We start from the raw sequence: 288,358 nt of genomic DNA, 5'->3' as shown, positions 1-288,358 counted from the left end.
TGATAACACTGGTTAATCCACGAGCATTCAGGATACATGGGAGGCTCAGGAAGACTTCATTCTCAATGCCATACATCCCCTGCCACAACAAGAAAAGTGTTAAGATAGAGAAATTAATCCAGAGGCAAGAAAGATCAGAGGCCCTAGGTTTCAACAGAAAAGATTGGTAGAAAATCTGATTTTCATCATCCATAGGCCTATGTGTCCCTAATAATTAATTTTTAGGGTTTTGTACATAGATTATAACAATATACACTATGATAAAACTAGAAATTTATAAGGAAATATTAAGTACTTTATAGAAGTACATTTTTCTTTCTGCTTAGGAACTTTAATAACATTTTATATGTCTTTAAATTATACTGTATTTGTGGTTTTTAATGCACTACTTTTCATGAAATCCCTAGTTTCTTAAAATTCTTTAGTTAAGGAGGTGGTGGTTGACCTGCACAGTCCAGAACAGCAATCATAGGCTACTCAGAGGCAAGATTCTTTCAACATGCAAGAGTTGCTGGAGGAAAGATAGTATAATTTCCAGAACACTTTATTTAGCAGGTTACTTTATTATGTAAAGCTTTTAATTTCCTAAAGTTTTGTATATACGGCAGAGTAGAGAATGAATCATTATAGATATACTCTGAGATTTAGACATCATCTTTATTTTTCAAAATGTTGCTGTAGTATTTTAAAAATAACCTTACATATTTTATCCATAAATACTTCTATAGTTATCTCTTTTACTTGCTTCTTCTAATGTATTACATTTCCACTTCATTTTTTCCTCCCTGCCATTGACTTGTAGGAAACAAGTTATCTTAGATAATTTTGTAGTACAATTTTAGTTGTATTTAAAAACAATTGCTACATATATTGTTCTGGTTTTTGAATCAAACTAAATTTGCTAAGGTATTAAGTGCTACATCAAAGCATCCTACAGTTTAATACTATATATGGTTATATAGCTTAATACTGTATGTATCATTAAGCTATACTGTTTAATGAACCAAGCTACATAGCTAAATTACATAGTTTAACATTGTATATATAAACTATATAGTTTAAAATAATACTTATTCAATGATATATTTTGAGCATGTGCTGAATAAAATGCAGAGTTAATAATTAATTTGCCTTGTCATACAAGAGAGAATTATTAAAATTTATTTTATTGGATTCTTGGACCCACCCACAAGCTTGCGGGGTCACATGCTTTGTTGTCCCAGACTTCTATTAGAAAAGGAAGAATTTCTATAAAACTTTAAAATGCACAAATAACTGTGACCTGAGACTTTATTTTGCCTACTTTGAATGAACATTTTTTAATAGAATTCATTACTAGAAATCATGTTATAGATTATTTTATTATAGATATATTTTACCTTCACCATTGTTGACACTGGATGAATCCTAGACAGATTTTTGAACATGGATTCAATGAGATCAGCCACACTTAATCCAATAGCCCAGTTGGTGTATCCTTTTAGCTTAATGACCTCATAGGCACTAGAGTAAAAAAAAAAAAATCATGAGAGATCATTGAAACCAGAATTTATGTTTAACTCCTTTTTGCTTATTAACTGCTATCTTGAGTAAATTATTTAGCCTTTCTTGTCTTCTGTGAATTTCTTCCCTAAGTTTGTTAAATGAGCTAATATATATATGCAAAGTGTTTAAAATTGTGAACATTTCATGGTAGTGCTATATATACATGTGCTGGTAAGTTTAAATAATTTTTTGTACGCATGAATATTTATAGTTACAGCGGTAAAAGTGTTCGCTTTCCAACCAGTCTTTTTATTATAAACATGAATATTTCCAAAGATATTAATGAAGTCAGTAAACAGTAAAAGAAAACGGACTTCACATTTAAAGGACAAACGATACCTTGATTTTGAGGTCCCACTTACCACGGTCACCTAAAATACTATGATCAACTAACTTAAGAACAAAGTGATAACAATACCTTCCCTGGAAACTTTCTGAGCACAAACTGTATATCTCAGAATTCACAAAGGTTACCAAAACAAACACAATCTGATTGCAGAATTGAAACTAGCAGAGGGGGAGGATGTAGGGAAGTGAGCAAAGTGGGGAGAGACCCAGTGTACTGGGTTTAATTAATTTTTGGTGACATAGCTTTTTGTCTTAGCTAAGCCTGTTAAGCTGGTATCTGAAGTCATGTGAATTACTCAGTCATGCCAGGGCTCTCCTGATAGACATGAGAAGTATATGCATTGTTCTTTAACTTCTTTTTGGCTTTTATCTCTTACCGAAAAAATTCTATGCAAATAATGGCTAACATTTATTGAATGCTTACCAATGAAATGTGTGTGCATATAGGTGTGTGTGCTTTTACTCCACTTTTACAATAATTCTATTACCATGTGTTTACCTAAACGAAAACTGAGATTCAACTTTAAAAGTTAATGCTTCCTCAACACTCTGTAGTCAGTAAGTGTGGGTGCTGTGATAGTCAAGCCCATACTGTTTTGCTCTAGTCCAAAAGGACACCTTATTTCGTGAGAATTATGAATGTCCGAGAAATAGGACATCAGTAACAAAAGAAAATGTTAGTAACAAAAGAGATAGTTTCATAAAAAGAAGGGAAAGAGGGAGATTTTTACTTGAGAGTTGAAAGGTAAATACAACACAATGTCAGCAGTCAGCAGGGATTTTAGGCAATGAGACGAATAGTGTCTAGGTTAGTTTTCCAGTTAAAGTCAAAGTTAGTTTTTCAATAGGAGACCATTTGAAAGCCCTTCTTACTTGTTAATTCCATGTGCTACTCTTGTTAACTCTACAACTGAGCTTCTCCAGAAAGAAAATATTTGCTTTGTCCAAGGGGACTGGCATAGCAAGTATGACCAGTGTGAGTTAGTCTTCTCTGTTTTCCGAAGACAATGGCTGCATACTTACTATATTCAGAGTTTATCTGAGCAGACAGTCTCAAAAGTTGTTCATCATTTTATCCAAGTAAAGATGAAATACATTGTCCTAGATCAAGACCCCTTTCCTTTTACCTTTCAACCACCATCTTATGCACTTCCTTCCAGTTTTCACTATCATTATCTGTCCCCATTGCCGGATTCAGCTCTTGGAGAGAAACACCTGCCACATTTACACCACTCCATACTGCCACTGTGAAAACAAACCAAAAAAAAAAAAAAAAAAAAAAAAAAAAAAGCATTATTTTATGTATTTCTGACACTTTTTAAAAATCCTTCTGATTTGTGAAATCACAAGGGTATAGCAAACTTTTGGTGTGAGGAATTTTTAGTCTTCCTTCCACTTATTTTCCTATTATAAGCTCATTTCTTCTGGAATTAAGTGGAAAAAAAATTCTTGGATAAGACCTAAATATCGTTTAATTATCTTTAGATTTCCTAATGCCACAGATTCAACCTATTTCTCAACACATACTCCATGTAACTACTGTGAGCTTTTCTGGTCTTAACTGAATCACATTTCCTCCTAAGAGGGCCTCCACAGACAGGGCAAAAGCATCTCCATGATTGACTTTATCTTCTGGAGATTTTGATACACCAAAACAATCCCCTTACCTACTCTTAACACCTCCTATGCAGTCAAATATATGCTGAAGATGCAGGTGTGCAAAGATGAGTGAAGACATGAGGTGTGGCACAGGCAAGCTAAGAACCCTCTGGAGAAACCGGCAAAGGAAACTAAAACAATCGAATGAGTTCTCACAGAGGCATGGAGAGGGTGCAATAAAAGTTAAGGGTCCACTTAACGTAAAGGGAAAGAGTTATCAGAGGGGCTACCAAAAACAGGCATTTGAAATGGACCCTGAAATGTAAGTATGTGTTTCCAAGGACCTTTGGAGAACACTGTGGACTCAGGAAGTAAAGAGGCAGGGGTAGAGTCTAGCATGGCTGGAATCAGTGAGGCAGGGCATATAAGACCCCTTGTAAATCCACAACTTTTGTGAATTCAAGTAACTGTGGAAAGAACTAGGGCATTGCCGTGGTTCTGATGAAAACTATGAGATCCATATAATTATGCCTAAGTGAGCATGGTTTAATTCTCTTTCACGCCATGTACACAATATAGATCAATGTGGGAAAGGCAGAACTTGATGTTTTGACAAAATGATAGCTTAATGAGTGAACAGAACATTAACTAGGAGTCAGTTATGCCACTAACTAGCGAAAGGATCTTCAGCAAGGCACTGTGTCTGCTTGTCTCAATTTTTAATCCATTAGAAGGAAAGTCTTCAACTAGATGACATGTAATATCACTTCCAGATCTGTGGGTCTAGTAACTCTGTAATTGTAATAACTAGCATCTATTGAACTCTCATTATACACCAGTTACTGTGCTAGTTACTTTCTAGGTACACCAATTATTGTATATAAATTCGACAAATCTTTGGATATAAAGACTCTTGAATGAAAATGTGTCAGAAAAAAACCAGCATTAATATATAAGAATGCATGAAAACAATGTGAAGCCAGCTTCTTATAATACCATGTAAGGCCTTCACTAAAATCACATTACACACTCATACTAAATTCAAAGGAAAATTTACACCTTAACCTTTTAAGGGAAAAACTAGGGAAAAAATAGTCTTTACATACAGGCAGATTTAGTAAAATGAATATTATCATTATTATTGATAGTAAAATGGATTATTATGGCTTTAAACTGTAAGCCCATTCAATGTATTTTGGGTTAATAAATAGATTTAGAATTATAAAATACAATCAGAATTGTTCAGAAATATTTTTAATAAAAAACTTTGGACTTTGGAACAGAAATATTGATTTAAATGAAAAGAAACATTAAAGAAAGTATTGTAAAAAAGATAGAAGTGTGATACAATTTTAATGTTGTTTGCTTCTAACAATGACTCATTTCTGCCTACTGACTACTTGAATTTCTAAAGAAAATATTTGATTTCTCAAGTGGTCTCTTACTACTTAAGTGGTTCACATATGATAAAAAATCAGGTTTATTTTATTCTAGACTAGTTGATACTGCTGATTGAAAAGTTTGTTACCCATTTCATTTCTCCAATAAAACAATGAATATAACAGTGCTGCAGAGGGCCTAGAAGCGAAATTATACCAGAAGCATGAAGCATACCTATGCCCAGACCTTGGTTTCTAAATACTATTCTTCCTGAAAGGAAAACAGGGCTCATGGGAGAAAAAGCCGATCCCGCAATGGGAAAGCAGAAAGAGAGGCACCTGGCGCCTTTGTTGTCCAACAAGGAAGGGCTCAGTGATAAAATTTGTCAAAGAGACAGAGGTCAACTTGAAGTCTGCTACTGGCCAAGGCTGGGATGATTTGTGTACTATAATGATAGTGGCAGAACATTTATAAAATCAAATAAAAATCTGAGTCAACATTGATATAAATGTGTGAATAAAAATGGGGAAGAGAAAGTTCTTTTAAAACACAGTGCAATTAATAAATATAGAGGAAATATGAAATTAGAATATTTGACAATCACCACAATACTTTATTAACCAAGAATCATGAATGAATATTAAGCTTAGTAGGCAAAAAACTGATAAGGAATCAGATATTCCCCCAGTCAGTATCTAAGTATGCCCCCACAAATTACTTTTTGTAATGTAAAGTATATGAATATATAAAAATAAATTTTAAACCAATCCCAAATATCACTATAGCAAGAACAGTACTGAAAGTATATAGTCTATATTTTCAATTATTTTTACCACTTGAGTCGCCATGTTCTCCCAAAATCCATCCATGGCAGCTGCTGGGATGAATGCCAAGTTTTTCAGCCATGAGATAGCGAAATCTAGCAGAATCCAGATTACACCCACTTCCAATCACACGGTGCTTGGGTAATCCACTTAGTTTCCAGGTAACATATGTGAGAATATCCACTAAAATTTTTAGAATAGCATAGGTAAGTAAATCAAAACTTTTCAAGTGCTGTGTCAATGAGCAGATGCCTGGCTTCCTCCTCCCCTCCCCCAGCCCGGGAATGATTGGCTACAAAGATGTAAATACTTTGACTTTTCATAGTTAGCAATAAGGGGGATGAAAGAGATGAGAAAGTATTTAAGTCTTTTTTTTTTTTTTTTAAAGATTTATTTATACAAGCACTGGGTACAGTCAGAGGCACAGGAGGGTGAGAGGATTCACCAGAGCGGAGAACAGAACAGGCAGACCGACTAAACACATTGCTGAGGGGAGCAGTGGGCGGCAGGAGAGGTCTGCGCGCCATGTGGGACCCTCGCCTGGAGGCCTGGGATGGAACCGGCACTGCAGAGGCTGCGGGCAGCTTCGCAACCCAGCGCTCAACCTCTGCGCCACCGGGGAGGCCCGAAAGTATTTAAGTCTTATGCTGAGATATTGTAAAATATGAGAAGTGCAATTCTGTAGTTTTGTATTTATGTTATTGAAACAAGAATACACGAGATCCTTGCAGATTAATTAACTTACTATATGTGGAAATAAAGAGAAAAAGGATTGAGTGAGATCATCACTTATGTTTCTTCTCATTCTAACACTGCATGACTGTGGGGACTGTCATCATAAACCAAAAGCCGTCAGTTACTAATTACCAAGTATGCCACTATAAAATTTCCTGGGCACATGGTAAGAATTCTATAAACTATTAGAACAATACAGGGCATTAAGATTTTTTTTTACTGTTTAATGGCAGCGCCTCTATGACAGAATCTTACTCTGCTTTGGCGTAGCCCTGAGACCCCAGAACATAAAACCTGTTGCTCTAGACAGGATAATAGCACTTATAATATAAGCTGTTGGGGGAAAAAAAAAAAGGTAGAAAAATATGCACACAGGAAGACAAGGGCTTCATCTCGCAGTCTCTACCTCCACACTCAGATATAGACACCACTCAGTTTAAGGTCGTTTTGGACTTGGCATAAACTCTCCCTTGAAAAAGTTGTATAACTAGGACCTCCCTGGTGATGCAAGGGGTTAAAACGCAGCACTGGAAGCTATCCACTGCAGCACGAGTTCGATCCTCAGCCTGGGATCTACCCACAGTGGCACAGCAGACCTCTCCTGACTCACCCGCTGCTCCTCTCAGCAGTGTATTTCAGTAGATCCACCTGTTCTATTCCTCACTCTGTCTGTGGTGAATCCTCTCACCCCCGCACCTCTGGCCTATACCCCAGTACTTGTATGCATAAATAAATAAATCTTAAAAAAAAGGTGTATAACCAGTAACCAGTTTTAATAACCCCCGGGCTGGCTATGACAACTTCTTATGTACCAACTATTTGTCATTTCTATTCTACATCAATCTGCCACTAGATATTTATGAGGTGTTTTAGGTACAAGATCAAATTATTTTTTTCAATTCAGGATTGTAGAGAATAAAGAATAATAAGAAAATAATCTCTGTTCTTGCTGGCTCCCAACACTCAATATTGCAGGACCTATAAGGATTCTCTGGGTTCTTTTTCACAGTCTTTCTCTATTGAAGTGTCAGATATCTGTTTTACCATTTTATCAATGTTAAAATGGTATGATGCTCACTGAAAAACAGTATGTTTCATGGAAAATTATAGACCAAAAAGTGTCAGATAATGAATTTAACTGGTCAGACCGAAAAAAAAAATGCAATTATTTTTAACCAGCAGTACTAATGGTTATTCTGCAAATGTTGATTTGGCAATGAAGGCAGCTTCTAAATTTCATCATTTGGTGTTAGCATGTATTTACCTATCAATACAGTCTATTTCTAGCTTTAAAACCAGACTGATTAATGTCTTTCTTAAACTCTTCTCAAAAATCAATCTGATTCTATCCTGCAGAGTTTTAGAGATATGGATACTAGAATGAATTTTCTGGAAAACAGGAGGTCAAATATGCTAGAATGTTTCCTACAAATTGAAACCACATTTCAACCTTTCATTATGCATCCCAAGATAATCTTTAAGAAAATTTGGACGCTTTTAAACTTTTCAACAAACCCAGATGAAACAAACAGATGACACTGCTTTATATAAAACTCTTCTCATATTTTTAAACATTTGGCCTGGGACAGAGCCATTTGTTTAGCAAACAGTATTCTTGTGGCCAATAACAGAAGACACATGAATGGCTTCTGCTGTGAATACTAGAACAGATTTTTTGTAAGTTCCAAAAAAAGCAAAATAAAACAGAACCCCAAAACACCAAATTTCACAGAACGGAATCTTGAAGCATCAAAACATCACCTGGGTTGGAGACCACAATGATGATGCAATTAGGGCTGTACTTGACAATCTGAGGGATAATAAACTTGAAGACATTCACATTCCTCTGCACCAGATTGAGACGACTTTCTCCCTCCTGCTGGCGGACTCCTGCGGTTACCACCACTATCTTAGAGTTGGAGGTCACAGAGTAATCTGGATGAAGAAGGAAAAAGGTACTTCAAATATACCTTCTCATCAGAACATGAAACCTAAATGTACATAAGCTTCTATGATAGAACTTATCTGAGAACCTGTTTTCTGTATTAGAAGATTTTGAAGCACAATTCTCCGGTTGCCTCTTCCTCATTGAGCTATATGGAAACCTCCAACCATAGACTTGACATAGAGAATGTATCAAAGAAATTAAAAAGGCCCTAGTGATGTTTATGACTAACAAATTCAAAATGCTGACTTTAGAGAATACTGGATTGTCAATAGGAACAGGCGTCTCCAAGGTTTGCTGTGTTGATGCAGTTTGTGAAGGCTCAGGAAGGCACTGAAGTATTTGCGTCTAGAAATTGATTTCTAATAGTCAACCTTTAAAGGAAGGTTTTTTTTTTCACTTTTAGCAGTGAGTTTCTCTGGGGAGTATTTTTCCCTCAAGGAAGTGTGTCCATTCCCAAAATACAGACATTATGATTTGATGTGATGTGATCTGATGTTTACACATTTGATGTTTGCACATAGCAAACTGTGTTGCTATTTGCCTTTTGAGTTATTAATACTTTCATCAGTTTCCTCTGCCATAAAATGGAGATAACTGGGTCCACTGCTCATAAGGTTGTTGGGAAGATGAGGTGAGATACGCAAATCTTCCAGAGCCCAGAATACCAATACTCGAGTGCATAACAGTTATCAGGACTCATATTGTCAAACCCAGATGTCTACATCTTCAGGCATGTCACAATGGGGTGGCAGTGTTGGTGTATCTGCTAAGTAGAATAGAGATGGCCAGAATATAGGTTTGTCTCATTTCTTCAAGGCACTCCAATTGCACTGTGCAAATTTTTCCTGTCTAAGACATTCTTATTCTCAGATATGCACATTATGATACAATTTCCAAAAATGTTATATACCAAATATGTTGAAGGCATCTGAGGAAGAATTATTCAGGTAACACTAGTGGTTTCGTACTCAGGAAAAAAGAAGAAAATGTCAACATCAGATTCACCAGGATGAAGACTGATTTTTATCAGTGAGGACATCAGATTCTTATTAGACCACTCTGGGCATGAAATGAAGCTACCTTTATCCGCCACGATTTTAGGTGTCTGAAGAAATAAGCTGCCATGCTGCAGATCCATCATTTCTCCTTTGAGTTTATCTTCCAAAACATCCACAAGGGCCAGTTCATCTGCCAGAGACTATAAAGACAAAAACAGGTGTTGATATATCCAAGGTCATTGTGAAGCCTCAGCTCACATGCAACAGAGCCCCCTTGAAATGGCACAGTGCCAATGTCAAACACCTAGAGGATTTTACCATGGGGTTAGGGGTGCTCTTTAAACAAATTTATCACAAAAACTTTTGACTAATAAATTACTAAAACTTAAGCAGTGAATTTTTAGAATTTCATTTCCTAGCACTCAACTAGGATCCAAATAGCATGCTGTGTCACCTTAAAAATACGCAGGCCTGAAAGAATTCTCTGGGTTCAGTGGTTGCCTCAGGCAGACCAGTCTTCACTTTTATGGAGGGTGGTGCTGAAGATTCAACCAGATCCACAGACACCTTTGGGCAGTATATGCCCCTAGTTTGGAGGGCTTCTGAGGGGCAGATTTGGTTTAAACAACCAAGAGTTTGAGTTTACTTTGTAGTAGGATTTGAAGCCCAAGTTGAAGCTGAAATGCTCAGGTTAGATTTAACCAACTGAAATGTGTCACTGGGGAAAGGTACAGGTGTCTTATAGGTACAGGTACAGTAGTCCAGGACCAGTAGATTCTCCATATATGATCTACCAATCTTGCCTCGTCTCAGAGTTCTCTTGTTTTCTTGTCCCATTGTCATTTTCTGCCACCCATCCAAAACAAAACCTTAAGTCAGAAAGAATACCATTTTATCTTCATCTACTATTATCATGTTCCACGAAACATGCTTTATGTGTAACATGTTATATTTATGTGTTCTCTTAAGTCTGCATAAATAGTGGAGCATAAAAATAAAGCCCTGGGCCTCCTTGGTGGCGCAGGGGTTAAAGACAGCACTATCAAGCTACCGCCAGCCACTGCAGCACAAGTTCGATCCACTGCCTGCTAGGAAGCAACCCACACGGCAGAGGAGACCTCTCCTGCCTCACCGGCTGCTCCCCTCAGCAGTGTTTTCAGTCTGTCTCCCTGTTCTGCTCCCTGGTCTGTCTCTGTTGAATCCTCTCACCCTCCTGCACACCTCTGCCCTGTACCCTAGTTCTTGTGTACATAAATAAATATATCTTAATAATAATAATAATAATAAAGGAACCCTCAGAAGGAAGCTTACTGTTGCTCACTTGAAGTTAGACAGCTGTAGGGATTCTAAAAAACAGTCGATCTGCCTGTTCTACTCCCCACTCTTTGGTGAATCCTCTAACCCCCCACACCTCTGGCCTACTTATACCCCAGTTCTTGTATACACAAATAAATCTTTAAAAAAATATTTAAAAGTTCTGAAAAATACTTATCCCTTCCATTGCAATATAATTCAAGCCTTACTTTTACTGTTTTTAGAGCCTCGAGCAAAATCATCAGCTTGATATACCAATACTGGAGCTGACTTAACATGAAAATACCTCTTCCAAGGAGAATGGTGATTGGCTATACAAATGGAGGGTGTTGATGTGCAACAGGGTGGGTAAATATCGGGGCTCAGAAAGCGCTTTGAAGGACTAGGTAGGATGGAATAGGAGATGTCAGAAAGGTGCTGACCAGTGAGAAGCAGAGAGACAGCCAATAAGAAAACTTGACCTACTTTAGCTTGCCAGCAAAAGCAGGTCCCTCTCTGTAGCTCAGGAATGAGCACCATCCCCGTTTTCTAGAATCCCTACAGCTGTCTAACATCAAGTGAGCAACAGTAGGCTTCCTTCTGAGGGTTTTTTTATTAAGATTTACTTATGTACACAAGAACTGGGGTATAGGCCAGAGGTGTAGGAGGGTGAGAGGATTCACCAGAGACAGAGCAGGGAGCAGAACAGGCACACAGACCGAAAATACCGCTGAGGGGAGCAATGGGTGAGTCAGAAGAGGTCTGCTGTGCCATATGGGTAGCTTCCTGGCCAGCCGGCAATTGAACCGGCACTGCAGAGGCTGCAGACAGCTTCATAGTGCTGCGTTCAACCGGCTGCGACACCAGGGAGGCCCCCTCCTGAGGGTTTCTATAAGACCTCAGCCTCCTTGTAAGGGAGGACTATGGTCTTCATTGCAAACAACTCTTTTCCTAACCGCAAAAATCACCATTTTGTGAGCTGGGATTTCAAGGGATGTATTTTCTCATGCCCAACTACTAGCGTTGTATTTCATCCATTTTTATTTCATCCATTTTTATTTCAGCATGGGTTTTGACACTTTTGAAACAGTTTGTTCCTCTTGCAGCCTCTGACATCACACAGAACTCTCATTTGTGTTTTCTTTAGCTCTAAAAGAATGTAACATAACTTAATAATAGCCAGTAACCTTCTGTCAAGGAACTAGACTGCTAGGAATATCACTCTTATTTTAGTAACATCACATGTGCGATACTGAAGTCAACAGGGCAAAGCAGTTTGGGGCTTAAGTGGAAAAGGATGTCACAGGATCTCAGAGCCTCTCTTTTGTTTCAGTGGGTGTACAGAATTGGCTGAGAAGTGCATACTCAGCTGGTGAGGAAGGAAGAGATCCAACACTCTAACAAAAATAATTGAAGTGCTGAATTTAGCTGCATTTGCATCACTGAACATGCCCCCAGGGTGGAGGCAAACAGAAGAGGTGTGAGTAAGTACTGATGCCTTGAATAGCTTTCCCTCTTTAACACACATATTGAATATACCTTATATATTTCATTTAAGCTATACATATATTTAAAATACTTTTTGAAACAGCAAGCTTTAACAGCATAAGCAGTAAGAACCAGGTCAGTTAAAGGTCCAGGTCAGTTAAAGTCTACAATATCACTGTTGAAACCTTATTTAACCTCCTACAGAAATGTCCTTAAACCTAGAGGTCTATGTGGACCAGACACAGCCAAGTCTGACTCTTGGTCCTCTTAGCTAATAAGGCACCACCACTGATATCTAGATATTCATTCAGTGGTTGCAGTCATCTATTCAAGTGCTTGGCCTGCATGACATTTTGTGGAAGGAAAAGGCATAAATTTCCCCAAATAATTATGAAATGGACAAGCACTCTTAGCTCATTAATTTTTTTCCTCTAGAATGTCACTTCCATCTTATGTTAGATATTGTTTGTCTGTTTCTGAGCTTTTCGTCTGCATTGATCTGTCTATTCTTGCACAAATACCAAATTTTAATTATGTCTGGCTTTTAAGCCAAATCCTGTGCTGCAAAGCTACTTGGCATCATATGGCTGCCATCATACTGCTACTTCTAATGCTCTGTTTTACCACAAGAACTGGCTACAGAAGAGAGATGTGAGGATAGATACTTAAACCAAAAACAGATGGACACAGAGGCGAAGGGAACCTTGCAGGGAAGCTCTGTAAGACCATGCGAGGTCCACATTCAGAGTTCCTCTTGGCAGACCTGTGACTAGTGGAACAGAAGTCATGTTCGGTAATAAAAATCATCATAATGAAGCTATGATAAAAACTTAAAGTTTACTTGTAATAGTGGGAATATTCATTTAGCACAAAGTGTATATTCATTTATTAAACATGCCAGACATCACTCTACTAATCAGGAATACAGTAATGAGCATACTCAGCAAAGTCCCTGCTCATGTATCAGGAAGGGAATAGGAAGTAAGCAATCTAGTTAAGATGATTTCTGATGGAAGTTATAAAGACCATAAAACAGGGTGGTGATACAGTTCCTGGGAGGAAAGTTTACTTTATATTAGATATAAAAGTGTGATATGAATGATGGGGAGGAGTCAATCTCATGAGGATCTAGGGTGAACATTCCAGGTGACGGCAAGTATAAAGGTTTAAGCAGAACTGAGCTTGGTGTTTTGGAGACAGAGAGCAGATGGTGGATTCTGGCAATACCACCACGCTGTATTGAAGGTGCCCCCTGAGTGGGTCATCACCTCATTCTGTGACACAGGTAGGGAGAGAGAGAAATATAGGTGCCACCTCTCAGATTTTAAGCAAGAACACAGTGTGTGGGCACTGTCAAACTATTAGAAAATTTTAAGAAGCTACTATTGTTAAACAAGGTCACTATAGTTATTATGCAGGCAATTAGGGTGGAGAGTGGGCAAGAGAAGCAGGAAATACCTGAGTCTTACGATGTGAGACACTGCAGTGGGCTCTAACTAGGGTGTAGTGTCCTCACCTCTCCTGTTCCTAGCTTCACTTGCTTTCTGGGGCCAAAGCAATGAGCAGTTTCAGTAAAGCACACCAGCAGTGGAATCAAACAACCTAGATCTGGCATGATCTATTTGATCTTTATCAAGCTGCTTAGCCTTTCTGAGTCAGTCTTTTTCCAGCAGTCATATATAGATGACATATATAAATGACAACACCCCCTACAGCTGTTGGGGAGAAATAAGAATAGGTAATGTCAAACACCACATGACCCAGCAGTGCTAATTTCCTTTCTCTATTAAATTAGTGTAGTTTCTAATCCTTTCTAAATATGAGTAACAATTTGAAACACTTTAATCCTTACCCATTAAAATAAGATGTAAACATATTTAATTAGTCAAATGGTCTTGAAACAAGGCAATCATTTATTCACAGCATCTAAACTGGATAATTCCTTCAGGACTAACAGCAGTTTGTTCCCTCAAACTCTTGAATTAGACCAAAGTATTATGTAACTGCAGGTATGGTCTCAACTGAATTATTTACTGAAGAGGATTTTAAATTTACACCTAATTATAGAAGTATCCTTCTAGAATCACGATTGCTCAGATATACTTTCCTGAGAAGCCCAAATTTTGAGATTATCAGGAGGCCAGAAAGTCTGTAGTGTTTCATAAACATACTATGTTTTTAACTGGCTAAATAGCAGCACAGGATGAAAGGAAGTTTGAGAGTCACTGTGGTTAGAATTTTGGAATCCTGGGTTCAAAACACAGCTGCTTCCACCAGTATGTGACTGAGGGCAGCCCACGCCATCTCTCTGGGTCTTAGCTACTCATCTGAAAACACGGTACAAAGAGTTCCCGTTTCTTGAGGTTGTTCTTTAGGATAAAGTATTTTAGTAAAAACACTTTCAGTGTGCTACACACTCAATGTTTTAAAAGAAACGTGAGCAGGAATACTTATTTTTACTGCCATGAGCAAGTGCTTATTTAAATTCCCTGTAAGTTGGCAGGCAGCTAGCCTAAATCACAGGCACCCAGTCAACTAAAACTAGCTGGAAAAAATGCAAATTATCAAGTTTTCATTGGTGCACATGACAAATTTTCATCAATGTCTTTGATAACCTTTTCTCAGTAAAGAAGCAGAATTTGTTACTTTAGCATTCTGCAAACAGAAATATGTTTGGCTTGGAGTTGTTCAGGCAGCATTCACACTGATACAAAGGGGCAGTGTGCGGCAATTGCCTACAGAAGGCAAGGCAGCATTTTTTGGGGGGAAAGCTGCCTACATTTAAAGCAGGCTTCAGAAAGAACAAGGAATCAATTCATTGAGCTAAATAAAAAAAGGGCTCTTTTCTTTGAAGTCCTTGGACACTGAAGTAAACTAAATATGGTTTGACCTACAAGGGTGTGTATGTGTGTTGTGTGTATATACATGAGGCAAGACAGAAAGGTATGGTGGTATATAGGGAAAATACAATCTGGAAGAGTAGAAATGGTAATAGCACATTTCTAACATTGTATCTCTTGATTATGTGAGAATACGTCTATTCTTAGGAAGTGGCCTGATGTCTGCACGTGTTCTCAAATGGTTCAGAAATAAAGCTGTATGTATGTACACGTATGTACACATACACACACACACATAAAAGATAAAGACAATAAAACAAAGTGTTCCCGGGCCTCCCCAGTGGCACAAGGGGTTAAGCACAGCACTGTGAAGCTATCTGCAGCATGAGTTCCATCCCTGGCCAGCCAGGGAGCTACCCACATGGTGCAGCAGATCTCTTCTGCCTCACTCGCTGCTCCCATCAGCAGTGTATTTCAGTCAGTCTGCCTGTTCTCCCCACTCTGTCTGGTGAATCCCCTCGCCCCAACCCCACTCCCTAACCCCCCACCTCTTGCCTGTAACCCCAGCTCTGTATGCATAAACAAATTAATCTTTAGCAAAAAAACCAAAATGTTCAGCATTGCTAAGTTTGGGTGAAGTGAATATAGAAGTCTCACCTTTTTTTTTTTTTTGCTATTCTTGCAAATTTTCTCTAAGTCTTAAATTATTTCAGAATAAAACTATTGGGTCAAAGTTTGAGAGGAATGATGGGATATTTCCAGCACCTCAGAAATCCACTGGGCAGATTATTTCTTAATTGTAGAGGGCTATGGGAACTTTGCAGCAGAGAAATCTTAAGAGTCACCAATCCAACCCAAGCATTCTTGGGCGCTGTCAGTAATGGGACAAAATGAACATCATGTGCCCCCAGATGTGGTGTGTGGAAGGACATGAAATCACTAAGTCATAACTCCACCCTAAATTTTAACCTGATTAACCCCACCCTAAATTTTAACCTGAACAGTTACAAGAAAACATCAGATTAATGTGAATTGGGGGACATTCTACAAAACTGGCAAGGACTCTAAAAATGTGCATGACATGAGACAGAGAAAGGCTGAATTCTGAATTAAAGAAGAATAAGAAGGTGCCTCCCTGGTGGTGCAGGGGGTTAAGTTCAGCACTATGAAGCTATCAGCAGCCACTGCAGCATGTGTTTGATCCCTGCCCAGGGAGTTACCCACATGGCTCAGCAGACCTCTCCTATCTCACCCGCTGCTCCCCTCAGCAGTGAACTTCAGTAGATCTGCCTGTTCTGCTCCCCACTCGGTCTCTGGTGAATATTCTCATCCCCCACACCTTTGGCCTGAACCCCCGTTCTTGTATACATAAATAAATCTTTTTTAAAAAATGAGAGGAAGAAAAAAGACAATAAAGGAGAATGAGAAGAACCGACAAGTACATAAAACCATGATCTTGGATGAGGATGAACAGCTAAAAACATCTCTAAAGCAGCGGGAGAACTTTAAGTCTGGGTACTGTGTACAGACACTAACAATGTCAAGTTCCCTTGCTGTAGGAACTAGAGTGTGGCTACAGAGGAAGAATACTACCTTAGTAGATGCCTGGGCATGTATTTAAAGGTGAAGTGCCACATTTGTAACTTACTTAAAATGATTCAGGGGAAAAAGAAAAAAACATTTAAAGACCCAATGAAATAATGAAGTTCCTGTAGAGACTCATGTTCGGTGTCCCGAAATGTACCTTTCCCAGAATGCTGATGGCACAGGCCATACCAACTTGTCCAACACCCACTACAGTGATCTTATTGTTCGGGACCGTTGCCTTTTCTTCTGCAACTGGTGCAATCAGTTTTTCCTTAAGAGTTGCCATTGTGCACTGCAAGAAAAGAAAATCAAAACATTATAAGTATATTCACACATGAAAGCTAGGCAGTACAGTCCTTAGGATGTCACTCTTATAAATTGGGGTGACAGGTTAAGGGCCTAATGATATTTTAGAACATAGGCTATATTTAAAATAACCACATGACCATTTAATGGAGAATTTAATCAAGACAAAAATCTTCATGTAGTCCATTAGAATTGAGGTTCTCCTCTTTAGCCTGTGATTCCATGTTAGCACTTAACCAGTTGTTACAATTTTGTCTTAGAGTTGTTCACTTATTGGCTAAAAGGCATAATTATATTTAAATCAGTTTGTTTCTCTTCCCCTTATGAAGAATTGATGTGTAACTTTGTAAACTAACTGAAGGCCCAGTATAAACACACATATAAGCTTGGTCTGAAGGAATAAATTGCCAGTTATGACAATAATGTCTATAACTAGTGGTGATTATCATTCTTGGAAGTTAAGGACTAACTGGTTCTTCTACTTTCAGTCTCACTTAAAATGTGTTACAGTGTACTGTACACACACTATGTATTCTTAATAAAGACAGTAACTATAAAATAGTCATGTCTATGCAAAATCTGTAAAAATCTTACTCTGAATTGCTTTTAAGTGCATGTTGGAAGCCTCTTGGAAAGTGGGTAGATACTTTCAGGGGCTCACATTAGGAGAATGAGCCTTGGAATCAGTTTCTTTTAGCCATTAAAGAACAAACCAAAAAATAAAATTGAAGGCTCTTTGAAAACATTCAATATAGTAACACCAAATTTATCTCAGCTAGCAGATAAACAGCTATATTTTCTGGGAAATAAAAACAAGTGGTAAAACTTATCGGAAAAAAAAAAAAAAACTTATTCCACAGCAATTATTACCATACAAAAATATACCTTCTTAGAAAAGTGATACAGAGCAGAAGTAAGCTTTCTTCATACTATCACTTTTAACTGTAACGCATTATAATCACTATTATTTTAGTTTTCTTTTTACCCTTTGAGATTAATCCATTGAGACTACTGTACTGTACCTGTTCCAAACTGTGCCCTGGCCTCCCAGTCTATTCTTGTTTCTCATCTGCAAAGGACCAAGTAACAAAATCTAGCTTTGGCAACTGTATATGAAGTAAGAGTTAGTAAGGCTCTGAGTTGGGATAAAGTACTTGAATTTGGAGATAACTGTGACTGTTTTCTTCTCTTAACTAATTTTTCATACAAAATATTTTCCCCAATGTTATAGGGACTAGATCGAGGGTTATTTTTCCTTTACATTTTCCATTTTCTAACAAATTTTCTAAGGGACATTTTCCATTTTCTAACAAATGTGAAGAGAAAAAGAAATATCCAAAGTTTTCTTACAGGGAACAGATGACCTTCCAGTGAAATTCATACATAACCTGACCTTGAAGTGTATTCAGAGGATGCTATATTGCTTGTTGTTCAACAGAAATACAAATGCAGTTTTTCTCCATTAAATTTAGCTTAGTTGGTTTGTTTAAGATCTTCTAGGTATAAAGGGTACCAGTAAGACATGGAGAACAAAAATCCAGGCACTTTCCTATAGAAATGTAGGTTCTTTGGTCAGACAGACCTTTAAGCTAATTTTGGGAACTCAGAAACTAGTTTTGAGGCTTGAGCCAATAGAGATTCCCGCCCCCCCACCCCAGATCTTCTGCAGAACAGTGCTTTTAAGTTTTCTTTAACAGTTATGCTAAAGTATTTTGTAAAATATGCATCTCTGTGCTACGTTCAGGAAGGTGGCCATGAGGAAAATCACCCTCCGATTCCGGTCCTTTATGTCCTCGCCCTCTTCCTCCTCCCAGAAAATGTTTAAAAATGAATGCGTGTCGAATGTTCAGGGACTAAGGTCCCCTCTGCTGAATCTCTCTCAATTCTAACCCTTTAAAAGTCATCTTTTGCCATCGAATTCCTCCACGAAACCACTGCCCTCCCTCCCTCTCCCCCTCTCTCCAGGTTGCAGTTGCAGCGCTGGATTCGCCGCCCGCCCACAGGCCACCTCTTCCTCCTGGCGCAGGCGGCGGGGAGGGCAGGTCACAGGGGAGGCAGTGAGCACAGCTCTCCTCGGAGAAGGTCTCCAAGGAAAAGGCGAGGCCTTATTTACTCTGAACACCCACAACTAGCAAAGTAAACAAAGCATCAAGGAAAGAACCGGCCTGCAGACCCTGCAGACCCCACGAAGGGCAGGTCGGCAGCTGGGTAAAGACCCGGGGCGCAAGGCCAAAGCTGCACAACATCCTTTGCCCTCATCCCCGCAAGCACGGGGACAGGTCGCCATCCCGGCAGTACGGGAGTTAAGTACTCAGGTTTCAGGTCAGTCTGCCTTCACCAGCCACCGGATTCCTTCTCTCTTCCCCCGAGTTTCGTAGGCATAAGTCGTGGCTCCCACCAGCAGGTGCCAGGTGCCCGGTACCAGGGCTGATGTGGCCTCCGCCAACCCATCCAGGCCCGGAGGGCCAGGGTTTTAGCTGCAATTGCAACAAGTCTCTTGCACGATAGAGGACAGACTGGAGGTGAGCCCTGCCGCGCTGCGGACAAAAGTGGGGTTCCGCTGCAGCCCCTTCGCTCCATCTTCTGCCCCCCTGACGAGGGTACGGCAGCCTCCGCAAGCCCAAGGGTTGTTACAGAGCCCGAGGGTCGAGGGACGATGCTCAAGGATAAAAGCCCCGGAAGCTAGATATCTTTTTGGTCCTTCCCCCCTTGAAACACAAGAACTCCCCTGCACGTCCTACCCGCTCTGCCTAGAAGTCGGGCTTCTGGGTCCTGAGCTGAAACTTACCCGGAGAGAGAAGACTCCTGAAACGCAGGACGAGTCGCGCGCAAAGAAGACAATGTCAGCTGCCCGCGTCTCCTCGGGCGCCTGATCTGCAAGGAGGCAGGAGGAGGCGGGGCCCAGCCCCTCTGCAGCCTCTTAGCTTTCTCTATTGTGATTGGAAACCCGAGCACCGCCTACCCCTCCCCTCGGCTCGCTCAATCCCCTTCAAGGACAAGGGCTCAGGCATGCACGCGCCCTTCCTCCCCAAATGAGGAGGTGACCTTCTGGCTGCAGAGGCGGCCTCTGCGCACTGCCAGCCTCACAGCTGATGGACTCTTCAACACCCGGACTGAGTTAGGGCTCAAACCAGGTCATCTTCCACTCTTGCGAACTTTCACACTATGTGCACAAAGGTTTAGTCCAAATAGAAATACAACTTGATTCTGCATCCCAGGTCACATTTAAGGATGACTGCTCCTAGCTAAGATTTGGTGATGTGCTTCCCTGGACCAGTCCTGGTGCTTCTGCATATTTTAAAAAATATTTCTGAATTTGTAGCAACTCCATTATGAAGTTTGCTTGATGAAACGACTGTTTTTTTACACTTGAATTGAGCAAATAAGCATAGATTGTCTGTTAGTTATCCAACAAGACCCGTGAGTCCTGCTGCCTGATCTCTGAAGTTCCTTCCAAGTCTCCATGACCTCCAGCCTTGACCTTCTAGGGGGCCAGTAGGTAAGACACTGTTTCTGTTAGTGCCTGAGGAAGTGCAAAGCAGCATGGTGTCGTTTATGTGTCTTCACCCACCCCACTTCCTGGTACTTCCACACAGTGTTAGTGAATGAATGAATGATTATAAACAGTTAAGGTATTCTGAAGATTCAGCTATAGTTGTTTTTGTTTTTATTTAAAATGCTTTCAAGTATAGCACTCTCATTAACTCTTTGTATGTGAAAGAGAATTCTGTTTGTTTTTCATACATAACTATTAGTCCTATAATTCCAGCTCAATACCTCCTCTAATTTCCTTTCAGTGCCAAGCATTGAAAGCACAAAGATTGTTACAGGGCAGGGAGAGGGGCAGCCCAGGGGACCACCCTGTTACAAGATGGCTGTAATACTGTGTCACCCAAAATGCTCCTGTTACAGGACAGGGAGAGGAGCAGCCCAAACCCTGCAAACCTGCCTGTTCTAAATGGGTTCTGCCATCCGCCACATCAACACAAAACATATGAGACTTTAATGGGAAGGAACTTTAATAAAACTAGGAAACAATACAGGTAAGGCAAAGAATCTAGTTTCTAAATGAAGCACCCAAAGTTACCCGTCCCCTCGTGGGTAAAAGTCCATCCATAGGGGATTGGCCCAGAGTAAGGCCCCAAAGCCTGCCACAAGTCTAAAGCATCTTCCAGTGGGGACCCACAGAAAAGGGTCAGAAACAACCAGACAAGCCCAGAAGGAAAAGAGCAAAATCAACATCAAGATAAAAGCTGCCATTGTCACCTCCCCACAGGTCTCACCCACATCTGTGTCACCCAGTCCACGACCAAAAGACAACCACAGTTTCTTCATGTGCCTCTAGGCTCCATGTGCCTCCTTTAGGTCTCCTTCTGGCTCCATCCTGCTTCCTTCCTTCCTCAGTCTCCTCTGCAGCCTCTTCTCTCCCTGCTCAGCTCCACCCTCCATTTGGGTGGGGCAGGGAACCTGGAACCTCCCCCTTTCCTGGGACCACCCTGTTACACTCCCAATTCAAAGGAGATAGACAAGTAAGCAAACTTTTTCAATTACAACACAATGTGATAAATGATAAGATTTGGTTAAGTACAATAAAAATTAAAAGGGTAGAGCCACAAAAAGGGGGGAAACTATGTGTCTAGAAGAAACGAAAGCCTCCAGGATTACAGTGTCAAGTTAGTGGGTACTTTGAATGACTCTGAAGATATAGTCCAGTTGAAAATTGCAACATGATGGTCAGGAGAGAAAACTTGGCAGATAACCCCAAAAGTATTACAGTCACTTTGAATCCAGGTTGGAAGCAAAATCAGCAAGAAATCTGGAAACTCTAAGATCTTTCACCTTCTTTCCAAAATACCCAATCTCCATGTGTAGATGAACTGGTAAAGAAAATGATATATGTATGCACACATATAAGTATATACACACATGTGTTTACAAGGATTATTCAATCATGAGAAACAAAGAAATTTTGCCATTTTCAGCAACATGGTTGGACTTGAGGGCATCATGGAAAGTGAATGTAGTCAGACAAGTAATAGAAGAGGGGTAGGGAATGGGTGATGAGAGCCAAATGTAGAAACTTCCAGTTATAATATAGTTATGTTCTAGGGATGTTGTATACAGGGTGCTGACTAGTTAACAATACTATATTGTTTTTTGAAAGTTGCTCAGCAAGGAGATCTTACAAGTTTTCTCAATATTAAAAAAAAAATATTTGCAACTATGTGTGGTGAAGGATGTTAATTGAATTTATTCTGATGATTATGTCCCAACATCAGGCCATGCTTTTGTCTATAATGAGGGGCACAAGTGATGGGAGTATCTTTCACTATCCAGAACAAGCCCTTTCCTTAACACCTAAGTTAATGCTAATAAGGTGAATTTGGGTGGGGGTGGGGAGTCCCTGCAAAACCTCAGAGAGGGGCTTGGTACTGGAAAGATTTAGAGATTAGAGAGTTGGTACTTTTAGCTCTTCCACTGACCTCTGGGAAGGGGATGTGGGAGACTGAAGATTAAAACTCTGAAAACTATATGATTTGAATTTCTGATTTAGTGAACAATCCAAGAGATGGATGCACACCAACTTCATGGGGACAAATGCTTCTGTGCGCAAGACCCTTTTCTTTTTAAGATTTAAAAAAAAAATTATTTATGCATACAAGAGCTGGGGTGTAGGACAGGTGTGGGGTGGGGAGGTTGTTGATAGAATTCACCAGAGACAGTGGGGAGCAGAACAGGCAGGCTCACTGAAATACACAGCTGAGGGGAGCAAGTGGGCCAGACAGGAAAGGTCCGCTGTGCCATGTGGTTAGCTACCTGGCCAGGAACTGACCTTGTGCTGCAGTGGCTGCCAATAGCTTCATAGCGTGAGACTTAACCCCTTGTGCCACCAGGGAGGCCCCTCAAGACCCTTTCCTAAGCACCTGGTCATCTGATTGTTCATCTGTATCCTTTGTTCATCTCCTTTGCAATTCACCAATGAAAATTTAAGCATTTCTTCTGAGTTCTAGAGTGAGCCACTCTAGAAAATCCAACTGGAGGAGGGGTTCATGGGGACCTTTAATTAATACCTCATGGGTCAAAAGCACAGATTGGTGTGTGAAGTGGGTGTCATCTTGAGATGGAGCCCTTAAACTGTGAGATCTGACTGTCTGCAGGCAGAGTTTCAGAATTGAGTTAAATTAGAATGGGAGAATTGCTTCTTGCTATTGGAAGCCACAGCAGAGGCAGTGAATTTAAAACAGTTCATTTGGAGATAAAGCTAAATCATTCACAGAAATTTTCTTATAAAATTGAATGCAAATGTCAAAAATCGAGAAAGATTATTTGTTTCAGTACTATTTGAGACATGTGGTAGGCAGTGTTTGAAGGATTAAGATGGACAAGATGCCTGTTAGTGGGGGTTTATATTCTGACATAGTGTCAGAGGCAATTAACAAGTTAATAAAAATGGTAGAATAAAGTATGACATAATAATCTACAAAAGCTGTGGAACCTTCGTGAACAATATTCTGGTGCTATGATATAAAGCCTTCTGTGTATGCTTTATTCTAAATGGCAATAAATTGCTGTTTTTTTTTTTTAAACATCAATGTCTTAAAAAAAAATTATCCCCTATCCCCACATTCTACACTGTTTTAAAACCATATTCATAGAACTTTAGAACAGAATAGGAGCTTGGTCATAATCTAATTCTGTTGAATACCCAGAGACAGAGTGACCAGCCTCAAGTTACTCTGTGAGTTAAGAATAGAACCAGAAATAGTTTTGATCTTGCCGCTATATGTGTGCCTGCCTTTGAGAATTCTCTTTCAGTTCCTTTTGTTTCTATTCTTCTAAGATTATGAAACCAGATTAGCTAATCTAATTAAAACTGTTAATAACTTGGTTGTTTTTACTCACATTTATTCATATTTTGTAAAAGGAGAAATAATTATACTTCAATTGTCTAGTCATTTATTGGAGAGTTATCAGCATGGAGTACTTTTTCTGTGTACAATTAGCTGCTCTTTTAAAAAGGGAAGTAATGATATTCAGAGTTATCCTGGTAGTTTTATTTATTTATTTTTTAAAGATTTATTTATTTATACAAGAACTGGGGTATGGGCCAGAAGGCCAGAGGCACGGGAGGGTGAGAGGATTCACCAGAGATAGAGCAGGGAGCAGAATAGGCAGAAGTGTTACAGGGCAGCCCCAATACAAAACGGGGTGCCTGACTGTGGGTCCTCACCCGCGTGCTTAAAAGGACTTATCAATGCTCTACTGCAGGCACACACGAAAGGTTAATAAAAGGTTTCTTTACAACGGAAGGGGAAATGAGGAAATGTACAGCTCAGGGAGAAAAGTGGGAGACAAAGTTTTAAATGACTCCTACCCGATCCGCCGATCAGGAATCCCAAATGGCACTCTGAGAGCTGGCTGCCAGCCAGGATCCGTGAAGCCAGGAGGTGAGCGACAGAGTGAGAGACCCCCCAAGGCCCACGTGTCTGGTTTTCATACCCAACCTGGCTGCTTAACTCCACCCTCAGGTCCCAGCCACCTTCTCTTTGGTGGTGATAGGATTTGTCTTTCACAATGTCCTGATGGCTTTGGTCTGGAGTGGGGGTGGGGCCCACAAAGCCAGTATGGGATTAGCACAGGTCATCCTTCCCCCCTAACAGTCCCAGCAACCCTTCCTGTGGTGATGATGGAATTTGTAATTCTCAGTGTCTTTATGGCTTTGGTCTGGAGTGGGGGTGGAGTCCACAAAACCTGTATGGAGTATTGCTCAGGACATCCTTTCCCCCTAACAAAAAGAACTTTAATACAATTAGTGTGCAATATAGAAAAGACAAAGAAGATAGTTTCCAAATCAAGCACCCCAGGTTACCTATCCCCTCATGGGTAAAGTCCAGCCAAACAGAATTGGCCCAAAGCAAGGCCCGAAGCCCTGCCACAAGTCTAAAGCACCTCTGGCAGGGACCCATACAAAAGGGTCAGAAACAGGCAAGTCTGGGAGGAAATGAGCAAATCAAAGTCAAGATCAAAGATGCCATTATTGGGCCTCCCTGGTGGTGCAAGTGTTAAGCACTGCACTATAAAGCATTCCACAGCCTCTGTAGCATGGGTTTGATCCCCAGCCAGCCAGGCAGCTACACACATGGCACTGCAGACCTCTCCTGTCTGGCCCGCTGCTCCCCTCAGCAGTGTATCTCAGTCAGTCTGCCTGTTCTGTTCCCCGCTTTGTCTCTGGTGAATCTGTTACAGGGCAGCCCCGATACAAAACGGGGTGCCTGACTGTGGGTCCTCACCCGCGTGCTTAAAAGGACTTATCAATGCTCTACTGCAGGCACACGCGAAAGGTTAATAAAAGGTTTATTTACAAGGGAAGGGGAAATGAGGAAATGTACAGCTCTGGGAGAAAATTGGGAGACAAAGTTTTAAATGCATCCTACCTGATCTGCCGATCTGGAATCCCAAATGGCACTCTGAGAGCTGGCCGCAGGCCAGGGGGCAAGAGAGAGAGAGAGAGAGAGAGAGAGAGAGAGAGAGAGAGAGAGAGAGAGAGAGATAGAGAGAGAGACCCCAAGGCCCATGTGTTTGGTTGGATCAGGTCCCAGCCACCTTCCCTTTGGTGGTGACAGGATTTGGCTTTCCCAATGTCCTGATGGCTTTGGTCTGGAGTGGGGGTGGGGTCCATAAAGCCTGTATGGGATTAGCTCAGAACATCCTTTCCCCCTAACAAATCCTCTCACACACCCCCCCCCCACATCTCTGGCCTGTACCCCAGCTCTTATATGCATAAACGAATAAATCCTAAAAAAAAAAAAAAGCTGCCATTGTTAACCTCCCCATGGATCTCTCCCCTGCTGCACCTCCCCCTGCAGTGACCTTTAGGGCTAACCATCCCTAGGTCCGGCTGGGCAACCAGCGCGGGGGGGGGGGGGGGGGGGGGGGGGGGGGGGGGGAGGGGGGGGGGAGGGGGGGGGGGAGGGGGGGGGAGGGGGGGGGAGGGGGGGGGGAGAACAGCATAACACCCTGAAGCAGAGGAAGTTCAGGGGAAGTTCCCTGAAAAGGCAGAAGCTTATCAAAAGATAACACCACCAAGAACCACTACAAGAATGCTAAAAATCTTATCCAGTCTTTCTAGAACTACAAACTTTAATCCCTTATCTGTCTTTCTAAACTTCCTTCTTTCTTCTATAATGGTCATTGTTTGTTATGTAGATCACCTCCCTGATGGTGATAGACTGAGCCCATGAGCAAGCTAATTTCTTTGATATTCATTCCTGTGCTTTTGGAAAACATATATATATTGGTCACAAACTCAAAGAAAATTACACTCAGATGTTCACTCTTGAAGTGTGTCTGTTTGTCATTTCTTTCACCGACGCCCTGACCACCCTGCACGCTTCTCTCAACCCTGAGGTGGCCTCATCATCTACTGCTGTGCTGGTCCGCGGCACTCCCCCACATGTTTGAACCAGTCCAGGACCAAGAAGCCAGTGCAGTTTCTTCACATGTCTCTCTGTTCCATGTGCCTTCTCCTGGTCTCCTTGCTCTCCATCCTGTTTCCTTCCTTCCCCAGTCTCCTCTCCAGCTTCTCCTTTTCTCAGCTCCACCCTCCTTTGGGTGGGGCAGGGAACCTGGAATCCCCCCCTATTCCTGGGGACCAGCTTGTTACACAGGTACCTACTGTGCTGGAAGAAATGTTGACAGGGGTTCTAGGAGATAAGTCCAGGGGCCGGTTTGGAACAGTGTGCTCAGAGATGGCTGTGTAGATTGGGCAAGTGCAGATGGAGGTGATGGCTGGGTTGGGGGTTCAGGCTGACTGGCTGATGCTGGTGAAGTGGGCCATGGAAGTATTGTTGTAGAGCAAGCCCGATACAAAACGGGGTGCCTGACTGTGGGTCCTCACCCGCGCGCTTAAAAGGGCTTATCAATACTCTACTGCAGGCACACGCAAAAGGTTAATAAAAGGTTTATTTACAAGGGAAGGGGAAATGAGGAAATGTACAGCTCAGGGAGAAAATGAGTCCTACCCGATCCGCCGATCAGGAATCCCAAAATGGCGCTCTCAGAGTTGGCCACCAGCCAGGAGCGGTGAAGCCAGGAGAGGCGCGATCGCGAGCCAGAAAGCCAGCAAGGCCCACGTGTTTGGTTTTTATATCCAACCTGGCTGCCCAACTCCACCCTCAGGTCCCAGCCACCCTCCCCTTGGTGGTGATGGGATTTGTCTTTCCCAATGTCCTGATGGCTTTAGTCTGGAGTGGGGGTGGAGTCCACAAAGCCTGTATGGGATTATCTCAGGACATCATTTCCCCCTAACAGTATTAGGGGAACAGTGAAGAAAAACCTCCAAGCCAGTGGGTGACACTCATAGCTGACTTGATGGACAAAGGTGTTCTCCCAATTGCACCACATGACTTCCTGAGTAGGGGTTGCTGGGAACTAGGGGAAAAGGGGAGCTGCCATGTGGACATTAAGAATATGGGCCACTTGTGGGGTGCTCCCCTGTCCAGCTGGCTTCCACTTGTACCCCTGCTTCTGTTTGGTGGGTAGATAGCCTCTAGAATCTCCAACTCCCACCTCTGCTAAGGGTAGGACCCACTGCATCTGGCCTCTTGCCTGCCTACAACTTTTCTTTCTCTTTCTCTCTTAGCTCTCCCTTGTCTCCCCATATAAAGTCTTTTATTTGTTTTCTTTGTGTGCCCTACTCCCCAACCGGGTTTGTCCCATTTCAGAAGTAGTGTTGTTGACAACACATTGCTAGGGTTAAGCCAAAGGGTGTGCATGGATTTTTACATCTTTTATCCTTGGAGGCTTGGAGTCAGTATATATGACTCGACTAGACATTTCCCCCTCATGGAAACTTGCTTTGTATCCCCCTCCTAGTGGGGAAGATTCAAGTCTTGAAGGGCACCACAGGTGAACCCTGCTTTGATAAGACTTCAGTACTCTTAGGCTGAGAAGAATTTATTCACACAGAGTGAGTGATACACCAGATTAGAGTTCACAGTTTTTGCCTGAAGGTGAATTTGCAAGAAAGTCATCTCTGGCTAAGCCAATCCGAAAGCAGCACTTTCCTACCACATTCAGTGTGGTGTGATTGAGGTTGCCCTGGGCATTGCTTCTGGGAATCCAGGACCATCCAGGTGTCCTGCGGGCATTTCATTGTAGGAAGTCCTCTGATAACCATCTCGGCTTTCCATTCCTAGAACCTTGCTCCCTTACTTTCTGGTAGCACAGGTTATTCTTCTATACTTTAAATACTTTTCTTGTTTTAAAGACCCTGAAAAAAGATGAGTTCTTCTTCTGTGCTCTTGCCTGGCACATTTCAAAATATTAATATTTTTTAAATAATAAATTTTATTTTTATATTCCCCATAAAATTGCAACCCCCCCATTCTGACCCCAATCCCTCCCCTCCTGCCCCCCACTCCCCAAAAACTGTCTCTGGTTCATAGTTTTTTGTTGATTTTGATTTTCACTTTCTTATAGTTATTCATTTTCCTGGTCCCTTATTTAAGTTCTCTAGATTCCTGCTATGAGTGAGACCATCCGGTATTTTTCTTTTTCTTTCTGGCTTATTTCACTGAGCATGATCCCTTCCAGCGCCATCCATGTTGCTGCAAATTGCATGTGTTTATCTTTTTTGAATGCTGAGTAATATTCCATGGTATATATGTACCACATCTTCTTGATCCAGTCATCTATTTTTGGGCATTTGGGTTGTTTCCAAAGCTTAGCTATTGTAAATAGTGCTGCTATAAACATAGGGGTGCAGGTGCTCTTTGGAATTGATGTTTCTGTGTCCTTTGGGTAAATACCTAGGAGTGGAATTGCTGCATCATATGGAAGCTCTATGTTTAGTAGGTCCAGAAATCTCCACACAGCTCTCCATAGTGGCTGGACCAGTTTGCACTCCCACCAACAACAGTGCAGGAGAGTTCCTTTTTCTCCACATCCTCGCCAACATTTGTTGTTGCTATTTTTTTTAATATGTGCCATTCTCACTGGTGTAAGATGCTATCTCATGGTAGTTTTGATTTGCATTTCCCTGATTACAAGTGATGTTGAACATTTTTTCATATGCCTGTTGGCCATTTGCATTTCCTCTTCAGAGAAGTTTTCTTTTTAGCTCTTCTGCCCATTTTTTGACAGGATTATTTTCTTTGTTGTTGTTGAGTCTCATCAGCTCTTTGCAGATTTTTGTGATCAGTCCTTTTCATTAGTGTTGTGTGCAAAAATGTTCTCCCAATTGGTGGGGTTTCTCTTTGTTTTTGTTATTGTCTCTTTTGTTGTGCAGAAGCTCTTTAATTTGATGTAGTTCCAGCTGTTTATCTTTGCCTTCACTATCACTGCTTTGGGTGATGTGTCTGTAAAGATGTCTTTGATGTGCATATCACGTAGTGTTTCGCCTATATTTCCTTCTATGTATTTTATGGTTTCAGGTCTTATGTCTAGTTCTTTAATCCATTTTGAGTTGATTTTTGTGTATGGTGTGAGGTAGTGGTCAAGCTTCATTCTTTTGCATGTAGCGACCCAGTTTTCCCAGCACAATTTATTGAACAAACTTTCTTTGCTCCAATGCATAGTCTTTGCTCCATTGTCAAAGATTAGTTGACCATAAATCTGTGGGTTTATTTCTGGATTTTCTATTCGATTCCATTGGTCTGTAGGTCTGTTCTTGTTCCAATACCATGCAGTTTTGATGATTATGGCTTTGTAGTATAGTTTGAAGTCTGGGAGTGTGATGCCTCCATTCCCTTCTTTTTTTTTCAGGAGAGCTTTGGCTATTCGGGGTTTTTGGTGATTCCATATGAATTTCATCAATAATTGTTCTATTTCTTTGAAGAATGTCATTGAAATTTTGATTGGAATAGCATTGAATCTGTATATTGCTTTTGGTAGGATGGCCATTTTAGTAATGTTTATTCTTCCAATCCATGAGCAGGGGATGTCTTTCCATTTCTTTGTGTCTTCTTCTATTTCTTTTTAACAGTGTTTTATAGTTTTTTTTGTATAGGTCCTTTATCTCTTTTGTTAGATTTATTCCCAAATATCAAAATATTAATTTTTTACGTTCAGCAGATAGAATGTAAGGAATCAACTGGATTAAAATGCTTATAAGATGAATAGCTTCTTCTCTCGTAAGCCTAGTTGGGAGCCTCAGGGCCACGTTTTTTAATTTCTCCAAAATATACTCACTTTTATTTATTTTATATATTTATATATTTATTACATTATCTTTTATTTTTGTACAATGTACAATTTCCCCATGAAATCCCCACCACCAATTCACCCGTGCACTTCACCATACTCCCTTGTGCTCTTCTCACCGTTGTCCTGATTCTTCTCCCTCCTCCCCCCTACAGAATGTCTGTGGTCTATGGTTGCCTGTTGATTTTGATCAGGGCCACTTTTTTTTTTTTTTTAAGATTTATTTATTTATTTATACAGCACTGGGTACAGTCAGAAGCATGGGAGGGCGAGAGGATTCACCAGAGACAGAGCGGGGAACAGAACAGGCAGACTGACGAAATACACTGCTGAGGGGAGCAGCGGACAGCAGGAGAGGTCTGTCGCATCATGTGGGACCCTCACCGGTGGCTGGGGATGGAACCGGTGCTGCAGAGGCTGCTGGCAGCTTCGCAGCCCAGCGCTCAACCGTTGCACCACCAGGGGAGGCAGGGCCACTCTTTAATCTTCCTAATGGATTGAATTGTAATCCTGAAGTGTAAGTGCCTTCCTTTCTTTCCTTATACTCACTTAAAATATGGGTGAATCTGAAGTTCTTTAGAGATATCAATTTGCATGGTGGAAAGTGTTATTTTTAAGGGTCCCTGGAACCTGGTCCTTATTTGTTACCTTACCTTCCTGTTATTGGGTCAATGTGGCAAAATCCCAGCCAGCCAATATCCTGCCTCCCTGTGGACAGTAAGATGAAGCACCTGCTCTGGTGATCATCCCCATAAAACCAGGACCCCGTCACCATCACCTCCTCTGTGCTCAGGCTGAGGGTGTGGCTGGAGCACCTGTTGCCCCTATCCTATTGTGTGATCCACCATAAACATTCCTTGCTTGAATCCTCAACCGGGTCTTTTTCTAAATTCCTTTCGTAATATTGAAAATGGGCAATGCATCATTATCATTAAAGCCAGACTAGAACTTTCAAAGGTCAGTAGCATTATTGATAACAGGCAAAATGAGGGTGTCCAGGTACCCCAAATTGTTAAGGGGAAAACCCCATGTTGGTTGCATAAAGTGTTTATGTTATAGAGCAACCCCGATATTAAACGGGTTCCTGGCTGTGGGTCCTCACCCACGCGCTTTAAAGGGACTTATGAATACTCTACTACAGACACACGCAAAAGGGTTAATAAAAGGTTTATTTACAAGAGAAAAAGAAATAAGGAAAATGTACAACTCAGGGAGAAAATAGGGAAATAAAGTCTTTAATGCGTCCTACCCGATCCGACGACCTGGAAACCCAAAGTCACTCCCAGAGCTGGCCGGACGCTGTGAGCTGGCGGAGAACCAAAATGGAGAGAGCCCCCCAAAGCCCACGTGTCTGCCTTTTGTATCCACCTGGCTGCTTAACCCCACCCTCAGGTCCCAGCCACCTTCCCTTTGGTGGTGATGGGATTTGGAGTTTCCAGTGTCTTTGGCTTTGACCTGGGGTGGGGGTGGAGTCCACAAAGCCTATATGGAATTTGCTTTGGGACATCCTTTTCCCCCTAACAATTCCCCCCTTTCACTTGTTGCCACCATTTCCATGGTGATGAAGATCGAATATATGGAGGTTGGGATGCAGTCTTAGATGAACATTTTGTCAGGTTCCAGTGTGAAAGAAAACCAGTCTCTCCAGGTATTTGTCCATTGTGGAAAGCAAAAGTCCTCCACTCCAGGAAAGAAGGTTCATCAGTTTAAGCCAAAAAAAAAATCTGGAGGCGTTAGCCAAAACAAGACAGCAGATATGTAAAAATTACAGGAAAAAAAAATCTTAAAATGGTTGAACTGATGTAAAAAAACCACCAATTTTCTCAACCTTGATCCCAAACTTTAAACAGCAAAGCAAAAGTTTGCAAACTAAATCTACTTTTAAACCATTTTTCCTATTTTTGCATAAAATCACAGGGCAGAAATAACTAACAGTAATTTTTAGCTGGCTTTGTTGAAATATTACATACAGGATTAGAGCGAACCGGTGGCATCCAGTCGATGTATGCTTCAGGTATAAAGTTGGTCTCATCAGACTCCACCTGGGCTTTCCTCTTCTCGAGGGTACCAGGGCATTTTCGTTGGCCGGGTTGTCCAGTCCTGCCAATGGAGGTAAGCTTCCTCACCTTCTTTGGAGGTCTCTGGAACCCTGCAAACAAGGCAAACAGGTTCTCCTCTTTTTGGTTCAGCTCTTTTTCAACTTTCTGGAAGAACTCCACACAAAGCCACACAATCAAACTCACGTCCAATTTTTTTGTTAAAACAGACAAAATCCCTATGGAAGTTATGCAAAAACAGACTCTGAAATAAGTAGCAAAAATTACTACCACTATTTGTATGCTGTGTTGGTATTAAGGAGAGAGAAAATGTGACAAGTTAGTTTTGCTGGAAAAAAAATTACAACCTTTCTGCAGATCCTGGTTACTCAAAACAAAACAAAACAAAACAAAAAACTTCGTGGATTCAGGACAGAATGCATAAAAAAATTTCCAGTATGTCAAAGAAACCTTAGTAAATGTCAAGTGTATTTCCAGGTCTATTCAGTCCTTTGTAGGAAAGTTTTTTTTTTTACTCTCAACAGTTCCATCAATAGGAATCTGTTGAGACCTTTTCTCCCTATATTTCCGGAAACAATTTCTGTAGGTGTGAAACAATTGAATTATACAATATTAAAAGGTGACAATCACCATTGACAATTTACATACATACCAGATACTACTGTTAACATTTTGTTCATACCAAAGTTTTACCATTTTCCCAAGTGACAATGCTTCCCTTCCAGTTTTACTTCATTAGGTAAAAGCCAAATAGAACAAATTCATGAAATGCCTTCCCAGGAGGAAAAGGAGAAACTTCGTGGAGTGTCTCAGGAGCTCTACTGAGGTTCCACAAAATTTCCTTGCATATTTGTACTTGAATTTAGATTTCTGGGAGCTTTGCCATAAATATTAGAAAAGTAACAGAAACAACAATATTCAATTTCTATGAAGGCACTGGCTTAGTTCAGTAGCACAATGTTGACAATCAAACCATAACTTTTATGGTGACCAACGCAAGAAAAATTACTTTGGGCTGGTCAACCACGGGTGAAACTTGCAAATCACGTTGGACGCCAAGCTGTTATAGAGCAACCCCGATATTAAACGGGTTCCTGGCTGTGGGTCCTCACCCACGCGCTTTAAAGGGACTTATGAATACTCTACTACAGACACACGCAAAAGGGTTAATAAAAGGTTTATTTACAAGAGAAAAAGAAATAAGGAAAATGTACAACTCAGGGAGAAAATAGGGAAATAAAGTCTTTAATGCGTCCTACCCGATCCGACGACCTGGAAACCCAAAGTCACTCCCAGAGCTGGCCGGACGCTGTGAGCTGGCGGAGAACCAAAATGGAGAGAGCCCCCAAAGCCCACGTGTCTGCCTTTTGTATCCACCTGGCTGCTTAACCCCACCCTCAGGTCCCAGCCACCTTCCCTTTGGTGGTGATGGGATTTGGAGTTTCCAGTGTCTTTGGCTTTGACCTGGGGTGGGGGTGGAGTCCACAAAGCCTATATGGAATTTGCTTTGGGACATCCTTTTCCCCCTAACATTTATACCTACCACTGTACATGAAAGCCCAATAAACTAGTGTACACTAAGATTTTTTATATTTAAATATTTTATTTTATATAATTCTTATACCTTTTTTTCATCTTTGCACAATGTATGCATTTTCATTTTGGTTATATTCCCCATAAAATTGCACGCCCCCCCTTATTTTGACTCTAGTCCTTCCTTTCCCCCTCCCCCCCATAGTGTGTATCTGGTTTATATTTGCTTGTTGATTTTTATTTTTACTTTGTATTGTGCGCTAAGATTTTTAACAAGAGGTTCAAAGGGACGGGAGAGGGGAAAGAGGAATAGGGGAGAAGAGGATTTCGAAGTAGAGACTCCTGAAGTCCACGATCTCCTCATGGGCAACTGTTCAGTCCCACAGGCAGGGCCCAAGGCAGACCAGCCAAGGCCCAAGAGCAGAACCACCAGGAGAAAGAATTTAAGGCAAACTCCAGGCAGGAAACACAAACAAGAGGTTGCAAGGGCATAAGGACAGGAAGAAAGAATGTGACTGCCCAAGGTGAATCCACCAGGAGGCCCAGGCATTAGTTGCCATAGTCTCTAAAGAGAGCAGGATCCTGTGCCTGCCAGAGCACTAAAGCCAGAAAAAGAGCCACAAGAGGATCCAGCTGCAGAGGCCTTGGTGGGAACTAAGCAGAAGCAGGAGCTTTCTCTGTTCTTTCAAAGTCTACCCTGAGGCTCTGCTCCACCCCCTTGATCCTCTTTAAAAAGTGAGGGGGTGGAGCTGAATGACTCAGGGCTCTCAGAATTATCACTAGGATTTGTAACTGGTGTTAAGTAACAGAAATCCGATCTAGTTCATTTTTTAAAGATGTCATGGGCTTTATGAAATAATTCAAGAATCAGGCAGCACCCCATCTAGCAAGTAGAAGGACACTTCAAAAAATTATACAAAGTGGAAGGTTTTACAGGCAGAAAGGAGGTGGAACAAGGCCATTAGCAAAAGAAAAGGATTATTTCAGGGAAACTTACCTTTCATTAGAGGAAATCTGGAGGGTCTCATCTTGCAGATAACCTCACTAGTGCAAACCGGGAGACTGGGATTCTTTGAAAAGTCCACTTTTGTAAGAGTCTGACAATGCAATTAGGTTATGTAGTAAGTCTTGGACCCAGCACGAGAGACTCCATTTTGGGTCTGCAATTTCTTTTTTTAATACTGTAAAACTCTTGATCTACTTGCCTAAAGTGTTCTTGGAGTTCTATAAAGCAACATTCGCCCATCAATTTGCTTTGCACATATAAAAGTTTTCACTTATTGTAAAAAATAGGACTATACATGAACAACATGTACTACATGTCATTATGTGAGTTAACATGTGATACTAATTTATTTATATTTGTTCACTTCTCACTTTGTAACAGGGTGGTCCCCAGGAAAAGGGGAAGGTTCCAGTTTCCTTGTACCACCCAAGGGAGGGTAGAGCTGAGTAGGGAGGAGAAGAAGTTGGAGAGGAAACTGGGGAAGGAAGGAAGGAAGGAAGGAAGGAAGGGAGGGAGGGAGGGAGGGAGGGAGGGAGGGAGGGAGGGAGGGAGGGAGGGAGGGAGGAAGGGAGGAAGGAAGGAAGGAAGGAAGGAAGGAAGGAAGGAAGGAAGGAAGGAAGGAAGATGGGGAGCAAGAAGGAGACCTGGAGGGGGCACATGTGTAACAGGGTGGTCCCCAGGAAAGGGGGAGGTTCCCTGCCCCACCCAAGAGGGTGGAGCTGAGCAGGGAGAGGAGAAGCTGCAGAAGAGACTGAGGGAAGGAAGCAAGATGGAGCCAGGAGACCTGGAGGAGGCGCATGGAGCCTAGAGACACGTGAAGAAACTGCACTTGTCTTTTGGTTGTGGACTGGGTGACACAGATGTGGGTGAGACCTGTGGGGAGGTGAAAATGGCAGCTTTTATCTTGATGTTGATTTTGCTCTTTTCCTTCCGGGCTTGTCTGGTTGTTTCTGACCCTTTTCTGTGGGTCCCCACTGGAAGATGCTTTAGACTTGTGGCAGGCTTTGGGGCCTTGCTCTGGGCCGATCCCATATGGATGGACTTTTACCCACAAGGGGATGGGTAACTTTGGGTGCTTCATTTAGAAACTAGACTCTTTGCCTTACCTGTATTTTTTCCTAGTTTTATTAAAGTTCCTTCCCATTAAAGTCTCATATGTTTTGTGTTGATGTGGCGGATGGCAGAACCCATTTAAAACAGGCAGGTTTGCGGGGTTTTGGGCTGCCCCTCTCCCTGCCCTATAACACATGGAGCAGAGAGACATGTGAAGAAGCTGCACTGACTTGACTTCGTGGTCCTGGACTGGTTGAAACAGATGTGGGGAGAGACCTGTGGGGAGGTTAACAGTGGCAGCATTTATCTTGATTTTGATTTTGCTCTTTCCTCCCAGACTTGCCTGACTGTTTCTGACCCTTTTCCATGGGTCCCCGTTGAAAGGTGCTTTAGGCTTGTGGCAGCTTTCGGGCCTTGCTTTGGGCCAATCCCATTTGGGTGGACTTTTACCCATGAAGGGATGGGTAACTTCAGCTACTTGATTTGGAAACTATGTTCCTTTGTCTTTTCTGTATTACACACTAATTAAAGTTCCTTTCCATTAAAGGTCTTATATGTTTTGTCTTGATGCAGTGGATGGCAGAACCTATTTAGAACAGGCAGGTTTGGGGGTTCTGGGGTGCCCCTCTCCCTGCCCTGTAACAATCTCAACCCTTTATGTTACTCTTATCCTCATTTTGCAGATGAGTAAACAGGTTCAGAGTTAATAATTTGCCTATGATCAAACAGCTAGCAGGCAGGCAAGCTATTTTATTTTATTTTTTAAGAAGTGGAATACAGGGGCCTCCCCTGGTGGCACAGCAGTTGAGCGCTGGGCTGCGAGGCTGCCCCCAGCCTCTGCAGCACCGGTTCGTTCCCTGGCCACCAGCGAGGGTCCCACAAAAAAAAAAAAAAAATACCTTGTAAAAAAAGAGTGGGATACAGGCCAGAGTCGCGGGGGGTGAGAAGATTCACCAGAGAGAGTGGGGAGCAGAACAGGCAGATATACAGAAACACACTGCTGAGGGGAGCAGCAGGGAGATAGGAGAGGTCTGTCGCACCATGTGGGTTGCTCTCCAGACTGCCGCTTGCGCTGCAAAGGTCACGAACAGCCTTATAACGCTGTGCTCAACCCCCTGTGCCACTAGGGAGGCCCCAAGCTATTTTAAAATTTGGGATCATACCTAAAATACCAATGTATACACATGTGCTTCCTTTTTTAAAAAATTGCTGTAAAATATTCAATCAACCAGAAACACTATGATTTAAGTATTCCCCTATTTTGAGGCATTATACTTTTTACTTAACATCATACAAATTATTTTTGTGCATAGTGATAAAAAATATAGAACATTCTGGAGTCACTGGAATCTGGGTAACTAAAACAGGAAGCCTTGAGGTTCAGGCCCTAGGTATGTCCAAGCATGTCCAGGCATGTCAAGGCTCAGATACATACTCAGCATTTCACCCAGTATCCAGGAAGGACAGAAACAAGCCCACCAACCACCACAGACCACCCAAGATTCAAATTCCACCCATCATTGCTTGACGAACTTTCCACCAATCAAAACTTCATTGACTGAAAATCTGATTTGCATAAAGGGAACCTGAGTGTTTACTAGCACCACCTTTTCATGGATAAATACTCCCATCCCAGGGGAGCTCCAGGACACAACTGCAGGTGCTTCTGTGTTGCTTGAAGGCCTTCAATTCTAATAAAACCCCAAATATATACTTATATTTTGTTCCAACTATGTCTCCCTCATTTTGGGACATTAGTCATCTGCGTAATTTTTTTTTTATTACCCCCATGGGATCTCTGGAAGTGTAATTGCTGGATTAAAGGACAGGACCAAGTTGTTTTCTTGAAGGGTTGTATCTTGTGAAGCTCCCTAAGCTTTGTTTATTCTATTTAATGTTTTATTTTTGCCAGCTTATCAGATAAAAATGGTATTTTGTTCTAAATTTTTATGTTTGATTTTTGGTAAAGTATTTTAAGTATTTTTTTAAAGCTTTGTTTTCTTTACTTATGCATACAAGAACTGGGGTATAGGCCAGAGATGGAGTGGGGAACAGAACAGACGAGAGGTGTGCTGCACCATGTGGGTTAGCTCCCTGGTCTGGAATTGAACTCATGCTGCAGTGGCTGGTGATAGCTTGATAGTGCTGAGCCACCAGGGAGGCCCCAATATAAATTTTGAGTAATTACAGAACTCTTGCTTTTTTAAAAAAACTTCAGATTATCTTCTCATCTGCTAGTGTAGACATTTGTTCTGTTTTTTCTACTTAGTAACTATTCACCTGACTTAGAAACTCTGGCACTTCTTTGGAGAAGACCTGTCTGAAACTTGAACCAACCAAGAGAAGTGAGAACTGAGAAGTGGCAGCTCGAGGGAAACCAGGCGAAGGGGCTGAGTCCCAACTCTGGGTCTTTTCAGGTAAGGAAATCACTGATTTCAGAAAGGATCCTTGCTATATTCTCTTACACATCTTTTAATCACAGTGTCATTATTTGTGTCAACAACAAAATATGAAATGTATAGGTGATTAAAAAAAAACTTTGTTCATTTTAAACACACCAAACAGGGCCTCCCTAGTGGCCAAGGGGTTAAGATGCAACCTATGAAGCTCCTTGCAGCCTCTGCAGCACAAGTTGGATCCCCAGCTGGCCAGGGAGCTACCCACATGGCACAGCAGACCTCTCCTGACTTACCTGCTGCTCCCCTCAGCAGTGTATTTCAGTCAGTCTGCCTGTTCTGTTTCCCACTCTGTCTCTGATGAATCCTCTCACCCCCCACACCTCTGGCCTGTACCCCAGCTCTTGTATGCATGAATAAATTAAAAAAAAACAACAACTCACCAACCATTGCAAAAATTGTTTGGAAAGAGCCCAGGTACCCATCTCTCAACTTCATCCCATAATTATACCTTACCATTATGTATGTTTAAACCAAGGAATTGACACTTTTTTACTACTGTGAATTAAAACATGCACGTTATTCAAATTTTACCAGTTTATATATGCTTAAGGAATTTTAAGAACATACACATTTCTTTATATTGAACAATTCATGCAAGGTGCACAGATTATTTTTCTAACATGAAAATAGCATACATATTTTAAACTATATTAAGCTCTACCATGGTTTTTAACTAATGTCAATGGACTTAAGGAATTTTTTTCCTTTTAGGGTAAGGAAATGTTGCAGGGCACTTATGCCTCAGGCATGTTGGCTGTGCTTTGTGTGTATAAGTTAATTATTATGTGTTTCTTATTATTTAAGGCAGGTTGAAATGCAACTCTCTGTTGTGTTCTTGCCCACCACCAAAGCTTTTTGCTTCTACAATTCATCCATTACCAGTGGTTGAAATCCTTCCTTTAATGGGCTCTGAAAGCCTGTCCCCACAGCTGTGTTTACCTTTCACTCCAAATAAAGCTTGATACTTTAAAGTCCTTTTGGTCAGACTGGTTTGTTTCCTCTGACATTAGCCTAGTGGAAAATAGGTCAACACACAAAACTAAACCAAAAAAATGTTTTACAAAAAACAGAGAGGTGCTTCCAAAGCAACTTCTAAAACCCCCCAGTCTCCTCTGGTGAATTCTCTCACCCTCCGGTGCTTATGACTGTACCCAGTGCTTGCATAAATAAATAAATAAATAAATAAATAAATAAATAAATAAATAAATAAATAAATAAATCTTTAAAAAAAATAAATAAAACCTCCAGTCTCAATGTTGCTCACAAAATGATGACCCTATAGTATTCATGTTGGTTTTTTTCAAATATTAAAAAGATCTTGTATTCTTAGGATAAATTCCTTTTGATCATATTGAGTATCCTTTTAATATGTTGCTGAATGTGATTTGTTAACATTTTGTTGGGAACTTTAATATCTTAGGTCCTTAGATTTTGATCTGTAGTTTTCTTATATCGTCTTTGATGGTCTTGGTATTAGAGTAGAGCTGGCCTTATAAAATGAGTGGGAAAGTGAACCCGTCTCATAGAGAGGGCGTAGTTGCTATTTGTTCTTCCTAAATAGGTAACAGAATTTACCTATAGTGGCCTATATTTTTCTTTGTGGGAAGGTTTCCAATTTCAAACTAAACTTCTTTAATAAATACAGGGCTATTGAGATAATATTTTTGGTAATTTGTGTTTTTTAAAGAACACATTCACTTCATTTTTTTGTCAACGGAGTGATACATCCTTATGTCATAAAGTTGTTGTTTATGGTATTCCTATTTAATGCCTATACTGATACAGATCTCTTTTATTTCTGGAATTTGCCATTTTTCCCCTCTTTTTTATTTGGGTAATGTTTATTTTATCAATCTTCACAATTAGTTTTGGTAACATTAATTTTTTTCTATTTTATATCATTGATTCTAATTTCTTTCTTCTACTTTGAATATAATTAACTAATTTTTTTCTGTAAGATGGCAATTTAGATAAGCGATTTAAAATTTTTCTTTACTATTGTTGGTCCTTAAAGGTATAAAAATTTAAGTTAATTTACAGTTACTTATTTTTAAAAGTATGTGATATAATTTTTTTCTAGTAACTTAGTAACTATCCCTTCATTATATTTTTAAATAGTAACTTTAGTGACTTTGTTACAGGGCAACCCCAATATAAAACAGGTTGCCTGACTGTGGGTCCTCACCTGCACGCTTAAAGGGGACTTAAACTGCAAGTACACACAAAAGGTTAACAAAAAGTTTATTTACAAGGGAAAGGGAAATGAGAAAATGTATAACTCAGGGAGAAAAGAGGGAGATAAATTCTTAAATGTGTCCTACCTGTTCTGCCCACCTGGATCCCAAATGATCTGCCAAGACCAAATCTGCATGGCCAAGAGCATGAGCCAAGTGAGTGTCCAAGACCCACTAACATGGCTGGTTTTATTTGCAACAGAGAAAAGGGCTGCCTAACTCTGCCCTTAGGTCCTTGAAACCTCCCTTTGGGGATCATGGGATTTGTAGTTCCCAGTGTCTTGGTGGAGTGGGATTGGCAACCACAAAGCCTGTATGGAGTTTGCACAGGACATCCTTTCTCCCTAGCAACTTGAGGTTATAATATACATTTTGAAATAATCAAAATCTACCTTCAAACAATTTTATAGTATTTAATCTATAATGTAAGATTTTATAAGAATATACTGTTTTACCCTTCCCATGCTTTATATTAGCTTTTCATGCTTTTACATGTTATAATCTCCACAATTCATTGCAATTATTTTTTTTAAAGATTTATTTATTTATTTACACAAGCACTGGGTACAGTCAGAAGCGTAGGAGGGTGAGAGAATTCACCAGAGCCAGAACGGGGAACAGAACATGCAGACTGACGAAATACACTGCTGAGGGGAGAAGCAGGCGTGGCAGGAGAGGTCTGTGTGCCATGTGGGACCCTCGCCTGGCGGTCGGGGATCGAACCCATGCTGCAGAGGCTGCAGGCAGCTTTGCAGCCCAGTGCTCAACTGCTGCACCACCAGGGGAGGCCCCATTGCAATTATTTTTGCCTTAAAAAAATAAGGTCTCTTTTAAATAAATTAAAAATTATAAAGGAAAAATATTTTAATATACTTATATATTTACCTTTTTAGGTGTTCTTCATTCTTTTATGTAGCATTGAGTTTTCAGATGATATTGTTTACTTTCAGCTAAAAAACTTCTTTTACATTTCTTATTACACAGGTGTATTAGTGATACATCCTCTCATTTTAAAATGTCCATATTTTACCTTGAGTTTTGAAGGTATTTTTGGCACTTTAACAATGCTTTCCCATTGTGAACTTGCTTGCATTGTTTCTGAGAAGCTAGACTGGTGCTTAACTTTCTTCTCTTGCATCTATTGTCTTTTTTTTTTCCTTACTGTTCTATTTATTTATGGCTTATTTAGAACAATATTGGAAATATATTATTTCTCCACTGAGAGACAACTTTGTATTAATAATACAGATGCACAAAAGCACAACCACAATGAGGAACTGCTATTAATGAGGAACTCTATTAATCCACAATGAGGAACTGCTATTTTGCAGATGAAAATTCCTCCCGACACGGTTAAGTTTCTTAGTTCTTTGAAACCTTCTTACGTCGTCAAACTCCCTCTGATTCAGGAAGCCTCTCCAGTGTCCCTTCTGACTGCTTTCCAATTTCTTTTTATGACTGTTTCCTTAGAAATTCAATTATGACGACTTGCTTTTTTTTCTTTTGTTTTTAGGATGCTCGAAGTTCATTGAGCTTGGATTTATGGATTTGTACTTTTTGTCAAATTAAAAATTTTTTTAAATTATATTCTTGATTCAAGTACTTTTCCCCAAAACTTTCCTCCCTCTGAGGCTTAAAATCATCTATGTTTGTCAATTTGATATAATCCCACAAGTCAGCTTTTTTTTTTAATATTTCATTTGAAGAGTTTTATTGGTATGTTTCTACTTGCTGAAATTTTTTAATGTAGTTTCTAATCTGCTTTAAAACCACCCAATATATTTTTAATTTGAGAAGTAGTAATTTATCTTTGGACATACCATGTGGTTCTTTTTGTAGTTTCAATTGCTCTCCTGCTTATATTCACATTTTCTTTCATACCTGTGTGTGTGTGAAGTTCACTCTCTCTGTCACTTCTGTCTATATTGACTAATTTATTTTTCATGATTAAGGTCACAATTTCCCTGTTTCTTGCCATATCTAGTAATTTTTTCTGACTGTTGGACAGTGTCATTGTGAATGTTCTCATGTTTAGCATCTAGCTATTTCTGCATTCTATACAGAGTCTTGAAGTTTGCTTGGAAGGCATTTAAATGACTAGTGTACAAGTTGATTGTAATAAGGCTTTTCAGCTCTGACTGAAAAGAGTAGCTTTCCTCTGACTGGTTTTCATGTGTTTTAATCAGGCAATCCCCTTCTGGAAAAAGTACTGAAACTAAGTCTTTAATGGGGTCTCTATGCAAAGGCTGAGCAGAAGTGGACTCTCCTCTGGCTTCTGGTAATCATTTAGTTTTTACATTTCCTTGACTATGTTCCTGTTGAACTCTTATGTATACCCCATCTGTTTCATTACCTCAACCTCCCAGTCTCCTACCCAATGTCTTCAGCCCAGTGAAACTTCAGTCTCTGCTTGGACTCCTAATTACATGGTGGTCCACAAGATATTTCCAGAAAGAAAGTCAACGCAGCACTATTGCTTTTTCTTTGGCATTTTTCAGGTGTCACAGTCTAGTCAAGCCTAGGATTCAGTCTAAAAACCATAGTTTCTTCCATTTTGTATTGTTTTCTAATATTTTACATTTGCCAGTACAGCACCATTTACTGTGTCCCCAGATCCTGTTTTTGTAACCAAGCATTGAGGAAAATTCTCAATTTCCTGCTCTATCAGAATAAAATAGGTTAAAATATAGTCCATGTACATATGACTGTGTGTTTAGAAGCATATTGGAAGATTTTGAATCTTACTTTAAACTGTTCTGCATTTGTCATTTTAGAGTTATAGTAGAGGACTTTTTAAAAATACTGTGTTACACTGGAAACCAATATTTTCCAAACATCCCATACAAAAAATTCTGGATTTGGTGGGTAAGGGTAGAGTTCAAAAGTCTACATATTTAACAAATTATCCAAGTAAGTTGATACAGGTTTCCAAAGCACATATTTTGTGGAAAATTGTTCTAACCTCTAAAGAATCTCAAAGTTTAACTTTGATTGCATGTCTCACCCCCTTTACCCCACTCCTGAAAAAGGTCACTTGTATTTCAGGACCAAATGCTTTGGCCAAGGGAGTGATAGCAAACAGAGGAGCCAGGCAGAGAGATGATGACCACTATGTACACTCTGATTGTCTGGGATTGAATCCAGGCTTTCCCATTATTGGCTTTGTCAAAGTAAGTAGCAATGTTATCTTTCTCAATCTTTCTCATCTGTAAAATGGGCATAAGAATGGCATTATGTTGTTTTGAAGTTTATATTAGATAAAGTATGTGCAGGATATGCCTCGAACTGCAATCAGGAGAGAGCTAATAACCCGTGGTCTAAAATTCCTGAAATCTTTTCTTAACTCAGGGTAAATGCCCTCTTGTAGTGCTTCTTTCACCATATGGATATGTCCATGGAGGCCACAGCATGGATTGCACCTGTGCAGGTACAAGGGGGCTTCCTGGAGGGGTTACCTCTGTCTTTTCACATCATAGGTGAGCCTGTTAATTCATCTGTGAAGTACAGACTATGAGAAGTCACCCTTTATTTCTGTATTCTCAGTGACTGAAGCAATTGAAGTCACATTGTAGAAAAGAATTTAATGCTTTGTTTTGATTTTTTTTAAAGATTTATTTATTTATACAAGCACTGGGTACAGTCAGAAGTGCGGGACGGTGAGAGAATTCACCAGAGTGGGGAGCAGAACAGGCAGACTGACGAGGTACACTGCCGAGGGGAGCATCGGGCGTGGCAGGAGAGGTCTGCGCGCCATGTGTGGCCCTCGTCAGTGGCCAGGGCTCGAACCAGTGCTTCAGAGGCTGTGGGCAGCTTTGCAGCCCAGTGCTCAACCTCTGTGCCACCGGGGAGGCCCTTTGTTTTGATTTTTAAATGGATAAATGAATGAAGATTATATGGAAGCCTCAGGCCCTCTTGTCTTTCCTACTACTGTTTGCCCCCCTCTTCCTCATTGTCTTTCTCCTTCATCCTCATCTTTGTTTTCTTCTTTTTTGCTGTGTTTTAGCAAACTCCTACTGCACTGCTGATTTCTCTTTCTAGGCACAGGTTTTTTGGTGTTTTTTAAAAAAGATTATTTGTGCATACAAGAACTGGGGTACAGGCCAGAGGTGTGGGGGGTGAGAGAATTCACCAGAGACAGGGTGGGGAACAGAACAGGCAGACTGACTGAAATACACTGCTGAGGGGAGCAGCGGCTGAGACAAGGAGGTCTGCTGTGCCATGTGGGTAGCTCCCCGGCCAGGAATTGAACTCATGCCATAGTGGCAGGCGATAGCTTGATGGCGCTGTGTGTTTAACCCCTGTGCCACCAGAGAGGTCCTTCTAAGCACAGGTTTTAAGCAGGTTGGGCAATAACTGTTTACAGGGCTTTCAAAATCCTCCTGAGCTCAAGCAGCTGATTTACATGTCAGGGCAACCTGAGACTGATGTCTGCACCTGGAATCTTCCACCAGCCATCAGGAGGCAAGGTTATCTTGGGGTATTCTCTTAGAGTTACAATTGCACCAAGATAGGGACCTGGAAAAGTAAGAGAACAAGAATCTCTACTGTTCATTATACTCCCACATTCCTGGCACAGTCACCATTCAACAAATATTTGATAGATATAATTTTTTTTATCTCTCACTGTGCTATTACCACTTTCTTGAATCCCTCTCTTTTTGGTACCCTGCAGGGCTGACCTTTCTAATGCACATCAGTGTAATTTAAAATACTAGGACACAAAATTCAAATTTTTTGATGTTTCATTCAAAGTCTACTATTAGTAGTTCATCTCTGCTATAGATTGGAGATTTGTGTCCCCCGCACCACCCCGGGCCCCAATTTACATGTCGAAGCCTAGTCTCTAATGTGATGGTGTTTGGAATTAGGAAGCAGTTGGAATAAGTCCCTCATGAAGGGATTAGTGCCCTTGTAAAAGAGACCCAGAAAGCTCCCTCACCCTTTCAGCCATGTGAGGACCAAGAGAGGCGCTACCTTGGGCTCTCACTCATGAATGTGCTAATTCCTTGATCTTGAACTCCCCAACCTCCAGAAAGGTGAGAAAGAACTGTTTGTTTCCGGTGGTCTGTTATAGTGACCCAAACTGACAAAAATAACCTGCCTGGGATTGTTTAAGAGCATGCTGCACCTGCCTTTCAGCAGCTGTCAAAGACTGGGACTATCAGCCACAAAACAGTTTGTTCTCTTGAATGTTTGTCTTCACAATGTTTTATGTGCCTAGACTAGGATTACTGCTAATGGTTGCTTTAGGGGAAGGACTCTTATAACTGCAGTTGGGGTAGGAAGAAAATTAACTTCCAATGGTATATATTTTGATAGTTTTTAAAATATCATACTATATATATGTATTTCTATTCAAACAATAGTAATGAAAAGTGTAATGAAAGAGATGGGAAACATTTACCAAAAAAAAAATATATATATTACTTGTTAAAAACTGACCCCTCCAGGAACTCTTCTAGAAGGTTGCTGCCCCATTCTCTTTCAAAGTACCTTTGCCTTGCTGAAAGGAGAGACAAGATGGGATAATTTATTCATGGGCACAGGCTTCTTTTAAACAAGCCTTTTCAAAGGTAATGATACTGTTTCAAGTTCTTCTGAAAACAAGTTCAAGGTTATCTGAACTTTATCCATCGGAATTTAATACTGAGTGTTTGTATCCTATGTATCTGTGCACTTACATCTTCAAAAACACTTCTGAGTTCTAGGCCTGTGTTAAGGATCTGAGGATACAAAGTTAAGTAAATCAGAGTTGCTTCCATCCAGTTTCTGAGAGACTAGATATCATAAAATGATGAGCTCAAGCGTAGGAGATATTTGGAACCTCTGGCCTCACCTGTGAGCCTGGAAGGCTTCGGCCATCAGAGAAGACTTCCTGTAAATGGAGGTCTGTACTTATTCCTAAAATGTAGCTGAATAAAGGTGAGTTCAACCTTAGGAAGAGAGAGAGAGAGACATGGAGACATGGAATGGAAGACTCTAAGGTAGGGAGAGTGACAAGCAATTCTAAGTTATCAGAGTGTAAAACACAAAGGATTGAGAATTTTCCATACATCATCTTCCTTAACTTCACTCAAGAACCCCAGCTGTGTGTGTATATATCTGAACCAGGGAATGTCTTCTCATGTTCTGTATTTCCTAAAAGTTTTAGCTTTTCATTTACACAACTTAAAATCATTTCCACTGATGTAAGGCTTCTTAATTTTTTATTAACCCCATACAACCTTAGAATTTTTACATAAAATTGTACCTATATACACATGTGCATTTTTGTAAGGGAGAGAGGCCTAAACCTTTTCATCAGCAATTTCTAGAAGGCTCTCTCTCTCTCTCTCTCTCTCTCACACACACACACCATACTCAAAATATGGAGACTTTAGTTATAACCTTTTAGACACATGTAATTCTGGAAGAATGAAAGGGATTCTCTCACATTTATCCCAGCAGTTCTCCACATCAGTCAAGCTGCTGCCAGTGTGTGAAAGCCACGTCTCCCATCTACAGTCTTCAGCTAAATAAATTTCTGGTGGCTCCCCATTGGCTGATTAGGGCTTCCAGTGTTCACAAACTTTGCTATTTTGGTCCAGTGGCTTCTGCACAAACCCAAGTAAACCCTTGAACCCAGAGTTATTAGGATGGAGAGCCATCTGCTCTAACCCACCCCTCTGTCAGGTTTACTGGGTCACTGTTCCCCCACCTGCCTGGCAGTTCCCATTTAATTCCCACCTGATTACATATGGGCTATTATGCAGCTTGCCAGCTTGTGTGTAAAAGTCCATAGGCAGTTGGGCCTCCCTGGTGGCGCAAGGGGTTAAGACACAACCTATGAGGCTATCCGCAGCCACTGCAGAACGAGTTTCATCCCCAACCAGCCTAGGAGCTACCCACATGGCGCAGCAGACCTCTCTTGACTCGCCAGCTGCTCCCCTCAGCAGTGTGTTTCAGTCAATCTGCCTGTTCTGTTCCCTATTGTGTCTCTGGTGAATCCTCTCACCCTCCACACCTCTGGCCAATACCTCAGTTCTTGTATGCATAAATAAATAAATCTTAAAAAAAAAGTCCATAGGCAATCTTGGGGGGAAACCTCTCCCATGAATTAGGTCAGAAAATAATTTCTTTCCTGCCTTGACCACCTTTATTTCTTTCAATTCTTTTTTTTTTTTTTTTGGAAGGTCTCTTTTTTTTTTAAGATTTATTTTTATGCATGCAAGGACTGGGGTACAGGCCAGAGGTGTGGATTGTGAGAGGATTCACCAGAGACAGAGTGGGGAACAGAACAGGCAGACTGACTGAAACATATTGCTGAGAGGAGCAGCAGGCGAGACAGGAGAGGTCTGCTATGCCATGTGGGTAGCTCCCTGGCCTGCTGGGGATTGAACTCGTGTTGCAGAGGATGCGGATAGCTTCATAGTGCAGTGCTTAACCCCTTGTGCCACCAGGGAGGCCCAGAAGGTCTCTTTTTTTCCAAAGTAAAAAAATGGCCTTTTATCTGTTTGAAAAGTAATAGACCTTTTCTAATAGACTACTGGATTTTCTGCCTGACATGGTGGGCACTCACCTAGAGAGAAAGAGAAATGCATATGTATGTGAGATACAAGTACCTCATGGTAGAAAATACAGAGCATGGCCATTTCCTAAATAAATTGATTCTGATAGTCTTTCTACAGCTGGTTCATCATGTCAGAGTTTATTATGATTCCAGTTTATTATGATTCCATTTATCTTACAATAAAATTGACAAAAAGAAAATAATATAGTGAGTGTGTCTAACTTTTAGATACTGTATGTAAGGGAGATGATAAAGGTCTTTGTGTTAGTGAACTGACACTTTTTCTTCCTGGTAGAATCTTCCTTTCCTTTTGCTTGCTGATATTTATGACACATTATCAACTCAATTTTCTTTCCCCTTCCAAACACCCCTCAAGAATAAATGACCATATCACTAATTATATTTCTTTTTGAAATGCATTTTCTTTTATGTAGAGCATCAGGATTAAGAACTGAGTCTTAACAGTAGGAGAAATCATATCTTGAATCTTAGTTTTGTCATTTAGTGACTGTGTAGGCTTCAGAAGATCCTTTGTTCTAATACTTAGAGTCATTAGCTGGAAATGAGGAAAATTGGAAACCATAACTTCATAGGGTGGATACAAGATCACATACATAAATGAAGATGAAGTACAATCAATAGCTCATTATGTCAAGTCCACACATGCTTAGGTTTCTACCTAGTATGCAGATGATTTAGACATTTGTAGGGTCAGGAATGACCACTGAGCAGGTTTTCTGATCCAGCAGACGGGGTAAAGAAGTCAGAGTCCTCAGTGGCTTTTTGCAGGCTTTTATTGGGATTTACCCGGTACACAGCAGGCAGGGGTGCTGGGGGGCCGGGAGGCTGGCAGGCCTTCCAGCCCCCAGCAAATCCTCACTCTATCTGGGCTCTCTGGCGTTCTCTCTGCTTCTCTTCTTTTTCTCTTGGCTTCCGTTCGTTCTTGGCTTCTACTGGTGTCCCCGTGACGCCGCCCTTAAAAAGCCCAGTCTCAGCCCAGGTGAATCCCATCTACCTATGCCCACACCCTACTCCAGGTGCCTGCCATCAGGCATGCGTTCAGGACTGCAAGGATCCATCATCTATCCTGATGGCGGGAGGGCAGAGAAGCCTGACATTTTTTCTTTAATCTACAACATTTTAAAATTAGATGTGAATTTTTGCTGTGTGAAGTCTGCACAGCAGGATGAAGGTATAGGGGGGACCCATTATATTGGGAAAGAGGTTGGGTGAGGCTCTTGCTTTGGAGCCAGGTGGGTACATGGGTTGTGAAAGAATGAAAGCAAGGGGCTTTTAACAGGGAGGGTGGAGTCAAGTATAGGAGGACAACAGCAAAGTTTATAGACAGGCAATGGTTTGCTGGTCTAGAGAGTGTTATAAAGCAACAAAAATGATGAACATGGAGCAGTGTGTGAAAGAATGAAACTGTTAGGGAAACGTGACAGTCGCTTGTTTGGGGCAAAGTGTAAACGTCCTTAGTGATTTCTGTGCCATGTCAACAGTGTGTCACCATGTCACAGGTCACCCAAGGATTTGAGACATGATGCAAAATAATAGCCTTTTACATGCCACTGTGCAGCATCACCCACAAATCCCCAGGCATTCTCATTTGGAACAGTTTCAAGGATGTTCCACACAGTTCCTAAAATAAAATGAACCAAATTTACTATAATTTATAAAAACATATGTTCGATATCTGCAAGTTAAAAAGTGAACCCAAATCACACAATTATAGGAATTCCTTGCTTTTTGAAAGTTCCCCTTAAACATTTTCATTGCTTTGCGACATTTTCCCCTTGATCCAGGACAACAAACCACTTGCCTTTCTATGAAGTTCACTGTTGTCCCTCCATATGCCATTTCACTTTTAAGATAGGCCTACTTTGGCACACCTGTTTTAATCAACCTAATGGACTTTTACATAAAAGTGCAAAGCGGGCCCTCGCGTGAGTTTGCACGTGGGTTTGCAGCGCCTTTAAAGGCAGCGCTTGTGAGCTGCCAGACGCCGCTTGAATCGTCCAGGAGCTGCTCTCTCTGGGCATGTATTGACTGTATGTATCTTATCAGTACTGCTTTTACTTTCAGTGTGACTTTACATTTTATGTGTTATTTGTTTGGTATACTATTTGAGAATTATTCGTGGTCTGGGAAAGCTCAAAGTTGTTTTCCATTTAAATGAACGATAATTGTTTCTTTGCTTTACACACTTGGGATTGAGAAAGGTTTCATTTCTACATTTGAAGGGGAGTAGGACAATAACCTGTATCTGAAATTGGTAATGCTGTAGCTCCTAAACCTTTCCAAGACGACAAATAAAAATAACTAGAAATTCAAGTGTGAGCCAAAGTTTAAAGGCTCTTGTTTGAGGCCTCCTCTTGCCACAGCAGCTGCAAGCTGTGGTCATCAGAAGCGTTTTCAAGCACTGCCACCTACTGGAAGTGTGTAGAAAGGTCGTGCGCAAGGCAAACAGCTCTCAGCATTTTCTTTTTCCATTTCCAGCATTTTCTATTTTCATTTTGACCTTGTTCATCTCCATCAGTCATAACTAGAAGCTAAGGGAGCGGTAAAATGTAGCCGTATTGCTACACTTGCCGACAATTTTTGCTTTTTCTATAAATTTGTTTTCTCACTCAATACATTTAAAATTGTTGGTATCTATTTACTCATTAGGCTGCTGAGTTCCTAAGAGGATGAGTCTTGGACTGAGAGAATTGGTTCCACTAGGGCTCTGCAACTTGCTAATTTTGTGGTTTAGGTAAATTGCTTAATCTTTCTCAACCTCTTATCTACAAATTAAACAAATTATCTACAAATTAAACATCATGAAAATTAGGTTAATACATGTATATAGTGTGTATCAGTACATAGTATGCACAATGTAAAGTCATCTACAGGAACTATGATAATAAGGACAATGGTTCGGAGGGTGAACTCGACTTTTATTGAGTGAATTTGGGAGCTCAGCCCAGGTTTCTTGGATTGTTAATTTTTACTGTTTTTCTAGCATCTAAAGGATCAGTATGCAGCCACAGAAAAAACACAGGCTGGGGAGCAACGGGGAGAAAATATTGAAGCCTTAAAGCAGTTGCCTTCATAGCACTAACAATAATTTTGTTGTTAGTGTGTTATAAACACTTAGGATTGACCTCTTTTCTAGAAAGTACATACAGGTGGCTAACACAGGCAGTGTTGCTGCTTAGGAAAGAGGAGGGCTTTTCTTCATTCTATGCCGAGAACACACACCCTCCAAAATTAGAGAAATGCTCTATAACTTTAAACAATAACTCCTACCTCCTTCCCCAATCTCACTACAAGCAATCAACTGAGTCTAAATAGACAACAGGTGGGGTAGGTTTAGATTGTAGCCAATGAGAACAACCTGAGGCAGTTTACAAAAGTAAAATCAAAGCACTAAAAGGAACGTTCCATCTGTAGAGTAGACCTCCCAATATAGAAACTGAGAAGCCATTCTTCACACACAGGCTATGTATAAACATTCTTATTACCAACACTCTTTACTTTCAGCTTTGTTTGTCAGGCCAGGGCATGAAGGGAAGGTCAACAGGATTAAAGTAACACAAAGTGTTAGGACATTCAGGCTTCTAGGAACTGAGGTCTTTGTTAGTATGTTTGCTTTAGTAGTTTCTTAGAAGGCATTCTGCTCCCATAGTTGTTCTGGGAAGCTCAGGACTATTTGAAGAGTGTGATCTCAATTCTGATTGCAAAGGATCTTTAGCTGTCTGGGTATTCTTAGTGTTTTATAAAGGAGTCTCCACCCACCTTCATTGTTCTCTCTTATTTTATTTCTTTTACAGTTTATTCATAACCGAGTCCAAACACTAGGAACTTTCAAACATCAGGATTGTTCTAAAAAGATGTTTATGATCATCGTGTTAAGACAGTACTGCATGTGTCTCAGAGTGATGAGTAATGGCTGAGGATGATTAAGTAGGTCAACAACTTCAACCTGTTACTCACCTTGCAGAAAATAATAAACAAGGGTATTTCATGAGCATAGGAAATGGCATGAGTATTGAAGATAAGAGTTAGAATATTTTGCATATTTAGTAGATTGGTCATCAGGAAGCTGTGGTTGGAATTCAAGGGAAACCAAAAGCTGGAAAGGTGTGTAGGAAGTAATGGGGAAAAGCCCTAAACCCCTGAAGGGTGTGTGTGTTTTGAAATTAAATGAAATATGAGGTATGCAGTGAGAATGTCTTTTTCAGAAGGAAAATATATTTTAGTTTATATTGCTCTTTTGATTGTCCAATTTCTGTAAAATTAACTTGTCAGTGACATTGATGGATATTTTTAGAATATCTGTTTTTGTCAACTGTAAAGTGGGATGATAATATCTGGTAACTCACAGGAGAATAAGTTAGATTATTTAAGGAAAAGCCCTATGTAAATTGTGATATGTTTCACTTAGCTTTTACATCTTCTGTCTGATAAACATAGCTTTCAGAGGGACACTGAAAAGTAATCATACCTCACATAACTGATGATACTGCTTTGCTACAGACTGTTTTATTTATATTTCAGAAAGTGTTTGTTGTGCTAACAATGTTTCTTGCCCCTTGATTTCATGCAGAGGCATATCTTTCTATACTGGAATAAAACAGATACATTAGAAATTATTAATCTTTAGTGATTCAGTGTTGCCTGGTCAGTGATGGAAAAACATATCTAGAGAGAGATGGTGAGATGTGAAATAGGAAAAACAAGATTGAGGGTTCAATTTAAAAAAAAAACTTGATTCTGAGGGCAATATTTTTATGAAATATATCTTTTCCTCCCTTATAGTTCAGCTCTTTATAATAAAGTAATAATATAAAAAATTCAGAACATTCTAGAAAGCAAGTATTATATAAAGTAAAATTAAGGTTGGAATTAAAACAGGCTTTGTGTGCTTTGTCTGCTGAGCAAGTAGCTTTTGATAGATCATCTCTCAAGCAAAAGCAAAGATGAAAATGGGTGGTATGTGTGTGTTTTTGTTCCAGTTTTATTGAGCTACTTGACAGATATCATCCTATTGTGTACAACACAATTATGTGATATGTGGGTATATTGCAAAATGATCTCTACAATAAGTTAATATCTACCACCTTACATAGTTACAATTATTTTTCCTGTGATGTGAGGTATTAACATCACATCTACTCTTAGCAACTTTAAATATGTAGCAGTATTGTTAACTGTTGTCCCCAATCTGTACCTTATATCCCCATGACAGTTTATTTTTTATTTTTTTTTTTTAAAGATTTATTTCTTTATACAAGCACTGGGTACAGTCAGAAGTGTGGGAGGGTGAGAGAATTCAAGAGAACAGGCAGACTGATGAAATACACTGCTGAGGGGAACAGCGGGCGCAGCAGGAGAGATCTGCGTGCCATGCGGGACCCTCACTGGCGGCCAGGGATCGAACTGGCACTGCAGAGGCTGCGGGCAGCTTCGCAGCCCAATGCTCAAGGGCTGAGCCACCAGGGGAGGCCCAACTGTTCATTTTTTAAAACATTATTTTTTTATTGAGGTTACTTTGGTTTACAACACTGTGTATCTTTTAGGGGATGTAGTTCAGATGTGTTTCCACCTCACCCCCCCACCCCCGCCCTCATAATCCTCCACCACAGCCTGTTGGACCTCTTCCCTTTTTTACTATGTGGGGTAACACACTCCCCTTTTGGTAACTTCAATTCTACCATCTTCAACTTTTAAAAGCTTCCTAATGGGTAGTTTTAAGGAAAAAGACAATGACCAAGTTTTATGATTCTCAACTCTTACTGGTGTTCAAAATATCAGTTACGCTTATACGAAGAAAGTAAAATCAAAGCTACAATGAAATGGCAATTTTCTTCAAATCTTGGAATGGGAAGTGCAAAGAACTTGCATATCACAGCATGTTGGTGATGGTAGAGGTAACTAGATGAGCTTGTGTATTATGATGAAGGGTCCATTGTCTATGGAGGGCAAGTAAACTTCATTTAAGTGAAAGATAGAAATATCACTTCAGGGCCTCCCGTGGTGGTGCAGGCGGTTGAGTGCAGTGCTCTGAAGTGGTCCACAGCCTCTATAGCACAGATTTGATCCCGGCCGGCCGGCCAGTGAGATACCCACGTGGTGAGCAGACCTCTCCTGTCTCGCCTGCTGCTCCCCTCAGCAGTGTATTTCGTCACTCTGCCTGTTCTGTTCCCTGCTCTGACTCTGGTGAATCCTTTCACCCTCCCGCATATCTGGCCTGTATCCTGGTTCTTGTATGCATGAATAAATAAATCTTTAAAAAAAAAAAAAGAAGAAATATCACTTGAAACAGCATTTCCACTACAAATAAGTGCCAAGATTGTGTCAAAATTTAGATACCGCTGGAGTGTACTTCATCAGAGGACAGGTTGAAGAGTCACATATCCACATGCCCACAGGTGAGGTCCTTCACTGGCAGGTAGCACAAGAATACCAATACGCATGTGGAAACCACTATCTCTGCAGTTGGGATTTCCCCAAGACACTCAAGCCATCAAGTTCATTGTTTTCCTCTAGGAATGGGACTGAGGTGGCAAGGAGCAGGGAGAGTACCCACTTCTCTACTCTTTCTAAACCAAATATGTTTATTACCTACTCAAAAAATAAGTCAAAATAGTTATCACAGACAAGAGAAATGTACACAGATAATTAGAGGTATCCACCACTTTTGAAAGCTGATCTTAGACCACTTTGCTTTGGTGAAAGACCTATATCAGTACCTGTTTTCACCAGCAGAAAGAAATCCGAGGAGGACTTTTGCTTTTACAACAAAAGGCATGGAGGCAGCAGCATCATGAGCTTCAAGAGTGACCTGTCCAAGCTCCTTCTCCAGAACTGCTTCATATAGGTATGTGCTTGTCACATCCTGCTGCTTTTACTGTATGTGAGTGTTATTGGCGTAATCTGGTAGGTTATTTTGGTAGGTTATTTTGGGGGCCTGCTTGATTGCTTCATATAAAGGAATGGTAATTTATGCCATTTCATTTTAGGAACTGCTTTGTAGGAACACTTTGTTGAGATTGTGGGGAAATCTGTGTGTGGGCTTTTTTTTTTTTCTGGTAACAAGAATTTAAATATTTTGGCTCTTTATTTTGGTTTTTTAATCTTTAAATTTGAAAAGATGATGAATTTTTCTATGTTCTGGTATAGTATTCATGTCTGATAACTTCCAGGTACTTGGGCTTTGGGGTCTTTGTTACGTTGGGCTGTTTTTTTTTTTTTTTTCTAAGTTCCTTTTATTTTCATGCCAGCTTTGCACAGAAAAAAGCTTCTCAGCTTTTGTGTGCCAACTAATTCCATAAGCATTAATTTATATGTATGGAGTAAAGCAGACTTCATTGAATTCATTCTTTGATGCTGTCATTTCCCCCATAATATAAACTATCTGGTTCTACCTGAGACAAAATAGAACTGGAAAATGCCAGCCTTGACTTACTGATCTTTGAATTGCAGTGACCACAGGACTCAAGGTAAGGTGGATGGGGAAGATTTTATTTAGTGATTTTTCTCCTGTTTAGAAAGCTAAAGTTATGATAATGTTGGATTTTTGCATTGCTTTTTATCACAAATTCTGCAGAATAGAAGCTAAACTTTGTCTCTTATCCTTGGTTTCTGTGTGTTCTAAACTCTTATGGACTCTGGCAATTTTGAAATGTGGTTCACAGGTTTTTGGGAGGGATTATTTGTGAAAGAAGCCAGTTGAGGTGAACCCAGGGACGTCCGTGCCTGGCTTCTCTGTTTATCTCTGCAGTCAAGTGCTCTGTCACTGAGCTGTACCCCTTCTGTGTTTATCACTGGACAGTTAAATTCCTAACAGACATGCTCGCTTTCCTTAGAAACCATGCCTGTTTTACTGTGCTCTGTCCCTGCTTCTAGCCGGAGGCTTGACAAACAGTGGTGTTCCCAGAATGTGGTTTTTGGAATCAGACAGCTGAATGGTGCCTGGCATTCACAGGCCCTGCCTTTTTACAGACAGCACTGTGGGGGCCATCATCCACACCCTCACATCTCTTCTCTCTAAAGTTCTTACCTAATTCTAGCAGGAAAATGATTGTCTCACTCATCACTTTTTGGGTCAAGGTGGGAGGCGGAGGTTCTCCAGCCACGTGCATTCTCTTCCTCAGTCAGTCAGAAATCACATGGGGAGCTATTCCTGGATTTGGGAACCATCAGTTCTCGCCAAGGTGTGTGGAGCTGCTGCAAAGTTATGTAACTGTCCACGTGCATCTGCCTTACTGTTGCAATGTGCCCTTTGCATTATTTTATGGCTCTGAATACAAAAGCGGAAGAGCGGAAGTTTTTGTGTTTTTATAAAGTCCTTTATATGTGTCAAACAATCTCCTGAATTTTCAGTTATTTTCTGCATCCCTTTGTTTTGTCCTTTTCTATATGACTTAAGCGTACTTGTTCCTAAACTTTCCATTACCTCAGAAAGCCCCACATATTAGTCCTTATTTCTCAAACCAGCCCCACTGCCATCCACCTGAGATAAGTTGTTTTGCAATAAAAACTGATAAAGGTTTTCATTTAGGTTTTGTACCTAAATAGGTACAAAAACTCTACCCTTTTGCTTTCCCACCCCTACAAATTATTGTGATGTCATAGTTTACTTTTTTCTATTGTGTGTCTATACCAAATTATTAGCAAAATTTTGCAGCTCTATACCAGGCCATTAAATACTTAGTAAAGCAGGAAAACTGTAGTACTGAAACTTTTTTATTTTTTAAAAAAAAAAAGGCAGGGAAAAGTGCCTTTAGCAGGCTTCTAATATTTTGTTGATAGCATTATATTTCTCATTTCTACATCAAATTAAAGGAGAAAGCTATTATTCCTCCACCATCCTGCAGCATTTTGCTCTAAAGGCATAGGGTACAACTTATAATAGTTATGACCTTACCCCTGGGCTTTATTCATGCTGGTGTGTGGGTTGCTCAGAGGAGGGAAATACCTGTTAGGATGGGGCTAGGTTATTCTCTGTGGAAACCCAAACACCAAGGTGAAATGCAGATTAGGTTGGCCTTGATGCGCTAGCTCTCCATAGAATGCATAAAACAGGCTGGGAATGCTAGAACAAGTAGAAAAAGGACAAGTAAATAGCAGATAGTTGCTTTCTTTCATTTCATATGTGTATAATAATGTATTTAATATTTTTTGGAGAATTGGCTGCCACTACCCATTCAGCTATTTCCTCTGCTCCATTCTATCTGGGCCAAGAGATGCAGGTAGCCTCAGAGCAGAAAAGTCAGAAGTGCTGGCACACAGCGAGTGAAGGCGGAATGGGGTGATATGATGGGTAGTGGGTGAACATCCGTTCTACAGGTCCTTGTAGGTTAATGATAACATGTGGATTTCCTTTTTCCTGTTTCTTTAGTGGAAAATTTCAAATACATGCAACCTATAGAGAATTGAATACTTTTCTCCCATATACTCATCACAGTTTCTAATAATTATGAATTCATTCTCAAGTCATCACCCTTAAAGCTCTTACATACTCTATAGCATTTCATAGCCATATCCTGACACAGGGTTTTTTTTTTTTTGGTAAATATTTCAGTATTTTTCAAAGATTGGAACTTTTCTTAACCACAAGACCATTATCACACCTCAAATAGGGATAATTCCTGAATATCATCAAGTATTCTTTCAGTATCAAATATTGCTCAATGTCTCATAATTTCAAGGTTTTTTTTTTTTTTTTTTGTAAATCAGTTTCTACATAAGACTGAGGCTTTGCAACTGGTTTCAAATCTTTTTTTTAGTCTGTCGGGCCTCTCTCCTTCATATTTTTTCTCTTGTGATTGATTTGTTGAGGAAATTGGATTTTGCCGATTGTATCTCTGGGACATCCCTATTATATATTCCTATAATTTCAGTGAATGGTAGATTCAGAGTCTTTTTTTTAAAGATTTATTTATTCATGCGTACAAGAGCTGGGGTACAGGCCAGAGATGCGGGGGGTGAGAGGACTCACCAGAGACAGAGTGGGGAACAGAAAAGGCAGACTGACTGAAATACACTGCTGAGGGGAGTAGCGGGCGAGACAGGAGAGGTCTGCCGCGCCATGTGGGTTTCTCTCTGGCCGGCCAGGGATCAAACTCGCACTGCAGAGGCTGTGGACTGCCCCATGGTGTGGTGCTTAGCCCCTTGCACCACCAGGGAACTCCAGATTTAGAGTCTTGATAAGATTTGGGTTCAATTTTTCAGGCAGGAATGCATGATAGATTTTGTGCACTTACATCAAGAGGCACCTATTAACTGGTTGATGCTCTTTTTGTTTTTAAAGTTTTTGTTTTTTCATTGTCATTTCTCACATTTTTCCCCTCTCGTGATTTATTGAGGGAACTTGATTGTTGTCCAAATATTGGGGTCAGAATAGGGTGTTTGCAATTGTATGGGGGAATATAAAAATAAAATTTAATATTAAAAAAAATAAATGATTGGGGATCAATATCAAAAAAAAAAAAAACAAATGCATGGACTCATTAGGGTTTGCAAAAGAGTGATGTCAAAATACCACTACTCTACCATTCCCCTTTTGAAAATTAGCTAGAATATTTCCATATAGAGAACCTGTCCTCATTAACTACTTAGATAACCTCAAGTATAATTTATATAGGAAAAAAATAGGGAAAAGTTTGATCCTTTCCTTTTTATTTCCTAGTCTTCAAAATGACTTTGTCCCACATTACTCTCCCAATGTAGCCAGTGAGTTTGCTGTTTGACTTTTGTTTACAAAGCCTGGATTATTCCATTTGATGGGTTTGTATTTATTATTCTTTTTTTTTAAATTAATTAATTTATTTATTTATACAAGCACTGGGTATAGTCAGAAGTTGCAGGAGGGTGAGAGAATTCACTAGAGCCAGAGCGGGGAGCAGAACAGGCAGACTGACGAAGTGCACTGCTGAGTGGAGCAGCGGGCGGCAGGAGAGGTCTGTGCACCATGTGGGACCCTCGCTGGTGGCTGGGGATCGAACTGGTGCTGCAGAGGCTGCGGGCAGCTTTGCAGCCCAGCGCTCAACCGCTGCTCCACCGGGGTGGGGGGGGCTGTATTTATTATTCTTGGTGTGGTAGGAATCTTTCAAGGTGACCCTGGATCCTTTGGATATGATCTTGGTAGACTTCCTTGTTTTTTGATCTGTAAGATAGTTCCCTTCCTTCCTGTCTTCCTGCCTTCCCTTTTTTTTCTTTTCTTTTTCTTTTTTGGTTAGTATCTTGTTCCAGATTTAAAATCAGCCTCTTCTCTTAGAAGCCCAGTTTCCTTCTAATGAAAAATAATATTTAGAACCACAATCTGGGCTCTTTTGGGAACACTTCCTTCCGGTTAGTCGTTATTATAGTCACTAGAGGACAGAGTTAGGGAGTCCTTCAAATCCTTTTTTAAAGATACGTTTTTGTAGGTTGATATTTTCAACTGTATTCTGGGAGACGGACTTTAGTTTCATTGCAGTGACTTTACAATTGTATCTCCTTTCTCTCGTGGTAAAATTATGGTTTGTTTGTGATAAAAACAAACCCACTTATTTACTTCATCCTGCAGGGCAGGCTCAATAGTCTCATAAGCACATTACCAACACTACCATCAGCACTATAAATTGAAATAGTATAAACTGAAATGGCTAAAGTGTTTATTTTTATTTTTGGCCTTAGAAAACAATGTTAGAAAATTATACATGTTTGAGAAACTAATAAGAACTATTTATGTGTGTATAAAAGTTGAAATTAACATATTCACATGTTAATTATAACATATTACAATTAAAATTATAAAATAAGTTATATTTACAAAACACTAGCTTTTGTCCTGTTTACTATATTAGCTCTTAGACTATTTGTAAGTATTTAAAATATTTTGTGTGATTAATCCTTCTATTTTTTTTTTGAAAATATGAGTATATAAATATGTGTTTATATACACATACTCTGTTTTTAGGTAAATGACAGCAAACTATATAGGTTTTTCTCTTTGAGATTGTTCCTGCTCAGTAGTACATCTTACATAATTCACAGAAATGCATAGAGATATTTCTCACTTTTTTTAACTCTTCAAATTACCCCATTGTGTATAAGATGTATAATTTAACTAACTAGTATGTATTTTTTTGATTTTGCATTTGGTATTTCAGGATTACTGGTTAAAAGTTAAAAGGTTAAAAGATTTTGTAGCTTTTTTCTAATATCCGTGGGTGACCCCTCGGGTGTGTGACCTTTGCCAAGGTTGTGGCGGGGGTGTGGGGCTCTCAGGGCATCAGTGCCCATGCAGTGATACACTGGGCAGTAGTCTAAGAATTGATACCACCTTCAAATGCATGCACATCAGGGCTCACTCACGCATGCTCTCTCTCTCCAACTTTAAAAAATCTACCACCCATTAAACAGTAGTTTGGGAAAATTCTTGTCATTTCCTAGGATAATCTGGGATTTATATGTTTTCATAGATTATGTGCTGTAATTTCTTTTTGTATTTTCATATTAGGGAAAAGTCATAGAAAAAAATCAAAATCGAGAGCGCTGAATTAGTTACTGTTTGCAGGAGATGGGTGGAGGAGAGGAACCGCTTTTGTGAGACTTCTAGGAGAAAAATGACAAATTGCTATTTTTGCATTTGGAATTTTCCTTGTCATCACTGGGAGACCAGGAAGCCAGAAGCCAGGTGCCCTCTGCTTTGCCTAATATCCAAGGATGCTCAGTTCAGTCCAGAGCCCACATGATCTACAACCCACACAGAGCCTTGTCTTGTGCGGGGGTTGCCTTGCCATTCTGAGGATAAACAAGAGCTCTTTTCCTTTTGTGAAAGCATTACTGTTACCACTGAAAACAGTTATTGATGATCTATATTGAATATCCAGTGGCAGAAGGAATAATGAATAATGAAAACCAACCAATGGTGCTTACTAAGCTCTTTTTGTGGATTATCTCTCATCTCATTTTCAGAAAGCCTTATCAGTATTTCAAAGATGGAAAACTAAGGGTCTTAGATCAGTGCCTTTTCCAATATTGTACAGCTGGCACATGGCAGAATGCAATCTGACTTTAGAACCAGACTCTTAATCCAGAGACCACCCCACTTGCTTATGTGGGCTCTCTGCAGTTGCTAAAAGGAAGTGTAAGATATTTCTAATGTCAGATCATTCATGTCCTGTTGATGAACAGATGCAATGCTGATAAAAGTGATTAAAAAATACATTGGTGCCATTATTATTATGAAATGCATGTGTGCACTTGTATCTGCTGGACACATCTGCATGTGTGCATGTCCATTTGTGTGCACGTGTGTGGCTGTGTGCACAAGTCTTAAGCGGTGATAGTTATTATGATGGAAGAGATGAGTTTAAGCTTTACATTAGACAGATTGTTTCTAAACCTGGTTTCTCCATCCTCTTCTATGTAAGGTATGTACTACTTTGAGGCAAGATTTGTCCACCTTTTTCTTTTTTTTAAAAAAGATTTATTTATTTATTTATTTATACAAGCACTGGGTACAGTCAGAGGTGTGGGAGGGTGAGAGAAATTCACCAGAGCCAGAATGGAGAGCAGAACAGGCAGACTGATGAAGTACACTGCTGAGGGGAGCAGTGGGTGGCAGAAGACCCTCGCCATGTGGGACCCTCGCCTGGTGGCCGGGGATCGAACCGGAACTGCAGAGGCTGCAGGCAGCTTTGCAACCCAGTGCTCAACCGCTGTGCCCCTGGGGAGGCCCAAGATTTGTTCACTTTTAACTGGGGAGAATCATTCCTCAATTTTTTCCCCAAAGATTTGGAAATAGTAATATGTGTAGGTAATGTTTCAAGCAAGACCAACACATTAGCAGGCAACCCCAAAATCATCATTGTGGGATCAGAACTGTATAGATATTCTGGAAACATTTTCAGGGGTATCACATTTAAATTTGGCAAAGACCTGGATAGTATGGTGGAGAGGGTGGGCGGATATAGGATGAAAGGGAAGAAAAGGTGTGAAATCTGGAGGGCAGAAACAAAGTGTGCACGTATACAATACAAAAACACTGATTGCTTGCTGTGTGCTGGAGTCTGTGTTCTTTGTTGTGTGATGGAAGCTTTCATAGAAAAGGACCTTTAAACACTACAGGAGTGACTGGGGGGACTCTTATCCACCCTACATAGTCATAGTCACATTTCAAGTCAGTGCCATCCTGCATTTTACCTGATTTTATTGTGTTGACTCCTTATGAAATACACTAAGACCCTGGTATATGCAAACAGGTGATGAGTTGACCCCTTTGAGAGCTACCCTTTACATAGCAGATTTTTCAACTTCCAGTTATCCTGGATTAAGAATTCCACAGGGAGGTAAACTAGATATAGTGATCAACTATCCTTTTCTCTGGTTCTTGTGTCTGAAAATATAAACACCTTTATGTCTTGGGTAGTGTGGGGGAAAATGAGTTAGAACAAGTCAAGTTGCAACTGGTGTGGATTGCATGTGTAACACAAAACATCTGATAATCACTTCAGAATTCAACATCTTGTTGACATTTCATATATCAATGCATTGTCCCAACTAACTTGTTTTTTATCTCTCAGAATATATCTTCTGTATTTAAAAAAAAAAAATTTTAAAAAGATTTTTTTTATTTTTAAGATTTATTTATTTATTTATACAAGCACTGGGTACAGTCAGAAGTGCGGGAGGGTGAAAGAATTCACCAGATCCAGAGCAGGGAGCAAAGCAGGCAGAAGGACCGAAGTACACTGCTGAGGGGAGCAGCGGGCGGCAGGAGAGGTCTGCACGCCATTTGGGACCCTCAGTCGGCGGCCGGGGATTGAACCGGTGCTGCAGGGGTTGCGGGTAGCTTCGCAATCCAGCGCTCAACCGCTGCGCTACCGGGGAGACCCAAGATTTTTATTTTTTATTTATACAGTAACTGGGGTACAGGACAGAGGCACAGGAGGGTGAGAGGATTTACCAGAGACAGAGTGGAGAGCAAAACAAGGAGACGGACTGAAAGCACTGCTGAGGGGGGCAGCAGGCGAGACAGGAAAGGTCTGCCGCGCCATGTGGGAATCTCCCTGGCCGGCTGGGATCGAACCCTTGCTGCAGAGGCTGCGGACAGCTTCACAGTCTGCGCTCAACTCACTCTGCCACCGGGGAGGCACATCTTCTGTATTTTTGTATCTTTGCCACCAGATGGCAGTCATAACCCATTAATTCATCCACCACGCTCTCTAGTCTTCCTTTACCTTCCTCCCCATCCCCCTACATCATCCCGTGTTTTAAAATGTACCAGTGACTCTTAAGTTAAAAACGATGGTTAAAAATTTCTACTGCATTTTCCATGACAAGTCAGGATGCTGGAGTCCTATAAAAAGTGTAGAAAAATGAGACAGCACAGGAGTGTGATTTTGTGGGAGTTGGGGTCCTCTTAATAAATGCCTCTATTTGGATTCTATGCATTAAAAGTGTGTGTAAAAATAAATTCGCTGAGGTTCTCACACACACTAACTGGAAATGTAATGGGCATGGGTTTGGGGGGGGAGGGTGGGCTACAGAGAGGGCTCTTGAAAGTTCTTTTGGATAGCTTTGTAGTGCTTTGTAGTGCTGATGTTTAACCTCTTGTGCCACCAGGGAGGCCCTGAAAGGTTTTTTGGGGCTGTGATACAGGTTGTCTATACCTGGCTTCACCAGCCGGAGACAAGCTTTGTGACATCTAGGCTCACCCCCAATTAAGCTTGAGGATGGAGCGTCCAAAGCTGAAGGTAGATGACCCTGGACTCCATTTCATTTCTCATCAACTTCTAGACACGCTGTGACTTAATGTGGCAAATTCTCTGCCTCAAACCTTTTTTGTCCAACTGTCATGGATTTATAAATACATAGTTTAGCTTGAAAACAAAATTGTGTGTGTAACATTTTTTTCCTCATTTAAAAAATGACTATAAAAAATCCTTCTACAGATCAAGAGAAAAACATTTTGTGCTACACAAAAATACCATTGGGATAAACTTCTTTAAAACTGAGTTGAGGTGGTTTTTAAACCAGGTATTCATCCTCCAAATCCAAGAGACAGGGGAAATAGCTTGAAAGGGAGGTTTTTGTGGGTCCATTTTATAGTGAGTTTTATCTGGAGCATTTTCAATATTTTGTAGTGATCTGGTGATGTGATTTTAGCTGCTGCAAAGAAGCATTATTATTAGAGTTTCTTCCCTTCCCAAGATGTGGCTATAGAGTCTGGACAGAGGTTTTAATAGTTTGATATCATTTTCAAAATTGTAATTAATAGGTGTGGGTTTGATTTGTGTGCATTCACAAACCAGATCCATGGATGTGGGTGTTTTATCTTCATAAATAAAATGGGGATGATCAAGCCTATGCCATATGCATTGAGGTACAGCCTCTCCAGAATATGGCATCTACCTCAGCAAAGCAGAGTGTGCTTTCTCCCTTTTTCATTCCACCCTGGATAGCAGTAAGCTGATTCTACCCTAACTTACAGCAGGCAGAGCTCTACCTACCATGTTTCTTATACCCACAAGCTCACTGGATGAAGGTTCACTTTCATGATTCTCTTAGCTTTGGAGTTCTCCTGATGGTTCTCCAATGGGGAGAAGACTTTTATAGTTCTTATGCCTCTGACAGCCTTTATGAACATATCTATGAACATTTACCTACACAATGCAGTCTCAGAGCTGGTAGAATATGTGAAATGGGTGGAGGAAAGAGAAAAATACAGAACTCAGGAAGTCAAGCTGCTTTCTTTCACTGGACAGGAAACAACATGACTAGTCTCATTTCATGAAAAATTAGTTAACAATTCAGGGCTTTGAAATGTTCTGTTCTAATTCTCAGAGTCAGAAGGACTTCAGAGTGTGCTTTGGTACACAAGGTTTTCTCAAAGCCTCTAACACCCGTGCTCTGTGCTGAAGAGCTTTGTATTCTACCACATATTTCTGAGTCCCAGTCCTTTCTAGAGTTCAGCACTGACCGATACGTTCTTTCTGGGTAGCTTGAACTTTATTTTTGAAACAGAGCTTACTGTTCCCATGGAATCTTGGCACTTTGAAGGAGTAACGTGTTTTTAAAAATGTCTTTGGGGACATTTGAGGTATTAGGAACTCAAAAACCACATGGCAGATTGGTAAATCTGTGTGACCTAATTGTATTGGTTTAATGAAAGCCTGGGGTCACTTTATCAGTGTTCCACAACCCTGGACGTCAGCATGGTGAAGTTGAAAAGCTCTTCATTTGTGGTAGATCTTCTCTCATCCAGGAGTTTCCTGATGCTGAAATGGTGTGATTAACCACCTGCCCCCTCTTCTGAGAGAAACACGGAAGGCCAAGGAAGGAGCCAAATGCAGTACCTTCAAGTGGAGGCATTAATCATTTTTTTAGTAATAAAAATTATATATTGGTTGAACTTTGTCTTTGAGGAGTTAAAAACTTTTCCTCCATGAATTCAGTTTTAGACTGTGTGAAGCCTGAATGGTACTGCCTGAGCCAGGTGCCTGGAGGCTTTCCCCTACTAAGAATTGCTCCCAGCTGATGGGGAGCTGAGATTGTTATTTCTGGGGGATGCAATGCCTGGTTGTCATATGAGGGACACCCGAGAAAAGGAGATGGACATGATGGCTGGTGGAGGCACCTGCCACTGTACTTCAGGAAGAGTTATGCACAGGGACTCTCAGCTTGTCGGGAGCATGCAGCCTCCAGAACCTTCGTCGGAAGGGGGGGAGAAGTTGTATACATGTGAGTGTGTGCACTTGGCACATACACATTTATGCACATACACATTTACACACATACACATTCTCCCATATACTCCTGTAGGAACCTGTTGATACATTAGATACATAGTTCCCACTAGAGTTCAGGTGTACTGGAGTGTGTGTTTTCTTTCCCAGGTCATCTGGGAGGCTCAGAGAACCTAAGTCAGGTCTCTTGTGATTTGGTTTTCTGAAAACCCTTGCACAAAACCGATCTAATTCTTTAGTTCAGCTCTGGGCTGTGGTTAGGAAATTGGGATTTTCCCTTCTCCCTAGATTCACTCAGATTGTAGCCAGATTTCCCTGGTTTTATTTTTGAGCTCAGGCCAAGGACCCCAGATTCTGACTACTGTGACCACCATTCCCTCCCCTCCACAGCAGCCTCTTTGTGCATCCTGGGAAGGTATTTCAGATATGAGGTGGGCCTTCCGTAATTGGGCACGCTGATGCCTGAAGCAGTCAAAGCAACTAGCAGTCGGTCACAGACGCTCATTCTGCATGAGCACAAATGCAGAGTGCTTTGCAGGGATGAGCTGAGTTAGAACCCCCCAACACATGGCTTGGCCGCTAGCTTTGTGATCTCTGTGCTTTTGTTTGCCCATTTATGAAACTGGGCAGCAATTGTGCTGCGTCATGGGAATGTTGGAAGGATTAGTGTGGTTATACACACAAAGCATTAGAAAAGTGCCTGGCTCAACAGAGGTCAACCATTATTATCGAACAAGCACATTAAAACCCACAGTTCATCATCTAAATCTCATCTGTGTCATTAACCCGATAACCTAAAGTGTTTTAGAAATAAAAAGACCTGTAGGACTTTTCTATTCCAACTGTCTCAGTTCAACACGAGGAACAGCATGTTGAAGAAGATAAAATTATTTGTACTATCATTCACCTCATTGGTAACTAAGGGTATAATCAAAGTCTATTAATCTGTTCTATTTGAGGGGGATTGAATATTTTGGCTATAAATCACTTTCCAATTAAAAAAAAGCAAATTTAAAGTAGACTGTCAAAAATCTGAAGGGTTATCCATATTCTATGACATACAGCTTTCCTTCTTACTCTCCATTTTCTGCCTTCCATTTTACTCAGAGCTTGTTAGTTACTCATTTTGGGTGGCTGTGAATGTTTTGACATTTTTTTTTTTTGTACGATTTTTTAATTTTCACTCAATGCTTCCCGTGCTCAGAGGAATAGACCTCAGAACCTGGCAAAGGGACTTTGTGTTTCTTAGGTCGTCTGAGATACCATCCAAATAGTTCCTCAACTTCTAGAAAAATAAATGCTGGCCAAAGATTCATGAGACACAGAGTGGAGTAAAATATTTCATTTAATGTGACCAAAGGAGACAAACTGGTTATTTTAAACTTCAGAGTGAATTTCTTATGTGGCCCTGTGGAGTGATGGTTAAACATTCATGGCACAGCATTAATGCTGCTCTTTTGAAAATGGTACTGTCTCTGGAAAAGCAACTAGTCTCAAAAATGACCAAGAAAGACAAAAGAGTGGAAATGATTTACTATGCACTATTCTCTTAAAAAAAAAAAAGAAAGAAAATTGTGTGTGTGTGTAAGGGAGAGAAAAGGGGGAGAGAATAAGTTCCCTTTTTCTGGAAAAATAAAGTGCTAAAAATTCAATAAACTTTTATTACCAGTTTATTAGGTGTCAGACCCTCTGCTAGGCATTCAGGATACAGCAGTGACTAACACAGCATATCACAGAGCCAGTAAGTCTTGGGACCAGAATTTAACTCAGCCCAGCTCTCTTAATCATTACTTTTTAAAATCTTACTTGTCATGAAACAGTCATTGTTTGTTTTTTTTTTTCCCATTAACAGTGAGTGAAACAAGTGTGCCATTACATTACACCAACATTTAGCATAAAAGCAACAAATTGATACTTCAGCTGGCAGCTTCAATTATGCAAAGCATCTCAGTGGAATTTTAAAGTAGGATTTTTCTAATAAGTTACTTGGTTGTGTCTGAGTTCCCATGCTATCTTTCCGATGGGCAATTCAGTGTTCTTATTTTTGTGATATTAGGCAGGAAAGTTGCTACCCATTCTCGGCTCCAACTGGATCTCTGCTCCTCCTTGTCAGCAAAGTTGGGACCAAGTGCTTAAGAGCACAGGCGAAATGAATGGGTGGCCCTGCTCCCAACCCTCAGCTCTGTCTCTTTCTTAGCTTCCCCATCTCTCTGACAAGCAAATCAACCTCCCTATGCCTTGAATATTTTTATCTGTAAAATATATATCTCATGGAGAGATTATAAGCCTGTTAGCTTATTTACCTTATAAATCATAAGGTGCCATTCATTGCAAGTCACATGTTAGGTTGCATTCACTCAAGGTGGGGTATCATTACTATAAAATGGAGAGCAGGAAGATTTCTAAGTCCAATGAAGTAGAATCTGTGGCTCGGAAGAACAGTGAGCTTTTTGCCTGTGGCTTATAGAGTATTCCACATTGTCCAACTTTTATCAATTCCTTTGAAACCACCTATTTGGGAACATTCTCAGTGGGGCTACTGAACCATTATCTTCCCAGCCTTCTTAAGACCTGTTGTGTTACTCTACATTCAAAACTGTCTTTATCTTTCAGGTAATAAAAGTGGGAACCCTGTGGAGTTCAGGGCTAGATGCCATTTGCCTAAGATAATGACCATGATAGCTGGAGTCCTGGTCACCCATCATTCGCTCAGTGTTCTTCCTGGCACACTTCATTACCTCCTTATAAAAAGATCCAGTGAGAACAAGCCATTTCTTTAGTATGCTCAAATCATTTATGGGAGAGGTTCCCATAAATCTTTCTAGTGTGTAACAATGGGATAATAAAACTCAGGGATTTGGAACTCACTTTGGTTCGCATCTTCTCTCCAGACCTTTGTGATTTAGAAAGTCCATATGTTAAAATCTCAGAGAGGCTGATTGAGAAAGACCTCCTTTAATTCTGAGGTTGCTGGTGACCCCTTATTTATTTGTTTCTCCTTATTTTTTTTCCAAATTAAGATTTTTCACAGGACTTGATGTAATTTTTCCAGCTTTTCTGGTATAAACCATCTGTGGTCATTTTTCAGTCTCTGTAGGTCATGGGAAAGTTTTCTCTTTGCTACATAGCACATATACACGTCCTGCTCACCACATCCACTTTTTAGTAGTGGATCGTTCCATTCGCCTCTAAGGAATTCACATGTAGTCATGATGCCAAATTTGTTGCCTGTCTATAATTGTGAAAACATTTTGGAATTCTTGTACATTGAAATAACTCATTTTTCATTGTTTAAGATGAGTTTTGCCTCTTTCTCAAAGAGGCAGACTATTACAGAATCTCTGGTAGAAAATGGAAACTATAAAATGTTCTGTTTGAGATATTAGCTGTGTATTTATGTTGCGTTTCCAGATACCTTTCAACTTCAAATACCTTTCAACTTTAGGACAGGCAGGTGTTGTCTTTGTTGTTTGGAGATGCCTTAACCAGCCCTGACTTTGCCTCTCGAGTCTTCATTACTTTTCTCATTAGACAAATTCTTGTTTTTCTGTTTTTGGTTGAAGGAACTTTGCATTTTAACATTATGTAAGTTTCACGTGTACATTGTTATAAGTCAATAACCGTTTATATTACATTCACTACTAAGCATCTAGTTCTATGTGTCACCATATGCTTGACCCCCCTTTTACCCAATTTATTCACTCTCTTCCCCTCTGGTAACCACTAATTTGTTCTTATAGTCTAAAAGTTTATTTTTGTTGAGCTTAGTTCATTGTCTTGTTTTGTTTCTCCATGTACTATGTGAATGTAATCACTCAGAGTTGGTTTTTCTCAGTCTGACTTATTTCTCTAAACATATTACCCTCTAGGTCCACCCATGTTCTTGTAAATGGAAGGACGTACTTTTTTTTAAATAGATGAATAGTATTCCATCATGTAGATACACTACATTTTCTTTATCCAACCATCTGTCACCAGACACAGCAGTTGAATATGTAAATAGTGTTGCAGTGAACATGGGGGAGCATAGATCTCTTCAAACTAGTGCTTTTGAATTTTTCAGGTAAATACTCAGAGGTGAGATAACTGGATCATTTGGAATTTCAACTTTTAATTTTTTTTTTTTTAGGAATCTCCATACTGCTTTCCATAATGGCTGTACCAATTTACACTCCCATCAACACAGTACAGTTTCCTTTTCCCATCAAGATAGATCCTTGTCATCCTTCACAACCCAGCCTAGACCCCTTCCCTTGACTACTGTAATCCATCTTACCTCTGAATTTCAAGGTGCAAAGTATTTCCTATTTTGATGTTTGAATGTATCTTGTCATGTGTATTTGAATTTTCTCCATGTGTGAGCTGGAGTGAGTTCTAAGCTCCTGAAGACAGGGTCTGTCTCGTATCATCCTGCTAGAGCCTAGACATAAGCTTGGTGGCTGCAAATATGTTACCTTAAATAAAATTTCTAGGATATTTTTGAGAAATACCAAGATAATGACGCAAATATAAAATGTTAAAAAAATTTGCATGTGTCCATTATTCTATTTTTTGTTATGAAAATGTGTGTCTGTGTTTGTGAACAGAGATCGTATCATATGGTTTTGATACTTGTTTTCAAGTAACCATTAATTTTTTTAAAAGATTTTTTATTTTTTAAAGATTTATTTATTTATGCATACAAGAACTGGGGTACAGGCCAGAGGTGTGGGGGTAAGATGATTCCCCAGAGACAGAATGGGGAACAGAACAGGCAGATTGACTGAAATACACTGCTGAGGGGAGCAGCGGGTGAGACAGGAGAGGTCTGCTGAGCCATGTGTGTTATCTACCTGGCCAGGAATTGAACTCATGTTGCAGTGGCTGGCAACAGCTTGATAGCACTGTATCCTTAACCCCTGCTCCACCAGGGAGGCCCATAAATAACCATAAATTTTCTTTTGTGAAATACTATCCACATGCACAACCTTGCTAACCCTCATTTGTTAAAGTTATTGTTGGATATTTGAATTTTGATTTATTTTTTTAAATGTTTGGATCAGTACATATATTTCCAGAAAGTTTTAAAAATGTATAATTCCAGCAATCTGTTACAGTGCTCTTTCAATCTGTTTTTGCAGCTCTGGGTATGCGTCATTCAGACACATTTGAAAAACATTATAAGCAAAAGTTTTCTCATTTTTAATTTCATTCTTTGCTTAGTAGGTTGATTTCATTTGTTTAATAGTCACTTAAATGATTTCTTTCATAAAGTGTCCATTTGTGATTTTTTCCTCCAATTTAGTGTGTGATGTGTTGCTCTCTGTTCATAAGAACTCATTGTATATTATGGACTAATTACCCATATTTGTTGTAACTATTTTTCCATTTTAGTGTTTACCTTTTAATTTTGATATTTCTTACACTTTGTGATAGTACTTGAAAATAGTTGAATATTTTTTCTTTGAGTTTATTTTTTTAAAGATTTATTTCTTTAAACAAGAACTGGGGTACTGTCCAGAGGTGCATGAGGGCGAGAAAATTTACCAGAGACAGAGTGGGGAACAGAACAGGCAGACTGGACTGAAAACACTGCTGAGGGGAGCAGCGGGCAAGACAGGAGAGGTCTGCCGTGCCATGTGGCTATCTCCCTTTCTGGCTGGGAATCGAACCCGCACTGCAGAGGCTGCAGACAGCTTCACAGCACTGCGCTCAACCCGCTGCACCACTGGGGAAGACCCCTCTTTGAGTTTTTTAATAAGGCATTGAAAATATTTACATTTTTCTTCACTTAGATTTTTCTGCTTTGAACTTTTCACATTTAACTTTATAATGCACTTGGAATTTATTTGGTTCTTTCAAATAATTGATCATTTTCCTAAAACCATTGTAGAATAGTCTTTTTTCCTACTTATCATACATTTATTTGTAACAATTTTTCTACTGATTACATATTTTGTTACCGATCATAAGTGTAATATCAGCTTCTTTGTATAACTGTGTGCATTCTTGGGCTCAATTATATTCCATTGTTCTCTTCACTCTTTTTCTTTCACTATAGATTTGTTATATCTGCCTTATGTAAAATTTTGACATCTGGTAAGATAAATTCCTCATGTTACTACCTTGTTCTTTATAAAAATTCCTTGTTTTTTTTTTTTTTTTACCCATTTTATCCTATAGAAGTATAGAATTATGTGCCACATTAAAAATACCTTTGGAGGGTTTTGCATAGAATTGCATTAAGCCTTAAGATTATTTTTGATGTATCAACTAGCATTAATTATGTACCTCACAGCATTAATTATGTTCTTTCTTTCACTTACATCCTCCCGTGTTTGCCGGGCTACTCTGTAGTGTTAAGGATGTTGGCTGGTCATGGCTTCCACCTACAAAGAACATCGAAAGACTTTTTGAAGCAGTTCTCACAGTACCTACTGACTTAACTGCTGACTTACCTTAGAACACTGATGTGAATTTTCTCTCATGAATAAAATTTGACTACCTATTTTAATTCTGAGACTTATTAGCACCAAGAGGGTCCTGTTAAGCCAATGCTCATTAAAATACTGAAGTGTCTTCAACTTTCACACTTGAATGAGATTTAAAAATTCATTGCTGGAACATTGCCCTAACATCTCCTTGTAATACTGTAATATAAACAATGAAAATAGAGTTTTTATTCATCCAGACCTCCTTATTTGTCTATTGTTTTTGGGTTCCACTCAGTCTTTTTTTGTTTCTTATGCATGTGATGCTGCTTCTGGTGGGAATTCTTGCTAAATGATATGTCTTTCTCTTCCTTTGGGATTTGAATTATCCCAGAATCATCTTTTCTCTTTTCCCCCCCATAAATTCTGCTGTTTGGATGACAGTGATAATATCTGATTTCACAAACATCTGTGTAAAATTTGTTTATTTCCCCACCTCAAAAATGTCCAACTTAAACAGTGTACTCTTATTTCTAGAAAAGCAGAAGGTGATCATTATAGGCCAAGATCAGCAGGTAATTTTATGTGCAGCATAAGTACAAGAAGAGTAGTAACCTTTTTTTCCCAAAAGTTTTCTATGAGGAATAGTGCTCGAGATGAGCTTGGATAATTCTATTGATTCTTTTATTTGAGGAAAAGATTGCTTGTTATTATAGAGGAGGGTTTTTCTTAATTCCTATGTTCTTAACAGAATAATGATCCAGTAGCAAAAAAAAAAAAAATTATGTAGTTATGGTGGCTGTAGATGCTTGGGAGGTGTAGCATGCAGAAACCTTTTGTGTTTGGGGTACTCAACATAGTCTGAAGATTTCCTACAGACAAGAAAATAAGAAATCTTGACTTCTCATAACTCCTGTCAGTAACACCAGGAGGATGCTTTTCAGAGATGATTTAGATGACACAGAAGGTGACCACAGGAATAATTTCGAATAACTTCAGCAGCAAGACGTTTTGCTTTAGTTTCAAGAAAAGCTGTAAACTTGAAGTTTATAAAATGTTTTTGCTAAATAAAACTTGATTAAATGATAGGCTTTGATACTTTAGGTTGAATATTTAGTTTGGAACATTTAGTTGGACACCATCAACAGACATAGGCCAGCATGATGGATTGCTGAAAATTGTATGCTTTTCATCTATTTTTAAACTAAAAACTTTAGAGTGTTGTGGCAGTGCAATTCTGATGGTACTTGGAGTAATTTCCCTCTGGAAGAGTCTATATGAGCCACAGGATTCATGTGATACAATGTGTATTTGGGAACCTGGGCTCTTGTTCACAGGCTATGGTTTGTAAAACAAATAATGGCCATCATTTTTTTTCTAAATAATAGTTTTGTTTTTTTTTTTTTACTATTTTTTAATTTTAGACGAGGATCACGCTCAGCAAAATAAGCCAGAAAGAAAAAGGAAAAAAACAGATGGTCTCACTCATAACCATAATTCTTAGAGTTAAAAAACATTCATTGGAAAAATGGGTTGCTATTGTAAATACTGTTACTGGATTTTTAAACATTAAACATAGGTTATTATTCAGTTTGATTCAGTTCAGTAGTTTTGTTTTTTAAAGAAAATTCAATTCAACAGTGATAAACAGGAACAATAATGTGTCTAACTACAAAGCATGCAAAGGATTGCTTTTATATTTTTATGAAGAAAATCTAACAATGACCACAAATTGGAATTTGTCTTTTTCAACAATACATTTCAATGGTAGAAATCTTACCCTGTTGAAATTTTGATTCAAAGATGCACACTTAATTCTTGCATCATGAAAAATAACGTCCATGGGAGAATATGACAGGAAGAGGCACTACAATTACAAAAAGAGAAAACATTTTATGCAGCAGTCAACATTTATTCCAAAGTGTTAACTGACCTCCTGCTACTAAACAAAGAATTCTTGCCAACAAGGAGTTCACTGTTTCGGGGGCAGCAGGTGCTACAAAGCAGATGTCCCCAGATTGTCTTGAAGACACATTTTGGTTCATTTGTGTAAATACAATTTTATGAAAACACAGTCTTGCTGATTCCTTTACATATTATTGTATCTGTGGCTGTGTTTTTTTTTGTTGTTTGTTTTTTTTTAAACTAGTGAGGCAGAGTTAAGTAGTTGTGACAGTTGTGACTTTGAAAGTTTGAGATCTGAAATGCAAATGACCAACAGGCATATGAAAAAATGTTCAACACCACTTGTAATCAGGGAAATGCAAACCAAAACTACAATGAGATACCATCTTACACCAGTGAGAAAGGCTTATATTAAAAAAACTAGCAGCAACAAATGTTGGCGAGGTTGTGGAGAAAAAGAAACTCTCCTGAATTGCTGGTGAGAGTGCAAACTGGTCCAACCACTATGGAGAGCTGTGTGGAGATTTCTTGACCTACTAAACATAGAGCTTCCATCTGATCCAGCAATTCCACTCCTAGGTATTTACCCAAATGACACAAAAACATTAATTCCAAAGGGCACCTGCACCCCTATGTTTACAATATTTATTGTAAACATTTACAATAAATATTTATTGTAAACGTTTACAATAAAGCACTATTTATCATAGATAAGCTATGGAAACAACCCAAATGCCCAAAAATAGATGACTGAATCAAGAAGATGTAGTACATATACACAATGGAATATTACTCAGCAATCAAAAAAGATAAACACATGCAGTTTGCGGCAACGTGGATGGAGCTAGAAGGGATCATGCTCAGTGAAATAAGTCAGAAAGAAAAAGAAAAATACCAGATGGTCTTACTCATAGCAGGAATTTAGAAAATCTAAATAAGGGACCAGGAAAAAGACTAATTAATACAAAGTAAAAATCAAAATCAACAAGCAACTATAAACCAGAGACATACTATGGGGGGGTAAGGGGCAGGGAGAGGAAGGACTAGGGTCAAAATAAGGGGGGGTGCAATTGTAGGGGGAATATAACCAAAATGAAAATGCATATGTTGTGCAAAAATGAAAAAATGATGCAAGAATTATATAAAATAAAATAAAAAGTTTGAAATCTTTGTAATTTGGTCCTTCACAGAAAAATTGGTTGACTTCTGGTATTGTGTAATTGTGGCAGTGATTTTTAAGAGGCAGGGTAATCTTTCGTAGAGTGAGTGGGGTGTTTTCTGAAGGTTAGACCTGGAGAATGTGAGGAAGAAAGTCCTGCAGATTTGAAGGAAAAAAATCCAGGACCAGTAAGTGCTGGTGAATGGCAGTGTGCTTGTCATATGGGGGAGCAGCAGGGAAACCATGAGGGTAGAGGGTATTGAGGTAGGAGGAGTGGGATGAGCACTATCAGGGAGAGCAAAGGAGAGGTTGAAAGAGAGCCTTGTCCATCCACGTTGTCACTTTGCTTTTCCTCCAAGACTGACTGCTGTGGTGGTACAGAGCTAGAGAGAGACATGATTGTCTTATGCTTTATTTATTTATTTATTTTTGAACATTTATTTATTTATTTATTTATACAAGCACTGGGCACAGTCAGAAGCGCAGGACGGTGAGAGAATTCACCAGAGCCAGAGCGGGGAGCAGAGCAGGCAGAAGGACCGAAGCACACTGCCGAGGGGGGCAGCGGGCGGCAGGAGAGGTCTGCGCGCCATGTGGGACCCTCCTCTGGTGGCCGGGGAGCAGCCGGGGATCGAACCCATGCTGCAGAGGCTGCGGGCAGCTTCGCAACCCAGCGCTCAACCGCTGCGCCACCAGGGAGGCCCGATTGTCTTATGCTTTAAATGGAAATCTCCTGCAGCAGGTGGAGAGTGAATTGTAGGGAAATAGTAGTAGAAAGAGTAAGCCCAATGTAAAGTTTAATTGCAACAGCGCAGGCAAGTGGCAATGGTAGCTCAGAACAGGGTGGTAGTGATAGAGGGTTTAAGAAACATTTATAGAATGACTCACAGGATATGCTGATGGTGTGACTGCACTGTGTGAGAGTGTGAGAGACAGCAAGCCAAGAATAATTCTAAATTGTTTTTTTTTTTTTGTTCTAAGTAACTGAAAGAAATGAGGTGCAATTTACCTGATGGAACCTACAAAAGGAGTAGTAGGTTGTGTTGGCGGAAAATCAAGTTTGTTTCTACCTTTTCACAGCTTTTATTTTCAGTTTAACAAATCAGGAATAAAGATTTACAGAACAGAAAAGTGAAGAAACCACTACTTAGAGCATTTCTTAGAGCAACAACTGAATATTAATTCATTTCCCACTCTGTTGCTTCTAGTCAGTTTTAAGCCGCTTGATTTGGATCTCTGTCTCAGCTTCTCTTTTGTTTGACCCTAACACATCTGCTGCTTCTGTCCCTTCCTCTCATGAGCCAGGTACAGCATGTGGATCTCATGGACACCTGCCCACAGCTGCTGTGGGTTTGTTTTGGAATGCAGAGATGTTGAGATGGCAGATAGACGCCTGAGTTGAGTTCATGGAAGTAGCCTGAGCTGAAGACAAAATTCTGGACACCATTTTTGGCATAGAAATTGTAAACCAGGAGTTGAATTGGGAATAAGTATAGTAGGAATAAAATGTATTGAAATCCAAGGATTCCAAATTTTTCTGTTGAAGATGGTGAGGAGAGACTGAGGAGATGGGTAGGAAAGGAAGCAAAAGAATATGATGTCATGGAAGTGGACTGAAGTAGTTGAAGATGGAGGAGTCCTACATTGCCTCAGATGCTGCTGTGTGGAGGGCTAAGAATTGACCTTCACTTTTGTAAATGTAGTGGTTCTTTGGAACCATGTAAGAAACTATTTCAGTATAAGGACAATAACTTGATTAGAGTAGGTTCAAGAGAAAAACGGGATTTTCAGGAAACTATTGTTAATATGGGGCAACTGGAGAGAGTGAGAACAGGTAACTCTTGTGAGAAGATTTTTTATTAAACTCAGAGAAATGAGGCCATTGCTAAAGAGAGATTGCAGTCAAAGGAGGAATTTTTTCCCTTTAAATAAGCAGTTTTACAGTACATTTGCATGCCAATAGAAGCCATCTCTTAAAAAAAGGACCACCACCCCTGAAAGAGATCTTTAAGTAAAGTGGGTGCAAGTACAAGGGCCAGTCTCACATAGGAGCATAGAAGTATTGTCTGCAGAAAAGGAGGGAAATCACATACACAAACACACATAAAACGTGGTGTGACAGGGTGTGTGGTAGACCCACAGCGAAGTTCTCTTTCTGTTGGATTAATGTATTTCAGCAGGATAAGAATCCAGTGTGATTCTTATTCTTAAAAAATAATTCAACTTTTTTTTTCCTACTAATTCCCAGATCAACTCAACCTGTCTCCTAGTTTACAATCTCTATGCCAAAATGGATGAGTGAATAGATTAGGGACATAAGTAGAATTGCCTGGCAACTACTAAAGACCACTTGAAGTTCATGGTCATTACTTCAAAGTAATCCCAGCTAGCATGGTTTTTATTTCAGTTCTCTTCTCCCTTTGGTGCATGTGAAAACTAGATTGAGGGATTATTTAGCCAAGTTTGCACTTTTATGGGTGGAGAAAGGGGTGAAGATGCTGAGAACATATGCAAGAGAATTATGCTGATGAATTCCAGAATGTCAGTTGGATGAGAAGGAGGTGAGACTATGAGGTGGGTAACAGACACTGAAGAGAAGGTATAGAATATTTGGAGATCCAAATAACGATGAGTAATTGTTAGAGTTGGGGGCAAGAAGACATGATCTTGAAAGAATGTAGAGGCCAGAGAGAGGTTCACTTGCACCATTCCCAAACTCAATTTCATGTGTGGGTAAAAATACAGAGGGTATGATCATGCCAGAGGTAACTTAGGCAGAGTTGAGGACAGTCTCAGTTCAAAAAAGGAACCAAGAATCTGACAGGCTGAGCTATTGGAAGGATTATTTACCTGGATAAGGAAACATGCATGAATTATTGTGGAGTGACCATTGCTAAAATCTTCAAGGAATGAGGGGAAGAACCTGGAGGTTCTCAGAAGATCATGACAACGGAGGGACAGAGAGTAATAGTCTAAGGCATGGACTAGGAGGTTTGAAGATCCCATACTAGACAAAAAAAAAATCATAGAACCATTTTCCCAAATTTTAGTGCACATTAGAATCACCCAGGGATCTTTGAAACACCTAGATTCCCAGATCATAGCCCATGCCAACTAAATCAGCATGTCTGGGGAAAGGAATGCAACATGAGTTCCTAGGTGGTTTCAATGTCAGCAAGTTGGCAAACACTGCCGCAGAGTCAACTCCACAGTATGTCATTTGGTGAGAATTAAAGTAGGACAAATTGATCTTGGCCAAGAGGCAGATTTATTCTGAAAATATCTCTATGTAAGTGGGGAGCAGGAAATGAAAACATTGAGAACAATAATAAAAACAGCTGTTGGAAATCAACCGGAAATGGTGAGGTTATTATGATAAGAAAGTTGACAATTTGAGAACTTGAAGGGGCACTTCAGTTTAGATGATTTAATATCCACATGGCCTTGTGCCAGGTACTTAACTATCCTCAGCCTCCTTATTTGTATATGGAATCAAAAATATATATCTTTCAACTCTTGACTGAATCTGGATGTCCTTGACAAAATTTCCTTAATAAACATAAATTCCTGAATTGAATACATTTTTTAAAGATTTATTTATGTATATAAGAGCTGGGGTACAGGATAGAGATGTGGGGGGTGAGAGGATTCACCAGAGACAGAGTGGGGAACAGAACAGGCAGATGTACTGAAATATACTGCTGAGGGGAGCAGTGGGCAAGTCAGGAGAGGTCTGCTGTGCCACGTGGGTTGTGCCCTGGCTGGGGATCGAACTCGTGCTGCAGTGGCTGCAGATAGTTTCATAGGTTGCATCTTAACCCCTTGCGCCACCAGGGAGACCCTGAATACATTTTTGTGTCTTTTCCATAAATGCTATGTAATGTTCCTTTACTAGAAAATTCTGGTGGTGTGCTTTTCATCTATGTGTTTATAATGTGTGTATGTTATATATAATCTGTATAACTATTTGAGTTTCTATCTTCTTTTTTTTTTTTTTATAAATTTTATTGTTATATTCCCCATACAATTGCAGCCCCCCATTCTGACCCCAATCCCTCCCCTCCCGCCCCCGCCCCCCTAAAAGTGTCTCTGGTTCATAGTTTTTTGTTGATTTTGATTTTCACTTTCTTATAGTTATTCATTTTCCTGGTCCCTTATTTAAGTTTTCTAGATTCCTGCTATGAGTGAGACCATGAGTTTCTATCTTCTATTGCCTTGTAAGAGGATTATAAATAGTATTTCTGGAGAAGGGAAGAGGAAGGTCATCTCTTGTCTGCTAGCTTCACTTTAGAGAAATTGTACTGTTCAGTGGAGAGGTTGTATTTTCAGGGGCCCAAAGCAGTGTGGAGTGATCAGATAGGGCACTGAGTTTAGTTGTATTTGTCTTAACATCTGTGAATCTTTTAGGCCATTGTGATAATGCATATGCTCATAACTCCTCATGACTTGGGTTAGTATGCTAGTATGTGTTTAATAAATAGTTGTGATCACTAGTCATCATTTTTAGCCTCTGTAATGAGGACCAGTTTTATAAGTCATTATTACTATTAGAAGAATTTAAAGTAAGCTGTGAAAAAAAGATAAAAATTCTTAATATTAGAAAAATTGATATATCATGATTTTTGGCATTTTTTTTTTCTGTCGCTTTGTTTACTCAGGACATAAAGGTTGCAAGAACAGGTATTTAATTTCCTCTGAAAAGGAGGCTGGCAGGAACTTGTAAAAATTTGACATCATGGATTGTTCTATAAGAACTTGCAGTTATTTAGGCTATGAATGCCACTAGGACAGAGAACTATCTAAGGAAATGGTATTTTTTATGAGTCAGTGACCAATTGTCCTTATTAAAATTTGCTGAATGTGAGCTTTACTTGGGAGGAATCATAGAGAGCCAATTTTGCAGGATTCTAAAAGCAGCCTTCCAGTGGTGAAGAGCCAATGACAACACACTGCAATACTCACAGGAAATCCTCTACTTTATGGGTAAAACAGGCCCTCCCGCAGTATCTGTAATAGAGTGCTGTTATTTCATATGAAGCTATTAAACTGTCTACCTGAGAAAGAGACCTTCACTCCAAAGGTCTCCTTGGTCCCTTTCACTTCGATTTCTCTGGCTATTACAAACACATATAAATTCAGCTTAAAATGTTCAAGTCTTGTAAAAGGCCCACAAAACTTCAGGTCAGTTTACAAAAGCTCAGCTAAGCAGTCTCTTGGCACCATTCTCTAATACTTAACACATTTCTTGGGGCTGTAAATTCAGCTCTCCTAGGAGTTGAACTAGCTTATTTTGGGGGTGGTCTTTGAAAAAAATGAGCCTGGGACATGAGATGTTGACCTGGGAGAATGTATGATTTACTGCTTTCATTTTCCTCTTAAATTTCCAAGTTCTTATATTTCATAAGATTACTCGATAGGTTCCAATGCTAGCTTATGCTTACTAGATTAATGTATTGTCATCATCCAAAAGTGATAATACTTGATTATGAACATCTTGTCTTGTTGAGCTATAAAAGACTAAGAGCAAGGAGGGATTCTTTTCCTCTACATCTAGCTATGAGCGGTGGACACTTCCTACATGACTTTGAAAGGCAAACTCGGTAAAAACATGGTCTTTACTGTAACCAGAGTGTAATGATCTTTTAAATACTGCAGATGACTTGGTGGTGGGTGTGATGTAGGATATGTGTAAGAAGTGGAAACATACATCTGAAGAGTTCAGTCCTGTACTTCTGAATCATATACAGTGTCTTAAACCAATGTTACCTAAATAAAAATATTTCCTATTAGAGTAGTGCAGAAAGAAGAAATTTAAGTTAACTTTTTTCCTCTTCATTTAAAGCTAAAAATTTACCTCCTTTCTCCATTGCAAAATTCCAACTCCGAGTGTTTCTAATTAACTTATTAAATGGTATGATTTACCTAAATTCTGCATAGGTTAGCCTTTTTGGAGTAACTGTACAGACTGAGTGAAATGTCAGTAAAATGCCAAGAACTTAATAGTTGCTCAATAAACATTTGTTCTTCCTCACTAGATTGTCCTTGAAGTATTGACCATGAACAAAAAAGCAAAGGGATGCCAGATCTTCAGCCCCACGGTGTGAGGCCCTTTCTCTTTGCTGCTTGTCAGTATCCTCTGCATTCCCAACAGTGTTAGGAGAGTTCCATTTTCTATATATATCCTCATTAGCATTTGCTTCTGTTGTTGTTGTTTTTAATATGGCCCATTCTCAGTGGGTTTAGATGGTATTGATATATTATTGTAGTTTTGATTTGCATTTCCCTGATTATAAGTGATGATGAACATTTTCTCATGTGCCTATTGGCCATCTGTATATCTTCTTTGGATAAATGTTATTTAGCTGTTTTGCTCTTTTTTTTTTTTTTTGATTGGGTTATTGGCTTTCTTTTTTGTTGAGTTGTATGAGCTCTTTGTAGTTCTTCAAAATCAGTCCCATTCAGATGTATGGTGTGAAAATATTTTCTACCATTCAGTAAGGTGTCTTTTCATTTTGGTTCACCATACAGAAGCTTTTTAGTTTGAGGAAGTCCCAGTTGCTTATGTTCTCTTTTCATTCCTTGATGTTGGGGACAAATTCACAAAGACATCATGAAGTGTTTTGCCTATATTTTCTTCTATATATTTAATGGTTTTAGTTCTTACATCCAAGTCTTTTATCCATTTTGAACTGATTTTTGTTTATGCTGTGAGTTAGTAGTCTAGTTTCATTCTTTTGCATGCAGCTATCCAAGTTTAGAAATTAGTTATTAAACAAATTGGCCCACTTGACAATGGGAGACGGTTTGTTGTGCATTCCTGACAAGCAATCCAGCACAACATTTGTAGTGGGTCTTTCTTTTGCCTTCTTTTGAAGTTTCTTGGGGAAGTTTTTAAATGAAGCTATTTGAGTTAGGAGTTTCTAGGTAGAAAAAGTTCTGATAGCTGAGTAGCAGCTGGTCCCCGGCTGAAGGCCATGCGAATAAGGAGTCTTTTCTTGCTTAGGCTTTGGCTGATAGGGATGTACTGGCGGCTATCTACTGTCTTAGGTTATTGTTTAGCGGAAACAATGAGTTCTAGTGTAAAGCTTAGTTTTTTATTAACCTTGAAGGTTGCCTTCTTGCTGAGAGCATGTAGTGGCCAAAAGTCTATGGGAAAAGGGATGCATTGATTGTTTCTGCTTTGTTTCTATGCACATGATAATGTAATCTCACGGCTTGCTAAAAATGTGTAAATAAAGAACTTGCTGAGTCTTTCAGCAGAAGATACTTGCACCTCAAAATAAATAAATAAATAAAAAATAAAGTATTGACCATGGCTGAAATAGCATAGGCCCTTGCTAAATCAGTTGCTAATTTTATTTAATTATGGTCCCCAATTACCCCACAAAAATTTTCTGTTTTTCAAAAAGTTAAAATGAAGGTGGAGAATTGAGGTCTTATATACTATAGGTGAGTTCTCCCTCTATATTACTGCACAGCTACTGGTGGCCTCTTCTTCCAATCCATTATGTATTAAGTTCCCTGCAAACTTTGTCCGTGGGCCCTCATTCAGGAGAACTTGATTTAGCGGAAAAAATGGTACTCTTTAGTTGAGGCAGTAGTTGAAAAGAGCTGATGCTGAGGGCAGCAATCTGACAAGAGAGTCCAAGCAACATATGGCTAGTGTGAACATCAGGCCTGTCCCAAGAGGGTCCTCAGAGCCTGAAGGCCCTTCATGAGCAAGTATGTGACCCTGACAGCTGGTGCATTCACTGCACAACAGTGAACAGTATTTATACCCCATCTCTCATCTACAACCGCTGACAATAGTATCACATGTACAAAGGGATATTAGAAAATTAAGCAGGTAAGGAGATTTACCACAAACTCTATTCCATTTTAATATATATGGGCACCCTACCCTGTGTTCCAATTAGAATTATCTGGTGGGCTTCTAAAAAAAATGTGGATTTCAAAGTATATTTTCTAAAGTTCCACAGATAATTTTGTTGCTGGAAAGAGTGACTCAGGATGTAAATACCCTAACAAATCACAGAGCAATAGTAATAAATCAAGGATATTATATTCATAGAAAAAAATTGTGCTATGTATTTGAAAACAAATGGAATGTTTTATATCTGTATTTGTGAAGGTATTTGCAGGAACTGGCTCTACTGGAGCATGTTTTGGGACAGATATCAATCGGCTTAGTATTCATCTGTACTTCATTTTTTAAAAAAGATTTATTTATGCATACAAGAGCTGGGGTGTAGACCAGCAGTGCAGAGGGTGAGAGGATTTATCAGAGACAGAGTGGGGAGCAGAACAGGCGGATCTACTGAAATACATTGTTGAGGGGAGCAGCAGGTGAAATAGGCAAGTTCTGCTGCATCATGTGGGTCAGCTCCCTGACCAGGGATCGAACTCATGCAGCAGTGGCTGGCCATAGCTTCAGAGTGCTGAGACTAACCCCTATGCCACCAGCAGGCCCCATCTGTACTTTATAAGAGACTAGGGAGAGAGTATAACCTTTTATCACTCTCCTAGGATAAAACATATTTACCAAGTATTTCAAATAGCATATTTATGCAAAAACAACATGTGTTGTGAACAACCCAGTTGTGGGTTAATATTTAAAGATACATAAAGTTTTCTAATATTTTTATAGTTGCAGTTATCTGAGTGGGTGTTGCAACAGTAAAGAGATGACCCATGAGGGTAATCAGAGGATGGTTAATACTGGGTCTCTTGTTGGAGGGCAGGCAGGGTGAGAAGACCCACTAGGGACATTACAGTCTACATGGCTAGGGTTAGTCCTGCTCTTACCATTCTTACCCCAGAGGAATGAAGGGAAGAAGTTATGAGAATGGGGAGGAAGAGCATGAAAAAGGTAACTAGGAATGATGACCTTAGTCAAGAGGATACAATTTAGGGGACACCAAGGGAGTGGTGGCTGACCTCACTCCCTCTGCCCTTCAGTATCCTGTCACAGCTCTCCCTTGGGCACAGCAGCAAGAAGTCATAACTTGTGGGGCACATGGGGAAGGGGGAGGAACATGGATCTGGGCAACAGGGGGCAGGTGACCAGCAGAGGAGAGGAGGCAGCGAAGTTGAGAGCTTGAGAAGGTTAATACTGACTGGTAACACTGTGAATTTCCTGAGTGTTAATTGTGCGTCAGGCACTGTTGCTGGTCATGGGGAGCACAGAGAAGTGTAACATTGGGTGCCTGAAATAAAGGAGCCCCCGGGTTAGGTGGAAGGTATCATGAGTCTGTGTAAGAGTGAAAATTGTGGGCCTCCCCTGGTGGCGCAGCGGTTGAGCGCTGGGCTGCGAAGCTGCTTACAGCCTCTACAGTGCTGGTTCAATTCCTGGCTGCTGGGGCAAGGGTCTCACATGGCGCCCAGACCTCTCCTGCTGCTCCTGCTGCTCCCCTCAGCAGTGTACTTCGTTGGTCTGTCTGTTCTGCCCCCCGCTCTGGCTTTGGTGAATTCTCTCACCCTCCTGCGCTTCTGACTGTACCCAGTGCTTGTATAAATAAAAAAATAAATCTTTCAAAAAAAAGAAAACTGCTTGTAAGTGAAAGGTTAAAAATCCAAGTAAATGACAAAATTTTTGAAGAATGATTTCAGCAACTGCTGTTAAAAGGATATTGTTCCCCAAAGATCCCCTAAAGATAACAGGAAATCTACTTCCAGGAAGAACCTTAAATCTGATGGGTAAGCAGGGAGAAAACAATATCAGGATGTTGCATCAAGATCTGATGGCAAGGAATGAAGTTGATAAAAGTGTCCAGTGGAAGAAGTGCTGAAGCAAAATGCTAGTTTTCCAACATCTAAGGTCTGTGTGCTTATGTGTTCAAGCTGGGGGTGCACTTATGTGGGGGAGGGGGTGTCAGCCTGGGAGGAGGTCAGGAGATAAATATTGACAAACTGAGGTTCTATGTCAAATGTCATCAAGAGAAGTTTGGTAGGGAGATTCCATCCAGATGCCAGTGGGACCACTGTATCCCTTTTTTTTTGGTGAAATTTCTCTTCTTCCCTATGTCAACCCTGCACTTAACCTCTTCAGTGGTCTTTCCCCACCCACACCCCCAGTCTTCACACATTTAATCACATAGATTTCTCAGGAAAACCACTAACAACAAATCTGCCATGCCTGCTACAGATTCCATGAAAAATCTCACTAAGATGGTGATGGGGTTTAATTATGAAAACATGTTCCACACTGTAGGCCGTCATATTTACCCTTCCACTTATTTCTTCCTTACCATTTATTCTCTTTTAAAACCAGGCTTCCATTACCAAAAGAGAGAGAGAGCGCGCGCGCGAGAGTGACCATTAATAATGTCTGTTCCGGGGAGAGGTTTATTGGCATGCTGTTAAGCTGGTACATTCCCAAATGTGGTACATTCCCACATGATGCAGCAGAATGTGCCTGTTTCACCTGCTGCTCCCTTCAGTAACATTTGGAAATGTTAAGATGCGGAGCTCTAGAGTCTTCATTCTGATGTAGGGCACTTATAAACCATATGACCTTGGACAGTTGACTTTTCTGAGCTTATGTTTTCATAAGTGAGAAATAGGGATAAGAGTATTATCTGCGGGCCTCCCTGGTGGTGTAGCGGTTGGGCGCTGGGTTGCGAAGCTGCCCGCAGCCTCTGTGGCGCCGGTTCGATCCCCGGCTGCTCCCCGGCCACCGGAGGAGGGTCCCACGTGGCGCACAGACCTCTCCTGCCGCCCGCTGCTCCCCTCAGCAGTGTACTTCGGTCCTTCTGCCTGCTCTGCTCCCCGCTCTGGCTCTGGTGAATTCTCTCGCCCTGCCGCGCTTCTGACTGTACCCAGTGCTTGTGTAAATAAATAAATAAATAAATCTTTAAAAAAAAAAAAAAAAGAGTATTATCTGCTCCAGGGGTATCAGTGGGTGATATAATGAGGCATGGTATGTGCACCCCCTTACTTCACCATCTGGCACATAGTGAGTGCTCAGTAATCTAGAGACTTAGAGGTCTGTCCCAGGGTAGAAAGGAGTGATTATCTCCAGGATGGCTGTGGGAAAGGGTCGTGGTGGAATGCAGGAATAAATTATAGGCAAACCCATAGCTTGTTATGGGCTCTCCAATTACTATGCTTGTATATATAAGCAAATTCTTTCCAGTCTACTTTTAGCCTGTCCCTTTCACACTACTAAATTTTATGGACTTGAGTGTTTATATGAGCCTATGAAAACGATCTGTAACTCAGGAGGTGTAAGTAAAAGAGGTTTTGTGTAACACTGTAATGTGCGCAGTGAAGTTCTGGATTTTCCACTTAGCTGTGTCCTCTTCCTTGTGAAATAAGATGAATGTTTTCATCATTATACATGAACTTCTCCAGATTCAATTTCACTTAATTGACTGTAGAATATAACTTAAGACTTTTGCTTGATAGTATGGAAATGAAAGTGCTGTATTTGCTTGTGTAGTGTAGACTGAGTATGTAGACGGACTTGTTTGTGCCAACGGCCATTTTAAAATGGCAACACTATTCTTGTAAACAGTGCCAGACTCATCTGTGAAATGTACACCAGTTCAGTATAGAAAAGGTCCTAGTCCGAGCCACATGAGTGAATAGGACTGGACCAAGGGCTCCAGGATCCATTCAAGTAAATGCCCCCACAGCTGTTGCTGCAGAAATGTGTCGCCTCCAGGCCAGAGTCGTCTGCTCTGTCACTTAGGTGGAAGGCCTCCACTGCTAAAAGGAAAACTGTGCCTCTTTTCCACACATCATCTCCTAAAAGTCATCTTGCTTCACCCAGCCTACTTTTCCTTTTCATTGAACCATATTACCGAACACCTGCTGTGTGCCAGGTATTGTGCAGGGCTATTAGAACATGCTAGTCTCTCTTCTTGGATTGCCTCTTCCTCAGATACCCACAAAAGTCACTATTTCTTGTCCTATTCAAATACTACATTCCCAGTGAGGCCTTTCCTGGCCTAGATCATCAAATTTCTTCTCCTCTCCCCCAATTCTCCCTCCCCTCCTCCCTAGTTCCTATTCTACAGTGCACAGCACCTGTGAACATGCTGTGAGACCTACTCGTGGTGTTTGTTCTCTTTGTTTTCTGAATAGAAAGTCAACGGCGGCGTAGGGTCTCATTTGCCCAGTTGCTATCTTTTTAGAAAGCTGTTCTGGCGCTATTACTTCCCCACTGCCTGAAAGAGTGCAAAGAGTATCTGGCACATAGTGAATTCCTGGTCTGTATTTGTTTCATTGATCAAATTCACTCCTAACATTAGTATAAGGTAGTATATGTATACATGTATATATTACCTTAAAGAGGATCTCTAATTGTACAAGCTTTGAAAACCCACAAAATCTGCACCCAAGTATGCTCAACAGCTAGGCCTTTTTTTTTTATCTTTTATTTTGTTTTTAATAATAAATGTTATTTTTATATTCCCCATACAATTGCAACCCCCCCCATTCTGACCCCAATCCCTCCCCTTCCGCCCCCCACCCCCCAAAGAGTGTCTCTGGTTCATAGTTGTTTGTTGATTTTGATTTTCACTTTCTTATAGTTATTCATTTTCCTGGTCCCTTATTTAAATTTTCTAGATTCCTGCTATGAGTGAGACCATCCGGTATTTTTCTTTTTCTTTCTGGCTTATTTCGCTGAGCATGATCCCTTCCAGCGCCATCTATGTTGCTGCAAATTGCATGTGTTTATCTTTTTTGAATGCTGAGTAATATTCCATGGTATATATGTACCCCTCTTCCTGATCCATTCATCTATTTTTGGGCATTTGGGCTGTTTCCAAAGCTTCAGCTAGGCCTTTTTATTGAATAACTCCTACATTGAAGAATTGCTTCTCATGGAGTTCTCCCCTAATTCTCATGCAGTATTTCTCCAAAAGTGTAAATGACACAGTTTCTTTTCCTTGGGTTTCATTGTGAATTTTCAAATGTGTGATCAGTTAGCTTTTTCACTGTTTTTCTAGCATGAAAACTTGGGCATGTGAAAATTTGATAATTATTATATTATTTAAATAAGTATGATGACACATTATTGAGTATTTGGTAAGGTCTGTTTCATGTAATTTACATATATTAACTCAGTTGTCAAGACAGCTCTGTGCATTACCGCTGAGGAGACAAAGGTCCAGAGATGTTATATGTTAAAGTCTAAATATCAAGTAATTTCCCCAGCAGAATAAAGACAGAAAATCTGTGAATTGTACCCAGTAGAGGATGCTAATCTTAAAGCAGATTATCAAGATTTTTAGCACTCTTGGAAAAAGTGATAAGTATTTGAGGTTCCTCAGGGAGATTGCATGTAAAAAATATGCTAAGAGGGAAAAATGTGGAAAATTAATCTTACTGCCTTATTATCCCTCTTCTCATCCACCATACAGAACCAGCGATTATGAAGGCAGGAAGGAATGGAGAATGGAAATGAGCAGGTATATCCACACAAATACATCAGGGACACAAAGCCTCATTTGCTTTTTATAACATCACACACTAAAATGTTTTAGCTGCTGCTGAAAGTATGCATTCCCATGGTAGTAAATGTCAAAAATGTGCTTTAAAATTCAGACAGGTGGCTAATTCAGGGACTGGGTTAATAACATGCATTAACAATTTTTATGATGATTATTTCTGGCAGCTTTTAATTTTTATTGCTAAGAAAGTAAATCAACACCAGAATTCACGCCCATTTTCTTAGCTGTTGTAATTTATGATTTGGTTGTTTGTGTATCTGGCTTGAATGTGAAGCCAATGGCTAAGATCCCCTTCTTCGAATGTCTTGCCTAATGCTAAGCACGCTGTTGGCTCTCAGCAAATAATAAATTATTTCAGTCATAACCCCTAAAATTTCTTGTCTGGACGTTCTCCTATGTGTTTTTCTTGTTTCTGCATTGTCATCAATAATGGCTGAGTTAATTTTGAGGTTTATAAGCAGATTTTAAAAATAATACACCTCAAAACAACCAAGTGTGAGTGATTCTGGGAACCATTTTATAACTAACACTTCAGAAAAAACTAATTAGTTTGGTGGGGCTCAAGGGTCATTTTCATACCAACCACATTTTAATAGTTTTGATGGTATTGCTGTATGGGAATAAGCTGTAGCTATCTCTTCCTATTGATCCTTTTTAATGAAGAGGGCACAGAACTTCTGCTGTTGAAACAAAAATTCAGTTTCATTGACGGTCTTAGCAGTTTTATGCAGTCATTGGAATTCAGAATTACTAGTTCAAATTTCCAAACGCAGGAGGCTCTTGTTACTAATAACGTTTTGAATGTTATTAGTTGAAATATATGTTGAAATATTTGAGAATTATTAAAACATAGTATCATTTGTGTCTATGATGGTCAAACAAGACATTGCAACTGGATTATGGATTTAAAGATGATCCAGCATAATGAAATACTGCTTACTGAGATTCAGCTGCTCTCTTCTGTCATCTTTTGGGTTCCTGCCTGTTCTTCTTACATGTTCCCTTGTCTTTTTACAACTGGTGATGTGGCTTTCAAATATGGAAACCATTTTAAGGAAATGTGTGAAAATAATTTTCTGGACTATATTCTGATTAATTCAATGACCGAGAAAACCCCTATGGCATCCTTTGCTTATAGCACTGATTTTCAATAAGATGTTGCTGAGTCCCTATGGACTTGGTACCCCTTGGATCCTGCAGGGGTGTTTGAGCCATAGGTTTCTTTGGAAAACACCTGACCTATCGAATGAAATCTCACTGTATTATCTATTCCTGCATGCTAATTAATCTCACTTCTTACTTCTCTGCTGTTTATGTGTCAGCAACACCAAGTAAGGAAATTTCTAGTTCCCACTGTATTTCTTCATGTGCATTTCACTGGCATAAGCTGTTCATGTGACTTAGAGCCTGCCTATTTTCTTTTGATCTTTTCTACTTTCCCACCTTTTTTCAGTCTTCTCTGAAGCTTTTCCCAAACTCCCCAAGAGCATTTTGAGGCAGCTGTATCTATGGATCTATCTCTTAAGCAGACACTGTGCATCTTAGTTATAATTGAACAATTCTGTAATTTGTGGCTTGATGGATGCTCACCCTGGAGTATAACTGCATTCAAATTCCATCTTTTCATCTTTTTACCTCTAGCTGTTGTTTTTATGTAACTGATCACTGACTACATATTTAGTAAACAAATTAATTCAACATTTTTTGTACCCAAATTAATGTTACTTTTCTGTAGTGAGAATTGTATACTCCATAAATTATTGCTTTTGATTTTTTTTTAAAGATTTATTTTTATTTATTTATACAAGCACTAGGTACAGTCAGAAGCGCGGGAGGGTGAGAGAATTCACCGAGCCAGATCGGGGCGCAGAGCAGGCAGAAGGACCGAAGTACACTGCTGAGGGGAGCAGCGGGCGGCAGGAGAGGTCTGCGCGCCATGTGGGACCCTCCTCTGGTGGCCGGGGAGCAGCCGGGGATCAAACCGGCACTGCAGAGGCTGCAGGCAGCTTCGAAACCCAGCGCTCAACCTCTGCGCCACGGGGGAGGCCCTGCTTTTGATTTTTGAAAACTTGGCTGCAACTGAAAATAGTCATGAAATCTGATGTGAAAAGAAAATTCTATTGTACTGATAGAAGTGGCTACAACAGTGGAACTATGGATAGACAATTTTCCATTGGTAAAGCCATCTCTGATTCAAATATACATACTTATGATTTGGGAAATAAACATCCCAGAAAAAATTGTTTTTGGTTCTTCTTACGTGTCTCTGGAAGCCATTCCTTTAATTCATGCAGTAAATTGGTCTCCTATTTTAACATGAAAGTCTTTATTTGAACTTCAGCAGAGGACAAAAATTATAAACAGCCTAGATAGGTCATGTGAGGACAGTAAGCTTGGCCGAATACTCTCTCCTTTTCTGGAGTTTGATCAATATCTGTAGGTGAAAATAACTCTTATTGGGTCATTAAAATGTTTATGAGTTAGTTTCAGTTCTTCTGCTTTCCCAATGTCCTGGCATTATAAATGTTCAGTAATTGTCTATGAGGGATTTTTAAAAATTGGATAAGGATTTTTAAAAAACACTTGTTTGGGATCACACAAGCCCTGGGACTTCCATGATCTTTATCTTCACAAGCCTATAAACAGTTATCAATTCCATACCGCCTATAAACAGTTATCAATTCCATACCACCGTCATTTAAGAACTATTGAATTTTAGTGGTAGGTTTGGTTTGTTTTCTTCTTGATGCCAGAAAAACTCCACTTGGCTCTAGTAATTCCAAATGACTCCAACAACTTCTTAAGATAGACAAATATACTTAAGATTATAAAATCTAAGCAAGAGTAATTAATAAATTATTGGAATAACTTGAATTGTGAGTGTTAGATGGGTTTAATCTAGTAATTACATGGATTTATTTTTACTTAGAATTTTCAATACTGATTGTTGTATAAAGTAGCTCTTAGTAAAAACAACCCAAAAAAAACCCTTAGAATTATTTTTAAAATACTTGAGACCATAATTGATTTCTACAGTGTCCATTTATATTTCCACATTTGATGTTACAACATTCCTGTAAAGTGACTATAATTTCTACTCTACAGATAACTATTTCAATCAGTATGTTTAAAGTTCATAAGTTTATTCTTATAAAGTTGATATACTATGTCTACAGGTTGAGTTTTGTAGAGATTCTAGAATTTGTTTTATTTTGTTATTTTATTTTTATTGAGGTAACTGATTTACAAGTGCTGTATATAATTTGGAAGTATAGCATCACCCACCCCACCTCAATGTACCCATGTCCTCCAACATTTCCATTGTGCCTGTTCCCCACTTTGCTCTCCCCCTCATTTCTGCAGTCAGATTTCTGGGATTTGTTATGGGTTTAGTTTTTTGTTTCTCTACATTCCACATATAAATGACTCCATCCACTATTTGTCTTTCTCCTTCTGATTTGTTTTCTTAGCATCACCCCCTTCCAGTTCCATCCATGTTGTCACAAATGGCAAGAGTTTCTTTTTTTTTTTTTTATTAGCTGAGCATTACTCCATTGTGTATATACCAGATCTTGCTAAACCATTCATCTGTCCTTGGGCACTTAGGTTGTTCCCATAACTTGGCTATTGAAATAGTGGTGCAATGAATATATGATTGCAGATATCCCTTCCATTTAGTGTTCTTTTGCATTCCTTGACTAGATGTCTAGGAGTGGAATTGCTAGATCATATGGCAGATCGATTTGTAATGTTTTGAGAAACGTGGGTAAGATGACCATTTAATCATAATCTTCCAATCTATGAGCAGGGAATATCTTTCCATTTTTTTGTGCTTGCTTCTATTTTCTTTAATGGTATCTTCCAGTTTTTATTGTGCAATTCCTTCACCTTCTTTGTTAAGTTTACTCCTATTCTTCTTTTTTTTTAAAGATTTATTTTTATTTATTTATACAAGAACTGGTGTATAGACCAGATACGCGGGAGGGTGAGAGGATTCACCAGAGACAGAGTGGGGAGCAGAACAGGCAGACTGACAAAATACACTGCTGTGGGGAGCAGCGGGCGAGACAGGAGAGGTCTGCTGCAGCCATGTGGGACCCTTGCCGGCTGGTCGAGATCCAACCGGCACTGTAGAGGCTGCGGACAGCTTCACAGCGCTGCGCTCAACTGCCTGAGCCACCAGGGGAGGCCCACCCTACGTATTCTTGATGAAATTTTAAGTGAGACTATTTTCTTGAGTACTTTGCTTCTAGCTTGTTGTTTTTATATCAGAACACAAATGATTTTTATAGGTTGATTTTGTTGTCTACCACTTTATTGATTTGTTTCACTTAGTTTTTTAGTGGCGTCTAGGGTCTTCTGTGTATATTATAATAGCTATAACTCGTGATAGTTTCACTGCTACTTTCCCAGTTTGGATTCCTTTCACATAGTCTCTTACCTATTTGCTCTAGCTAGGATTTCCAGTACTGTGTTGAATAATAGTGGTGAAGTTGACATCCTTAATGGAAAAGCTTTCAGTTTTTCATCACTTTATAATGTGAGGTCTGTCCAATATATTCCTAGTATTTTTGAGGGTTTTTTTCATAAATGGATGCTGAAGCTCATCAAATGCTTTCTCTTTCTTTATTAATATATGATTTTTAGTCAATCTGATGAATTATGTTGATTGATTTTTGGATGTTGAGCCACCCTTGCTTCCCTGAAATAAATCCCACTTGATTATGATGTATAATCCTTTTGCTGTATCCTTGAGTTTGGCTTGTTAAGATTTTGAGTATTTTTGTGTCTGTTCTTTCATCAGGGAGATTGGTCTCTAGTTTTCTTTTTTTTTTTTTTAAGATTTATTTATGCATACAAGAACTGGTGTACAGGCCAGAGGTATTGGGGTGGGGGGTGAGAGGATTCACCAGAGACGGAGTGGGGAACAGAACAGGCAGAACTACTGAAACACACTGCTGAGGGCAGCAGCGTGCAAGACAGGAGAGGTCTACTGTGCCATGTGGGTCACCTCCCTTGCTGGGGCTCGAACTTGTGCTGCAGTGGCTGTGGGTAGCTTCATAGTGCTGTGTCTTAACCCCTTGTGCCACCAGGGAGACCCTAATTTTCTTTTTTGTGTGGTGTCAGAGGCATGTCTTTTTTTTGGTATCAGTCATGTTGGCCTCATAAAATATGTTAAGTATTCCCTTTTTCTCTATTTATTGAAAGTGCTTGAGAAGGATAGGTATAAGTTACTCTTGGAAGGTTTGATAGAACTACTACTAAGAGCATTTTGTTCTGGATTTTTGTTTTTTGGAAGACTTTTGATTATTGTTTCAATTTTCTTGCTTGCGATTGATCTGTTCAGGTTTTCTATTTCTTTCTTATTCCGTTTTAGAGGGTTGTGTATTTCTAATTTGTTCCTCTAGTTTATTCAATTTTTGTCATACAGATATTCATAGTAATCTCTTAGAGATTCAGAGGAATTTCTGAGGTGTTTGTTGTAATTTCTCCTGAATTTCTGATTGTTTATTCAATTTTTCTCCCCCCTTATTCTAGTTTGTGGTTTGTCTATTTTGTCTTTTTTTTCCAATTTCATTAATTTCTGCTCTAATTATTTCCTTCATTTTACTGACTTTTTTATTTTTATTTAAATCTTTTATTTTATATAATTCTTACATCTTTTTTCATCTTTGCACAATGTATGCATTTTAATTTTGGTTATATTCCCAATACAGTTGCACCTCCCCCTTTATTTTGACTCTAGACCTTCCTTTCCCCGTCCCTCCCTCCCCCACACCCCCCGTAGTGTCTCTCTGGTTTATAGTTGCTTGTTGATTTTGATTTTTACTTTGTATTGATTAGTCTTTTTCCTGGCCCCTTATTTAGGTTTTCTAAATTACTGCTATGAGTGAGACCATCCGGTATTTTTCTTTTTCTTTCTGACTTATTTCACTGAGCATGATCCCTTCTAGCTCCATCCATGTTGCTGCAAACTGCATGTGTTTATCTTTTTTGATTGCTGAGTAATATTCCACTGCGTATATGTGCCACATCTTCTTGATCCAGTCATCTATTTTTGGGCATTTGGGTTGCTTCCATAGCTTAGCTATTGTAAATAGTGCTGCTATAAACATAGGGGTGCAGGTGCCCTTTGGAATTACTGTTTCTGTGTCATTTGGGTAAATACCTAGGAGTGGAATTGCTGCATCATATGGCAGCTCTATCTTTAGTAGGTCAAGAAATCTCCACACAGCTCTCCATAGTGGTTGGACCAGTTTGCACTCCCACCAGCAGTGCAGGAGTGTTCCTTTTTCTCCACATCCTCACCAACATTTGTTGTTGCTAGTTTTTTTAATATGTGCCATTCTCACTGGTGTGAGATGGTATCTCATTGTAGTTTTGATTTGCATTTCCCTGATTACAAGTGATGTTGAACATTTTTTCATATGCCTGCTGGCCATTTGCATTTCTTCTTCAGAGAAGTTTCTTTTTAGCTCTTCTGCCCATTTTTTGACTGGATTATTTTCTTTGTTTTTGTTGAGTCTCGTCAGCTTTTTGTAGATTTTTGTGATCAGTCCTTTATCGTTAGTGTTGTGTGCAAAAATTTTCTCCCAGACGGTGGGGTTTCTCTTTGTTTTGGTTATTGTCTCTTTTGCTGTGCAGAAGCTCTTTAATTTGATGTAGTCCCAGCTGTTTATCTTTGCCTTCACTATCACTATTTGGGTGATGTGTCTGTAAAGATGTCTTTGAAGTGCATGTCATGTAGTGTTTCGCCTATATTTTCTTCTATGTATGTTATGGTTTCAGGTCTTATGTCTAGTTCTTTAATACATTTTGAGTTGGTTTTTATGCATGGTGTGAGGTAGTGGTCAAGCTTCATTCTTTTGCATGTAGTGACCCAGTTTTCCCAGCACCATTTATTGAACAAACTTTCTTTGCTCCAGTGCATATTCTTTGCTCCTTTGTCATATATTAGTTGACCATAAATCTGTGGGTTTATTTCAGGATTTTCTATTTGATTCCATTGGTCTGTGTGTCTGTTCTTGTTCCAATACCATGCAGTTTTGATGATTATGGCTTTGTAGTATAGTTTGAAGTCTGGGAGTGTGATGCCTCCATTCCCTTCTTTTTTTTCAGAAGAGCTTTGGCTATTCAGTGGTGCTTCCATATGAATTTCATCAATAATTGTTCTATTTCTTAGAAGAATGTCATTGAAATTTTTATTGGAATAGCATTGTATCTGTATATTGCTTTTGGTAGGATGGCCATTTTGATGATGTTAATTCTTCCAATTCATGAGCAGGGGATGTCTTTCCATTTCTTTGTGTCGTCTTCTATTTCGTTTAACAGTGTTTTGTAGTTTTCTTTGTATAGGTCCTTTTCCTCTTTTGTTAGATTTATTCCCAAGTATTTGATTTTTTTTGTTTCGATAATAAAAGGGATGTTTTTTTTAATTTCTTCTTCAGATTTATTGTTTGTGTATAGGAAGGCTACTGATTTTTGCGTGTTGATTTTGTATCCTGCCACTTTACAAAACTGATTGATTAGTTGAATTAGGTTTTCTGTGGAGTTTTTGGGGTTCTCTATGTATATTATCATATCATCTTCAAATAGTGATAGTTTAACTTCTTCTTTTCCTATTTGGATTCCTTGTATGTCTTTCTCTTGTCTTATTGCTTTGGCTAGGACTTCCAGTATTATATTGAAAAGCTGTGGTGAGAGTGGACATCCTTGTCTTGTTCCAGATCTTAATGGAAATGCTTTCAGCTTTTCTCCATTGAGAATGATACTGGCTGTTGGCTTGTCATATATGGACTTTATGATGTTGAGGTATGTTCCTTGTATCCCAAGAATTTCAAGGGTTTTTATCATGAATGGGTGTTGTACTTTGTCGAAAGCTTTCTCAGCATCTATTGATATTATCATATGGTTTTTATGTTTCTTTTTGTTGATGTGTTGGATGACTGATTGATTTTTGGATGTTGAACCATCCTTGTGTCCCTGGAATGAATACTACTTGGTCATGGTGAATTATCTTATGGATACATTGTTGGATTCTGATAGCTAAAATTTTATTGAGGATTTTTGCATTAGTGTTCATTAGAGAGATTGGCCTGTAGTTTCCTTTTTCTGTGTTGTCCTTGTTCAGTTTTGGTATTAGTGTACTGTTGGCTTCATAGAATGTGTTTGGTATTATCCCTTCCTTCTCAATTTTTTTGAAGAGTTTGTGAAGGATAGGCACTAATTCATCTCTGAATGTTTGGTAGAATTCATCTGTAAATCCATCAGGTCCTGGGCTTTTGTTTTTGGGGAGGTTTTTGATTACCATTTCAATTTTGCTGCATGTAATTGGTCTGTTTAAGTGTTCTATTTCTTCTTTATCTAGCCTTGGGTGATTGTATTTACTGACTTTTTTGTTGTTGTTTTTCTTTTGCTAGTATCTCAAGGTGAGAGTGAAGTACAATTGTTTTTGTGAGCTCTTGTTACTTAATATGAGCCTGTGTTGCTTTATAATTCCTTCTTAGTACTGCTATCGCGTATCCTATAGGTCCAGGTAGACTGTGTCCTCTTTTCATCTGTTTTAAAGTATTTTTTATTATTTTTTGACTTCCTCATTAACCCAGTATTCACTCAGTAGTCAACCTCCACATTTTAGAATTTTTTTCCCCGTTTTCTTTTTTATGGCTGATTTCTAGTTTGATACCATTGTGATTAGAGAAGATACTGGATATGATTCTAGTCCTCATGAATTTATGGATACATAAATAATTTATCTTTTCTTTCTTGGAGAATGACTCACGTGTACTTGAGAGGAAGGTGTATTCATTTTTTGGTGGGTGCAGTACCCTTGGAATGTCTGTTTAACCCATGTGGTCTAATTCTTGGCTAAAGGCTATTATTTCCTTGTTTATTTTCTGTCTGGTTTTTCTGTCCATTGGTAAATGTGGGGTTTTGCTCCCTATTTGTTGCGTGTCTCACAGAGTTCTCCTAATCTTATGAAACAGCAGAATGACAGTTTCCTATGTTAACATTCTACTTAAGTAAAAATATAAAAATACAGATCCATTAAGGGTTCTCTGACTTTCTCCTAATCATAGTCTTTTTTGTTTACATTGTCTATTAGAAAAACAAAATACAACTGCATTACAAAGAAAATATTCTAAATAAAAAAAAATGCAAACAGATTTGAAGTTTTGCAGGGGTAGGCTCATACGAATTTTGACTTGATTAATTACTAATTGTATCATGAATAATGATTAGAACTATTACACACAAACAACAAAGATCAGGGAGCATCTGCAAAGAGAAGAAAGTAAATATTTTTTAAATTGCATTTATTTGGGCCTCCCTGGTGGCCCAGTGGTTGAGCGCTGGGTTGCGAAGCTGCCCGTGGCCTCTGCAGCGCCGGTTCGATCCCCGGCTGCTCCTCGGCCACCAGAAGAAGGTCCTGCATGGCGCGCAGACCTCTCCTGCCGCCCGCTGCTCCCGTCAGCAGTGTACTTCGGTCCTTCTGCCTGCTCTGCTCTCCCCTCTGGCTCTGGTGAATTCTCTCACCCTCTGGCGCTTCTGACTGTACCCAGTGCTTGTATGTATAAACAAACAAACAAACAAATAAATAAATCTTTTAAAAAAATAAAAAAAATAAATTGCATTTTATTTAATTTTTCAAAATTGTTGAAAATGTAACAAAGTTTAACAACAGTCACTTTAAAGTGTACAGTGTTAAGTTTATTGACATTGTGAAAAAGATCTTAAGAACTTTTGCATCTTGTGAAGCAGACACTATTTTTTTTTTTTTTTTTTTTTTTTTTTTTAAGATTTATTTATTTATGCATATAAGAACTGGGGTAGAGGCCTGGGGGAGGGGGTGAGAGGATTCACCAGAGACAGAGTGGGGAACAGAACAGGCAGATTGACTGAAATACACTGCTGAGGGGAGCAGCGGGTGAGCCAGGAGAGGTCTGCTGCACCATGTGGGTATCTCCCTGGCCGGGGATTGAACTCGTGCTGCAGAGGCAGCGGACAGTTTCATAGGTGGTATCCTAACCTCTTGTGCCACCAGGCAGGCCCTGTACCATAACTTCTTTATCCAGTCATATGTCAATGAACATTTAGGTTGATTCCATAACTTGGCTAAGTGAATAGTGCAGCTGTGGACACAGGGTGCATATATCTTTTTTTTTTTTTTTTTTTTTTAAATTCTCATAACACGCTTTTCCTTAAATAAAAACTTCCCTCACTGCCTAAGGTCCGCCAATACCTTTTCTTTTTTTTTTTTTTTTTTTTTTTATTTTTATTTTTTTATTTTTTATTTTTTTATTTTTTTTATAAATTTTATTGTTATATTCCCCATACAATTGCAGCCCCCCATTCTGACCCCAATCCCTCCCCTCCCACCCCCGCCCCCCTAAAAGTGTCTCTGGTTCATAGTTTTTTGTTGATTTTGATTTTCACTTTCTTATAGTTATTCATTTTCCTGGTCCCTTATTTAAGTTTTCTAGATTCCTGCTATGAGTGAGACCATCCGGTATTTTTCTTTTTCTTTTTGGCTTATTTCGCTGAGCATGATCCCTTCCAGCGCCATCCATGTTGCAGCAAATTGCATGTGTTTATCTTTTTTGAATGCTGAGTAATATTCCATGGTATATATGTACCACATCTTCTTGATCCAGTCATCTATTTTTGGGCATTTGGGTTGTTTCCAAAGCTTAGCTATTGTAAACAGTGCTGCTATAAACATAGGGGTGCAGGTGTTCTTTGGAATTGATGTTTCTGTGTCCTTTGGGTAAATACCTAGGAGTGGAATTGCTGGGTCATATGGAAGCTCTATGTTTAGTAGGTCCAGAAATCTCCACACAGCTTTCCACAGTGGTTGGACCAGTTTGCACTCCCACCAACAGTGCAGAAGAGTTCCTTTTTCTCCACACCCTCGCCAACATTTGTTGTTGCTAGTTTTTTTAATATGTGCCATTCTCACTGGTGTAAGATGGTATCTCATGGTAGTTTTGATTTGCATTTCCCTGATGACAAGTGATGTTGAACATTTTTTCATATGCCTGTTGGCCATTTGCATTTCCTCTTCAGAGAAGTTTCTTTTAAGCTCTTCTGCCCATTTTTTGACTGGATTATTTTCTTTGTTGTTGTTGAGACTCATCAGCTCTTTGCAGATTTTTGTGATCAGTCCTTTATCATTAGTGTTGGGTGCAAAAATGTTCTCCCAGTTGGTGGGGTTTCTCTTTGTTTTTGTTATTGTCTCTTTTGCTGTGCAAAAGCTCTTTAATTTGATATAGTCCCAGCTGTTTATCTTTGCCTTCACTATCACTGCTTTGGGTGATGTGTCTGTAAAGATGTCTTTGATGTGCAAATCACGTAGTGTTTCGCCTATATTTCCTTCTATATATTTTATGGTTTCAGGTCTTATGTCTAGTTCTTTAATCCATTTTGAGTTGATTTTTGTGTATGGTGTGAGGTGGTGGTCAAGCTTCATTCTTTTGCATATAGCGACCCAGTTTTCCCAGCACCATTTATTGAACAAACTTTCTTTGCTCCAATGCATAGTCTTTGCTCCTTTGTCAAAGATTAGTTGACCATAAACCTGTGGGTTTATTTCTGGATTTTCTATTCGATTCCATTGGTCTGTATGTCTGTTCTTGTTCCAATACCATGCGGTTTTGATGATTATGGCTTTGTAGTATAGTTTGAAATCTGGGAGTCTGATGCCTCCATTCCCTTCTTTTTTTTTCAGGAGAGCTTTGGCTATTCGGGGTTTTTTGTGATTCCATATGAATTTCATCAATAATTGTTCTATTTCTTTGAAGAATGACATTGAAATTTTGATTGGAATAGCATTGAATCTGTATATTGCTTTTGGAAGGATGGCCATTTTAATAATGTTTATTCTTCCAATCCATGAGCAGGGGATGTCTCTCCATTTCTTTGTGTCTTCTTCTATTTCTTTTAACAGTGTTTTATAGTTTTCTTTGTATAGGTCCTTTACCTCTTTTGTTAGATTTATTCCCAAATATTTGATTTTTTTTGTTTCAATAACAAAAGGGATGGTCTTTTTAATTTCTTCTTCTTCAGATTTATTGTTTGTGTATAGGAAGGCTACTGACTTTTGCGTGTTGATTTTGTATCCTGCCACTTTACTGAACTGATTGATGAGTTGAATTAGCTTTTCTGTGGAGTTTTTGGGGTTCTCTATGTATAATATCATATCGTCTGCAAATAGTGATAGTTTGACTTCTTCTTTTCCTATTTGGATTCCTTGGATGTCTTTCTCTTGTCTTATTGCCCTGGCTAGGACTTCCAGTATTATATTGAAAAGCAATGGTGAGAGTGGACATCCTTGTCTTGTTCCAGATCTTAATGGAATTGCTTTCAGCTTTTCACCATTGAGAATGATACTGGCTGTTGGCTTGTCATAGATGGCCTTTATGATGTTGAGGTATGTTCCTTGTATCCCAAGAATTTCAAGGGCTTTTATCATGAATGGGTGTTGCACTTTGTCGAAAGCTTTCTCAGCATCTATTGATATTATCATATGGTTTTTATATTTCTTTTTGTTGATGTGTTGGATAACGTTGATTGATTTTCGGATGTTAAACCATCCTTGTGCCCCTGGAATGAATCCAACTTGGTCGTGGTGAATTATCTTATGGATACATTGTTGGATTCTGATAGCTAAAATTTTATTGAGGATTTTTGCATCAGTGTTCATTAGGGAGATTGGCCTGTAGTTTTCCTTTTTTGTGTTGTCCTTGTTCGGTTTTGGTATTAGTGTAATGTTGGCTTCATAGAACGTGTTTGGTATTGTCCCTTCCTTCTCAATTTTTTGGAAGAGTTTGTGAAGGATAGGCACTAATTCGTCTCTGAATGTTTGGTAGAATTCATTTGTAAATCCATCAGGTCCTGGGCTTTTGTTTTTGGGGAGGTTTTTGATTACCATTTCAATTTCGCTAATTGTAATTGGTCTGTTTAGGTGTTCTATTTCTTCTTTATCTAGCTTTGGGTGATTGTAGAGTTGTAGGAATTTGTCCATCTCCTCTAGATTGTTAAACTTGTTTCCATATAACTGTTCATAGTAGTTACTGATTATTCTTTTGATTTCTGCTGTGTCCGTTGTGATTTCTCCTCTTTCATTGATGATCCTGTTTATTTGTGCTTTCTCCCTTTTTTCCTTTGTGAGCCTGGCTAGGGGTTTGTCTATTTTATTGATTTTTTCAAAGAACCAGCTCTTGGTTTCATTGATCTTTTGGATTGTTTTTTTAGTTTCAATTTCATTTATTTCTGAAGCAGACACTATTAAAGAACATCATTTCTCCCCTCTCCTTAACACTGTTAACCACTATTACACTTTCTGTTTCTCTGAATTTAGCTACTTTAGGTATCTCACAGATATGAAATATCATATTTGTCTTTTTTGGTTTATTTATTTTACTTAGCATAATGTCCTCAAAATTTATGTTATGCCATGTGACAGGTCTTTTTAAGACCAAATGATGCATAGTGCTGCTATATCCATGGTGTGAAAATGTTTCTTTGAGACCCTGTTTTTAGTTCTTTGGGACATACGGTCAAAGTGGGATTGCTGGGTCATGTTAGTGCTATTTTAATTTTTTTTAAGGACCTGCCATGCAGTTTTCTGTAGTGACTGTATCATTTCACAGGCTACCAACAATGCACAATGGTTAATCTCACCATACCCTTGCCAATACTAATTTTCTGTCATGTTTAATAGTTCCATCCTAATGGGTACAAAGGTGTAGCTCATTGTGGTTTTGAAATGCATATAGATGTTGAGTGTATTTTCTTATGTTTGTTGGCTGTTGTATATCCTTTTTAGAGAAATGTCTATTTAAGTCCTTTGCCCACTTTTAAATCAGTTATTTAAATGTTTTCTTTAAAAGTGAAGGAAAAGGGGCCTCCCAGGTGGCGCAAGGGTTAAGATGCAACCTATGAAGTAATCCGCAGCCACTGCAGCATGAGTTCGATCCCCGGCCAGGGAGCTACCCACATGGTGCAGCAGACCTCTCCTGTCTCGCCCGCTGTTCCCCTCAGCAGTGTATTTCAGTCAATCTGCCTGTTCTGTTCCCCACTCTGTCTCTAGTGAGTCCTCTCACCCCCACATCTCTGGCCTGTACCCCAGCTCTTATATACATAAATAAAAGAACACTTAAAAAAAAAGTGAAGGAAAAGATAAACAGCTGAGACTACATCAAATTGAAGAGCTTCTGTACAGCAAAAGAAACATTAACCAAAACAAAGAGATACCCCATTGATTGGGAAAAAAAATTTTTGCTCACAATATTAATAAGGAACTGATCACAAAGATCTACAAACAGCTGAAAAGACTCAACCAAAACAAAATAAACAATCCAGTCAAAAAATGGGCAGAAGAGCTAACAAGACACTTCTCCAAAGAGGAAATGCAAATGGCCAACAGGCATATGAAGAAATGTTCAACATCACTTGTAATCAGGAAAATGTAAATTAAAACCACAATGAGATACCACCTTATACCAGTGAGAATGGCACATATTAAAAAAAAACTAGCAGCAACAAATATTGGCAAGGAACTCTCCCGCACTGCTGGTGGGAGTGCAAACTGGGCCAACCATTATGGAAAGCTGCGTGTAGTTTCCTCAGACTACTAAAAATGGAGCTTCCATATGACCCAGCAATTCCACTCCTAGGGATCTACCCAAAGGGCACAAAAATATTAATTCAAAAGGACACCTGCACCCCTATGTTTATTGCAGTACTATTTACAATACATAAGGTATGGAAACAACCCAAATGCCCCCAAATAATGATTGGATCAAGAAGATGTGGTGTATATATACACAATGGAATATTACTCAGAAATCAAAAAAGATGAACTCATGCCATTCGCACTAACATGGACAGAGCTGGAAGGGATTATGCTCAGTGAAATAAGTCAGAAAGAAAAAGAAAAATATCAGATGGTTTCACTTGTAGGAGGATTGTAGAGGAACCAAATAAGGAATAAGGAAAAAAAAAGTAATTATAATAAATTAAAAATCAAACTCAAAAGGCAACTATAAATCAGAGGCATTCTGCAGGGGAGGAGGAGGGTATAGGATCAAAATGGGTGAGAAGAGCACAAGGGGCTGTGGTGATGGAACATGGGTGAACTGGTGGTGGGAACTTTATGGGGACTACACCTGAGAGGAGAAAGTATACATTGTACAAAAATAAAGAATGATGTAAAAAAATACGAAATTAATAAAAAAAGGAAAAACATTTTCTTTAATGATTTGCAAAATAGTTTCTGCCATTCTAAAGATTGCGTTTTCACTCTTTACTGTTTTTTAATGCAGTCTTTAGGTTTGATACAGCCCCATTTGTCTGTTGTTTGCTTTTATTTCCTGAGCAACATGTAATTGGATCCGGTTGGGTTTTTTTTTTTTTTTTAATCCATTCAGCCACTCTGTGTTTTGATTGGGGAGTTTAATACATTTATACTTAAAATAATCATTGATCAAGAAGGACTTAACTATTGCCATTTTGTTGTCTCTGTGTCTTTTTACTTTGTCTTTCATTTTGTTGCTACTGTCTTCCTTTTATAGTACATGATTGGTTCCCCTTAAAATTATCTTCTATAGATAATTTTCTTTGTAGTTAACATTTTAACCCTAGGTTAGCCTTCTATTTTAAACCGATAACAAGTTCACTTCAAGTGCTTACAAAAATTACTACTTTATAGTTCTACTCTCTGACTTTGTTACTAATGCCACAAATTACATCTTTATATATTATATACACATGTGATGTATAGTTATTTTTTAATTTTTAAAAATATTTTATGCACCAAAATTACCAACTACATGTTGTTATATCTGTCCATGTATTTACTTCTACCAAAGAAACTTATATTTTGATGTGACTTCATGTAACTATCTATTCTCCTTTTGCTTTAACTTGAAGAACTCCCTTTAGCATTCCTTAGAGAATAGGTCTGGTAGTAATGAATTCCTATACCTTTTGCTTGTCTGGTGAAGTTTTAATTTTGAAGGAAAAAAATATTTGGCTATAGTTCTCTTGATTGACAATTTTTCTTTCAGCACTTTGAATATTATCACACTCTAGCACACAAGATTTCTGCTAAGGAATCCACTGATAATGTTTCGGAAACTCCCTTTTATATAAATTGGTTTTGTCTTGCTGCTTTCAAGATTCTCTTTGGTGTATTTCACTAGATAGTTTAATTTTGTGTCTCTGTGTGTTTCTCTTTATAATTAACCTAATTGCAGTTTTTCCTTTTTTCTTTTCTCAGTTGATGATTTCATTGTTTTGAAGATGAATGACTTGTCTGCAAGTCCAGTGATTCCTTCCTATACCTAAGTCTTATGTTGAATCTCTCTAGTGAAATTTTCAGTCCAGTTATTGTATGTTTTATTTTATTTTATTTATTTTTTATTTTTATTTTTTTATAGAGGCATGTTTTATTTATTTATTTGTTTGTTTTTGTTTTGTTTATACATGCACTGGGTACAGTCAGAAGCGCGGGAGGGTGAGAGAATTCACCAGAGCGGGGAGCAGAGCAGGCAGAAGGACCGAAGTACACTGCTGAGGGGAGCAGCGGGCGGCAGGAGAGGTCTGCGCGCCATGTGGGACCCTCCTCTGGTGGCCGGGGAGCAGTCGGGGATCAGCCGGGGATCGAACCGGCGCCGCAGAGGCCGCGGGCAGCTTCGCAACCCAGCGCTCAACCGCTGCGCCACCGGGGAGGCCCAGTTATTGTATATTTTAGCCCCAGAATTTCTATGTGGTAATTGTTTAGTTTTTCTTTGTTGATAGTCTCATTTTATTCATTCATCATTTTCCTGATTTTCTTTTGTTATCAATGCTCTTTTAGTTCATTGAATTTCTTAATAATTGTTTTTTAAATTTTTTTGTCAGGAAGCTCAAAGATCTGCATTTCTATAGGGTCACTTCCTGGATTTGTAGTTTGTTCCATTGATTGACCCTTGTTTCCCTGTTTCTCTGAATATTTGGCTGAGATTTAGACATTTGAAAAATCAAGCACTTTTCCCAGTGTGCAGGGAAATAACTTCACTAATCAGCCAAGTTAGAGGTTATAGGACCTCTTAAATGTTCTCATTTCCTACACCACTTGGTGTCTGCATTAGGAATTTCAGCTCTAATGTGCCTGGGTCCTAGCCTGTTTTCAGTGGTTTCCAAATTATATTCCCAGTCCAATGGACACTTGAAGTTAAGTGAGGAAGAAGTAAGTCCCTGATGTGGACCCTAGACAAGCCAGAACAGTGGATGCATATTCCACTCATGTTTCTGTATATAGAGAGAACCCTATTGTGGGGATTTCTTCCTAAATGTGTTGCACTGGAATCCTTCCATGAGGGATATGACCTTACGGTTTTCTGGAATCCCATTTTGCTTTCACTTTGGATGTTATAGATTTTCTAGCTTTTTCTTTTATCTCAACTTCAGTTGTTATCTCAACTTCATAGGGAAATATTTTAGTCTATATATTCTTGTTAATTTGGTGTCTGAAGGAAGGAGGACTGGAGGTTTCCTAGGCTGCGATCTTGCTGATGTCACCACATGACATTGTCTTTTGTAAAGTGAATGGCCACCCCAAATTCACTTGTTTTGTAAAACCCAACTTTTATAGTTGTTGTTTTTTTTAATAATTAATTACCACAAGAATCCATTGCCTCCTGCTTTTTGTCTCTCTTGGAAACCTTAGTAGTAGTGTCCTAGAAGAATACCTTTCCCAGTATATTTATCTCTTCTCTTTAAACTATAAGTGAAGTTGCTGGCCATTATATTTTATGTCAAGCTATACTTTCTACCCATTGGGGAAAAATTTCTCTTGCATCAAAATTACAGTGGCAAAATATATTTTTTAAAAAATGGCTTAGATGCAAGATTTTTGAATTGTAGCTTTTGTTTTTCAAGGGTTATGAAATTTGAAGCAAAGACAATCTGTTGTCTTCTGCTATTACTTTATAAGTAGGTACAATCATGGCCTAAGTGCCATCTTACTGGTTAGGCCGTATCCAAAACTTACTTGCTATTTTTATCCCCAGTTGGTTGCCTGGACCCTGAAAAAACTTGGGTAACTTCTTATAACATAATTTTTTTTAACATGTTAATACTAATATACATGGCATACTGTGAAAATAGAGCATGAATTTGAACAACCCTTACACTCTGACTAGTGTGGTCAGAGAGATGCTGTACTTTTTGTGTGTATAAACCATTTTTTTTCTTTCTGATCAAGAAAAGATGGGATTTCTACCTTTTCCCCCACTTGACCATTAATATAGTTAGGATGTTTTGAGTGAATATTCCAAGAGAATGGAGCAGTAGAAGATCTTTTTGCTATTTAGATCTGCACTGATAGTTTAGAATTTATGTCTGTAGCATAGGGGGTATTAGTCTTTGAATTGGGGCTTGGAGCCTTATGGGGTTGTCTCATTCTGCCTTTTTACTTTTCTGTTACTGACAGCATCATGAACACTTGGGCTGGGCTGGCATCCCTAACCGATCCTGTCTTGCCCAGTTTGCAGTTTTCCAGTTGAGGCTGCTTCAGTTGATGCCCAAATTGATTTATCTTAAGATTTTTCACTGTGGAACCTGATCTCTACATGTTGCAGTCTTAATGCAAGTGTCTTGGTCAAAAATGACCTTTGCATGACCTCAGCTGGAGGACAAGACTCTACTTGCAGAGACAAGCAGTGAAAGGCTGGCTCTAGAAGTAGTGTGGCTATGCACGGTGTGTAAATGGTCAGCCTGATGAGTGTGCCCTCTGTAAGCTTGTGACCTAGTCTAATCTTGTTTTCATCATTTGAACTCTTCTCATTTTTTCCTTGTTCATTTACTTTTTCCCCTCCCATCTCCCACTTCCAGAATTTGTGGGGATGGTGTGATCGTGATTTACAACCACATTAATGCTGCTCTTTGTTCTTTTAAAGAGGTAAAAAGCCAGATGCTCCAAAATTGTCCCTATAGTGGTTCCCTTCTAGGTACAAAGCTCCTTTTCTGCAGTTTTCTTTCCTTTGCTAGGTGTCTAAAAAACTTTTAATATTAACAAATGCAGAGAATTGCAGTAATGACCGAGATTGCTTAAGGTGTTGTTACCTTTGTGCTTCCATATTGGGGAAATGTGCCCAAGAGACCTGGGTCCTCACTGAAGGTGTATATCAGATGCCTGAAGAGTTGTTTGTTGAGGGAGATGAGGAAGAGAGATTCTAGAATGACAAGATTTTCCACATTTACCTTAGATTAGTTCAGACCAGCTTTGCGCCCATCCGGATGCCCAGTCTGAGCAGTAGGTACCTTTCCACCCACTCGGGGTCCAGAGAACCAGCTGAGTCTCACTTTACCAAAGCTGTTACTTCTACCCCACCCCAGGAGAGCCAAAGTAAAAAAGAACACAGTAGCACAGGTAGGATGGAGCAGTTCCCAACTCTAAGTTTGGACAGGTTGTAGGGGACGGTAGGAGGGTGAGGGGAGTGAAGAATTTCCCAGCCCTTCTACTTTCATTTTTAAAAAATTAAATCTTTTTGGGTGGCCTAGGGGCTAAGTCTCATCCCTACCCAGGGAGCTAACCCACATGGCGCAGCAGACCTCTCCTGTTTCTCCTACTGATCCCATCAGCAGTGCATTTCAGTACATCTGCCTGCTCTGCTCCCCACTCTGTCTCTGGAGAATCCTTTCACCCCCACACCCTTGGTTTGCACCCCAGTTCTATGCAAAAATAAATAAAATCTTAAAAAAATTGAATATTTTTAATGAAGTGAATGGTATCATGCTAGCTTATATAAGCCATATCTTTGGTCTTTTTAGACATGCTCTAGAATAAGATTCCACAGTATAAGAAGCTTCCCTTCGGCCTGAGATGAAAACAAGGTCATTTTCCCAGGGGAGTAACCCATCGAGCAAGCGTTTAAAATAAACAAACTGCCTGTCTCTGGCTTAAAATGCTCGGTAGTTATCGAGATTTACTGCAACTGACTTAGGACCACAGCCAAGGGCTGAATTGTTGCAAACTTCTTATTAACTAAAATGGAGTCTCCACTTTTGGCAAATGCAATAGAAAAACTCCTTTTCCCAGATTCTAAAAGATTCGATTCGTTGCCCGCTCACCCACAGCATGGGTCACTAAGCATGGTAACAGGAGAAGCAACTCCTTTCTGTGAACATTGTGTAAATAGTCTGATTTCAACGCTCATAAAACAAAAGTAGCACGGTTCATTATAATATCCAAAATGAGGGCAGTCTTTCAAGCAAGTTTTTTAAAAATGTAGCAACTGAGTTAAAATCACATCATATATATGGTATGATTTAAATAGTGTCATATACATGATATTGTAACGATGATAAATGTGGTAGAATTTTAATATTACTGTCTTGTCCCCAAACACCATATTGTACAGGGGAAAAGGGCGCTTACTGGAGCCAGGTGCATGGGCTGGGCCGGCTCCTACAACTTGATCCTTCAGGGTGCTCTTTTACAAAATGAAGGGGATAGCAGGATCTCAGTTTCCTTTTGATGTTCTCATTCTAAGAACCTATACTCTTCATTTTTCTCTGGAGGAAGAGATTATATCAGCACTTCTAAGTATGTCAGCAATTCTTTTCCTACCTGCTAGTGGGCATTTAAAAAGAGGGATGGAAATATGAAGGTGTGAGCTGACCCTGAGGTTCAGATACCTAGGTCATTTAATATTTGACACTTTTGAGGTGGATTGACTGCTTTTGGGGTGGGGGATGAGTAAACATAGGATAGAGCGAGGGACTGAGAGCGCAGAGCCTTAATGGACAAAATCACCACTATTTTTTTTTTAGTACTAAATCATCACAAATTTTTGTTTGCCTAAATTCTACTTCATGCTTAAGTGTGACAGTCTTCCCTGTTTATTAGACTGCAATTAAAACTAAGTGGTCTTGTACCTGACAGTAAAATGCCAAGGGTGAGGGTAGTCTACATTTCACCATAGAATACACATTTTTCACTTCAGATCATTAAAACCAGAAAAATTTTGAAAATTACTTTTTCACATCTCCAAGTTCTTCAATGCTGTCATCCTCCACTGCTGTCCATCAATTTTGTCATCAGTGAATGACATGAATTATGTCATCTGTGAAGTCTCCTTGAATGATTTCTATCTCCTCCTTACTGAGGGGCCACAGGAGAACTGGTGAGCAAAAATCTTTGTGCTTCTTTAAGACCAATTACAAAAGTTACAAGGCCACACAGCATTGCTGCCTGTTTTGTTTTTGCTCTGGGAATTCTAATTATCATAACCTTTTGTGGTAGTCTTCCTTCTTTTTGTTTATTTGACTCTTCCTCCCCTCTTTTGTTTTTTCTTCTCCTCCTTTTTCCTCCTGTTTCTTGACCCTCCCTAACTCCAGCTGCTTGCTTGGGTGAATTTTCCCTGGTGAGTTTTACAAACTTATTTGGAAAATTCTTCTGGCCATTGTCTGCATGGAACAGCATTAGGAATGTGTTCACAGTACTCTGTTGGTAATAACAGACTTTACAGTAAAGGATTTGAAGTGGGTAACCTGGATCTAACTTGGTATTGTTCCTGGGAGCTCCTCTGCAATCAGAAATGTCCAAAACCCCCTCAAGAACACAGATAGTCACACAGCCCCCCTCCTCTGCTGCCCCCTGTGCCACCAGCTGCAGCAATACGTGCATTTACTCTTCCTGGCCAGGATCACCTGAGGGCCCCAAAGTGAGCATTTTTTCAAAAATGCCAACTGAAGATGGGAAGTAGGGTACAGATGAAGTGGAACTAATGCCAGGACCAGCTGTAGGACCCTAGATTACAGGTTGATGGTGTGGGAAAGGCTTTAGGAAATATTCACCTACTGCTCTTCTCAAGTCTTGCATGGATAGGGGGATGCTTAGAGGACTTTTCTCTTTTCCCAGAAATGGAAACCGGGACTCAACCCTGGGGTCAAAGAGTGCTACACACTTCCTGTGCTATGGCATGGTGGCACCTTCTAGTTCCTAGCGTTTGTCAGGACCTATCTCCATCCATGAGCCACAGATTCAAGCCTTCCTGCAATTTCTGTACCTATATAGGAAGTTTGAGATGAGGGTTAATGGCTACAGTTGGATATTAACAGCTTAGTGCGGAGTCTCATGCCATTTTCTTCCCATTGTCTACGAGACAGGGCTCTAAGAGAGTAAACTCATTAAGTCAAGGGGTGCTTACAAAGTATGAGCACCTCCGGCTCATTCTCTGTGTAGATGTTTACTAACTTAAGGGTCTTATAGATCGCCTCAGGAAGGAGTGAGTGGGTAGCTTTTTGACAAAACTTTACTCTGTCTCCCAGAGTTTGCAAAATTATATTAATATGGAGTCTAGTGTCTGCTTGTAAATTGTCTGAAGGTATGAGGCTTGTTGGAATCTATTGTAATGTGAAAGTAAACAGGTTGTGCTATAATTGCCCTTGGAAAATAGGGACAACTCCTGCCCCAGACAGGTTCTCTGTGGCCTTTGCACGATGCTTAAAAATACCTCAGTTCTTCTGATGTTCCAAGTGAAGTAGTAGGGAGCATAGAGAGGGGCAGGAGGGAGGGGATGCTCCACACTGACCAAAAGAGGTAAGGATTGGTTGACTCTTAAGATCTACCATGAACTATGCTTTGTGGTATTCATACCTGTGACTCTCTTCTAATAGAGTATGGCAAAGGTGATGGAATGTCACTTCCAGAATTTTGTTACTAAGATTGTAATTTACATCTCCCTAGCTGAGTCCATTGCCTTCCTGATTTGCTTGTTTTGACAAAGCATGCCGCCATGTTTGGAGGTCTGTGTGACAAGGTTCTAAAGGCAAACTCTTTTAGTAATAATCAACCAACAGGTCACAAGGATCTAAATCCATTTCAAAACCACAAGAACTCAAAAGCAAATCCTTTTCGGGTTAAGTGTTCACCTGGGACTAATTTGAGGCTCAATTGAGAGCTTGAAGCAGAGGACTTAACTAAAGGGCAACCTCTTTTACTAACAATCAACCAACAGAATTTGGTACCACAGTGAAGTTGGCTCATAGAATGTTTAGGCACATTCCCTCTTTCTCAATATTTTGGAAGCATTTAAGAAGGAATGGTATCAGTTGCTCTGTTAAGGCGTAGAACTCACTAGTGAACCTTTCTGATCCCTGGCTTTTGTTTTTTGAGAGGCTTTTTATTATTGTTTCAGTTTCCTTGCTTGTGATTAGTCTGTTCGGGCCTTCTATTTATTTCCTGATTCTGTCTCAGATAGTTGTATTATGTTTCTAAGTTCCCATTTCATCTAGGTTATTCAATTTTCTGGCATATAGATGTTTATAATAATCTCTTAAGATCCTCTGTATTTCTGAAACGTCTCTTGTAACTTCTGTTTCGTTTCTCTTTCTATTTATGAGATCTTTCCCCCTTTTTTTTCTTAGTGAGTTTTATTATAGATTTGTTCTTTTTGTTGATTTTTTTTCAAAGAATCAGCTTTTGGGTTCATCAATCCTTTGGAGAATACTTTTTTATTTCTGTTTCATTTATTTCTGTTCTAATTTTTGTTTCATCATTCTGCTGGTGTTTATGGGTTTTTTTTTTTTTAAGTTGTCCCTTTTCTAGTATTTTAATGTGAATGGTAAGGTTGTTTATTGGAATTCTTTTTTGTATCTTGATGTGGGTCTTTAGTGTTATTTACTTCTTAGTACCGTTTTTGCTGTCTTTTCATACTTGATCTACTCTTAGTCTGAATCCTCATTACCTGTTACTTTGGATGCTATAATGCCTCCAATCTGGTTTTCAAGCCTCCCTTTCTCTTGCCCATCTGATGTTAATGAATCAGTTTTTCATAAAGTGAGAGCATGACCATGTCCTTTTTTCTTTCTTTTTTACAAAACTCAAAACCTTCCTCTTTCCTTCTAAATTAAATTCATACTTCCTATCTCAGCATCTCAAAGCCTTGTATAATATGACCCTGATTTGAATTCATCTGTTTCTTTGAAAAGACTTCATCTTATCCCTTCCTACCTGCTCTAGCATTCACACCTTTCTTTTCTATTTTGCTCACAGCTACCTAATAAGATTTTCTTTTTTTTTAAATTATGTTACATGGTGATGATCCTTTGTTAAGTCCTTTCACATTTTCCCATTGCTTCCAAGGTAAAAGTGGATGTCCTTTGCCTCCCCGAATTTGTCTTACTCCTCCATCAAGCCTTGCCTTACGCTCTTGCACTTCTCCTCAACTTTCTCTGGCTTCTTGTCCTGCAGGCCTCACTTGCAATTCCATTTGTTCAGATGGCCATCCCAACATCTTTCCACCTACAGGATTACCTAGGAGCAACTGACCCACCCAGTCAGCCACATTACTGTTCATTTCCTTTTTGTTTTTTAAAGATTTATTTATGCATACAAGAGCTGGGGTACAGGCAAGAGATGTGGGGTGTGAGAGGATTCACCAGAGACAGAGTGGGGAACAGAACAGGCAGACTGACCAAAATACACTGCTGAGGGGAGCAACAGGTGAGTCAGGAGAGGTCTGCTGCACCATGTGGGTAGCTCCCTGGCTGGCCGGGGATCGAACTCTTGCTGCAGAGGCTGCGGATTGCTTCATGGTGCGGTGCTTAACCCCTTGCACCACCAGAGAGGCCCTGTTCATTTCCTTTATCACTTTTTATCACTAGCTGAAATTATCTTGTGGGTAAGCACGATTTTTGTTTAATCTTTCGGTTACGTGTTCTCCTTCAAAATTTTATAAGCAACTTGAGGCCTTGCTCCTTGTTCGTGGGAATCTTGCTCACAATTGTGTGCCTATCCTATACACAGTAGCATTCCTTGCTTGGTACATATATGTTGAAGGAATTAATGAACCAAGGCCAACTGCATTGTCTCGTTCCCTTGCCTTCTCTGCCTGTTGAAATAGTAGCCATCATTCATGTCTCATCTCAAAGTCTTCCAATTCCTCGGTTTTGATTACAGAATTTTATTGCCAAACTAAAATTTTATGTAGTCCTTTGTTTACATACTTCTTGTGACCCTTGCCAGTTTTGTCTTATTATTTTTAACTTTTCATTATAACTTCATTAGACTACAGTTTTCTTAACCAATGGGATTTTCTTATCTTCACCTTTAGATCTAATGACTATGCCAAAATAATGGTACCTGACAACATAGTTAACACTATATATTGAATTTAAAGGCCGCCCCCCAAAACCCCAAAACAAAAGAAGCACTACTATAGTTTCAGAAATTAATTCATAGATTTTTGTTGTGATTTTAGGGCTTAAAAGAATGTGCTTGTCTCTGGCACTAATTATTGGTAGAGGAATTTGTTTATGGTTAATGGTACCAGTAATAGTTGTAAAGGCAGATAACATAAGACATATCATTTTTCAGAAAAAATCAACGATAAAAAATTTTTTCCTTCTTATTGCAGAGTAGAACAAGTCATTCTATGTCCATGGGTATCTAGTAGGTATTAAGGAACCATATGGTGACCGTGAGTTGAATTTTAACAATCGATATGTGCAAATAAGATTTGGCTGGCCGTCAAAAGTTAACAAAATACTAAAAATTGTATTCCAATGTAACTGATTAAAATCTCATTAGTGTCTTTATATTGATATAATTCATTGTACTTCTGCCATTTTACTGTTTCAGGTATTTGTTTTGGTCTTTATAATATTAACTTTAATTGGATTTATTCACTAGTTTTTATTTTAACATAAATGCCATTTATTTATTTTCTTTTTTAAATTTTATATATTTTTTACATCATTTTTCATTTTTTGCATGATATATGCATTTTCATCTTGGTTATAGTCCCCATACAATTCCCAACCCCCTTGTTTTGATCCTACTCCCTCCTCCCCAACCCCTGTAGTGTGTCTCTGGTTTATAGTTGCTTGTTGATTTTGATTTTTACTTCATTATAATTAGTCTTTTTCCTGGCCCCTTATTTAGGTTTTCTAAATTACTGCTAGGAGTGAGACCATCTGGTATTTTTCTTTTTCTTTCTGGCCTATTTCACTGAGCATGATCCCTTCTAGCTCTATCCATATTGCTGCAAATTGCATGAGTTTATCTTTTTTGATTGCTGAGTAATATTCCATTGTGTATATGTACCACATCTTCTTGATCCAGTCATCTATTTTTGGGCATTTGGGTTGTTTCAATAGCTTAGCTATTTTTTTTCCTAAAGATTTATCCATCTATGCATACAAGAGCTGGGGTACAGGCCAGGGATGCAGCGGGTGTGTGTGTGTGTGTGTGTGTGTGTGTGTGTGTGTGTGTGAGAGAGAGAGAGAGAGAGAGAGAGAGAGAGAGAGAGAGAGAGGATTAACCAGAGACAGAATGGGGAACAGAACAGGCAGACCGACTGAAATACCCAGCTGAGGGGAGCAGTAGGCAAGCCAGGAGAGGTCTGCTGCGCCATGTGGGTTGCTCTCTGGCCAGCTGGGGATCAAACTCGTATTGCAGAGGCTGCAGACCACTCCATAGTGTGGTGCTTAACCCCTTGCACCACTAGGGAGGCCTCATAGCGTAGCTATTATAAATAGCTCTGCTGTAAACATAGGGGTGCAGATGCCCTTCTGAATTAATGTTTCTATGTCCTTTGGGTAAAATACCTGGGAGTGGAATTGCTGCATCATATGGCAGCTCCATCTTTAGCAGTTTGAGGAATCTCCACACAGCTCTCCATAGTGGCTGGACCAGTTTGCACTCCCACCAGCAGTGCAGGAGAGTTCCTTTTTCTCCACATCCTCGCCAACATTTGTTGCTGCTAGTTTTTTTAATATGTGCCGTTCTCACTGGTGTAAGATGGTATCTCATTGCAGGTTTTTTTTTTTTTTAAAGATTTATTTATTTATTTATATAAACACTGGGTACAATCAGAAGAGCGGGAGGGTGAGAGAATTCACCAGAGCCAGAATGGGCTGCAGAACAGGCAGAAGGACCGAAGTACACTGCTGAGGGGAGCAGAGGGTAACAGGAGAGTTCTGCGCGCCATATAGGACCCTTGCCTGGCAGCTGGGGATCGAACTGGCAGTGCAGAGGCTGCAGGCAGCTTTGCAACCTAGCTCTCAACTGCTGTGCCACCAAGAACGCTCTCATTGTAGTTTTGATTTGCATTTCCCTGATTACAAGTGATGTTGAACATTTTTCATATACCTGTTGGCCATTTGCATTTCCTCTTTGGAGAAGTTTCTTTCTAGCTCTTCTGCCCATTTTTTGACTGGGTTATTTACTTTGTTTTTGTTGAGTCTCATCAGCTCTTTGTGGATTTTTGTGATCAGTCCTTTATCACTAGTGTTGTATGAAAAAATTTTCTCCCAACCCGTGGGGTGTCTCTTTGTTTTGGTTACTGTCTCTTTTGCCATATAGAACTCTTTAATTTGATGCAGTCCCAGCTGTTTATCTTTGCCTTCACTATCACTGCTTTGGGTGATGTGTCTTTAAAGATGTTACTGATGTGTATGTCATGTAGTGTTTTGCTTATATTTCCTTCGATATATTTTATGGTTTCAGGTCTTTAGTTCTTTAATCCATTTTGAGTTGGTTTTTGTGCATGGTGTGAGGTAGTAGTCAAGCTTCATTCTTTTGCATGTAGTGACCCAGTTTTCCCAGCACCATTTATTGAATAAACTCTTTGCTCCATTGTATATTCTTTGTTCCTTTGTCAAAGATTAGTTGACTGTAAATCTGTGGGTTTATTTCTGGATTTTTTATTCAGTTCCATTGGTCCATGTGTCTGTTCTTGTTCCAATACCATGAAGTTTTGGTTAGTATAGCGTTGTAGTATAGTTTGAAGTCTGGGAGTGTGATACCTCCATTCCCTGATTTTTTTTTTCAGGAGAGCTTTGGCTTTTTGGGGGTTTTGGTGGCTCCATATGAATTTCATCAATATTTATTCTATTTCTTTGAAGAATGTCATTGAAATTTTTATTAGAATAGTAATGAATCTGTAAATTGCTTTTGGTAGGATGGCCATTTTAATAATGTTAATTCTTCCAATCCATGAGCAGGGGATGTCTTTCCATTTCTTTGTGTCTTCTTCAATTTCTTGTAACAGTGTTTTATAGTTTTCTTTGTATAGGTCCTTTACCTCTTTTGTTAGATTTATTCCCAAATATTTGATTTTTTTTGTTTCGATAATAAAAGGGATGTTTTTTTTTATTTCTTCTTCTTCAGATTTATTGTTTGTGCATAGGAAGGCTACTGACTTTTGCGTGTTGATTTTGTATCCTGCCACTTTACTAAACTGATTGATTAGTTGAATTAGTTTTTCTGTGGAGTTTTTGGGGTTCTCTATGTATGCTATCATATCATCTGCAAAGAGTGATAGTTTGACTTCTTCCTCGCCTCTTTGGATTCCTTGTATATCTTTCTCTTTTCTTATTACTCTAGCTAGGACTTACACTATTATATTGAAAAGCAGTGGTGAGTGTGGACATCCTTGTCTTGTTCCAGATCTTAATGGAAATGCTTTCAACTTTTCTCCATTGAGAATGATACTGGCTATGGGCTTGTCATATATGGCCTTTATGATGTTGAGGTATGTTCCTTGTATCCCGAGAATTTCAAGGGCCTTTATCATAAATGGGTGTTGTACTTTGTCAAATGCTTTCTCAGCATCTATCGATATTATCATATGGTTTTTATATTTCTTTTTGTTGACATGTTGGATTACATTGATTGATTTTCAGATGTTGAACAATCCTTGTGTCCCTGGAGTAAATCCTACTTGGTCATGGTGAATTATCTTATGGATGCATTGTGGATTCTATTAGCTAAAATTTTATTGAGGATTTTTGCATCAGTGTTCATTAGAGAGGTTGCCTTGTAGTTTTCTTTTTCTGTGTTGTCCTTGTTCGGTTTTGGTATTTGTGTAATGTTGGCTTCATAGAACATATTTGGTATTATTCCTTCCTTCTCAATTTTTTGAAATAGTTTGTGAAGGATAAGCACTAGTTAGTTTCTGAATGTTCGGTAGAATTCATTTGTAAATCTATCTGGTCCTGGCTTTTGTTTTTGGGAAGGGTTTTGATTACCTTTTCAATTTCACTGCTTGTAATTGGGCTATTTATGTGTTCTATTTCCTCTTTATCTAGCTTAGTTGTAGGAATTTGTCCATCTCTTTTAGATTGTTGAAGTTGTTTGCATATTACTGTTCATAGTAGTTTCTGATTATTCTTTTGATTTTGATTTCTGCTGTGTCTATTGTGATTTTTTTCTCTTTTATTTGTGATCCTATTTATTTGTGCTTTCTCCCATTTTTCTTTTGTGAGCCTGGCTAGGGGTTTGTCTGTTTATTTTTTCGAAGAATCAATGTTTGGTTTCATCTTTTGGTTTGATCTTTTGGATTGATTTTATAGTTTCGATTTTATTTTTATTTTAGTTTTGATTTTCTGCTCTGATTTTTATTATTTCCTTTCTTCTACTGGTTTTCGGGTTTTTTTGTTGTTCTTTTCCTAGTTCTTTGAGATGTGAGATTAGGTTGTTTCTTTGAGTTCTTTCTTGTTTCTTGATGTGAGCCTGTATTGCTATATATTTTCCTCTTATTACTGCTTTTGCTGCATCCCATACATTTAGGAAATTGGTGTCCTCCTGTTGTTCAACTCAAAGTATTTTTTAATTTCTTCTTTGATCTCCTTGTTAGTCCAGTGGTATTCCAGTAGTGTGGATTTCAATATCCATGGGGTGTGAGGGTTCCTTGCCTTTTTTTTATGGTTTATTTCTAGTTTGATGCCTTCATGGTCAGAGAAGATGGTTGGTATGATTTCAGTCTTAGTGTATCTATTGATGTTTGTCTTATGTCCCAGTATGTGATTAATCCTGGAGAATGATCCATGTGCACTTGAAAAAAAATGTGTACTCATATTTTTTTGGATGTAATGTTCTATAGATGTCTGTTAAGTCCATGAGATCTAGATCCTTATTCAGAGCTTTAGTGTACTTACATAATTTTTGTCTTTTTGATTGCTCCATTGTTGATAGTGATGTGTTGAAGTCTCCTACTACATATGTATTTTCTCTGATGTCTGTTTTCAGAGATGGTAATAGTTGTCTGATATATTTGGGTGCTCTTTGATTTGGTGAGTATATGTTAATGAGTGTTATGTCTTCTTGATATATTGTCCCTTGATTATAATGTAGTGAGCATCTGGGTCTCTTTTTACCTTTTTTGTTTAAAATCTGTTTTATCTGATAGAAGTATAGCTGTTCCTGCCTTCTTTTTTTGGTCCGTTTGCTTGTAGGATTGTTTTCCATCCTTTTACTTTCAGTCTATTTTTATCTTTTGTAGTTAAATGTGTTGTCAAAAGGTTGGGTTTTGTCTCTTAATCCAGCCTGAGATTCTATGTTTTTTTATTGAAGAGTTTAGTCCATTTACATTTAGAGTTAATATTGATACGTTAGCTTCTGTATTTGCCATTTTGCTTGTCTTTTCTCTGGTTTTATTTATTAAAAATTTTTTTTGGTCTTGTTTTGTTCTTATTCATCCCTCTGTTGATTCTGGCTTTAGGACTCCTTGTAGTATTTTTTGGAGTGGGGGATTAGTCATAATGAAATTCCGGAGTTTCTGTTTGGGAAGGTCCTTATTCTTTTTTCATAGAGGAAGAAAGCTTTGTGGGATAGAGTATTCTTGGTTGGCATTTGTTGTCTTGGAGTCTGTTGACTATGTCCCTCCACTCTCTCCTTGCCTGTAGTGTTTCTTTGGAGAAGTCTGATGTCAGCCTGTTTGGTTTTCCTTTGTATGTTATCTGTTTCTTTCCTGTTGTCAGCTTCATAATTTTTTCCTTGTCTGGGATTCTTGGGAGCTTTACTATTATGTGTCTTGCTGTATTCTTCCTTTCACCATGAAAGTTTGGTGTTCTTCTTGTATGTCTCTTTTCAGCTCCTTCTTCATGCTTGGGAAGTTCTCTTCGATTATTTCCTTGAATAATTTCTCTGTTCCTATGTCTCTCTCCTCTCCCTCTGGGATTCCTATAACTCTTATATTTCTGGAGTCAGATAGTTCCTGAAGTCTGTCTTCATTCTTTTTCCTTTGTACTTCTCTTTCCTTTTCTTTTTTGGTTCTTTTATTTCTGTGTTTTCAAGAGTACTTATTCTTCCATTTCATCTATTCTGCTTTCATTGCTTTTCCCAGAGTTCTTTAGCTCCTCCATTATTCCTTTGAACCCTGCATTTCTTTCACTTCCCTCTTTAGGAACTCAATTTCATTCTTCTGGCTGTTGATTATTTTTCCCATATCATTGATTATTTTTCCCATATCATTTTCGACTTCTTTCAGTTTTTTAATCATGGCAACTTTAAATTCTCAATTGGGAAGACTTATAAGTTCCTCTAAGTCACTGTTGATGCAGTCTGGTGTTTGTCTTTTTGTGGTGTGTCTTTTCCCTGGGGATGTGCTTGATCGCTTGTAAATTTTCTTCTCCCTGCTGCTTGTTTTCTAATTTGTCCTATGCATTGGAATACTGTGTCACTGGTACTGGCCAGCATCTCTTTGGTGTGCTCTTTCTGGGATGTCGGAAACTGGTGGTCCAATCGAGTCCAATACTGTTATGCCAGAAGTCCAGTAGGGCAGTAGTACTATGGATATGTTTATGGTCATTGTCCAAGAAAATCTCCTCCTTCTGTATTTATTTAATTCCAAAGGTGGTCTTAAAGTACCACAGACTGCCCTGGCAGTGACTGGATTGCCTGCTGGACTCCAAATCACTGGATCTGCCTCTGGGCTCCGACTCTCTGCCAGGCATGACCTGGCTTGTGGGACCCTTCAGCTCACTTCTGGCTGTGGGGACAGCACTTTCACAGTTCCTCACAGTCTAGGTGGGTTCTGGATGCAGAGATCCCTGTTCTAAAATGGCGAGTCAAGAGGGTACTTCTCTGCACCCATGGTCTGCCCCAGCGGTGGCTGGATCCCCCTCTGGGCCCCAACTGATGGCCAGACGGGGCCTGGCTTATGGGGGTTTTTCATCTCACCTCTGTCAGGACAGCCCTTTCCCAGTTCCACACAGTCTTGGGTTCCAGACACAAAGATTCCTGTTCTAAAATGGTGAGTCGGAAGGGCACTTCCCTGCACCCACGCTATTCATTAGTTTTTACCTCTAATCTTCTTGGTGGTCTGGATACTCTTTATCCTGTTTGTATTCTAATCTTTTTTTTAACCAAACATACATAAGCTTTTCTATCAGCATTTCTAATTAAAACTAAGAATGAGCATTACCCTGGCTATGGAGATAATATTTGGAGCATAATGATGACATTAAGAAGAAAATAAATAATGCTTGGAATGTCTTCAGAATAATCAGATAAGGAGAGGGAATATAGAAGGAGAAAGGAAAAAAAATTCTCATAACTTGGTCGTTATTGAAGTGGGTAATGAATACATGGAATTTATTGTACTATTCTTTCTACTTCTGTATATATTTGAAGTTTTCTCTAATATCCAAAAGTGAAAGCTTACATCCCCCCTCATCTCCCCCTTCACCCCACCACCAAATACGATTTGCTTTCATGATGACTTGCAAATGGAAACCAGGTCAGAATAATCTTATTTTGTAATAACCACACAGAAAATCTTTTATTCAAATGCCAGAATTTGATAAGTTGCTCATGTTTACTGAACACTATTCTTTGTTACACTTTCTATAGTGGCCTTTCCGGCATTCCAGATAAAGATCTATATGATTCTCTATACATTGCTTCTGTTGCATTACATGGCCTACATTTCCATGGCAAATACAAACTCCTGGACTATTTAGTACATTTTGAAATCAACTTGCTTTTTCTCCTAAATCCAGGAATGTCATTCAATTGTAAAGACCAAAGATATGTCTGAAATCCTTTTTCATAAGTGGTATTTCCATTCTAAAATATAAATATTATAAGTACAATTATGTTCCTAAATGATTTTTTTAAAGATTTAATGTGTGTTAAATTTAGACCTGTTAGAGAATGTCAAATTGTGATCTATGATAACAGCATGCATACTTTAGATTCTTTTACTGTTTTAAATTGACACAACATTGGTTTACAACTCTGTATTATATTTCAGGAGTATAAATTCACATGTAATCCAATGAATGTTACCCCACCTCTCAAAGATCCTCCAACACAGTCCATTGGTTCCCCTCTATACTTATTGCTCCCATCCCCACCGACTCTGGTAATCTCAGTTCTACCAAATTCAAAGGATTTGTTTTGTTTGGTTTGGTTTTACCTGTTTCATTGCTTTGTTTCTTTCTGCATATGACAAATCATATGGTATTTTCTTTTTCTGGCTTATTACATTTAGCATAAACCTCTCAAATTCTATCCATGTTAGAGAAATAGCATGAGTTCATCTTTTTCTTTACAGCAATGTTCTATTGCGTATAAATACTGCATGTTCTTTTTTTTTTTTTAAGATTTATTTATTTATTTATACAAGCACTGGGCACAGTCAGAAGTGCGGGAGGGTGAGAGAATTCCCCAGAGCCAGAGCAGGGAACAGAACAGGCAGACTGACGAAATACAATGCTGAGGGGAGCAGCAGGCGCGGCAGGAGAGGTCTGTCGTGCCACATGGAACCCTCGCTGGTGGCTGGGGATCGAACCAGTGCTGCAGAAGCTGCAGGCAGCTTTGCAGCCCAGCGCTCAACTGCTGTGCCACCAGGGGAGGCCCAATACTGCATGTTCTTAATCCATGCACCTGTCATTGGGCACTTAGGTTGTTTTCATAACTTGGCTATTGTAAATAGTACACAATGAACATAGGGATGTATGTATCTTTGCAAATTAGTGTTTATTTTTCAGATAAATACCAAGAAGTTGAATTGCTAGATCAGATGGTAATCTATGTATAATAACTTAAGGAACCTTCACACCATTTTCCATAGAGACTGCACTAATTTCTATTCCCATCAACAGTGTATGAAAGTTCCTTTTTCTCTACAAACTTGCCAACACTTGCGCAAATAGCCTATGTAAACAACTAGAAACAAGTGTGACGTGATATCTCATTGTGGTTTTGATTTGTATTCCCCTAATAGTAAGTAATGAAGAGCATTTTTTCCTTTCATTTTCTTATTGGCCATCTGGATGTTTTCTTTGGAGATTATTCAGATCTTCTGCTCATTTTTTGATTGGGTTTTTTGTTTTGGTTGTTCTTAAGTAGTATGCCTTCTTTACATATCTTAGCTATTAACTTCTTAGTAGGTGTCTGATGTACAGGTATTTTCTCCTGTTCAATAGGTTGTCTTTTCATTTTAACTGTAGTTCCTTTCACTATGTGGAAGCTTCTCAGTTTGACATAGTCCCATTTGTTTATTTTTGCTTTTGTTTCCCTTGCCTTTGGAGTTGAGTAACCAGAGACATTTCTATGGTTGATGTCATGGAACATACCATAAACCTTTTATTTTTCTTTGTATTTTATTGTTTGGGGTCCTACATACAAGTATTTAATCCACTTTGTAATTAGTTACTGTTTATGTTGTTAGTTTCATTCTCTTTTTTTTTTTTTTTTTTTGTGGGACCCTTGCCGGCGGCTGGGGAATGAACTGGCACCGCAGAGGCTGCGGGCAGCCTCGCAGCCCAGCGCTCAACTACTGCGCCACCAGGGGAGGCCCAGTTTCATTCTTTTGCATGTGGCTGTCAGTTTTTGCCAACACTGTTCGCTGAAGAGATTCTCTGTCATTTGTGGTGGCCCAGGTTACCTCTGCATCCATATGCCACATTGGCCTCATCAGAAACCTCAGGCACTAGATCACCAGTTACTTCCAGTGCCAATCATGGTCCACCAGAGTAGCACACATCTGCACAGCCCTGCACTGTCTTCTTGGCACTGCCTGCTCTGCTTCTGCTCTACCTCCTACTGTCTCTGAACTTGGTTATTTCCTGACCTTTGATGCAAAACCTCTTTTCCACCACTCTGTACCTTCTTTTGAAACAATCTATATTTTATGTCTCAGCTCTAGTTTCCCAACAACTCCATTCCATTTTCTTTCTATTTTCCAGAGATTCCTCAAGGTTTCTTTCCTATGGATGAAATGCTTTGTTTACTAGGGTTGCAGCTGATTAATTCTGATTTAAAATTTCTGTTATATTATTTCAGTGCAGGGGGAGGAACAACTAATGGCATACCTTATGTTTTGAGTTAGAACATCCAGCTCACACTCACTCAGTTTTCTAATGATTCAGTGACCAAAGTCACTTAACCTCTGTATGTGCCTGTTACTATAATGCAAAGGAGAGTAATATGAAATGGTTTGAAAGCCTCTCTCTTATGTTTCTGCCTTAAAATACTCAATCAAGATCTGCGTTGTTTGTGAAATCAGACACATGACTTGGGGAAGAAGAGGGGCTTTAGAGCTGGTAACCCATTAGAAGTTATCAGCATCTTTGGTGGAAGACGGGACTCATTCTTCCTTGTATATTTGTGAAGCCACAGTTGTTATTTTAGGTGCTTTCTGGATAAACTAGAACAAATCTACTTCTCTTCCTGTTATTTGACCTATAACTGCCTTCTCCGCTAGAGATTGTTTTTATTTTCTGCCCTTTGTTTGACACTGCTGTGGGAGTGCCACCATTCTGTTCTGGCTCCTGTTACCACAATAGTAGTAACTATAATGAAAATGGTTGAGATTCTTGGAGTTCATACTCTGTTCCAAACACTGTGCTGAGCACTAATTCTTTTGAAATACTCAAAATATATGAAATAGATAATAGATAATAGTTGTACTCTAATTATATATGCCATATATAATACAATATTTTATACGTATATGCTATACTGTATATAAGTACATTAATAGTTATATAATAATATGTATTATCTATTACATACCTATTATGTATGTTGTATAATTTTCCATATATATGTATTACATATTATATGTGTATTATAATATGTATACAATAATATAGCAATAGTGTTATTGAGCCTAATGTGTTAGGCTATAGGTACCATCTAGTAACTTGGCTTGTAATTTGTATTTTCACAGAATTTAACAATGTCTGGCACAGAGTAATTGCTAACTATAAAATAGATAAATGAATGCTTGTATGCATGTTCCAGAATGAACTATAAATCTAGTAGATTGTTACAATGGAGATATCTGCATTATTAAATGAGTTATTTATCAGGCTTTTTGATAGTCATTCTAGGAAAATTCAATGCATTTACCCCAGAGTTAGGAAAGTATATCTCCATTGATATGAAGTTAAAGTGATTTATTTTTTAATCTCTAGTTTTTTTTCTCTTTTAAAAGTATTTTTTGCTTAAGTTCTTTAAAATTTAATTGAAGGAAACTGTATATAATCAGAAGTGCCCAAGTTATATGTGATAAACTTTATATATAATAAAAATAAATGAATTTTACCAAGCTGACTACCCCTATATAATTAGAACATAGATCAAAAAGCTCTCATGCTGTTTTCTAGAGGCTTCACTCTGCCCTGTGAGATAGGGAATGTCCTGAGCCATCAACACCACAAAGTTGTATTACCTATTTTTAATTCTTTTGATTTAATCAACAATGTTTATGAGCTAGATACCAACACAAATAGTTACCATTCTCATATTCTGTAGTATTTTATCTTTTAACTACATTGGAATTTATATATCTATCTTATTATAAATGAACATTTGGTTGTTTCCAGTTTGAGGCTACATTAACAGTAATGCTATAAAAGACTTCTTATAGAAGTCTTTTGAGTATGTACCCAAAGTAGAATTGTTGGATTCTAGGGATTGCTGTAGGTCAGTCTTGGAAAACCCTATTGAAGAGTTTCTCAAAGTGATTATGGCAGTACTACCCTCCCAAAAGTGATGTATGCAAATTTCACTTACTCATTATCCTCTCCAGTGCTTATCTCTACCTTTCACAGCTTAACCATTCTGATGGAGTAAAATGGTACTGCATTGTGTTTTAATTTGTATTTTCAGATTCCTAGTGAAATTGAACATCTTTTGGTTTATATGTTGGCATTTCAGTTTCTCTTTTGTGATATGCTTTTACATGTAATTTGCCAATTATTTTTATCTGCTTATATTTTCTTACTGATTTGTAAGCGTTCTTTATAAACTATTAGGCATCTATCTTTTGGAGGGCATGAGGATAGCAGATAGCTTCTGACGCTCTAATAGCCTTGCCATTTGATCTAACTTAGCATTGTATTAGTTGGGATAATGACTAAGGTGTAGTATAGTAACAGAATATATAAACAAAAAAAATTAAAACAGCACTAAAATAGTATAGATGTTTATTTATCTCTATTGTGACCATCTAGGCTAGACTGGTATGGTTCTATTCCACAAAGTCATTTACTGTCCTACATTATTTCTATCCTTTTGCTCCATGGACTTTGTTATCAACAGTCTGATTAAAGTTGGTTTCTACCATGTGGGTCTAGTCCAATGGAGGGAAAAGAAAGTGGAAAAACATAAGTTCAGAGTTTTTATTTTAAGATTTTTTTTTTTAATGCATAGAAAAACTGGGGTCTAAGCGAGAGGTATAGGGAGGGAGATGAGAGGATGCACCAGAGACAGAGTGGGGAGCAAAACAGGTAGCTGTACTGAAATACACTGCTGAGGGGAACAGCGGGCGAGACAGGACAGGTCTGCTCACCATGTGGGTTAGCTCCCTGGCCAGGAATCGAATTCATGCTGTAGTGGCTTGTGATAGCTTGATAGTGCTGAGACTTTAACTCCTCTGCCAGCAGGAGGCCCCAGCTCAGAGTTTTTAAACTCTAGAGTGAGAAAAGCTCCATTTGCCTTCTGGTCACAGGCCCTGGGCCTAAAATTAGGCACACAGCCACTACAAACTATAGCAGAATTTGGAGAATGTAGTCTCTCTAGCTAAACCACTCTGTTACTCTGAAAGAATGGAAAAGTGGATTTGGAGAGGGCATTAATTATCAGGTTGCCATCACTGTCTATATTAGGCATGCACTGTGCTAAGTAGTTTGGGGAAAAGACTTGAAATCTAGTTACGAGAGGTGTGTGACATCAAAAAGTTACACATTAGGGCCTCCCCGGTGGCGCAGCAGTTGAGTGCTGGGCTGCAAAGCTGTCTGCATCCTCTACAGCGCCGGTTTGATCCCCGGCTGCTCCCCGGCCACCGGAGGAGGGTCCCACATGGAGCGCAGACCTCTCCTGCCGCCCGCTGCTCCCCTCAGCAGTGTACTTTGGTCCTTCTGCCTGTTCTGCTCCCCGCTCTGGCTCTGGTGAATTCTCTCACCCTCCCGTGCTTCTGACTGTACCCAGTGCTTGTATAAATACATAAATAAATCTTTTAAAAAAAAAAGTTACCCATTACCAGTTATGAAATAAACAATAAACAAGGGTGGACATGGTGGGGATAAAGGAGTCATTTAGGTGGAGAATTTGAGAAGGCTTTGTAAAAATAGTAGTTTTGGTAGAGAAAGCATAGTATTTTAACACCAGGGGCTTTCAGCCTTGTGGGGGAGACTGAATATCAATCAGTGAACTTGAATCCATATGAGATGTTGAGGAATAGAGTGGAATCAGGACATGTCCCTACAAAGGTGTGTTGGAGTCAAGCCAGAAAGAGCCTTGATTATCAGGCTTAATAGAGAATGTGGACTCTTTTCATCTGTCAATCATGAATAATGGAAGCTTTCTGAAAAATCCATTAATATGGCTAATTCCAGTGAAAAGTATATTTTAACTTCAATTTTACAGGTAACTATTTTATCCTCCACCCTGTCCATGCTCATTCAATACAAACTGAAGTTATCCAACAGTATGTGGACATCCAGCCTTAAAATTTTTGTTTGTTCAAGTGATTAAAATAAACACTGCAGAGTTATAGCTTCATTTAAATTACCCCAGAGAGAATTAGAGGTGGGGGAGGAGGCGTCATAGAGTACAGCCAAAAAAGTCTTCGTGAGAACTGGGACAGCAGCTGAGAGTACTGAGGAGGATGTAAATACCCTAAATGAAAAGTCAGTTCTGCTGTGATATTTTGATGTGATGTGAAAGACTGATTAAGTTTTTTTATGAATTTAAACTTGGATCTGTGCAGTAAATTATCCAAGGGGTGTCACTAGAGTCACTTCCTTCCGAGGTCTGTGGGGAAATTCCCATCACCATTGATGAGAATTGTGCTTAAAGATCATGGGAAGAGCATGGCCCTTGAGTTTTCTCTTAAACAGCCTGTAGGATTTGTTATGGTTATTTTAATGCACAGGTCCTTGGAGACACTCATTTCAGTTCTGTCTCTACCTTAAACAAGTTTTAAGGGACAGAAGTTGGGACTAGGAACCCCAAGAGATGTAGATATCTTTTGCATTCTTTCTTTCTTATCTGTAATTAATTTATTCCCAAAGAGGAAACTTCTTACTCTGTAAGTGACCAATCCTTCAACGACAAAAATGCTTGCAACCAGTGAGCAAGGTAGTTACCCTACCCTGCTGTCACGACATGGCTAACTTCTCTGGGGGTGCTGGGATACTTAGGTGACAGACACCTGGCCAGGGGCATTTGAAATGTCTGTGGACGGGAAGAGGAATTTTACTAAAAGAATTTGTTGAGTCGAGTGACAAATAATGGGGGATTATAGACTGGAACTGTGGTATTGGAATAAGCAGAGAAAAAAAAAAAGATAGTTCTCAGAATAGTGCTCCGTTTTCTCACCAAGCTCTCACTAAATCTATATGTGCAACAGCTCTGTGTCCTCCCATGCCTGCTCGGTGATTAGGAGGAGGTATTGATTTTGATTTTGAGATGGAAGTGTCTCTTCTGCAATCTTGGCCTGCAAGCTAGTTTTCTTCACCTGATATTTTCCATCTTAGGCCATCAGAATCAGAGCCTATATTCACTATCAGCTTTTGCTCTTCCTTTAAGAAAAGATAAACACCTCATTATTTTGGCCAGATGATAAATGCTAGATATGGTGGATATTCTGTATATGTATTACTGGGTGAATAACAATAGACATGAGAATCCAGAAATATCCTCTGTAAGCAAAATGTTTCCCTTTACACTTTGTGTGTTTTATACACCACATGTGTAAGCCATGTGTTACTTAATGATGGGGATACATTCTGAGAAATGCTTGGTTAGCCAATTCCGGTTGTGCCAATGACACAGTGTGTCATTGCACAAACCTATTAATAGATGGTGTCACCTAGACTCAATGTGCAGCCTGTGGGGACCACTGGGACGTATGTGACCACAATGTTGTAAAGTGGTGTATGGTGGTGTTTGATGATAGGGAAGCAGGTATTGTCCACTAGTATTTATTTTTTAATTTTTTTTACATTCTTCATTGCTAAAATATTATATATATATTACATTATTGTTCATTTTAAACAATGTTTGATTCCGCCACCCCTCAGAATTTCCTTCACCATTTCGCCTGGTGCACCATCACCTCAGTCCCCTGTGCTCCTCCCTCTCTCCCTCTGATCCCTCTCCCACTTCCTCTGCTGCAGGATGTCTCTGGTTTATAATTGTATTGTCAAAGAATTGGGCAAGCCACTGGCAGAGGGTGGACTTGGTCTTTGCTGCGGAGTTTTAAAGAGATCAGATTCATTTTGCAGCAAGCTTTTGTCTCTGTCCTAGAACATAAATGCATAGCTTTGAACTACTTATTCACTAAGAATCCAGGCAGTCTTTTTATTTCAAACCTTTTGTTCTGGGTAAATGAATTAAACTATTTGTAGACCCTTCAACCTATCAACTCAATCCTCTCCCAAAATTCATGTAGTAGGTACTGTAATCATTTTGAATTTTTGCTTGGGGAAACTGAGGCACAAATAAATTAATTTGGTTAAGACCTCACAGATACTAAGTGTTGAAGGTGAAGTAAACCTGGACAGTCAGGCTGCAGAGACTCTTCTTTAAAAAAAAATATTCTTTTTTATAACAATATTTGCTTCCCCCCACCCCCTCAGGTGTAGTCCACATAGAATTTCCTTCCCCAAGGCACCGGTGCACCATCACCACAGTCTCCTGCTCTCTTCCCTCCCTCCCTCTGCTCCCTCTCTCTCCCCCTCCCCTGCAGCATGTCTGCAGAGACTCTCTTCTTGCCCACTCTACCATGCTGCCCCATGAGAGGGCCCTTGGGTGGAAACAGAAATAATGACAGGAGAGACCCAGGATGTTTTTTTGAGGAAAAATGCTCCACGTAGAAACAAATCCATGCCACAAAAATATGTATGACTCTGTTTCAAAGAACAGCAAGAGCAGTGTGGTATAGGGTGGGAATGATCAAGAGGAGTGGTGATGATGAGAGGCAGGGGCTTACATGCTTCAGGAAGAACTTTGGTTTTCATTTTGAGAAAAATGGAAAGCCAGAGGAATGCATTAAGTTGGGAATGATGTAATAGGATTTAAAATAATATTGTGGCTTCTGTATGAAGACTTGGTAGGAGTGGAGAACCTAATATAAAATATTTACATTCAATACATAATTCAAAATGATACACAATATACACACCTAATCTTACAGTATGGTTCCAAAATCTTTTAGTCACCTAAATATTTTTTAGCAAAAATAGGTTCTGAAACCACTGTAAAAATTTAAAACATTAGTGGGTTTTAGGAAATTGTTGATGTGGCTTTGTTTGTTCAGTGTGACTGTCACTAGCTAAATCATGCTGCTGAATCTCAAAATCAGGGATCCCATCAAACTCTTGACTTTCCCGTTAAATTGGTTGTCACTAGGTCCTTGTCACAGAGCTTCAGGTGACAGCTGGGAGGTGACTGGGAAATTGTCACACTTCATAGCAAGATTTGCCCCTGGGCATTCTGCACCATTGGGCTTAGATATCCTGTATATCAGCCCCACTGTCTATGTCCCCACATTACCTGCCCAGAGCCTGGATCACTGCTACAAACATTGAGCAGCCACGGAATGGCAGGCAAGCACTTTGTATGTTTTTATTGCTGGTGTGGCAGCTGTCTTTTGGTCTGCTCAGCTGCCCTTCGGAGCGGGGGGAAACAGGGAGCCAGCATCTAGCATCTGTTTGACTAAGTCTCACTAAAGTCAATTTTTCTTTACTGGAATGTTTCAGTAGTCTCATAATTGGTACAGCTACATCTCTTTATACTAGGTGGTGAGCGGCTCAGCTTGGATCATGGAGGGAAGTGGTAGAGGCAGAACTGGTGGAACTCTGAATATATTTTGAAGGCAGACCTAGCAGATTTTGCTGTGGGTGGCACGGGAAATATGGAACAGAGGTGTCAAGTACAACTCCCAGGTTCTGGTTTGAGTGATTAGAAGACTTGGGAGGGACAGCTTCTGTCAGTGAAAATGAATCATTTGCTTTTAGATGTGATGTTGGAAACTCATACAGGTATTCAAGTGGGGCCTCATGTACTTGTTTGATGCATGAGTCTGGATTTCAAAGCAGTGATTAGGATTTTTCAGGAATGATAAACTGAGTAACCTGAGAAATAATTTCCATTCATCTGGTCAGAATCATGAGTCCTTCATTCAAGGTAGGCTGATAACGAGCATATTCAAATCCTATTTCAGTGTTCACAAACGAAATTTTAAAAACCCAAATACCTGTATAAAAGTTTACCGGGAGCTCAGCTTTCTGTTATTTTGTGCAAAATGAGAATAAACCCATAGTTTAGCAACCCAGCATCCCTCTCTATGCCTTTATCCCTTCATTTGAAAAGCAGTGAAAATGATTAAATCAAGATTTGATAGAACAGCTCACTTAGCAGAAAATAATTTAAACCGAAACATGATGCCTGACTTCGGATATTCCTGGGAAGGAAGTGTAATTTAAAGGTAAGAGGTGGGACAATCAAAAAAGGTTCTGGAATTTCCATGCTACACCAGGCCCAGACAGAAGCTCAAAAGGACATTTTAGAAACCAAAAATATAGCTGCTTTGGGACAACAGAATTCAAATGGGGAGAGAGGGAGAGAGAGTAGCTTTAACTAGGGATAATTGTATAAACAAGGAATCACAAAACTACAATGAGTATAGAGAACATATTTTAATAAGAGTCTGTATAGTGTTTCCTTGGCGGGGGGCTCTGCTGAGAAGTGAGCTGAAAAAAGTAATGGTTACAGGGTGATCAGTCCTAAATGAGACAGGATGGCATAGCTTTCCTGGAAGCCTCTTCTGCAGTTCTGCCCCCAGGCTGCCCCATGAGGGCCAGAAATCCTTGAGGTCACAAATTGTGACAGACCACGTGGAAGAAAAGAATCCCCTTAATAGCAGTTGTTGCCCTGGGCTTCTTACTAGATGAGCTGTAGAGGAAAAGGAAAAGCTGCATATGGAGCCATGCACTGAGGTGTCAAAAACATCATTTTTGTCCCCTCTAGTCCCTCCTCCTCTGATTCTATTGGCATTTCCAGGGTGAACAACTGAAATAGAGAGATCTGGGGTTTCACCCACTAAACATTTCAAACAGAATTATTCCTTGGCGAATTTTTGTATTTAAAGTCCACTACTGTTATTGTCATGCCTGCGTTGCAAATGGAAAGAAATGGGAGCCTCCTGCTTGGACACAAACTTAGGCCTATCACTGCCAGGCATGCATATCTAAGACAAGTGTGAGCCATGGACCCTTGCTGGCATGACCCTTGTTTGTTGCTACAAAGGTGCTATTGTTGGAATATGAGTATCATTTAGTACATTAAGGCGTAGAAGGACAAATTGCTGTGTTCCAGCTCTGGGACTGTCTGCCGGTGTCCTGCATAAAATGTCAACGCTGGGTCGAAGACTTCCCTGGGCTTGTCTTGCTGTCATGATTCCGATGTGTTCTGACTTCCTTCTGGAGTCATAAACTGCACCTTTGGCACAATGAGGGAAGAGTTGTTCCTCCGGATGGAGTTGCTTCTCCGCATGGAGTTGTTCCTTCTCATGGAATTGCGCTTCCTCAGGGAATTCTGGTGGGACAGTTCACTCTTCTGGAGGGTCTGAATCAGGATGGAGGGCTTCTCATCCAGCTCTCGGGCACTGCACCTTGGGGCGGCTACTTTAACAGTGTTGCCGAATTTGGAGTAATCCACAGAATACACTCCCTCTTCCTCAGTTACAATAGACACGAAGCGGTGCCCCCACTGGATCTCTTCTGCGATGTAGGAGGTTCTTGCTTGTGTGGTGATGCCAGTCGTCTCCACCACTCCTTCCAGAATCACTATGACCTCCAGGTCTTGGTTGGCGAGGTCAGTGGCGGAAATGTCGTACAAGGGGCTGCGCTTGTCAATCACATGGCAGATGATCAGCGGGGCCACGAGAAAGATGTTGTTACTCTCGATCGGGTTGTCAACAGGAATGTCCAGTTGGTGGATGGGCACCACCTCCCCCTCAGGGGTAGTGGTCTTCTTGACCACCTGGATGCGCACGGAGGCGCTGATGATCATGCTTTTCCTGAGATCACCCACTCGGAACATGAAGCACAGCTTGCCATTCCGGACAGCAATCACAGCGTGGCGGCTGAAAATCAGAGTCTCCGCCCTGCGGTGTGCCTGAGCTGTCTTCATGAAAATGCAGCCCAACATGACCGCGTTGATGATCAAACCCACAATGTTCTGGAGAATCAGCACTGTGATGGCCAGGGGGCATTCCTCTGTCATCATTCTCCCTCCAAATCCTATTGTCACTTGAACCTCAATGGAGAAGAGAAAAGCAGAAGTGAAAGACCTGGAAGGAATGACAACAGAAAACAAATTTTCATCAGCTCAAATTTTGAAGAATGGAATAACATGCTATTATTTTGTCTCCCTTCAAGATAGCCAAGTTAACTTGTGAGGTGCCAGCTTCTAAACAAGAGTTTCTCTCAGTCTTCCTCTCTTCCTCTGACTGTCTACTTCTGTCCCTCTCTCCCTTTTCTGCACACTTCTACCTTCAGACTTGTGGAATACAATTCTGTTACTGTTTTCCAGCTCATGTAATGATAGGCCTCCTTGTGTGAAAGCATTAAAATAAGTATACACAATTATGTTTATAGGCATATTTTACTTTGGGAAATACTTTCACAAAGGTATAGGCTTCACAAAGGTAAAGTCTTCTACCAGGTAGATAGTTATTACTTACTGCATTTTTGTGTTTCAGTGACTCCAGTCATATAGACGGTCCTGAGTAATGAGTCGACTTTTAATTTATGACCTTTAAAGTCATTAGCTCTTATATACCATGCTAGAGAAAGCACACGCCTAAAAAGTGTACAAAACAATTCATTGAAAAATAATATTTTTAACAAAAAAGAATGCTTTGTCAATTGGAGAGAAAAATGTTTTCTTCTAGAAAATACTGAAGCCATTAAAGGAAGAATTTGAGGCAGAAGGATTGGTAAATGACCATGGCCATGAATACCACACACCAAGAGTGAGCACAATGTTCAAATATTTGAATTCTGAATATCCCCACTGCATATTGGTGAGGCACAAGCAGGGATGAGTAAGTATATGTGATGATTCTTTTAATTCACTTTTAAGTGGAGTGAAAATTGCCATTTCTACACCTTTTGTTGCTAAAAAATTTCAAATGAAAGCAGTCACTACTTTTTGCACTTAAATCTAAGCTTTAAAAATTATTGGGCCACATTACATGATACAAAATGTCATATAATCCAAAAATATGGCAGAGGATAAGGGTGGATGGGGGATATGGACATGAGATTGATTGCTAATGTATCATTCTCAGCAGAGCAGTCTAACAATGAATATACCCAACATTTTAAGTAGCTAGCGAGATTATTCATGTGCCATATTTTGTATATGGTTTATTTTATGGAAGAATTTAATCCTCAACAATACTTGGCACAAGATCCTATCTTTTATGGAAACCTGTCATGCTAAACAATATCAAGAGATGAAAATGTTCAGCTGCTCTTTTGTTCTGTTACAGAGAGGATTAGGCTGATTAATAAGAGGAAATATGTTGGTTTATTTTCTGATTCATGTTAGTCATCCACATGAAAGGGAAAATGAGCCACCCTAAAATGACATTGGTGAATGTTACCAAGATGTACTTGTGGTTATCTGTCCAAGAAAGCAAGTAGTTTGGGATTTGGTGGGTGGGATGATGAGACATTGAAGTTAGGAAAGGACATACTAAGAATCAGAATCATTATTAGTCATCTTTCACATGCCCTTTTGGCAGAGGATACTTTTGTTTCTATATTATTGGTGAAAAAACTTTATTATGAATCTTTTTTAGTAACAGAAAGGGTAAAAAAGGTAACTTTCATTCTCCACTTAAAAACTAACCAAAAGAATCATCTGTGGATACTTACTTGTTGAGATATAATTGTATCCTGAGATAGAAGAATACATAGTACCCTGGCATTAAAATGAAATCAGTAAGGATTTAACCTTAACAGTGGTCCAATAATTTTTAAAACTGAGATGTACAATTTAAAATGCTAAAACTGTCATGCAAAAATGGACTTTGTCCCTTGTATTTGTGACACCATGTCTCATAGAAAGCTTGTTGTTCACACCAGCAGGAGGAATGCATCAGGGGAGTGACTTTGCTTCAGAACATAAAAAGTTAGCAGTAAGACAGCTTTTAATAGCCAGTGCACTCTGACGTTCTTGCAAAAAAGTCATTGGAAGGGTATCACTTTAGATGATGTATCTTTAATAAAGTGCTGGAAGATGCTTTTTGCACAAAAAGGGGCAACATATTTGTCTTGTGACTAAACCTATCATTTAATGAGGTTTATCACTCTTATTTCTTATGTCCTTTAATGAGTGTCTACTACATTTATTAAAATTTATCTTGATATAAAAATGAGTCGCCAGGGGCCTCCCTGGTGGTGCAAGGAGTTAAGCAATGCACTTTGAAGCAATCCGCAGTCTCTACAGCATGAGTTCAATCCCTGGCCAGGGAGAAACCCACATGGCGCAGCAGACCTCTCCTGTCTCGCCTGCTGCTTCCCTCAGCAGTGTACTTCAGTCAGTCTGCCTATTCTGTTCCCCACTCTGTCTCTGGTGAATCCCCTCAAATCCCCCTCCCCCCACATCTCTGGCCTGTACCCCAGCTCCTGTATGCATAAATAAATAAATCTTTAAAAAAAATAAAAATGAGTCACCAATATCAATGAGTGCCAATAAATTTCTTAAAGAGGAATATGATCGACAATGGTATCTGACCCTTAAATACAGTATTTAGTGGTTTCCTTTATAGCTGGTGTACTAATGATCACCTGTATTTTCTCCAAGACAAGAGTCTGACAATTTTAAGACGAGAAAATCCTATCTTGGCAATGGCCAGGTCAAGGGATCAATTCAATGCAGTTTACTTGTCCTGAGACTCTGAGTTGACATTTGTGGCACATGGGCAGTGACACACACTGCTGCCCTCCTTGATAGGCAGGGAGCTGTGAAATGGAAGCAGGGACAAGTTCATTGCCTGGGTTTGTGCCTCCTGCAGTGGCTTGTGAGTGTGCTAAGATTTCAGGGTCAGTAAAGGTCTTATTCTCTATAGTTTCCTGACAGCATGGTGCTTGTTCAAGTTGCTGTGCTATGGTACGGTATATGAATTTGGAATATTATTCAGAGAATGTTCTGGGAAGAGTCTAGTATTATTACTGTTGTTTTGCTTCAGAGTGAACATTTTTGCAGTTGATATACATGATCTATTTCCCTTTTCCAGTGAAACAGACCAGTGACCCCAGCTAAATGTGCTTAGTTAGGCCATGTGATAATATGAGAGGACAATCACTGAAATCAATTTCACCTTCTCTATCTTTGAAATATTTATGATAAAGAGAAAGAAGCAAAAGCACCCCAAGAACTGTCTTGTTTCTCTCTGTTACAACTCTATGAGAAAACCATGCCATTACTTCTACATGACCTCTTCCATAAAAAAATTTGGACCTGTTTCCATTAAATTATTTTCTAGGTGTGAATCTTTGCATTACTTTTAATCTACTGAAGCAATTAGCTATCATAAAATAATCTTGACAGAGAAGGACTTACATTTGTTAGATTACTTTTAATGAACTTAATCCAGGGCCTATAATTCTCATTATTTCAGAAAATGTCATGGGTAAGAGAAGTCAAGGAAAATTTTACTAGCATGAGCATAGTACTTTTTGTTGATTTGAGATATTTATATGTGGACACTGAAACTGTGGACAGCAGCATTTTCATACAGGAAACTAAACAGACGTCTTTTTATTTTAAGTAAGGTCCTCTTTGAACCACAACTGTATTAAATTGATTGATATAATATTTTCAAGGCTTGCCCAAGGGATGGAAACTCCACATTTTCAGAGACTCCTCATCTATAAAGCTGCCTTTTAAAATACTTTTAATTTATTGGGTTACTTTTTTTCCTTGTTTCTGAAGGTATTACAGCAAACTTTATTTCACTTTCAACAAAATAACAGTGATAAGAGCAAGAGTAGTTGAATATCTTTTTCTGTGCTGTTTCAACCGTCCTCCACTCCCCCTCCCACTGTATTCTTACCTGACATTAGTCACACACACAGTGGACTCCAAAACACTTTTCTCCATCCCCTTCTCCATGTAAGAATAGATGTCCCCATGGGCAAAGGCCACCAACCACCACATGATGGCGAAGAGCAGCCAGCTGCAGAGGAAGGACATGGTAAAGATGACCAGAGTGTGGCGCCATTTCAGGTCCACCAGCGTCGTGAAGATGTCCTGGAGGAATCGCCCTTGCTCGCGGATGTTCTTGTGCGCCAGGTTGCAGGCCCCGCTCTTAGCGATGAAGCGGGCTTTGGGGAGGCGGTCTCGGATGCGCGGCTTGCGGAGGTTCTCCGCCGCAATGCGCGCCAGCACATACTCCTCCGGGATGATGCTCTTTCTGGCCAGCATCGTCCCCTGACCATAGCCAGCCTATCCACCTGTCGCTGACCTGTTGCGCCTTCAGTTTCGTCCCGTCCTCCTGCAGGAGGAAAACGATGAATGAAACCACTGCCCGTTTTCTCACCTCCCCCCGCATTTCCTCACCTCCTGGGTCCTTGCGTTCTGAGTAGGTTTATGCATTCAGGGTGACATGCAAAGCTAAAGGAAGGATTTGACTTTTCTATATTCGATTCTAGTTTGTGCTTCAATTCCGGGATGCCAGACAATATGGTCTGAAACAGAGGTTGGAATTTTTCTAGAATTCCGAGCACATATGGCCATAACCTTGATTAAGCAAAACTGAGCCTTCCTGTAAACAGCAGACTCAGTGATAATTCTGGGAGTAACGGTGGCGCCTGTAGATTTGTGCAAGGAAACGATGATGCGGCGTCTGTAATGAAAATGAAGTTCAGCTTGGTATCATGATCTACTTATTAAAGCATTTGCATGATACAGCAATATTAAAAATAAAGGGGAAATTCTTTCCGTTCGTTTTAGAAAAGGCAAAGAAAAGGCTGGGGGTTTTGCGCCGTTTAAATAAAAATGTTTACAGTAATTTGGAAAAAAAATGGACGTGCTCTGTAACTTGAAATTTTCTGATATTTTAAATTTGAGGGAAGTATGAGTTGCTTTTTTTAAAGACAAGTTTTCTTGCTGAAACTCATTGTGCAGTACTGGAAGACTAAAACTTCTTTACAACGAAGGGATTAAATACGCAAGCTGCAGGAATAAAACCCTGGCAATAACTAGCGCGCAGCAAATGAAGTTAAAAGAGCGTGCCTTCAAAGCCCCTCCAACCTTGGAAACCTCTGCAGTGTTTCGCATTTTTCAGTCCTTTTCGGGGGACGGGCTGCCCCCTCCCTTGCCCAGGAGGAGCTCGGAAACTTACAGTCTGTGGACAGCGGCCCCTCCACGCGCGCGCCGGCCGACCGTGGGCAGGACCCTTGCGCTCCCATCCCGGACGCCGGAGGGACAGACACAGCGCTCTGGGGAGACGTTAGAATAATAAAAGGTGCAGTAGAATCTGGAGGTGGGGAGGGTGGAGGAAGGGGGATGGGTGCAGATCTGCCCTCCCCGGGCTCCGCTGCACGCCTTGGCCCCGGCTGCCGGCGGAGGAGGGGCCGGGGCGTGAGGACCTCCGGAGGATGCTGCGCTAATTAGCCTCCCAGCCCGGGCTGGGGCGCTAGCCAGACCTTGGAGGCCTCCGAAGTCGCTGGGTGGCGGGGGAGGGGAGGTGGGGAGTGGCCCAGGGGAGGGGCGCCCGAGGAGGGCGGGACCTGTGGAAACTGCTCTTTTCTGCAAAGCTGCGACCCCAGGCCTCCTGCGTGATTAGCAAGTCTTTAAAAGGCTCCCTGCTGGGGGAGAGAATTTGCAGGGTTCAAGTTCAATGACATAAAGAAAATTGAAATTTTTTTTTTCCGGTTTTGTAGCCTGGGTAGATCATGGGGCTACTTCAGATTGAATAAAACCAGAGACAATGGATAAAATTGTCTCCTGAGGTTTTCGGGTGCACTTGGTTTTTGACAACAAATTTCTGTCCAGTAGGGAAGATACAGGTGGAAGAGGTTCTGAAACCCATTCTAGTCGTTTGCTTTTTTACCCGACAAAGCTGGTTCCCAGGATGGGTCTCTCTCTTTTGCACACACTCACCTCCCCCACCCCCACCCCCACCCCCACCCGCCGCCACCCCGCCCCCATAATGAGAAAGTAACCCTTGCGTTCTCCCGCAGTGATGAACATTTACCCCAGAGAGGGCATTATAACTGGCGGCTTTCTGAGATGTTGCAGCTTCTTTCTCCGCACCGCACCCCACCCCCGCCCCAGGTGGCCCCGATGGTAAACCAGAGCAGTTGTGCACTGGGAGGGTCACACAGCGAAGATCTTTAAGCAGCTATTTGAAATGGAGCCAACAGAGACAAATGAGCTTTCTCCACAGGTCAAGCCTCCTGCTTTGGCACTTGTGCTAATGGAAACTTTAATTCTTGGAAATTTCGTGGATTTTCCAAGACTCAGGGCAGAAAGTGTATAGCATAAACAGTATGTTCATTCAATTATCAAAGATCTAAAATTAGGCTTTAATGAAGGCAAATGAAAAATAATTTTCCCCCTTGTGAATAGGTCTGTTTAACTTCTTCAAGCCCGAGTCCATAGCCTCTGAGTGGCAGCTTTTCTCTCCACCTCATTACTTTTTACAGTAATTTGTGTAGTAACCTTACTACAAGCATTTGGAGATCAATATCATTTTTTTCCATTTCATACTGGAGTCTGATGTGCAACTTAATACAGAGAGCATCCAGTGAACGCTTTCTTTGTTCTTTTAGGTTTTTTTTTTGTAGGTTTATATGTATAAAATCATAGTTGATATTCATAAGAGGTAGACAGAGGTGGTCAGAGACAAGCCCTTGATGATAAACCAATACATGCAAGGATTAGAACGGGAAAGGAAATATAATTTGTGTCATGGAAATTCAAATGGGAGATACTAACAGGAGGAGAGTAAGAAGAGCTTGATGGATTGCTTGGCATCTGATCTAATTTGGAAATACCAGATAGATGTGGCATAGGCAGAAAAGCAGAGAAAAGACATTCCACAGAGGAGAACCTCAGGAGCAAATTTAGGGAGTATTGACAAGAGGGGCCATGCTATAGCAACCAAGTAATTTAGTCAGCATTGAGGAAGCAAGGTCAGCAAGACAGCAGCCCTGAAGAAGCTCCCTCCTGAACTCCCTGGGCAGCCACCAACCTGGACACACAGTAGATCATGCCTATACTGACCTCTCCTCTGCCCCACAGCCCATGAAACTCAGGGCTGCTAGAAAGTAGGACAGTGACTTGTTTCTCTTAGTTTATCATAAGCCTCTTGCATAGCTCAAATTAAATCCTTTTGAAGGATGCTCAGATTCTTTTAAATCAATGAATGGAAAAGGTGAGACTGAGAAGCATGTTGGGGTCTTAAGGAAAAATGCACAGACAACCTTAAATGTTCAGCAAAGCGGTCTGGACAGTTCAGAGTGGAGTGCTAAAAACAAGGAAGGTTTTGCTTAGAGGACAACACAGGGAGAGCCTGCTTTAGGAGGGTGAACAGAAGCGGAGGCCACGATGGCTCAGAGGGTTCTGTTTCTAAGTAGTGTCCCTGCAGGTTCCAACATTCTGTGATGGACAGCAGGGACACTGGGAACTCTTGACAAGAGAAGAAATGGGGGCATTGCAGTGTCCGTGGGCAATTTATAATTGGGGTAATTTGTAATGCAAGGAATGTTACATAGAGCCAATCACTGGGAGCAGGAAAAGCCAGAGGTGATTGTGAGAATTATTGTAAAACAAAGAGTAGGAATATTGGAATGATGAGAGATGAACTGCTGAGGAAAAATATGGGAATATTCACCAGAAATAAATACATATCTGAATCCTGTGAAGATTCTATTCTTTGGCGATAATGCACATGTGGAACTCAATTGTTTCATAATGAGATATATGCTTTCAAATATACTTGAAAGCAAGTTTGGATTTTTTTGAAATGTCCTACCACACCATGCTTTCTACTAGTCAGTACCTCAATTGATGATTTCAGAGTAAGAGCACTAAGAATACACATCATAGAGGTAAATTTTTAAAAGTTGTCAAGTAAATTTTTGACAGCATTATACTGGAAAACATCCAGTAACCATTTACACAAAATGTAAAGAAAATGTGTTATAAGAGTACAGATTTTTTCCCCTTTTTTTAAATTCCCTTTGTGTCATAAAAACAAACAGACAAACTACCATTTATGTCTTTTCCCTTTACCTAGTTTTTTCTGCACTGGGTGGAAGCCGTGTAAGGGTACAGTGATATGCTGGACACATGCCCAGTGTCTGGAGTTGCTCTTAGTCCCTTGGAGCAGGTGCTCAGTGTGTACCTATCGAGTGAAGGAAAGAAGGAAGGACTAGTGTTTGCAACACAGTGCTTATCTCTTTCTTGCATTTACTCTCATCTCTTCCATGTTTTCATAGCTATTTCGTGCAACCCACAGAGTAATCTGAAGTTTGGCAATTTTGCACTTTTTTTTTTTAAGATGGTGGCAGTTTTTTAAAAAAATTTTTTTTAAAGATTTATTTATTTATTTATTTATTTGTTTATTTATTTATTTATACAAGCACTGGGTACAGTCAGAAGCACGGGAGGTGAGAGAATTCACCATAGCCAGAGCGGGGAGCAGAGCAGGCAGACTGAAGTACACTGCTGAGGGGAGCAACAGGCGGCAGGAGAGGTCTGCGCGCCATGTGGGATCCTCACCCAGCGGCCAGGGATCAAACCGGCACTGCAGAGGCTGCGGGAAGCTTCGCAACCCAGCGCTCAACCGCTGCGCCACCGGGGAGGCGAGGCCCTGGCAATTTTGCACTTAATGGAAACATATTTGTATCCTTCAAAGGATACATAATAACTGGTCAATAAATAGTTATTGCTTGACCTCTAGTTATTCCTCTTTTGATCATCTTCTCATATTATGTTCCAAGTAGTGAACATTTAAATTTAGCTCTGAGAAATTTATGAATAGAATCAATCTTTCAAGCACCAAAGGTGTATTTTATTGGTCTGCTTATTTAAATATTATTATTATTATTTTTTTTTTTTGTATAGAGGCATGCTTTATTTATTTGTTTGCTGGTCTGTTTGTTTGTTTTGTTTATACATGCACTGGGTACAGTCAGAAGCGCGGGAGGGTGAGAGAATTCACCAGAGCCAGAGCAGGGAGCAGAGCAGGCAGAAGGACCGAAGTACACTGCTGAGGGGAGCAGCGGGCGGCAGGAGAGGTCTGCGCGCCATGTGGGACCCTCCTCTGGTGGCCGGGGAGCAGCCGGGGATCGAACCGGCGCCGCAGAGGCCGCGGGTAGCTTCGCAACCCAGCGCTCAACCGCTGCGCCACCGGGGAGGCCCTATTTAAATATTATTTTGCTGTAACTAAAAGTTACATGTGTTTTCTTAACTCTTCTGTATTTTTCTTAATAGTTTCAGGAGTAAGGGCTAACATTTTTTTACTGCTCCTAGAAGACACCAGTAACAAATTTAGAACAGAGCTAGCTTTTTAAATCTTATGATTTTCTTGACTAATCAGGAATCCTGTTAGAAGCTGCTTATGTTGGAGAAATGTATACAATGGGGAAGCAATCCAAGACTGTGTTCACTTGGAAGTAAACATCCATTAGGATTCTATAAGCATTTTATTTTCAGGTAAAGAAATTTCTACAGTTTTCATGTTCCTAAGAAATTACGCTAGGTGGGTGTCTTCAAACAAGTGGAGAAAGTATTAGGTTGATGTTTTTCCCAGATTGTTTACTGAATACCAATCACTGAAGTCCTAGGAAGTATTCTTGTGATAAAGTGTAAAGTCTGGGTGCTTGATAACCTTGCCTTTGACTGGGCTTGTGAATTTTGAACTCTTAGATTTTTCTGAGCCATATTGGACTTAAGAATTTGGAGAGACTTCAAAATGACAATGGAAACAATTCATGTTAGCAGCTCAAATAATGATTGGTTGGTTTGCTTGGTCTGCTGCTTTATTAGTGTCCTCATATAAACCACTTTGGAATGTATTGCTTTGGAATCAGCTTAATAAAACTGTTACATAAACTTGTAATCAAAACAACATGTTATAAACTCACTTTTTTGGAGTTATCATGGAATGAGAATGACAATATAACCCTTATCTGTTCCAATGAGTAAAGAGAGCATTTCTTTTTTGAGATATGTATTCCGTTTCTGTGCAAAAGAGACTCTCCTTTAAATTAGGTTGTTCCATTTCTTTAATGAGAGCCATCGGAATCATTCATGAAAGGTCCTTCATCTAGCTACCTGTTCGACAACTCAGTTTTATGCCAAGTCACAGGTGCAGATCAGCAAGTCAAGAAATCGGCATTGGTAACAGTCACAGCCTTTCATGTGCATTGAGGTGACAAGACAGTCCCTGTCCTGAGGCCTCTTTGGGAAGCAAGCTGTTGGCAAACAGACAAGTACTGCATTATGTAATTATCAATGGCATTTAAGATTTATAAAGAAAATAAAGCAGGATAAAGATAAAAAGTAACTGAGACTAGAAATGGGGCAACTTTGCCTAGGGTTCAAGAAAAAACAGTTTAGGAAAGATTTGAATTTAAAAAAAAGGTGCTCAACTGAAGAAAGGGTGCCCCATGCAGGTCAAGAGCAAGTATCCAGGCTTTGAGGTAAGTAGCTTGCTGGGTTTGAAGAACAAGAGCAAGATCTTTATTCTGGATAGAAAAGAGGAAAAGTAGGAGATGAGATGGGGCAAGTGCATCACTGATCTATCACTCGTCTACCCAGAGAATAATGGGAATTCACTGAGAGTCTAAATATTTGAAGCTATGGAAAATAGTAACCTCATCCAATATGTTAGGCTGTCTCCTTCATTAAGTAAAACGATTTAATGAAGCTAGTAAGTAGAAATCAACAACAAACCCAAAACATTGGATCCCAAATCCTATGCTTTCTCATTGGACATGATCTCAAAGGGTGGATTTATTTCATGGTCCAGAGACAAGGGAAACACATGTTTTATGTTGCTCCGGGTCTTTATTGAGCAAGGATAGAATAAGATGTAAAATCTTTGAGCCCTCAATTAAAATATCTTTAATGTGAAGGTATAAAAACTTTGAATAAAACGAAACATCCCAGAGAGTCTCTAGCCCACTCGGGTATAAGAACCTCATAGAATTGTTTTGAGGACAAAATGACATGACCCATACAAATTTGCTTGGTATAGTGAGTGGCCTGTGATAAGTACTTAATAAATGCCCGTTCTTAATAATTTATTAAGGCTGGTTTGGTAATGGTCAATAGTAACCATCTCAGAGTTGGATGTGGGGCTGACAAGAGAGAAGGTATAGACTATAATTATATAACTATAGATAATTATAGATAGTTTAACTATTATATAATTAGTTTTACTAAACTCACACTAAGAAAAATATCATTTGATAGGCTTGAATATTATTTTGAGACTTTACCAGCTTTCAGCATGCTAATACTTCTCCTGGCATCACCTCAACTTTTTAATTTATTTGAGACACTGGGGACTAAAAGGGAGGCAGCCAAGATACTGAGGGAAAAAATAAAAAGCTAGGACCCAGGAAATCAACTGCTATAATAGTATCTCCAGGAGAAAAGTGGTTCCTTCTCTCAAGCAGGGAGTGCTGTGGTGATTGTTTTCTAGCTGTAGGATACAAAATGCTTGTATTGATAAAGGAAGATGAGGAATAGCGGCTGTCACTGCTCAGTTTTCCAGGCCTTGAAATCATGCCTTGATGTTCTTCTGCCAAAGAAAGGCATTTTCAACTGAGCCTGGGATTGCTCCTGCTACAGAAATCCCTGCCCAGCTTTTCTGAAGCACTTAGGAAAAAGGCAATTCCCAACGATGTCCTGATCCATTGCTAAGCTTTCACGTCACTATGTTTTGAAAAACCAGTGACTCATGTGGTGCTTGGAAAGAGAAAGCAGACATTTTCCAGAACTCTGGGTAGGATGGCTCCCGGTTGCCACCTTTCAGCCTATAATCCCTTTCAGCTGCAGAAGGGATTATAGAAGTTGAAAGTTTTAAAGTGATAGTTGTTCACCCCAATGACTATGTGCCAGGATTGTTTCTACTGTTAAAGGATCTGAACTTTCCTGTAGGTACAAATGATCTGTGCCAGAAAAGCTTTCACCAGGTCATTTTTCTAAACAGGTTCAAATTAGAATTAAATATTTGATAGTTGTTGCTGATTTAAAATGTCAAATTACTTCATTTGTTCTTAGAATAAACTGGGTAATGAGCTCTCTTTATACCTGCAGAAATTGATTTGAATTTTTTTTTTTTAATTTTGAGGGATTGTAGAGGAAGCATGAAATAGACTGTTGTCTTTGTAGAAATTCAGAGTTTTAGGGTCAGATAGATGTGGGATGGATTTCTATGTCTGCCATGTACTTGATTCCTGGCATTGCAATATGCTTTCTCTGAGCTTCAGATTCCTCTTTTGTAAAACAGAGATGCTAGCACCTACCTCTTAAAGCTGTATAACTAAATATGCTAAATGAGGTGAATATGTGAAGGATTTAGCCTAGGGCCAGCCTACTTAAAACACAGTATTTTCTAAAATAATTGTAACTTTGACAGCTTCCTTAATAGTATTTGATTTTTAATTTTTTTCTTAACCTGCACTTGTTGGTATTTTTGGATCAGTAGTAAATAATAGTGATAACAAGCATATTTTTCTCACTGATGTTGAGAAAATGTTTCCAGTATATGCAATTTATATAGTTATAGTTGTCATTTTTAAGTAATGGTTACATTTTTTTGTTGTTGTTCAGTAGACTTTATTAGACAATCCCTACACTGTATAATATAGAACTCTGTGTTTCAGGAAGAATTGGGATGTAGGGTGGAGGCATGGGGGTGAAAGAATTCACCAGAGACAGATGGGAGAACAGAAAAGGTGGATTTATTGAAATACACTGCTAAAAGAAGCAGCAGGCAAGTCAGGAGAGGTCTGCTTCATGAGTAGTACTGTTTATCTATATTTTTTAAAAAATCAGTGATGGACAATGAATTACACAAAATATTTTTCATGCATATATCAAAGTAGCTTTTTTTCTTTCTGCATCAGTTAATGTGGTGAATTGCAAGACTAGATGTAAAATATGTCAAATTATTCTTGCATTTCTGAGGTAAATACCACTTAGTCATAAGGGGTTATTACTTTAATATAATGCAAAACTGGTTTTTGAATCTTTAGGATTTTTGCATAAATATGTATAAGTGAGATTGGTCTGCATTATACTCTTCCTGTGTTATCTCTGTCTGATTTTGGATATGTAAATAGTCTTTATAAAAAGAACTGACGTACATTCTTTTGATACAGATTGGAATAGTATAAATGGAGTAAGAATCAACTACTCTTTGAAAGTACACCATTTTGAAATCATCTGAGTCTGAAATTTTTAGCACTGGTTCTGGACTCATAGCATCCAGCTCATTCTTTTTCTCTCCTAGGGGATTTCTGTCCCAGACTGTGTCATTCTATCCTCCATATGCTGTAGCTATAGTTCACATTTTTTCTGTTTGTTGTGTGTTGTGTTTTGGGTACATTCTAGGTCTGTTGTAATAGGAACATTTCTCTCATCCAAGTTTAATTGCTGTTTGATCCACTAATTGAATTTTTAATTTTAGTAATTAAAATTCTCTTTGGTTTAAATTCATTTGCTCTTTTCTCCACCCTTTTAAAACCTTTGCATACAGTTATAGAGCTACCACATTGGTCATAGGTTAAGATATAAAACAGACTTATCCTCCTAGATGTGTGATCCCTGCCCTTTTCTAAGCTCTGGTCGTGCCCAGGGCTAACTGTTCTATGACTTATTTCTTCCTTTGATTGTCTTGTTAAGATTTACCCATCAACACCTGCCTTCTTTTACTCTATACAGTCTCTCTGGGATGTAGCTATGTCATTGTTTATATTGTAATATTTCATCATATGAATAAGTCAACCTTTATTTGATGGGCTTTGGGTTGTTCTGGGTCTTTGATATTATGAATAAAGCTATGTTGAATGTTTCTGTACAGATTTTTTTTGTAAATATAGGCACCCTCTTAGATACATGTCCAGGAGTAGAATTGTTGAGTCCTGGTATTGGCACATGTTCAGCCTTTGTGGAGACCACCAGTTTTTCATATTTGTTGTATCATTTACATTTCTGTCAGCAGTGTGTGAGCTTTCCAATGTAACCCACACTTGGTATTATCCATCTGTGTAATTTTAGTCAGCTAGTGGATTTACTTTTTGTTTCTTATTTGCATTATTAATGAAGAGTGATGTTCAGCACATGCTCACATACTTATTGGCAAACACGTATTTTAAAATATCTTACAGATCATTATACTCTAGTTCTTGTGCTAATATTAGTATGTTGTGTCTCTCAAGTTCCATCATGGTGGCTCATTTTCTCATGTGGTTTTAATTTTGAAAGATAGTTAATGACATTGTTTTTCCCTCTCATCAGGCAGTCTGTACCCCAACAGGCTAACTTTGCACTTGTCCTTTTCAGAACCCCAGGATATCCATAATCTAGAACCATCTCTACTATCTCTGCTTAAATTATAATCTAACCATTGTAAAGTTAGAATCACCAAAGTTTCTTGAGAGGAAAAACTTTGTGAGTTAAAAACAAAGTATATAATATTGTCTTAAGATATATGTAGTGGGCTTGTAATACTAATATTTAATATCAGGATATTCCTTTTGAATAATAAAATTCTTTCACCACCATTTACTTTGCGATTTACCAAAACTCAATGAGGCCACCAAAGTGGCTTTTAATCACATCTTTTTGTTTTCTTTTCTGCCTATGAGAAAAAATGGAAATTCAGGTTTTAAGTGATAAAATCCCAGAACAGGCCATTGCATTATGTGATGCAACCAAGATTAATCTCAGGTCTTATGATTCCTGGTCCAGCTCCTTTTTTTTTTTTTTTTAGCACATTCTACTAGATGCACAGTTATTCTTCATATGTATCACGTATCATATAAACCATTTATCCCCAGGAAAAATCAGTCCACTCATTTATCATTAGCTTGGTGCAACACATGAGCAGAGTATGGACCTTAAGATCTGGTTGCCTGGGTTTGCATCTTAGGTCCATCAGATCTGGGGCAAGATAGCCTTTCTGAACCTCATTATATCATGGGAATAGCAATGGTTACTTTAGCGTTTTGGTCAAGATTTAAATCGGATGATACTTTTAAGGCTCATATTGTATCTGTTCAATACATGGTAGCTTTTAATTATCTTTTATCAACATTTTAATGAGATGGCTTATGCAGTGCACATTCTATTGACATCTGAGCTGATTTACATTACTTCTCTGAACTTATCTCCAGGGATTTTGTTTCTCTCATGCTCTTTGATATAAGATGGTATTAGACATTTCAGATATTATATGATATTTAAATCCTAAATCATCATGTCATCTGTTCTATTGGCATATGTAGCTAAACTTTATTAAAATATTAGTTAAGCCAAGAATTTCTCAAGAAATACTAGGTCTGCTAATTTTTTCCCTGTGTTTTTGGCCAAAAGCCTAGATGCCTTATGTTTCCAATATATTATGCTGCATATAGTATATGCTGTAAGTTGGTCAAGTGGAAACAAAAAGAAGCTCCTATTGTCAGGTGAAATCTAGTCATCCTCAAATTGCCATCTTCTTTTTCCTGCTTGCCAAGGACACAGAAAATGCAGTTGTGGGCCAAGTGCCAGTTCACTTAAAAGCGTCTGAGCGTGAAGTCACTGGTGCCTTCCTCTAAAGAATGCGTGCAGTTGTCAGATGTACTGGGACTCCTAAAATGGGTGGGACAGTGCAACACTAGGTGGGTGTTACTGCTTGTTTTGAATGGCTGGTTGTGAGAAAGTGTCTCACAGGCAGTGTGTTATGCTGTCATTCCCACAGGGAAATAAACTTGGGCTTCAAAAGTCAATATTCAGAGGTGATTACATATGGTAAGAGATTTTGTTTTGTTTTCTCATTTGAAAAGAAAATGACATCCTCCTTTGGACTTCCCCTCTCTCTGGAGCAAAGGTAGGGTGTGGGGACATGTGAAGAGTGTCCAAGGGGGTTTGAGAGCCAGCTGGCTTCCCTGCTCATGTGACTGAACAGCTCTCCTCCTTCCTGAGACATGGTGGTGCCACGTGGTGTGGTTTTTTTCTTCTTCTTTTTGTAAGGAAAATAAGCATTAGCCAGTCCAATCTCATCATTTTTTCTGGAACTACTGGTTGCGATTCAGATCTGTGTTCTTGCTGTCGTGCCCCTTTCCAGGTTGTTGGGTTCTTTTCAGCATGAGACAAGACTTCCAATTGAGATATACTGTCTGGCCGCAGCTGTGTGGGCCAGAGGTCGATTCTTGACCCAACACTAAGTAATCCAAAGTTATGCTGTGACATTTAAGAGAAAAAAGTGAGCTGGGCAAAATAGATTCCCTGCCTGCTACTTTAATTAGACAGTCTGAGAGGGGTGATGGTAAGCTGTGCGCTCAGGCACTAGGGATTCTGTCTGTGCATGGTTTATAAAGGCTGCTTGCAAGCTGAGAAGAATATGACGAAGGGAGGGAAGGCACAGAAGGCAGAAGGAAGCTGAGGAACTTGAGACAGAGAAACCTGAGCCTAGTGTTCACTTTTCCTGAGACCTGATCTCACTTTTCCTGAGACCTGATCGTCACGCTTTTTCTTGATTCCAATGTAGAAGGAGCTTTCTGTACCACCATCACTCCCCTCTCCTCCCCTCCCCTCCCCGGGTGATTCAGGTGCCGTCTCTGGAGTCAGGCAGACTTTAACTAGATACATTTAGATCCTTAGTCTTCCTCCCTAGAAATTAAGTAAAATGGTTATCTTAGCATATTTTATATAGTACTTATAAAATAAATTTTTATTTACCATTGATTTATAATATTGTATATGTTTAGGATGTAGGGCTTCATACCTTGACAAATGTGTACACCATGCCACACCCACCCCACAATTCTAGTACCTCCCACCATTATCAAGTTGACCCCTTCTATCCGTTTCTGTCAACCCCCTTTCCCTCCACCTCAGGTAACCAGCAATTTTTCTCAGTCTAAGATTACTTTTGTTGTGCTTTTAGTTCATTTGCTAAGTTGTCAATAGTCCATGTCTGACTGAAATTATTCCACGAGTGAAACAGTCTGCATGAGTGTAATATTTGGGCAGTACATAAAGTATGTCTTTTTCATTCTGACTTATTTCACTTAGCAGAGTTGCTTCAATTCCATCCATGTTGTTGAGAAAGGCATGATTTCATCTTTATTAGGCTGTCAGACACATTTTTGCTTTAAAAAATAGGAAAAATATGTCGTGACTTTTCTGACAACGCAATAAATATCTGAGAAGTGCTACATTGCTTCTGTTTATACCCTAACTTCCTTATCCATTCATCTGTCAATGGGCTTTTAGGTTATTTCCACATCTTGGCTATTGTGGATAGTGCTGTAATTAACAGGGGAGCAGCTATTTTTTTCAAGTTGGTCTTTTTATACTCTCTGGATAAGTACCTAAGTGTGGGCTTGCTGGGTCATGTGCTGCATCTATTTTCAGTAGTCTCCATACCATTTTCCACCGAGGCTGCTCCTATTCACATTCCCTCACCAGCATTTGTTCCCAGTCTCTTTGTTGTAGGCTGTTCTCACAGGCATGAGGTGACACCCTTGTGCTTTGGATATGCATCTCCCTAATAAGTGATATTGAACATTTTTTTCCATGTACCAGTTGGCCACCTGTATGTTTTCTTTGGAAAAATTTTTATCAGATATCCTGCCCATTTTCTTATTAGGTTGCTTATTTTTTTGTCATTGAGTTGTAGGAGTTATTTCTATGTTCTGGATATTAACCCCTTGTCAAATGTGCGAATGCGGGCCTCCCCGGTGGCGCAGCGGTTGAGCGCTGGGTTGTGAAGCTGCCCGCAGCCTCTGCAGCGCTGGTTCGATCCCCAGCTGCTCCCCGGCCAGCGGAGGAGGGTCCCACATGGCGCGCAGACCTCTCCTGCCGCCCGCTGCTCCCCTCAGCAGTGTACTTCGGTCCTTCTGCCTGCTCTGCTCCCCGCTCTGGCTCTGGTGAATTCTCTCGCCCTCCCGCGCTTCTGACTGTACCCAGTGCATGTATAAACAAAACAAAACAAACAAATAAAATAAAATAAAAACATGACTCTATAAAAAAAAAATGTGCGAATGCATTCTCTCAATTGGCTGGCTGCTCTTTCAATTTTGGAGTGTTTTCTTTCACTGTGCAGAAGTTTTTAGTTTGATGTGGTCCCATTGGTTTGTTTTTGCTGTTTTTTCTGTTGGAGGAAAGTCCCTGAACACACATCTTTGAGGTTGATGTCCAGAGGTGTATCATCTATGTTTTCTAGTACTTATTTTTGACACATTTTAAAGTGTGGTTCTTTCCTGACAAATGGTCTCCTTGAACCACACTTTGTTATTCTAGGGTGAACACAGAGAGATCTTCAACTTTCCAATCAAGATAAAATACCCAAGTCTTATTTTCATGCTGCATAGTGCAGTAAGGAGATACCACCTTTTATAAATGCCCAGTCCAAACACTTCATGACAATCTAAATCATGCCTTTGTTCAACTAAAGAACCTGTTCACTGTCTTGCAATTATTTTAAAAGTCAGGTTCAAAGAGTCATTTGAAATGTCTGTCTCTATGTATACATTTTATCATCTATCTAGAAGTGAAATTCTTCCTAAGGTTAATTTCGGCCTAGAAGTTATACTTCCAGATTATATGATGATTGTAAAAATCTCATTCTTTACCATCTGTGCTAAGCACCTGCATGTGCCTTGTTTCTGCATTGTATTACTATGAGATGTAAGGATTTGCAGCAAGAGGAACATGAACCTCTATGTGCCTGTGTGTTTGTGGCGGGGCCACACATCATGTCCAGAGGGTCTGGAGGACAGTTTGTAACCTGTCCTCTACTCACTCCATCAGAAAACAGATGGGGGTTAGTTTATATCCACAGTCAAAGGACTGGTGGACATTTTGAGGGTCTGAAAGAGATAATGACTTCTTAAAAATTGCTCTCAACCGGTGTTGGAACAAAAAGCAAATACCTCGATGTGGAAAATCTGGCCTATATCCACTTGGCTCTGTTAATATTAAAGGTCAGTAGTCTTTCATTTAATAACTGATTGCGTGTGTTAGTGACACATTCTGTAGCCTCAGGAGAAACATGAGAATAAAGAAGGATTAAGCACTGCAGTGTTGTACATGAACAAGGTACTAATTTATGCAGTGGGGAGATGATGAAAATAGTGGTCTATAATTGAAGCATTTTGTCACTTGTATGTAGTATGTAAATGGAGATGATCTGTGATGGTTAGTGGCACTGAGGTTACAGAACATCTTAGAGACAATTAACTTCTTTGCCAGGTATGGCTACCTCATTCTTAGCAATTTAGAAACACATCAGTGATGACAGACTGCCCATAGAAAAAGATCATTTAAATAGAATGAATATAACCACTTAACTTACAGCTGATTTCTTTTCCTCCCATTATTGTGAAAGAACCAGTAGTGAAACCTGCCCAAACTGGTCACATTTATGGATGATAAAGTTTGGAAATAAGAATTTAAAATCAGCACAATAATGTACAAATGATTCAGCAGTTATTTCAGATGTGGAGCAGGGGAGACAGCTTGACATCTGTGAAAAAGTTTTCTCTTTAGGTCTCATATAGCTGATTAAAACCAAAAAGAAAATGGCAGAGTCCTTGTTTCAGTCTTCTCAGCTAGAGTTTAATTCATTTAACTTGTTTCTATGTGGGAACAAAGCAGTTCATTGATTGACCCCAAGAGGTTCTTCTAGCAATCCAGGTAAGGTGAAGTCAGCAAAGGGAGGAAGTAGGTATGCCTCCTGGCTCCTGGCTCTATGTTACACGTAACAAGGAGAAACTAGGACAATGAGAGGGGTGGGGGTGCTGTAGATGGGCGATTCTTGAAGTTGGCCAGTTATAATTTCATTTGGATGCACTTTCTAGAAACTCAGAAACAAGTCTTTGCATTATAGTTTCAGCCAGGTGAATCTTACTAACGTTTGACTAAGCCTGTTATAAATGATGTGCAGTGACTAAAGAAAAAATTGAACAGAAGTGACAGGCTATATATCCTTTTGGCTACTGCTTTTTTTTTTTTTTTTGATTTATTTATGCATACAAGAACTGGGGTGTAAGCCAGAGGTATGGGGGGTGGGGGGGCGGTGAGAGGACTCACCAGAGACAGAGTGGGGAGCAGAACAGGCAGATGTACTGAAATCCACTGCTTAGGGGAGCAGTGGACTAGACAAGAGAGGTCTGCTGCACCATGTAGCTTAGTTCCCTGGCCAAGGATCAAACTCCTGCCACAGTGGCTGATGAGAGTTTTATAGAGCTAGGTCTTTAACCCCTGTTCTACCGGGGAGGCCCCTGGCTACAGCTTCTAATGCTAAGAGACTAAGGTTGGAAAGTTGCATTTAACATTGATTAATGGGTCAATAAGGGAATTGTCAGTACTATACATCACAGAACAACAAAGTGCAGTACAGAATAAGCAATAAGATATATTGGAAGACAACCATATGAACTGATCAATAAACCTTGGAGGAAAAGTCCAAACATCTTGCTACTTAATTAGAGCTGTAATAAAATTTATTGACACAGCTGTTCCACTTAATGGAAACTCCCCTGAAGCCTATATATTAAACTAATGATGTGCATGACGGTGACAAATGTGAAGCAGAATTGTTAAGGCGGGATCAGTTATTGTCTTGGCAACTGTTGTGGATTTACAACTATTGATCAGTCTTGGTTGATACCCAATGGTAATACAAATGAAGGAATAATCACCCTCTTTTACTGAGCAAATAATGAGTAATTTATTATACAATACCAAGCCAATATATTTTCACAGTAAAATAAACACAGCACAGAAAGTAAAGAGAATATATCATAGCTGTAGGCACATGGCTAGTGGTAAAACTAATCAATGGGTAAATAACCTACCTATTAATCACCACCTCCTGTGGGCCAGATGCTTGTATTAAGTGCCAAGATCACAGCAACAAGTAAGACAAGATCCCAGATCCCACTTACTTAGTATGCTCTTCTGGTATCTGATACAGGGCTGAGCTGATGTAAATAGGTGGTGAGTGGTAGTGTAAAAGTAGTGGGGGACAGGCCTTTCAGAGGAATGTCTTTTTCAGTGATAACTTGTTTTAACATCAAGCCTTATTGCTTTCAACAAATTAAATGATTAAAATTGGTAAAATTAATTTGGCTAGTTAAATGTAAAATGTAAACTTTGATTTTGTTGAGCTGGTCTTTTGTAGTGATGTACCTCCTTAGTATATATTTCAGGATGAATCATTTCTATATTTAATAGATAATACAGGTAACTGAACAACTAGAACAATATCCTGGACTTGAGTAAGTCAATTAATTATGATTAAAAAGTGGTTACAAGTTATGAGGGAACCAGCAACCACTTGAGTGTAAGAAGGGTAGATATGATTCTCAGTGTAACTAGTTATGCTTCTGCATAACTATACAGCAATGCAACTTACAGATACTGTGAGTGCTTATTTCTATGGGTAAATCCACATTTCTCTCAGAATTAGGTAACTGGGTAACAAGCATCATGCAAATTCCTCTCTACAGTCCTATGAAACAGGTGCATGCCAGCAATATGAGTAGGAGACATATTGATAATACATCAAATCTAATAGTTGCTGCTTCCTGAAAGCTAAATAGAACAAAATCAGTAAGCAGTTTTCTCTCAATGACATTTTCAATATATACAAAGGACAGTTCAAGCAAAACAACAGGATATTTTTGTCCATCCTTTTGGAGCTTATTTTATTCTACATATATCCCAGATCAACAATTATTGATTTTCCAAAAGTGAATATAAAATTCAATAGGCTGAACACATCTATGTGGAGGGAGTGTACATTCTTTTTCCATAAATCAAAGTTCTTCACATGCATGTGAAGAAGAAAGCTTCTCATATGAAAGCTTTTGACAACTAGTATGAAACTAGAAGGGGCTTTTCAATGGAACACAGCACTCACATTTTGCCAATTGTGATAAACTCTTAATATACACCTTAAAATTGGAGCAGGAGAAAAGCCTATAAAAATTAGAATAACTTTTGGATATACTTTACATGCACAGTAAATTAGAGCAGTAACAAATTCTACATACACATGACATCACTGAGCATACATGTTAAAAGTATTCTTTCATCTAGAAATATACATACATACAAGTAGTTACTTCTATACACAGAGGCGTGTGTGTATATTCTGCAAAATAAGGCCACTTGCCTATGCTCCTGCAATTTGAATAACAGCACTTTAGGGCTCAGGATCATTATCAAATCTAAAGATGAATTAAATTTTGGAGAGCTTTAGCTGGTCTGCCATGCAGAGTTGAAACTAATTTGAGTATAATTTCTCAAATATCTGAACTTTTCATAATCTTTCTAATTAACATCATGGCTTTATAGAACTATATAGTTGGTAACTTCTTGTTGACAGGAAACAATTTAGAATGAAAAAGACTACTAAGGAAATATCAGTATTACTAAGGCTAATGAGTACAGAAGACATTTTCATACAGTAAATAATAAGTTTGAAGTGTTCAGTTTCCTAACTGTTTAGAAGAACTGTTTGTTTTCTTCCAATATAATCTGGAGACATCAACAAAAAGGAAAATATATTCTTACAAATGAGAGTATAATATTGAATTGTCATTGTAGCTTCTATGCCTGAAATATTTATCAAACCTGAAATTATGAGAAAACTTAGCGAGGATTTGATACTTCAAGTAGCGTACATGTAGCATACATATTTTAATAGTCTGATATTCTTAAAGGTAAAATGGCTTAATCATTAACAAAAAGCCCATAATAAACACAGTAAGCAGTAATTATCTTGGAAAATAAAACCAGGAAGACATGCTAACTTGCACATACATAGGAGATACAATATCTGCTAGTAATGTGACATTGGTACTGACTACAAGGTCTACAACATAACCAACAAGATTTGCAAAAGTGTAAAAGTTTAAGGTACCACATTATGAAGGTCAGGCTGATGATCCAATAAGTAGATTACGAATGCATTATTTTAATGCACTTGTCATTGTGAGACATCCCTTTACATGTCTGCACGAACAAAAGAAGCAAATACTCCATCTTCTTGAGCCAAGAGGCTTTCAGGAGTATCATATTCTAGAATATTCCCTCGCTTCATCACAATAACCAGGTCTGCCGTCAGAATGGTGTGAACCCGATGCTGAGAGTGGAAACAATACATGTGGTTAGTACATATTTCAGGCCATGAGCCAAAGCAATGGAACATGCACATTCCACAGTCCCACTTTTCCTTTCATATTTAAAGTATTTTTACTTACACACTTTCAAATACTGATTAGTATGCGTTGATCTTGTCCATGGTCTGCATTAAATTGAGTGTAACTAATTTAGTAGTTTTATCATTTTACATGAAAGTTAAGTGGACTAATCAATGTTTGCAACTAATTGAATTATATGAGAAGCCATCATGAACCAGGGAGTTACAGTTTGGTCTAGACTAAGACGTAGTCTTCTGTAGAGTCCACACACTTCTGTGGGCTAACCCATTTTAAAGAATCCCATAGAGAGGATTTTGATTCTGGGAAGACAATAAGGAAGTCCATTCCGGCATGCAGTATTAAAGAATTATCCAGCACTTTGGACGTGCCCTCTTTTAGTCTTTAGAGATCAAGATTACTTGTTCATTTTTCAATGTGGCACCCTTTGGAGAAAAGCTTTGGCATTAGTGCTCCACAAACATACTTGTTAATCATAGAACATCCCTTAAATGTGGGTGTTACCTCTCTCAATGGTGGACCTTAGAGGTTTGTAGAGAAAAAGCAAAATCAGGAGGTCAATAATATTAAGTAACAGAACTAGCATTAAAATAGGGTTCATTGACCTCAAAGTGTGAGATGTTTCCACCCTGAAGTATTTCTAACTCAGAATTGTTCATGCACATTATTAGTGCTATGGTTAAGATCACAGGCTCTGAAATTAGATGAGGCTGGTATTTCTATTCACCACCTGTTAGTTGTGCAATCTTGACCAACAAACTTAGCTTTCATATGCCTCAAGTTTCACACCTGTAAAATGATGGTAATAATACCATCTGCCTTGGAGAACAGTGGTGAGGATCAAAGAGATAATCCATGTAAAAAACTCAGCACCTTGTCTGACACAAGAATAAATACATAAATAAGGAAGTGAAATTTGCTTTAATATAGTTCAATCTAATATACCCAAAATGTTGCTTTATCAATAGGTAGCCAATCTAAAAATCATAGTCATGTGGCACTTAAGATGGGGATATAGGTTCTGAGAAATGCCTTGTTAGGTAATTTTTGTGGTTGTGCAGAGTCCTAAAGTTTAATTACACAATCCTAGTTGTTATTGCCTACTGTGACCACCTTTATATATGAGACTTGTCTTGATGGAAACATATTTAAGTAACACATGACTGTGTGTATTAGCTCTTTTATGGTCCTCTGCAACTCTAAGTCTTTGAATTCCAGAGTGTATCTCACATTTACAACCCCTCTTAATTTGGGCGATCTGCATTTCAAGTGCACAGTAGTATCATTTGGCTTGGAGGTACTATCTTGGATGTGGACCATGCAGGTCAGGACACCAGCTGAAGGGAGAACCAGGGTGGAAACACCATCTGTTCAGTTGATACAGTTTTCCCACTTGGCTTCTCCTAACAACCCAAAGTCCAACCTAAAGGACTCCCCAGGGGCAAAGGTCTGTCTTGGTCCCTGGACCCTACAAAAAGCAAGAGGTCAGACATGGGACTCACATCCAGAGTGGGAAAAGGACATGTATATGGAGTGTGAGTAAGATGCTGGCTTAGAACATGCACTACTATTGCCAACCTCCATAGACAGACCTCTCGATATTTACTGAATATTGGTAACAAATTTATATATCTAAAACTCATCAAAATTTGGAGGATATCTTTATCTTGGAGAAAGAAATGCACATTTATTTAGAAAAAGTAAACTTTATATTAAAGGACTTTTTAATATCTTGTGCATTTTCCCTTGCAAAAAAATCAGTTTTTCAATAACAATATCATAGATTTCTAAAAAGGAACTTGACCTCTAGATCCATAAATAGAGTATTATAAACATTGCCTTGATATGGTAAAATGTTTATTTTTAAAAATGAAAACACACAAAATCTTGGTAAACAGAAATAAATATATCTGGCATTTCATTAATTCAGAATTTTTTTTTTATAAAGTATACAATTGCAATAGCATTGATGACATTTCCTAAATGCTCTGGAAAAATGAATCAAGAGTGATTATTAAAACCATTTTAATAATCACTTTCATAATTAAATAGCATGCATTATTTGGTATAGGAGGACTTCTTTTTAGAAGCCAGAGAAAGTTGTTATTCCATAATTTTCAGAGTTAGCAAAATGAACACAATAAATTTTGGGGGGAAGGAAAAATAGTTCCTCTTAACTATTGTGGGTCTTCCCAAGCTAGGGGCACCTCACCACCTATGAGCCTTTTAGGAGGAGTTAGCCCCATGGTAATTAACCCTCCCCCACAGCTTTATGTTGAGGGGGAAGAACTCTAAGGTATCCTAGTGGCCACCATAGCATTTGTGATCTTGAAGTGAAGAGTGGATAAAAGAGATTTCTATAGAAAAGTATATGTAGGAGAATAGGAATTGGGTGAGAAAACCGTTTTAAAGATAAAAATTATACTCTAATAATCTTCCAATTGTAGACTAGATAAAATTATACAACCATGCCATGCTTCCTGTAAAATGGAGAAAACTTGTCTTGAGTAGGAAAGAGTCTGTTTCCCATCCCACACCTCCTCTGGCTGCCCATCTAGGGGCAACAGAAAGTTATTTTTCTTCCAAAATATCTCCCTATTTTGTCCAGTGAGAATATTCTTGAAAATATGAGAGAACCACTTTTCAAGTTAGCCATCTGTCTTACCTACTGAATCATTCACCTGTTAGTGTGAATCAGATGACTGTGCTCCAGGGCAGAAGGAACTAGATAGTTCACTGGGAAAGTAAAAGGAAGTATTTTTTCTCTAACACACTTCGCAGAAGGTGAGGAGTTATTTCCCGCCACCTTGAAAAACCTGCAATTTAAATGGTGCTTTTTCTCCCATGCATTTTTCGCAAAAATGTAAACATAAGCAAGTACTAAATTCCCACTGCTCAACTGTTAAGTAATTAAGATAAACTATGCACTCTTTAAGCAGGCAAGGAACATGGCTAGTCTGTTTAAAGACAATTGTGAAATATCCTCAAGGAATAGTGGGACTGGTCCTTACGATAGACTTGAGTTTGGTGCTTAGGCTTTTGTTACATGCCTCCTGTCTTGTCTGTATACATTTGAAAATACACACACGTGCTCCCTCAGTGTTGAGTGTAACTGAAGCACCTGGTGGAAATGGTGGGTGAAATAGCCCCCCACCCAGGGTTAGTTCCCTCCCCACACCCTACCCCTCCCATCACTGCATTAGCCTTGCCTTAGGAGAGGCTCCTGCTAAGATAGCTACCAGAGAATGGCAAACTGGCACAGTAGCTCATGATGTCTACTTGTGGGTCATCACCAAAGTGGAAAAGAGGCCATTCTTGAGGGCGAGCAAGTTTGGAACAGTATCACACTCCACTAAAATACCCTCAGAAAAGACTAAAACAAGGCCTGCATCCATAATGGAAGAGACACGATGCTGGAGAGAAAAGAAAAACGGAAAGAGAATCAGCAAGAGGTAAAATGTCCAAGTGACTCATTTTGTCCAAAGTTTTTGTTAAACATTAGGCCTAAATGTGAGCAAGAATTCATTCATCTGCAAAGAGGAACTACCCAATTCTATTTTAATTAAGCCATCGCATGAATTATAGATGTAAGCAATTCTTCAGTTTGGGGCTACCTGTTGAAAATAGAATTACCATCTGTATTTGGTGACAAAGCCACAGGTCATGACCTGCTGGGGTCCTTCCATTTGTGATGTCCTATGATTAGAACTTAGGAGAGCTATGTAGAGCAGACAGTTTAGGTAAAAAACAATGTAAAGGATTTGAGAGCATAGCTTGTCTTTTTTTTTTTATTTCCCCCCTCTTTTTTGCACAGATATAAAAACAAGAGCAGAAAACCAGAATTAAATTTAAGTAAGCATATTTTAAGTGGTCAAAGACTATTGAATCTCAGAACCAAAACCAAAGAGGAGTAAGACAGCCCCACCTCCATACTTACAGCTATCGTCACGACGGTGCGGTCTGCAAATGCTGTCATTACCACTTTCTGCAGAATGTTTTCCTATCCAAAAAAAAAAAAAAAAAAAAAAGTGAGTTTTCTTTGGACTTTATCTTGCTGTAACATTTGTCCACGAAAACCAATGCTTCACATGCTCAACCCCTCCTGAGAACGTCCACTCCTAAAATCTGCCTGCTAATTTATCATTTTATTCTCATCACCCCCCCACCTCTAATGAGAGGTACTATCTTTATAACCCCCAACATTATAAAATCTTAGTTTGATGTAGTTATGTTTACTTTGAGAAGGATATATAACTTTGTGGGGGGGTACTCTAATTGATTTAATACATGGGTTACATGGATTACCCTCATGCACATGAAATATACATAGAAATATCAGATTAGAATCTTCATATATAATTGGTTTTTAATAATCTTAAAATTGTTTCAATTTTTTGGATAGTCTAAATTCTAAAGCAAGAAAACACCATAAGGTTGTAGATATTTTCTATTTTGGTCCTTACTAATGCTAAACTTTTACTTCTGGTTAACTTTTGTAAGAGCAACATTAATTGCTAGCTCATACTGTGTGTGGTTTAATGTGATATTTCCCCGTCAACCACAGATTCATCTTTAGACCAGACAGATTCATCTCTGGACATATTTGAGGCTTTTAAATCATTTCTTTCAAAAGGCAAAGTTTCTGGTTTGTTACCATGAATTCATATAGATGACCACTATTAATTCTTGTGAAATCTTCAAATTGCTTTAGAAAAAATTGGTTGTGGTTACAAACATATTCTATTAAATACAGACTGGCATACTTAGTTTTGAAATGCAGGGTATTATACCTGAATACAGTATAGTACTCTCATCAACTGAGTCGGAATTTTACCATTTGGGGAATTATCAAAAAGTGGTGGCAAGTTTATATTGTTTCTTCCCAGTAGGAACTGCTTGAAAGTCACATCTCCTTTTTTTGTAATTCTCAATGTATTTTCATCAGTTGATCAAGGAGATGAATAAGAAGTTGCTCAAAATAATAGTACTGAGGAATCAAATACACTGGGGAGAAACAAATTATATGCTTCATGTGCATGACTGTAACCCATGTGTTTAAAAAGCCTGGATAATGCACTCACAGTGGCCATGTCAATGGAAGCTGTGGCCTCATCCATGATGAGAATGCTGCTTTTGCGGACAAAGGCTCGAGCAAGGCAGAACAGCTGTCTCTGTCCAACACTAAAATTCTCTCCACCTTCAGTGACCACCGCATCTAAATCAGAGAATCAAAGTGAGAAGTTCATGAAAGAGAATGTTACTAAGCAACTTTCCCGGCAAAGCAGTGAAAAACCCAAGCATGTCCTTTGTGAGCACACTGGATATTATTTTGTACTGTTGCAAGGATTTCAGCTTGGAAAGGCAATGAGGAATTTTACTTTGGGATAATGAATGTGTTCCTGCGCAATCCCATTTTTGACCAGAGATGGTTATGTATCTCCTTATGGTAGGATATAGAGCTATTGAGCTTTTTGAAGACTGGAAGATCTAGAATTATTTAATAAAATTAGCTAAGGCCCAGAGAGATGAAGTGGCTTGGTAGTGATCACACAGCGAATTTGCAGTAGAGCTAGATCACAATATTCTATTTGTTAACATCAATACGTGTTCTTTTTTCCACTATATCACCCACCAGACTGCACTCCAAGTGGATGAACACTTGCCTACTCCTAAGTGGCATCCCAGTGTATTCTTTGAACCTCAGCTTCTTTAATCTGCTTATCCATTTACTAAAAGTAAATGATCATATAGCTCAAGAGAATAGAATGACCATAGAAAAAACTCTGATTAAAGTGACTTTGGCCACCAGTGGAACATAGAATGCAATATTGTAAGGTTCTTCCTCTTGCACTGCATGCAAAATCATTAGAATTTGAAGTAGTGACCTTTAGGAAACTACTTTAAATAGAAGGGAATTTAGTATTAGAATTATGTGATTCTAGCAAAAAATGTAGACATATGTATGTGCATATCAAAAATAAGCATGTTGTTGGGCCTCCCCGGTGGTACAGCGGTTAAGTGCTGGCTTGCGAAGCTGCCCACAGCCTCTGCAGCACCAGTTCAATCCCTGGCCATGGGGCGAGGGTCCAACATGGCGTGCAGACCTCTCCTGCCGCCTGCTGCTCCCCTCAGCAGTGTACTTCGTCACTCTGCCTGTTCTGCTCTCCGCTCTGGTGAATTCTCTCACCCTTCCCACTTCTGACTGTACCCCAGTGCTTGTATAAATAAGTAAATATTAAAAAAACAAAAACAAAAACAAGTTAGTTGTTTAGAAAACATACCTAAACCTCCTGGTAGGGATTTGACCATATTCTTCAACTGAGCAATTTCTAGGGCTTCCCAGAGTCTGTCATCTGTGCATTTGCACTCTGGATCTAAATTAAATCTGTAGGAAAAAATTCGTCAAGAAAAAACTTTTTTTTTACATATTTCATATTTTACATATTATATATTTGCTTATTACTATTCTTGCCTTAAAACACATACTTTATTTGTTATGTTTACTATTATATCCTTGGGGCTCAGGATAAGAGTAGGTATTCAAATTCATGCTTGATGAATGAATGAACTTAATATTAATAAAAATGATTTTTGACAATATACTTACTAAGTTTACATTAAGTGTATGCATGCTAGGATATAAAATAAGTATTCTTTTTTTTAAAGATTTATTTATTTATACTAGTACCAGGGTACAGGCCAGATGTGCAGAAGGGTGAGAGGATTCACTAGAGACAAAGTGGGGAACAAGAACAGGCAGACTGCTGAAATAAATTGCTGAGGGGAGCAGCGGGTGAGACAGGAGAGGTCTGCTGTGTCATGTGGGTATCTCGCTGGCTGGCCGGGATGGAATCCACACTGCAGAGGCTGCGGACAGCTTCACAGCACTGTGCTCAACTGCCTGCCCCACCATGGAAGCCTAAAATAAGTATTCTGTTCAGTGCAATTTGATTAGTGTCTAGCAAAACAATCCTACATGAATATGCCAATCTATATGGGAACATACTGTATTTACTTGAGCTGCACCAAACACAGTGGTGATACTCATAATAAATATATTCTGAGGTATATTGTTAAATTACGTGATATAGCCACAACTTTTCATTAAATTTACAGCTGAATATATAAGTGACCTAACATAGTTTTCTTCTCAAGACAAGGAGTATTTAGTCAAAGGAAGTGACAAATACTTCAAGTTGAGGGAGGGGGGGTGAGCAGAATAAGGGAGGTGATCTGGTGGATGCCATGGTGAGTGTTGCTGTGAGAAAAATTTTATTGGTATTGCAGTACCAATATACTTTTAATAAGTATATGAACTTGACCAGGTTACAGCTTTTCTGAGGTTCAAAAATCCCCTAGTGGGGATAATAATACATGTACTAGAATAATGCTTTGGGGAGTTATGAGGCAGTATGTTTAAAGCACTCAGTAGATAGTAAATACCTCCGTTCTTTTTTGTCTCATGGCAAGGCACAAACCAGGCATGGAGAAGGTTGTAACAGCTTCTTAAATGCTGTCTTGGCTGAAAGAAAAGTTGTGAGGGATCTCCATATCTGCTGCCACCAAGTCAGACATAGAAGACTTAGGCAAGGCGGCTGTACAGAAGAATGTGTGGTTTTTGTAGAATTTGACTGAAAAGGAACAGTTCTTGGAGCTACAAGATTGGATTCTACAGGTTTCTTTATTTAGCTACTATAGGGTTTCCCAAGCCAAATTGTTGGACAGAATATTGGATGGTGTCATCTTAATAATGCCCCTTCACACCTATCTGAAAACAGTTCTGAGCCAAACCCTCCTAAGAGCCAAAATGGTCAGTCCTGAGGCTCAAAGGCTCCTGCTGAACACCTTACCTAATGGAACCGCTGAACAGTATTGGGTCCTGAAGAATAATTGAGAGTCTAGAACGAAGTGTGTGCAGTGGTAGTTTTGAAATGTCTATCCCATCAATGACAATCTTTCCTGTTAAAAAAATACCAAATTATAGACATGCAGTAAAATCCCAATTGAAAAAAAATCTTAAATTCAAAGTTCTTTTTAAATTCAGGGTTGAAATTCCGAAGATAAAATTTTCCATTTAAGCATTAAAAATATGCATCTTTAAGAAAAACATACATTTTGGTGATATTTTCTTAATGTATTTTCTCTTAGAGGGGTTTTCTGTTTTTATTCAGTTAAAGTAGTTTATACAAGCTGAAACTACATTGCCCTTAACTGGTCCTCTTCCTTCCAATTGCCTTTATCCTGGTTTCCTGCTTAATTTTCCTTCACAGGACATTCTGTTACTTATCTTTTAAAAATATCTCTCTATCCAATAGACTATAAACTTCTTAAAGACAGGGATTCCTGCCTCTTATTCATTCCTGTATTGACTGAATAACACAGTGTCTTACCAATGTCACAAGTAATTTCTGTTATATAGACATCAGGTTTTAATTAAGTTCCTTATATTCTATGTAGACTTATAGGCTAGTGCAATCTTGATGTCTTTTTTCAACTTTATAGATTTTAGATCATATTTTGCTAAGACCATATTGCCCTGTGAAACAAGCAAGAATGGCAGTTGATGTATCTTTTGCTTGTTAGATTTGCATAAACTTTTAGGAATACTATATTATCTATTAAAGTCTTCATAACCTTCTGCTATTAAAAAGAGAGTCATTGATAGTGCACATAGGCCTGAAACCAGGTTTCTAAATTCAAGAAAATCAGGATAATTTTTTTAATGTAGCATGTCAATTACTTTTGGATCATGTAATTGACTTTTAAAGGTTTTTGGTGGGATTAGTGTTAACATGTCTGTGTATTATTATGAATCATGGAAGAAAGAGCCAGCTGCTAAGTTAGTGGCATATTCTACCCTGTACCTGAATCTAAAATCCCAAAAAGATTGCACTACCACAGTTCAATTTTTTTTGTTCATAAACTGATCTCTTATCTCAGAGAGCTACTGTTTAAATACTATAAACCATCAAGCAAAAAAAAAAAAACAAAAAAACCAGGTATAATGCTATCATCATCAATCATTACAGATAATAATAGCAAGCACTTTGTTGATAGTCAGGCACATTGCTGCATCCCCTTATAGTCATGATGACTTATATGCTGGCCTATTTATAGTCCACTTGATAGACTACATAATATGACATACTTTTCTAAAGCAAAGGCTATTAATAATTTTGTGGATGAACAAATATTTTTGTAGTTGTAAAATGTATTTGTCATGTTACAGCCAAGGCTGTCTTCTCACAGAAAGTTCATCATTAAACCATGTAATTAAGAAGATGAGGAGGGTCATACTCCCAATTAAAAATGACGATGGTGTATCTCCTTGTACTTTTTTCCTTTGATGGAAAGAGATACATTTGTCTTAGGGAAGCAAGAAAACGTTCCTCTCTCGTCCTCTTGAAAAGCCACCTCCATTTATTGCTATTCAAAGTGGGTGGTCTTGTTTTCATTTTACTAGAAAATTAAAATGTTTAGCAACAATCTCAAGAGCTAAGTTTTGGGTTAATGATTTTATTTCCTCAATTTTATGTGTTTTTTTTTTACTTGTGGATTGTTTATTGGGGTTACCTGCCAGCAACCATGGATTGGAGGACACAAAGTCCTTATAAATATTTGACTTAATTTCTGCAGTATTAGATAAGTTCATACTGCTTTTAAAGCACAGACCAATGAAAAAGATGTGATTATTAACTCACCATCAAATATGTCAACCATTCTGAAGAAAGCCAGAGATAGTGATGACTTTCCACTGCCAGTGCGACCACATATGCCAACCTAAAAAAATCATCTGTCACTCAGAAGAGGTCTCAAACAAAGGCAGAAAATGGGCAGACATGTTTCTATTTAGATAAGATACCATAGTAAAACTGCAATTCTATTTAAAGAACTACTCTGAAATCATTATTCTCTTCTTAGAATTCCCTTATGTATTAGTATTAAACTTAAAGAGTTCTTACCAAGTCTTCAATGCTTCATTCTAACTTTTCTGTGCTTGTGTTGTTTTTCCTTTGTGGCTTAACTTTTGCATTTTATATACTACTGATCTAATGAATAACTATTCCCTTTTATTTTGGAAGTGGTGATCTGATAATGAAAATTAGAATAAGTCCAATATCATTGTACATACTGTTCCTTCTATAATAACTAAGATTGTTTTGGGACTAAAACAAATGCAAGGTTTCTCAAGGAGCTATCTGAGATGGTGAGGATGCAGAAGATTGTGTAACTTTTGAAAATCTATGTCTATTGTAGATGTTCCTGATCTTCAGGGGAAATTAATGAATGGCAATATGAGTTAGACATATTACATATTATATTTTATCAAGTTAGAGTGTATGTATTTTATCCAGTTTCTATCTCTTCCTTTTCCCTTTTATGTAGATAATTTGACTTGTCATGTTGAGTGAACTCAGAATATGTTGGGCTGGGAAGTCTGAAGGGTTCAGGTGGTAATGGAGTGGTTCCAGCTGAGCTACTGTATGAAACCGATAAAATGACAGTGAGTTTTGTACCTTTTGCCCAGGTTTGATGTAAGCTTTGACATGTTTAAGAACAGGTTTCAGATTATTTTCATATCTGACACACAGATCATGAATCTTGATCTCCCCTTCTTGTGGCCAGTGTTCTGGGACTTGAGAAGGATCTGGAGTTGGAGTAGGGAATGGGGGAGAGAGAAACAAAACTTATAATTTTTTCTCTACATTTAAGTAATCCTGCACCACTTTTATTTTAAAATTACCTCCAGAGTAAAGTCCTCTGGATTAAGGATTTTTAAAATGTCTTTTAAATTTTTGTTTTGGAGCATTAACCAGCTCTAAACTATCTCCATGTCAGCCAAGTTCCTCATAACCCAATTTAAATAACTGGTTATCTTGTAACAAAATATTCTTTACATTCCCTCAATTCTATCTACAGTAGTTCACTTGTGAACTGGTTCCTTTGTTCCATCAGTTGGTCATCAAACATTTGAGTGTTTACAATGTAAAGGTGCTGCTGGACTATGGGGAGACTCCAGGTGCTCATACTGTGTGCTGGGGAGCAGATCAGTAAATCAGTATCCATAGCTTTGCAGGGAGAGTCACAGAAAGGATGTCAACCCACATGTGCTGAGAGCATAGACAGTGACAACCTGAGCATTCCAGGATGGTTTCAGGAAAAGACAGTGCCTTATATGAATCTGTTTTCCCCCGACCATTATCCCTTATACTCCTTTGATTCTTTCCTTCTTAACCTTAACTTCGTTAATTAGTGCCTGCTAGTTTTTATAAGTATTTTGTTTTCCAAATTGTACTCTATGGAATTGGCCAATATTTGTCTTTGTCATTCAGACTTGCTTTAGTATGCATAATTCCCTTGAATTCCTTCCATTATGCTAATAAATGGCAACATTTCATCTTTCCTTATGGCTGAATAGTATTCCATTGTGTATACGTAACACATCTTCTTGATTTAATTCTCTATCAGTGAGTACTTAGTTGGTTTCCAAGTCCTAGATATGGTCAATAATGCTACAACAAACATTGTATTTATTACCTAGTATACTATTTATAGCATATTATACAGTATATATAGTATACTATATGTAGTATATTACTTGAGTTTGGGTAAGTATCCTAAAGTGGGATTGATGGTATTTCCCCAAGATGAATGTTAAAGGATGAGAGATGAGGAAATTTGTTTGATATATACATGGAAGGAAAAGATGAAAAGAAAGCATCACATGTTGGTGTGGTGGTGTGCAGAGAGATGCGACTAGGCAGGTGGGCAAAGATTGACTAATGAAGAGTCTAAAGGTTTTAACTAAGTTACCTGGATTTTGACCTTGAAAATCTGGATAGCTATGAGATAAACAAATACATCTAAGCATGATATTTGCATTTTAGATAATTCTGTCCTCGACATTGATTTTCCTGCCAGTTTTTTTCTAGTAAAGTGGAGTATCTCAGTATTTTGGTATCCATGTCTCTTGATATTTAAATTAATAAGGTCTTGAGTAAGAGAATGCATTAGTTCAGAATTTAGATTGAGCAGAGATTCTCTTGAAATACAAAACAAAAGCAATGACATTGTGTCTGTCACTCACTCAAATATTAAACTACTACTACTTCTAACAATAACATTTAGAACAATACCCATGGTGCCTTCATAGTTCTCAGACTCCATAGTCAAGAAACTGTTCACTTTCTTCACTGCCCCCATCTGGACCTCCAGGTCAGCCAAGTTCCTCACAACCCAATTCAAATAATTGGTTATCTGTCAGGTGACAAAAAAAAATTAAGACTTTTAAATCAGAGTAGCAATTTTTATAATCATTGGCTATTTGGGGATTGGACGACTTGAACAGTTACTGTTTATCATGTGGCAACAACTCCTAAATGCCATAGGCTGTCAAGAACCAGAGAAGAGACTGTGGAATAAAGTGGACAAAGAAGGTGTTAGCTCTTCAAGAGCCCCCAAATGTCACTGCTTTGTGACCTGTCTTATGACATCCCCACACAAGGGGTAACTTGCATGTACCCTCTTACCTAACTTACATTCACATTCACTTTTGTGTCCTGAAAGGGGACGCTCTGACCACAGGGTTTGAGGAATTTTAAAATATTGGTTCACAATATCAGAAATGAATCCAAATCTATGGGTCCAAATCTATTTGCAAAATGTTATCTTGTTAAGAATTTCAAACTTCTCTAACAGCCATGAACAAGAGTGGTTAATAAATACTGAGGGTACCTCCTTCATGGAAAGAGAGATTTGTTCATCCACACCTACCGTGAGTGCATACAGAAGCCCTAAGCCCACCAGTCCAGAAGAGGAAGACCCTCTAATGGATGCAATAGAGGCAGTGAGGACAATACAAGCTCCTAGATAGTCCTAAAAAAGGAAAAAAAAGTGTTAAGATATTTTTCCTAAGTTCTTAAGCCAAAGATCCCAATCAAATAGCAAGGTGATCCCAGAGAACACACAGTACTCAGAATGACACTCACACGATTAGTGCTGGAATGGGAGTAATAACAAGGCTCTCACATCAACTTCAGAACATAGTTAAGATACCTTGCCAGAAGTTAAACTCATCTGTGGCACAAGCAGGATTAGAAAGAGGAATTTGTGTTTCTTCCCCCACTCCCCCACCCTTCTACTGCACTGTGTTTTCCACACAAGATCTTAAGATGACTTAATCTTCTGCCTTAAATTTCCTGCATGCTTACTATGCTTAACCCCGCTGTGTTCAAGGCCCCTGCAGACATTTACTTCTGGTGAACTTGTTGGGATTTTTATCTGAACTTTGTCATCTCTCTGTGCTCATAGTCTGTGGTATTAAGTCTATAAACAAAGGGTTACATTTTTCTCCTACATAAGAAGGTTGCAAAATGTCTAACTGTATGACTCGGTGATAAGCATTTTTGCAAAATTTTAAAAATTCACCAAGGCCTGCTTCAAACTCAAAGGAGAGACAGGAGGCATTTGCTCATTTTACGGCTTTCTTAGTTATTTTGTGAGTCAAAAAAGTAATCTTAAATTTATGCTGATGAATCACATATCCCAGAAATACATAGAGTTTAGGTATGAACAATTTCTAGACTTATCTGCAGCCTTATCTCATTGGTGTCAATCTTCTCTTGGTAGATTAATCTGATTCTTAAACAAAAAACAAAACAAAAAAAACTAGTACTAGGTAATAAGATTTTAATGACAGTAATGGAGTGTTTAAAATGTTGAAGTCGAAGTTTCTGAAACCAGCTTTCACATGTACTTTCCCGCCTTTTTAAGAAAATAGCTCCAAAGATCAAACTGTTGGTGAAAAATAAGTGATCCCAGCCTTTGAGTCAGAGTTGTGGGTACAAATGTTAACTTGTCACTTGCTGGTCATTGGGAGAACGATCTCAACTACTTTGTGGTTCTGTTTCTTTTTAGGAAATAGGTATGATACCTAATTTCCAACATTTTGATAGGAAAAAGAATTTAAATATCAGTTAACTTACCCCACCCTCCGTTCATACATAAAGATCTTTTTATCCCTGGATGATTCTCAAATATTCCAAGCAAGCTTAAAGGTTTGTGTGTTTCATAACATATCAAGGGTTAAATAGGCACTAAAATTTATTTATTTTTCTATGTATTTTATACTATTTTATTCATTTTTATTTTGTCTTACTTAGTTTACACTTAAAAACAATATATGCAAGTGGAAAACATTCTATCAGACTAAAGGGAGTTCAGCTACACTAAAATTTAAATCCATATTGATTTCTATGCTCTTAAAAGGAGAAATCACGGAGAGTTCACTTCTTATATCCTGCTACTTTACTGAACTGGTTGATTATTTTGAGTAGTTTTTCCATGGAGTTTTTAGGGTTCTCTATGTATATTATCATCTGCAAATAGTGATGGTTTTACTACTTCTTTCCCTATCTGGGAGAGTTCACTTCTTGAGCACTAGGTTCCACAGAAGCAATAAATATTTTATTGATAGCTCCTTCTGATTTAACAACTTGTCATGCCCTAATCAGACAGTTCTTTCTCTTTTCCCCATTTTTGAAGCCACAACTTTATCGAAGCAGAATCTAACTGGTCTAGGCTGCTCTCTTATATTTTATAAATGCCAGCACAATGTGAAAATACTTCTAAAATATTTATAGCAATATGAATTTTCCTTTCATTCCTTTTGAGTAAAGTTAATACTTTGGATGTTATAAATTTGTAATTTCCATATTATCTTTTCTAAAAAGACTCCTAAAAAGTTTGTGACAAGTTCCAGAATACTAAAAAGCAACATACTAAAAGCAAGGTCCTCTGGCTTGATATAAGGGAAAACACCAATTGGCTGCTTAGAAATTTCTGTGGGCAATATATACCTTAAGGACTTGAAGTAAGAGACTTCTTTTATTAATTTCTATTCTCCCACTGCCCTCACTGGTAAGAAGAACCTCATTCATTCATTTACTCGCACATCATTTTAAGAGTAAAAGTTTATATAACTTACCTCTTTAGAATCATCACTGCCTTCCTATTTTGCTTACAATAAATACACACTCTGATGAGTTACATAGCATTATAGGATTCTAGAGCCTGTCCACTCTGACCTCATCTGGAATTCCTTGTCTGCTCCTTCACTCATCCTCATCATGGAAACATACCGCCTTTGTTCTGCCAATGACTCTGCTTGAAATGCTGTCCCACAGGTCTGTGTTCTCCTCACCCTTTAAAAGTCAACTCAAATATCTCTTTGGAAAGGCCTTCCTTTCTTGGCCCTGACCCCAGATTGGAGCTGTTCTCCATCCCACTGTCCTGTTTCATTTTCCTCTATGCATTTAGAACTATCTGTCATTCAAATCTAGGTTCCATGAACAGGATTGCCTGAATTTTTGCCACTCTGATCTCCGACAAAAGGAATAATGCTAAACACACTGTAAAGATGCAGTAATTCTTTATGGAATAGACGTCCTTTCATAAAACATTCACTGAGTTTTTCTATGAGCCAAATATCTTCTAAGTTAGGACTTTTCTTCATGTTACTCAGGATTAATATGAAACATTTATTCACCAACCCCCTTTCCAGACATGTAGCTCAACATGTAAGATTATAAGGATGCATATTTTGATAAGATGGGAAAACTCCAATACCAAGTTGCTTTATCTTTTAATTACCTGCTTAGAATTCTAACATGACTGCTAGTTTTGCTATGCATAAGTGTTAAGAGGTTAATTGCTTTTTTAATGTGAAAAGCACACTTAGACCATGAACTTCATCATTCAGTTCCAAGTAATTTTTTTTTTTACTGTCTCAGTTATGGTAGAAAACTGATAAAATGCTGTGTTCTGTGTTAGAGAGCAGATACAAATAGAACTAGGACAAAAACCACAGCTGAGATACCAAAACAAAATAATCATTGAATTCAAGTAAATGGAAATTAAGCAGTAGGCCTAACATAAATATTATAAAGGAAATACAAATACAGTCTGTATTTAAATTTCTATGTGCCCATCCTCTGCTGTTAAATTTAGTTTAACGTGGAATCTTTATGCTCCATGTTGGGCTCTGGATTTACCGTTACATAGAACTAAATGACAATTCAATTAGATGGTAATTTTAACTATTTTCTAATGAATTAAAATAGTAATTTGGAAGAAAGGAATGTAGCCTTATCCTGGGAATAGAGCCAAAAAGGTAAGTGAAAACAGAAAAAAGGGGGAGACTAATGTTTTCAAAACTGCTTATGACATTTTCTGTGAGATCATTAGACATTATTATTTTAATTATTAGTTTAGTAAGTCAAGTGAGCCAAAATTTATGAAGTCATACAAATTTTTTTTGATACCTTAGCAATAAGGAATGGCTTTCTGAAATACATTCATAGCAAAGTTTGCAGGGGATAAACCTATTCTCAAAATGTACAATCTATTCAAACAGATATGGGAGCCAGTATGTCTACAATTTAGATCTACTGCAGAGGTATTGATCATAATCCTTATTTTATTCCTTTTCTTACCAACTTGTCAGCACACTCATGGGTTATTACCATTGCTTGAAATATCTTTTCTAAGGAATTAAAAAATTTGGGGAATGTTCTTCATTAGAATTTGATCTGCTTAAAAAAAAGGAAGCTCTGTTGTACACAGTGGTTATCTAGAAATTTCAAAGCAAAATCACCAATTCCAGTCACTTCCCTTCAATACTGTAAGAGTGTAGAAGGGCCCAACTGATCATATCAGAGCTTATATTAGCTCCCTATTTCCCACTTTATCATTAAACTTCACAAGTTTCATGAATCACAAATCAAAGTGACCATAAACTTACACATTCTTTAAATTCCTCTGCAAATATGGGGACCAAAAAAATGGCTTAAAGGCAACAAATTAAGAAAGGAGAAGAAAATGGTCTGATAATTTGCACAAAGGAGAAGCATTCATTCCCCTGCAAAGGCTTTACAATCAATTCAATGCATATACCAGTGGTCAACACCAGAAAATGGTCTGACATACTCCACTTCAGAAGTAGAGCCTACCAAGTAGGTGAACTGCCCCACTGTCAAAGAGGTTCCAGCCACAGGACACTTCGTTAAGATAAATTATATCCTCCATCAAGTTTGTAAATTCACCATTCCCCCTAAAAGGGAATGCATTTGATAACCATATCAAAATAAAGGCTGCTTGTCAGATTTCCAGTGATTCCATGACTACATCCATCCATCTGTATGTGGGACTAAGAGTGCAATTGTAACTTTCTATGAAACAGATCTGGAAATGCTTAATGACAATAGAATCTCTTTCCTTTATGTCACCCTCAGAAATACATGTCTCTCATGCCACTGAGTGTCTGGGAGAATATGCGAGGGTCTCCAGATCACAACATGAGCACCCCATTTATAAGGGAGTTACAAGCGGGCTCTGTGCTCTTTCACCAAATATACTCGGGAGCATGCTCACCCCCAGGCCTATTTTCACTTTAGCCTATTGATTGTAAAGACTTAGCTTTTGGCTTCTTGATGTGAGTTTTCTTTTATCCTTTTACCACACAGCAAGACAAAGCCTTGGAAAGACAGCCTTTAGATAGAGTTACACAATTTTCGCAAATGGAAACACCAATGCCAAAGAACTGGAATTGTTTAGTGCAGAGGGATTAAGAGAGAACACTGTGCTGAACACAAAAACGTAAGCTGCATTCAAAGCTCAGGTTTCAGGGACACACCAGACACCATTGGGCCCCCTCACCTGGCACCCAGCGCAAAATGGTGCCTATGCATCAGAGCAACCCGGGTGGTCTGTCTGGCTTTCCTTCTGGAGTGGTGAATTTACAAACTTGGAGGATACAATTTATCCTAACAAAGTGTCCTGTGGCTGGGACCTCTGACAGTGGGGCAATTCACCTATGTAGTAGGTTCTAGTTCTGAAGTTGAATGTCTCAGAGACTGAAATTTTCCACTTGCCAAGGGAGCTTACTCTTCAGACCCTGTCTTCGATTTCAGTGTGTTGTGACTTACCGCCTCCTCTCCTCCCCCACACTTGAAAACGAATATGAAGGGCAGGACTAAATCTTCCATAGGGAAAACTGTTTATCCTGGGAAAGGAATCACTTGTGACTGTCCTAATTCTTACTTAACAGGACCAGGAAAAGATATAAAAGTCCTATTCAGAAATCGTAGGTAAAAAAAATTTGACATCAGATCTTCCCAAATTCAACAAAAGGTGTTCCTTCTTTGTTCCCTTTCCTTTTCCTAGATTTTACATCCATAAAACTCAGCAGCATTGCTTGGGAAAGCTAGAATTTGGAATGAAGAGAAAGGGATGAGTAACAGGGCCACAGAAAGTGATATGTCTTCTGCTCTTTCTCTTCATCACAGTGCTGAGTCTGTGAATGAGAGTTGGTGAAATCCCAGATCTGCATCAGGAATTCCTACGTGACTCTCTGCTTCCCTCTTTGTTTCTGTACTGGCAGCCCAAGAATATCTGCTATAAGCAGAGACTCTTGTTAATTTACTGAATAGTTTGGCAAAGACTTGGGAAAGGAGGGGGTTGTGTTGATAATGTGGATAAGATCAATGCAGATTCACTGGGCCAGCTAGAAGTTTCCATTACTTATTCTGCCTTGTAAGTCATTTAAAAAAATATGTCCAGCTGTGGGGCTCTGAGAACAGTTCACACCCTAGTCTCCAAGGTCCTGTATCTCAACTTTCATATTTACATAGTCATTTATTTCAGATTGAAATTGTGTCTCCAGCGATGTAGACATCTTCACAGAAACACAGTAGTCATGAGGTCATTTTTATGTGTGTGACTGGAGAAAGGTTATTTCCTAATAAGTGCCATCTACTTAATTTCTTCTCTACTACCACTGGGGCTTATGATTAAAGCATTTAATTCAAATACACCTGTCCTAATGAGGACTCTCACTGGTTTTAAGTTAGATCCTGGGATCAAGTAGAGGGTGTGTGTGTAGTGTGTGTTCAAAAACAACCCTATTCACACAAAAATATTAGCAACAAATCATACAAAGAGGACTTTGGCCCATGACTGGTGTGAGAAAATTATACTTAGAATTTTGCATTTATGTTTCTTACCAAAATTTACCTTTGCTCATAGAAATAGAGACTAAAAGATTCCTTAATTACTTGCATTGATCTTTAAGAGCACAGTCTTGTAATGAGAGGTAGACAGCAATCTCTTAGAAGGATTATAGCACAAAAAAAAAATACTAACAAATGTATAATAAGTTAAAAATGGCAGATTCTTTACTTGCTGTTTTAAATGCCAATGCTTTCTTTAGGATCATACTTGATGACCCAGAGTTCTTTTACATACAAACAAATTCTACCATCTTTTCACAGGGGCTAAAATAATGAATTGTGAGTCAAAGGAAACTAGCCCATTCTGAATCTGGCTACTGTTCTTTCTTGGCAGTCTAAAGACTGTAATATCTTGTCTCTGGCTATGAAAACAGAACATACGGTTTGCTTGAAAATTCTTGTTCAACACTTGTCCATTAACCTGACCTTAGGAAGTGCTTATGAGCAGTAACAGGAGTCCAGGGAGACATGCACTTCAAGTCCAGAGTAAACACTTGAACTTCAAGTTTAGAGAAATCACATACAGAAGTAACTATTATACTATCATGTTTCCCTTTGATTTTGGGACATTCTTTCATTAAGCTATTTCATCAATTCTAATATTCAGATATGGTGTATTTTCAAACTTAGAGAAAACAGATCTAAACAAACAAGCTTAAAACAAGGATTTAGGGTCTGGATAGAATGTAGGAATAATATTTTGGTTTTATCCTAAATCCTAAACAACACTGTACCTTCCTTCATGCTATCTATAAGCAACTCAGGGGAAATACTGCCCTGTTTCCTCCTAATCCCCACAACACCTCTGGAAGGAATTTACCAACCAATACTTCCATCTATAATTGTGATGTTGCTAAATAATTTCTAATAGCCAGAGAATCTAAACTAGTGAGAAATCATGACAGCTAGAGATCACAGGGAAGGTGGGGGAGGGAGAAGTCTACGACTCCATTTCAATCTGTGTTTCTCCATCAGCAACTGAGATTTCAACTGGTGCGCCTTCATTTCTGCTTCATCAAATCCCCTTTACTATCTCTCATCTCCTGGCTGCTGAGTTTTGAAGGAAGTCTTTTGGTAGGGATGCTTTTATTAATCAGTAGGGCAGAGTTTCTTATAATAGTTAAGATAACTTCCTGTTCCTTTTCACAAATAGATGGACAATTTAATGTATATAAATATATATATTAAGACTCCATTCATTAATATCAAAGTTACCCTTTTCTTGCTATAGATTATGTAAACTGGTCCGCGGGTGATTTATGAACCATTGACCATCACAGGTACCTTTTCCATTTGTTCATCCATCCATTCAAAAGACATTATTGAGTGCATTCCAGTTGGTCAACTAGGGGATTCATATTATTAGTTCTGACACCACCATTACATTCATATTTTTACTCCTAAGTTATAGATGAAGAACTAGGACTCAAGTTAACTTGCAAGACCAAAATCTGTCTGATGCCAAAGCATATGCTTGCTTTTCCATTTCATTCAAGCCCTGCCTGGTTCAGTGAAGGAAATAAGTACATCTGCTCACTTGTCAAATTTGCTCTTTTGAAAAAATTTGAAGTTATACAAATATTTACCATTCCATTAACTTATGTAATCTAGAGACTAATGAACACAAAATGAATTTTTGCTTTTTGGGCTATTTGTCATGCCATTAGCGAAAACATTAGGACAAATTTCATGCGTAACATAAATAAACCTGAGCTATTTAAAGTCCAGAAAATGCAAAGTTGGTGCTGAATCTCAGTGAAAGACTAAATTTTACAACTGTCTCCCTCTTTGCATCAGGCCTAACTGCTCTGTTTGGTTTCCATTTCGAAATCATGAGATGAACGTACCGTTCTGACCTCTAGCCATCTGTTGGCAGCTGAGAGAAATAAGTAGGCAATGTTGTTTGTGTCTGTCAGTTCCAGCATGCGTTGCTTAAATCTGGTTTCATGCCTGCAGAAAATAAAAATATTATGATGTTAGCCACACAACAGGAGAAATAATAAAAAACAGTCACACTTACTACTACACTATTTATTCAACATAGTGACAAAGTGATGGGATGGAATGCCTAGTAAGTGAACTCCTAGTTTAAAATAAAGATTGCTCACAACTGCAGCCAGTGTTTTCTTCCTTTCTCAAACCTCTGCTGCAACAAGGAACCATTCTGATGGCGAAGTCTTACTGAAGATCAGTTCATAAATTTCCACATAATAATTGCAGCCACGAGAACAAAGCATGGCTTGCATTGCAGAAGTCAGAATAAGCTGTAACTTGCGACATTTTCTAACTACTTCTCAGTGTATTTACTTTGCTTTTCAAAATGGCATGATTGCAATTGGGTGGAAGGTGATGGAAGAGACCCAGTGAAGGCAGGAAAATGTTCTTGCAACAGGCAAATATATAGTTGAAATTTTCTGTTTGCTTGGTGTTTCTGAGAACCAAATAAGGAAAGTGAGGTAAAAAGGAATACAGGGGGATCCTTGAAAATGGCAGGTGCAGCAAAGGGGCTCTCCAACACAGAGTAATTGCTCTCTGACCAAATTAAGTTTAATCTTGGTCAGAGAGCAGTTACTTTCTAAATCATAAAGAGTCTCTTCATTTTTCTTGAATAACAGAAACAATGGAAAGCTGGATAATATAACTAAAATAACTGGTTTAAAGGTTGAAGGAAATGCCAGATCAAAATGTGCCTTGTTCACGCTGCCATCTTGGTTTGCCTGACACAGTCCATTCGTGTATGCTTCTTTTATGCAAGGAATGGCCAGATTTCATCTGATGGCCCAGTGATTCCTTTTTGATAAGACTGCCTCAAGTTCCCCCAGAGCTTTGATTTTGTAAAACTTTATAATAAACCATCACTTATGTCAAAAAATGAAGACATCCTGGGCGGGGTGTTCATTTGGCCTATGAAATCATCCATACAGGCCAATATAAAGCAGATACTTGATATCCGTCCAATCAATCTGATCATTCCAATATGACAAACCAGCTATATCAGATAATTGAGTCCGACAGCAACATCTGATCTACAATAATCAAAGGAATCGGTAGTTGGAGCCAAATAATTACTTCACTTTGCGTTTCGTAGCTTTGACCCAGATGTCACACACAGAAGGACCTGTGAACCAGCAAACTAGTGGGGTGGGGACTGAGCAGTCCTCGGAGCATGAGCACCCTTTCAGATGAAGAGTGAAAAGTTAAATGCTAACAGGGCTCAAGGTGGAATAGCCTTTATTGAGAGAGTGGATATGATCTGGAAAAAGACCTATACAGTAAGGGCTGTTCTTTCTGTAGCTGCAGTGCTAGGTAGGTTTTCATCATCCATTCTCTTGGAAACATTTGGTAAGTGGTTGTAATTGTATGGGAAATATAAAAATAAAATTTAAATTAAAAAAAAAAAACCTCATGGGGGATGTAGACAAGGAGGACATGCATTTCTTTCTGATGAAAATTTATCTAGAATTTGGTAGAGCATAGATCCTGATCATAATTAGTGTGAAATGCCTAAATAACACTAAATTTAAAATTATGTGTAAATACACTAAAATTGATAAAAATAAACAAAAAACTGGCAGAGAAAAAAAAAGAATATACACACAAACATCCTCTGCTCTTGAGGAGCCCATTGTTTGGCGCAAGAGGGACATATGGTGTTAACAAGGACAGAGCATGCAGCACAGAAGCTAGTTTTAACAGCCATAGACAAACTGCTACATAAACACAGCGGGGATGGTCCACACAGACCAGAGGATCCAGACGGCAGGAAATGTGGTGTATGGTGGGAAGCAAAGACTGAAGTTTTCGTAGGGAATGGGAAGGTGATCTGAATGGGGGTTTATGGGGTGAGCTGAATTTTTCATGTAAACCTGGGCGGAGGAAGCACTCAAAGAAGACACACAGCAAAGACACAAAGATTAGAAACTCCACATGTCCAGGGCTCCGGACGGGGCCCTCTCCTAGAAAAAAAGGTGGTGATGGGGAAAGTGGAAATGGGGCCACCTGGACCCCAACCCGTGGGCCCCATCTGAGATGGACCTCAGACACTCTTCTGATAGTGTTTTGTCTGATCTCGTTTATTCCTCCTATAGCTTTGGGATATCATTTCAGACAAACTTTTAAAGAGTTGGTAAATGGGGCCTCCCCTGGTAGCGCAGAGGTTGAGCGCTGGGCTGTGAGGCTGCCAGCAGCCTCTGCAGCGCTGGTTCGTTCCCCGGCCCCCCGCAGTGAGGGTCCCACAAAAAAAAAAAAAAAAAGAGTTGGTAAATGTTGCTGGCAACAGCCTGAAGCAGCAGTGAGAGGGGAGGGGTGGAAATGCAGTGAACATTCTTTCTGTGTGTTTCTCTTTGGCAAGAAACCTTCTGTTTTCCTAATGGAAACTTTGACACACTCAGTCTGTATCTTTTCATCCACATCCAGCTCATCTTCTGAACATTCTTAGACCTTTATTCTGTCAGACAAAAAAATAGGAAAGGTCACTGAAATCTCAGTCTAATTTAACTGTGATACTTTCGTGGTAAACTACTTGAGGGAGTTCACTGCTACATGTGAGTACACCATGAACCCTGAGTACAGGGGAGGAAAAGCAGCTAATCAGTAAATACTAACTTTCCAAAAGAGCTCAAGACTCTGGGGAATCCGTGTAGCTGGAAGAAAGGAATAAATGGACAGAATAGAATGTGTCTGAATTCTTCACCACCAGTACCAAACAGAGATTCTGGAATCTAATCCAGGCTAGTAGGTTCATCCGTACAATTCCTAACTCCCTTTGGTTTAAAAATGCTATTATTTGTAGTATTTACAATTTATTTTTTAAAATTTTCTAAATCTGGATAAAAGAAAATTTTCCACTTTTGGGTAGAAGTTGGGTTGTCTTCTGCTTCTTCCAATCTTAATTTAAGAATTGAAGGATAACAGGTAATTTGTTCTTTTTCCAGATATCCGGAATTTTCCAAAGGTTAAATTAGAACTCGGCATGTTAAATTTTGCTCGCGTGTCTAATGAAGGCAGTAAATGAAAAATCTAAACCTTGATTCTTAGTCAAGTTGCTCTTTCAGTGGAAACCTTCCTCATTTTTATTTTGAGGGCCTTTCCTTGATTCAAGTTCTTATCACTCTGAGAAAATGAAATTAAAGTTGTTATGTGTTGAACCCATCAATTTCCTGCTGATACACCTACCTGTTTGCCTAAATCCGTTCCCAAGCTGTGAAGGGCTTTATCCTTCCTCTCCACCAGGCACTTGAACTCATTCCTGCTGATCTACCTTGAGGAACTGCTTGATCAGTTGTCTATCCTGCCTCTATCTCTGTCTTCCCTTCAGCTTTAAAAATGTCCAGTTTACTACCCCCTTGGAAAAAAAAAATCAGTAAAAAACTTCCCCTAATTAGTGCCCAGGAAAGAGCAGCATCCCTTGCTATAGCCAACCCTTGCCATTGCCATGTTCACATCCAATGAATTTCTAACGCTCCTCTCTTCACTTCACTTCCATGTTCTTGCTAAAGATACTGATAGCTTCAGGGTCACCATCTCCACTGCTGGAGTTCTTTCAATTTCTTTCTATTCTACTTGATCTCTGTTGCTATCACCATGGACTATTCTATTTCTTTTCAAAATGCTTGCTTGCTTTAACTTCTGTGACACCTCTATGCTGATTCTTTGCCTATCACACTGACTACTTATTGTATCAACTATTTGGAGATGGGGTCTGCCCAGGAAGTGATTTAGTACTTTATGTCTCTGTATTATTGGGAGGAGGTTATGTCACTGTATTACTGGCATGAAGGTTCATCACTATGAAAGGTAACCTCTAACGTGATACAAGTGTCAATGCTGCTGCTATTCACATGAAATTTTGTCTTCTTATGGCCATTTGAAGACCGCACTGTACCAAGCACAGTGAGCATCCCCCCAAAATGGTGGCAATTATCATTTCTTTATAAATAAAATATTTGTTGATGGTGTAATTGCATAATCCAGAAAATGAAAACATGCTTACCCACCTAAATGCCCGAATAGTGGTGAGTCCTTCTGCTGTTTCTGAGAAGTGGCAAAGCAGAGGGAGCTGGGTGCTGTCATCAAGTTCCTGGAGATCCCTAGGATAGAGAGGTGCAAAAATAAGCTCCAACTCTATCAGGGTCAGAAATTGCTGTGTTCATTCCAAATTAAATTTATTATTAATATAACTTTTTCTCTATTAAGCAAAAATCAATAGCTTATGATCTGAAGATAAGGTGGTAGGTACATAATGAATTTGGGTACAATCTATATTGAATATGTTGTACCAAAAGATCAGCATGTGCAATAGCTGGAGTAAAATTGCTCAGGAGACACAAGAATGAACAAATTCATTCCTAGGAGATGGGAATAATTTCTTTGAACAAGTGGAATCTGGGCCAAACTTCAAGCATAGGGAGGGTTCAGTAAGACAGAGCTGACATGCGCTCCCTTAGGGAACAAGATAATTAAAGAGCCTGGCAAGTTCATTCTGGCTGGGCCCACAGTCCTGTGGGGGTGTTGCAGTGAGAGAAGACTAGAAAGGATGGAGGGGGAGGCTGTAGAGACTCCTGGGGTGGGGAGCACCTGGGACAAAAACCACTGAAGTCCAGAAATAAAATGAGCAGAGTGTGATTAAGCGATGTACCTTGGGAGAGAGTGTAAAAGATGAAAGAGAACAGGAGAGTGAAGGTAGTTCTGAGTTACTGTGAGATTTGAAATAGGAGGTTTATGAGACTGGCCCTTAGAAGCAGCCTTCTAACCTGCTGTGATCAATTAGTTGGGTGAACAAGAGAAGAGTCAAATATGGCAGGGCTGTGTGTAGCTTGGCAGGAGACCTGAAAGATGACAGTGCTATTTCCCAGCTTGGGGCACACAGGATGCAGAGATTTAAAGGAAAAGATAATGAGGTTGGCTCTGGCCACATTGAGAATGAATCCCTGCCTTCATGGGCAGTCAATGCCCAGGTCCTCCCCCTATATAGTGTTCAGTGAATGTTCGGTGGACACATGCCTGACTGCTGTTTTTTGTGAAGATGTGCACTCATGAAACTTGGCTCTAAACCTTACCAGCTGGCATTTCTAGAAGACAGGTGAAGGGCGATCCCACATGTATAAGCAAGTAGAGCAAATCCTTGACAGTCACCTGCCAGAACCAACCCAAGTCACGGACTGTTACATAACTTCCAACAATTAACTTGGGCTGACTGCCCAGTCCCACCAAGAAATGCAGGTAGCAGTGAGTTCCTAACATGGACCTGCACACATCAGAGACTGCAAGAGGAAGGGAGGAGGAAGAGGAGTATGAAGGAATGTGGATAATCTGCTATTTCTAAATGCAAAACGAAGTGACTGTTTGTAAACTTGACATGCAACAGGTGGCTACTTCCTTGAGGTTTGTGGGAAAAGGAAACAAATTAAAAAGGAGGAGACTTTGTTTACAGGACTGTGATGCCACGAAACCACAGGTGAGGGTACAGCTTGACTTTGTGTTCTTGTAAGTAGGAAACACTTGCAGGCTAACCACCCATTATATCTTTGAGTTTAGATGTTCTGAATCTTATGGCATTTCCTGTAGCTAGTCCTTCACTCAAATTCTTTTGGGTATTACAAAATAGTTAAGTTGTCTGAGTTTTTTTAACCTGGGTGAGTCCTGCAGAGCCTCAAAACCTACAAGGTTTTTTTTTTTTTAACATTTTTTAAAAATTTATATCTTTTACATCACTGTGTAGTCCCCATAAAATCCCCACCACCAAATTCACCTGTGAACCGTCACCATAGTCCCTTGTGCTCTTCCCTCTCCTGTTTTGATCCCTTTTCTTCCCCTTCCCTCGCAGAATGTCTCTGAGTTATGGGTGCCTGCTAGTCAAAACCTACAAAGTTCTTTTTGCTGGGAGATGGCCTTATTTGCTAAGTTTCATAGAGTTTTAAGGAAGAATGTACATTGCCCATTAGCAATGTTAAGTTGTAAACATGAGTTTTACTCATTAGTATTTTACTTGCTTATTATTAATGTTAACAGCTTATCCTGGTTTATGGTGAACAGAACTCACTGTTCAAGTTTATAATGGACTAGGACTATTTGAGGAGTATTTGTACTCAATTTGTATTGCTAGAGGGTGAGCACAGGCCCACATGAATATGTGCTTGAAGAAAGAGCGGACTGGTATTTCAGTGGGAAGGACATATTTGGAGACAGCCAGTAGAAATAAACTCTGAGCTGTTTTTCCAGTCCAGCAGGCAGCACTGGCAGTGACAGTGGAAGACATCACTGAGGACATGTGATGGCCCCCTCACCCTTTTGATCTAAATTTGCTACAAGAAGAGGATGAAGATAAAATAGATTCCTGAAGGACCCTACTTCAGAGAGATTTTTTTTTAAATTAATACCAATTGGGTAGGAGGACAGACTGGTAGAGATACTGGGCATGTGGGAGGGAAGGGAGAAGAGTTTTCCAGCCTTAAAAAAAATTCCAATATCACTACATTTATAAATACAGTAAAATTGTTAAAAGTAATTGAATACTTTTAAAGAGAAAGAAATGTGTATCTTTCAAGGTTCCCAGTTATGATCCTGTCTTTCCTTGTAACCTTTCCCTGCTTTCCATCATTTTCCCCTGCACTCAAGTCCTATTCAGTGTTTTCAGTTCATAAAGTCAGCATCTACCTTTCTGGCCCAGCACTTAATTCACAATCAAGGGTGACTTAATATATATATTCTCTTCCCAAGAGACAGTAAATTTCTTGAAGGTTTTTGTCTTGCTGATCGCTTCATCTACCACATGGCTTATGTAATTATTTACAACACAGTAAGTGCTTAATAAATGTTTGTTGAAATAAAGTGATTTTTGCAAAGATAGAAAATGTACTGTACTATTTATAGCAGCCCTTCAAAGTTAAACTGGAAATTTCAAAACAAATAGTATTACATTTCACTTAACGATTCATGATCTCATCAAGTAACAAATCCTGTATTAACAAAAGAATTTGAAGCTCATGACTATCTTATATTTATTTGGCTAGATACTCAAATGCGTGTGAAATGAACTGATCTGCAAATTGCTGGTCTCTTAAAGTGACAGCACTCCTATCAGACTTTCAAAGTTCCTTTTACTGCCACTGATTTTTCTTTACTTCCACTAACTTTTTACAGAATGTATTTTACCGTTTCCCCCTCATTTGTGAAGTATTATGATGTTTTGATATTAAGTCACTTAACATTTGGGGACTCTGATTTTGTAAGTTTTCTGTCCTTGTCACATTCAGAGAATGGACCAGGAAATGAAAACTTGAGTTTGGGGTCCTCGGACTATCCCCAAGAGATCAATCCACATGTTAAATTCTGTCCAGGGCTATGTAAGGTTCACACAACCAATCCTAAACACACTTATCATAGCTCTCCATAGGAAACACGCATCAGCACAGGCTTCAGGATTGAAATAGAAATCCATATGTTCACTTGAAGAAACACTAGTGTAAAGGTGTGGCTCACGATAAATCCAACAGGTAGGCTCTGGAAGATGCACAGAGCATTGCTTTACTTACTTCGAAGCCACGCGGAAGTATTTCTGGATGAAATAGAAGGCGACTCCGAGAGGCACGAGAGCAACCAGGAACACTGGCGTGGCATAAGAAATCATGCCGATGGCAGACAGGCAGAGCAGTGTGGATCGGGTCAAGGACTCCAGCGTTGGAGGGATGTGCTGTTAAGAAGGTAGTTTCAAAGGAAAATGTTTCAGCTCAACAAAATGCTAGTTACAAAGCAATAAAATAGTCATAAAATTAAAAAAGCAATAAGCTAATTATAAAACAAAATTTTCATTGCAAGAAAATTTGATTCACTTCCCAGAATTTAATCTGTCCATCCACCTACCTATCCACTTATCTTTGGTGAGTTATCTACCAATTTATCTTGGGGATTTTAGATAAATGGTCTTATACTGTATATATTATTTATCCATGGGCTTTATTTTATTCAGTGAGACCATTGTAAATCTTCCCAGCTTATACAGATTTCTCTTTAATGGTTACTTGGCATTAAAAACCTATCTAGCTCTTTCTCTACTGTAAGACATTTAAGTTTCTGTAATTTCTAGCTCCATACTCTTCATAGTTTTGACTTATTGATGTATTGATTTTAGATGCTCTTTCTATAATATGAAAGTTTCTTTCTCTTTACGTGAGTTTTTTCTCCCAGTTACTCTGGTTGAGAGAAGGTTACTGATTTGTATACACTATGTCCTATGCAGACACTCTGCTGAGCTTTGTGACTAATGTACTAATCATTTTGAAGTTTGCATGTAGCATTCAACTCCTCTTCCAGATAATGACTACTTTGTCTCTTCTTTCCCAGCATGTATTCCTTATGAAGTGTTTCAGCTGTGGTGTGTCCTGACAACAGTGCCATGAAAACAGCAAAATTCCTCAGTACATCAGGGTATGGATGAAGCAGAGGCAGTCAATTGTAAGATGATGGATGGAAACTAGATTTTTGGTAGTGCTATTTATTTTAAATGAACAAATTCTCAGCAGACTTTTGGGTCCACTACATGCATCAAGCATTCTTCTAAAGTGAGGGTTATTTAGGTATCTCTAAGACTACTCTAGAGAAATCAGAAAAAGCAAAAGCCAGACTTCATGGATACCTTTCTCAGTCACCCAAAGGATCTGCTCTTGGGGTAATCCAATTTCAGTTTGAGGTTTTTAATTTCAAGATAAACTTCTAGAGACTTCATGATCTGAAAGTTAATCTCAGATGTCCTTTACCATACACATCAAAATAAACACAAGCAGGTCTTCACTTAAATTTAGAAATCCTCTATTAAGAGGATTCATGATTTAATTTAAAATGCTTACATTAAGAAATTTACTTTTGAACCTGAAAATAACTTGGGCACTCACCTGATCAATGATATTTGTATCTGCTGAAAAGCGATTCAGAATCAGTCCCAGGGGTGTGGTATCAAAGAACCTAGGCAATAAATGGAGCAAAATGTATAACGACCATTCTGGAAACTGAGCACTGAGAATGGACATTTGGGAGTCACAAAAATGAGCAGGTCTCTATTTGGTTACTCAGGACTGAAGAAATCTCAAAAATTTCATCCCTTATTTAAAGTAGAATACAGGTTTTATGATTTTGTGGGTGGGAGTGTGAAATAACTGCTGTTTTACCTTATTGGTCCAAGAATTATCTTATTGAGGAGATTGTGGTGAAGATTCTTGGCAGCTGTGAGACCCATCCATTCCACGGTGAGAGATGTGACAAGGCAGAGGAAAATACCTGCTCCACAAAGTATGCTAAATCCAGCCACATAGTAGGTCTAAAAGGTACCCAACACAAAAGAACACATAAGAAATGATCGATTCAGTGTTTTCTTAGAGAATAAGTATCACAGTCAGACAACCTGTCAGCTGCATTATCTTGTGCCAAGTTTGACAGGGGCAGGAGTACAGTCTTTGGAGACTCAGGGTAGTAGCTCAAGCTTTATCTTGATGCCATGTCCCCACATGCTTTCTTCATTCTCGATTTTAAGGATTGCTCTGCTGAGGCATTAGTCTGTTTTTGGGTGTGAAGTATTCCCGGAGCTTAGAATGACCAGCTAGTCCACTGGCATCATTAGATTTTGTGAAATAGGTTTTCCTCATAATTATGACTTTTTTCAAATTCACAATATTTCTTAAAGTCAACAACTAAGTTTCATATTTATCAAAATTTTCTTAAATTGTGTAAGGATAAAAAAATCAAACAGCACCCAAAACCCCAGCTATGAGTTGCACATACATCATGAGCATGTCACACCCTTGCCTCCAAATCTAAATATTATCTTCAAATCTTCAAACATTATCTTCAGAATGGAGTCATTCTGAGGGGAAGACACATTATCTTGAAATGTTCATGATAAAGTAAAAAAAAAAAATAATAAAAGTGCCAATACCAGATTCCATGTTAATGACTCACTCTAATTCAGTCCTTAGGAGAATCATTAGCTTATTGAATCACCACGAGCTCCTATTAGATAAGAGGGTGGTACCGTTAACCGCTGGTACCTGATCAGCTTTTCCAGTGTTTATACTGTACTCCGACGTCCATGTGGCCAGCCAGTAGTCTATAGCTACAATCACGGAATGCTTCAGAAGCTTAGAGAAAATCATCAGGAAGAGCAAGAAGAAGCCCCCAGATGTGAGGTACCGCCAACATGTTTTCCATGGCATTTTTGTCCTGAGTCTCAACACAGTGGACATACTGTCATCCTCATCTTCCTCCTCTTCCTCCTCTGCAAACAAAACACTTGTTAAGCTTCAGATGGGTAACAGCTAGATAGAATTTGTACTATCACTCCCCCCAAATACAAAGATTCTCTTACATATACACAATGGAATATTACTCAGCAACCAAAAAAGATAAACTCATGCCATTTGCAGCGACATGGGTGGAGCTGGAAGGGATCATGCTCAGTGAAATAAGCCAGAAAGAAAAAGAAAAATACCAGATGGCTTCACTCATAGCAGGAATAGAGAGGATCCAAATAAGGAATCAGGGAAAAAACTATAATAAAGTAAAAATCAAAATCAACAGGCAACTATAAATCAGAGACATACTACAGTGGGGGTGGGAGAGAAAGGAGTAGGATCAAAACAAGGGTGGGAAAAGCACAGGGGCCATGTTGATAGTTCATGGGTGAATGGGTAGTGGGAATTTTATGGGGACTATAACCAAGATGAAAATGTATACATTGTGTAAAAATGAAAAAGATGTAAAAAAAAAATAAAAATAATACAAAGATTATCCTCTCATTTTATATTTTAAGACTAAATAGGAGTAGGGAAAACACTCTTTATAAAAAAAGGTGGTGAAGAGTGAAGTAAAACCAATACTCTGCATGAGATAACATGTCACATCAAATTGATTGGGAATGTAGACCAGACATTTACTAAGTTATTGAAGGAACTGGGTTGCCAATAAAACTACATGCCTAATCCGCCATATTTATAGTTTGTTGAATTCTAAATTTCTGAATCTGTACAACTGTACCAGGAGGAAATAGGCTGCAACATTTGTGCACAGCCCAAGCAGACACTATGCTCTCCATAGCTCATTTTAGATGAGGAGCCCAGGAAGGAGAGTCTTCCAGAGCACAAAGCCAGGGCCACAGAGGACAATGGCCAGGGAACTCCTCTCAGGTGTTTAAACCATCTGGAAACTCCAAGAGCACCCTCCATGATGAGACCAGGGAACTGGGCCTTTTCTGAGCAGTAAAATCTAATCACTTGGACACGCCAGTGGTGACTGTGTATTTCCCCTTCTTCCCTCTGGGAAAGGTGGCTGCATGGCCGTTACCCTGAGTGTCCTGTACTGCTGTTTGCTGAGCAGGTTGTTGGGGTGTGGGGAAGACAGGCAACTTGTCTTTGGTTGATGGGGCATCAGCCCACAGATATCTAAATATGGATTTGACAGGACAACTGAGCCTCACCAACCATCCCGATACTTGAGCTGGAGGCAGCAGATAGACAGGTCTTGGGTAATCTCTCCCTTGGCAAGGGTGGGTTCAAGGGCTGAGGACAGGAACCAAAATGTGCATGACCAAAGGATGGGGACTGCTAGCTGTCTGCCCTTATCCATGCTGTTTCCATATTCATTGAAAGTTCAGTTTGCCTATGGCTACCCAGCTAAAGACCAGATCCTTGGCTTTCTAGTAACTACTTTGTCCCTAGGAGGAAGTGGCCAGTGTTAAGCAGTGGAAACAATACGCATATCTCCATTCTTCCCTTTCTGGTGATCTGAACAGACATATTGATGGACCAGGAGCAGCAACCATACTGGTAGATATACCAGACTCAGCTTTCTTTTATATGTTACTCTGAGGAAAATATTTCTGTCTTACTTTGTACCCGAGAAAAGAGATTTACACAGCAAGCCCAAGGCAGGGTTCTACCCCCCACTGGAACACCAGAGAGAGTAATTGGGTATGACTTTGCCTTCAGGGGCATGGGAAGGAATTGCCCTAGAATTCTAGAGAATTTGACATGCCTATTGACAGCACCAAACATTCCTTAAAAACATCATCCATTTACTCAACATTTGTTGAAACACTGAACAGTTCTATGAAATGAAAAGGTGGCATACTCTGGTCTTCTTCGTTTGGAAAGGATTCACTCTTTCTGTTTCTTTACTCACCTGCAGGAACAGTCAAGCAAAAATTGCATAGGGGAAATGGAAGCATAGTGCATTTACACTACGGACTAAAGTGTGATTTATCTTACAAACTTCTTGGCAACAAAGGCCAAGGCAATGTAATTATTTCATCTCCTCTCTCATATTTCCAGTAAATCTCCCCCGCCCCCATTATACCTTATTAAATGCAGAAAACAAACCATAACAAATGGCTTTCTAATTCTCTTATCCTTCATTGCTACACTGTCATGAAAACCCCACGTGGACTTACTGAATGACTCAAGTATAGGTATTTCAAAACAGCATTTTCTCCAGCATCCCCATTCATGATTTACATCCAGAGGATGGACATTTTATTCATAACTTGATTCAGTCATTAGACGGGACCTGCCCACCATATCAGAACCAGGGCTTGATCTACTGTGCTTCCTATTTGTCTTTTTCTTTTGCTTCTCACACAGCGCACAGAGCTAGCAGGCCGCACGGGCCACACCCTCAGGATGGCTGCTTGTTGAGCCTGTGCCCCGCCCCTTCACTCCTGTTCATTTGCAGCATTATGCATTTGATTCAGCTATTGGCGCCCTGCAAAGTGGCTTGTCATTCCTCACCGACACACACGTCTGTGTTCAAGGTGATGCGCCCCATAATTGCCAACGCTTGGAACAAGACCCACCTTCATCTTCATCCTCCAGCTGGGCTTTGGCCTCTCTCGAGTACATGGCCCTTCGGAGAGTCTTCCTTTCTAATGTCGTCTGGTCGGCTTCCATATCCTGCAGGAGGCACAGTGCCGTCACTCAGGGACCTCCTGGCCCCAGCCTGGCCTGGACTCACCCCGCAGCACCCACTGTAACATTGCTGTTCCCATGATTGGGCCCCTACTCACTCCAGAGCTCCACCTCTTGCCATAAGAGGTGTGGGGGTACACCTGAGGGGAGCTTCAGAGCCTGGAGGTGGGAGCAGCAGGCAGCCAGGAGCAGGAGTAACAATGTGCTGGGCAGGCCCAGGGCAGGGGAGTCACTTCTCGGGCCCACGAGCATAGTTCTGCCGCAGCCTCAAATATTTACACCACTTTTAGATGCTCCTGTCATTTCTCTCTCTCAGCAGTAACCTTAACATACGATATACACGTGTTGAGTCTCAGCGACGAATACCTGAGACTCGTGTAACAGAATGTTACTTCACTAAAAATAATAAGTGGCATCATAAGAACATTCATAAATATCCTTGTCTAAAAATAATGGGGTTCTGGTTTGGTCAGAGGGGCGTCAGTCATCCATCATGACTAGGGATTATGAAATCAGAATGAGTTTCTTTCCCACCTCACTAAGAGAAAGGAGCTGCCACGGGAATTGAAGGGAAACAGGTAACCCGGAAGCAAATGAGAGGCAAGGTCCTTAGGTGCCTGGATGTTTAGGACCAGGGAGAGGGAAATGAGAAGGGACCCAGAATAAATTCTTGAGGTAGCATGGGTTTATAATACTGTATGATTTCAGGGCGCAGTTCCCCCACTGTTCAGATGCGTGCCACACCACACCCACCCCTAAGGGACCCATGGTCCTCCACACAGTCCTTTGTGACCCCTCCACCGCCCCCTGCACCCCCACCTCTGTAACCTCAATTCTACAGACTTCTAGGGTTTATGCTTAATTTTGTCAGATACTTTGTTTTGTTTCGCTCTATTCCACGTAAAAAATGAAACCATCTGGTACTTGTCTTTCTCCTTCTGACTTATTTTGGTTGGCACCATCCCCTCTAGTTCCATCCTGTCGTGGCAAATGGCAAGAGACTATCTTTCTTTTATGACTGAGTAGTATTCCACTGTGTGTACACACCACATCTTCTTAATCCACTCATCTGTCTTTGGGGCCTCAGTTTGTTTCCACAGCTTGGCTATTGTGACTAGTGCTGCAATAAGCACAGGAGTGCACATAGCCCCTCAAATTAGTGATTTTACATTCCTCAGGTAGATGCTAGGGGTGGAATTGCTGAATTATATGGTAGATCTATTTTTAATTTTCAAAACAAAAAAATTTAAGTGTTGCTCTAGGCTTGTCTTCTGCTCCAGAAGCAATTCCTTTTCTCCATGTCCCCACTGCCAACTCCTGTGCCCCCAGCCTCAATAGTAGGATGGCAGTATCAGTTGTTACACAGGGTGGGCTCAGTCAAGTTCTGCAGGACACACTAGGAAACCGAAATCCCTGATTCTGTGGGTAAATGCCTCCTGAGTTCCAAATAACTGACCTGCAAACTCCAGGAATCTCTGGTAATTTGAGGGCTTTGTGTATGTGCCAAATCAAAAAAAAAAAAAAAGCAGTTTGACTGTTACATCAATAAACCAATAAATCTTTGGTGATCAGTCTCTAGGTAGTGATCTTGGTTTTTGGAGGTTTGTTTTGGCCTCAAATAACATGTGTGATTTAGGAGTCTTGCTATTCTAGAAGGCTCTATTGCTTCCAGATTCTTGGTTTAAAAAGAGTATATTTTTTTCAGAGACAATTTCACAATAGCTTTTAATTTTCCCTGATGGTATGAAAACCAACACTTTACATGAGATTAAACATAAAATAAAAGAGGCTCCAGTCTTGTGTGTTTAGTGTAATTAAATGGACCTGCACATGGGAAAGATTTGTTTCTTGTTCAACTCTCCATGCTGTGCAAGTAAAAGATTTACCATCTTGGAGACTTAAAAAGAAATCTTCAAAGTAATTTTTCTTTGGAGTAAATGTTCACATTAACTTCATTACAAGTTAAATATTTTAAATTCTGTTGATATTTGGATAAAGTAAATACAGATTTAGTTTCATTTATTCAGTAAATATTTACTGAATGTCTGTTAGGAGTTGGGTCCAGGTGAGGACTTAGAGGTTGGGGAGGGAACATCAATTTGTTTATTTCGCTCAATACCATTATGAAGATAATGGTTGGTGCCATCCAAGCTAGCTTTTAAATAGTATTTAAATCACCTCCTTGGCCTTTTTGTAGTTGTCATTGCTATCCTGTTAATGTATTTCCTGTTTACCCTTTAACCAGTCACCAATAGCCTTATCTCAGCCCTGTGGTCTGCCAGTGTCCTTTTTGCTTGATCTGTTCTGGTTTGAGGCCTGTTACTCTCTGCCTGGGCATGTGGGGACAACTGGGGTTGCCCTGTGCACTGCCTGCACCCCCAGATGCCAGTAACACCTGTGCCCCAATTGTGACCAACATGCATGTTTCTAGATGTTGACTAATGACCCCTAAAAGATAACACCAGTGTTCTAGCAAATGCCCAATTCTTCTGCCTAACAAATTAAACAACTGCATTAAGACAGGCCCCAAACCCAGTGTTCTACTGATCTTGTAGACCACAGCATGACTCTGGGCTTCAGATGAGTTCAGGTGCCCCTCCTTCTCTAGTAAGCAGCATGCTCCCTCCAGCCTCAGGTATGAGGCCCTGCAGGTGTGTGGTTCCTTCTAGCTTCCACTGGCTACCATTCCACCTCACAAGTGGCTTCGCTTTGTCCACACCCTAACTCGTCCTACATCTCCCTCCACTGATTTATCACCAAGTCATATGTCTTCAATTATGGAGCCATGCTATCTGAGTGATCACTTTATTTCTAAATACAACTTAATGGACTTTCTTCCTGGCTTGCTTAACAGTATTACTAGAACATGAGAACAAGCCAATAGCTCTCACTTGCTCTTTTTTCCCCCCGATCTTCTGTCCAAAGTAAACCACAAATGGCCCCAACTCCTTAAGTTTACGTCATTTTCTTTTGTCCCTGGCATTTAGAGCACTGAAAAAATGTCATTTGGAGCCACCCCAGGGAATTTATCATTTCGGCTCTCACAGCTTAATCCCTAACTAGGTACTTGCTGACGGTACCTTGTTACGTTTTTTTGAATAATATTCTCATTTTCAAAGTTCTGTGATTTCCCTTCTATTTATGCTTTCAACATACATCTTTTCTCTGCTGGGTAGTGTGCATTTGAGATCTTTGGCAAATCCACAGAAGAAAGAGGAGTCCCAGGCTCTGACTTTTTATCATCTTCTCTCAACTGAATCACAGATCCTTTTACTTCTTTCTAAAAGGTCACATTTTAATTTCTTGATAGTCTCAGAAATTTGCTGCTATAAACATTCATTTTAGTATTTATTCCGGGTCAAAGATACATTATGCTGCATAACTCCTAGTCCCAATTCCAGAGAAAGCATATTGAAAATTTTACTAATTTATCATTTCATCTCTCATCACAACCAAAGCTGTTCTTTGACTGTACTCAGTCTGGTATTCAACTCTTATCACCTCAGTCAATGCTATATTTACATCATATATAATATAGTACTGAAATTACATTGAATATGGCCTTTGGTTTATGTCCAACTGGTACCACTAAATAAATACATCTGCTGTGCAACTTTAGACAAGTTACTTAACCTCTTGGAGAACTAGTTTTATTCTTGGTACAAATGAAATCATTTTCTTTGCTGTGTCTGGAGTTTTTCGAGAACTAAATGAGAACATTTAAATCTTCTGGACTTTAAAAACTATGCAAATGTAAAATTTTTAAAATTCCTTCTGCTCACATTCTTTCACCCCCTGTTCCAGACATGCCTTACAATGTCACCTACAGCTCCCAGTTCTTCCTTCTTTCAAAGTCATACCAGATTTTGTTTTGCCATCACTGAGGGTGACACATGAAAACATTCTCATATTATAGGTGAGAAAAAATAAGATATAAGGCAAAATAAAATAAGACTACTACATTCTTTGGCAAGTAGTCTAAGCCAAGTACACATATAATTCAGATCAATTCAAAATCAGATAAAGAATCTCTAAAATCCTGATAGCACTTCATCCAAAAGTTATCATTAGAATTTTATAGTTTCAAAGTAGCCCATTTGTTACTAACAGATCAATATAGACTTTGAACTTCAAATAGAAATCATATTATCAAATTCTAAATGGTAGTAGTTCTTTAAAGTAGCTCTTAGTAATTCTATGGTGTATTGATGGCTCCTGAGCTCTTCTAGAGGACGAGGACTCACCTTCTCTAATTCCTGATCTTGCCGATTCATCAGTGTTTTCCAGTGTTCGTAAAGCTCAACATCTTTGGTCTGAATGTCCTTCAAAGTCCCTTCTCTGAGCACAGTCCCATCTTTCATGGCTATGATCTAAGGAAAGAAGCACATGTTAGCAGAACTGCGACAAAATGGCCCAAACAGTTACCTGTATCTCAGAAAGCATTTCTTAATGTCCTTATTAAATGACTAACAAATTAATGGAGAGTCTCTTGAGGCTCTTACCCAGTCGGCATGTGTTAGGTATTGTAATTTGTGAGTCACAAGAACAAGTGTCCTCTTGTCATCCTGGAGAAACTTCAAAATCCCTTCCTGCATTAAGTGGTCACTGAGATGTATGTCCAGGGCAGAGAACGGATCATCCTGAGGCCAGGAAAATGGAGAGAGGTTAAAAAAAATCTCTGTTGGCTTTAGGTAACTCATTTCCTCTAGAAAGGAGAAATACAGATAACTAAAGGCACGTGAGACCTTAAATCCAATTTATAACAAACAGATAAGAATCCTTTAACATTTTAAGAAAAGGTATTAATGGGAGTGCAAACTGGTCCAACCACTATGGAGAGCTGTGTGGAGATTTCTGGACCTACTAAACATAGAGCTTCCATATGATCCAGCAATTCCACTCCTAGGTATTTACCCAAAGGACACAGAAACATCAATTCCAAAGAAAAACACCTGCACCCCTATGTTTATAGCAGCACTATTTACAATAGCTAAGCTTTGGAAACAGCCCAAATGCCCAAAAATAGATGACTGGATCAAGAAGATGTGGTACATATATACCATGGAATATTACTCAGCATTCAAAAAAGATAAACACATGCAATTTGCAGCAACATGGATGGCTCTGGAAGGGATCATGCTCAGCGAAATAAGCCAAAAAGAAAAAGAAAAATACCGGATGGTCTCACTCATAGCAGGAATCTAGAAAACTTAAATAAGGGACCAGGAAAATGAATAACTATAAGAAAGTGAAAATCAAAATCAACAAAAAATTATGAACCAGAGACACTTTTTGGGGGGTGGGGGCCGGGAGGGGAGGGATTGGGGTCAGAATGGGGCATGTGCAGTTGTATGGGGGAATATAAAAATAAAATTTATTATTTAAAAAAAAAGGTATTAAAATAAAGCTTTTCTCGTGTATCATAAAAAAATTATAGAGCAGTAATCAAAGTGGCTTCATTATAATATTTCTCTGAAAGAAATCCAGAAACTGGCTGAGTGACTTACACTTTGGGTCAATGGGCAACTGAGAAAATACCCACTTCAAAGTGGGGAGAATCCTGAGACACTCATGCCCTAAACACCACACCCAGTGCAGTGCCATACAACCAGGGCGGGGGGCAGGGGGGAAGCCCCAATGCCCAGCTTCTCCCTGGTAAATGAAGGCATGAGACCCAATGTGTAGTACCCCAACTTTTAAGGCTGCCATCCAAGGGACAGATTCCCAAATCACTCAGTTCTCCAAGCTGTGTTCTCAGGCCTCCTGACAGACACAGGAGCTCTGGGCCACCTCCACTCCCTCCCCTGAGGACTCACTGCAAGGGCAGCAAGCAAAGAAAATGCCCCAGAAGGGGTTTGACTGTTCTTGCCACATTTCTGCCCAGGGGTCCAGCCTCGGGCCTCAGGCAGCTGACTGCACTCCTACTGAGAAAACTGGTGGATGCTTCCATACCCATCTCCCTTCAAAAGGAAAACCAGGGCCTCCCTGGTGGCACAAGGGGTTAAGCATAGCACTGTGAAGCTGTCCGCAGCCTCTGCAGCTCCCAGGCCAGGGAGCTACCCACATAGCACAGCAGACATCTCCTGTCTCGCCCGCTGCTCCCTTCAGCAGTGTGTTTCAGTCAATCTACCTGTTCGGCTCTCCACTCTGTCTCAGATGAATCCTTTCACCCCCCTGCACCTCTGGCCTGTACCCCAGTTCTTGTATGCATAAATAAATAAATCTTAAAAAAAAAATAAAACCAAGTCACCAGTATCTCCCTGAAGGTGTTTCTTTCTCCACATACCCAGTGTCCCACCTTTTATGGGTGCCTCCCAAGAGAGCAACCCCCAAATTACTCAGTTCTAATAACCAAAGGGCTTGTATTTATGAATCCCACAGGTAACAAGGAGCAGTTTTTAAATAGGTACAGGAGCAAACTCCATGGCTACCCACCGGGGTTTTGTGAAGAGGGAGGCAAAAATGCCCACGGCCCAGTTTTTTGCTAGATGTAGTTTGACTAGATGCTTTCCCAGCTGTTGCCCAAGGTTCCAGAAAATCTCAGCAGCCTCACTTCTAGTTGGAAGATTGCTTCATAATTAAAAAATGCCCCAACCAGAAAACAAACACACAAACAACAACAAGGGACCATGTGGCTTCCATTGGTAAATTTTACCATACATTTAAAGAAGAATTAATAACAATCCTTCTCATTTTTTTCCCCAAAATAGGAATGCACACTTCCAATATGATTTTATAAGACCAGCATTACCAGTACACTAAAACCAAACAATGAAACTCTAAGAAAAGAAAATTACAGGTCAATATCCTTGATAAACACAGACACAGAAATTCTCAACAAAATATTAAGAAACTGAATCCAACAGCTTAATGAAAAGGATCATACAATGCAATTGAGTGAGATCTATTCCAGGGATGAAAGGATGGTTCAACATCTGCAGAGCAATCAACATGAGACAGCACATTAACAAAATGAGGGTAAAAATCATAATCAATTCAGTCAATGCAGAAAAAATTCAACATCTATTCATGATGAAAATTCTAATCATAGTGGGTTTACAGGGAAGGTACGTCAACATAATAAAGAGCTGATATGACAAGCCCATAGCTAACATTATCTCAACACTGAAAGTTGAAAGCTTTTCCTGAGACCAAAAACAAGACAAAGTTGCCAACCGTCACCAGTTGCATCTGACATAATACTCAGTCTTACGCAGATTATCAGTCAAGGAAAAGAAATAAAGGGCATCCAGGTCAGAGAAGTAAAACTGTCACTATTTTGCAGATGACAGACATGACATTGTGCAAAGAAAACTCTATAAAGACTCCATCAAAGAAACTGTTGGAAAAAAATGATAGATGAATTCAGTGAAGTGCAGTATATAGAGTCAATACAGACAACCAGCTGCATTTCTATATTCTAATAATGAACAAATGCTCCAATAATGAACTACTAGAGAAATTTAGAAAACAATCATTTATAATTGCATCAAAAAGAATCAGATAGCTAAGAAATAAATTTGAATTAGGTCAAAGACCTGTATACTGAAAAGTATAAAGCACCGCTGAAAGAAAATGGAAATGTATTTTGTGTTCATGGTTTGGAAGAATTAATGTCATTAAATGTCCATCCTACCCAAAACAATCTACAAATAAAATGCAAACTCTATCAAAATTCAAATGGTGTTTTTCACAGAAATAGAACAATCAATCCTAAAATTTGTTTGGAACCACAGAAAACCCCAAATAGCCAAAGTAATAAAGTTTAAGGTATCAGACTTCCTAGTTTCAAACTAGATTACAAAGCTATAGTAAACAAAATGGTATTTAAATGGCAAATAGTTCAATGGAACAGGACAGAGAGTCCACAAATAAACCCCCACAAACACAGCCAGTTAATTTCTGACAAATATTACACTTGGAAATAAAGAGAAAGACCATGTTCTTACCAAGAAGACAATGTTGGTGTTCTGGTATAGAGCACGTGCTACACAGATTCTTTGCCTCTGACCTCCGCTCAGGTTAATGCCCTAGAAGAGAAACATCCATAAACATCCACCTTTTCCATTAGTAAATTCTCTACTGATTAAAAAAATCCCTTTAAAATACAAACTTTTCTAAAAAATCTAAACTGAATGTAACTTACCAATGAACTTATGATAACATTGCTAAAACAAAATAGTCTAGTGGTAAAAATTTTAATTATGTTAGGTAAACCTGGACTGATAGCATTAATCTCCCCTTCACCGTGGAAACTGTGCTGTCCAGAAGCATTTATAACCAGAACACTTTGTGAGTGCTGAAGACAGCAACAATTCTCAAATATTGACCAGTTTTGTAAACTGGTTGTAGTGTCCTTAGCCTTAATTTGAAATTACAAGTTATGTTTAATAGAACTGTGCAGCAATTCACTTTTATAAACAAGTAATTAATTGTGAAAATTTTTAGCGAGTATTTAGTGGGTAAATGGCTTTATAGTCCTTCTTTCTTCTATTTCTCATCGGAATTCCAATATGAGGTTTGGTTCTCCTCAGGAGTGAAGTTCATGGTCCCAATAGTTTGCTGCAGTAAGAACCACCACGAGGCACACAAAGAGTCAGACTCATCACAGCTGCATTCCTAACTTGTGAATGAGCAAGTACCCGAATCTCTATTAGCTTTAGTAACACAGTCACTTTCTCAGCTGCAATAAGTAGGTCACAAAACCATCCTCTTATCAGATTTGTCATAAAATCCAATCATCTAGGCAACACCTTTTGCCCAGGATTTGACACCTATAAGGGTTAACATTTTTGGCCAATACTTACAAAGATTACATTCAGGTATAAATAGTTTTCAGTGGGTCAGCAAGTTGTGATGTAAGTGTAAGATATATTTATACAAGACCTTGACAAGAGGAGTCGAGTGAGTTGTCAGAAGCCTCAGTTTCCAAATCAACTTAAAGTAAGCTCCAAGTAAGGAAGACACCTTGGAGGTAAGGCATGGCTGCTTCGTCTTCCCTGAGACCTCTTGAGTGGGCAACGCAGTGTCAAATGTATGATAGTTATTTAAATACTTAAGGGAGCGGACATCAGAGGGTCCTGTGCTCTGGCTTCTGGGCCTTATCACCATGGCAACATGCAACTCCTCTGGGCTCAGATTTTGTTAGGCTCCATGAAAGGCTCAAGACAACCACAAGATTTCTAGATGTTGGCTCCCAGCTTAAGGAAACTATACACAACTCACCCGCTCTCCGATTTCAGTTTGGTCTCCAAATGGTAGTAAGTCAATATCTGGCTGAAGAGAACAGGCATCTGTGACAGCTTTGTACCTTTGGGAGAAATGATTTTGAATTTTTTGATCACTGTTAATATGCCTATATAATTTGCCCATAAACAAAGTCCCCAATTCATTAGATTGGAAATGGAAATAATGGATCCCACTCTTAATAAAGCTAGTAAATGACGATGATGGCTCTAGAAACAGGATGATAAAAATGTACTTTGTTAGAAGCTACAGCAGAGGTGGGTACAGAGCACTCCTTGAATCCACAGGAGGAAGTGACGGATGCTCTGGGAGTGACATCTTTACAGTGGAGGCAATGGGCAGGCTGTTGCCAGGAATACAGCTTGTAATTTGCCAACAAGAAAATGAAGGACAGGAAGCTTAAGGAATGGCTTGAAGGTGAGGAAATTCTTGGTGTATGTGGACAAGAGGCCCCTGGGGCTAAAGCTTTGGTTGTGTGGATGTGTGAGTGTGAGTGTGTGCGCACGTGCTCCCCTGTCTTCTGAAGGAGGCCCGTGAGGAGTGACGTATTCATGCACATCTAGAGCCGGGACTGTAACTAATGGACTCCAGTTCAGGAAAGCAAGGGGACTAGGAGCCAGAAACTATCAATGGTTTCATTTCTCAATTGCCTAGTCCTAAAATACCCAAATCATTCTTTTTTTAAGATTTATTCATTTTCATATCAAGAACTGTTGTACAGGCCAGATGCACAGGAGGGTGAGAGGATTCACCAGAGACAGAATGGGGAAAAGAACAGGCAGACTGAAGAAATACACTGCTGAGGGGAGCTGCAGGCCAGACATGAGAGGTCTGCCACACCATGTGGGACTCTGGCTAGGATTGAACCCATGCTGCAGAGGCCACGGACAGCTTCACAGTGCGACATTCAACCACCTGCGCCACCAGGGAGGCCCCCAAATTATTCTTGATTCTTCCCTCTTTCTCCCCTGTCCATTCTAATTTTAGAATGGTTTCTGTCAACCCTCACTCCTTTTCCATTTTTTTTTTAAAGATTTATTTAGTTTTACAAGAACTGGGGTACAGACAGAGGCACAAGAAGGTATGACAATCATCAGAGAGACAGAGAGGGGAGCAGAACAGGCAGATGTATTGAAGTACACTGCTGAGGGGAGCAGTGGGTGAGGCAGGAGAGATTTGCCACGCCGTGTGGGTTTCTCCCTGGCTGGCTGGGAATCGAACCCGCACTGCAGAGACTGCAGCTTCATAGCACTGCACTCAACCCACTGTGCCACCTCTTCTTTTCCATTTCTAATGTTACCTGCAAGTGTAGGTAAGATAATTGTACCAACACATTTCCAACTTCTAAATATTTCCTTGCTCTTAATTAAGATTCATCATCCATGCGTGTATGTGTGCACATATACAAATACATAAACTCATACACACACACACATATACTGACATGTACACAAATCATTACAATTCCAGATTCACCGTCACATTTACCTTATTCTCCCTTTAAAACTTACTGTCGGCCTCCCTGATGGTGCAAGGTGTTAAGCATCAGCATTATGAAGCTATCCACAACTACCGTATCATGAGTTCAATCCCCGGCCAGGGAGCTAACCCACATGGTGCAGCAGAGCTCTCCTGTCTTGCCCAACTGCCCCCCTCAGCAGTGTGTTTCAATACATCTGCCTGTTCTGCTCCCCACTCTGTCTCTGGTGAATCATCTCTCTCCCCAAACCTCTGGCCTGAATCCCAGTTTTTGTATGCATAAGTAAATCTTTAAAAAATAAAAAAAAACTTGCCATGTCTCCCCAAAATACACCAAATCACATCTACTTGGCTGATACGACCCTTCACAATCTGACCTCACCTTCTTTACAATCTCATTCCCACTCTCAGTACACTTAAGACCCTTTCTGCGTGGTATGTTCCCACCCCCAGATGCTCCCGCTCATGCAGAGTCTTCCTCCCCACCACCTGCTTTCCTCTTCCCCTGCTTCTCTCCTCACCTCATTTAACATTCAAGACCCAGTTCAGGGTCTGCAGACCTACCCTCCCAGAGTGACTTACGGAAAGGGTCAAACTTTTGCATACTCACCAGACCCTACATGCTTCCCCTTCTCTGCAGTTAACTCCTTTCTGCTCTTTGCTGAGATTTTCTCCTGCTTCCCACTAAACTCAACTGCACCACCTGCACCAACACTCCACCCGCATGCATTTGCAAACAGACACAGACACACACACACACACACACACACACAGAGTTCGGCTGCTGAGGTCTGGCATACAAAATATTCTCAGTATTCAAGATAGGCAGAAACTTCCAGTGAGGCTTCTCAAAAGAGTTCACTAAAAAGACCTGGTAATGAGGGAGAAGTCGTTCAGGTGGGGAGGAATGTAAGGCTCTCTGTAAAGATTTCAGAAATTTGACCCAAACATAAGGGTTAGAAGTACTTGCTCATTTTGGTTCTAAACTGTATACATGCACAGTTACCTCTGTTTGTTGAAAGGACTTCCAAAAGTAATATTTTCTTCTACCGTAGCATTTAGTAGCCAAGGCTTCTGAGCAGCATAAGCCACAGAATACTTGTTCCTGTTGGAAAATAGAAAAACTCAAACACCGAAATTACACAGGGGTGCTGGGCCGTGCGTGTATCTTAGTCAAACTAATGAAAATGAAAGTTAATACACTATCTGAAATCCTGAAACAGAAACTTCTAAAAGACCATGTCTACACACACCCACTTATTCAAGATTTAAAATGTACCTAGGTGTTCTCTCACCCTCCCACGCTTCTGACTGTACCCAGTGCATGGATAAACAAACAAACAAACAAATAAATAAATAAAACATGCCTCTATAAAAAATAATAAATAAAATGTACCTAAGTGAAAGGGATTAGAATTTAATTAAACGCCACACAATGTGCGTTTTTGCTAGAGAAGTGTTTTAAGATAAAAACTTTTAATCAAAATTTTCATTTCTATGAGTGTAACTTTAAAAATAAATCATTTAAAACAATTCATTCTCTCCCATAGCCACAGGTATTTTACTTTATATTAAAAGCACTTTACATAACTATAAATTTTACAGAGAAACCTTTAAAAAAGGACGTGAACCGATGCTATAATGATCGTTTCAGAATGTGGCTTAATGGCACTAACAAATGTCAAAGTAATAGGTGTATCAATATTTCAAAACAAAGAATGATATCTTGAGTCCATTTCAATACTGAAATAACTACACATTTTAAAACTACATATTTCAATAGGTTTTTTTTTTTTTTTTGAGAAATGATAACCACCTCCCGTTCTCCATTTTTTTGGCTTGCAATTTTTACCAGATGTCTATACATCAGACTTTAATCCGGAATGATTAGGAAAATGCATGTAAGCTAAAGATAAATGGATTGGGGTAGGAAGGGAATCAGCTTGAAAGTTGCACTTCTAGTTAGTTCATGGTCTGTAAGTATAATTGAGGAATGAAGGTTAGAGAGAGGAAAATTAAGAAAGAGTAGTTAGAAATGAGCATTCTCAGTAGGCGCCCAACTTGCCTCAGGCACTGAGCTAGCATGGCTGTCCTGGGGGACCATCTATGGGCAAAACAGTGGCTCCCAACCTCACACAGTTCCCATTTCCCGTGGTCCCTTCAGTGGGTTTGAGGTTTTTTGTCTTTTAATAGATGAAATAAATAGATGAAATACTTGCTTTTCCATGTCTCTCTTATAGCTAGATCCCATCACTACTTAACTCATCAACAATGTACATATTAATTCTTACATTTTGTTTTATGAAATCCCAAATTCAGTTGGCTCGGGGCAGTTTGAGTTTCAGCCGGAGTTGGGATATGACTTCAGGAGAGAAAGGCAGTTGACACAATAGGCCATTTTTTTAAAAAATCAGCAAGTTCATTCTTTTAGCAGCTAAAAGTGGTTGGGAGCCACTGCGATTGGAAATATGCTAGTACATTTAATAACTAACTTTGTACATGAGCAGAAGGAAAACCATGACTAGGGGTAAGAGACTGAGTATCAAGGAAAGTCTGAGGAAGGAAGTTATTCTTATTAAATGCAGATTAGAACAGAAATAATACCTTCTGGTTGCTTCGAAAGAAGGGTCAGATTCATTTACACTGCAAGTATGGCAAACAATGTTCATTAATGATGAAATACAAATAGTGAATGAATGTGTACACATATCAGGTAAGACAGAAACAAACTTATTAAGTGACTACATTTTCCAGTTGGATTTTGATACTGATTGCAAAGACAAACCAGATAAATGATAGTTTTATCAGCTGAGAAGTAATCACTTTGTAAGCTTCCAAAAGAGCACTCTGTTCTCTTTATAAAAAATTCCAGTTCACATAATGACTTGGGTTTTCACCCAGCTCTGTTCTAACTATAAAACTTCAGACAATCTCTCCAGATAGTTTTTCTCTTCACCTTTAAAATTCAAATTGAACCTACTCAAAGTCCTAAGTAGCTCCTCTAAGGTATGAGAGGAAGAAAAACTTTGGGGTTCTAACATGGAAGTCTTGAATACTGCCTGTCTCTTCAGTAACTGGTAAGGAAAACTGACATTCACAGTAGATGAAACTGTAGCATTTGGGTATAATTCACTGTTGAATAATGTGATTTATGTCAAGAGGTGTTTGACATTAGATTTAGTCATATTTATTATGAGGAGGTGAAGTTGAAACCCTATTCATTTTATTCTAATTTTTAATATTTCAGTTGAATTCCATCATTCTGAAAGATGTAAATTTAAAAACCACACACACAATTAAAGATTCATTATGTGACCTACTTGTATTTGGCTTAGAGTTGCTTATGGTAAGATTTTCCTGTCTGCAAATTGCTAATCAACTTGGCCTTGTTGACAGAGTCAGGAGAAAGTCACCTCAGACCAAGAAGACCTTTTCAATTATGATAATTCCTGGATTTAAGTTGCTCATCAAAAATATAGTCATGAAATGCGCCATTTCCTGAGCGATATTTGCAGCATGATAGTCTTTCAATGCTAAGAAATTGGAGTTTTATTTTATTGTGGAAAAAGCCAATAGAAGACCTCAATGGCTTTTGTTCTCCTGGGGAAGAGAGAGAACGAGGAGGAAGAACAGGCATGTGGCTTCACCTGCCTCCTGTCATCCACTGGAAATGCCCCGTACATGTGTGCAAATGTCCATGAGACACTTGAACATATCAGACCAAAATGGAAATATGAATTTGGAGGTATCACTTTTTTTTTTTAAGATTTATTTATTTATACAAGCACTGGGGTACAAGCCAGAGGCACAGGAGGGTGAGAAAATTCACCAGACAGAGCAGGGAGCAGAACAGGCAGAAGAACCGAAATACATTGCTGAGGGGAGCAGCCGGTGTGACAGGAGAGGTCTGGTATGCCGTGTGGGAATCTCGCTGGCTGGCCAGGAATCGAACAGGCACTGCAGAGGCTGCAAGACAGCTTCACAGCACTGTGCTCAACCCTCTGCGCCACCGGGGAGTCCCCTTGACTTTTTTTTTTATTGCTACTGATTAACTTCTAACTATATTCAGTAATCATTCAAAAATGCTTATTGATCGCTTCCTAGTGGGAAGTGTGGCCAGAAATACACATAGGACAGGTAAGGCAAAGGGCAATATGAGAGCACAGATGAAAGACATTTTTGACAAGTCAGAGTAAACCAAGGACTTGACCCCAGGCGATGGCCAGATTGGCTACATGCAGAAAGTGATGAGGATTTCTGACCAGAGAATATACACATTGGGTGGCCTTTTGGTGTCCTGGTCCTATAAACAACTGATATAAATCCGGTGTGCCTGAAAAATGAATGTAAAACATAGGGTGTCTTAAAAGTGTGCAGAGTCAGAGAGCTGAGGGGCTCATAGAACATTTCAGAGCTTGAACTTCTCCTCAGAGCAATAAAAAGCCACCAAAAAGATTTTAAACAAGAAAGAGGTTAAGTTTAGAAACACCACTCTCACTGCAGAATGTGACAAAGGAATTGGAGGGAGCAAGACTAGAGGCAACACAGAGACTTCTGGAGGTAACAGAGACCACTGGAGGCTGCTGAAGCCATGGAGACAAGAAGTCAGCACCCCTTCCATATGTGCTCTACCCCCAAAAATGTACAAGATGAAGAGCTGCAAGAAGACATGTATGCTCTTCTCAGCTGGGAAACAATCAAAACTCCACAAATTTTTGGATGTGAAGCACCATTATGTGGTGCTGATTAGTTTAAATGGATGGTATCGAATTCCTCCAGAGTGATTAAATATAACATCTATCAGTGTAACTGACATGTTTCTGAAATTTAGGAATGTCCTGAAGTAAAATAAGATAGCAGATAGTGGGTCTTCACTTCTGAAGACCTCCTCTTTCGGGATCTAATTTTTTAAGAACAAAAGCTAAATATCATATACTAGTTTCCAAAAACAAAAAGTAGATGTAGATTCATTTGGAGGTCATCATCCTCAATGAACAAATTAAAAAAAAAAAAACTATCCTTTTTCATTTTCCATGAGTAATGTGACGATCCTCAACTTCTGGAGACTCTCCAACCCTCTCATATAACAATATTTTCATCAGATTCAATTGCAGAAGATTATTTTTTCTCTTCCAAAATAAACAAAGAATTAGCTCTGCATTCCAACATTGGATCTGATTTAATTACATGAAAATCACTGGGTCAATATATAGACTTACCCTCGACCATCTCACGTGGTCATGAAGAGCTCTGAAGACAACAGAGAAAGCCAAGATGGAAAATCCCCTTCTGGAAAGATTTCCCTCTGGTGTACAAGATTTGTGTGTTTTCTTTCAAAACTAAAAGTTAAACTTGGTATTCTAGCAACTTTTAAGTGTCATGGTTGCTATCTTTTGGAATGGTTTGGGCAGGAATGACTTCTGTAAGATCAAATCAAGAACAGTGTTTCAAAGAAGGTTTAGTTTGAGGTAGATATAAATATGTTACATTATATCTGACCCAGAAAGCTGACTCAGTGTGCTATTACTCCTCCTTGCCAGGCAAAGCCACATGAAAAGGGCTAGATCAATTCACCAGTCTTAGAGGGAGCTACTGCGATTAAGCTGATTATATCAAGAAAACTTCAAGGACAGATGGAGCCTGAGAGTAGGGTGACTGATGGCATGGCTGAGGGAGAAAGGGGAAGGAGAACCAAAGATCAATGGTGACTTCTCACTCGATCACCACAATCATCACCTCACACTGTGGATTCTCTCACTGTGACCGTCCATCAGAAAAAAGCAATATAGTTCCAGGTCTTAGATGTCAGTAAGGATTTTTCTTTATCACAACAGCTAGGAAAAGGCAATGTCGGGCAGAACACTTGCTTTTCAACAAAGCTAAAGCCCACCCAGAGGCAAGGAGTAAACATTCTGGCATCCTATCAGTTTGGGATAATTTTTCAGTCCCATCGCCCTCTAGCTTAACTTTCTCTTCCTGGGTGACATGTCAGGCTAGTTCAAAGGTAGCAACTGCCAAGAAAACATCTACAGATATCTCTGTATATAGGAGATTCTTCTTTTCTGCCCAAAGTAAATATTTCTAGCTGTAATAGGGCAAAGAACTTTACTGGATTTTGCTCATACCTGTCTAGGAGGGCACATTTAAAATCAGAGCCTTATTATAATATTTATGTCGTTGTCTTACTTTGTTTTGAACTTGAAAAAAATAACACAAGTTCAGTCTGATTAAAAAAAAAGTACTTAGGGGCCTCCCCTGGTGGCATAGTGATTGAGCACTGGGCTGCGAAGATGCCTGAAGCCTCTGCAGTGCCAGTTTGATCCCTGGCCACCGGCAAGGGTCCCACATGGCGCGACAGACCTCTCATGCTGCACCCACTGCTCCCCTCGGCAGTGTATTTCATCAGTCTGCCTGTTCTGTTCCCCGCTCTGGCTCTGGTGAATTCTCTCACCCTCCTGCACTTCTGACTATACCCAGTGCTTATATAAATAAGTAAATAAATCTTTAAAAAAAATTAAAAAAAGAAAAAAAGTACTTAGCATTTATGTATCCTCAAGCTATGGATAGCTCTAATTTTTTAATGGTATTTTTTCTATTGAGGTAACATTAGTATAAAACACCATATATGATTACAAAATACAGGTTCATACCTCTTCACTTGTTTGTGCCCTCACTACCTGTGGTAATCCATGCCATCTACTAATATAGAGATTAATTAAATTAGCTTTGCTGTAACAACATTTACCAATGTAATAACATTTATATGCCTTTCCTTATTGGGCTAGGATCTTTGCTGGAATGAAAAGAGCAATTACAAATAACTCTTTAAAAGAAGGTCAGTCACCTCTGTACATTGCTGATTTCAAAATGTTTTATCAGTTATTAAGGATACCATGGGAGAAAATTATATAATTATTGTAATTAAAGATAAACAGAATTTGTGTTAGCTTATCCAATTCATAGAGACCAAGTTTTTAAGTTGTAAGTGTGTGACCCAACTCAAACATTTTTTGAAGAAAATCTTAGTCTTTTCTGATGAGATGGGACTGTTGTCCAGTAAGTCAAGTGTTTACAAAAAGATGAATTTTTAATTATGAGGATTTTCTAAATAGTTATCTTATTTAAACATTATTTTCCTTCTTAGTTTTTATTTTTCAAGTTTTATTATATTGTTATTTTAAATTTACAATCTTGATGAAATAAGATATGATATAAATGGTATGCATTTTCTTAGAAGATATACACATTTAATTTATACATAAACATTTTATTTAAAATAACAGTATAATGAAACTTGAAAGCATATATATATCGATATAGATATCTTGGTTAGGAACACAAGAAAATAAATGAATAGATTGTATAGCATACTTTCCTATCTTTTGTATCTATTCATTAACAAAATGATAATGACTACATTAGAAATACTGGGAGTCCATCTGACCCAAGGGCCCCAGGACCCGTATCTTAAGTAACACCAGAGAAGACCAGATCAGATGAATGTCCTACTTGTATGAAAATTAAGTCTCAAGCTTTCCTGTCAGTGTCTCTCCTGCTTTCTCTCTGCTTTAATGACAGTGAAAGAGTGGAAAATGAAACCCAATAGTGTGTTGATGGACATAAATATCACACATTATCATTTAATCCAGAAAAGCTGCTTCTCAAAGCCCACAACAATCCAAGATGGCAGGCAGCCAGCAATCCAGCCCCGCCCATTGCCTGACCTTCCTGAGTGACAGGATTCTGCAGGCAGCAAACACAGGCAGCAGCCATCACCATGCTTCCTGCTGAACAGTCCTGAAGGTGTCTGCCATCTGATAATGGGCCCAGCAGGTCACTGTGCATACCCAATATGACTTAGCCTCTTCCTTTCACCAATGATAACAAAATAGGACACCAAAAATCTGTTTCTAGTTCAAATACCACATCCAAGTATTTTCTTCTCTTAACTGGAGTTTAAAATAGGGTGTATCCTAAAAACATCCATGAACAGTCTTTACTGGTTCTTGAGGGATAGCTCTGTGTGTGAACAGAGACATGGAAGAATACTCTGCGGCAGGTGCACAAGGACACAAAAGCACATCTGAGGTCTGCAGTGAGTTTCCTAAACCTGGCGCAAAGGACATGCAAGTTACTCCTTGCTGTGGGCACCCTGTAAGATGCTCAGCAGCATCCCTGACTCAACGAAGTAAATCAAAACTCTCTCCAGACACTGCCTGATGTTCCCCGGAGGCGAAATCACCCCTGCCTGAGACCCACAGGTCTACCATCTGAGCTCTGAGCTGAGCTCACAGTTGTCCTCATAACCTGCTTAAGGGATGCCCACAAGGTAGATCAAATCCATATGACTTACTCTTTTTTACACAATCAGATACTAGTCAAGTTCGAAGTCACTCTATCTCTACAATGTGCTTTAAAGATGCCCCCAAAGGGAAACCCAGCTAGCTCAGTCAGTACTGCATGAGACTCTTCAAGACTCCAAGCCAACCATTCCAATCTCCAGAACAAACTCCTAGACACCTTTTCCACATCCTCAGGGCTGCACAACACAGCAGTCTGACCCAGTCAAGTCTCTAACTTCATGATCTAATGTCTGTTTCAATTCAGTGTGAAGAGGAGGTGCTGGTTTCTCAGCCCCTTAGGAAGATTTTGCAAATGATTATTTGATATTTCTTCTCTAAACATAGGCCCATTAAGGGTGTTTGCTTTTAAGCTATATAAATAATGCAAATTTCCCATAACGCCTTTTATCAGAGGATCAATTTTTAAATTATGCTTTTGATGTTACCCATTTAACTTGAAAAATCTACCTCTATCATCCCACTCTGACTTCAATCTCAGCAGCACACTCGTTTATGCCATTAAAAATCTCCATGATCAACTGTTTTATAATCTTTAATTTAGAAGATGTAAGGTTGCCACTTAATTTTTAAAAAGCTGTGCTTATTTCTGAAGGGTCCTCAGACACCATGAGAATGAACTGCTAGAATTTCCTCCCCTGGAAGATCATCAGATGGTGACAGAGCAACAGAAGCCAATCACCAATGTACGTACCTTGTCCAGTGCACTTTCCCTCCCAGCGTCTGCATCTCCCCAAGAATGGCAAGGAGCAGAGAGGACTTCCCGCACCCCACCTGGCCAACAATCATGGTTAACTGACCTGGAGAGATGAAACAGAAGATGGCAATAGAAGATTGGATTCAGTGACACAGAATCAAAACATTTAGAAAAGGCTGATGTCTTACAATCAATGGTCCAGTTTTGGCCTCCGGCATTGAGGCATGCTAAGCAACGACTTTCCCCAGTATATAGACATTTTTGAAAAAAGGAAATGAAAAATTGTAATTTAAAGGAAGAAAAAAGGTAATTATAATAAAGTAAAAATCAAAATCAACAGGCAACTATAAACCAGAGACATTCTGCAAGGGTGGGAAGGGAGTAGGATCAAGACAGGGGTGGAAGAGCACAAGGGTCTATGGTGATGGTGCATGGGTGAATTGGTGGGAATTTCACAGGGACAATAAGCAAGATGAAAATGCATACATTGTACAAAAATGAAGACTAATGTAAAAAAATATAAAATTAAAAATAAATTAAAAGGAAAAATTATTTATTAATCAGAATTTGTTAATCATTTCTTTTTCATTATTATAATTTCTTACTATTTTTTTCAAACTCTGAGAATAGTTCACATTAGTGAAGAGAGCAATGAAATAACCCCCTAAATCCTCTGATTTAGTTTTAACTTTATTATTCAATTCATTCAGGAGGAAAGGGCAGTTTTGACAAAAATGGATCACTGTGATAAAAAGTGACCGGGCTGTTATTAAGATGACTTCTCCAATGCCTCACTTTGATTATCATGTGCAATGGAAACATTCAATGCCTCTGACCATCAGGCCAGGTCAAAATTTTTCTATTATCCAGTCATTTTAAATAATGATTAAAAATACAGTTTATTTTCATTATAAATGAAACACATTCTTTTTAAAGTACACATAAATCTAAATAAATCATATTAATTGTCTTAAATATCTTGAAAATTTCATGAGTCTTCTTCCTCAGGAATAGAAAATCATTTTCTTCATTTACTCTTTAAGTCCTTTCTCAAACAAAATTAGAAATCAACTACCCCTATTATTTAAATGGGGCAAATGAAAAAATAAAGTGGAAACAGTCACTTGGCCATTAAGTAACACAGCCAAAGGTCTGCACTGTGTCGTGAAAGGCGAGCCTGCCCATCTGCAGTCATTTCCACATGATACAAGGGCCTTGATCTTCGTAGTGCAAAGAAATAACTGAATAATGTGCATGTCCTTAAAAAGCCTTTCTTTTTGTTAGGCTTAATTATCCTGGAAATTTACAGATTTGACAATTAACATTTACACCAATGAGTGAAAATGACTTACCAGTGGGAATTCGAATATCTATATTGGATAAGGTCGCTATCCCACTGCCCCATGAGAAGTACCCATTTGTGACCTGGAAAATAGAATATAGATGTTAAATCAGAAAGTATGTACATAGATGGTGGTAGAGAGTACTTCTAAGTAAAATATTTTTCTATTTCTTTTTTTATTTTTGTGTAGAAGAACTGGGATGTAGGCCAGAGGTGCAGGGGGTGAGAAGATTCATCAGAGACAGAGTGGGGAGCAGAAAAGGTGGATCTACTGAATACACTGCTGAGAGGAGCAGTGGGCACGACAGGAGAGGTCTGCTGTGCGATGTCGGTCACCTCCCTGGCTGGGGATAGAACCCAGGCCATCAATGTGATAGTGCTGAGACTTAACCCCTAGACCACCAGAGAGACCCCCAAAATATTTCTTTTTAAAGCACTAAAAGACCTACAGTGTAAGGTGGAATACACAGTGATAAAAATTCTAGAGGATAGATGAAAAACAGAGAAGGAGTAGAGTCTCTGAATTAGTGATATCGTAGTGAATGCTAAAAACTACAATTTTCTCTGAAAATATGGGATTACTGCATCAAATTATACATGTACATTCTTGAAAAGCAACTATGTAAAATATATTCCAACATATTCCCTGCACTGTTTGTTTCATCACTGTTAGGCAATTTTCAGAATCCTGGTGATGCAAAGAAATATCTACAAATGAAAGAAATACCTACAAATTATTGTAACAAAAATGACTCCATTACTTAAGTAGAAAGATTGCTAATTACTGCATTGGAGTATTAATTGCATCTGGGCCGGAAGTTCTGCTGGGATCTTTATTATATCCATTTGCTCAATAATATATTTTCTCATCAACAGAACATAAAAGAAATAGTAAAGAGCACAGAGAAATAAAACAAAGAAATGAGGGCACACTGATTGGTGGAACAAAGAAAAACTAGCAAAGACCGTAACACCAAGGGTCATCTCAAGCCTCTGTTTGTGTTGAGAGACTTTCAGTGGACAGAGATCTTAAAGACAAAAGGCTTTAATACAAAAATGGGGAACAAAAGAAGCAGAGCAAGTCTCAAGTATAGGGAATGAACAGAGACAGATGAAGAGAGGGGGGCGCCTGAAAAATTAGAGGAAAGTGAAGGTAAAACACACCTTACTTGCAAAATAATACTTCGTTTCAAAACCACAAATGATGACATTGCTAAACATGTTACTGTTCAGAAATTTCATGAAGCAGATTGGTGATATGTGAAAAGTTACTAACTGCATCCCTGCTCTTAAAATGAACAAATTAGTAAAGAAGTTGCTTGAAAAGGTTAGATTGTATTTTTCCAGACAGGTTTCCCCTAGCTTGTAAAATGCCTGGCATTTAGTCACATCCATCACACAGATACATGTGGAATTAGTCCCGGGAAGAGGGTGTCACAGAAGGGCTGAATTATTGATCACCTTATGAACCCTGGCCGTATGAGGCACTGTGTCAGGATTGATGGAAGCCACATACCAGGTGTGACTCATCCTCCCTGCTTCCCTGGAGCCTGCAGTCAGGGAAATAAATAAACCACAGACAGCAGTAAGTAATACAAGGCAGTCGGGGCCAACTAACAAGCAGAGGGGAGACCCAGTTAGGGCACCAGAAACTCAAAGAAAATCATTTATGTTGGAGATGAGTTTAAAGAAGACAGAAGAGAAGGTTTTTAGCTAGTGTTGGAAAACATATTGCATTTCAATGAGGGCATTTCTGGGTAAAGAACTACAAAATAGGCCCAGGATCAGACCACCAGGAACCAGGCTGTAGGGAACAATGAGAGCTGGCTGGAGCTGAGGTGTAGGATCCTATGGCTAATGACAGACAATGCTCATGGACAGCACTCAGCCTCTGAGGCTGAGGACCTCTCTTCTCAGAGAGCAGATGAGGAGGCCATGGAGGTGCAAACATAGTTTGGAAGAAGGCCAGTATGGAGCAGAGAGGTCCCAGATGACGACACTGATGCTTGCAGTGAGCTAGGAAAGAAGCTCATCAGCAGTAAGAGGCTGAAGGAGAGAGAGGGGATGAGGCACTGCAGGCTGAGGAGGGATGCTGAGGAGGCATGTCAGAGCACTGCCAGGAGCTGGGGAGCAGCGAGGCTGGAGAGGACACCTCTGTGGCTGAGCCAGCTGATGGGTGTGTCATTTCCCTCCCAGTTCTCAGCTTCTGTTATAGGAGGCAAGACTGGGAGAACAAGAAGGTTCTGGGAAAAAAGGAAGAAGCTCAAGTTACTGAGGTTACACTGAGGTTCACAATGACAGAAGCCTGAGGGAGCTGCAGGGTCCAAGGGGAGATGGTTTAGAGGTACAGCTGTTCTAGTGGTGGCCAGTTGTGGACATGGGTGAGGTTGTGGAAATACAGATTCAGGGATTCTTGGGCTTGGAAACTAGACAGGCCGAGCCCTTCGAAGCTGCCAGTTCATCCATGCACGGTACTTACTAAGGGAGCCAGGCACCCAAGCCCTCTGTGGAGGTGAGGAGTGCTCTGATAACAGGGAGCTGGGTGGACAAAGCCAGAGCCTTCCAAGAATGCAAGAGTGAACACCACAGGGAAGAACCAGAAGACAGCGCCACCTCCTAATCCGGGGCCACACAAAGTCAAAGAGGGAACGCCTTCACATGGGGGATGGAAGGAGAAGGTTGTACTTAATTAATGGCTGCCCTTTGTGCCTCCATCCCCCCTGCTTTAACAAAACAATCTCACTTCACCACCCTCAGGGTGAAAATGCTGGTTTCCCTGACTAGCCGTTTGATTGTGGACTATCCGCTAACATAGAAATCTTTGCAAATGCTTATCACAAGGTTGGTACAAACATGGTCACAGTGACTGGGTCATGATAGAGGGAAGACAGAGGGCATCACCCATCACCAGGGCCATGTCTAAAGCAGTGGTGGTTGTAGAGAAGCATAGCAGGGAGGAGGGAGCAAGTGAGCATGAACAGGTTCAGCCCATTGAGAGTCCACAGATGCTCACGATAATAAGACGTGTTTTATTACTATAAAGATAGGAGCGTATTTAAGCACATTAGAGCTGGTACCATAATGATGAGGGGTCAGGGGCCAGGTAGAACAGGGATGAGGGTAAACACTGGATGAAAACAAAGAAAGAAGCCAGACAGACACTAAAAGTCATCTACTGCATCATTCTATTCACATGAAATATCCAGAATAGGTTAACCCGTAGCCAGACGGTAGGTTGGTAGTTACCAGAGGGAGGTGGCCAGTGACTACTTAGTGAGTATGTGACCCTCCTTTGGGGGTCATGGGAAGGTTTTGCAAATAGATAGATGTGCATGATGAACAATTCTGTGAATATAATAAATACCAGCGTTCACTTTCAAGTGGCTAGTTTATAATATGTGAATTTCCCCTCAATGAAAGTAATTTCCAGAAAATGGAAAGGCAGGGCCTTCTACCCACCACCCTATTTCCTTCTGGTGAAAATAAGTGCAAATGCTGAATAAAATATAATTTGTAAAAAAGCGACGGAAGACAGAAGGAAATACCAACTGGAAGAATATGGAAAATTACAAATTCGCAGATGGAAATCCAGAACAGGGCCAAGAATGGCGAAAAAATATTTTGCAAGAAACACAACAAGGTATAATTTAAGGACTTGCTCTAAAAGATGTCAATGTTTATTAGCTGTCATGATACTCAGAACAGTGGAATATTCAACAAATATGCAGGAGAACAAGAAAGGACCAGCCATCAGCCCAGGCATGTAAAGATCCCTGATATGAGTCCAGCACTTCACAGCAGGGCACCGGTGACATTGACCCAGAACTGGGGCTGGGACAACCGGGTGTCATGTAACAATCACAGCAGAGTGCACAGCCTTAGGACCACTGCAGCACAGCAACTACTATTTCATTCATGACCACAAAATTTGCAACCAAAATTATTCACTACTGCTCTCCCAACTAAATCACATTGCTACTTTATGTCATTACAAGAATCAATTCTAGGTGGAAAAAGGAATTAAAAGGTGAGAGGTGTAGCTTGAAAGATTTAATAGCGATTACCTTCATTCATTCTGGCAGGAAGAGTTTTCTCAGAGGAAATAAAAAATAAAACATGAACCATAAAGGAAAAGTCTATTAAATAAGACTACAGTAAAAGTAAAAACTTCTGCTACCATAAAGGGAATGAAAATCTAAACTAATGAGTAGGAGAAGAATTTTTTAACATATAGAACTGCCAAAGAACCAGTATCCAGACTTTTTTTTCATAAGGTAGGGTCAAAGAACCAGATGAGTCACAAAGAGGATCCCAAACACAAATGGTGATACATATATAGGAAGAGATGCTTCACCTCAGCAGAAACCAGTGTCAACAGAAGCCACAGTGTGATTTCACCGCACCTCCCCCAGCACACCACATACACTTTGGCAAAATATTGGCAGTACTAGTGAGAAGGTGGATCAAATGAACACCTGTTACTATTGACAGAGCCACGTGAGGAAGGTCTGCTACTATCTGGGTCAGAGAATGAAGCAAAGACTGACTCAGCTATTGCTCACAATAGCTCCAAGCTGCGTAACAACACAACCCTGTCCAACATAAGACACACGCGTGCATGGTGATACTTTTGCACAATGGAACATGACAGAGCAGGGAGCATGGGTGAGCAACATGGATGAATTCAATAGACAGTGTTGAACCAAAGAAGGTAAACACATATATTTATGCTTAAAACTAAAGTAAGTTTTTTGGGGGCCATATAGAGCCATGTATAATAAAAGAAATGGTGACTATAACAATCAGGATGGAGATTGTATCTCAGGGGAGGTATGAGGAAGAGCAGCAAGTGTGTGCTTTGGGGGTTTCTTCTGGGGAGCAGGTTGTGCTCTTTACGTGGTAGTGGTTGAGTAGGGGTTCATGTTTACATTCAATGGGATTCAGAAGGTTTATGTAGCCCTCTGTCAGTATATTGTAATTTCACAATTTTAAAAAATATGTCAAGAAGATGAGTTATTACTGATTTGGGAATTTCCATCCTGAATTAAACATTTATTTGAGCTCAAAGGTGAGCCTGAAACTGTAGCAGCCTCTCCGAGGGATAGCTGAGTCTAGGCCATGTTGGTTTGGAGGTTTTTGTGGGTTTTTTGGTACATGATCAATTTTGGGGGAAAAATCATGATGGCCTTTTCTACATTAAAATAAAATTTCATAAATCACATGGAAAAGGCAATTTTTAGATTTAGTATACAAAATAGAAAATGTTATTTAGGTGGCACAGCGGTTGTGCGCTGGGTTGCGAAGCTGCCCTCAGCCTCTGCAGCGCCAGTTCGATCCCCGGCCGCTGGGCAAGGGTCCCACATGGCGCACAGACCTCTCCTGCCGCCCGCTGCTCCCCTCAGCAGTGTATTTTGTCGGTCTGCCTGTTCCGTTCCCCACTCTGACTCTGGTGAATTCTCTCATCCTCCCACGCTTCTGACTGTACCCAGTGCTTGTATAAATAAATCTTTAAAATAAAATAAAATAAAATTTTGATCATGTATTTTTAGTCACTGATAATAAAGTCATTATTCAGGCATAACTGAGAAGAGTATACACCCTTTCTAGTCTCTTATTCCTTACTTTTTCATAGCCTAATACTTCACACTATAATTGCCTACAGAACTACTAGTATTTCAAAAGGTGAGTCCACGGTCATAGACAGACAGGTAGGGAATAGATTTATTTCTCTCTACCCATCTATCCATCCATCTGCCTATCTATTCTACCTATCTATCTTGAAAGCAAAGCTTTCTAGGTGATCCTAATGTATAACCAAAGTATCACTAAAGCTCTTTAAAATTCACAGCTGACATGTCATCGTATCCTCAAAACACCATCCCAAAATAGCATCCCCACTTTAAAATGGGCAAACCATGGCCCATAGAGGCAATCAATCTGCCCAGAAGTCACACAGCAAATGAATGGCAGTGGTGGGGCAAGCATTACCCTATTACATACACCATTGCTCCAATTTCTAAGCATACTGAGGGGCAGGTATTACATCAAGAAATATGAGAAAAGAGAAGAATTCCATGTAGCCTTTGGCTCTGCTCTACATCCCACTGAGACCCCCTCCTTTTGACCAGGCTGGCAAGCGCAGGGAGCAGGGCAGACCAGAGCAGCAGATGAAGCTACTTTCCTAAAAGAGCTAGTTTCCAGGGCTCTGGGAGCACTGCGTCCTGAAGCCCCTGGCTGCTTGATGTCTGTTCCAGTCCCTGCATGGCATTAACCCCTCCCTGGGATTTATCCCAATGGTCAGTCCACACCCTGGGTTCCACCTCAGCAGCCGGGACTGGGGAAGGTACAAAAAGCAGAGTTTGAAATGAGGTCAGAGGCAGTGCAGACAAGATGGGTGAATGCAAGGAGTCCTGGTTTCGAACTCCCCAGGTTGAAGACACTGCTCTCTAACTTATTTCCTTAAAAAAATTGATTATAATATTGTGTTCTCAATAAATCTATTTGCTTGGTAGATGAATGTATGAGAACCAGAAGAAATACATTAGACACTAGCTTCTAACACATACAAGAAGGCTCCTTCTCCTGCTAGGAAGACATGCTGCTGCAGCAAGACTGGCTAGGAGGTGAGAATGTGTGAAAAGAATAAACTCATCAGAATATGTATTTTTAATGTTGCAAGCATTAGCAATCACTGTGAAAAGACTTTAAAGACCCAATCTTGGCCACATTTGCAGAAATTCACCATATATAATAACATAAATATTTCTACTCATGTGAGAACACAGGAACTAAGATAACCTTTATTGCAACATCCTCTGTCTCCATAGGACGCAGGCGCCGTGTTGATTGCTCATAGCTGTCCAGGTGATATCGCCCAGGATGCTTCCTGTTTATAGTTTTCGGCTGCTGCATCCCAAATGGAAAAGAACACAAGTTGAAGCTTTACAGAACTCACATTGCTACTTCTTACTTAAATTCCCAGAAAATAAGCAAGTGATGTGAATGACCTATTTTCATTATTTCGATGTCTTCTCAAAAGCCAGCAAATAGTAATAAAAAGTATTAAGCTATATCTTCAAGCAAATGCACAAGCTGAATATGTAATACTTGCAAATGATGGATGTTAATGGATCAAGTCCTAAAGTGAGTTTTGGAGATTCTTTCTCCAGTTATATGGAAGAATATTCCCAGGCAATATAAAACTGTGTTATGGAAAAAATCAAGCAGACTAACTCAGGTTAAAGTAGAGTCTACCAGTTAGGTCACTGGGCTTTGTGAATGTCTCAACATATTTTTGATCCCTTTCAAAAGCACGAGGACTTGGAATGTGACATATTTATATCACTCAGGGATCCATTCTGGAGTGAGAAAAACATGGAGATCTACATTATTTTCTTCAGAGTTTTTCATAAGGAGATCCATAAGCACTGTAGAATGAAACAGTCTCCCCTAAATGGCAAGGGCTGTTCCTAGTCAAAGTCCTAAAGCATCCACAATAAAGGCAATGCAGGCTGAGGTTGGCTAGTCTTCCATACTTAAAGTCAACTAAGACAAGGTCTTAACTAGAAATTTGTCATTTAGAGAAGGTAGAAAATTCAGCTCTGTGAACCTCTATTTGTCCCATAAATCAAGTGAGCAAGTATTTATGTCAAAGTTCACTTAAATACCAATACATCCTATGAAGCCAAAATAGTAATACACTTCAAACTTAAATTTTTGTAATTATACTCTTTTGGGTCTAGAATTTGCAGGTTTAACTTTTTTAAAAATTATGGATTTCCAGTATGGGAATGAAGCATGTTCTGGAGTAATCAGTAATTTAATCCAAATGAGATATGGTTCTTCCAATATCCATCAATTGTGTATAACCAGAACATCAAGCTATCAAGTAGCAATTGTCATGCAAATCAATACACAGATTAAAAAGCCATGGAGAAGAACTAGTTCTATCACATAGATAACACTGGTTCTATCACATAGAAAATATCTAATGCATTTTTAATTGAAGAAGGTAATAGAAGGTTCATGAAATTTTATTTGAGTTTTGATTTTCTTTGCAGAGTCCTCCCAGATGACCCCTTGAAGGCCACTGCATGAGATGTGGTAGAAAATAACTACCCTTTTAGCTAAGCATAGTTTCCACTCAAGACAGGTCTACACCTACACATAAACTCACTGTCTAGAGTCTTTAATGCTACAGTAGTATTGCTCCCAAAGGTCCAAAAGGAATGACTTCATGTTCTTCACAAAACTAAGGAGAGGGTGGGAGGCAGACATGTGTTGACAGACATTTGAGTTGGAGTTCTGTAGATATAATTTGAAGAGACTTTGGCTCTAGAATGTCACTAATTCTCCATGGAAATGCTACAGCCAAAACCACTTAACTCTCAGCTTTTATAGAATACATAGCATCTTAAGATTTCCATTTCAAATACACAGCTTTTTTTTTCACTCCATTTTAAAAAGGTTGTCATTTGTGGTTTGGACCCTCAGCAGTGATGAATGACCTTGAGGACATCAGAAGTCCAGTCTGGTTCCAATAACCATCAAGATATTGGATGCATTTGAAGGGCATGTCCTTTCAAAAATCTTTCCTCAGTTCAATTTTTCTTCTACCCCTCCTCTCATACCAATCTCTCATACCAAAGATTCTTCTGATTTCCCTTACTCCACAAACTTGTCCTGCTCTATCCTTTTTCCTTGAGGTCACCTCTTTCAAACCACATCTCTCACAGATGATCTACAGAATTCTTTGTAGCATCTAATGATCTAAGGCTGGTTCTAATCAAATGCCTGACTTTCCTCCTGCCACAAAGTGCAGACATTGTCATGTGCCCACATCTGTGGATTCCTGTCCATACACTGGTGAACCAGCATTTGGAGACATCATTACTCAGTATCTACATAAGCCTGGATGGTAGTTCCTCTTCAGACAAAAGTCCTCATCTTAACTATTTTTAGTTTTAAACATGATGTATTAAAGATTTAATATGAATTGACTACCTGGGAGAGGCTTGCTCAGCTTCAATCAACTCCACTTAGGAGAGAGCATGTGCAACCTTATTTGGTTACATGGATGATAAATACATTCCTCTTTTTCTCTAATGATAACATTAGTAACTAATAATAAGTTATAATGTGACTCATTTCAGAAAAACTTCTTTCATCTTTACTGTTAGGAAATATACATATTAAGTTGAAAGACTTTCTTCAGAATTTTTCAGATACACCTTTCAAGAAAGTGGTATAATCCTGTCCCACTGATTTAAATATTATCTAATCACTAATGGCTCAATGGTTTACATCTTCAGTGCTGACTTGACTTCTGAAAATTATCAGGTGCAATACACACATCTTGATTCCACCTCAATACAAACCTACTTATTTCTCAGCCTCTCTATTTCAAGTTGATGGCTTCACCCCCTATCCAGCAGTTAAGCCAATAACCTAGGATTTATCCTGGAGTCCTCTTTCTAATTCACCCCCTCCAACCTATCAGCAAGTCTTTCTGAACTAAAGTGTGTTCACAGAGTTTGCTCACTTCTTCAAATATCCACTGCCACAAAAACTAATTCTGTGTTTCTAGGCTTGATGTAAATATTGAGTAATAATATTTCTTAATGGATGAATAAATTGGGTTAAGGATTATAAGACTTGGGTTTTAATTCTGGCTCTGCCACTTAATACTAATCTGTTTACTTTATTCAAGCCATAAAGCATGCAAGCTCATCATATTCATCTGGAAAATAAACATAGGTGATGTAATCTATTAACTGAGTCAAAGACACAATGCACCAAAAAGCACTTTTGAAACTAAAATGTAGTACAGCTAAAAAGTATTAGAAGAATGGGATGTTGGATTTGTTAGCTTATTTTATAATATTTTTACACAAAGCTTGGGGGAGACCACCTCTTATTTTCCTTGGAATTAAACATGTGCTGTTCCATTGGGGTAATGACTGATGATCTGTAATGGACAAGCTTAGCTTTTGTTTATTGATTTGAGACTTGAGAGATTTGTTATAGGAGCAGGTGGCAATTTTTCTTCATATAGGTTGTAAGTACAGTTTACAATTGCTCAAATTGTACCAGTTCACTTTTTTTTTGGTAGAAAACATTATTATCAGACCCAGATCCTACCTTTAGAGATTTTTTTAGTGGTGCCTGAATATCTGTTTTTTAGATTTTTATTTATTTTGTGGAGGTAACAATGTTGCTGTTGGCTTACAGTGTTGTTTCTGATTTAGAGGGACAGGATCTCCCCCTACATGTGCTGCCACCACACCCAGCCGCCACCCAAACAGATCCACCCAGTTACAGCTTCCAGAGGGAGCAAAAGCACTCACAAGACCCGTGTGTTTCTTGCACGACTCAAAAGGAAGAGCTGAGCCTTCTGCAGCGCGCCAGCTGTCATCACCAATCTCGTCACTCAGGAGAAATTCATTTAGTTTTTGAACACTGCAAAAAGTCAAGCAACAGAAGGAGGGTTAAAACACAGAAGGAGGGATAAATGAAAACCACTATTGGTGAATTTCTACCCAAAGAAACAAACTTTTCCTCTCTCACTTCAAGTTAAGCAAGCCTCCCTGAGTGTCCCTTGTAGAGCTCAATGGAGACTTCAGCTAAAGAGGACAAGCATCCTAAGCTGACTGATGGCTTCCTGGGACACAGAACTTCTAGGGCTAAAACTAGAAAAATTTCAGGGGAGCCAGAATCAAGGGATTGTAGCCAACTTTCTTTTCCTTTTTTTTCTCCCCTGCAATTGTATTCCCTGTCAATGATAGTAGTGTTGGGGAGGAAGTCAGAAGGGGGATGGTCCAAAACAGTGACACTAATGAGGGAAGTCCTCTTGCTAGTCTAATGTCACAGATGAGGGAAGCAGGCACAGTCAAGTTCAGTGACCTGCCTGAAAGCATTTAGCATACCCACCTGGGGTTCATATTGATACTTGTTTAATCACTTTATATCCCACATATTTTCTGAACCTGGCATACTATATACTACTAAATGTGTTTGCCAAAGATCTGCAGCATCAGCATCACTTGGAGTTTATTAGCATCAGAGAACCTCAGGTGCCACCCAAGACCTTCTGGAACAATATATGTGCTTGAACAAGAGGCCAGGATATGTCGGAAGCACATCAGCAGAGTCTGCAAATGTCCTTCCCTATAGGGTCCTCAGCTAGGCACAGGCTTCCTTGGCCCACCTACCACTCTACTGCACATTCTTCACACCAATGTCATGGGATCAGGAGCAAAGAGAAAGCAGTAAAGAAACAGCAACATGACTTGAGAACATTCTCCTATAAATACAAGAATACACTGAAGAAAATGCTATGAAGTAGCGAAGGGACAAAGAGCTCCTTCTCACTTGCTAGGATGCCGGAAGTAGACAAACAGCTCAGTTTGTGCAGCATCAACCACCGAGCAAATACAGACTTTGATAGGACACTAGAAAATAGATATTTGAAGCAAAAGCTTTATTTTTCTCAATTTGAACTGGTAGTCAAGTGAAATGTGCCCAGATAGGACTGCCTGGTTTATTTTTGTGACAGATCAATAAAATGAAGAGAAGTACATTAAACTCAGTCTGTTGTTGCCCATGATCTTCAAGCCCTTTAGCATTGTCTGCCATAGACTGCTTCCTCTCCCCCGCCACCCCACGGTAAACATAAGGGAAGATAAACCTTTGGGATAGTCTTAACTATTAGCTTCCAAACACATTTACAGGAAAATAGAGGAGACAATTATAAAAGAAAAGCTTTGGCTAAACTATACTCCATGGCTGGATTAGGCCAGTTCCTGCTTTCAGGTCTTTAGGGTACATATCCAGAAGAACTAGTGCTGTATCATAATCTGATTCTATGTTTAATTTTTTTACTGTTTTCTAGAAAGGTTACCCCAGGACTCTGGATTCTTAACTTACAAATATATAAGCATTGGGACAAGATGGATGAAACTAAAAGACACACTAATAAAATAAGCCAGGCCCACAAATACATATATACACTGGATCAGGCCATTTACCTGAGGCACCCAGAAGAGCCAAGTTCATAGAGACAGAAAGTCAGTGGTACCTTCCAGGGGCTGGGAGGTGAGTATTTGGGGCACATTGTTCAGTGAGTACAGTTTCAATTCGGAATGATGAGAAAGTTCTGGAGATGAAGAGAGGCCACAGTTGCCCAATGATTTGAATGAACTTGATGCCACTGACCTGCACACTTAAAATGGCTTAAACTGGTATATTTTATTGTTATGTTGATCTTATTCAGAACCAAAAGGAAAAAAAGAGGAGGGCTATTGTTTGTGTGTCTTTGTAAGCAAAGCCTGACCCCACAGGCTTAAAAGACAGGCATGGAAATGCCAAGACCTGAAACCATAAAATACATAGAAGAAAACATAGGCAAAACACTCCATGACATACACCTCAGAAACATTTTTAAAGACTCACCCCCCAAAGCAAAGAAATTGAAGGAAAATATAAACAGCTGGGACTACATTAAACTTAAGAAGCTTCTGTACAGCAAAAGAGACAATAACCAAAATGAATAGATGCCCTATTGATTGGGAGAAATTATTTGCACCCCATACAACTGATAAGGGACTGATCATAAATATCTACAAAGAGCTCAGATGACTCAACAAACAACCCAGCAAACAACCAGCAAACAACTCAGCAAACAACCCAATCAGAAAATGAACAGAAGAGCTAAATGAGCAGAGCTAAAAAGACACTGCTCCAAAGAGGAAATGCAAATGGCCAATAGGAATATGAAAAAATGTTCAACATCCCTTATAATCAAGGAAATGCAAGTCAAAACCAGAATGAGATACCACCTCACTCCAGGGAAAATGGCCCAAATCAAGAAGACTGGCAATAACAAATGTCTGGGAGGATGTGGAGAAAAAGGAATTCTCCTGTACTGCTGGTGGGGATGAAAATTGGTCCAACCACTATGGAAAGCTGTGCGGAGGACCCTCAAACTACTAAAAATGGAGCTACCATATATGATCTAGGAATTCCACTCCTAGGAATCTACCCAAAGGATACAAAAACATTAATTTGAAAGGAAACCTGCACTCTTATATTTATTGCAGCACTATTACAATAGCTAAGAAATGGAAACAACCTAAATGCCCAAAATGATGACTGGATCAAGAAGGTGTGGTATATTAACAATGGAATACTATTCAACAATCCTAAAAGATAAACTCATGCTATTTGCAGCAACATGAATGGAGCTGGAAGGGATTATGCTGTTGAAATAAGTCCAAAGGAAAAAGGGAAATATCAAGTGGTTTAACTTATAGGAGAAATATAGGGAAACCAAATAAGGGATGGGGGAGGACAAAATTAGACCACTATAAATCAGAGACATTTGATGGGGGGAAGGGTTAAAACAGGGGCAGGAAAAGTACAAGAGACTATGGTGATGGTTCACAAGTGACTTGGTGGAAATTTTAAGGAGATTACATCTGAAGGGAAAAATCAAACATTGTACAAAAATGAACAATGATGTGAAATATATATAAAATAAACATTTTTTAAATATTTTATTTTATATATATCTTACATCATTTTTCATCTTTGTGCAATGTATGCATTTTCATTTTGGTTATATCCCCCATACAATTGCACCCCCCCCTTAATTTGACTCTAGTTCTTCCTCTCCCCTCCCCTCCCTAATCCCCCCCCACCCGTGTGTCTCTGGTTTATAGTTGCTTGTTGATTTTGATTATTACTTTGCATTGATTAGTCTTTTTCCTGGTCTCTTATTTAGGTTTTCTAAATTCCTGCTATGAGTGAGACCATCTGGTATTTTTCTTTTTCTTTCTGACTTATTTCACTGAGCATGATTCCTTCTAGCTCCATCCATGTTGCTGCAAACTGCATGTGTTTATCTTTTTTGATTGCTGAGTAATATTCCACTGTGTATATGTACCACATCTTCTTGATCCAGTCATGTATTTTTGGGCATTTGGGTTGTTTCCATAGCTTAGCTATTGAAAATAGTGCTGCTATAAACATAGGCGTACAGGTGCCCTTTGGAATTACTGTTTCTGTGTCATTTGGGTAAATACCTAGGAGTGGAATTGCTGGATCAGATGGAAGCTCTATGTTTAGTAGTTCAAGAAATCTCCACACAGCTCTCCATGGTGGTTGGACCAGTTTGCACTCCCACCAGCAGTGCAGGAGAGTTCCTTTTTCTCCACACCCTCGCCAACATTTGTTGTTGCTAGTTTTTTAATATGTGCCATTCTCGCTGGTGTAAGATGGTATCTCATTGTAGTTTTGATTTGCATTTCCCTGATTACAAGTGATGTTGAACATTTTTTCATATGCTTGTTGGCCATTTGCATTTCCTCTTCAGAGAAGTTTCTTTTTAGCTCTTCTGCCCATTTTTTGGCTGGATTATTTTCTTTGTTTTTGTTGAGTCTCATCAGCTCTTTGCATATTTTTGTGATCAGTCCTTTATCATTAGTGTTGTGTGCAAAAATGTTCTCCCAGTCAGTGGGGTTTCTCTTTGTTTTTGTTATTGTCTCTTTTGCTGTGCAGAAGCTCTTTAATTTGATGTAGTCCCAGCTGTTTATCTTTGCCTTCACTATCACTGCTTTGGGTGATGTGTCTGTAAAGATGTCTTTGATGTGCATGTCATGTAGTGTTTCCCCTATATTTCCTTCTATGTATATATAAAATAAATATTTGATAAATAAAATGGTATCTCTTTCCTTGTAAGCAGCAGCTCTGCTGTCTCTCCTATTTTGCTCATAATGGTCATTCTGCTCCTGTTTTGCAAAGGGTGGACTTGAAGGAGCACACAATTTTGTCTACAGAACACCTCTGAAACCACCTCCTGGCCTCTATGCATAAAGAGGAGCAAGGGACAGGTCATTTGTGTAAACCTCTCCCCAGCTCCTTGCACACAATGAATGTTTGCTGAATAAATCCAAGAAGAAATAAACCCTGTGATTCAGACATTGAAGTAAATTCTCCATGTCACTTTCTAGTACACATAAAAATCTTATTCTCTTAGGGGAATTAATGCATCCCGCCCTTGATGAACCTCAGGAAGCTGATGGCCTTGAGCATAACCGAGGCAAAGGGAGAACTTTTTTCCCCCTTCTCCTCATCCCACTTGGGTACTGCAATATGACAAACATCACAGGGCCCCAATACTAGCCTGTCCCCCTCCCCTGTCCCAATCATTCTGTGCTCTCTCGCTGAGGGTCCCCTGCACTCCATTTTATCAATTTTTTGTTCCTGTCTCTCCCCCACTAGACTGCAAACTCTTGCAAAGCAAATATTCTCTTCTTCAGAATCTAGCCCAATTCCAAAAATATAACGTCATAATTCTTCAAGGAACGTCCAGCAAATGAATACATGGGTAATAGAAAAAGCATTTTCTGTTCAGAAATCACATAGGCAAAAGAACTATGGATTAAAATGCATGAATCCTCACCAAGGATGAGGTAATTCCCAACATGCCAATGGGGCTATCCAATAAATGTTTACATCTGTCATGTGACAATCAGCTCCTTAAGATAATGAGTGGTGCACCTTTCACTTCCAGCATCATTAGCAGCCTCCCCAAGATTTTACCCTCCACCTTCATCAGAGTCTTCCTCTTGTTACATTCAATGATTTAGTGCCCTGGATTTATCGGAGAGGTGGCACCAGCTCACTAACCCATTCCCCTCATATGCTGCCCACTCAGATACAACCTGTTTCCTCTTTTCTTCAATTGGCCAACTTCCACTTCTCCTTCAAGAGCCTTTGAAAGAGTCATCACCTCCTTTAGGCCTTCAGGGGCCAAACTGCGTTTTCTCTTGACAAGCGACCATCATCCCCCACCCCTGGAATTCCCAGTCAGTGCTATCGCAACATAATTCATTTCCCATCCTGGTCTCTCCAGCTGGGCTGTGGACTCCTTGTGGATGTCACTCTGCCCTTCATCTTTACATTCCTAAAGCACAGCCATGCACCTTGGGTGTCAGTAAAAGTGTGTCCACCCCAAGAAGAGAACTCTCTTAAGTAGGAATGGAGATTAGCAAAATAGGGCCAGTGATTAAAATGGGGGTTTTTGAAAGACCTAAAATATTTAGCCATGTGCTGGACACTTTTCACATATTAATCTTGCTGAATTCTTTCCATCACCATATGCAGGGCTATGACTGTGCTCCTCAACATTACAAGTAAGGCAGCTGAGTTACAGAAACATAAATTATGGTTGAGGTTGAACAAGAATAAATTATGGTTGAGGTTGAATAAGAAATCCTGTGCCAGGATCTGAATGCAGGGACAGTCTCACTGCAACCAATCTGCTCTGCTCTGCTGCACTTATATAGTTCCCTGTTTTACTAATTCCCCTTTTGTTTATGTGAATCACAAAGTATCAGAGATTTTAGCTACACATGTTACATTTTCACTGTCTAGTGTCACCTTGGGTGTTTTCACACAGCTTGACTACCTGGGACAGGTGCTATAACAACCAGGATAACTGATGTAGCTGTCAGCATGCTGGGCTTAGAGCAACTAGGAAGTTTTTGTAAACCACCATAGTGCAAGCCTGCTATGTGATAACCATCAGTAACAATTTATTTGACTGAAGGGAACTGTAGCAGACCAGCCAAGCATACATTCCTTGGGGAGGGACATGAGAAAAAAGAGTTATTTTCCAACAAATCAGGGGATTCGATTTACACATTTTTCTCTTGGCAAATAACATCTTTGGACATAGATATTGCATTATACATCAAATACCAGAAAGCTAAACTCAATTTCTTTATAAAGGATACAACATATCAACTTACACTTTTCTCCAGAAAAACTGATTTCCTTACAAACAAAGCAAAATGGCGAAGGCAGTATTGTAAAAAATATCAATTCAAGTGTTTTTATATGTTAGATGGTTGTGATTTTCCTTAATCATCTTGCTTTGTTTTACACACATATATTGGAACACATCATCATAAAATATTGAGAAAACTCAAGTGGTGTGCAGAGATAAACTGAACAGTAATGGTCTCTTTCTTTTACCTTATGTGTCTACATGTTGCTCCACCCACTGACCACCACACCAAGATGATTCTGGCTGAAATCAGCATTTTTTTTTCAGGTTGTATTTTTTTTTCCCTTACATCATTGTTCATTTTTGCAGAATGTTTGACTTCTCCCCTCAGGTATAGTCTCATACCACCATATTACTAGTGCACCATCACTATGGTCCCTTGTGCTCCTCCCACCCCTGTTTTGACCTCTCTCCCTCCCCTGCTGTAACTCTTGGATCTATAAAACAAAATAGTTTTGTCTTTTTTCCTGACCCTTTCTTCAGTTTCCCCATATTCCTCCTATAAGTGAAACCATCCAATAATTTTCTTTTTCCTTCTGACTTATTTCACAAAGAATAATCCCGTCCAGCCCCATCCATGTTACTGTGAATGGCATGAGTTTATCTTTTTTGATCATTAAGTAGTATTCCATTGCATATATATCTCTCACATTTTCTTGATCTGTTCATCTGTTTTTGGGCAATTAGGTTGTTTCCATGTCTTAGCTATTATAGTGCTGCCGTAAACATAGGAGTGTAGGTATCCTTCTGAATTAATGTTTCTGTGTCTTTTGGGTAGATTCCTAAGAACAGAATTGCTGGGTCATACGGAAGCACCATTTTTAGTAATTTGAGGAACCTCCACACAGCTTTCCATACTGGTTGGACCAGTTTATATTCCCACCAGCAGTATAAGAGGGTTCCTTTTTTAAACTCCACATCCTCACCAATATTTGTGATTTCCAGTCATCTTGAATTGGGCCTTTCTCGCTGGAGTGAGGTGGTATCTCATTCTGGTTTTGACTTGCATTTCCTTGATTATAAGGGATGTTAAATTTTTTCATATGCCTGTTGGCTATTTGCATTTCCTTTTTTGGATTAGTGTCTTTATAGCTCTTCTGCCCATTTTTTGACTGGGCTGTTTGCTTTGTTTTTGTTGAATCATGTGAGCTTTTTGTATATCTTTGTGATCACTCCCTTATCAGTTGTGTGGAGTGCAAATAATTTCTCCCAATCGGTAGGATGTCTCTTCATTTTGGTTATTGTCTCTTTTAGTTTGATGTAGTCCCAGATGTTTATCTTTTCCTTCATTTTCTTTGCTTCTAGAATCAACAAAGTCCAAAAGTCCTCAACAAAGATGTTTCTGAGGCGTATGTTATGGGGTGTTGCCTATGTTTTCTTCTATGTATTTTAAGGTTTCAGGTCTTACATTCAAGTCTTTTACCCATTTTGAGCTGGTTTTTATGTATAGTGTGAGGTAATAGTCTAGTTTCATTCTTTTGCATGTAGCAGTCCATTTTTACCAGCACCATATTGAAGAGACTATCCTTGTTCCATTGCACTGAAATAAGCATTTTTAAAAGAAAGCCTAGAATGTTCCTCCAGCAGGGACTTTTACATGACATGGAATTTTCCTTCAATAGAGAAGATTATAAGTATCTTCCAAGTCCAGGCAGCACAAGTCTGGAACTATTCTAACTCACAAAACTTCCAAATGCATTTAAGAGTGCAGCTAGGAGCTCATGAGCACTAGAGTCCTCAAGAGGAGGCTTCAAAACCAGCTGTGCAGTCTCCAATTATAAACAGGCTGCTCAGCTCACTATGGGCCAACTGGCAAGAGAAACTGGTCACAGGTTCCCAGACACAGAAGAAAATGCCAAGCCCAGTTGTCCTGGGAAACACTCATCCAGGGTTCATAGAACCAGCCTGTGGTGGGAAAAAGGCCTGGTCATCTTGGTGGACTAGTCATCTATGAATTTCATCTACTGAAATTCACATTCAAGAAGTGTGTTTTCAAAAGCTGATTCTAGCTGGCCTGTGGCTGGGGAAATCTGGAGCTGAGCCCTGCCAACAGACTGGTCTTTATCAAACTGGCAAATGACTGCTTTCTGGGATGCCAGGAAAAGAAAGTGCTTTGCAGAAATACACAGGCAAAATGACCCACCTTCAAAACTTTACTAGGAATTACTACAGCAGAATGGCTGTGCTGTGGACTTGGGGGACACCCCTAGGCTTTTAACACTTTTTTGCTTTTTCAAATCAGGTCTTTTTGATGCTTGGTGATCTGAGTTCAGAATTATCTTTCACAAGTGATTCGATTGCTTTCTACCTCCACTTGTGGCGCAGAGCCTAAGTTCAATTAAAAGTGTAACTATGAGAGGGACAGCTAGTAAATGGGGAAAATGAAAATAAGGACCAAAATAGCAGACTTTGGCCATTTCTCAATTTTATTGTTTGAAGGAGTGTCTCTTCCAGAGCACTGCCTAATTTGGAAGTAGTGCTACAAAAATCAAGCAGTGATCTGCACAAGTGCTTCAGAAGCAGAATAATATGAAAAGAAATGAAGGAGATGAGGTCAGAGGGCCTGAGCTTTAAATGCTAACAGTTCCAGAAACAGTTACTGACAACGCAGTTTGCCGGACAGGATGGAAATCATGTTATGGTTTTGCTATCACCAATCTGAACTCAGTTAATAATAAGGCCCTGTCTGTGCACAGTAATGTTATTTGGTATTAAGCCTTAGTTAAGCCAATATAAACTTCCACCGCAAACTGGAGAGTCTGCATTGTGAATATTAAAAACCAGTTTTCTTAGTCATACACAACATGGGGGAAATGATCTTATTTTAAAAGACCTTCCAAGGCATGGCCCGTGTCCCTGTCCATGGTGACACCAGGTTTTGGGCATTTAAGGCCCAAATCTTCCAATGTTCCTTCAGGGCTGCTATATTTTGGCATTCTTTTCAAAGGCCAGATATAAATCTGATCATGACTGTCCATCAAACATGCTGGGGTTTGATAAGATTTCAAAGAGAGCAAAATAAAGCCACAGGCTACTTTAAGATGCCATGTTTGTCAGGGAATAGGACACGAGAGGCTACAGCCCACAGAGTGGTGTGCCATCTAGTTTGGTGACCTTTATATCACACAAGGGCACGTGGTCATAGCTGCACAGTGTGGGTCTGAGATAACTTCCACACTGGGGAGAAACACTACAGCAGCTTATTTAAAACAAGCAGAGTACTAAGTGGTCCAGCAAAATCTTTCCATTCACAGAGACAATAAACCTAAAACTCTTTTTCCCAGATTAAACTAAAATTGAAACTATAGGGGGCTTCCCCAGTGGTGCAGCAGGTTGAGCACAGCAGCCGGCCAGGGAGATTCCCATGTGGCGCAGCAGACCTCTCCTATAGCACCTGCTGCTCCCCTCAGCAGTGCTTTCAGTCTGTCTGCCTGTTCTGCTCCACTCTCTGTCTCTGGTGAGTCCTCTTCACCCTCCCACACCTCTGGCCTGTACCCCAGCTATTGTATAAAAAATTAATCTTTAAAAAATAAATAAAATGAAAACAATAAATATATGTTTATGTGGACATTCTTTGTCCTTGGCACAAGTATAAATTAAATTAGCACACTTCTTTGGAAAACATGATGGCCATATTAATAAAAAATATTAAAAGTGGGTATAGCTTCTGACCAACTCTTTCAGAGGAAAGCAACAGCCACATTTATCAAGGAACTTAGAAATGTGCCTACTTTTACAAGTAGCATCGCCATGTCTAGAAGTCTGACTTAAGAAAATAGCCAGAGAAAAGTTTAAACAAATATGTTGATATGAATATTACTGATATTTATGGGGAGAAAACATTCTAAATGCACAATAGAAGCATAATCATTAAATAAATTAGACTACCTCTAAGCAATGAGCTATCACATAGTAGACACGGTAAGGGGAAGATAGTAAAAATAGTAAGTGAAATCAGGGGCCAAAATAGCAATTCAAAATTTTTAGAGAAATGATTTCTACATGAAATAAAGCACTGAAAGTTAGCATATCGAGATTTTAATAATAGCTATATCTGGGCACTGAAGAATTTTTAAAACTTTTTCAAATGTGCTACTAGGAGCAGGTAATATTTCTCAAATGGAGCAAAGAATTCCAGAATCCCCACACCTACCTGATGATGGCTTTGACTGCAAACCTGACCACTGTGGAGAGCAGGAAGAGTGGCGTGACCAGGATGTGGAAGAGGGACAGGGAAGCAAAGGCCTCTGCTGGCTTTAGATGGTTCCCACTGGCATACGCATGGGTCACAAACGTCTGTATAAACAAGAGACTGCTTGAGACAAAGTTGGGGAAAGTGTCACAAATGCCCCCCCTCAACCTTACATACCTAACACAGCATGCAGTGCCAGCAGGTTCACTGCAACTATGAAAACAACGACTTCATCCAAAATCCTCCCCAAGTAAAACAATTCTCGCTATTGGTATTTAATGGTTTACATGTCATCCTAGCAGGAAACTGGCAGAATGGGACAGAACAGATTCTATCTACAGATAAGGAAGCTGATCCGTCAAATGATGGAGTAGGAGGTGTAACTGTGAGGGGAACTCGGAGTTCGTAACCACCAGTCGCGTTCTGTCCAACCAACACAGAATGTTCTAAGGGAAAAACGGACCGCCCCACTGTTTCTGGGTTCCTAATGTGAGTCTTTACCCAAACTGCCAATATTGGTGGCCAATGCAGACTATCTTACATTTCTAAATATAGTACTAGTTCTGGGAGATGGTGGGTGGGTTTTAATCAGTTTTATATTACCATAGAAATTTCAGATTGCTACATGGTCTTGCCTACTGGACAACTCTGCTTGTGGTCAGACACCCACATGGTCCACAAAGTTGGCTGAAACAGATTAGACTCCTCTCTCCAATCTTCTCATCCTTATAAAAATCTTTGGCTTTTTAGTCTATTGATACATATTTTCAGCTAAGCTGTGCCTGACGTTACACATAATATCCACTTTGTTGGTCATTTTCTTGACTAGAGAGGAATGTTTGTGTATCTGCAACTTCTTTCTCATATAATTCTCACATGAATTTTCCCCTAAAATATTTTTTCTTCCTGAAAGTTACAGATTAATATGTGAAATTATATTTATATATATGTGTGTATATGTCTGCATAACTATATTTCCTTAACTATGCATTTTTACATAAATATAGCTAAAATCATTCTTTTGCATTCACTTCATTATATGGAATTTTTAATGTTTTTATGGAGGTAACATTAATTTACCACACTGTTTATGATTTAGAGGTGTAGGTTCGCACCTCTTAAATGTATGTCACCACACCACACCCTCCACCAAAGCCCATTGTCTTACCATCTTAGCCCTGCCCCATTCTGCAGTAAGTATGTATTGGAATCAGGTTATGGAGGTTAGACCCAGTTGGTTCTCAACTGCTATTAATTTGTTCCTCAGTGCACAGGGAGTCAATAGCAGAGGGTGTTTGGGATTGTTGTGACTATGGGGTTGCTGATCTAGGAGGTAGAAGTCAGAAAGGTGGCTGAACAACCTAATTCAAAGAACAAGTCCTTACAACAAAGAATTATCTGGGGCACCGTTTCCACGGTGCCACTTCTGAAAACCCCAGAGGAGCAGCACAGCAGTGGAGAACACAAAGAGAAAGCTGGCATAAGAGAGGACCTATACATTACCACCCACACATTCTTCTTCATAAATCACTTCTACATACTGACTTAGTTCCATTTCTAAAAGTAAGAAAAAATGTCTTACAGCAAGAACAGCTGCTATGGGAATTGCTGCATTCATGAAAACTGTGGAAAGAAATTAAATACATTAGTTTCATTGAACTGTGAAACATTTCCAGTAACTTTAATTAATCATCTATTATTACTTTCGCTTTTCTTGAAGACAGGAAGGACCCAGTACATTAGATAACACTTTGTCGGGAGGCCACAAACAGTTCCCCAGTAGGTATTTGCTCCTTCACAGTAGTATGATTTCCCACACATTAGTCTTAACCAGAAGATCTTTTTCTTTTTCTTTTTCTTTTTTTTTAACTGAAATGTTACAAACAGTCAAAATTCAGATAATTCTTTGGTGATGCACATTATTAGAATTTAATAAGTCTTCATTCAATAGTATTAACTGTCTACATTTTGTTTGGTTCACTCAACTAACTCAAATACATGAAAATTAGGTTACTACCAATTTTATTACCAGATTCAAAACAAGCATTTGACATCACTCAATTTCTCTTTCTAGCAGTGATACTAATTTTCACCTATAGAGCACCTTTCGCTTCATAAAATAACTTTATATCCTGAACCTTCTGTTTCTTTAACTACCTCTCCAGGAATTTACTGCTGTCATTTGATGATAGAAGCATGTGTAACCGAAACAAGAAAAACTCACGCTTTAGGCTCAGATACTAGTATTTGCAAGTCTCAGAAGGATAAAAGCCAGGTTGATGACATGAGTACAAAAATTTAACAAAATATTAACACAGCAAATTGTCAGTAACAGAGCAAGGCAATGGCAAAACACGAGCTGAAATCAAGTTCTCACCACTCAGGAGTGAGTCCATGCAGAAATGCCATCATTTCTTACAATCCACGATTCGCCTGCTCTCGCCACTGTCCACAGAATCAGCTTGTGCTTCTGTAGGTCCAGGTGTGGCTGTTATCAAACCTGGATTTCTGTGAGGTACTGGGAACCCCAACATTGATCTGAGCTTCTTAATAGCAGAGGAGAAGCCATGCTTGCCTCCTTTCTTTAGCTCTTGTCACTATTTTCTAAGTGTATTTTTAAATCTTCCCCTTGTCAACAAGTAGAACTCATTTTATATTCTTCATCTTTAAATAAGCAATCACTTCTTGATAACTGTTATTTTAATTAAAAATACAAACAAACAGGGACCTCCCTGGTGGTGCAAGGGGTTAAGACACAGCACTCTGAAGCTATCCACAGCCACTGCAGCACATGTTTGATCCCAAGCCAGGGAGCTACCCACATGGTGCAGCAGACCTCTCCTGTCTCACCCACTGCTCCCCTCAGCAGTGTATTTCTGTAGATCTGCCTATTCTGCTCCCCACTCTGCCTCTGGTGAATCCTCTCACCCCCCCCACCTCTGGCTTGCACCCCACTTGTATGCATCAATAATTAAATCTTTTAAAAAATTAAAAAATAAAACACACAAAGTTGGCCCTTGAACATCAAGGGAGCTGGGGTGCAACCCCTGCATAATTAAAAATACAGGTACAATTTTTGACCCCCCAAAAATGCAACTGCAATTGTCCCTTGGTATCTAGGGGAAACTGGTTTCAGAACCTCCCAGACACCAAAATCCCTGATACTCAAGTTCCGTATAGTCCATCCTCCACATGCATGGGTTCCACGGATTCTGCAAACAGCCATCATATGCAGAATATGCTGATAGGAAGGACCAACTGTGTTCACTCAGCTAGTTCTCCACTCTGCTAGCACTTGTGCTGCTGGTTTTCTTTTCAGTATTTTCAGATACTATTGACTGAGGACATTTTGTATTTTCAAGTAATTTCCTGAACACTTTACAGACATTCTTATTTAACCACCCAGGGTGCTATTAATACATCCCATTCATATATGATGAGGAAACTGAGACTGCCACTGACCCGGGCTGAAGAGCTAACAAGTTGCTGAAGATTTCATTTCAGGTCAGCTTGCCCTCTAAGACCCCATACGACCGGTATGCTGCAGTAGACTTTGTTCGTTTTTGTCTTCTCAGGGAGTTCGACAAATACTACTCATAAAATATTTTCCCAGTCACTAAGAAGTGTCGTATTCCTTGCCTCATTTGATTCTGACAGTCTATCTGTGGTATAGATATGATCATTATTACAGCAATTTTTAGATGAGAAAACTGAGCGCGGGAGGTTATTGTGTCACTGGCTTTATACATGACAACGGGTATGAAGCATTTGATATAATGCCTGGAGCAGAGTCAATCATCATTTGTATTCATTATCTATTTTAGTCTTTTCTATAACCCAACATGATAGATATTATTATGAGCTCATGTTACAGATGACGAAACAGGAGTCTTGCAGGATAGAAGCAACTTGACCTACCTAAGCTATGCTATTATGAAGTGACAGAGTGGGAGTTAGAGCCAGTTCTATTCTCAAATTTCAAACTTTTAAGCCCTGAAGCCCCAAGAACATTGTACTGAACTAAATCATAAGACCTGAAAGGGTGGGAGTCTAATTGGAACTTAACATCATGGAATTGACAATGGCTGCTGTCAGAATACATGACTCTGCATTTTTACCTTCCTGGCCTGTGGTTCTTCTCCTCTAGTAAGGACTCCTCTATTCTCTTTCCTTTTGTATTTGACTTCCTAATCCAACCCAAACCTCCTGTCTGGAGACTGACAAACTGGTTTAACAGCCCAGTTTGCCATTCAGTAGCTACATGATCTGGGGGTAGTTCAAGTTTAAGTTTTCCACCTCAATCTTTTAATTTCTAAAATAAAGTTAGTGGGCCTCCTCTCGTGGTGCAGGCGGTTGAACGCAGCACTGTGAAGTTGTGTGCAGCCTCTGCAGCACAAGTTCAATCCCAGCTGGCAGGCAAGGGTCCCACATGGCACGGCAGACCTCTCCTGTCTTGCCTACTGATCCCCTTAGCAGTGTATTTCAGTCAGTCTGCCTGTTCTGCTCCCCGCTCTGTCTCTGGTGAATGCTCTCACCCTCCTGCGAATCTGGCCTGTACCCCGGCCTTATATGCATGAATAAATAAATCTTTAAAAATTTTTTTTCTTAAAAAAAATAGAGTAAGACTCTAAATCATTGGGCAGTTGTGAGGATTAAATGAGCTAACACATGAAAAGTCACTTCTGATAATAATTGACTATCTCCACTTCATCACTGTAATCATCATCATCATTATCATTTCTGGATGATCCATCCTCACTAGGAGAATTTCAGTCCACTGAAGTGGGGACTGTAATGTAAAGTACCAGCTTTGAAGACTACTGCATGAGCCAGTGGATATCAATTATTCCATATTCCAGCATTTTGACATCATATTACCAGCTTGAAGACAAATGTCCTTTCTATCTCACTTCCAATGCATCAGCATTAGGGATAGAATCAATGCACGATATAAGCCAAATATTTTTCCACATCTATTTCATATGAGACGTGTTTATAATCACTAAGAATTAAAGTAGTTTAGAATTCAAGAGGCAACAATACATAAAACTGTAAGTTCTTGAAAGTCTTGGGAAGAACAGAGATGAGCAAAACTGACACACAAATTAAATCAAATATTAGTGGGAGTAGTTTGACTAAGTTCATAAAACTTGTACTAACATAAACTCATTATCCTTGAAAGTACTTCATCAATCACTCTTTGAGAAAAAACCACTTTGCATTTTTTAACAATTGCTTTCTACACATTACAGTGAGGATAACAGTGCTCTGTATTTAAAAGTTCTTGAAAATAAATTGGGAATTTTTTTGTTGAGTGTCATTTGGCTTCTTTCATCTGGAAATGCTGACAGTATTTTTCCTCCTACAACTAGGAAAAAAAGGGCATTTCAACCATGCTGGAGAAAACACAATGTCATATATTCCAGAAGAGATAGGTAAGACAAGAGGTCATTCTCCAGGCTCTTCGGAGAACATCAAGAGTAATACAGTCAAGCTCATTTAAACAAGTCAAAGTTTTCTGAAAAACAACTATTCATCCAAATATTACCTGGGAAGAGGGTTTCAATTACAAGTCTGACAACCATCATTGAGACCATTTTACAGATTAAAAAAAAATTAAAAAAACAAACCCCAAAGACTTCAGATGTTAAGTGGCCTGGGAAGGACACACAACTTGTAAGGCATGGAATTCTGGTCTACTTGATGCTATTGTGCTAACCCTGTTCTTTAAACTTGAACAACCTCATGTGGCTGGTGGCTACTGGACAGCCCCCATGTAGAACTGTAAATCGGTTTCCTTTGACAACAAGAATGTTTCATTGTTCAGCATCTAAAGTGAAAGACCACATGTGTTTTGGGGTCTCTAGAGCCATGGGCACTTACTGGAGAGTGATGTGTAGAGAGCAAAGGTTTTGAGACTGGACAGTTCTTTCATTCTTGTTTCTTCCACACTTTTGCAGAAAATGTGCTCCCAGGCATACAACTTGAGTAGTTTGATGCCTTTCAATATTTCATTTGTCTTCTTCAGCCTCTCAGTAGAATAATCCTTAAAAAAAAATAAAAAAGTAGAGGAATGAAAAACAATGCATTCTTCATCCAAGTGACTCAGAGGGCAGGACCAGGGGCAGCACCAAGACTGAGGAGCTTCCGACTTCTGCCTGGCTCTGCCTCTAACTTTGGCTGGGAGATTCCAGGGACAAGTTGTTAAACTCTGTGCTTCATGCTCCACCTTTAAAAAGATAGGTTGATGAGTTGGCATCAAAGTTCTATCCGCCTAAACTTTTATGTCTCTGTTGCTTTCATTTAAATAAAAGATTCCTATTATATCTTTGAATACTGTCTGCAGATCATATGTATAATACTTACATTATTAATGTATTATATGTAATATAAATATATACTATATATTAAATATATATACATTCAGGAAAATGATGAACATACTTCCAAGGCTCATATCACTTTATTCTCCCTTCAGCATCATCTTTCATAGAAGGGAAACAATGAATTTAAGAAAAATGAGTTTGCATTATATTTGGGAATGGGAGGCTGCAGTTGGTGTGTTCACAGTGCACCTTCATAAAATACAATTATTGAAACCAAGCCTATCCTCTTTAATTCCCAGATATTTCGACATACTTCCGCCTAACCTCTTCTTCAAGGCTTAATTTAGATGCACAGAAGACTAGCCAGTTGGATTGACTGCAGAGAGATTTGCAGAAGATACAACATATCAGCTAGTCAACTGCTTCAGCTTCTTCCACCACCAAAAATTTCATTAGAATTACTAAGAAGGTACCACAAGACCTGTGAATTAGCAAAAGGAGAGGCAGAGTAGTCAAAAGGCAGATAGGAGGAAACAAGAGCAGCCAGTATCCTGGTTTTCATTCACATTTTTATCTCTTTGGGGTTGTAGATGCCTGTTGAATGAGTGCTAAGTGGATGCATCAATACAGCCTGAGCAGCTCAATGAAAGACAGATGTCTGGGGAGAGCCAGTTCTGACTATGCCCTCTTCCATACCTTTCAGTATGCGTGTCCTGGAGCAAGGGAGTAGATGGCTCAGGCAGGAAGAATGAGTAAGTGCACCCAGAGCAGCAGAAAAACAAGTGATAAAAACCACTTGCGTGACATGCAACTTGCTTGTCACAGCAGGAACACCAGCTTGGAAAACAATTCCATCAGTGGCGAAGTCCCTACATTTTACGCCTGATTTATAGTCTTGCTCATCTTTAATCAAACTTTATTTCTAAACATGCTGTCAACAATTGTATTATTTGCAAATATTTCTTTAAAAGCAGCCAATTTTTGCTCAAATAAAATGATTTCATGGTAAATTGAAGCCAGCAAGTGTCAATAATTGGGCTTTTTCTGCCTTGCCAAGTTGACCATGAATATATGCAGCCAGAAAGCTACCACTGAGAGTTGCAGGATACATGGGTAGGAATGGAGGCTGGTTCAGCTGCTATGGGAAACAGCATGGAGGTTTTTCAAAATAGTAAATATTGATCTGTCATAAAATTTAACAATTCCCCTTCTAGGTATCGACCCGAGGAACGCAAATACACTAATTCAAAGGGATATGTGCACTCCTGTGTTCACTGCAGCACTATTTACAATAGCCAATCTGTGGAAACAACCTTAGTGCCAAAGACAGATGAGTAGATTAAGGACAGCATCATGATGCGACACTACTCAGCTACAATAACAGATGAATTCTTGCCATCTGTGAAGACATGGCTGGAACTGGAAGGGATAATGTAAGTGAAATAAGTCAGAAGGAAAAAAGAAAAATAGCAGGTGGTTTTACTTATATGTGGAATACAGAGAAACAAAACAAAGGGTCAGACAAAACCAAACTAATAACCCTAGAAATTGGACTATAAAATTGAGGCTTCCATGGTGGGGGAGGAAGGTGGAGAGGGCAAAGTGGGGAAGGAGCACAATAGACTATGGTGAAGGACTACAGGCACCCTGGTGGTGGGTGTGGTGTGATCCCAGCACCTGAAGGGAGTGAGCCTGTACCTCCAGATCACACACAGAGCTCTAAACCAATGTCACCTAAATCAAAAAAAACAAAAACAAAAACAATCAATTCCATTGATCCCCATGTATTCTGACTCAACCCTAGGCAACTTTAATTTCAGAAATGCCAGACCTGAACCCTCACTCCCTCCTTGCTCTGTTTTCCCCATGTCAAGAACTGATAGCCAACGGCCTCCAAATACACCTCAGTATATTCTTGAAGCAAGCAAGTTAGCAGATCCAAAGTCTCATCACCCCATTATCCTTATGAACATCAGGAATGGTGATTCTGCTATTTTGATTCTAAGATAGAGTCTTAACTTTCAAATCCATTTTCAGATATTGTTCCTGTAACACAGAAAACACATTCGCAGCCTAAGAAGCAAAATGAAACCTAATGATGTCCAAATCACCCTGAGTGGGATGCACAGATTTCCTATGTATTCAAAAATAAAACAGCATCACGAGGTTTTCCTAATCAAGTTTCCAGAAGAAGTGACTTACAAGAGTGCTCTTTTGAGCCTCCGCCAGTTTTGTAGCAATGAAGTACTGAATTGGGGCCAGCAGCACGATGACAGCAGCCCCGACCAATGCGCTGGATCCAAGTAAATTATAGAGCAGAATCACTCCCATGATGATCTAAGAAGGAGAAAACAGGGGATGAGAAAATGAATGGGGGTGCAGAGGGAGAACCCTGCATGAAAGGAGTTACTTTTTCATGAAAATGGAGCATTTCTTCATGGTTACATTGCTTATTTGCATGTCGACATAACTATGACAGTTGAGTTTTACTGTGATTTATTTGGGGAAAGCAAAGTAGTAGATTATTTTTAGCATGATGATCTGTGCAAGCACAGATTTGCTGTCAAACCCATTTGCTGCATGAAGTCACGAGTGGTCCTTAGATGCCTGTGAACTTCTAAAGCAGTCTTCATGTTTTTAAAAGGACATGACCTTTTTGCTTTAAAATGTCACCCACCACATCACCAACCCACCCACTGGATAGTGCATGTGCTCTTGGACTAATACTAGCTTTTCAGGGCAGTGGGGATGGGAAGGAGGGGACAGCATCATAATGTGAGGACAGAATAGCTACTGTCCTTGGTTCCTCAATATTATTAACAATATTATTAGTCCAGTCACAAAGTTTACCTCTTACTAAATAAAGTATCTTATACTCCTTATGTTTTATTTCCTCTGTATATGGGAATCTTAACATATATTGACCTACCTGAACCGGCATAGCCCACAGATTGGGGCACAGGAATAAGAACCACATGAGTTGATTGGTTTCTATGGCAACCAAGTTATTGATCTGTCCCAGGGTCATCTCACCCATGGATAAATTAGATGTTGAGAGTCTAAGGATTTTATTGTATATCATGGCCTGCAGAAAAAAAGATATACTGGAAGCTCTAAATTTTATATTTAGCACCATGCCTATTTATTTTCATAGAAAACACATTACTTTTTTTTGGAAAAAGGAGGAAAAAACCTTTCATGTCATCTTAAGTCAACCAGTATTTTCATTTTAGCATAGGTATTTTTAGTCCCTAACTACATACAAACTTTTTTCTGGTACTACAATCAAAACATACATTCAATTTTAAACATAAGCTCTAGAATAAGCAGAAAAAGCAAATGAATGCAAGATTTCAAAATATTTTTCTTAATGTTTTATAAGTAATTTTTAATGCAATCAATTGAATTGATTCAATTGATTGATTAATAACATCTTTTTTTAAAAAAAAATTATTTATTTATACAAGCATTGGGTACAGTCAGAAGCGTAGGAGGGTGAGAGAATTCACCAGAGCCAGAGCGGAGAGCAGAACAGGCAGACTGACGAAGTACACTGCTGAGGGGAGCAGCGGGCATGGCAGGGGTGGTCTGCGCACCATGTGACCCTCGCTGGTGGCTGGGGATCGAACCGGCGCTGCAGAAGCTGCAGGCAGCTTCGCAGCCCAGCACTCAACCGCTGTGCCACCAGGGGAGGCCCAATAACATCTTTCTTAAGTAGGTCCTAGAAAGGCCGATGTACCATCAAAGAGGAAATGAAAAAACCAAATGGAACCCATTGCCCTTCCTACCACCATATACATATAGTAGTTAACATTTTCAAAAAGCAAAATTATTCAAAGCTTGTACATACCAGCAGGGCTCCCCGGAGGTTAATGCCAGTCTCGATGGTCACATAGTAGGATGCCTGCAAAAATGTCCTTTGCAGAATAAGGGCCAAGAAGAGAAGAACAGCTAAGACATAAGCATTTTCAAGAAATTCCTTTGAGGAAAGGGTTTGTGCAGTCTTGTCCCCAAAAAAGAAAAAAAAAGACAAATTAAAAGTCTGATCAAACATGAGGTGTGCAGCTCACATTGATTAAACAGTACATGATTTTTAAATACAGCAGTGGAATGAACCAAAGCAAGGTCACTGGCTTCCTCACAACATGTACAGATAGAGGCCAATATAAATCAGTTCAATGCGTAAAATTGATCCCAAATTGATCATTAAGCTAGCTGGAAATGCCTAATTGTAGGGGAAAATGTACAATTTTTAAAAACTTGACATTTTCTACAAATTAGTCTAAATTAGCTTAGTCTAATTTAGAAGTATAAACTAAAAAACTATTTGGTCAGCAAGACCAATGTGACAAAAATACAACTTCTGTGGCATTATCCATTTAAAATAATTTTACACAGTTGATGTTGTGGGTTTTCATATCTTTTCATTTAAATTATAAAATACATAATTTGGCTTTTTATTACACGTACTTGATATTTGTAGTGATAAAAGATAAGTTATAAAAAGCTGTTTTAGTGGGAAAATGACTTAGGTCCTGCGTCTATTCACCACTGATGGCTTTTTGTGTGGTTTGACAACATCCAGTAACTTGTTAGTGAGGGAAAGTAATACTTGAATAAGGACATCATGTCACATTGGGCACTCTGCTTATTTTATAGCTAAAGTCCATTAGATTCTACTTCTAGTTCTCTTTCTTCGTGGAGACACATATGAATGCACACATTTTGAGTAAATAGTGGAGACAAGACAGCACAATAGTATTCTTGGAGAAAATATCTGGTTCCCTTTAGTAACAACGGAGCACTGACAGAGGGATCTGGGCTATGCACTGAGGGCACCAATATAAGCTGTCCAGTCTCTCTATTCAAGTGCTCACAACATGGAAAGATAAGCACAGCCAAGGATAATGTGCTTCATTATAAATAGCACATATGCTCAGTGCCAGTATGCAGGAAACTGTTAGGGGAGGGTCAAATTCCAGGAGCACTACCAGAAAAAGATTTACTCAGGAGGCAGCATTGACTGCAGGCTTTGAAATGCTGAAAATTTTAGTAGGTGAAGAACAGCAGTCAGGAAGTCATATTGAAAGAACAGAAAAAAGAAAACTGAATTTCAGGCTGTTGTTTGCAAGCACGGGTTCACAATTAATACACATTGTGTTGATCGGTTATCCGCTGACAATATAGTGAGGACATATTTACATATTTGAAGTTTATTTCAAATAAACAAAAAGGCAAATTGAAAAAACAAAAAAGGAAACCGATGTATCTGAATTAGAGTTTCTATCTGTGAAACCAGAGAAATCAATTAGGAAAATCAACTCATATTTCAAAGACATGAGGAATTTCATGATGCAGATTTTCTTTAGAGCAGATAATGGAAGATATATTTGTAACAACAAATATATAGTAACTAAATAATATCTTACACATGAGGCTCCCACATAGTTACATAGCATCTAGTAAAATATGTCTGATTTTCCCCATTACTGTGAAAGTGATGGTTTTTATTAGACAAGAAAAAAAGTACATATTACAAATTACACTGCTGACATTAGCACTCACAGACCCCTAAAAAAGTGATTCACCTCTCCTCTGCTCCCCAAGCACTCATGCATGAGAATACTTCAAGGATTGCAATGAAGGTCAAATAAATGATCAGTGTGAACTGTCTGAGCATAGTTTCTGGCACACTGTAGGTGCATATTAAATGTTTATAGGCTCTGAATCTGAGAAATAATTTTGTTGGCCAGATCTATTAAATGAATACATAAACATATGACTTCTTCTACATGGAAAACTCTTTAAGAAGCATTCAAGTCTCTGTAAATAACCTTGTTCAAGCTGTTCATAAAACTGCATTAATAGAAAGTAACAATTACAATGAACAGCACCAACAATATGTTTCCCTTCTAAAGTAATGCAAACTTACTCCTACTGTGTTAGTCCCATTCTTCGTCATGTTCCCCCCCTTCATTTCGTTCACACGCTGAACTATTCCAGAAATACAAAGAGGTCCAGCAAAGCCCAGTAAGTCAGCAAGATAGCGGAATGTGCTACTCAGCAAAATTGGTCGCCCAAAAGCTCTGTACATGGCTAGCCACATACATGGAGTCGGATTTGGATGATCTGCTACTTTTTTCTGAAAGACAAAGAAACCACATGAACTGAAATATGTAGAGCAGCAATCAGTCTCAACAACTATAGAAATTCCTAACTATAGTTTGGTAATTCCAAAGTTGATAAATAAATGTCAATGATAAATAAATGTCCATTTCAGTCCTTGCAGCCTACATCAACAGTAGTTACTGAATGCATTTTAATGAAGTAGAGAGAATAAAGAGTAACCTGGCTAGTTTTTCATTGACTTTGTATTATTTTTAGTTCTCAAAGAATGATCCCAAATTCTTGTTATGCTGTTTTATTTTTAACTTCAATTTCTTAAGGCAGAACTAATTTTAATTCCCTTTGATTTGGAAAATGTGTATCTGTCATGAATGTTATTAAAGAACACTTTAATAGAAAAGTGATCTACTATGGATAGAAAAGAAGATATCAAAATAAAAAGTTCAAGATTATGGACAGACAGTTCAAGATTTCTGGAGTTACTAGATCACAAGAGATATAAGCCAAATCAAACATCAAGTTGTTTCTCCTCCAGCTATTTCCCATCTCTGTGAATGACAGTCAATATTTTTAAAAGTATGTTAGTTGTGTTTCCTAGTTCTTGCTCAGAAAAATGCAAAATGAAGAGTGGCACACAATCTTACACCAGCTCATAGCTTCACACATCTACGGCTATGTTTTGAAGATGTTTAAGAGCTCAACCATCATCATAATTAAGTCTTGAGGAGGAGGTGGATTAAGTTTTTCCATTTTGGCCAAGAAGCCATCTCAATGAAATAGAGTTCAATTATGTTTCATATTCAATTCCCTGTAAACTGAATAACTTTTTAAGTTTATTGATAAAATACATGAACCTACCAAGTTCAAGCTAATGTGTGCTGTAAAAAGCACTAGGAAAATTGAAGCTATGCTTAGGCTAGACTGTTCCTCTTTATTGTGGCAGAGAAGTTTTTAAAATATGAGGCAGGGGTCTCCCTGGTGGCGCAGGGGTTAAAGTCTTAGAGATAGCAAGTTATCGCCAGGACCTGGAGCCTGAGTTCCATCCCCAGCCAGGGAGCTGACCCATATGGCGCAGCAGACATTTCCTGTCTTGCCCGCTGCTCCCCTCAGCAGTGTAATTCAGTAGATCCACCTGTTCTGTTCCCCACTGTCTCTGGTGAATCCTCTCACCCTCCTGCACCTCTGGCCTACACCCCATTTCTTATATCCAAGAATAAGTAAAAATAAATCATAAAATAAAATAAAATAAAAATAAAATAAAATAAAATAAAAATGGGGCAATACTTTTCCCAGAGGTGAAACTGGAGAGATGACTCAGGTTCATTTGTAGTAACCATTTCCTGCAATATTCATTTCATAATACTTTTTGACACAAGGCAGAGGTCATTTTCATCATTTACTGTAAGTGCTTTGTTGGTTTTGATTTAAAATGCCAAAAACCCTTCAATTGACTCTATAGCTCATCCTTCCCTCCCTTCCAATGCAATAGTGAATGGCGTATCTTTCATTACAATAGATTGTAGATTGCTGCAATTTGAAATACACCTATTACTGTGGATAGTATGCATGAATATTCAGAGTAACAAGACATATTGAAAATTTCCAAAAATTTATACTTAATATTTAAAGCAATTATAATTACTCAAGGGAAGTTCCAGAAGCAAACAATTGTGGCAGGCAGGTATGATGACACAAGGAGTATAAGATGATATATCATGTAGGACAATGCTCCTTTATTTAACTTAGTTTCCAAGGTTTGAAATACAAATACAGAGTCCAAACTTTGGTTAATAATTTAAGGACTTTTTTCAGGGGATTAATAAGATTCTAGAACCCATTCACAGTCTTGGGTGGGGTGCGGAGGTGTCTATGGACTCTGGCTTAATAATCTGTACTTTATTTAAGCAGAAAACATACTGCTAAAATTCAACTCATTTCTGTGTGTGCTGCTCATATTTAACAATTCTTTTCATTATTGTATGATAAAAATCACAAAACACATTATACAAATACCAACTTAAAAAAAACTAATTCTCAATTGGATTCTTAGAGAAAGCAAGCTGTAATCCATTTAACACATAAGGATGAGTTTGTCAAAGAAAATATTGAAATAAAATATTAAAAATTAAAATAAGGATTTTAATTTCTTAAAGGTGGCTAATTAACAGGTATGATGTTTTCCCTTTTTTTTTTGTTTTCCCTTTAAATAACATTATTGATAAGGTACTTGAAAAAAGACAAAAAAGCTCTACAAATTATTGTTATTTGGTTATAAAGATTAGACATACCTGATCACTGAAGTTGATTCTTAAGATTTATTTATTTACGCATACAAGAACTGGGGTACAGGCCAGAGGTGTGGGGGGTGAGAGGATTCACCAGAGACAGTGGGGAACAGAACAGGCAGACTGACTGAAATACACTGCAGAGGGTGAGGCAGGAGAGGTCTGCTGCACCATGTGGGTAGCTCCCTGGCTGGGAATGGAACTCATTCTGCTATGGCTGCAGATGGCTTCATAGGTTGCATCTTAACCCCTTGAGCCACCAGGGAGGCCCTGAACTTGATTCTTACTTTCCACTTGGTCCCAGAGAAAAGACACTGCTCATATATTGACTGGGCAACTAACCCCATAACACTGTATTTTCTTGGCTATTCTGCTATATCATTAACAGATCCCCAAACTTGGAAACTACTTGGAAAGGCAGAAGAGAAAATCTGCCTTCCTTAACCATTGATATTATGTCAACTTAGTGCCTTTATATTCAATAAGCCATTCTTTACATTTATGAAAATGAAAAAAAAATTCTAAATTACCTTTTGTTCTTCATATGCATCTTTCAGGCAAACGTAGTTTGTTACCGCCCTCATTGCTATTGGTAATTTTCCAATTGCCTTCAAATCGATGGGCTTTTTATGAGCAGATATGATAAGTGTGTTCATCCACCAGTATGTTGCTTTTGACAATAAATTCACAAATGGTTGAAGAAATCGCACACCCAAATCCTGGAGATCTTCTGGAGGCTTCACTTTCTGAGGATTCATGAAGAATACATATCTCTGTGGCAAGAAAAATCCCACAGAATAACAAGTAACCTAATTCTTTCCCTACATACTAAGATTTTAACCTGTTCTACATTTTTTATTTTAAGAGTCCAGAACTTTATTGTAATACCTCCTTCCCTTCCTTTCTGAAATAGTCTTTGTCATAGTTTCCTTTCATTATGACTAGGTTAACTAGCTAAGTGCCAGAATTTCACATTTAATCCACCTGGGGATATTTCTAAAAAATAAGTATCCATTTAAAACATAGTTATCACTAATAATCAACCTTTTATAATACCCTTGGATAAATTCTATCAAATGGAGATCTTTACATGATTTCGATTTTTAAAATGTTATCAATAGCATTGTAGAGACACTTCATTTGGGTTCTGACTGAGGTTAACTAACTCCTGTCCGCATCATTGCAGGCCCTCTCTTGCCCTTCAGAGCACACTGAAGAACTGGTAGAAAATGATAGTGAACAATCAGTCACTAATCTGTCACATGACACCACAGACAGCATGTGTGAAGTACAGCACACTGCAATCACAGCGTGGCCACTCAAGCAGTATCTGTGGAAAAATAAAAATTTGGGGTCACCCTGAGATTTCAGAACCATGAATGACCCAAAAGTTGATGAATTCAACTTTATATTTATACACATGACATGTATGCTGTTCATCCTTCAATGACTCCAGCTGACTGTCATCTTTAAGAGCAAGGTCCTGAATCCCACTGAGTCTTCAGATACCTACTCTCACCCGAATGACATTGATCTCCACAGCCATCAGGAGTCCGTTCAAAATGACCATCATGCCTGTAATGCAGAATCGGAGGTCTGATACTCCCCAGCCAGACTGCCAGTACTTAACCAACTTGATGGTTTTTGTAATAAAGGCCATTACCCAATACAGGAAAAGGGCTGGAAAAAGAGAAGAAAAATCTTTCCTTGGTATTTTTTTAAAAATTTCACAGTCAATATAAATACAATGCTTTTTAACAACCAAGACATTTTTAAGTATTCTCTTCCCAGATAATTCTAAGAAAATAGATAAGTCTTGGTGTACTTTTTAAATTTTGAACTGAAGGTGTGCCAATGACTTGAAAAGGTTAGCAATTCCAATTCTGTTTGTATGATAGAGATAAGGAGACAGGTCATTACGGATAACCCACCCTCTTACGGACTGATGTGTGAGTATGCAGACTTTTAAACTGACTTTACCATCTGCAATTGCTGCTTGGGAGAAAGACACATAAGTTATGTGGTTATAACACATGACTTTAAGAACTCCAGAGCTACAGTAATCAAGATAGAAAGGAGATGGCATACAAGTATGAATAGATCAAAAGAAGAAAAGACAGCCAGGAAATAGATAAAACTAAATTAGGTATTTAATTTACTATTTTTACAAAGATCACAAAGAAAAATGTCTGTTCCACAACTGTTGCTGGAACAGATGGATGTATATTTGGGGAAGTAAAGAAGCCTGGCACCAACCTCACACCAGATACACAGTCAATGGCAAGTACTCCTAAAAAACTAAACTGAAATTATAACACTTCTAGAAGAAAACAAGAGTATGATTTAAACACATTTTGAGGAAACACAAAGACTTCTTAAGACACAGAATGCAGTAACTATACATTAAAAATAAAAAATGATAAATTATAATGCATCAAAATTAAAATCTTCTGCTCCTCAAAAAGCCCTGCCAAAGAAATGAGTATGCATGGCACAGACTTGGTGGGAAAAAAGTCCCAAAAAATATATCTGATGACATATAGTCATTTATAAAATACTCCTGCAACTCAATATTAAAAAGGGGACCCAATAAAAAAATGAGCAAAAGATATGAAGAGCCAAATCACAATGACAACAAATGGCCAATAAACTCATCAAAAACTGCTCAACATCATTAGTCATCAGGGAAATGCAAATAAAAACCACAGTGCTATCAGTACACACCCTCCAGCAGGGCCAAATTAAAGAGACCAAAATCATCAAAAGCTGGCCAGCATGTGGAAGAACTGCAAATCCCACACTGTTAGTGAGTATGTAGAGTAAACCACTTTGGGAAAAGATCTGGTAGTTTCTTAGAGCATTTACCTTCTTGCCCTAGGTCCCAGAAACTCCACTCCTATTCATTTGAGGGGGAAAAAAAAAAAACCCCATCCACAAAAAGATGTGTCTGTGAATGTTCACAGCAACTATTTTTCCATTATAGCCCAAACCTGGGTCCAGGTGGCTAGTGATCAGAGTACAGGACAACAGTAGTATGTTTCTATAACAGAATACAGTCAAACAAATAAAAGAACAAACTACTGATTGATACTACATTATGGCCGAGTTTCAATAAATTTGGTGGAGAGAAACAGGTCTGGTACAAAAGACTTATATTGCATGATTCAATTTACGTGAAGTTGTAGAACAGGTCAATCTTATCTACGGTGGAGGGGGAAATCAGACTAGATGTTGCCTCTCTGGAGACAAAAATGAGGAATGACCGGAAGGGGACACAAGAAAACATGTGGATGATGACATGGTTCTATAGGTACAAGTATTTAGTAAATGAAGATGGCTGTACTTCATGTATGTAAATTTTACCTCGCAAAAAGAATTATATACATGTCTAGTTAATGACATGCAAGCTGAAGAAATCAGGAGGTGAGGAAAAATACCCACAACTTACTTTAAAAATGCATGAAACAGGGAGGTGAACAGATTAAGGTCTAGAAAGATGTAGATATGTGATAGAACAAATAAAACTATAGTTTGAAGGGTGTAGGTAGCAGGCATGTGAGTATTCACATCATTTTTTCAACTTTTTCTATATGCCTGATGATGTTCATAACATGATGGGATACAATTTTAGGTGTGCAATCTTAAAATAGTTGAATTTTTCTAGATGCAAATTTCTCCCTCCTAAAGAAAAAGCTAGATCATGTTTTATCTCTATAAGCGCTTCAGCAGTACTATCAAAGTGTGTCCTCTGCCTTGTACCTACACAAAATAATACAATCAAAAATTTCAGTTGTATTTGCTTTAAAATATATTAAAATGCACATTTCCTTTCTAAACACACTTTCTAACTCTTCTACCACCATCAGTTATTTTCAAGAAACTTATTTCTAGCATATAAAACACCTAATGCTATTTTTTCCTAGCCTGTTGGAAAGTTCACTCTTTTGGGTAGGAGCCATCTTCACAAAGACTTCTGTCACAGATTTCTTTTCTAAATTCTGTTATAAGTGCATTTGGAACTGAACAACTTTCTATCAAGATAATTAGAAGTTTACAAACCTTTAAAATTAGGATTTAACCCTATTTTTTATTAGATTACCTTTGCCTAATCATGTCACAAAACATAGAAATAATCAACATTTTCCACTTACCCATTTAAAATTCTAATGTCCTTGGAAAAAGCAAATAAAATACTCTGGTTTCATTATTATGTTCTCATTTCTGTATCAGTAGTCAACATCACACTCATAACAATCAATTAAAATCTGTAAGCCTTAGAAAATTCAAAAGCATTCAATTCACACAGACACACACATTCTAGAAGATTCCTCAGGCCCTGAAGTCCATTCAGGATGCATGTTAGATATGGTAATCCAAGGAATGAAAGGATGGGTCAGAGTTATTAAATATAATGAAACGGGATGACTTACACTATTTCAGCCTCAGACAAAAATAAAACTAAGAACATTTTAGAGATTCTGTGGTTTCCCCAGGACAAGAAGGCAAGAGAGGCTAAAGTGACATGGTCGGCTACGTCACTAACACGAAGGCTGTGCTCTGGAGGCAGCCGCTTCCCAGGACGTACAGTCCTCAGCCTGTGGTGAACATACTGCGTGGAGCAGCCCTGAAGCTGCACGGACATTGTGGGGCAAGTCTGGCATTCCCACAGCATCCGTGAAAGACACAGACCTGCAAATATGACTCTGGACGCCAAGCCACAGCCAGAAGCCTGTGGAATTGGGCCAGGTGGGGCAGAAGCCTGAACCAGCTCCTTGCAAAAGCGCTGATTCTTAGAAGACAGTTGCCACAGCCCAGAAAGCTAGGGCATTCTGTCCACTTTCTTCCTGTCAGAAACCAACACACCACAGGGGCCATGTATGGGGGAATAGATGTCCTGCGGCATGGACTTTTCACAGCCTAGAGAACCCCACTTACCTTCATCCCCACGTGTATCAGAGACAACCCAAGATGAATGCCTGTGATTTCCCCAGACAATCCACACCCAAACCCACTGAGAGTAGTTACTATGAGAAAAAAGAAAAACACATCATTCTTTTGGAGGGGAATAGAAAACCAGCACTTGCTTGTACTTACCTAAAAGTAATTTAGGAAAATTTGATGTTTCAATATTATGGTAATACACTATTGATGTTGTGGTGGCTACAAAGCCCATCACAGCTGGCATGAAGAGGTGGAGGTGGCGCGATTCCCGCCGTCTGCAGAGAGCAGAACAGTATCAGTGTCCACAGCTAATGGGTCCAGGCAGCTTTCCCCACTGTGTTCATTAAAGCTCTCTCTTAGCAATAAGATGTTAATAATACAGAATGCAGGAGTAGTTGCTAAGAGAATTTGTAAAGGAAAACTGTCATCGGAGAAACAACTGTGCTGAAGAGATTTATCCTAACGAGGAGGGCTGGGTACACAGACCTGAAGCAGAGGTTACAATAAAAGCAAATACATAATTAGTCCCACCAGGAAGGGGAGAACTGCAGAAATAATTCAACAACAAAAGCAAGAAAAAGCAATCAAGTGAACGGGAACTCTAAAGTATGAGAATGTATGTTTATTCTTCTGATAGCTTTCCTGAAATTTATGCTCCTCAGGCAATTTCTCTACATTCATTCATTCATTCATTCATTCAATTTATACACCAAATTAGACTCTGAGATGCAACTGTGAAAAAGACAAGATACAGTACCTGTGGTCACCAAGTTTGAAGTCTACACAGAATAGTTATAGGGAATTATAACCCAGGTAAAAGGGAGCAGAGCTAGTGTCTAAGACAGAGGAAGCTTGTGAAGGAACTGATTTCTAAACCTAAGAATGAGGAACTTCCCTAAGAATGAGGAACTGCCCTTGGTGAGGGGGGACAGGCACAGGGGCCAGATATGTTCAAGGGAATTTCAAGCTAGTTAGCATGACTGCAAGGAGACTAGATAGCATTCAAGGGCAATAGACTTCGAGTGATTGGAAATGTGCCAGGACAAGGTTTGCACATATGTGGCCCTTCATTCCACCTGTCCAAATAATACCATTTAGCAATAACATTTGACTTTTCTCAAATTACTTTAATGGATTAGTACAGAGAGACAGTGAGTTGGGCAGGGGGTGAGGGGGACAATTGGGAGTCATTTCAGACAAGATATGGTTGCTAAGGGGAACTGAGGTATTGTTAGGGGGAAGTGATGTCCTGAGTTAATCCCATACAGGCTTTGTGGACCCCACCCCCACTCCAGACTAAAGCCATCAAGACATTGGGAAAGACAAATCCCATCACCACCAAAGAGAAGGTGGCTAGGACCTGAGGGTGGAGTTGGGCAGCCAGGTTGGATATAAAAACCAAACACGTGGGCCTTGGGGTCGCTCACGATCGCTCGCCTTCTGGCTTCACGGCTCCTGGGTGGCGGCCAGCTCTCAGAGCGCCATTTTGGGATTCCTGATCAGCGGATTGGGTAGGACTCATTTAAAACTTTGTCTCCCACTTTTCTCCCTGAGCTGTACATTTCCTCATTTCCCCTTCCCTTGTAAATAAACCTTTTATTAACCTTTCACGTATGCCTGCAGTAGAGCATTGATAAGTCCTTTTAAGCGCGCGGGTGAGGACCCACAGTCAGGCACCCCGTTTTGTATCGGGGTTGCTCTACAACAGTATAAATGAGAATCCTCCCCCCTCCCAATTAGGAAAGTGGTGGCAGAGCTCTTTAAAAAAGAGAAAACTGAAAAACAAGCAGCAGCATAAAACAGTATAACATGCTCAAAATTCCAAGTAGTTAATATTCCTTAAATAGAAAGTCTGAGGGGGTAGGATTATCACTAAAGGACTTGTATGCAGTGGCAAGGAGTTACAATCCCCTGGAAAAGTGAAACACATAAGCAGCAATGGTACCTCAGGTTTGGGTAGATCCGTCTGATATAATGTGAAGGAGTTGACAGGGAATGTGTGTGCTTGAGGAGAAGGGAAAGGAAACTAAGAAAAGCATTTTTCCAACTACAGGCACACTTCATATGACAGACAAGGAAAACCTGGATGGAGCTCTGGCAGCAATTAACATGAAGGAAATAATACATCTGGAAAAGAGTAATTGTTAAAATGGCCAGCACTTTGATAGTGTTAGGGTGTAAGGCTGATGGTGATGAAGATGCAGAGAAAATTACAAGGGCACTCAAGGAGATGGTGGTGTGACCAAATAGGATTTTAGGAAGATGTGCAGATTGGAAAAGGAATTTAATAAATTTCAGTGGGACTTTGGCTTTTTGAATCATGAAGGTGTCTGACAAATAGGCAAAGGGAGTTTTCTAACATGCAAACCATGAGTGATTTCAACATCATCAGTGGTACATTTAGAACCACAAATATAGACCTGGCAATGCAGATGTGAATGTACTCTGAGAGCAGCTACTCTGGTTTAAAAACCACCTACCAGTCCCAGAAATAATTCAAAGAGAAAAAGGAGGAAACATGATTTCTTTACTGAAATCAGTAAAAAATCATTTCAGTAAAGAAATCATGAAATGTTTCAATGTTCTTTTATTATTGAAATGAAGAAAGAATAAAACAATAACGTACTATTTAAGAAGTTTAAGAATAAGCACGCCATACATCAAAGCCTGCAAAATGTGGTCAAGATCATACCCAGAAAAAAGTTTATAACCTTAAGCGTGTTCAATGAGAAATAATTACAATAATCAAATTAGTTAATTCAAGAAGTCAGAAAAAGAATGTCGAAGCAATTTGAAGGTGGTAATTATACAGGGGTGACGTAACCAGCAGCAGCAATGGTAAGGCTTTCTATATACTGTGGTATTTCTTTATTAGGGACTTGATGTGCCTTGTAACCATACTATTTTTATTAGGATTGCTATTATATTATCAGTGCTCTGCTTACACAGTTCTATAGACTTTGAGTGATGCCCCACCCTGTTCTTCCCTCTAACTTCTATTATTTTTAGAGTGTGATTCACAGCCCCAGTGTTCTAGCAGAAGCACACACATCCCACTATAGCAGAAATCTGTAGTCAGAGAGACAGCAAATCAGAAACCATCTATCATTGAGGACAAAAGAATCATTTCAAAAAAGAGAAAAGAATAAAAATAAAAACCTACATGAAAATACAGTGGTAGTGAAGATAATACACACTTGAAGAAATTTGATGGATTATTAAATGGTATAAAAATTATCAACACACACACAGAAAGAGGGGCAACTTTGGAAATCCAACCAGTAAACACAATAAAATTATCTCCTACAAATAAAACATTATTTTAATATTCATTAAACATTAATAAGATTTGACTACAATAAAAATGTTAATAAACCCCCAGAGCTGTTTAACTAATTACATGATCTAACAATAACCTCATCAAATTAGACTGAAAAGCAAACTGGAAATGATTCCTAGGCAGAAGAGAATATCTAAATGAGATCTAGTTATTTAGATAGAAATAAAGACTTCTGGGCCTCCCTTGCAAGGGGATAAGCACCACACTATAAAGCAATCCACAGCCTCTGCAGCACGAGTTCAATTCCCAGCCAGCCAGGGAGCTACCCACATGGCGCAGAAGACCGCTCCTGTCTTGCCCGCTGCTCCCCTCGGAAGTGTATTTTAGTCGGTCTGCCTGTTCTGTTCCCCACTCTGTCTCTGGTGGATCCTCTCACCCCCCACATCTCTGGCCTGTACCCCAGCTCTTGTATGCATAAATAAATATATCTTTAAAGAAAAAAGGAAGACTTCTTAGAAAAACATGTGCAAGACAGGTAAAGAGTATCTCAAAAGAAGTATTATTAAGCTTTAATATTAGTGTCACTTAAAAAAACAAGTCAAATATTCAGTTAGGAAAAACTTGTCATTGTTTTGCTAATTATAATGAACTTTTCTGATATTTTCTCAAAGGTTTTGTTCTTAAAAAAAGAATAAAAGAAGAGAGGAATGATCAGCTATGAAGGCTTCATTACATAGGTATCATTGATTAACTCTTTGGCAACTGGTTACTGAGTGACCTTTGGCCCTACCCTCCTCCCTGCAGGTCAGAGGGTGGTTCTGGAAGTTTAACCTTCTAATCACCACCCAGTTGTTTCCCCAAGAAACCACCCCCATCCTCAGGCATTTTCCCAATGTCACCTCATTAAAATTACAATGGATACTTTTAACACCTTAACACTTAGGAAATTCCAAAGGTTTGGGAAACCTGTTAGCCAGGAACTGTGACTGAAGGCCACAAAACAAATATGTTTTAGAAACATATTTGAATGACCAAATACACACACACACACACACAATAAACACATAGTGTTAGGGGGAAAGGATGTCCTGAGCTAATCCCATACAGGCTTTGTGGACCCCACCCCCACTCCAGACCAAAGCCATCAAGACATTGGGAAAGACAAATCCTGTCATCACCAAAGGGAAGGTGGCTGGGACCTGAGGGTGGAGTTAAGCAGCCAGGTTGGGTATAAAAACCAAACACGTGGGCCTTGGGATCTCTCGCTCTCTTGCTCGCCTCCTGGCTTCAGGGCTCCTGGCCTGCGGCCAGCTCTCAGAGTGCCATTTGGGATCAGAGTGCCATTTGGGATTCCTGATCTGCGGATCGGGTAGGAGTCATTTAAAACTTTGTCTCCCACTTTTCTCCCTGAGCTGTACATTTCCTCATTTGCCCTTCCCTTGTAAATAAAGCTTTTATTAACCTTTCGGCGTGTGCCTGCAGTAGAGTATTGATAAGTCCTTTTAAGTGCGGGTGAGGACCCACAGTCAGGCACCCCGTTTTGTATCGGGGCTGCCAGGGCTGCCCTATAACAATAGTATACACATATCACATGTCATTAATGTTAATTCAGATTCTGATAAAAACAGTTTCCAGAACAGGAGAAGGCAGGAGGGAAAGCAAACTAATTTGGGGTTTCAGAAGTAACTGGAAGGTAACTTTTAAGAAGCCAAGTTAAAATGGGAGAAGATGTACTATGTATTTCTGCTTGTTCTTCGGATTGACCTTGTGTCACTGACACTAAAAAAAGTCTCTGCCATTAGCATATTCCTCATCATTCTTAGTTCAAACTCTGTCCTCAGTCTCAGAAGCTACGCATCAACCATGGGGACTGGAAATAATGCCTATGTGATGTTCAGTTTCAGAGAGATTGGGACTATCTAACTTCCAGTTTACACATACCCAGAAATACGTCGAATCAGCATATGTGTAAAGGGAATTTTATAAACCAAGACTAGACTTGCCTGTGCCAATACAAAATAATACAAATACGCCACAGGATTTTAAACAGTTACCAAAAAGATAATAGCCAACAATGCTTCCAAATACTTGGAGGCATGGTATATCATTCTCTGATTTTTCTTTTTTATCAAAAACTAAGATATGCACATAAATGCAGAGAACTGTTATAAAACATTACAAAATAGTTGGCTCATGACAAAAGCGTAGAAGCTCCATTCCTTGTTAATTGCAACAGAAAAACATAAACAGATGTTAGGGGAGGTTCTTAGTAGATAAGGAGAAAAAGATTTTTGGAGCTTTCTTTTTAAAAACTTTAAGACCTTCTCATATCAATTCCTCAATTAAACATGTACCATTTGTCATAATTTCATAACCAAGTTTTCCTATTTTTTGAGTTTATTTTCTGTTACTATGTGATAAATAGAACTCAGAAATGTAGAAGCAAACTGTGGAAATGAGGCTACCAGAGGGGGATGTGAAAGGGTGAGAGCAATGTGGGGAAGGAGCACAATGGACTATGGTGGAGGACTATGGGTGTCTTGGTGGGGTACTATAGTAACACCCACAAGGGGGGAGATCCTAACCCCCTAATTTGTAAACAATAATGTAAACCCATGTTATCTCAATTAAAAAAGAATTCACTATAGTCTTACTGCCTCCTACAGACTTCTTGTAGAAGAGTGACAAAATTCCTTCAAAAATATGGGCTTTAAAAATATATTTAGGGGCCTCCCTGGTGGCACAAGGGGTTAAGCACAGCACTATGAAGCAGTCCACAGCCTCTGCGGCAGAAGCTTGATTCCCCGACCGGCCAGGGAGCTACCCACATGGTGCAAGAGACCTCTCCTGACTTGCCTCCTGCTCCCCTCAGCAGTGTATTTCAGTCGGTCTGCCTGTTCTGTTTCCTGCTCTGTCTCTGGTGAATCCTCTCACCCCCCTCCCCTGCACCTCTGGCCTGTACCCCAGCTCTTGTATGCATAAATAAATCTTTATATATACATATGCCTCAATTATGTGGCTGCATTGCCACTAATCAGACTTTAATGCCAGTCATCTGTCTTTGATTTTTACAAAATTAATCAAACATCAGAGAACCGGTTCCATGTAACCAAGTAGCTGTTAGAGCTAATTGTCAATATAGACAAGCATATACCTATATAGACAATATAGACAAGCCACTTATACCTATTTTGAGAGAGAAGGGAATATCAATGTTTAAAGGAAGAGCACAGTCTGCAAGGGCTACCCAGATGAGCAGGCAAAGAAACAAATCAAAATATCCCAGAGCTGAACTTGTGTTATTAGACAAAGAATTTAACAAAACAAATATATGGGCAAGAGGCATAATTAACCAAAAAGTTAAGCCTAAATTACTGTGCTCTCAGCCACAATCCATACCAACATACCCACCAGTATACCGTGATCGTACTAAGAAGGACAAGCCACTTACGAGTCTGAAACAATGCCTTCTGCTATCTCACAGACGTGCACAAACAGGAGCGCAAATGTCAGAATCCATCTCAGGTTATGTCCAGGAAAATGAAGCCATGTATTGTGATGAATTTGTACTTTTGAGCTTTGACTCCCCCACCCTGAAAATAGGAAAAAGGAAACAAATTAATTTACATTGTGATATGCTTTGGAGGCCTCCTAAAATCTTAATGCTTTCTAACGTAGCAAAGGAAATCTTGTCCATTTTTGTTATATTAGAAGAAATAATTTCAATTGATCTTTATGCAACTGCATATGCTACCATATTAACATCCATTGATTTCTCAAGAGTAAAATCAACTCTGAGTAAACTGATAGTAAATCAATAAAATTTTATTAGAAGAATAAAACAACTCTGGGAGACTATGTGGTTATTTTGTGCTAAACAGAGTTCTTACTGACAGGTTTCTGATTCATTCAAAAGGACAAATCAATGCTATTAATAAAAGCAATTTGGTGTCTGATGTCTTTCAAGGCATAGGATTTGGTGGGAGGATTAGTAAAATAATACCGTATTTAGTGAAAACATACAGGACTCATTAGATGAGTCAACTCATAATCACATGTATACCATGAGAGAAACACGGTAATCTAAGACTATGTGAGCACTGATAGACAGTGGTAATATTTTCTCAAAGAAAGCTTAAGTTTTGTTCATTAATTTTGATGTTTTTAAGCAGGTTTCAAGAACACTGGAGGTTCACTCTTAGCTCAGCATTGATGGAAAGTTCAAGATCACATTCTAGTAAAATTTGGATGGTCTACCTTCAAAAACTATAGCCAAAGTAATGCCAACTCATAGAAGAAATGCTAGGAAATGACCCAGCATTTGTCATCCCTTTTTCCTCATTTCTTACCTGCAAAGAAGCCTTATATACTCAAAAATAAATGGGGGCTTGTGCTTGAAACACTGCAGGAAGAGATTTTCCTCTAGGCAAAAGGAATTTTTGTCTTAGTTGTTCCCAAATAAATTTCATTATTAGAAGATCAGTTACATTTAACCTATTCTATTAGAATTTATGACTTAAACTCTTGTAGGCAAGCTGTGTTTTTTGAAACACTGTAATTTTCTGTTAACTGATACTTCTTTGAGATTAATTTATGCTTTCTCACTAACTCAAGAAGCCAGTGTTATAGACTACATTTTTCTGTCATCTTCCTTTTACAGTGTTTACTCCAATTCCATTGCATTTATACATGTGTCCACTTTTTCAAAGTTCAAGTTCAGCCATTTTGATTTTTTACAAAAAGACCCACATTAGTACTGACTATTTTTTTTTTTTTTTAACAAACTGAAAAGTCTGAAGACAATTTCTGTTTTTAGGGCAAGAGGGAAAAAGCAAATAGCTTCAGCTTTGGTTTTGCAGCAGCCATACCAGAGACAGGGAGCCTGGAGACAGCAGCAAGAAGCTCCTTGCCTGAAAGTACTTTATACAGTTCGGTGTTTATCACATCAGTCCTGCATTTACTCTATGTGAGTGTTATTTTAGGTTTCATGTGACTTTTGCCATTACTTGGCAGGCTATTTTTGGGGTGTGGGAACACAAAATATTACTGGTAATTGTTTACTTGCTTTATGTCACTACAGCTTAAAAAAGGTTTCATAGGAATGCTCTTTTTTTTTTCTATTTTTGCATAGAAGAACTGGGGTGTAAGTCAGAGATGTGGGGAATGAGAGGTTTCACCAGAAACAGAGTGGGGAGCAGAAAAGGCAGATCTACTGAAATACACTGCTGAGGGAAGCAGCGAGCAATGGCAGCAGCAAAGGTCTGCTGTGCCATGTGGTTAGCTCCCTGGCCAGGGATCGAACTCAGGCATAGTGGTGATACTGCCAAAACTTAACCCTGAGGCCACCAGGGAGGCCCAGAAATGCTCTACTCTTGAATAGTGGGGGTAATGGGATGCTTTTGCCAGCCTCTGCTTACAATGCTAGAGATGCAAACAGGACTGTCACCATGATTGCTTCCCAAGTTATTAAACAGGATGTCAAAAAATGAGTTATTAATTACAGTTGCCATAAAAATCTATTTTCAACTTTTGGCCAAAGATCATTTTTTTTTTAAAAATATTTATTTATTTATACAAGCACTGGGTACAGTCAGAAGCGCAGGAGGGTGAGAGAATTCACCAGAGCCAGAGTGGGGAACAGAACAGGCAGACTGATGAAATACACCACTGAGGGGAGCAGCGGGCAGTGGGAGAGGCCTGCGCGGCATGTGGGACCCTTGCCCGGTGGCCGGGTATCGAACAGGCACTGCAGAGTGGGCAGCTTCATAACCCAGCGCTCAACCGCTGCACCACTGGGGAGGCCCCAAAGGGCATTCTTAATGCACATAAACAAATTGGTATTTCTACATATGGCCACTGTAGTTCAAATATATTTATTATCTGTTCATTTGCTTAACATGAGTAACTATGTACAAAAGTAACTCGGCCTCTGATGATATGTCATATAACGGAAATTCTTTGACATTGTTAGAATGCTAGGCATGTAGTAGTGTCTCAATATCTGTTAATGAGGAAAACATACAAATTATTTTTAAACCTTCCTTTACAGCAGAAAGATATGCTGACTCTCTTTAACAAAAATCAGTGTTACAGCCTTGTCATTTATTTTTATGAGCAAAATCATGCATGGGAATATTAAACACCAACTCCAAACCAGTGGTTACCTCCCAGACAGGAATGCAGGATGTGGGAAGAGGAACGGGATCTGGAAATGGTACACAGATTCACTTATATACTTGCTGAGACTCCTTAAGAGGAGTGGTGGTAGGTTCAACAGATGTTTATTAGCCTGTCATTTTTATATATGGAAAATATTTTATAATTTAAAAAAGTCTAAAGATCTATTTTTGTTGTAATTTTTGAGAAATTATGTGTAACAGCTCTAAATAATTGGATTTTATCTATTTGTAGATTTTACTTTTTCTTCCTGAAACACCATTTCTTTCCCCATCTCCTTGTCCACTTTAACTTGTATACGCTATCCTTTCAAATGCTTGATGTCACTCACTATGTAATCTTTCCCATCAGCCCCAAGATGAGTTAGTTTTTACAGCAGGTTCTAGACCACATAATCTGTTCCTCTATCTTTAAATGGGCTTAGGCATTTCTCTTGACTTTGATACATGATTTCCAGGACAATTCCAGTGTCCATTCCAAGCAAGTACTGCCTTATAGCCACTTCCTATACTTATCACCTGGAACAAAGCACTGCTGAACAAATTCTTCAGATCCATTTATTTCCTCCTTTTTTTTTTTTTAAAGATTTGTTTATTTATTTATTTATTTATTTATTTATCTATACAAGCACTGGGTATAGTCAGAAGCGCGGGAGGGTGAGAGAATTCACCAGAGCCAGAGCGGGGAGCAGAGCAGGCAGAAGGACCGAAGTACACTGCTGAGGGGAGCAGTGGGCGGCAGGAGAGGTCTGCGCGCCATGTGGGACCCTCCGCCGGTAGCCGGGGAGCAGCTGGGGATCGAACCAGCGCTGCAGAGGCCGCAGGCAGCCTCACAACCCAGCGCTCAACCGCTGAGCCACCCGGGAGGCCCATTTATTTCCTCATTTTAGCAAGCTGCTGCTGCTAGCTGAAGTTCATTTTAAGAAAGCAAGTGACTTCTGATTTACCTATGGAGTGTCATATGCCAAAAAAACAAATAACTGGAAAACATAAAATATTTGCTTGTTCTTTTCTTACAGGTGTACTTAACTGTTTCTATGATGGAAAGATTAAGTCAACAGGAGAACAAATCCCAGCCATTAAGAAGACCTTATAAATAAACAAATGTTAAGAAACAATTTTTATATCTTTAAATAAACAAAGCTAATAAATAAAAGTGATGTGGAAAAGGACAGCAGATTACTTACCGATAAACAAAATGGGAAAAGTAATAAACAGCAGGAAGACATGAGGGACCAGGTTGAGGGCATCTACAAAGCAGGGGTTTTGTAACACACCATTACAGATGTTGTATGAAGAACTGTTGTTACCACAGAATGAAAGGCTCATTTCTTCTTAATTGGTTTTCTCTACAAGAGAAAGAAAATAAGGTCTCATTATTAAATTCTCTTTCATAAAATTTAGCCCCAAAAAGTATAATTTGATAACATTAATCCCCCTTATTTTTGCAGTTGAAGATATAGGGAATTCTATACCAAATCATTTGCAAGTTTCTTATAAAGACCTTATACATTCTAGAAGGTCTTTTTTTTTTTTTTTAATAGAGGCATGTTTTATTTATTTATTTATCTGTTTGTTTGTTTATACATGCACTGGGTACAGTCAGAAGCGCGGGAGGGCGAGAGAATTCACCAGAGCCAGAGCGGGGAGCAGAGCAGGCAGAAGGACCGAAGTACACTGCTGAGGGGAGCAGCGGGCGGCAGGAGAGGTCTGCACACCATGCGGGACCCTCCTCCGGTGGCCGGGGAGCAGCCGGGGATCGAACCGTCACCAAAGAGGCCGCGGGCAGCCTCGCAACCCAGCGCTCAACCGCTGCACCACCGGGGAGGCCCTAGAAGGTCCACTTTTCAAGTCTTTTTCAGAGAAAAAGATTTGAGTTTGGAAAATATATAACAACTAATATCTACCAACAATGATACTGCAAAGGAGTATTTGCCTGACAAAAATGGTTACGAAGAACAAAAAAGGTGATCTCTCAAGAAAAGGGAGTGGGCCTCCCTGGTGGCACAAGGGGTTAAGATGGAACCTATGAAGCTATCCGCAGTCACTGCAGCATGAGTTCGATCCCCCACCAGGGAGCTACCCACATGGCACAGCAGACCTCTCCTGACTTGCTCGCTGCTCCCCTTAGCAGTGTACTTCGGTCAACCTGTCTGTTCTGTTCCCCACTGTCTCTGGTGAATCCTCTCACCCTCCCAAACCTCTGGCCTGTACCCCAGTTCTTGTATGTATAAATAAATAAATCTTTGTTAAAAATTATTAAAAAAGAAAAAAGGAAAAAAATCAAAGTCTTGACTAAAAAGTCAAAATAGTAGAGCATCAAATCCTTCCTCATGTTCATTCTTTGAAATTGCTATAACCAGCAGCTTTAGCTAGACACCATTTAGAGGACTCTTCCATTAACTGAAGAGAATAGTAAAGAGACCACCATGGCAGCAAATGTCCTTTCTCAGAAGATTAAAATCCAGTGCTTAAGACAAATTAAAGACAGCTCAAGTGAATGAAACCTCTCAAGTGCCACGTCAGAGAACAGTCTTACATGAAATTTAAGTTCTGAAAGTAAAAGTTCTCAAGTTCTGAAAGCAAAGATATCTTTTAATCAGAAATCTGTACTCCGTTAAAGCAGAAGTGGATGAATTTCAGCAGGAAACAGAACGAGATCACACAGGGTTTTGTTCACCATTGCTGGAACTTTGGCTTCTATTCTGGGGAAACAGAGTCACTGAGGGTGGTTCCATCAGAGAAGTGACATGCTCTGACTTATATTTTAGATGAACTTCTCTCTTCGCTGTGCCAAAACAGATACCTAAGAACCAAGGTCTATTCCACCCAAATATGAGTGTGAAATTACAGCAAGAGTTTTACATCTTTTTAAATGCCTACTCTTTATTTAGCACCGACTAAATTCTAGGTACTTTGCAAACATTAACTTAATTCCTCAGAATATCGTGCAAGGTAAGTGGAGTTATTCCCCTTTTTACAAAGGAGGATACTCAAGTTCAGACCCATTTAGTCACTTGCTGGCCAGGGGATTGGGGAAAAATCTACATCCACGTGCCTGTCTATAAAGTAGTTTCTTCCCACTGCCATCATGTAGCCTCTAATCTACTTTTTAAAAGAAAATATCCATATTTATTCTTATTAAAATAAGTGGCAGTTCAAGATTTTCTCCTCACTGCGCTTTATTTTCCATATTTATTTCACACTGGATTCTGAGTAAGATTATGAAAGGTTGGCAAAGGTTTGAATAACTCAAGTAGTCCCTTTTCTTTCTTTCCTTTCATTGATAATTGATTTAGCAATGGTCATGAATAATATTTTGTCTAGGAAAAAACAGAGTGTTATTCAAAGAAGATGGGCAACAGGAGGCAAATTATCAGAGAACTCAAATTTCAAGTGAAAGTTATAGAAAGCATGATGTGACCAGAACAATTAGGCAGAAAGCCTGTGTTTACAGTCTGGAAATGTTTATATAGAAATCCTCACACATATTATTTCTGGCAAACTCCCATTTTAATAAATTACTAATATGCTCTCTAGTTGAAACAATTTCTTATCTTTAGAAAAAAGTATTTTTTAAAAAATACCTCAAGATGAAGTTATATACTTGGTAAATTCTTGAACTATTAAGTTTCTAAGCTGGATGAAAGAAATGAAAAGGACATGAGTTTAAAATAACAGTAAATGGAGGTCATAATTGTATGTTAATGAACTTTTGGCAAAGATAAAAGACAGAAACTAAAAAATAGCTTGTGATCGAGCTTTTAAGAGTATATCTTTATTTAGTAGAAATAATAAAAGGAGACCTTAAGTTCACTCTAATTGAAAGGTAGTTATAACTGTTTCCTGGAATAAATCAGATAATTTTTACTTTAGCTAGTTTTATAATATAACCAAAATCATAATATTCCAATTGGTGACATTTATAAACTGTGATATCTAATTACTGTCATTGAGCCAGATGCTGCACATATTTTATGAAACATATACTTTGAGGTATCAGCACTGCCTAATTTTTAATCACTTGCAAAGCCCATCAATTTAGTACCTTTTGAGGAAAAAAGCAAATGTGTAATATATGGGTCCTATTGCCTCTATCCATCAGCATAGGGTTTTTTTTTCTTTCCTCGACGGCAGAAGAAAGACCTCATTTTCATGACATACTACTCTTGACACTTTCTTTAAAGATACTTTTCATTAAAAGATTCTCTTGAGGTATTTAACTGAGAGCTGGGAGGCTAAGGCGCTCAGGTCCTGGCTCTTCGGTGACTTTAACTGTGTGACCTTGGGCAAGTCACTTAACCTCTCTGTGCTTCAGTCTCCCTATCTTGTAAAATGGGAGTAATACCTACCTCACAGCGTTGTTGTGGGGATTAATTAGATATAATGTCTGTAAAGCATCTAAGGTTCTTGAAGAAGGCGCTATATAAATACAATATAATATCTATTTAAAAAAAATTTAGTACCTTTTGAAAAATTCTGTTGAACTGTGGAAAGAAAGTATCAAAGAAAGAAAACATCCTGAAAAAGTCAAAGAATATTTCCATCATGTATCTGATGTCTGGTGTCCTGGGTCCTGAGCTAGCACCAGGAGTGCAGACCACACAGATCAGATGACACTAACCCCAATAGCTTTGATATCATTAAAAGCTCTGCTCTAAAAGATAGGAACATACATAACATAATCACACCAAGGTATACAGTTGAGATTAGTAAAGTAAAAGCTTTTGAATGATCTCCATCTACCAGCTTCTCCTACTTCCCTCACACTTCACTACTGTTCAACACATGCTTCTTTCCTTCCACCTCCTTCTCCATCTTTTTCTCTTGGCCCTTAGTCTCCTTCTCCAACAGGCACCGTGCATATGGCAATTCTAACCAAAGCCTATATTAGCACCCAGTATTCACAACAAGGAGGGAACTTATTGTGGAGATGTATTTACAATCATTGTATTCACCAAAGGTGTTTTACTAAATTGGGATGTCTAATTCTTATGTCTTCAGTTACCACTTAGTATTTCCCTCCCAGAGCCCAGGATAAGTCAGCCAGGCTTAGGAAAGGGTATGATTTGAGCTCTTGCCCTCTAATCTCTGTCATGTGACACCTTAGCCCTGCCCCCCTGGAGCCCTGTCTTCAGCTAAGCACAGAGGCCCAAGCATCAGGGAGGAGGGCAACAAGAGAGGCCAGACAGAGAGACATGGCATTTTTCTCTCCACAGTGAATGCCCAGGAATGGTTCATGTTTTCTGACAGCCTATAGGACTGGAGAACTTGACTGAATAAAGTTTAAGACAAACACCCAAAGTGAAACTTTGATTATAGGGATTGTCTAGAGAGCAGACAACATAAAAGGAAAGTTTTGATGACCAAAATTTACAATTTCATGGCAAGAAAGTATACAATATTCTTAAACCTTGCAATGCAGGTTATGAAATTCTGCAGCCATGGAACCTACACAACTTGGATTTAGTTGACAAATATAAAGTAGGAAAGTAGGTGAAAACTAATATCCTGAGCTGTTCATCTGCAAAAAAGTGTAAATTTAGATGGGAAAACAACAGCACAGAATCTAAAATGCTGCCAACACCTGCAGAAAACATGCTAAAAGCAACATAAAAGCTTTCCTTCTTACATACAAGAATAACTCATTCTGTTGTTATCTAGAGTTTCACCAAACTATATCAACCGAGAGAAACATGACATTTTGAAGAACTTACTTAGAGTTTTAGAGTTATCTAAGGTATTTTCAGAATCAGCCTGCTTAGGAAAACAAAGGTAGTAACTTCTTTGAAGTTATTCAGTAGACAATTCATAAACTTTTACCTACAAGATGTGTTTGTCTGTCTGTCCATCTATCAGGAAGGAAAATCACTGGCAAACATGACCACTGACTTCTGATGCAGTTCCTGATCTGAGTGCACCCACCTCACCCCCAGGGCACACCAACGGCAATGCTGGTACTACTCACTCAGCCCATTAAGATTTCTTAGACACACATGCCAATGGGATTTGTGCGTTTTTGGTTTTTTTTGTTTGTTTGTTTTTTTAAATCCCAGACTGATCAAATAAATGCACAAATGCACAAATAAATACCTTGGGCAGTCGCTTGAGGCTGCTTCAAACCCCCTACTGGAACACTTGCTCTACCTTCAAAGCACCGTCTTCCTATACTGTCTTAAGTGTAAACTTCAAACCGGGATGCAAAACTAAAAAGCAAAGAGTAACAAAAATTAAGCAGATAGAGAAAGCTACTTCCTGAACGAACGATACAGGAGACCTCTAAGAGAAAAATTAGTGATAACGCCTGGCGAGGTTTCCCCTTGGTTTAAGTAGGAGAGGGCAGACTTTTGTAAGTTAAGCTGGAAACCTGATCCCACGCCCTCTCTGCTCCGGCTGGGCCGGGATCCTTGATCCTAGTAATAGTGCCTGTGCAGGCAAAGCTCCGAGAGTCTTAGGGTCCCCGAAATGTTAGCTCAAAGTCAACAGCTTACAGTTATTCTTAAATTTGTAAATGATATTTATGTAAAAGACACGGACTCACTTACTCCGAAGGCAGAGTTTTCCTCCCCTGGCTGAAGCACGCAGTGCGCCGGAGCGGATTATTTTTAGGGTGGTGGGAGATCAGCTGCCTCCTATCGAGTTTCTAAATTGCACAAACTGCTCTAGGCTGGGCGGACACGGCGACTCCGGAGGCAGGAAACTGGGCAGAAGCCCCGAGCGCAACGCCCGGGACTGGAGACCCTCCCCACCCCCAGCTCAGCCCAGCTTTCCGCCCCAGACCAGCAAACTTGGGGCGCGGATGCAAAGATTTACAAACACAAGCAATTTTGTGTTTCCCCCAGCTTCATTAGACACAGAAACTTGCCATCTCTGAGCCAATGATTTACGGAGTCGGGTTTTCAAAGTCAAAATACGCAAGGTGGTAACTTACATATGTATCCCCCCCATGCCCTTTTGTTAACCACATAAGGAAGCGCATTTGGGGGGGTTCACCATTTTCTCCTGAGCGGTACCCGGGAAATGAAGAACTCATTGCAGCAGAGGAACCCGCTGCCGGGCTGAAACAGCGCTTGGAGCGTGTCCCAGGAGATAGTCAGGCTCAAACCCGCTAACTGTCCCAGCAACCCGGTAATTTGGTTACCCCTCCGGACAGTCGATGCGCTCCTCAAGAATCCCCTTCTTCTAGCTCCCCTGAAGTGGGGCTTTGATTCCCGCCAAAAGAGATAATTAACTTCCAAGGAAAGAAAGTTTAAAATACACGGATCCCCTAATCACTACCCCAGGGTGCAAAACAAATTTTGTTTCAGACAATCCTCTTTCATTTACACTTGGGTTAGGTTGTTTGTTTGTTTGCTTTTTTTTTTTTTTTTTTTTTTTTTAGGGCCAGTTCTCAGTCAGTTTGAATCTTTGTTTTCAGTAACTGTTCTAACCTGATAAAGGATGGGCTGCCAGCGGCGGCTGGTGTTTCTGAGACTCCATGCCTGTTTTCCAAAGGGCACTACAGCCGGAGTGGGAGCCTCAGGAACTGATCCTCCCTACCTGAACCTTAAATGCCAGCACCACCGCACCCCATTTCTGGGATTTTGTGGGCAGAGAAGCAGGCTCCCGCCAGGCAGTCACAGGGGCGCCTCTCTCCTCCCAAGGTTCCTGCGTATCCTAGTGAGTGCGCCGAGCAGGCCACTGAAACTTGAACCCGCAGCCGCTAGGGGTCCGCAGGGCTTGGGGAGGCACCCGGGAAAGTACCCAGACTTCGGTTATTGAAATCCTGGCAAAAGACACTAGATCTGTTTACTAGGAGGCAGGCGCTGGGAGAAAAGAGCAGAGTGCCCTGCAAGAACAGGGTGGGGGACTGTGGGTGGCAGGGGAGAAAACCCAGTGAACCTGCCAGAAGGGGCATCAGAGGCTCGAGGGGCTTCTGCACTTGGGAATAAAAACAGAGAGCGCAAGTAATTACCAGATGCAGATGTTGAGTGTGAATACACAATATCAAGGTGACTACGGGATTTTTATTTTAAATTAGCATTATTATTCTGATCATTTGTAATGATAAAAAGTCATGCTATTATAGGAACTTCAGCAATTATGGAAAAGTGCATGTCCCCAAACCTATAAAACTACTGAACTGCTTTTGTTGTATTTAACAAGAGAAAGAGCACAGTGCAGTGACTAAAGACAAGGACACCTTGATAATCAAATCCTGCCACCGCTCACTTAGCTCAGAGTCTTGGACGCTTTGCTCAATCCCTCTGCCTCAGTTTCCTCATCTGTTGAATGGGACAAAACAAGATATCAATGCGAGGCTCCAGGTGAGGGTAACCGAGACAATGCTTTTAAAGCGCTCAGACCATTTTAAAACTCCTTCAGTAAAAGCAGACAGTTCCTTTGTCATCCTTATTCCACCTTCTGATGCACATTTTTTATAGACAATCACAAAATAATTTATCTCCTTACAGTATCTTTAAAACAAGTATCCTCCAAGGGTATTTTAAAAGCCTCATAGAAATCACATAAATGGCTGCATGATAGTCCATCGTGACAACTGTAATTTCAAATCCATTTTTCTGTTACTGGTCATGTCACTCCCCAATTTTCACCACGATTTGGTGTCCTACGATAAGTTCTTTTAATCCTTTGTTTTTCTCTTTACAGTGGGTTAATTTCCTTATGATATATTTTTGAAAGGCAATTGGGTCATCATAAGGAGTAAATATGTTCAAGATATAAGTATAGAATGCCAAAAGTACTTTCCTAAAACATTTCTATTAACTCTTCCCCCAAACCGTTTAAAATGACCTTCCATATGCTTACACCCAAAAGAGCTCTGAATGGTTTTCTTTTTAAGCTTGTCATTGGACAGGTAACTTGCAAACTTTTGTTTTTAATATTCAGCATTTTTCTCACATGTGCACTTATCTTTATGATAAATTGTGAACAGCTTGTTCACATACTTGTTTATCTCATGAAAGTTATTTGCATGAATTTTTAATAGAAGGATATTCATCCTGTTTCACAGATGACATTTTTTCCAATTTTCACTTTAAAAAATGATAGTGTTGCTGCTTTTGAAAAAATAAAAACAATTGTTTTCATATCTTCTCCAGAAATTTTTAGCCCACATCATGTGCTCTACTTCCTGTGGGTCACAGATCAGTGGTGAGTCACCTGCGGGGTGTCCGCTTCATGGCACCTCCTAAAGAAAGGTTTACATAAGCAAAGTGGTTCTATTTACCACTGTATTGTACTCCGATATCTTAGCTCATAAATATTAAACTTCATCTGTATTTTTTCAGTTTTTTTATTACTCTATCCTAGAATTTATTCCTGTATAAGCCATGGGATTATAACCTATATTAAACTTTTATTTATTACACCATCACTATTCATTGAATAATCTTATTCTTCTGTCCAAATATGAAATACCACTTGTGATTATTTGATAATATCTGTTACAGAGCTACTTATTTCTTTAAATGGATACTTTTTTCTTTTTTTTCCTATTCTGTTACTACAGGCAGGAGGATTTGATTTTTATGGTTTTGTATTTTAACTCTGGCAGTGCCTTTCTACTGCTTTCAAAATTTTCTTAGGTAGCTATTCTTTTTTGGGAATTTTATTAAATCTAGGAAATAATTTATGTTTTAGTGCTATGTCTTTCCATCCAGAAAATGATTTTCCATGTTTTTAAGTCTGTCTATCTCAATATTAAATTTATAGAGGTCTATACATTTTTTTAATGATACAAATTTCTTTTGTTTTCATATTTCATACTACTATTAAGAATACTTTTATAATTTCTAGCAGATATGTTTATATTTATATTCAGCACTTTACTATACTTTTTCAATCATGGTAGTGTTGTTTTGCCATGTTACTGTGATTGTATGTGCAAATTGTGGTACACTCGTGTTATGAACTGTATGTTTGCTTCCCCCCAAATCTCACATATTGAAATTTTAAGCTCCAATATGATGCTATTAGGTGGTGGGGCTTTTCAGAGGTAGTTACAGTACAGGTCCTGAGGGGATTCACCTCCTTATAAAGAAGGGAGACTAGAGCTTGCTTTTTCTGCTCTGTGTCATCTGAGGCTAGAGCAGAAAGGCAAATGTCAGCAAATCAGGAAAAGGGCACTCCCCAAGAACCCCATCTGCTTCTACCTTGATCTTGGACTTTTCAGCCTCCAGAACTGCAAGAGATTAAGGTTTGATATTTAAGCTACCCAATATATGATAATTATTTTCAGCAAACTGAGTAAGTCAACTTATTCCCACTTTCAAATACTTATTTGTATTTTATAACTTATTTGTATTTTATCAACTCGATATTCCAGGATAGTGTTAAAAGAGTAAGAGACAAAATACTTGTTTTTGTTAGAAATATATACAACATTTTTGAAAATCAACTTTGTAAAGTATAATTTTCATAAAATAAAATCATCCAATACATATGTAAATTCAAATTGTTTTGCCATCACTATGACCTCAAAAAGATACACAATATTTCAGTTTCCCCAGGAAGTTCTCTTCTTGTATCTCTAACTAGCATGAATCTCATCATCACTCAGTTGGGAAAACCACTAATCTGAGATTTATCATTAGAGATTAGTTTTGCCATTTTTTGAAAGTTTCATGTAAATGTAGACACAATGATGGACTCTTGTTCCTAGGAGTTTTCTTTGGCCAGTTTATCCTTTTTATTTCTGAGCGCTCCATTATCTGAACATTCCACTCACCTATAGATGAATAGATATCTTTAGGTTATTTCCAGCTTTTGATGATTTGAAGAATGAGAATGATTTGGCTTCATGGAGGTTCCCTATTGCTCAGATAAAGAGAGCCATGAGGCAAAAAACTGAGTGCAGCTTCTAGAAAAATTCTGCAGTTTCCAGCCAAAGCCTGCAAGAAAATGGGAATATCAGTCCTACAACCATGAGGAACTGAATTCTGCCAACAACTTGAATAAGCTTAGAAGTAGATTCTCCCCCAGGTCATCAAATAAGAGTCCAATAAAAACAAACCTTGACTTTGGCTTGAGAGATCCCACAAGCACTGCTCTCAGTGGAGCACACCTGGACTTGTGACCTACAGAAATGTGAGCCAACACATGGGTCTAATAAGCCACTTCAGTTTCAGGTATTATGGCACACCACAATAGAGAGCTAATACACTTCATTTGTAAAGTGTCTATTTTTGTTTCAATTGGGTTGATGATCTTTTCATTATTGAGTTGGAACTTTTCTTTATATATTCTGGATATATCATGTATCATCTATAAGTATTGAGAATATTTTCTGCCACTTGGTATCATGCTTTTCATTTATTTAATAGTATATTATCATTTCACATCCTTATTACTATTTAGACAGTACAGGATTTCTCTCCTCAGGTGTGGTTACCATAGGGGTAGCTCTCCCACCACCAAAGCACACATTGTTCACCAACCTTAGTCCACTGTACTGCCCCCTTCTCATCCCCCCATCCCTCCCCCTCTGGGTGCCTCAGATCTGAGGGTTTCTTTTTTTTCTCTAAGAAATATTTTTCTAACTTAAAACCATAAATACTTTCTCCTACATCTTCTATAAATGTGAAATATGACTACAGCTTTTATATTTGTGTCTATGGTAAATTTTGAATTTATTTTTGTGTATCAGGTGACACAGAAGTTGAGTCTCATTTATTCATGTGTGAATTTAGTTGTTGAAAAAACACTTCTGTTCCCCAACTGAATAACCTTGACACTTTTTGTCAAAAATCATCTGACCAAAGCTGGGTGTTCTCTTGGACTTTTTGCTCTATTCCATTTCTCTCTGTGTCTACTTTTCTTTTACATTACCACTCTTCTACATCACCATAGTTTTGTAAGTCTTAAAACCAGGTAGGATAAATTCTCCAAAGGTGTTCATTTTTAAGATTATTTCAGCTTTTCAATGAACCTTTTGTTTCTGTATAAATTTTAAAATTAGTTTGTCAAATTTCAAAAAGTGTAATTGTGATTGTGTGAATCTACAAAACATTTGGGAGAGAAATTACATCTCAGTACTGAGTCTTCCCATCCTTAAACACAACACATCCCTCAATTGACATGTCTTTTTTCTCCCAGACTTCTCAGTGTATAGATATTGTACATAATGTAGTTTATTGAATCAATCCCAAAATAATGTATATTTTTATACTTCCATAAGTGGTACTTTTCCAGTACCATTTTCTAATTGTTCATTACTAGAATTTAGAAATGACTTTCTATCCTGCAATATTGCTAAGGTCACTTATAAGTTCTAGTATTTTTAGAGATTCTTTAAGATTGTCTACATTCCTGAACATGTCACTTATAAGTGAAGAAAATTTTACTATTTTCTTCCCCCTCTCTGTCTGGTTTCTGTTTGTACTTTTCGCCTGTTTGTAGTAGCTAGCGCTTACTATGTGATATTGAATAGAAATAACGAGAGTGGATACATTGGCTTGTTCTTAAGCTGAGTGATCAAAGAACTGTCTTTCACTCCTGAATAAGATGTCATCTGTGGGGTTCCTATAGAACTCTTACCAGGTCAGAAGCTTTTCCTGCTATTCCATGTTTGCTGAAAGAATTTATCACAAATGGATGTTGAACTTTTTGAAATTTTTTTTCTGCATCTATTGTGTTGATGGTATGCTTTTCCCCTTTTCTTATAAACCATAATGAATTGCTTGATTTGGGAATATCTTAACGTAAGCCAACAGAATACCTCCTTCTCAGGTTGCTTAAATTGTCCCAGGGTCCCTGTAAATCTCTCATTTTGCTTAAACTCACCAGACAGGAACACTGCTGCCTGTGAAGTGATTTTTTTTTTTCATAAGTCCAATAGCATAAAACTCACTACTTCTATCATTTATCTTACTGTTCTCACCAACCCAGCTCTTGATCTCCTACCTCAGTTCATGCTGCCACTTGCCTTATCCTCAATTTTGACACCTTTGGTTCAGCTCTGAAATGCATACTCAATTGATCATAATGTCTACCAAGTTTACCTCAAATTATTGTCATTTCTCCCTGTTCCTCCTGTCTCACTGTAGCTGCCTAAATTCATAATGTTGTCTCTTACTGATACTATTCTGAAATCTCCAAACTGGCATTTCTGTGAACTGTTATTCTCTACCTTTCCTCCACAATTCCCAAACTTATCATTGCAAACGCAGATCTGATCATTTCAGTCTTCCCTAGCCCTACATGGAATCCATCCATGTGTTTGTTAAAAAGGAAAACTCCAGAGACAGCATACTAAACTAATTAGCCTTAGATAAAAGTCATTAACTGCTTTCTCTTTGTGAACTTTATAATTATTTTTATTGGAACTGGCCTTCTCTTTAATTTTTAAAAGAATTTAGTGGCCAGAATTCTAGAAGTGCTTTCTCATTAATATTGTATATTATCTCAGATTTGCCCAAATCTTCTAGGCCATGTCTAACTACATCTAATTGTGACAGTTTTCTTGATTCAAATAGGTAGATATAAATCTCCAAATGTAATTTTTTTTTGTTTGTGTGCTTATCTAACCACATATATTATGTGGAGTAGACAAAATTAACAAAGTTTGTTTTAAGCTATGAGCACTTCTTTGTATCTTTAAGGAGACATTTGTGTCAGGGTGCAGGAGGTGTAGAAGGGCAAAAAGGTAGCTCTCCAGTTCCTTCCACAACTCATAACAAAGCAAAAGTCATTCCTGCACTGGGTTCAGAGCCATAAGCAAGATGATTCTTCGGTTCAGAACCAGTCACCAGTCTCCATGAACACATTATCTCTTTACTAAAGACTGTCAACTTCTCTCAGTTTTGGCAGCTTCAGTTGCATCTGCTCGATGAAGTATACCAGAACAGACGCCTCTCACACCTATCCAGCTTTCCAGAACTACCTTCAAGATTTTCCTTAGAGTTTCCCCTGAGGGAGAGTGAATGTACATGGACCTGGTATTTTAATCCAAAGAAGTCTACTTCAAGATCAAATTTCCTTGTTGTCTTGTGTTTCAACTAAACAATGCATAACCCTCCCACCACCAAGGAGCATTAATACATTAATATCCAGTGAATGACTAATTTATCCAAGTTGATATGAATGGAAAAAATGCCACATCCCATATCTTCAAGAAAATCAGTGTACTAGGAACATACACCATGATGACTCTTGTCAAGAGTTCCATGCACACACCCCACTTTGAGAAACAATGACAGTATAGTGGTCTCATGGCTGACTGCTTATCAGGAAAACTTCTAGAAATGCTTTTAAATGCAGGTAATGATGCTCTTGGGTTAAGTTAATTATAATTTATAACATTTTTATAGACTATATAATCATGATCTTCATTTGCTGATTCAGTTAGTTATGGGCTAATGAAATCACTACATTATCAACTCCAAACTTCCCACTTAATAGATAGTTAATGCCTCTCTTTTTCTGTAGGCTGTTTCGGCTCTTTATCTAGACTCTGATGTGGAAAGTTGAGGCAATCATCCTCATAACCTAGATAATTGTTGAACGAAATAGGAAATAACATCACTATGTAGATATTTTGCCCAGAAGGGGAGACAGAAGGGAAACTAGCCAGGCACCAGGTTAAGCATCTTATTCAACCTCACTATTATTCTACAAGCCAAGTATTTAACAATCCTTTTTATGTTGGGAAGAAACTAATGAAAAGATGAATTATTAAGCATTTATTTCCAACCTCAACACCAACCCAGTAGTTCTGGGAATATAATTAGGATTTTCCCTGCTGCCCTCAAGAGCATAGAGAACACTGTTGAGATAAATAAACAAGCAATTGTAATCATAATTACAATAAGGGTTAGAAAGAATTTTGAAGTGTAGTAAGCAAATACCCAGAAAATGATGAGAAGAGACAGTGGGGCTTTAATGCCTGCCCCCCTTCCCAGGGTAGGGGGAGTCCCTGACCTCAACAGCCTCATGCTCCCTGCTGCCCTAGTGATGGCAGGACTGATAAGACTTTGCCCAGGGGAGCTGCAGGCCCTGGTTCAGACATGCAAGTCTGGCTGCCTGCTGGCTCCTGTAAAAGCTGCTCCACCTCACACTCCATCTCTCCTAGTGTTTCTCCCCTGCTGGTAAGGATAAATTGGTTTTTTTCCCTGCACCAAAGGCCCCTGTGTTTGCATTTGAGGTGGTAAGTGAGCAGACTCCGAACTGACCAGAGATTCTGACCTGATGACAGTGTTTAGATCCTGTGCTCATTTACAATTATTCAATCAAACTCTTAATTGGTCTGTTTCCACCTAAATCATTCTACACATACATATTAATCTTAAGAAAATGCATCTTCAACTATACCATGACCACATTGTCAAGTTTTTCATGACTCACTTTGGCATATATAGTCCTCGTAAAGCTTGCCTGTCCTCACTAATCCCTTGTATTTCTAACCAAACTATGAACTCATAGCCCTGCCCCTACCCCTGCTGTAACCACCTCAGTGACCTTGCACCTGCTCACCCAACTCACCACATGGTCTTTCTTGTGCATTTTCTCTGAATCTTGCCATATTTCAATACTCCTCTCACACAACTCATTTTCTGCATCACCCAGCGGAAGATATAGCAACAGCTCTTATTACAGCTCCCTTCTTTCTGTAAGTGCAGTCATAGTGAGCCCCGTATTGTGGCTTTTCCAGTGTTTCCCTCATGTAACATAGGCTCAGCTCTGGCCAGCCCCCTCCTCCCTGGTCAAGATAATCTAGAAGACAACATGTTTAGTGACTGTGGATCATTCTCTCCTCCCGTCCAGAGCAAAGCGCAGATCTCCCAGAAGACAAATGAGAAAAAGTAAGTGGAATCTAGTCAAAAAAGCAGTCTTCTTCTATCTTGGAAAATCATGCCTGGGTTCCCAGTAGTCCATAGGAAACTGGGCTAAGGGAATTAAAATTTATAACATTTTTATAGACTATAAAATTCAATTCATGATCTTTATTTCCATGGGCCAATGAAATCACTACACTATCAAATCCAAACTTCCCACTACATAGGTAGTTAATTCCTCTCTTTTTCTGCAGGACCTTTTTTGTCTTTTTGAAATGAGAACAGAGTTTCCAGTGGAAAGAACTGCACAAGAGCAATGAGCTATGTTCTTGAACAGATGTCACTGAGGATCCTTGTAGGTATGAGCCCAGAAGGATTTTTGAGCCCAGGATATGTTTTTAAAGCAATGAACTTTGTTCCAAATCATGCGCATTCCATCACGAGTTGAGCAATAGAAATCAGACAGCAGTTTTCCCAAAGATGGTTTTTAGGAATAAAGGATACTCATAATGCTAACACCAAACAAAAGGCCTAAGTAAAATTTGTATCTCCACTATTAGGCATCTTATTACTCTTATTACTTATACATACATTTAATATTGAATAGTCAAAGTTCCTGTTGGGGCTGTGAAAACAGATGAATTTCCTTAGGAAGTAGTATAAAAGGGCAAGAAGGGTAAAGTAAAAAAAAAAAAAAATTAAAAAAAAAAAAAAGAAAGAACATGATGTTGTTCCTGGAATAGCAGATCAGAAAGGCTAATCTGGGAAATGATCCTAAGGGCATTTAATAAACTTAGATAAGCATTAAAGATTACATTGACTCAGTCACGTAATAGCAATTTTTTTATTCTTTTGCAAATATGAACCATTTGAAGAGTGCATTTCCTTCTTCTATGATTCATTTGGGAAAACATAATCTGTCTCAAGCCAGAGAAAGTATAATTCATTAAATCTTCTCAAAACAAAATCCTAAAAACCAACAGGTTGATGCTTGGTTCCACCAACTACAAACCTCCAAAGCCTTTGTTTCTAAAAACAGTATTAGGACTTGGATTTATTTATTCTTTCAACAGATACTGAATTGACTACATAGTGTATGTCTCACAAATAGTAGGAGAAAATAAGTTAAAAAAAGGTAAATACATTGGGCCTCCTGGGTGGTGCAGCGGTTGAGCGCTGGGTTGCGAAGCTGCCGGCAGCCTCTGCAGCGCCGGTTTGATCCCCGCTGCTCCCCGGCCACCGGCGGAGAGTACCACATGGCGTGCAAACCTCTCCTGCAGCCCGCTGCTCCCCTCAGCAGTGTACTTCGGTCCTTCTGCCTGCTCTGCTCCCCGCTCTGGCTCTGGTGAATTCTCTCACCCTCCCGCACTTCTGACTGTACCCAGTGCTTGTATAAATAAAATAAATAAATTAATTAAAATAAATTAAAAAAAACAAGAAAAAAAAGGTAAATGCAGTTTTTGTCTTCTAGAACTTTATATAGAGCAAGTATTTGTTTATTATTAAATAAACCCTTTAAAAATAAAATTATGAAAAGTCCTAGCATGACAAAGCAGAGTTTAGTGAAAGCATATTATTAGGAGACGAGACCTAGGCAAGGGTGTTTTCCTATGGAAATGACATTGAAGCTAAGGCTTGGAGGATGGAAGGAGAAGTATACTTGGAGGATGGTTGGAAGTAGGATTGGAGGATGGAGGAATATGGAAGGTGAAGGGTCAGAAAGATTAGGGAAAATAATTATAAGTCAGGAGAGCATGTGTAAAGGCCCTGCAGAGGAAGTAGCTAAATGCCCTTGAGGAAGCAACAGTAGACCAGTTATAGAAGTACATTGTAAGTGCAAAAGAGAGAGAGGTAAAATGAGACAGAACAGCCAGGGCCTTGGAAAAGCACAACACAACACCTTGAATTTTATTCTAATATCCATTGGAAACCAGCCAGCAGATGAACATTTAGATTGTTCTTTTATTTTTCCATTTTTATAGGAGCCCACATAGAGATCTTTTGTACTTTTTTGGTGTTGTATTATTTCTGATCCTTTACTAAGAATAGACTGCTGATACATAAGGTTGAAAACTTCATTTTTTCATAAAAAATATATTACTTTGCAGGAGCAATACATATGAGTAAACTATTTCACTATAACCTCTATAATTTATCTCTTGTACATTTTACAACTTTACCAAATCTATTTATTCAAGGTTATGGTAACTATTCTGTCAAAGAGATTCCCTAGGTCAAGACCTCCAGTTTCTTCCAACAACTGGCTCTGCAATGCCCTAAAAGAGGGATTCTCAAAATTGCTGCACATCAGGACCACCTGAGAATTTTCAAAAATCCTGTTCCTTTGATAATTTATAAGAAATCTGTATAAATTAAATCAGAATGTTGGGGAGGGAGAGCAGGAACCAGGCATCCAGCTAGAGATGAGAAAAGGCACACACATTCCCTAAAAGCCTGTCTCCAAAGGGATGCAAATTTATCTATTAAAACTAGGCACCCAGGCTACACATCTGTTAATAGAACTGGGAAAAATAATCCAGTTGGTGTCCCAAAAAGAGAAAACAATTAACAATCTTTGTCACAGAAAGTATAAAAATTACCTCACAAGTTGCTATTATAATAAGTCTCTTTTTTTTATTACTGCTAAATGTGGTATTTCTTTTACTTCACACATATGAAATTACTTTATATTTTTCTAGGTTGAGGCATTTCAAAAATCATTAAGTGAAGGTTTCCAGAATATTATCATTCTTGTTAATATTTAAATATTCAAAAATGTTGAGCGATGACCTCTTGGGATACAAAGTCACTGACATTATCAGGGTGGATTTTGAAATCAGGGCTACTGATTTTGGTACAGGACCAGTTCTCGTGGTGGACATTTCTCTTTATAAGCAGGGCCTGTGTGCTCCTTTTTTTCGAAAAAATCTATTTGTTGCAATTTCTCAGAATGTGAGTTTGGGCTGATAGCAACAGAAATCAGATATCAAAATGAGGAAGTTACACACTGCAGGACTTGCCAGAAGTAACTGGCCAGAACCAGTTAGACAAATCTTCAAGCCTTCTTTCTCACAGGCGTTAGGAGTTTCTGAGGAGAAGCTGATTTCTGAGGGAACTTTTGGTGAAGAGACTTTAAATAGAGCTCCCCTAAGGAGTAAGGATAGGAGAAGTTTCCTCACCAGTTGGTGAGCTGAATACATGTCTCCTGCAGTGTGAGGGAACTAAATATTAAACAGTACCATGCTGACAATTCTAAAAGGTGAGAAGCTGCATCAAAGCAAAGGAACAGATAAAACCAAACGAAAATAAACCCTAGAAATATGACTGAAGAACTGAGCCCACAAAGGGGGAGAGGTGAGCAAAGTGGGGAGGAGACCTAATGGACTGTGATAGAGGATTTGGGACTTGGGTGATGGGGTGGCAAAAGACATCTCAAGTGGGGTAAGCCTTTACCTCTAAATTGCCAACTGTCTTGTAAACCATTATCTCAATAAACTTTTTTTTTTTTAAAAAGAGAGCTGAAGTTTGAGAAATACTAAAACTGCAATCCCATTAGCTGGACCCATTCATTTGTGCTTTGGATCACCCTCCCAAGTCTTTCCCACCCAGAAAGTGGGGGCAGGCTGCCCAGTGTGTGTTTGGAATCTCTGGGGTCACATGTTCTCAAGCAAAACTTTCACTTGATCATTCTATTGTACACGAATTCAGTTTTCTGAGTACTATATAAAGATTCTGAGAAGGCTAACAAGAACAGTTCTGTCTTTTGGGTATTTTTACACAAGATTAAAATGTGAGAAAGTAAAAGCCCTCGGCAAACTGATAAGTACCATGAAATTGTAAGGATTAGTACTATTTGGTGTTTATTTGGTATAAATACATATTACACAGAAACAATCCTTTCTCGAAGCAGACTACCAGAAAATGTACTCATTCTTAAACCCAGGGCTGTCTGTTTGGGACTTTCCTGCACTTAGTATCTAATCAAGACTTCATGGCTTTAAACTTGGCAAGAAAAGTGAAAAACATAGGAAAAAAAAAACAACTTCACTTAAAACATTTTCCATAATTCTCCTTCTCTTTCCATCCCTCTCCTAACTTTGTGTTTTTATGGAAAAACACTAGGGAGCATATTTCAAATAATTATTTTAAAAGACAAAGAGGAAGCTAAATGGAGTGAAACCTCTCTTTTGAAACACAGTAAATAACATGATGGACATAATTCACATTCAAAAGTGGACCTATTAATTATAAAGACCAAGAGCTACCACTCTTTATTAGGAAACAAAAACAGTAACAACACAGTTGATTCAAAGTATAAGAAAATATATAAAACTTTTAAGGAAGAAAGGATTTGCTTCCAGAGAGGCAGGAGAAAAGACTTTAAAAAGGAATTCCAGTGGGCTGGGGGAAATGTGCAAGCACATTTAATATGTTCACCTCCTCTTCTGGCTATGGTGGTGACAAGATCTTCTTTCTTGGGGATATCAACTTTTCCCCACTTCAGTTTCTGGAAGTCTGTGATCTCACACCATTCTCTATACCTTCTACCCAATATTTCTTCATCATTGAGCTTAACAATCAGGATTCATTTGGTGGGCACTCAAGACTCAAGAGCAAGCTGAGACTAGCAGGTGAAGAATCTTATTTACATTTTTTTATATATTTCCAAAAGGGCAGATCTATTTTTTTTAATTTTATTTTTTTTATTCCCGATACAACTGCAACCCCCTTATTTTGACCCAATCCCTCCTTTCCCCAACCCCGGATTTATTTTTTTTAAATAATGAAGACACTTTCATAGACACAAGTGGATTATTGCCAAATGAATTGAAGTACTTCCCACAAAAAAAACTGTAAGACAGGGTAGAAGATCCAAAACGGAAGGCTTAGACAACATGAATGGACCTGGAGGAGATGATGCTAAGCGAAATAAGTGAAATAAATCAGGAGAAAACAAATACCAGATGATTTGACTCATCTGTGGAATACAGAGAAACAAAAGAACTGACACAATTGAACCAAAACAAACTAGAAATATGGGTGTAGAATTGAAGCTACTAGAAGGGGAGGGAGAGTGGGTCTGCAAACCAAGTAGGGAGGGAGCCCAATGGTCTGGAATAAAGGACTATGTCTGCTTGGATGGTGAGGGTGGTGACAAGCATCTGAGGTGTAAACTTATGTCCCGAAATCCTATACAGTGTTGTAAACCAATGTCACTGCAATAAAGCAACAACAAAATCGAAGGCTTAAGTAAGGAGAAATAGGAGTAAGGAGCACTTTCACAGACACAGTCTTGTCTCTGGCCAGATAAGGCACAAACATGTATGGCTACTGACTCCTAATTCACTACACTTTTCCGAATGTCAACAGGATGCCAGTTTGGTAAAAATGACATTTAATAATCTGATTACAGTAACTCTCACTGAAAACAGAAAAACCACAGATGCTTTACTGACCTCAACTATCATTTTAATACTGGGCAAAGTGACCAAAGAATCATAATGCATACAAAGAGCTGATAAGACTCAACAAAAACAAAGTAAATAATCCAGTCAAAAAATGGGCAGAAGAGCTAAAAAGAAACTTCTCCGAAGAAGAAATGCAAATGGCCAGCAGGTGTATGAAAAAATGTTCAGCATCATTTGTAACCAGGGAAATGCAAATCAAAATTACAATGAGATACCATCTTACACCAGTGAGAATGGCACATGTTAATAAAACTAGCAACAATGAATGTTGGTGAGGATGTGGAGAAAAAGGAACTCTCCTGCACTGCTGGTGGGGGTGCAAACTGGTCCAACCACTATGGAAAGCTGTGTGGAGGTTCCTCAGTCTACTAAAAATGGAGCTGCCATCTGATCCAGCAATTCCACTCCTAGGTACTTACCCAATGGACACAGAAACATTAATTCAAAAGGGCATCTGCACCCCTATGTTTATAGCAGCATTATTTACAATAGGTAAGCTATAGAAACAACCCAAATGCCCAAAAATAGATGACTGGATCAATAGGATGTGGTACAAATACACAATGGAATATTACTCAGTAATCAAAAAAGATAAACTCACGCAATTTGCAGCAACATGGATGGAGCTGGAAGGGATCATGCTCAATGAAATAAGCCAGAAAGAAAAAGAAAAATTCCAGATGGTCTCACTCATATCAGGAATTTAGAAGACCTAAATAAGGGACCAGGAAAAAGACTAATTATAATAAAGTAAAAATAAAAATCAACAAGCAACTATAAATCAGAGACGCACTGCAGGGTGGGGGAGGAGGGAATGGGATCAAAGCAAGGCGGGTAGGAATTGTATAGGGACTATAACCAAGATGAAAATGCATACATTGTGGAAAAATGAAAAATAATGTAAAAATATATAAAATTAAAAATATAATAAAACATATAAAAATACAAAAAAAATTATAATGCAGCTCAGGACTAGAAAATAATTCAAAAGACAGTTAATAATACAAGTATTTATTCAGTTCCCACCATTACCAACTTGAGCATAACTGAAACATTTGTTTAGCCAAGAGAATTCATGGCTGGCAAAAAGACTAACATAAAGGTAAAGAATCTGTAATACAATCAAAAACAGTAAGACTCCATTTGACCAGAGTTCTGGGTGAAACTAAACAGGAGAGGGAGGGCCTCCCTGGTGGCACAAGGGGTTAAGCACCACATTATGAGGCAATCCGCAGCCTCTGCAGCATAAGTTCGATCCCCGGCCAGCCAGGGAGCTACCCACATGGTGCAGTAGACCTCTTCTGACTCGCCCGCTGCTCCCCTCAGCAGTGTACTTCGGTCAATCTGCCTGTTCTGTTCCCCACTCTGTCTCTGGTGAGTCCTCTCACACCCCACATCTCTGGCCTGTATTCCAGCTCTTGTATGCATAAATAAATCTTTAAATAAAATAAATAAACAGGAGGGCCTCGCCCGTGGCGCAGCAGTTGAGCACTGGGTTGTGAAGCTGCCCGCAGCCTCTGCAGCACCGGTTCGATCCCTGGCTGCTCCTGGCCACCAGAGGAGGGTCCCACATGGTGCGCAGACCTCTCCTGCCGCCCGCTGCTCCCCTCAGCAGTGTACTTCGGTCCTTCTGCCTGCTCTGCTCCCCGCTCTGACTCTGGTGAATTCTCTCACCCTCCCGCGCTTCTGACTGTACCCAGTGCTTGTATAAATAAATAAATAAAAATAAAGAAAGAAATCTTTAAATAAATAAATAAACAAACAAATAAATAAACAGGAGAGGAAGGAAAGATGGAAAGCAAACAGGCTAGACCCAAATTGAGGAGATTTTTAAATAACAGATTATGGAACTTATTTCAGGGGGCAATGGGAAAAAACAATAGAAGATCCTTAAACAAGATAAAGACAATGACTCTTTGTATTTTAGGTAGAGTAAGCTGAGGGTATCCACAGGTTAACTATGGGAAAGAGGCTACTGAAAACAAAGACATGCACTAGCCATGAGGCTTGTCTGGGTCTCTATGGGAAAGCACAGAACAGAAGACTCCTGGAGATAGAATTGACATAAACTGGGAGTTAGTTGATGTGAGATAGGAGGGGAAAAGGGGAGGAAATAATGGTCTCAAGTTTTAGACAAAAATTTCTGAGATGGAGCTATTAACAGAAAAATATATTTTCTGAAGAATACAATTAGTTCATAGGGTTATTTACAAACAACCTGCTGGTGATGAAGGAGTTAAAGAGAAAAATGAATATATTTTAATATAGGATATATCAAGTACTAGGGCACTTATCTCTTCAACTCATTTCTTAAAGAAGTGACCAAGAAACAATGGTTTACAATGAGCTCTCATTTTGCACAGTTCTTATCCTATGTCAGCATTACTAATATTTACCTGGCATTATTCTTTCATAGGTAAACATTGACAATTTTTTTTTGTCTCAAATATGGACTATTAACACAAGGTGTTTACTTCATCAAGATAAATATTTTCTTAACCACTTAGTTGTTCTTTGATAAATACTTATCAAAGGCTTATAACTGCACCTGGTCAGGTTACAGAGATCAAACCACACAGTAAGAAGCTTATATTCTCTTGAGCATGATCCCTTCCAGCTCCATCCATGTTGCTGCAAATTGCATGAGTTTATTTTTTTGATTGCTGAATAATATTCCATTGTGTATTTGTACCACATCCTCTTGATCCAGTCATCTATTTTGGGGCATTTGGGTTGTTTCTATAGCTTAGCTATTTTAAATAGTGATGTTATAAACATAAGGATGCAGGTGCCTTTTTGAATTAATGTTTCTGTGTCCATTGGGTAAGTACCTAGGAGTGGAATTGCTGGATCTTATGGCAGCTCCATCTTTAGCAGACTGAGGAACCTCCACACAGCTTTCCATGGTGGTTGGACCAGTTTGCACTCCCACCAGCAGTGCAGGAGAGTTCCTTTTTCTCCACATACTCACCAACATTGGTTGCAGTAAAATAAGCCAAAAAGAAAAAGAAAAATACCGGATGGTCTCACTCCTAGCAGGAATTTAGAAAACCTAAATAAGGGACCAGGAAAAAGACTAATTACAATAAAGTAAACAAATCAACAAGCAACTATAAACCAGAGACACAGTGGGTGAGGGAGGGAGTAGCATGAAAGCAAGGGGGGTGGGAACTGTATGGGGACTATAGCCAAGATGAAAATGCATACATTATGCAAAAATGAAAAATGATGTAAAAAATATATAAAATTTTAAAATTTTAAAAAATGATTACAATATCTTTTAAAAAAGCAGCTTATATTCTCATGATACAGGTAAGCAAAAGTTATCACAGGATCTCTGGCTTCTGTAAGTCAGTAGAGACACCTTCTATGAAATTCTTTCTTACTGCAAACTTCTAAACCTAACAAAAAAGACTGATGTGTAGAAAAGCTCTCCAAGAGAAGGAAATACCTAAAGGTCAGAATCAAAGAGATGTCAGTGCACAAGTTTTTAGTTTTACTGAGGCAGCCCTAGGGAGTAGGGGAAGGGAAGGAAGGGATAATTAGAACAATGAATATTGAATTGGATTTTAATCCTTGCATAGACTAGGGGAAGGGGGTTCAGAACTGAAACCTCGTTTAATGATCTTTCCTGGAGGAAGTAGGAAGGAAAAATCTAGTTCAGTGATTCAGGGAGGTAACATATAACTTCATCCTGGCTTGTACTTTGTGGGAAAACGAGGTTTAAATGAGAAATTAACTTCTTTGGCCTGCACTTCTCAAAATAGAAATCCACATGGTATCAGAATACCCATGCTGAGACACAAACATAAATATTGATCCTCAGCCAGTTATACTCTTAAGTGTCTGGCAAAATCACCCTGCAGAAACAACAGCATGGATAGCATCAGTTTCTGTGCTTTGCCCTGACCCCTGGGATCCATTTTTACTGTTTTTACTTGGGGCAGGGGCTCCCTTTTTCCATGTGATTCTCCAACCAAGATTACTGGGCTTCTTTTAAAGAGAATTCCCTCCAACATACACCCTCCTATGCCCATGATTTTCACAGCACCCAGCCTCGGCTATAATAATTCTGCAGCAAGCTTAATTTCCAGAGTTCCCTGAAGGAGCAGCCTGAGATCATTTTCTGTAGGTCTCTGCCTGGGATCACAGCCTCTTCTCTGCCCTATTTTCCCCTACTTGTGTGATCATTTCCCCCCTTACTAAGGACAACCACTGAATTATCATTTCAAGTCTGCTTCTAAAGAATGTAGCCCAAAACACACTCATAGAAGTCTCTCCAGAAAATAAACAAGCACCTCTAAAGACAAACTTCACCCCAAAATTACAAAACATACAAGAGAAAAAAAAAATCTAAGACAGATCTGCAGAATCAATAACACAGTATTAGTACTACTAAGGATTTTGTACGAGAAAATAACTTGACAGAATATGTAAATTATCTAAGATACAGACAGAGAGACCTAAAAGTAGAAAGTATGACAGAGTTTAGGAGATAAAAGGAAATAAGGAAAGATTCACAAACTTTACAAAGGACAGAGTGAATGGTGGAGAGACAATGTTGGAAACATTAAAGTCTGATAAATAAGAATGACTGCGTTGAAAAAATGTTCCACAATAAAAAAGTAGAAAGACCACATTAAAAATAATTACATTGGAAAGACAGATTATCTATAACAATTATGAGAGAACTAGGAGTATGCAAACAATAGTATAGCAGAGGCCAAAGACAGCAATACAATGTCTTCAAAGTGAAAATAATGGTTAACAAATTAAACATGAGCAAAATATCACATAAAGAGGGCGGGTAAGCATTTTTGGACAGTGACTGTGAGATTTTAGAACTTAAGATTGTCACAAAAGAAAGGCACTGACCTCTCAAAGAAAGTCTGTAATGCAAGAAATAGTATGGAACAGAGGGAACAAAAATGGGTAAACACATTCAGGATAAATTAAATTAGCATTGACTCAAACAAGCAGATCCACAAACAAATCTTTCAGGGAGCCGGAGACTTAAAGCAAGATCCATTTTAGAAATAATGATGAGTAAGTAGAGCACAGAGGAAATTCAGAGTTAATGCATTCTATCAATTTTATGTTGTCTGAGAGAAGAGATAGTTTTCACATTTTCTATGTCATTTTGAAGACTGCAACTATCTACTTGAACAGAAAGTGAATCACATTGCTGCCATAGAATAATAAAAGAATAAAATGAAGTTTTGAAAAAGAAAAAAGCACCAGCTTCTAGGGAAAAAACGGGTAGAGAGAAGAAATGATACTAAGTAAAATATAGGAATTAAGAGACCAGAATGATATGGTAGCACCAGCTAATTAGTCATTTCAGTATCCAAATACAGACATTAGAGAGGAAGGAAGCATGATTATATTTGAAAGGATATTATAAAAGGAGCAACTCATCAGGAAGAGATTATCAGTTCCAAA

The 288,358-nt window shown here is 39.2% G+C and overlaps 3 protein-coding genes across 14 annotated transcripts in view; all 3 read right to left on the bottom strand.

The window, feature by feature from the left end:
• Positions 1 to 16,871, bottom strand: part of LDHB (lactate dehydrogenase B) — a gene marked incomplete at its 5' end in the record, with an annotated part of 17,139 nt that extends 268 nt beyond the window's left edge. The window contains 7 exons of one of the 3 annotated variants that reach the window (XM_084254675.1): positions 1 to 79; positions 1,380 to 1,503; positions 3,021 to 3,138; positions 5,706 to 5,879; positions 8,193 to 8,366; positions 9,460 to 9,577; positions 16,743 to 16,871. The exon at positions 1 to 79 is cut by the window's left edge and continues 268 nt beyond it. In XM_084254675.1, the coding sequence (XP_084110801.1) occupies positions 1 to 79; positions 1,380 to 1,503; positions 3,021 to 3,138; positions 5,706 to 5,879; positions 8,193 to 8,366; positions 9,460 to 9,577; positions 16,743 to 16,871 (916 nt within the window). The remainder of the gene's footprint in view (positions 80 to 1,379; positions 1,504 to 3,020; positions 3,139 to 5,705; positions 5,880 to 8,192; positions 8,367 to 9,459; positions 9,578 to 16,742) is intronic. The other 2 variants (XM_084254676.1, XM_084254677.1) reach the window with 2 other exon arrangements.
• Positions 16,872 to 132,335: 115,464 nt separating this feature from the next.
• KCNJ8 (potassium inwardly rectifying channel subfamily J member 8) lies at positions 132,336 to 137,384 on the bottom strand (the record flags this gene model as incomplete). The annotated part of the gene is made up of 2 exons (XM_084255371.1): positions 132,336 to 133,236; positions 137,014 to 137,384. 2 exons carry the CDS (start codon positions 137,382 to 137,384, stop codon positions 132,336 to 132,338), a joined length of 1,272 nt encoding a protein of 423 aa, XP_084111497.1.
• An 18,763-nt stretch (positions 137,385 to 156,147) lies between these two features.
• ABCC9 (ATP binding cassette subfamily C member 9) lies at positions 156,148 to 263,062 on the bottom strand (the record flags this gene model as incomplete). 10 transcript variants are annotated; one of them, XM_084255498.1, is made up of 38 exons in its annotated part: positions 262,863 to 263,062; positions 258,951 to 259,092; positions 252,373 to 252,494; positions 248,792 to 248,958; positions 247,809 to 248,051; positions 244,800 to 245,009; positions 242,718 to 242,870; positions 241,797 to 241,952; positions 241,070 to 241,204; positions 238,425 to 238,587; positions 234,124 to 234,164; positions 232,503 to 232,645; positions 221,847 to 221,958; positions 218,299 to 218,406; positions 211,511 to 211,583; positions 210,156 to 210,261; positions 203,706 to 203,744; positions 202,108 to 202,206; positions 199,602 to 199,686; positions 198,326 to 198,406; positions 194,879 to 195,016; positions 194,621 to 194,746; positions 190,265 to 190,361; positions 187,467 to 187,693; positions 186,591 to 186,739; positions 186,318 to 186,387; positions 184,962 to 185,119; positions 181,425 to 181,517; positions 177,276 to 177,378; positions 169,136 to 169,237; positions 168,499 to 168,619; positions 166,879 to 167,009; positions 166,063 to 166,141; positions 164,212 to 164,320; positions 162,643 to 162,746; positions 161,443 to 161,576; positions 160,299 to 160,361; positions 156,148 to 156,285 (listed from the first exon to the last, which is right to left on the bottom strand). In XM_084255498.1, the coding sequence occupies exons 1-38, from the start codon at positions 263,002 to 263,004 to the stop codon at positions 156,148 to 156,150; spliced, it is 4,662 nt and encodes a 1,553-aa protein (XP_084111624.1). In that variant the 5' UTR covers positions 263,005 to 263,062. The 10 variants fall into 10 exon arrangements, with proteins under 10 accessions (XP_084111624.1, XP_084111619.1, XP_084111622.1 ...); XM_084255493.1 differs by having other exon boundaries at positions 242,718 to 242,909; positions 244,806 to 245,009; XM_084255496.1 differs by having other exon boundaries at positions 242,718 to 242,909; positions 244,806 to 245,009; positions 247,809 to 248,024.
• Between the last annotated feature and the right edge of the window lie 25,296 nt (positions 263,063 to 288,358).

The sequence above is a fragment of the Talpa europaea genome, assembly GCF_964194135.1.
Source record: "Talpa europaea genome assembly, chromosome: 15".
Classification (NCBI taxonomy): domain Eukaryota; kingdom Metazoa; phylum Chordata; class Mammalia; order Eulipotyphla; family Talpidae; genus Talpa; species Talpa europaea.
This window is presented reverse-complemented; position numbering and strand designations above follow the sequence as displayed.